Source organism: Sorex fumeus, unplaced genomic scaffold, assembly GCF_029834395.1.
Source record: "Sorex fumeus unplaced genomic scaffold, SorFum_2.1 ptg000058l, whole genome shotgun sequence".
NCBI classification, from domain to species: domain Eukaryota; kingdom Metazoa; phylum Chordata; class Mammalia; order Eulipotyphla; family Soricidae; genus Sorex; species Sorex fumeus.
The window spans coordinates 30142774-30431131 of record NW_026606115.1 but is presented as its reverse complement, the minus strand read 5'-3'; the positions used below and the strand labels follow the sequence as shown (position 1 = coordinate 30431131).

At 39.5% G+C, this 288358-nt stretch overlaps 1 protein-coding gene and 1 non-coding gene across 9 annotated transcripts; both read right to left on the bottom strand.

The window, feature by feature from the left end:
• Positions 1-58942: 58942 nt before the first annotated feature.
• On the bottom strand, positions 58943-59049 carry LOC130034351 (U6 spliceosomal RNA). The gene has a single exon (XR_008794116.1). It is a non-coding gene; the product is annotated as a U6 spliceosomal RNA (small nuclear RNA).
• Positions 59050-84510: 25461 nt separating this feature from the next.
• Positions 84511-240209, bottom strand: STAG2 (STAG2 cohesin complex component). Of its 8 annotated transcripts, none has more exons than XM_056125644.1 (34): positions 239931-240209; positions 171323-171466; positions 165620-165698; positions 161128-161289; positions 157008-157104; positions 153169-153245; positions 147890-148094; positions 144409-144560; positions 141586-141659; positions 140229-140352; positions 138718-138816; positions 138542-138621; positions 134875-134982; positions 133326-133437; positions 132317-132434; positions 127488-127591; positions 126131-126223; positions 125195-125284; positions 124467-124670; positions 122324-122394; positions 121935-122022; positions 121766-121846; positions 118236-118328; positions 115639-115813; positions 106368-106519; positions 104521-104622; positions 101520-101668; positions 99749-99877; positions 97000-97223; positions 95824-96013; positions 95624-95734; positions 92496-92622; positions 91201-91278; positions 84511-86445 (listed from the first exon to the last, which is right to left on the bottom strand). In XM_056125644.1, exons 2-34 carry the CDS (start codon positions 171364-171366, stop codon positions 86422-86424), a joined length of 3816 nt encoding a protein of 1271 aa, XP_055981619.1. In that variant the 5' UTR covers positions 171367-171466; positions 239931-240209; the 3' UTR covers positions 84511-86421. The 8 variants fall into 8 exon arrangements, with proteins under 8 accessions (XP_055981619.1, XP_055981624.1, XP_055981622.1 ...); XM_056125649.1 differs by having other exon boundaries at positions 106368-106507; XM_056125647.1 differs by lacking the exon at positions 239931-240209 and adding an exon at positions 239854-239891.
• Between the last annotated feature and the right edge of the window lie 48149 nt (positions 240210-288358).

Below are 288358 nucleotides of genomic sequence, written 5' to 3'. Positions count from 1 at the left end.
CAAGGAAAAGAAGACAGATTAAGAAGATGAAGTAGAAGAAAAAGAAGAAAGAGGAAGAAGAGGAAAAAGAAGAAGAAGAGGAAGAGGAAGAAGAAGAAGAAGAAGACAGAGAAGAAGAAGAAGAAGAAGAAGAAGAAGAAGAAGAAGAAGAAGAAGAAGAGGAAAAAGAAGAAGACAGAGAAGAAGAAGAAGAAGAAGAAGAAGAAGAAGAAGAAGAAGAAGAAGAAGAAGACAGAGAAGAAGAAGAAGAAGAAGAAGAAGAAGAAGAAGAAGAAGAAGAAGAAGAAGAAGAAGAAGAAAAGTAGAAGACAAGGAAAAGAAGACAGATTAAGAAGATGAAGTAGAAGAAAAAGAAGAAAGAGGAAGAAGAGGAAAAAGAAGAAGAAGAAGAAGAGGAAGAGGAAGAAGAAGAAGAAAAAGAAGAAGAAGAAGAAGAAGAAGAAGAAGAAGAAGAAGAAGAAGAAGAAGAAGAAGAAGAAGAAGAAGAAGAGGTAAAATCAGAAGAAGAAACAGAAGAAGCAGAAGACGAGGAAGGAGACAAAGCAGCAGAATTATCAGCAGGAGCAAAAGTTGAGTAAAACCAGTAGCAGAAGAAAATGAAGCAGAAGTAGCAGAAAAAGAGAAGTTGTAGCAGAAGCAAAGATAAAAGCAAAAGAAGCATAATAAGAGGCAGAACCAGAAGATACAAAAGGAGAAGTATAAAATAAGAAGAACAAGAATAAGGAGGAGGAGGAGGAAGAGGAGAAGGAGAAGGGGAGAAGAAGGAGAAGGAGAAGGTGAAGGTGAGGGAGAGGGAGGGGGAGAAGAAGGAGGAGGAGGAAGAGGAGGAGAAGTAGAGGAAGACAACGAAGACAAGAAGAAGGCAAGACGAAGAAGAAGAAGAAGAAGAAGAAGAAGAAGAAGAAGAAGAAGAAGAAGAAGAAGAAGAAGAAGAAGAAGAAGAAGAAGGACAAGAACAAGAACGGAAAGAAAAAGATGATGAAGACAAAGAAGAAGCAAAATAAAAAGAAGAAAGAGAAGAAGCAGCATAAGAGGAAGAAGATGATGCACCAGAAGAATCAGCAACAGCTGAAGCTGAAGAGAAGCAGTAGCAGAAGAAAAAGAAGCCGAAGTAGCAGGAGAAGCAGAAGTAGAAGCAGAAGCAGAAATAGAAACAAAAGAAGCAGAAGGAGAAGCAGAAGCTTAAATAGAAGCATGAGAAAAAGTAGAAGCTGAAAAATCAGAAGAAGAAGAAAAAGAAGAAAAGAAAAATAAGATGAAGAAATAATAATAATAAGAATAAGATGAGGAGGAAGAGGTAATATATGAAGAGGAAACAGAAGAATCAGCAGAAGACGAAGAATAAGCGGAGAAGATGCAGCAGGAGCAGAATCTCAAGAGAAGCAGTAGCAAAAGAAAAAGAAGCACAAGCAGCAGAAGAAACAGAAGGAGTAGGAGAAGCAAAAATAGAAGCACAGGAAGCAAAACAAAGAAAAGAAGAAGAAGAAGAAGATGAAGAAGAAGAAGAAGAAGAAGAAGAGAAGAAAAAGAAGGAGAAGAAGAAGAAGTAGTAGTAGAAGAAGAAGAAGAAGAAGAAGAAGAAGAAGAAGAAGAAGAAGAAGAAGAAGAAGAAGAAGAAGAAGAAGAAGAAGAAGAAGAAGAAGAGGAGGAGGAGGAGGAGGAGGAGGAGGAGGAGAAGGAATAAGAAGATGATGAATAATAAATAAGAAGGAAATGAAAAGAAGTAGATGAAGAAGAAGTAGTAGTAGAAGAGAAAGAAGTAGATGAAGAAGCAAAATCAGAAGAAAGAAAAGAAGCAGCAGACGAGTAGGAGACAAAGCAGAAGTATCAGCAGGAGCAGAAGCTGAAGAGAAGCAGTAGCAGAACAAAATGAATCAGAAGTAGCAGAAGAAACAGAATTTGTAGCAGAAGGAGAAATAGAAGTGAGAAAAAAAAGAAATAGAAGCGGGAGAAGCAGAAGAATGAGCAGAAATAGCAGAAGAAGCAGAAGCAGAAGAAGAAGAAAATAAGAACAAGAATAAGGAGAAGGCTGTGGGTATGGTGCCGCCAGCAGGTCAATCTGTACCTGCCAGGCAAGTGTATCAACAGACTGATGGTGCCTTCAGACTTCCAGATACCCCAAAATTGCTGCTGTTCCTTTGGCCACACCCCCAAAACTTGGGGCAAAGTTCACCAAGAAAGTAAACGGCCAAAAGTTAGGTATGTAGGAAACACACCCACAAACCACCTCCAGCTCAGCTATGTAATTGGAGGCATGGCCTCTCTGGTTCCTGATTGAATTCCTTAATGGCCATGATCCCAGAGACTCTGAAACAAATCTCGAAACCCAGCGGCTTTTGACAGAAATGCATCCGGTCCGTGCAGTAGGTTACCAGTGCTGGGCCAACCCAGGTGGGAATAGGTTTTGTGCCTTGCCTGTTCCCCCTGGTGGACCGGTGGCTGCCATCATCCAGAGGCCACTGGACAGTCAGGTTTGGGCCTGCAGTGACGAGACACGCAGGGCCTCGCGGGATGGGGGTGGAACGGTCCTATCCTCTCCACCCCAACGATACCCTAAGTCATCACCCACGAACGGTCTCTCAGGGTCCTGATCAAGCTGCTTAATCAGCCATGATCCCAGAGACTCTGAAACAAATCTCAAAACCCAGCGGCTTTTGACAGAAATGCATCCGGTCCATGCAGTAGGTTACCAGTGCTGGGCCAACCCAGGTGGGAATAGGTTTTGTGCCTTGCCTGTTCCCCCTGGTGGACCAGTGGCCGCCATCATCCAGAGGCCACTGGACAGTCAGGTTTGGGCCTGCAGTGACGAGACACGCAGGGCATCGCAGGATGGGGGTGGAATGGTCCTGTCCTCCCCACCCCAACGATACCCTACGTCACCACCCACAAACGGCCTCTCAGGGTCCTGATCAAGCTGCTTAATCAGCCATGATCCCAGAGACTCAGAAACAAATCTCGAAACCCAGCGGCTTTTGGCAGAAATGCGTCTGGACCACACAATAGGTTACTGTCTCCGGGCCACCCAAGGGGGAAAGGGTGTTGTCATTCCACCTGTTTTCCCTTTGGCAGCTCAGTGGCCATCATCCTCCAGAGTCCATTGGACAGTCAGGCTTGGGCCTGCAGTGATGAAACTTGTTGGGCCTCACGGGATGGAAGTGCAGCTGGTCCTGTCCTCCCCAGCCAAATATCCCAAGTCATTGCCAACGAACGGCCTCTCAGGCTCCTGATCAAGCTGCTAACAGCCATGATCACAGACACTCAGAAACAAATCTAGAAACCCAGTGGCTTTTGGCAGAAATGTGTCTGGACCCCGCAGTAGGTTACTGTCACAGGGCCACCCCAGGAGGGAAAGGGTGTTGTCAGTCTGCCTGCTCCCTCTTTGGCGGCTCGGTGGTCATCATCCTCCAGAAGCCATTGGACAGTCAGGCTTGGGCCCGCAGTGATGAAACTTGTTAGGCCTCACGGGATGGATGTGCAGCTGGTCCTGTCCTCCCCAGCCTAACAAGACCCCGAGTCGCCATCCACAAAAGGACTCTCTGGCTCTGATGAAGCTGCTTAACAGCCATGATCCCAGAAACTCAGAAACAAATCTAGAAACCCAGTGGCTTTTGGCAGAAATATGTCCAGACCCCGCAGTTGGTTACTGTCACCGGGCCACCCCAGGGAGGAAAGGGTGCTGTCCATCCGCCTGCTCCCCCTTGGTGGCTCGGTGGCTGCCATCCTCCAGAGGCCACTGGACAGTCAGGTTTGGGCCCACTGTGACGAGACACGCAGGGCCTCATGAGATGGGGGTGGAGCCGGCCCTTTCCACCCCATCTCAATGAGACCCCGAGTTGCCGCCCCTGAATGGCCTTTCTGGCTCCTGATCAAGCTGCTTAATGGCCATGATCCCAGAGATTCAGGAGCAAATCTCGGAACCCAGCAGGTTTTGGCAGAAATCCGTCCAGATTTAAGTGTTAAAATTTCAGAATTTCAAAATCGTGCGACCACACTGTAGCCACGTGACATAATATCTTATTCATAACCAGCAATAGAAAACAAATGGCCTACTGCTGCCTTTTCAGCAGATCTGAGTGTTGGGGTAAAATCTCAAATAATAATGGTGGGTCTGGTGTCAAAATATTGAATGTGATCAAAGTAGAGAGAGAATAATGTGGAAATCAACTGCCCCACAGGTAGGGGGAGGGTCTGGACTGGGGGTGTACTGGGGTTATTCGGGGTGCAGAGTGGGCACTGGTGAAGGTACAGGTGTTTCATTGCATGACTGAGACTTAAACCCAAAAGCTTTGTAACTGCTCTCACAGTGATTCAATAAATAAAATGAAAAAAAAGTAAGGTGGAGTTCATGCCCAATTCAATCAGTTGATCAGTGGCTGAATTAATAGCAGTACTCCTACATAAAAAAGAATAAGGAGAAGGAGCAGGAGGAGGAGGAGGAGGAGGAGGAGAAGAAGAAGAAGAAGAAGAAGAAGAAGAAGAAGAAGAAGAAGAAGAAGAAGAAGAAGAAGATGATGATGAAGAAGAAGAAGAAGAAGAGGAAGAGAAAGAAGAAGAAAATCATGATGAAGAAGAAAAAGAAGAAGCAAATTCAGAAGAAGAAAGAGAAGAAGCAGTAGAAGAGGAAGGAGACAAAGCAGCAGAAGAATGAGCAGGAGCAGAAGCTGAAGAGAAGCAGTAACAGGAGGAGAAGAAATAGAAGTAGCAGGAGAAGCAGAAGCAGAAATAGAAGCAGAAGAAGCAGAAGCAGAACCAGAAGCAGAAGCTTAAACAGAAGCAGGAGAAGAAGCAGAAGCAGAAGATAAAAAAGCAGCAGAAGCAGAAGAAAAAGAAGAAAAGAAAAAGTAGATTAAGAAGAAGTAGAAGAGAGAAGAAAAAGAATATGATGATGATGATGATGATGATGAAGACGAAAAATAAGAAGAAAATGAAGAATCAACAGAAAATGAAGAAGAGGAAGCAGCAGAAGAAGCAGCAGGAGCAGAAGCTGAAGGTTAGTAGTTGTAGAAGAAAATGAAGCAGAAGTAGCAGGAGAAATAGAAGCAGAAGAAGTAGAAGCAGAAATAGAAGCAGAAGAAACAGACGAATAAGCAGAAAAAGGAGAAGAAGCAGAAGCATGAAGCAGAAGCATAAGTTGAAAAGCAGAAGAAGCAGAAGCATAAGTTGAAAAGCAGAAGAAGCAGAAGCGGAAGCGGAAGAAGAAGAAGAAGAAGAAGAAGAAGAAGAAGAAGAAGAAGAAGAAGAAGAAGAAGAAGAAGAAGAAGAAGAAGAAGAAGAAGAAGAAGAAGAAGAAGAAGAAGAAGAGCAGGAGGAGGAGGAGGAATAAGAAGAGGAAGAAGAAGATGATGAAGAAAAAGAAGCAAAATCAGAAGAAAAAAGAAGCAGCAGAGGAGGAAGGAGACGAAGCATCAGAAGAATGAGTGGGAGCAGAAGCTGAAGAGTAGCAGTAGGAGAAGAAGAAGTGGAAGTAGTAGGAGAAGCAGAATCAGAAGCAGAAGCAAAAATAGAAGCAGAAGAAGCAGAGAAGCAGAAGAAGCAGAAGCAGAAGAAGTAGAAGAAGCAGAAGCTTAAACAGAAGCAGGAGAAGAAGCAGAAGCTTAAAAAGCAGAAGAAGCGGAAGAAAAAGAAGAAAAGAAAAATAAGATGAAGAATAAGAAAAACTAAGAGGAAGAATCAGTTAGAAGAAGGAGGAGGAGATGATGAGGATGATGAAAAATAAGAAGAATAATCAGCAGAGGAAGGAAACGAATCAGCAGAAGCAGCAGGAGCAGAAGCAGCAGGAGCAGAAGCTGAGGAGAAGCAATAGCAGAAGAAAAAGAAGCAGAAGTAGCAGGAGAAACAGAAGCCAAAGCAGAAATAGAAGTAGAAGAAGCAGCTTAGCACAGAGAACCAGCCGCTTGGAGCAGAAAAGCAAATGGACTATGTGTTAAACCGTGCCACCAAGCCTGCCCGGAGGGGAAAGGGTGTTGACCGGCCCGCCCGCTCCTCTCTGGAAAGAAAGATGGCGGCCGCACGGGAGCCTTGTGGACAGCAGGTTTGAGCCGGGCTCGGCGGGAGCGGCGGGGACCTCATGGGAAGGGGGGCTTTGTGGGCCGTCCCCCACGCCCCACCGAGGTCGCCAGCTGCCCCCCATGAGCGGCTCTCCGGCACGGCCACGACTTCAGGGCACAGAAACCAATCTCTTAACTATCTAACTTTTAATAGAAATTCTTCCAGGGTCAATAAGTAAAATAGCAGAAATTCAAAACCGGCTATTGCGGCCGCGCGACATCATTTTATTCTTAAACCAAGTTGTAGAAAGCAAATCATTTCACAACGCTGTTTCAGCATATCTGATTGTGGGGGGTGGGTCGTAAACTCTAAACAATAATTGTGCATCTTCTATCGAAACAATCTATCTAGTCAAAGTAGATACAGTATTAACTAGAACTCATCTGCCTCACAAGAATTGGGAGGGGTGGGAGGTGGGGGTCTATTGGGATTCGGGGTTAAAAATAAGTATTGGTAAAGGGAAATGTGTTTGATATTTACATGACTGAGACCTAAACACGAAAGCTCTGTAACTTTTCCCACAGTGATTCAATAAATAAATAAATTATAAAAAAAAAAGTAGAAGAAGCAGAAGAAGCACAAGCACAAGCACAAGCACAAGCACAAGCACAAGCACAAGCAGAAGGAGAAGGAGAAGCAGAAGCAGCAGCAGCAGCAGCAGCAGCAGCAGCAGCAGCAGCAGCAGCAGCCAGCAGCAGCAGCAGCAGCAGCAGCAGAAGCAGAAGAAGAAGAAGAAGAAGAAGAAGAAGAAGAAGAAGAAGAAGAAGAAGAAGAAGAAGAAGAAGAAGAAGAAGAAGAAGAAGAAGAAGAAGAAGAAGAAGTGGAGGAGGAGGAGAAGGAGGAGAAGGAGGAGGAGGAAGGAGAAGTAGAAGTAGGAGGAGGAGGAGAAGGAGAAGAAGAAGAAGAAGAAGAAGAAGAAGAAGAAGAAGAAGAAGAAGAAGAAGAAGAAGAAGAAGAAGAAGAAGAAGAAGAAGAAGAAGAAAAGGAGGAAGAGGAAGAAGATGAAGAAGAAGAAGAAGAAGAAGAAGAAGAAGAAGAAGAAGAGAAGGAGGAGGAGGAGGAAGGAGAAGTAGAAGTAGATGGAGGAGAAGGAGAAGAACTTAAGCTTTAAGCTTAAATTTAAGCTTCATCCACTTTTGGTAGGAATGTTGTTTTATTTATTTTCTATGGAAACCAATATGGAGTTCTCTCCCAAATCCGATAGAAATGTGTCATATGACTTAGTGATTCCACTTCTAGATATTTATCCCCAAAATAGAATACATTAATTATAAAAGACATATATAAGCCTATGTCCATCGCTGCACATATTATAATAGCCAAGGCATTAAAACAACACAAATGCCCAACTAGCGATAAATATATCAAGAATTTTGCTACATATATGCTATGGAATACTTTGTAGTTCTTTGTAAAAAAGCAAAAAGAATATCTTTCAATTTATTTCTACATCAATGGAACTAGAGGATATCATGCTGAGTGAATTAACTACTAAAGAAAGCGATTCCGAGTATTCTCTCTCATATATGGGACTTAAACATGCACAACAAGATTGTCAGTAAGTGCCCAAGACAACATAATGAGAGAACTGCTCCACACAACTGTGTTTGTTTGGGAATTTGAAAAAGAGACCATAGATGTCATAGCGGGAGGGAGTTGGATACACTGGTGATGGATGAGTTGTTGAAAACATGTAAACAGGAAACCATTGTTAAAATGTTATAAATCCAGCGTCTCAATCAATTTTTTAAATATTAAACAAACAAATTGCGTATGTTGCATTGAATTCTGTTAAACTACTTAAATTATCAGTGAAATTTTTATCTCAATATTTCACTTTAAACTTTGTCCTCTTGATGTTCACCTCAGAATTAATTCGGGTTTTTTACTTTGAATTATTTCCATCTAAATATCTTTAGAAAAAAGAGAACTTGATTCCACTCACATGCACAAAAAATGAATTTTAGTAACTACTATTCGTTTAGAGGTGTCTGAATCTGTGAGAAAGGAAAACTATCAAGTGTTACAGCCACAGGTCTACTTTTGTATACCAAAGTAATTAGAGAAATTCTCTTTTGAAATATTGTTGGGTCATGTTTCCTATAAATCTATGAGCTGTCACATTTTGGGAAGCACTGTTAGGTGGAAATTTTTTTTTTGCTTTTTGGGTCACACCCGGCAATGCACAGGGGTTATTCCTGGCTCTGCACTCAGCAATTACTCCTGGCGGTGCTCAGGGGACCATATGGGATGCTGGGAATCGAACTCAGGTAAGCCGCGTGCAAGGCAAACGCCCTACCCGCTGTGCTATTGCTCCAGCCCCTCAGTGGGAAATTTTTTTAAAATTGAAAAAAAGCATCTTTTTTTTTTTAACTTAGAATTTCGGGTTTTTTTTTTTAACTTAGAATTATGTGATGGTCGGGCTGCACTGCACATCGTTCCGCGTTTACAGAGACTGCAGAGCCGGCCTCTGGATGCAGGCTGGTCCCGGGGTAAAGAAGACAAGTGGCCAGGTGGACAACTCCCTGCCCTGATTAGTACATGGGAGACTTTCGAAGACTTTTGACATATCTCTGTATGCAAAAATAAATGATTCCTATGAAAAAAATTGAAAAAAAATTGGCGGGCATTTTCTGAGTACCAGGTGCTAATCCGTGATCAAAATAAGATATGGGCACTGCTCTCAAGTAGTCATATTGGAGATATCAGATGAGTAGCTATGAAAAATTCAAATATTAGGATTAAAATAAACTGTTAGCAAAAACAAACAAAAAACTACCTCTTAACATCCCACGGCTACCATCATGTCAATGGCCCAACTCTACTGCTTCACGATTCACAACTGATCTCCAAGGAGACACCAAACTGACAACAATTCCAAGCAGACCAGTTTACAGGCTGACACTATGGCGTCCTCTCAGAGTTGTAGGGGAGACACCTTCCCCCCACAACTCTCCGCCTTGCATATTCGGGAAGCCAGGCGCGACATTCACATCCTATAGCTGCCACCATGTAAGCTCATCCATCAGCCCAGTTCTACAGATCCTGGAGTTCCTGGGCCATACAACACCTCCAAATTCTACAATTCTGATGTCCCATTAGAAGCATACCAAATTAGATGCTTGCAAAGAACAGTTAGCAAAGAACAGATTTATAACCCTTCAACTAACAAAGAACAGCTTTGTAACCCTTCATACAAGACTTAACTAGCAAAGAATAGCTTTGTAACCCTTCATACAAGACTTAATGACCTAGTGGTAAAATTATTAATAATAATTTTAACAAATTTTATTTATTTTTATTTTTATTTATTTGGCTGGAGTGATAGCACAGCGGGTAGGGTGTTTGCCTTGCATGTGGCCAACCCAGGTTTGATTCCTCCATCCCTCTCGGAGAGTCTGGCACGCTCCCTGCGGCGTATTCGATATGCCAAAAACAGTAACAACAAGTCTCAGAATGGAGATGTTACTGGTGCCCACTCGAGCAAATAGATGAACAACAGGAGGACAGTGCTACAGTGCTGTGGTGCATTTACATTATTATTATTGCTTTTTGGGTCACACCCGGCAATGCTCAGGGTTTACTCCTGGCTCTGCACTCAGGAATTACTCCTGGCGGTGCTTGGGGGACCATATTGGGATGCTGGGGATAGAACCCAGGTTGGCTGCGTGCAAGGCAAACACCCTACCTGCTGTGCTATCACTCCAGTACCCACAAATTTTTATTTTATTGCAGTATTTTTTTATAATTCCATTAAGCATTTAGTTGTAACAAGCAATATGAAATAAATTATTTTGTGCCTGCTAAGTGAGGTGGGTCTGTGGAAAAATGGGGACATGGTCGTGGGAAGAAAATTCTTGTGGTGAGGTTTGTGCTGGAACATTAAATGACTGTATCGCTTGTATCACTTGTATCACTTGTCATCCCATTGCTCATCAATTTGCTCAAGCGGGCGCCAGTAATGTTTCTATTCATCCCTGCCACTTGCTAGTGTAGCCCAATGGCATACTGGGGGCTCTTTCAGGGTCAGGGGAATGAGATTCATTATTGTTACTGTTCTTGGCACATCAAATACGTCACGGGTAGCTTGCCAGGCTCTGCCATGTGGGTGGGATACTCTGGATAGCTTGCCGGGCTCTCCGAGAGGGAGAAACTGCCAAATGACTGTAACAACTGTATTATGAACAACGTTGAAAACCACCATGCATAAATAAATAAACAAGTTTATCCTCTTATTTCTCAGATATATTTGTCCTCTTATTTCCAGCCCCTGCCTGAGACCTCCAGAGCGACCTTGGGAGGCAGGACGGGCCAAGTTCCTGCTCTGCTGAAACTCCAGCAGCGTCACTAACACTCCAGCAGCTGCTGCCTACAGCTGCTCCCATGCCTATGACCAGACTCCACCGCCTGACAACTGAGCTCCACAGAAATGTCAAATTGCTGAAAATTTCAGGAACACTTGGGGGTTTCTTTGACTGAAAACTCCTGAGCCTTCTCAGAGTTGCAGTGGGCCACTTCCTGCCACCCCCAGCCCCATACTTCCAGAAACCCTGGCAGCCACATCCACATTCCACCACTCAGCCATGTATGCTCATTGCCCAGTTAATTGTTCTGAATTTTCTGGAGCGACATCTCCAATTGCTACAATACTAACATCCTAGTAGGAGCACACCAGATTTGAAGGGAATGTAACATAGAAGTCAACTAAGCTGGATTAACAAAAGCTTTAACACAGAAGTCTCAATAGCAACAACATCTTAGTAAACCCTCAGAGTTATTGTCCCCATGATGAGAAACAGCAATTTTCAGAAATTTTCTTTTACTGAAGTATTTTGGATAATTTCATTAGCCATTAGCAATATAAAATAAATTACTTCGGGCCAGATACAGTGGCAGGCTTGAGGGGTAGTGGAGGAAAATGGGGACAATGGAGGAAAGAAAGGTCACAGTGGTGATGCGATTAGGGTTTGAATATTGAATCCCTGTAACAAATGCGTGATAAACAAATTTGTAAACCACAGTGTTTAAATTAAATGGGGAAGATAAGAAATATTTTCTTTAAAAAATTGTTTTCTTAATTTAGCCCTATATGTTCCACTATCTCCAAATGGTACCTGTTTTTGGTTTGTCTGTTTTGGCGCCACACTTGGCAATGCTCAGGGGTTACTTTTGGCTCTGCACTCCAGAAATCCCTCCTGTTTGGGCTCAAGAAACCATATTGGAAGTAGCAGATTGAGCCCAGGTCAGCCACATGCAAGCAAGCTCCTTACCTGCTGGATTATCTCTCTATCCCCCAAATACTATTTGTTTTATAAAACAAATGAAGGTGAACCAATTACTAGACGATGAGAGTGTGGTTCATTTGTGTTAAAATCAGCAGAGAAGACTTCATAATTCATGCCAGAGGAAGAAAGAGAGTTCAATGGGCCAAGTGTAGGATACACATTCAGGAGGCCCAAGATTAATCCCCAGTACATGGTCCTCTGAGTATTACCAGGAGTGATCCCCAACCTCTGAGCATTAAGTAGCCCCTGAGCACCACTGGGCATGACTCCCCCAAACAAAATTCTGTAATTCATTTTGCTACTCTTAAAAATTTCTTATGCTTAGAATATATAAAGATTTCCTTAAAACCAAGATATTTCTTTTGGGGATGAGTTCACCCAGCTATGCTCAGAGATTACTCCTGGCACTGTGTTCAGGGATCACTCCTGGTGTGATTCCACATCTCCTATGTGATAATAGGATCAAACCCAGATTGACTACATACAGCCTTACTATCTCTTCTACCCTATATTTACTTTTGCATAATGTTTCTGATGTTAGTTTTACAGATTTATAAAAGGAAAAACGCTTATCTGGATAAAATAATGTAAACAAAGTCAAACTAGAATGTCATGTCCCTGGGTTATTTCTACCTTCTGATGATTTGTTTGGAGCAGCTGATGAAGAATAAGCACTAACTTTGTATGTTTCACTTTGGCAGAAATGTTCTGTCCCCACCACTAGTCTTATCAGTAGACATCAGTCAACAGGTGGCTAGGATGCCATTGAAGAGAGGGGAAGCAGTGTGCTGTGGTTCTGGCAAGCCTCTCTGTGACATGCTAGTCATAGTCTGCTTTTACTTTCTATCTTAGCCTTTTAAAATGTGCTATTTTATAATGGTCACAGAATAAATAGAATCATTACTTATATTTTACTGGACCTCCTCCACCTAACATCTTTGATGTGATTAATCCAACCCCTTTAATCTGAGGGACACTCATGTTGTTCCCTGATGTCATCACATTTCTTGCAATAAACACTACGGAGCACCATCTACATGCCAGATTTAGTTCATGATGCCCAAAGGACCTATAAGTAAAGAATGTAATAAGACATATCCTGGCAGCAGAGCAGCCAGAGGGCTATTTAGGGATGGAAGAAAGAGGCAACACCAATGACTGATGACTCGTTCTTTTAATGGAATTAAAGTGTCTGAGGCTCCTGTTCTCCTCAGTGCAAACCCTAAATCTTATCTCCAATGAACAAAGATTTACTGACAATGTTCTACAATACTTTTGCATGTTTGAATTCCCTGGTCTGATAAGGAACCAAAAATAAAATAAAATTAGTGTTAAGGTTTCTTTCTTTTTGGGTCACACCCGGCAATGCTCAGGGTTACTCCTGGCTCTGCACTCAGGAATTACTCCTGTTGGTACTCAGAGGACCATATGGGATGCTTGGAATCGAACCCGGGTTGGCCCTGCCTGCTGTGCTATTGCTCCAGCCCCAGTGTAAATCTTTATAGGGAAAGTTTAAAGAGGAAGCAGAGGGTCTAACTTTTGTCATTACACTTTTTAAAGAATCTTTTCAAATTGGAGTGGAAAGGGAAGGCTGTAGAACTTGTGGTAACCCGAAGTAATGTGATTTTTCAGTAGTTCTCACCATCATCCACTTCCACAGTTCCTCAAAAGGGCTATAGCCCATATTCTTTTCTGAAATCTTTCCTGATTTCTCATAAAAGTTTACAAGTATCTAGGATAAAACTAATGATTCTATGCTAAATCATGCTTGATCATATAGTATTTCAAATAACGGCATATAAATAGAGTTCTGTAGAAGGTATATGTGTTTACAAAAGGGATTATTGGGGCAATGTGTATTAAAAGGAAGCAAAGACACCAGAGAGATACTACAGGTATTAAGACACTTGTGACGTGACTGATGCAAGTTCAATCCTTGGCTCCAAATACAGTCTTCCAAGCACTTCCAAGAGTCGTCCCTAATTACAGAGCCAAGATTAAGTCCTGAGCACCAGTGGGTTTGGCCCCCAAAACAAAAGAAAATGACTAGAGGAAATGAGATTGTGTATTTCAGAGCCTGGAGCCACTGACCTCATTATATTACCTTTACACAAAATTCTTAAGCAGCTTCAATATTAACATATAGTTGCTGAACTTTTAGCCATATGCTTATCCAAAGTCCCTACAGTATACACTATATAAGGGGCAACAAAACCAGTATATATTTGCACTCTTAGTAAAATGGACTTTGAGAAAAGAATCATGCAATTTGCAACAACCTAGATGATAATATAGGATATCATGCTGTGTGAAACTAGTCAGAAGGAAAGGAATAGATACAGAGTGATTTCTCTCATATGTGGAACTTAAAGATACACAGAAAGTTAGCAACAAGGGTCCAAAGTACACATAATGGGAGAACTGATCCACAGAATTGCATTGGGAAGGGGTAAAAGGGAGGGGGATTCGAGTCCTTGGGAGAGGGCAGGCATACATTGGTGATAGGTGTGGTTTGTAACTATATGCATGAGAAACAATAATTAATAGAATTGTAGATCACAGAATATAATTTTTAATGAAAAATACAGACTTTGAGGGGCCAGAGCAATAGTCCAGTGGGTGGGGCATTTGCCTTGCACACAGCCGACCCAGATGTGTTCAATCCCTGGTATCCAATTCGGTCTCATGAGCCCACCAAGAGTAATTCCTGAGCACAGACCTAGGAGTAACTCATGAACACTGCCGAGTCAAAAAACAAAATTGACTGAAAAAGTAAGCAAAAATTTTAATGTTAGATATAATTTGGACTCTAGTAGAAGAAAATATTCATTCTACTTGATACTTGAGATTATACTTCCTTGCATTGTTGTTTCATTTTTCTCATAGATTACATCCCTGTCTCAAATGAAAGCTGAAACTATATACAATAATTCTTTTCTGTCCATGGCACTTAGCTAAACCTAAAACAGAAAATCTTCAATCTTCTTTGGGAATTTAATAAACACTAGACGTTAAGAGGATGTGCTGTATCACATAGTTTGTGCACTTGTGTGTGTTTCACACAAATATTTCAGTATTCTCTTCCTTCTCTCCATTATGGATTACCATCATTTACTTTGAAGTACACTGAAGTATCTGTACAACTCCCAGAACTTCTTTCTTCTCTATTATTACAAGTCATATATGAAATATAGTTTATATAATTATTTCACATATTTCCTTGTTCTTATTTCGTTCTTAGGTATAGCTATATTCCTGCCTACATTTACCATGAAACTTCCACCATTCTCTTTTGTTAATTAGTCACTTATGACTTTTAACTTAAGCTGACTTGAGCTGCTTTTTACAACTTTAATACCAGAATTTTAGCCAATTTTCCTCCAATTATCCAAAAGTCCTCCAAAGGTGGGTAAGGCAACTACACTAGTTGGCTGGTACAACTTGCAAGTCCAGTATCAAAAAAGCAGGTTAGATGGTAAAATGTCTATGATTCATTATATATGTAATACTCATTTGGAAACTCAAAAGCTCTGCTATAAGGTCCTGATATTATCAAAACTCAGGAGACATGAATAAGGCCTATCCTTATTACCAAAGCATGTTTCCTGTATTAAATGTTTTTAATATATAGATTTAATTTATCTCCATTTTAAAAAATTGCCTTTTTCCAATTTATTTTTTAAACATGCAGAGGTTTTACATAATTTTTATTTCATTGCCATTTTCTCTCTATGTAATTACTTATTTGTTCTGGCCTACAAAACAAGTTTTTAAATGTGTTTAGGCTAGGGAGATAACTCAAGTTATAGAGTGCATGATAAAAATGTGTAAGACGCTGAGTTTGGTCCGGGGTACCACATCTTCTCCCAAGCAGCACTGGGTATGGCCCCTACAAAACAAAAGGGACTTAAAATATATATTCTACCGCTGAGGAAATGTCCCAAAACTTGGTATGCATTCCATGTATGTGGGGACCCAGGATTCAATCCTTGCCACCACATAGTCCACTGAGGTTAAGGAATCACCAATCCTCAAGTAGCCCTAAAAACATCACTGGTTGTGACCACACACACACACACACACACACACACAAAACAAAACAGGAAACAAAAAATAAGTCAATTGGGTTTCAAAGTGAATATTCTACAATATAAAAATGTAATTCACATTTAATAAAGTCAATATTACCATCAAGCATAAATGGAGTATAATATACTGAGCTTCACCAGGAGTGATCCCCAAGCACAGAGAGAGAGGAATAAGCCCTGATTACATCTGGGTGTATCCGACCCCCCCAAAAAAACAAAACCAAATTCAAAAAATAGTGTCCAAGAATGTAAATGTTTATATGCTGTAAGTGTTTGATGTAGCCACATCTCACACACACACACACACACACACACACACACACACACACACCACAAAAGTGTGATCCTATAGACTACAACATATAGGTCTTTTCAGCCCATCCCCCAACCTCCATCTACTTTTTAAAATTAAATCACTGTGATATACAGTTATAAAGCTTTCATGATTAAGTTTGTCATACCTCCACCAGTGGGCATTTTCCACCACTAATATCCCCAGTATTTCTCTGGCCACCCCTACCCCATCTCACCCCTGCCTCTGTGGCAGGCACCTTCCTTCTTACTCTCTCTCTACTTTGGGCATCATGGTTTGCAATACAAATACTGAGAGGCCATCATGTTTGATCCTTAGCTACTTTCAGCACAAATCTCCCATTCTGAGCGATTCCTCCAACCATCATTGACTTAATGGTCCGTTCTCCATCCAAATTGTCTTGTCCCTCAGCATGTGAGACATGCTTGCAAACTGTGGAGCAATACTCGTGGTCCTTATCTCTACTATCCTTGACTACCTCCAGTTTTGGTAACCTCTATAATCATAGTCTAAGGGTTTGTTTTTCCTGGACTTTGTCTATTCCATTATTTTGTTTCTATATATGCCACATCTGAGTGAAATTATCTGGTATTTGTCTTTCTCCTTCTGAATTATTTTTGCTTAGTATGAAATCCTTTAATTGGACACTGTATTTGGATACAATTGGATGAATATTTGTATGTCCAACTACACATGTTTGAGCAAAAGCAACACCGCACCAATTCTTACAGCTGAGTAGAATTCCATTGTGTATATACATCACAACATACTTATCCACTCATCTGTTGTTGGGTACCGGGGTTGTTTCTAGAACAAAGCTATGTTGTAAATACACCAAGTGGATATACATGTGCTTAAATCTTTTTGAATTAGTGTTTAGTGTGTGTCTTTCTTTGTGTGTATTTGAAGTGCAAGGGACTGAAACCAAGGCCACAACCATGCAATGAAAGTGCTCAACTACTTAGCTATACCAGCTATTCTTGGTTGGATGCATTATAGTGAAACTGATTTAAATTTTTTTATTGAATCACTATGAGATGCACAGTTACAAAATTACTCCTCATTGAGTTTCATACATACAATGTTTCAACACCCATTCCTTCATCAGTGTACATTTCCCACCACCAATATCCCCAGTTTTTCTCACACCACCCTCCCCCTACCTAGCCTGCCTCTATGGCAGGCACCTCCCCCTACTCTCTTTCTCTTTCCTTTTAGGCACTGTGGTTTGTACTACTGTTACTGAAAGGTTATTCTGTTTGTCACTTTACCTCCTTTTAGCACTCAGTTCTTCTCCAGAGTGAACATTTATAATTATAATTGCCATAGCGTGCCTTCTCAGTCCTAACGTCACTCCTCCACAACTGGTGGTAAACTTCATACCATGGGCCTGTCTTCCTGGCCCCCATCTCTACTGTCTCTGGGAATTATTCTCATACTATGTGCTTTTATTATATCCCATAAATGAGTGCAATCATTATATGTCTGTCCCTCTCCCTCGCCATGATATTCTCATGATTTCACTCACCATGATACTCTCAATATTCATCCTTGTATACACGGATTTCATGACTTCATTTTACTGATGGCTGTACAGTATTCCATTGTGTAGCTGTATCACAGGTTCTTTATCCAGACATCTGTTCTTCTGCACTTGTATTGTTTCCAGATTTTACCAATTGTGAATAGTGCTGCAATGAATATAAGAGTGCACATGGCTTTTCTATAGTGTGTTTTTGGCCCCTGTGGTATAATCTCGGGAGCAGTGTTGCTGGATCATATGAAAATTCAATTTCTAGTTTTTTGAGTTATGTCCATATTGTTTTCCAAAAAGGCTGGACCAGTCAACATTCCCACCAGGAATTCATGAGAGCCCCATTCTCCTCACATCTGAGCCAGCAGTGGTTGTTCTTGTGCTTTCTGATGTGCAGTCTCTGTGGTGTGAGATGATATCTGATTGTTGTCTTGATTTTCACCTCCCTGATGATTAGTGATGAAGAGAAATTTTATGTGCCTTTTGGCCATTTGTATTTTTTCTTTAAGAAAGTTTGTTTTTATATATTCTCTCCAGTTTTTGATTAAATTTATTTTTTGCGTTGGGTCATATCTGGGTATGCTCAGGAGTTACTAATGACTGCACTTGGGATGCCTGGGATTGAACCCAGGTCGACTGTGTGCAACGCAAACACCTTACATTGTACTATTGCTCTGGCCCCTAATTTTTAACAGCAAAGGGTTTTAATTGTATGCTATATAAGCACATTTTAAGTCAATAAATTTTACTTAATGTTTATGCATATTGTGGGTCCTTCTCTTATACTTCACTTTCTATTGAATTCAAATTTTCAAAATGCCCATTAAGAAGGCACAAACATCCAACCCCATCAAAAAATGGGGCAATGAAATGAACAGAAACTTTCTCAAAGAAGAAATCCGAATGGCAAAAAAGCACATGAGAAAATGCTCTACATCATTAATTATCAGGGAGATGCAGATCAAAACCACAATGAGATACCATCTCACACCTCAGAGACTGGCCCACATTCAAAAGAACAAAAGCAACCGTTGCTGGCGCGGATGTGGCGAGAAAGGGACACTCCTTCACTGTTGGTGGGAATGCCGACTGGTTCAGCCCTTTTGGAAAACAGTATGGACGTTCCTCAAAAAATTAGAAATTGAGCTCCTATTTGACCCAGCGATACCACTCCTGGGAATATATCCCAGAGAGGCAAAAATGTGTAGCCGAAGTGACATCTGCACTTGTTTGTTCATTGCAGCACTCTTTACAGAAGCCAGAAACTGGAAGAGACCTGAGTGCCCAAGAACAGATGACTGGTTAAAGAAACTTTGGTACATCTACACAATGGAGTACTATGTAGCTCTTAGAAAAGAGGAAGCCATGAACTTTACATACAAGTGGTACAATATGGAAAGTATCATGCTAAGCGAAATGAGTCAGAAAGAGAGGGATAGACATAGAAAGATTGCATTCATCTGGGGGATATAAAATAACAAAATATGAGATTAATACCCAAGAATAGCTGAGATCAACACCAGGAGGATTACTCCATAGCTTAGAGGCCAGCCGGGTATTCTAGGGGAAAGGACAGTTCAGATGGAGAAGGGAACACCAAATGGAGGGTGTTTGGAGGATCCTCCCAGGAGGGGAGATGCAGGTTGAAAGTAGACTGGACTGAACATGTTTGCCACTCAATGCCTCTTTTGCTGATCACAACACCCAAAAGGAGAGAGAGAACAAAAGGGAATGCCCTGCCACAGTGTCAGGGGGGGATGGGGGGATGGAGGGATGGGGGGGAGGGATATTATCCTGGTGGTAGAAAATGGGCACTGGTGGAGGGATGGGTATTTGATCATGGTATGACCGAAATACAAGCACAAAAATTTGTAAATCTACAACTGTACCTCATGGTGTTTCACTAATCACTTAATCACTTAACTTCCCGTTAGTCGTCGATTTGCTTGAGCGGGCGCCAGTAACGTCTGCATTTGTCCCTGTCGCGTGCTAGTGTAGCCCAATGGCATCTGTTTGCTCCGGGAACATGAAGGGCCTCAAACCGATCGTTCATGATCTTCACGAAGAAGTCTGACCATCTGGAAGGTGGGCGGCCATGCGGTCTTTTGACATCCCGTGGAATCCAGTCGGTAACAGCTCTAGTCCAGCGGTCGTCTTTAAATCTCATTACGTGACCAGCCCATCTGATTTTCGACACCTTGGCATATGGGACAGCGTCCCTGATTCTTGATCGTCGACGAATGTCAGAACTCCGGATTCTCTCTCTCATTTGAGTGAAACGTGATATTCCAAGCATAGCTCGTTCTATTCTTTTTTGGGAGACCTGAATAGCGTTCTCATCTTGTTTGCGTAGGGCCCAGGTCTCTGAGGCATATGTTAATGCAGGAAGAACAGTGGAATCAAAGAGATGTGCCCAGAGCCGGAGGTTCTTCGTCATCTTAGCTATTTCTTCAACGTTATTGAAGGCGTTCCAAGCCGCTCTCTTCCTCCTGCGCAGCTCGGGTGCCAGGTCATTTGTCATGTTGACCTCTCGACCTAGGTACACATAGCTGTTGCATTCGGAGATGGTCGTTCCATTGAGAGCAAATGGGGCGTCAGGAACAAGGCTGTTTCTCATAAACATTGTCTTCGTAAGATTCAGCTGTAGTCCTACCTATCCACACTCACGGTCAAAGTCGGCCAGCATTTGTGCCGCTTGGCTGATGTTTGGTGTTATTAAAACAATGTCATCAGCAAAGCGGAGGTGGTGTAGTTGCCGACCATCTATCTTCACTCCCATTCCTTCCCATTCCAGTCGTCACATGATGTTCTCGAGGGTGGCACTGAAGAGTTTTGGTGAAATGGTATCACCCTGCCGCACCCCTCTCTTGACATCAACGATCACTTCTTTGTAGAATGGAATGGTGACACTACTCCCACTACACAGCCGTCGCCACACTCCAGGACGCTTTCCGGACACATCATAAGACACTAAATACCCATCTTCCGGAATTGTCGTACCATATTTGATAGGGTTCAAATATGGTAACACCTACAAGGGTGATTAGAGGTCGCCCCAAAAGCCTCTATCCCTCTCGGAAAGACTGGCAAGCTACCGAGAGTATTCCGCCCGCACGGAAGAGCCTGGCAAGCTATCCGCTGTGTATTCGATATGCCAAAACCAGTAACTACAACTGGTCTCATTCACCTGACCCTGAAGGCTTCACCGACATGGCAGCACTGAGAAGGATGAGAAAGGAGAGGCCGACAAAATCTCAAGGCCGACCTAGGCTGCCACAACGAAGGAAGACAAAAATGATCGTCTGTACTTTCAATGCACGTACGCTAGCATCAGATGCATCCATCGAGGACCTGATGGTACAAGCGCGAATGATCAAGTACGACATCATTGGTCTGACCGAGACAAGAAGGCACGAATCTCACCATGCCATTTTCGACACTGGAGAAGAATTGTTCCTCGGAACATGCGATAAAAGAGGTGTTGGAGGCGTCGGTGTCCTTGTCAACACAAACTTGGCCAAGAGCATTGATTCATTTGAATGCCTAACAACCCGAATCGGACGTTTACATTTGAATAGATGTGACTCACTGCCTGCAGTTTCTATCTTCGTTGTCTACGCACCAACATCACATTATGATGAAAGAGAAATCGAGAAGTTCTACATGGAGCTAGAGAAGTTCTATAAAGAAGACCACACCTTCTACAAGATCATTGTGGGTGATTTTAATGCCAAGATAGGACTGAGAAGATCAGCTGAAGAACTTCACATAGGGACCCATGGCCTAGAATGGAACTAACAGGGTGAGAGACTGTCTGAGTTCATCATGTCAACCAAGACCATTCATGGTAACTCACAGTTCCAGAAGGCAGAATCTAAACAATGGACATGGGAGTCTCCCGGTGGACGATTCCACAACGAAATAGACCACATCATATTCAATCGACGGTTTTGCCTGACTGATGTCGCTGTTGTCCCAAAATTTCGAACGGGATCGGACCACCGTCTCCTTCGTGCAAAATTCTACTTCACAGAGCGGGGAGAAAGGGCTGCAAAGTTCTAAAAGAGAACTCCCAGAATGACCACCAACTGGGAACTCTTTGGTACTATTGCGGCAACATGGGAAGATGCCATTGTTGACAACATTGACGAGGAATAGGTTCGACTGGTTCAGCACCTCCATGAATGTGCGAGGAACGCCAAGAGAGAGATAGCCACAAAAAATCGCCTATCTTCGAAAACTCTTGAGCTAATTCGCCAGCGTGGTTTGGCACATGCCTCAGGCAACCGCAAGCTAACGTCCGAGCTCGCAAAGCAGTGCAGAGATGCGATCAAGGAAGACCTCAAAGAGAGAAGAGCAGAAGTACTGGTAGATGCGGCAGAAGCCGGGAAAAGTATTCGTAACGCCCGCCTGTCCTTCGCCAACTATAAGACCAAGATGACTGCCCTCCGACATCCTGATGGATCCATCACATCCTCCAGAATGGCAATGGAAAAGATTATCCATGACTTCTGCTCAAATATCTTCGATAGCCATGTCCACTTGCCGACATACCAAATTCCACAGGATGGATATGTCGTTCCCAACGTTCTCCCTTCCGAAATCTGACACGCCATTTCGTCGGTAAAGAAACAAACAGCACCCGGCCCAGACAAGGTCAGACCTGAACACCTGAAGAACCTGCCGTCAGTACTCATCAATACACTGGCTCGGCTCTTCACTCGCTACCTGTCTGAATGCAAGGTTCCGTCCCAGTGGAAAACCAGCAGGACCGTACTACTGTTCAAGAAGGGAGACATCCATGACATTGGCAACTATCGCCCGATCTGCCTATTGTCTGTCATCTACAAGTTGTTCACTCGAGTCATCCTAAATAGGATTGGCAGAACACTAGATGAAGGACAACCATGTGAGCAAGCCGGGTTCCACAAAGGATTCAGCACCATCGACCATATCCACACGATAACCAAGCTCATTGAGGTTTCTTGGGAGTTCAAGATGCCGCTCTGATTAACGTTCATTGATTTAAAGAAGGCCTTTGATTCTGTTGAGACGGAAGCGGTCATTGAAGCCCTAGCCAATCAGGGCATTCAAGCCCAATACATCAGGATCCTCCGTGAGCTGTATTGCGGATTCGTTTCACTAATAAAAAAAAATTTTAAAAAAAAGAAGGCACAAATTAAAACATTCCTACATCAACTAGTCAAATATAAATAGTATCCGATTATTGACCCCCTCCTATTATGGAAATGTTGACTCACGTTCGATTATGGATATGTTGGACAATGTTCTTGTTTGTAAGAAAATATATTTCAGCTGCTGTGGACAGCTGAACATGGTCTGAACTTTAGCTGTTAGAAGTCCTGACAAGGAATGGTCTTTAGTTGTCAGCCATCTGGGGGCAATGTCTCACTGACCTAAAAAAGACTTTACCTACCCAAGGCAGTCTACATTTAATAGTTCATTTTCACAATGGTAGAGGCCCAGATCTCTCACCTAACTCAGGAAAATGATTTTTAAAAAAAAAGTAATCCTTGACAGAATTTCCTGACCCCACGCCAGGCTATCTTCATGGGGGCACCTCGGAGGAGGGCGGGTTGAGTTTCCCTCCCAGCCCCAAGCAGAACCCCGGCAGCTAAAAACCTCCAGAACCCAACCACCCCCATGCTCAAGTCCACTTTCCACATGCTTGGACGAGCCTAACCCAAGAGGGACAAGCCTCATTCAAGACAGGATGAACGTTACTCCAGAGCAGACAGGCAGGGAAACCCAGGTACCTGGGAACCCCCGACTGAGAGCTCCAGGCCCGTTTGGATCAGAACTGGGTATCCTCCCCCCACTTCACTAGTTCTTCAGTTGCTTGGCAGTCACACCCACAAACTGCCCCCAGCGTGTCATATAATCTCATCAACCGCTAAGACCCAGAGACTATAAACTAAAGCTCCCAGAAAAAGGCCACAAAATTTCCTGGAGAGCAAGGCCGCATTTGCAGCCACAAAATCTCTTACACGCTACCTCACTTACTTATCAAAAGTACCATACATTTGTTTGGTTTCTAACATACTTGCTTGTATTCTCTTACATTTGGGCTTAAATGGCTCCAGAATGAAATACAACAACCTTCACACACTTTCCTCTTATTATGGTGGAAAGGTGCTCGGTGGTGGGATTGGTGTTTGAATATTATCTGTAATGAACTATTGTGAACTACTTTTATGAAAATAAAATACATACATAAATAAAAAAAACATTCCTACATCACCATTCATGAGAGTCTTCAACTCCTCTGGAGGAAAAATAAGCATCATTGCATCCTGGAGAGACTTCAGTCGAGTCACAGCATTAAGTTTTCAATACTTTGTTTGGTTGTTTTGGGGTCATACCTGGCAATGCCCAGTGGTTACTCCTGGAGGAATCATTCCTGGAGGTGCTCGGTGGACCATATGGAGTGCTAGAGATCAAACCCAGGTATTCCACAAGCAAGACAAGCAAGCACCCTACCCACTGTACTATATCTCTAGCCCAAATGTTCAACCTTTATTTATTTTCATTTTAACTTTTTTGGGGGGTCACACCTGGCAGTACCGAGAACTTACTCATAGCTCTGACTAAGAAATTACTCCCATCAGTGCTTGGGGGACCATATGGGTTGCAATTATTCAGCAAAATAAAGTTAAGTGAGGAATAGAGTGATATTAAAGTAGGTAAGGCATGTGTCTTGCATGTGGATTCCAAGAGTTCCATCCCTGGCATCTTATATGGTTCCCTGAGTGAAGCTAGGAGTAATTCCTGAGTGCAGAGTCAGAAATGACTCCTGAGCACCACCAAATACAGACCACAAACAAAAAAAACCCCGAAATGTTTGTAACTATTTATAGTGATGGATGTTAATTAATCCTATTGCGATAATTATATATTCTGTCGATTGCCTCGAGCAGGCCCCAGTAACGTCTCTTTCATCCTAGCCCTGAGATTATATTCACGGCTCTTTAGGAGAATGAGACCCATCATTGTTACTGGTATTTGGCATATTTGGTATGCCACGGGGAGTTTGCCAGACTCTGCCCTGTGGGCAGGCTACATTCGATAGCCTGCAAGTTTGTCCAAAGTAGGAATGAGATAATACGATGTCATAAAGAAAAGATCAGATAAGATGTCGCACGGCCACGAATGCGGCCGCGCGGTTCCGGGATCTGGATTTTATAGTCTCTGAGTCTTGGCCGCTGATGGGATTACATGGCGCCAGGGGGCCAGGTGGTGGGTGTGACCCCCGCCTACTGGAATTTGGAGGATCTGGGTGGAAGATGCTCGACTCCAATTCGAGTAGGCTTGGAGATCTCGGCCCCGGAACCCGCGTGGATTTGTCCCACTGCCAGTACCTTCAGGTGTGCGGAGAGTGGTCTCAGCATGGTGGTGGCTGGTCCTGGAGGTCTTCGGCTGCTGGAGCCCCGTCGGGGGGGGGGGGGGGAGAAAAGCTCGACCCGCTCCCCTCCAAGGGGTCCCGGCAGTCTTTTGCCCCCGCGCCTGGGTGTCCCTCGCCGGGACCCCTTGGAGGGGAGTGGGTCGAGCTTTCCTCCCCCCCCCCGACGGGGCTCCGGCAGCCGAAGACCTCCAGGACCAGCCACCACCATGCTGAGACCACTCTCCGCACACATGAAGGTACTGGCAGAGGGACAAAGCCACGCGGGTTCCGGGGCCGAGACCTACAAGCCTACTCGAATTGGAGTCGAGCATCTTCCACCCAGATCCTCCAAATTCCAGTAGGCGGGGGTCACACCCACCACCTGGCCCCCTGGCGCCGTGTAATCCCATCAGCGGCCAAGACTCAGAGACTATAAAATCCAGATCCCGGACGAGAACAGTGCAGTCTTTTGTCCCCGTGCCTGGGTGTCCCTCGCCGGGACCCCTTGGAGGGGAGCGGGTCGAGCTTTCCTCTCCCCCCCCCCGATGGGGCTCCGGCAGCCGAAGACCTCCAGGACCAGCCACCATATATTCTGTACATCTGAAAAATAATGTTATATGTCAATTATAATTCACTATGAAGGAAAAAGAAAAATTTTGAGATGCAATGGCAAAAAACGCAGTTTGATGAAACATCAAGAATCATAATCAAACCGATATTTAATGATCCTGAAATTATCAGATTAGAAATTAAAAACAACTATGACTAAAATGCCAAGGGCTGTAATGAATTAATGTATGTAAAAGTATATAGAAAATATAAAAGAAGAGAAGTTCTTTGACAAGATAGCAACAGAAACTTCCAAAATGAGAAAGCAAACAGGACTCCAGGACCCATCTCAGCACATCAACACCTTGAGCCAGAGACACAGCAGTGAATCCCAGAAGACAGCAGCTCATCAGAGATCTCTCCATACCCCATACCGAGCCAATTTCACCAGGGCACCTCAGATGGAGCAGTTTTCCCAGCTCCTTCCGCTCCAGCTGAAACCCCAGTGACCACGAGCTTCCAGAAGAAAAACCCAGGTACAGGGACTAAGACTCCAGAACATATGGCAGCAGCAGAGACAGGCCAGCCCTTCCAGTCTCCACACCACCTTGAGGTCCTGACTGTCATGTCCTCGAACTGTCTCTGGGTGCCATCTCAGCACATCAATGACTTTGATCCAGAGACTCACAAATTAATCTCAAAATGGATTATCACCCTACAGAGATGTTTCTAGTTCCCAGTAATTTACAATTTTAGAATTCCAGAAGCACGCAGCCACGAAACTTGATATTCATAATAAGCAATAGAAAATGAATTATCTAGCATCTGCCCCTGGTAGGCAGGCTTGAGTGTTGGTGGAAAAATTTGAAATAATGGTGGATGGAAGGTGTAATGATAGGATTTGTGTTGAAATATTGAATGTAATCAATTAGTTGAACAACATTATGAAAGTAAAATTTAAAAAAAAGAAAAAGCAAACAGAAAATATACGAAATAAATGTACACAGGCTATTTTCCCCCCAAGTCAGGCAGGAGCCTCTAAAGCACGCCAGATAGTTTGGCTGGGCCCCTAAGGTCCACTAAAGCTGAGAAGGCCTCATACTTGGTCCTGTGAATTTACAGCTAAAAAGCTATACTCAGAACTGAGCCATTTTATGCGCAGGTCATTCAGGGGCCCTCAAAACACACAGATACTTTGTGGTCATTTCTTCAATTCACCATATCTCATGGAAAGGATACACTGACATTCTAACCCTAGATGCCCATACACACCATCAACACAAAAACTCATCTCTAGGGTGCAAAAGGCACAATGAGTAAGCAATGCTGAATCCCACCACAATTAGTTATCAAAAATGGTAGGCCTGAAGACTCAACTAATAATAACCAGTTGTATGACCTCTATCCCTCTGATAAAGAGTTTATAGAGGAAATGTTGAGGATGTTTAAGGAGTTCAAAGAAACAGTGGGATGGAGAGCCAATACAACACAAAAGGATACAAAAACAGAAATTAGAAAACTACAAGCAGAAATGATTGAACTAAAGAATTTGGAAGGCAAAATGAAAAATTCACTGGAAGACCTCAGCAGCAGATAAACAGTAACAGAGGACAAAATCAATGTAGTAAACCTCCAAAGAACAGCAGGTGGAAAAAAGAAAATAAATGAACAGCAGACAAGTGAATTCTTGGTTGAATTCAAGAGGAACAACATAAGAATCATTAGGGTCCCAGAGGAACAGGAAAGTAACCCTCACAAAAAAAAGAAACAATTAAAAATATCATTGCTGAGAAGTTCTCAAAGCTGGAGAGCACGGGCACCCACACCCAAAAGACTTGAAGTACACCAGCTAAAAGACAGTCAAATAAATACTCCAAGACCATTATTAGTCAATGTGAAGAAAGGCATAGATAGAGATAATAAACATAAAGCAGCAAGACCAAAGTATGAAATTGCATACAAAGGAACATTAATACGATTTACAGTAGGTTTAACATATGAGACTGTCTGGGCCTGAAGACATTTGTGCGATATTGTTGTTGCTAAGCCAGGATAATAGGACAAGCCTCTGGATGCTGCCCTGAAAGCAGGATGCAGAACCGAGGCCCCACTTCACAATAAGTGGGCAAGCTAAAAACTTGTGAGTCCGATGACTTGGAGAAGTACAGCATGCTCTCATACACTTGCCTAGTCATACATTATCTTGGCAGTACAAGGCAGCAGTTTCCCCCTCTCTTACACATCCTTAATTTGGATTGACCTTCAAGTATCAATATGAGCCTTCTCTTTGCCCTATGTGTAACCAACCACAAGAATGTGGTAGATGTAATCTGTAAAGCCTATGTGTCCAGTTCCATATCTTCCTCTGACATTTTAATCATAACAACATAGCTTTGACAACATAGCTTTGATGAGACAATGTATACCTAGATGTTCTTTCGACTAATGCTCATCCTATAACTGTTTGTACTCTTGTTAGTGAGTCTTTCACTGGGATTAAGTCATTAGGATGTAACTGATGAAAAATAGAATAAAAGGAGGCCTCTGGCAGTTGGTCTTCACCTCAAGCCAGAATGAGCCTTGGCCCTCTATGCTCTGTACATTCATCTCACATGTTCTATCCCTGTGCCTGTGACCAAAATATTATTCATGCAATAGGATATAGTTTAAAGCTCATTGATATAAACACCTCACCTAGAGTTCTCTACTCACCCTGACTCTCATTCATATTTGAAGGAACCATATACAAAATTTCGAATAAACAATGCAAAAACTACATAGATTTGAAACCATCACTACAAGAAATAAAAGGGCTAAGGCAAAAGAAACCTCAAAAGCACACCAAAGTTCTACAAAAAGATAGCACAAAGCTCCCGGACAATAATCCCACTCAGTGTCAATGGCCTAAATGCACCAATTAAGAGACACAGAGTGTCAGGATGAATTAGAAAATTAAATGCAGCCGTCTGCTGCTTAAAAGAAACACATTTGAACAGTAAGGGCAAACAGATTCAAAAGAAATGGTTGTAAAACAATATTACAAGAAAACAACTCCCCATAAAAAGGCTGATGTGCCCATAATGGTATTAGATAGCATCAACATCAGGATTTAAAAAGTTATGAGACAGAGAAGGACATTTATTAATGATGAAGGAATATGTACATATGGAAGAAATCACATTCCCAAACATATATGCACCTAATGAGGAACTAGCAAAAGATGCATAATAACTACTAATAAACCTGAATGAAGACATTGATAACAACATAATAATAGTTGGAGATTTCAACACAGCTCTTTCTTCATTGATAGATCAACCAGATTAAAAGACGGCAAGGAAATACTGAACTTGAAGGAAGAAATGGAAGATAAGGTCTTAGTAGTTATATATAGGACTTTTAACACCCCCTCCCAAAAATCAGAATGTACATCTTCTCCAATGCACATGGAACATTGTCCATGATAGACCATGAGATAGGCCACAAAACATACCTCCATAAAGTCAAGAGGATAGAAATCATATCAACTATCTTTTCAGGTGATAATGCTCTGAAAATAGTTAACCACAATCAGAAAAGGAGAAGCAACTCAAGCACCTGGAGATTAAGAAGCTCAGTACTGAGGAAATCAAAGAGGATATCAAATGATTGCAACTCAATGCCTCTTTTGCAAACCACAAGACCCAATAGGAGAGAGAACAAAAGGGGATGCCCTGCCACAGAGGCGGGGTGGGATGGGGGGATGGAGGTGTGGGAGGGATACTGGAATCATTGGTGGTGGAGAATGGGCACTGGTGGAGGGGTAGGTACTCAATCATTGTATAATTGAAACCCAAGAACAAAAACTTGTAAGTCTACAACTGTACCTCATGGTGTTTCATTAATAAAAAAAATGTTAAAAACGATTCCTGAAAACAAAAGAGAATGAGAACACAAGCTACCAGGTCAATATTTTGACACCAGACCCACCAATATTATTTGATATTTTACCCCAACACTCAGATCTGCTGAAAAGGCAACAGTAGACCATTTGTTTTCTATTGCTGGTTATGAAAAACATATGATGTCGCATGGCTGCAGTAGTGGCCGCGGGATTTTGAAATTCTAAAATTTTAATAATTAAATCTAGAGGGATTTCTGCCATAACCTGCTGGGTTTCGAGATTTGTTCCTGAGTCTCTTGAATCATGGCTGTTAAGCAGCTTGATCAGGAGCCCTAGAAGCCGTTCGTGGACGGCGACCCAGGGTCTTGTTGGGAAGTGGAGGAAAGGGCCGGCTCCACCCCCATCCCATGAGGCTCTACGTGTCTCGTCACTGCGGGCCTAAACCTGACTGTCCAAAGGCCTCCGGAGGATGGCGTCCATCGAGCCGCCAAGGGGGAGCAGGTGGAGGGACAGCACCCTTTCCCCCCTGGGATGGCCTGTCGACAGTAACCTACTACGGGGTCCAGATGCATTTCAGCCAAAAGTCGCTGGGTTTCAAGGTTTGTTTCTGAGTCTCTGGGATCATGGCAGTTAAGCAGCTTGATCAGGGGCTAGAGTTGCCATTCGTGGGCGACGACTCGGGGTCTTGTTGGGATGGGGAGGAAAGGGCTGGCTCCACCCCCATCCCGTGAGGCCCCATGCATCTCATCACTGCATGCCCAAACCTGACTGTCCAGTGGCCTCTGGAGGATGGTGACCACCGGGCCGCCAGGGGGAACAGGTCAAGGCACGAAACCTATTCCCACCTGGGATGGCCCAGCACCGGTAACCTACTGCAGGGACTGGACACATTTCTGCCAAAAGCCGTTGGGTTTCGAGATTTGTTTCTGAGTCTCTGGGATCATGGCCATTAAGCAGCTCGATCAGGAACCAGAGACGACATGCATCCAATTATATAGCTGAGCCAGAGGTAGTTTGTGGGTGTGTCTCCCACATACCTAACTTTTGGCCGTTTACTTTCTTGGTAAACTTTGCCCCAAGTTCTGAGGTCTGTCCAAGGCACAGCAGCAATTTTGAGGTATCTGGAAGTCTGAAGGCGCCATCAGGCTCCTGATGCACTCGCCTTAAAGCCATCATTTTCTTAGTGATCCCTTATCTATTCCATCTGGGGCAGAATTTTATGATATTAACGCTAATCTCATCTTTAAGAATGAAATGCCACTGACAAAGCAAGTATAAACAAAAATAAACAAATGAGACTACATTAAACTAAGAAGCTTCTATCACTCAAAGGAAATGATGACCAGTATACAAAGACAGCCCATAGACTGGAAGAAATTATTTTCCTACCACTCATCTGACAAAGGGTCAGTACTAATACATATAAAGCACTGGTCGAACTCTGCAAGAAAAAACATACAATCCTGTCCAAAAATGGTAATACGAGATGAAAAAGAATTTCATCAAATATGAAATACCAATGGCCAAAAAATATGAAAAAATGCACTATATCATGGATTATCAAGGAAATTCAACTCAAATTCACCTCATACCACAGAGATTGACACTCATCAAAAGGAACAACAACAACCAGTGTTGGCAAGGATATTGGGGAAAGGGGACTCTCATTCACTGCCTGTGGGAATGTTGACTAATCTAGCCTTTTTGGAAGATAATATGGATATTTCTCAAAAAAGACTTTTAGAAATTGAGCATCTCTGTGTCCCAACAATTCCACTTCTGGGAAAATACCTCAAGGGCCCCAAAGTAAAAATCAGAAAAGACATCTGTACTTCTATATTCATTTCAGTATTATATACAATAGACAAAATATAGAAACAACTCAAATACTCACAGATGACTGGATAAAGAAACTATGGTACATACATACAGTAGGAGGATTGGCACCAGTACAGAGACGAGGGGGGTAATTTAGGGAAGGATGCCAATGAACTTCCTCTGACACCAGAAAAGATTAACCAGCCATGATCCGGAAACATATATAATTTTCGAAAGAGATCGACAAGTTGCAGAGATGCTTCTGGATCCCGTGCCAGGATGAGTTGTCCTGGGCACCCCAGAGTGGGGCGGCTGAGCACATTACCCACCCAAACAGAGCCCCAGCAGTCGAAAATCTCTACACTCCACAATCACAGCCATGCTCACAGCTGGACTCCATAGGCTTGGGATGAGCTTCATCCAGAAATTAATCTGCTGAAAAATTCAAGTATGCAGGTTTGTGACTAAAATCCAGGTTCTCTTGGAGTTGGAGATGGTCTACTTCCCCCTGTCTCCCTATTCTTCTGAAAGCCTGGCAGTCACCTCCATTAACTGCCACTGGTGCCAAATAATCTAATTAACAGGCCATGATCCAGAGATTCATATATAAATCTCAAAAGAGATCAATAAGTTGCAGAGATGCTTCCAGACCCCATACAAGACTGAATAGTCTGGGTCACTCAATGTCACAATCAAGTTAAAATTTTAGTTCTTCTGTATCACCCCATTCAAAATTCTTGAATTTCTGGAGAGTGCAGCCATACTCGCAGCCATGGGACATTTCAAACTCGACATCACTGATAAACCAAGAGTAGCACAACCCACTGAATGGGATGTAAAGTAGAAGGCAACCAATCTTAATTAACAGGATACAAACACACAAGGCTTAACCTGTAACAACATGTTAGTAATTTCTAATACAAGGAATGAAGGGCTGCATGTGAGATATAACAATCTTCACACACTTTCTTCTAAGAAAATGTTTTTGATCATTAGTGAATTATTTATTATAAGCAATATAAAATAAATTACTCAGGGCCTGATATAGGGGCAGGCTTGAGGGGTTGTTGGGAAAATTGGAAATAATGGTAGTGGGAAGGAGCAATGGTGTGGGATTGGTGTTGGAATATTGAATATAACAAATCATCATAAACAATTTTATTTTAAAAAATAAAAAAATTATAAATTAGGGAAGGGAACACTAGAACAATAGGGGAGGTGGAAAGTACCTACCACATAGGTAAACTGGGGGTTAGGAGGGAAACTGGAGACATTTGTGTAGGGTAGGGGGTACTGGTGGTGTGATTGGTGTTGGGCAAATATACGCCTGAAACTCAATTATAAATATCTTTGTAACTTCATAATTTACAATGATTATATTTTTTGAAAAATCTAAAAAAGATAAAGAAAAACAACAGCATTACAAAAAATGTGGAAGAACTACAAAAGATTAAACATACACATACTGGGAATGCCAGAGGGAAAAGAAAAAGAAAGGAGAAGAAATATTTGAAACAATAATGACTCAGGATTTCTCCCCAAATTAATACCACATTTGAAACCATGGGTCCAGGAAGATTTGAGAACATTAAACAAAATTAATATGCCCTGGGGGAAAAGTGCACCTATCCACATAATTTTCTTTTAATTTTTTTTTACTAATAGAGGTTTTGTGATTTACAGTACTGCTAATGATGGTATTGTGTGTACATAATTCCACCACATGCATCATCAGTAGTGTATAATATCAAACTACTAAGAGAGGGGGGAAAACCCAATTTGGAATACTGTACTCTGAAAAAAATGTACTTTAAAGGTGAAGAAGAAATACTTTCCCAAAAAACAGAATTGAGGGCAGTTGTTTTCAATAGACTTGACTTGAGAATATCATAAAAGAGGTTCCTTACAGAGAAAAAAAATTACATAGGTCAGAAACTTGAGTGAAATAAAGAAAGAGCATCTGGTGAATTAGTGAAGGCAAAATAGAAAGTCAATTTTTCAGCACGGCCATGGCTCCAGAGGCAAGAGGACTTAATCCAGAGCCCAGCAGCTCGCGGCAGAAAAGTGAATGGACTACGCATTAAACTACAGCGTCATGCCTCCCTAGGAGGGAAAGGGTGTCTCTCTCTTCCACCTTCCCCCTCCCCCCAGCAGCAAGGTGGCCGCTGCCTCAGAGCTTTTTGGAAAGCCAGGTGTAAGCTGGTAGTGACAGGGCAACTGCAGCCACAAGGGAAGGGGGACGGTACTGGCTCGTCTTTCATGCCCTACCAAGGTCACGAGTTGCCCCCCATGAGTGGCTCTCTAACACGGCCATGGCTCCAGAGGCACAGAAACCAATCTCATAATTATCTGGCTCTTGACAGAAATCCCTCCAGACTTAATTAGTAAAATATCAGAAATTCAAAATCGCCTGGCCACAGTTGCGGCCACGTGACATCATTTGCTTCTCATAACCAGCTATAGAAAACAAATTATTTCACAATGCCTTTTCAGCAATTCTGATTGTTGGGCGGAAACTCTCAACAATAATCGTGCATCTTTTGTCAAAATAATGAATGTAATCAAAGTAGAGAGAGAGAGTTAAATAGAAATCATCTGACTCACAGGCATTGGGAAGGGTGGGAGGGGGTATATTGGGGTTCTTGGTGGTGAAAAATAAGTATGGCGAAGAAAAAGGTGTTTGATCATTCTGTGACTGAGGCTTAAACCTGAAAGCTTTGTAACTATTCCCACAGAGATTCAATTAATAAATATAACAAAAAAGTCAATTTTTTATATTTTTATTTAAGAATAAGAAATAATTTATTAAGTAAAAGGTTAAATAGTTTATTGATTACAGTAAACAGTAAACAATAAACAGTAAATTTTTTATTAAGTAAAATTATTTATTAAATATAACTGCATCCATAGCAACAATGTATGACTGCACACACATTTGTGTGTGTATATATGCCTACTTGCAAATGTATGCTTATGTAACTAAAGTCATAGAGTATATGCCATGGAATATATATCTGTGGTTTTTTTATACAAAAAAAACAGTATTGAAGGTCTGGTGAGATAGTACAGTGGGTAGGGCATTTGCCTTAAATGCAGCTGACCTGAGTTCAATCTTTGGAATCTCATATAGTCCCTGCCAGGAGTTATCCCTGAGTGCAGAACTCAGGATTAAGCACTGATCACAGCCAGGTGTGTCCAAAATCCTTGTTCCCCCTCCAAATACAACATCAATATAAATGATAAGAAAGTAAAATTCAGATTGGGCTGCTATGGTAAAATAACTGCACTACCCATGAAGCAGCATAGTCATATTTCCCTCCATCCTTTTCCTTTGTAATTGTTGTGATGATTTGAAGTCATAAGAAAAAGTACAACACACTTGGTTATTGTACTCAGGGGGTGGGGAGCACACATCTGTCCACACAGTTTATACACTCAGTCTTGAGTCTTAGTGCTCGTTGGAGGTTGCACACTTTAATTTTGGTACTCACACACACCTGGTCATGAACCAGAGTTTGCACACTTGTGGTACCTAGGGTGCCAGAGAACAGAGTAGCAGGGGTTGAACTTGGAGTCTCACAATTACAAGACAGGAACTTTTGCCATTAAGTCATCCCTATGTCCCTATAGTCTTATTTTAAAATGTCCCTCTAGAGATCTGACCCATGGTTGGAAGCTTGCCACAAGTGATGGGGATGTGGTGGTGGTGGTGGAAGGAAGTTAGGACAGAGAAGAGATCACTATTACAATGATAGCTGGAAATTATCTCTCTGGACAAGGACTGAGAACTGAGTGCAGAAAGGAACTAAAGGGACATACATGATAACCTTTCAGTACCTGCATTGCAAACCATAATGGTAAGCAGGGGGTGGGGGTGGAGAGAGGCATAGAAGCAGGTTGGCAGGGGGCAGGGCAGAGGGAAACTAGAACATTGGTGATAAGAAATATACACTGATAAATGGGCAGGTGTTGGAACATTGTATGACTGAAACCCAATCATGAACAGTTTTTCAATTGTTTATCTCATGGTGATTCAATTTTTCAAAAGAAAAGAAAAAGTGTCCTTCTAAGGAATCTGGAGCAATAGTACAAGTAAGAGCTTGCCTTGCATGCACCCAACCAGGATTCGATCTCCAGCAACCATATGACCCTTGGAGCACTACCAGGAGTTACTCCTGAGCTCAGAGCCAGGAGTAACTCCTGAGCACCACCAGCTATGGAAAAAATGTGTCCCTCTAGTTATACAGAGTTGTGCATCACTGAATGAGGTGACTTTAGAAATTTTGTCATATAAATATAATAAAGTATAGATAAATAAAGATTTATAGTCTACTATATGCCTAAATTATAAATTTGGACTACCCATTGTATATGTGGTATGCAATTGACCAAACCATTGTTATGTAGCATATGACTGTATTACAAACTCTGAGACAATCACTGAAAAGGGTATGCTAAAATAAGAGAGAGAGATGGAAGCATATAAAATACTCAATTAAGACTCAAAGAGGCAGGAAAGGGTAGTAGACAAAAAAATTAAAACAAAAAGGGACTAGAGAAATGGTTCAAATGATTGAAGCACATACGTTCAATGCAGGAAGTTTGAGTTTGCAAAGAAATAATAGATACAGAACAATCTCCCTCATATGAGAGACATACAGCAGACCTTTAAAGATATGTAGTGCCTCTCATAGAAGCAGATTATTGGGTGGGAGGCAAATGGGGGTGGGAATTGGTAGAGGGAAGTGGACACTGGTGAAAGGATCGGTATTTAAACATTTTGTGCCTGAAATCCAGTTATGAATAACTGTAACTTCACAGTGATTAAATTTTTAGAAAAGATATACAATGGCAACAAAATACCGAAGTCAGGAGAACTGATCCATACAGTTGAGTTGGTGGGGGGTATGAAACGGGGTGATGGGGTCCTTGTGGGTGGGAGGTGGGTAGAATAGTAATGACTATGGTGTTGGAAGTGTCTGTATGAGATACCATTACTAACATTATTCTAAGTCACAAAAACCTCAATTTTTAAAAATAGGCTCAGTCCTTTATAGAAAACTCACTGATGAAGACATCCAGCTGGCAAATAAGCATACTAAAAGCATACTTTATATACCAACAAAGAATTATAAGTTTAAATAGCAACTATGTTAAACACCTATTAGAATGTCCAAAATCCAAAATATTTAAACCACCACTTTCAATGTTGATAGAACATGTCCAGCAACAGAAACTCTCATTCTTTACTGTATAGAATGCATTACTTTTGGACACAGTTTGATGGTTTCTTACAAACTAGACATACACTTACAAAGCAATTCAGCAATCCCACCCTCATAGCATTTACACAAAGGAGTTGAACACTTATGTTCACACAAAAATCTGCATGGGATATTTATAGAAGCTTTATTCAAAATTGCTAAAACATGCCTTTAGTAGCTGAGTGTCTGTATAAACTGGTACATCCAGGCAAAAGAGTATTATTAAACACCAAAAAGAGATAAGCTATAAAGCCATGAAAAGACATTGAGGAGTCTTAATGCAAATAATAAGTTTTAAAAGTCCATCTGAGGCGCATATGCTTCCTGAGCCCATGTGCTGCTTGTGCCCACGTGGTGCCCAAGCACATGTGTCACCCGCATCTCCCCTCTTGAGATGTGTACTTTCATGCTTTTTTGTCTAATGTTAGGATGTGTGTAGGGGCTCTCTCTCTCCACCCTTGGGGAGGCCTGTGTTCTCTCTTGAGTACATTACTCTCTCACTTTCTCCTCCTCCTCACCTTAAAAATCCTCCAAATAAAATCTATTTGTTTTGTTGCTTGTCTACTCCTGAAATTCCTTTCTGCGAGGCGAGACAAGAACACAGTAACCCTGGGTCCCGGATGGCAGAGGCGGTTCGGGAGAAAGTGACCGTCTTTCTCATCCTCACTTCACATAAATCACCCATGGGGCCCACCGACATCAGATGGCGACCACGAAGGGACTGATGCAGTGAAGAAATCCACGAGGAAAGAGGTAATCTGTGGAAAATCTGCTGTGGAGGTATGCTCCCTTGGAAATCTCTAGGGGGAAGGGGGAGGAATGTGATAACCTCTGTGTAAATATGTGTGTGCATGAGCACCTCGATAGGTCCTCTTAGCGGGTGTGATTTTGTTGCTCCACAACCTGGCATTCTTAAAATCCCTCTAAAGTCACAGAGCTCGAGTGGGCTGCCTGCGATTCCACGGAGAACGTAAGATCAAGGGTGGCACTGGCATAGCTGCCGGTCGCAAGTCACAATGCTGAACCACTAAGGCCAAGTTCTCCACCGGCCAGGCAAGCATCTGAATGGTCTCTGCACAGAGACACCCCTCTTGTCTGTCTCACATCACTGTCCACTATGGGAGGGACAAGAGGAAAGCCCACTAGTGAAAAGATTCTGGGAAACTAAGGTAGATCAATTTCTAGGTAGAAAATCCTTTCCCCACCCAGTCTCAGCAGAAGATCAGCTAGAGGTCAATTCAAATGCTAATGGAGGCAGTCAGCAGGTTTAGCTCTAGGCAAAGTGAGGCAGAAAGAAAAAGTGGTAAAAAGACAGGTAAGAAGTTTGAGGAAGAAAGCAAGTCAACAGGAAGCATTGGAACACGTAACAAGCTAAGAAAGGCAGAACCTTTCTCTTCTCCCCTCAATAGGCTTCTTGGAAACCCAGGGCACTCTAGGTATGGCTCCACATGCAAGCCATACCTGTGGATGCTCAGGTAGGCCCCAGGGACGCCTGGGGTGACTCAGAAATCTCTGAAGGAGATGTTCTTTCTTGTGATTTTTCTGATGGGCCAGCATGCAGTTGTGGTCCTGTCCGCACCAGAACCCTCTAGAACCACAGCATCACAGCAGTTCATTTCTGATAGCCCGACATAAAGTTGTGGTCATGTCCACGCTAGACCATAGCGGTTCAGTCAGAAGGAGATAAAGCCCCTAGGGAGAAACTATAAGGAGGAGAGCTTGCTAAGGAATTATCCTACTTTAGATTTTTCTTTTCCCTTCCTTTCATATGTTACACTTAGGAGGTATGGGAAATTCTACATCAATACCTAAATATTTTCCTTTGGGTTGCTTGTTAAAACACCGGAAGAGCCTGCAACTAGGTAGTTTAGATAAGGAGTATCTTGTTGACCTCTGTAACACCACGTGGCCTGAGTATAAGCAAAAATCTTGGGAAGGATATACAGTGAATGGTAGTTTGCATTACCAGATCATTTTGCAGTCAGATCTTTGCAGGTAACAAAAGAAATATGATTATCAAAGCTGAGGAGGCAGGAAAATGCAAGATCATATGATTAACTGATATCAGAAACAAAACCTATCTCCATGTCTGATAAGATACTAACTCCCTGCCTCAGAACTAGCCTTGACCAAAATATGGTAACATCTGACCACCTTAGGTTTCAACAACTTTGCCATAGCTAATTTTGCCAGCATATATCAACAAAAGTGCTTTCTTGACCCATTTTTTTGACTGAATAAGATCTGAATTTATTGAATCACAAAAGAACTTTTTCAGTTAGTGGTTATGTAATCATTGGCAATTTTGTGATAAAACAATTAAAATATTACACACATATGGATATATATACATGTATATGATTTTTTCCTTTTATGTGCCAAGATAAAACTTTATTCTTGACCCATTTTTTTGTGTGTGTTTTTTTTAAATTTTTTTTTTTAGTGAAACACCATGGGGTACAGTTGTAGATTTACAATTTTTTGTGCTTGGGTTTCTATTATACAATGATCAGATACCCATCCCTCCACCAGTACCCATTTTCCACCACCATGGATAATATCCCCCCCAGCCCCATTCCCCCATCCCCCCCTGCCTCTGTGGCAGGGCAATCCCCTGTGTTCTCTCTCTCCTTTTGGGTGTTGTGGTCTGCAAAAGAGGCATTGAGTGGCAAACATGTTCAGTCCATAGTCTACTTTCGACATGCATCTCCCCTCCTGGGAGGATCCTCCAAACACCCTTTATTTGGTGTTCCCTTCTCTATCTGAGCTGCCCTTTCCTCTAGAATGCCCGACTGGCCACTAAGCTATGCAGTAATCCTCCTGGTGTTGATCTCAGCTATTCTTGGGTATTAATCTCATATTTTGTTACTTTATATCCCCCAGATGAATGCAATCTTTCTATGTCTATCCCTCTCTTTCTGACTCATTTTGCTTAGCATGATACTTTCCATGTTGTACCACTTGTATGTAAATTTCATGACTTCATCTTTTCTAACAGCTACATAGTACTCCATTGTGTAGATGTACCAAAGTTTCTTTAACCAGTCATCTGTTCTTGGGCATTCAGGTTTCTTCCAGTTTCTGGCTATTGTAAAGAGCGCTGCAATGAACAAACAAGTGCAGATGTCACTTCGACTATACATTTTTGCCTCTCTGGGATATATTCCCAGAAGTGGTATTGCTGGGTCAAATGGGAGCTCAATTTCTAATTTTTTGAGAATCGTCCATACTGTTTTCCAGAAGGGCTGAACCAGTCGACATTCTCAACACCAGTGAAGGAGTGTTCCTTTCTCGCCACATCCGCGCCAGCAACGGTTGCTTTTGTTCTTTTGAATGTGGGCCAGTCTCTGAGGTGTGAGATGGTATCTCATTGTGGTTTTGATCTGCATCTCCCTAATGATTAATGATGTAGAGCATTTTCTCATGTGCTTTTTTGCCATTTGGATTTCTTCTTTGAGAAAGTTTCTGTTCATTTCATTGCCCCATTTTTGGATGGGGTTGGATGTTTTCTTCTTGTGGAGTTTAACCAGTATTTTGTATATCCTGGATATCAACCCCTTGTCAGATGTGTATTCGGCGAATATCCTTTGCCATTCTGTAGACTGTCTTTGTATTTTGGTCACTGTTTCTTTGGAGGTGCAGAAGCTTCTTAGTTTAAGATAGTCCCATTTATCTATCTCTGTTTTCACTTGCTCAGTCAGTGGCGTGGCATCTTTGAAGATACAATTAGCTTCAATGTCATGGAGGGTTTTCCCAACTTTGTCTTCAATGTACCTTATGGTTTCTGGTCTGATGTTGAGGTCTTTAATCCATTTTGATCTTACTTTTGTACATGGTGTTAGGCAGAGTTCTGAGCCCATTTTTTTGCATGTAGCCGTCCAGTGATGCCAGCACAATTTGTTAAAGAGGCTTTCCTTACTCCACTTCACATTACTCGCACCTTTATCAAAGATTAGATGATCATATGATTGAGGGGAGATGTCTTGACTCATTTTTTAACAAACAGGAGACTAGCTGGTCATGCTAGGAAACGGAGAGCAGTGTTCCCAATCGGCCGACAGGGCTTCTTTGCCCTAGGGACTGCTCCTTCCTTTCTCAGTCTATCAGTTTTCTACCTCCCATTTTTGAAGGATCAGATTGATTGATCAACTGCAGACATGAGCATATGTACGTGTGGTGTTTTTAGTAAGTTCATTGTCTGTCTGTCTATGTAGAACATTCGAGTGTTGGAACCAGGTTGAAATCAGAAGTAGAAATTCTAGAGAAGTCAGTGATATGCAACTCAGTGATTTAAGAAGTGTAGTTGTCTTTGGAACTTGTTAGACCAGGTTTAAACAAAGATTGCTTGTCATAATGTTGAGCCTACAGAGAAAGCAAAATTCTCAATCTAAATTTCTTATTGGAAGAACATTAATGGTTATTAACAGTTTAATTCTTTTGAACTTAAGAATCTGTACTATCTGGCCTATCCAGGAAGAGCTGTGGAACTAGAGCCTAAAACTAAACTGAAATAAGAGTTCAGAGAATGTAAGACCTTATCTTGCAAGCCTCAGTTAATTTTAATTAAAAAAAAAAACTGGGTCATTTTTAGAAACAACAGAGGTACAGAAGCCATTAAAATAAAGTTTCCTCATTTTCATAAACAGTGTCAATTAAAGTATTTCCTTATGCCAATATCAAAGTTTGGTAAAAAAAAATCCAAAGAGCTGTATCTGTGTTTGAAAGCATGTTTGTATTCTCATGGAATTGTTAAAAGTATCTGGTGTAGAAAGCTCATGGCTTTAAATAACTAAGGTACAAGAACTATTGAAATTAAGCCAAAGAAGGTTTTTATCATGTTTTATAAAAATTTGTGATTCAAAGGTTTTATGCTGATATATCAAAGTACATATTTGTATCTGCATTGGATTATTAGAAAATAATGTGGTACATAAAAAAGGTTCATTTTTATTTTAAAACTTGAGTTTCTTGAGTTATAAAGTTGGTTGCAAAACTTAAAAAAAACATAAAAGTCCATCTGAAATAGCTACAGTATCATAGGATTCAAACTACAGCATTCAGGGTAAAGAAAAACTATGGAGACAGCACAAAGATAATATCGGGGGAGACGTGAATAAGAGGAACTCACTCTTCATAGGGTCATGAGTGGATAGAGTGCTTGCCTTGCAAATGGCTGACTCGAGTTTAATTCCAACACTGCATATGGTCCCCTGAGCCCCACCAGGAGTGATCCCTGATACAGAGCCAGGAGTAAACCCTTAGAAACACTAAAAAATGCAAAAAAAATCAAAATAAAGAAAGAAAACACTCAATATGATACTATATGTTCTATTCATGTCATTTCCCAAACCCACAGAATTCACGACAGCAGTAGAGTTTCTTGTGGACTTTGTGGGAAGATCTTTCAATGCAAGTTTGTTGATTATAAAAAAGGTACCACTGCAGTGCAAGATATTGGTAATGGAGAAGGTTATGTATGTATCGTCTGTGCAGTTTTACTATGAGCTTAAACATGCTCAAAGAAATAAATTTTTTAAAAATATTCAGAAAACATTTTTTTCAAATGTGTAGAACAGATGATGCTAAGAATTTTGTGTTCCTGCATTTGTAATGTTAACATTTTCAAAATTCAATACTACTTTTTGATAACAGCAATGAGACTAAGAAAGTGCTTATTTATTTATTTGTGCTTAATTATTTCTTCTGTTTATTTTAATTTTTGTCTTTATTTAAACACTGGTTTACAAAGTTGTTCATAATACAGTTGTTACAATTGTTAAATATTCCAACACCAATCCCATTACTAATGTTCCCATTTTCTCAACCACTTCCCAAGCCTGGGCTAGAGCGATAGCGCAGCAGGTAGGGCGTTTGCCTTGCATGCAGCCAACATGGCCAACCCGAGTTCGATTCCTCTGTCCCTCTTGGAGAGCCCGGCAAGCTACCAAGAGTATCTTGCCCACAGTGGCAAGCTACCCGTGACGTATTTGATATGCCAAACACAGTAACAACAAAGTCTCCAATGGAAACGTTACTGGGCCTGCTCGAGAAAATCGATGAACCACGGGAGGACAGTGACAGTGACTTCCCAAGCCTGTCCCAATAGCAGGAAAAATAATTGATTTTATATTGCTTAAAGGTAAAGGTAAAGGTAAAGGCCCTCCCGTTGATCGTTGATTTGCTCAAGCAGGCCCAGTAACGTCTCCATTGGAGACTTTGTTGTTACTGTGTTTAGCATATCGAATACTCTCGGTAGCTTGCCGGGCTCTCCGAGAGGGGCGGAGGAATCGAACTCGGGTCAGCCATGTTGGCCGCTTGTAAGGCGAATGCCCTACCACTGTGCTATTGCTTATTACAACTAAATGGTTAATGGAATTATCAAAAATACTTCAGTAAAAGAAAATTTTTGAAAATTGTTGTGTCTTGCCACTGGCCAAGCAAGTGAAAACAGAGATAGACAAATGGGATTATCTTAAACTAAGAAGCTTCTGCACCTCAAAAGAAACAGTGACCAAATTACAAAGACAATCTACAGAATGGGAAAGGATTTTCACCCAATACCCATTGGAAAAGGGGTTGATATCAAGGATCTACAAAGCACTGGTTGAACTCCACAATAAGAAAACATCCAATCCCATCAAAAAATGGAGCGACGAAATGAACAGGAACTTTCTCAAAGAAGAAATCCAAATGGCAAAAAGGCACATGAGAAAATGCTCTACATCACTAATTATCAGGGAGATACAGATCAAAACAATGAGATACCATCTCACACCACAGAGAATGGCCCACATACAAAAGAACAAAAGCAACCGGTTTTGGTGTGGATGTGGCGAGAAAGGGACCCTCCTTCACTGCTGGTGGGAATGCCGACTGGTTCAGCCCTTTTGGAAAACAGTATGGATGATTCTCAAAAAATTAGAAATTGAGCTCCCATTTGAACCAGCGATACCACTCCTGGGAATATATCCCAGAGAGGCAAAAAAGTATAGCCGAAGTGACATCTGCACTTGTTTGTTCATTGCAGCACTCTTTACAATAGCTAGAATCTTTAAGAAACCTGAATGCCCAAGAACAGATGACTGGTTAAAGAAACTTCGGTACATCTACACAATGGAGTACTATGTAACTTTTAGAAAAGATGAAGTCATGAAATTTACATACAAGTGGTAGTACCTGGAAAGTATCATGCTAAGCGAAATGAGTCAGAAAGAGAGGGACCGACATAGAAAGATTGCATTCATCTGGGGAATATAAAGTAACAAAATAGGAGACTAACATCCAAAGTGGTCGAGATAAGTACCAGGAGGTTCACTCCCTGACTTGAAGGACAGCTGCTCGTGCTAGGGGAAAAGGCGGCTCAGATAGAGAAGGGAACATCAAGTAAAGGGTGTTGGGAGGATCTTCCCAGGATGGAAGATGCAAGCTGAAAGTAGACTATAGACCGAACATGATTGCTACTCAATGCCTATTTTGCAAACCTCAACACCCAAAAGGAGAGAGAGAACAAAACAGAATGACCTTCCACAGAGGCGGGATGGGATGGGGGGGGGGGGGTAGTAGGAGGGATACTGGGAACATTGGTGGTGGAGAATGGGCACTGGTGGAAGGATGGGTACTCTATCATTCTATAACTGAAACCCAAGCACAAAAACTTGTAAGTCTACAACTGTACCTCATGGTGTTTCACTAATAAAAATTTTTTAAAAAGAAAATTGTTGTGTCTCACCTTGGCATCATTAAGTCCTTGTCTTAGGGTTTACTAAACTGTTGTTGCTAGTTGCTATTGTTTATTGAGCATAATTAGTTTATATATTACTTTTTCATCTAATTTGGTGTGCTCTTGCTGAGATGTCAGTATTGTAGAATTTGAGAGTATAGACATCATTTTGCTTAAAGTGAAAATTTGTATGAATCTATCAATAGTGTTAAATGAAAACTTCCCACAAAAAACATGATCTAGAAGGAAACGGAGGGGCAAAAAGACATAATCTAAACATATATTCTACTATCATATTTTTAAAATGTGAAACATCATTTGTTTAATAGGGGTCATTCTCGGAGATGCTCAGCCTAGAGGCATGGTCTTCCCCTATTCATTTCTCCCCTGTCAGTAATAGGGGCTCCCAGGAGCACCAGTAGTACTTAAAGAGCCAGGAGTGCCAGAGAACCAGGAACTAAATTCAGAACCTTGCATATGCTCTGCACATGTTTTACTTTTTGAGCTATCTCCCTGGCCTGAAAGTCTCATATGTAACCAAAAAAAGTAATTTTTAAGAGGTTTCTTCTATAAAATGTTACTTTTGGCCTTGACTTCAAATGAATATTACTTCCACTTCATGGAGAATAATAATGTGAGTAATAATGTATTTTATTAATTGTATTTTAGTATCCCGCATTGAGGAGTGTCATAAGAGACATTCTAAACTGAGTTTTTGCTAATTTTTATATTCTTCTTTTATTTTCCAGAAATCCTACTTATGAGAATTTACATGATTTTGGAAGCTTACTCTGAAAAACCGGTCTTATTTTATATGCTTATAGGCATTGACTCCTTGTAAGTAATAGCGTTTTACTTTTTATATTTATTTTTAGAAAACTCAGAAAGAAATTCATGGCCTATTTCTAGCAGGTATACATGATCTCACTCTGCTCTTGTTGTTTTGCCTTTATTTTTATTTTATTTTTGAATAAACACAGCCAGAAGTGTTCAGGGCTTTCTCATGGCTCTGAGCTCAGGAATCTGAGTAGTGCTCAGGGGACCATATGGGATGCCAGGAGTTGAACCTGGGTCATGTGTGATCCTACCCACTATACTATCTCTTCAGCCTTTCAATCTGATATTGTTTTAATTTCCTATCGTTATTATTAATTGCTTGTTTTTTTTTGCATCATCATTTTGGAACAAGATGGTACATTTAAATATTAGTGGTCATTTATCCCACTGAACAGAAACCAGAAATCAAGAGAAAGCAAACTATAAGTCAGTGGGGACAAAAGAAGATTATACAACCATATTCAGTTTCAAAAACTGCCTTCAAAGCAGAGATGTAAACTTGTTAGTTACCAAGAAACAAAATGTCCTTTTACCTTTAAGCACATTTTCTAAAATGAGCTCTCAAAAGCACAATTTTTTAGTTAAACATTTTCTATCAAACTACAGATATTTAAGCTACCTGTAGAGCTCATTTGTTATTTTTATGTGTTTTTCATATGGGGGCTCCATGTACTATTTCATTATACTAAACTGTTTGAAAACCTTTTGGAGTAAGAAAAAATAGTATTTTGAAAACCTGTGTTTGCTTTTTTCCAGCTTTATTATTCCCAATTCTTTTTCCCTCTCTAAAATGGCAAGTTGGATTTGAAATTTCTAGCTCTGCCAATCTAAGATAAGTCACCAAAAAAATAGTTTTCTAATAGAGACACAACACTAATTTTCTAACAAGATAAAGTCTTGTTTATTTAAGCAGATTGTGTTGGTTTAAGTTTGAGGAGTTCTGCCATAGGGAAATGTGAATAAGTTTAGGGTTCTTGTTTTTGTGTTTTAAGCTCTTCAATGATAAGTGCACATATTTTTTAAAACCAGGGTAAATAAGTGGACTTCCAAAAACATATATATTTTGTGTGATCAGTTAGCTACCTCAAACTCTACTTATTTACTGCCACATCTTTTTAGCACCCCCGTGTCTATAGATCAAATCTTCCTGGTATAACTGTTTCTTTTCTTTCCATCTCTACCCTAATTTCTTCCTTTTAAACACTTTGCTGTATAGATTTTCATGCATGGGATTTAAAAGAATTGTAAAATAAAGAGTCATATACTCATCACCAAGAGTTTACTGCTAAGATTTTAACTACATATATTTCCATCTATCCATCACATGCACAAACTAATCTTACTTTTTTTGCAATTCGAAATAAACTAAAGTCATTAGCATTTTCACATCTAATACCATTCAATATAAATATTAACTAGAGTTAGATATTTGTTTAGGAAATTTTTATTAGGTAAAATTTAAATAATATAAAAAGCACAGTCACTACATTTACATTTAAGGGAGTTTAGTTATACAGAACAAGCTTCGTGTGTGTCACTTGGTAGTCAACTCAGACCTTTACACTCCAGATATATCCACTGTTATCACTATTAGGACTGTCACCATTTCTTTATCTTTGTAATCATATTCCATTGTATAAAGTCTTGGTTGGATCAAAGTGGTGGAGATTACATGCTTTGCATGTGGTAGCTTCAAACTAGAATCCTGTCACCACATAGTCCTCTGAGAACTACTGGAAGCAACCCCCAAGAACCAATTCAGGATTAGCCTCTGAGTACCACCATACCAACCAAAAATCTATTCTCTTGTGGTAAAATGGGCTATTTTCAAGTGTGAATGGTGTTATCAATAAAGTTGCTATGAACAGTTTTGTCTTTTTTCAGACAAACTCTTTCACATCTCTTGCTTGAACACCTAAGTGTAGAGTTGCTGGATTCAGTGTATGCATATAATCAGTTTTCTAAGAAACTTCCACAAGGAGATGGAGTGATAGTACAGCAGAGGGCATTTTCCTTGCATGTAACATATCTGGGTTCAATCCCTGGCATCCTATATGCTCTCCCAAGCACTACTAGGAGTAATTTCTGAGTGCAGATCCAGGAGTAATCCCAGAGCATCGCTAGGTGTGACCCAAAAAGCCATTTAAAAAAAAGAAATTTCCCCACTTTTTTAAAAACAAAATATCAGAAGTTTTTTTGCTTCATATCCTTACCAAAAGTTCATTTTGTGTTTTAATTTTAACCATATGATAGGTATGTAGTGATATCTCATTGTCATTATATTTTGCATTATCCTCAGGACTAATATCACAGAAGACTATTTTCATGGGTTAGCTTTGCCTTCATCTAACTTCCATTTTACAGTATACAAATGATTATTATTCTTTTTATTTCATAGATTTGAGTTGCATAATTTATTTTATACACCCCCAACCTATATTTCCTCCCTACCATCTCTCTGTTAAACTTAGACCTACAATCAATGTCCAATGTTTTGTCTTTGTGTTATACACAATCATTAATTCTGTCCTTACATTGTACATATAGGAAAGCCATTCAATTTTTCCTTCTGACTTGTTTCATTTTGCATAACAAACATGTTCTTTATTTAATCTTTTATAAACAACTATCATTTCAGTTGCTTTCATGTTTTACCTATTGTAAATAACACTCTTGTAAACAATAGAGTGAATATAACTTTTGTGTTAATGTACTTGAATTCTTCAAATAGATTTCCAAAATTAGAGTTGCTGAGTTATATGGTAAATCTATCTTTAAGGAAACTTCATAGCACTTTCCAAAATAGTTGCAGCAATTTATAGTCCTGCCAACAGTATATGAATAGTTGCAGCAATTTACATTCCAACCAACAGTACATGAGTGTGCCATTTTCTCGAAACTCCTTACAAAACTTGTTATGCTGCTTTTGGTGTGAGCCATATTTATAAGTGTAATCCCATTGTGATTTTTATTTACATTTCTCTAGAAATCAGTGAGGATTAGCATCTTTTCATATGCTTGTAGGCTTTCTGTGTGTCCTCTTTGAAGTGTCTATTCAAATATCTGCCCATTTAAAATTTGGTTGTTTAGTAAAGTAAGTAAAGGCCCTCCCGTTGATCATCGATTTGCTCGAGCAGGCCCAGTAATGTCTCCATTGGAGACTTTGTTGTTACTGTGTCTGGCATATCGAATACTCTTGGTAGCTTGCCGGGCTCTCCAAGAGGGGCGGAGGAATCGAACTCGGGTCGGCCATGTTGGCTGCGTGCAAGGCAGACGCCCTACCCGCTGTGCTATCGCTCCAGTTGTTTATTGTTGTTTATTGTTGTTGAGTTGTGTGACTTCTTTGTATACATTGGTTATTAGCCCCTATCAATGTATTAATTGAAAGTATGTTCTTCCATTCAGTAAACTTTTTTTTTGTATTTATGTTTCTTTTTGCTGCGTGAAAGTTTTTCAGTTAGATATAGTACCAATTGTTCATCTCTATTTTCCTTTGTTGTGGAGATTGAGTCCCAAAAATGTCTCTAACACTGTCATGGAAATGTTTCACCTATGTACTATATGGTTTCAGATCTTACATAGGGGTCTTTCATTTTTTATTTATTTTTGTAAATGGAGTTTGAGAGTATCCCAGTTTCATTCTTTTTCATATGGGTTGTCAGATTTTCCCATCATCATTTGTTGAAAATACACTCAATATTGCATTGAATTAAATGCTTTTCCATTAATTTTCAATAAATGTTTGTGTTTGTTTCTGGGCTTTAGATTCAATTCCATTAAACATATGTCCATTTTATTCTAGTATGTTCATTTTTTGTGGTACTAGGGATTAAATTCAGAGTCTTACACATGAAAGGTAAGGTTCTACTGCTGGTTCCCACGCAGTTTTAGTTATTGATGTTTTGTGATATGGTTTGAAGTCAGGTAACATTTATGTCTCCATTTTCTTTTTCTTTATCAGGATTGCCATAATTATTCAGGTCTTTTATGTATGATTCAATAAACCTAAAATTTTAACCTATTTTCATTTACAAAGACATTGGCATTTTGACTGACATTGCATTGAATCTCTATATTACTTTTGGTAACATGAATATTTTACTATCTTAATTCGCTTTATACATGTACATGGACAGCCTTTCAAAGTCATTGTCTTTTAACAATGATTTGGGTTTTTTGTTGTAAGTTTTTGTGATGCTGGGAATTACACCACACATGCAAGGTAAGTGCTCTACCAATGAACAACATCCCTGGCCTGTCTTGCAGTTTTTGTTCTACAGGTATTTACCTCCTTGGTTAAATTTATTCTTGTTTTTGTTTTGAAGCCACATAAGTAAGTGCTCAGGGATTACTCCTGATACTGTTGTCAGGAATTCTGTTGTCAGCAGGGCTTGAGGGACCACTTACAGTGCCAGGGATCAGTTCCAGGTCAGATGTGTGCAAGATAAATGCCTTGTCTGCTGTGTTGTCTCTCTGGCCCCTTTCTTAGTTAAGTTTATTCTTAGACATTTTAATCTTTGGATACACTGAAAATGGGAAGTTTTCTGAATTTCTTCCTCTCATTAGTTACTTGAATATACTAATGCAATAGATTTTTGTATGCTGATTTGTTTTTTTGGAGCTACACCTAGCAATGCTCAGGGGTTACTCCTGGCTCTGCACCCAGGAATTACTCCTGGCTGTACAACAAGGGACCATATGGAATGCCATGGGTTGAACCCAGGTCAGCTACATGAAAAGCAAGCACCCAACCTGCTGTATTATCACTTCAAGCCCCTGTATAATGATTTTGTAATCAATCACTTTGCTGTACTCACTGTTTCTGAGAACATTTTTATGAATTCTTTGGGGTTTTCTATATATATTGCCCTATATATATTTCTATATATATTGCCCTATAATCTGCTAATAATTTCTTCACTTCTTTCCTGATCTGGAGATATATTATTTCTTTAGTTAACTAATTCTTCTAGAAAAAATTCTAATATTGAATTAAATTGAGGTGGTGATAGTGGACATCCTAGTTTTGTTCTAAGTTTTAAAGAGAAATTTAATTTTTCAACATTGAGTATATTAGCTGTAAATTATATGACCTTAATTAAGATTAAATACATTTCTTCTATCTCCATTTTATCAAGAGTTTTTAGTAACAAACATGACTTTGTAATGTCAAGTATTTTCTCAGCACATATATATAGGCATATGACTTTTTATTTTCTGTTACTGATAAACCAACAAAAGTATGTTGTTCCATTATTGCATGCATGTATTAAAGTCCACTTGATCATGATGTGTAATCCTTTTTTATGAGTATTCAGTTGTGTAAGATAATGTTGGTTTGCCCTTCCTCTCTGACCACTGGGAGCATGTGTTTGTTGATTGCCCTGCAACCTGTCAATTACCTTTGTCTCCTGATCAGACTCTGACTTGTAAATATTGTCTTTCTCTTCTGCTTAATGTCCTTTGCATGTTAGTTATTAGAGAGCAATTGCTTTTTGTATGAATACATAAAGATAGTTAAAAAGACAAGCCTACTCTTTACAATAGCCAGAAACTGGAAAAAACCTGAGTGCCTGAGAACAGATTACTGGATAAAGAAACTTTGGTACATTTACACAATGGAGTACTATGTAGCTGTTAGAACGCCCTACCGCTGTGCTATCACTCCAGCCCAGAAAAGATGAAGTCATGAAATTTACATACAGGTGGTACTACATGGAAAGTATCATGTTAAGCGAAATGAGTCAGAAAGAGAGGGCTAGACATAGAAAGACTGCATTCATCTAGGGAACATAAAGTAACAAAATAGGAGACTAACACCCAAGAATGGCCGAGATTAGTACCAGGAATTTTGCTCCATGGCTTGAAGGCTAGCCACACATGCTAGGGGGAAAGGCAGCTCAGATAGAGAAGGGAGCACCAAATAAGGGTGTTGGGAGGATCCTCCCAGGATGGGAGAAGCATGCTGAAAGTAGATTATAGACCAAATATGATTGCCACTCAATGCCTCTTTTGCAAACCACAGCACCCAAAAGGAGAGAGAGAACAGAGGGGAATGCCCTGCAACAGAGGCAGGGTGGGATGGAGGGTATGGGGGATGGGAGGGATACTGGGATCATTGGTGATGGGAAATGGGCACTGGTGGAGGGATGGGTATTTGATCATTGTATAATTGAAACCCAAGCACAAAATTTGTAAGTCTACAACTGTACCTCATGGTGTCTCACTAATAAAAATTTTAAAAATAAAATAAAAAAAGACAAGCCTATGGCTTGGAAGTTAATTGACTCCAGATAATATCACCTCCTGGATATCTGCTTTCTTGACTTAAGCCTCAGTTGCCCTTATTTCCTAGATCCCCAAAATCAGGGTCCCGATGAGGGACTGGATGGACCCAGGGCAAGCGGTGAGCTATGAGCTACCCTGGCATCGAAATGGGCTTGGCCAAAGTGCCATAATGTTTAACTATTAAGTTAAGATCTTGGTCATGGACAAATTTTGTCATCATCCAAAAAGTAATAACTAGATTTGGACTCTGCTGGGGTTAGGAATGATTGACTCGGTCTGGGTACTGTAATCTTAGTCTGTGGTGAGATGTCCCCAGGAGAGTCACCCTATAAGCCTAAAAGTGTCTATTACTGTGTCCACAGAATGGTAAATATCAGGAAGGAGAACTAAAGATGTTAATTAAGTTGCTGGTCTAAGGAGAGGAGAAATACACCTCTAGGGCTATTTTGCCCTTGTGGGCTACAGGTGGTCGGGAAGTCTGGAAAAACATTTTTTATCACACTTCCCATGGGGAGACATGGCTGGGGAGGTGTAGAGAGAGGATAACAAAGAGTGGCTGTGGGGAGAAAGGGATTGATTGATTGAAGGAGAGGGGATTGAAGGAGAAGGAGAGAAGAGAGGGAGACAGATACAGCGAGAAGAAAGAATTGCACGGTTAGAGAGAGAGATACAGAGAGAAAGAGAGAAGGTTGGAGAGAGCTGGAAGAAACAAGAGATTGAATAAACAGCAACTAATCAGCAACCAGCTCGGCCCTCACTCTTCCTTCGTCCGTCCAAGGCAACAGCCGTCCCAGGTGAAGAAGCGGCTTGAGAGCACCTAAAGAGGGTGGCAAGAGAGCCGCCCGGAGAGACCGTGAACATCCTTTCACGTGTAATCCCCGCACACTTAAGGGGCTTACAAAGCCAGAGAGCGAGAGCGAGTAAAGATTCACATAAGTTGAAAGGTTTTGCATCTATGTTCATCATAAGTATTGGTATACTGTTTTTTGTGATGTGCTTGTCTGATTCTGTTATCAAAATAATATTGGCTTCATGGTATGGAACTAGAAATATTTCTCCTTTGATGTCTTCTAGAGTCTGAGAATAATAATTATAAATTATCTAAAGATTCAGTAAAATTTACAGGTAAATCTAGTTGGCCTAAGACTTGTTTGGGGGCATTTTTTTTATCACTGCTCCAATTATTGTACCTGTGATAAGTTATTTCAGGTTTGTTTTATTTTTTGTTTTGTTGTGATTTAGCTTTTGGGCCACACCTGGTGGTTCTCAGAGATACTGCCTCGTTTTGTGCTCAGAGATTACTCTTGGTGGTTCTGGGACCATATGGGGTTCTGGGGATAGAACCTGGGTTGGCCGCATCCAAGGTAACACCTTGCCCACTGTACTGGCTCCTATTTGTTTTTGGTTCTGCTTTGGTCTGGATTTCCTAAAACTTGTATCCACTTATTCTGTATAATTGATTTTGATGGTGTCTATCATAGTATCTCTTAGCATCCTTTGTGTTTTATTATATTGAAATTTTGTCTTAAATTCCTGATTCTGTTTTTTTTCTCTTCCTTTAAAGTCTAGCTAAAGGCTTTTTAATTTCATTTATTTTCTCAATAGCAAGATCTTATACTCTACTAAAAGGTGGAAAGTGCGCAATAAAAAAAGAACCTCATCAAAAAATGGGTAGAGGAGATGAATAGACATTTCCCTGAAAAGGGTAAACAAATAGCTAGTAGGAATGCGAAAAACGTTTCATACTCACTTGTCATCTGGAAAATGTGAATCAAGACAACAGTGAGACATCATCTCACATCACCGAGAAGGCAATATATCAAAAGACTAGAGGCAATCATTATTGACAAAGAAGGTGGTGAAAAGGGAACTGTCATTCACATTAGTGGGATGTTCTCTAGTTCAGACTCTATGGAAAACAGTATGGAGACTTCTCAAAAAGAGTAACACTAGAGTTCCATATAACCCAATGAACCTACTTCTTGTATCTAACCCCCAACACATAGCATTCCTTTGAAAATATATATATATATATTAGGAGAGCCCGGCAAGCTACCGAGAGTATTCGATATGCCAGACACAGTAACAACAAAGTCTCCAATGGAGACGTTACTGGGCCTGCTCGAGCAAATCGACGATCAACGGGAGGGCCTTTACCTTTACCTATGCATACCTACATTCATTGCATCACTAAGTACAACAGTCAGGCTATGAAAATAGCCCAAATGACCAATGACAGATGAATGACTAGTTTTTATCACAAATTTGTTACATATATACATGGTGCAATACTTTGAACCTACAAGAAAAGATGAAACCTTGTAGTTCCTGCAGTTTGAATAGAACTGGAGTGTATTATGTTAAGCAAAATAAGTCAGAAGGAGAAGCACAAATATAAAATGACCTCATTCATCTGTGAAAAATAGAAAACAAAACAATGGAATATACAGTATCAAATGAGGACAAACCCTTGCCTTAGATTACAAAACTCAGATTACAAATCAGTGGGGGGAGCCCATGGAGGGAAAGAATAATGTAACATAAGGATAATGGTGGAGGGCCTTGAATACTTTGGTATCAGTGAGATGCAGTAATTTTGTACATCTTAACAATTAACATTATTGCAATCATGTTACCTAAATTACAATTTAAAACTAATAAAACAGTCCCAAACAAAATTAATCCAATCAGATATACCCAATCTATATAGAATTATACACCCACCACCCGGCCCCCTGGCGCCGTGTAATCCCATCAACGGCCAAGACTCAGAGACTATAAAATCCAGCTCCCGGACGAGAACAGTGCAGTCTGCCCCCACGCCTGGCTGTCCCTCGCCGGGGCCCGTTGGAGGGGAGCGGGTTGAGCTTTCCTCCCTGCCCCGACCAGGGCTCCAGCAGCCGAAGACCTCCAGGACCAGCCACCACCATGCTGAGACCACTCTCCGCACACCTGAAGGTACTGGCAGTGGGACAAATCCACGCGGGTTCCGGGGCCGAGATCTCCCAGCCTACTCGGACTGGAGTCGAGCATCCTCCACCCAGATCCTCCAAATTCCAGTAGGCGGGGGTCACACCCACCACCTGGCCCCCTGGCGCGGTGTAATCCCATCAACGACCAAGACTCAGAGACTATAAAATCCAGCTCCCGGAACCGCGCGGCCGCATTCGTGGCCACGCGACATCTTATCAGGACATCTTTTATGACATCTTATCATCTCATTCCTACTTTGGACAAACTTGCAGGCTATCGAATGTAGCCTACCCACTGGGCAGAGTCTGGCAAACTCCCCGTGGCGCACCAAATATGTAAATACCAGTAACAATGATGGGTCTCATTCTCCTAAAGAGCCTTGAATATAGTCTCAGGGTTAGGATGAAAGATACGTTACTGGGGCCTGCTCGAGGCAATCGACGAATAACAGGATGATGAAATGAATGAAAATGAAATATAGAATTAAAGTGTCAAAATTAAGAATCTAAAATCAAAATTAGTGTTAACATCTAGGCAAAAACAAAGTAAATATACATAGAGAGATACCCACAATATTATCTACAGACTTCCATAGAAACTATACAAACAGAGGGACTAGCATGAGATTTTTCAAAGTTAAGAAAATTATTTTCAACTGAAAATACTCCATCCTGACAGATTGCCATTTAGGATAGAATGAAAGATGCAGATTTAAAGATAAATAAAAATTAAAGCAATTCATTCCAAGCAAATGGGTGTTGCAAGAAATAATAAAGGGTCTCATAAAATTGCAAAGCAAGCTCACCTAATAGTAGTAATAATAAGGCCCTCCCGTTGATCGTCGATTTGCTCGAGCGGGCCCAGTAACGTCTCCATTGGAGACTTTGTTGTTACTGTGTTTGGCATATCGAATACTCTCGGTAGCTTGCCGGGCTCTCCGAGAGGGGCGGAGGAATCGAACTCGGGTCAGCCATGTTGGCAGCTTGGAAGGCGAACATCCTACCCGCTGTGCTATAGGGACTTGGGGAGGGAGAAGAGTAAAATTGAGGTTCACTAAAATAAGTGTGAGATCAATCTGTTACAGTGTATGCTGGCTTTTTTCTTGTGCATATATGATTAAAGATGAGGTCAAAGTTACTATTTACGTACTTAACTGGAGGTTTCAGAGAGGTACTTTAGGTCCTCTAGATGGTAGGTCTACTCACTACATTTACAGTCACTGTTGGAAATGGGCTCCTCTCTCTATAATAAAGATCCATGCCAGTCTAAGTTCTAGGAGTCTGGGTGTGGAGAATCAATCCATTTCCCACCTGAGGATGGAAGATCCAGCTTAAGATCCCAGGCATCTTGATTATTATGGAAGTAGAGAAAAGGACTAGAAATAGGCCCTTACAGAGTTTATAATTGTATCAGATATAAGGTTAGGAAGTGACGCTTGGAGCCTCTGCAGGTATACACCAACTTACCCTCACATAGTTTCAGAGTTCAGGCCAGAACCGCAAGCTCTACTTGGTGGACCAAACATCCTATCGGTAGAGCACTGCTTTCTATCTCTGCAGAAAGGGTGACCACCACCTACTCAGAATATCTGTAAGCAAAATTAAACGTGGGAGCTGGAGAGAGACTACAGGGGATGTTAAGACACTTGTCTTGCATGTAACTGATCCCAGTTTGATTCCCTGGTCCCAGAGCACAGAAAGCCGGAAGGAGGCCCTGAGCACCATAAACTGTGGCCAAATCCACCCCCCGCCAAACACACACACACACACACACACACACGCACACACACACACAAATCCAAAATGAAGTCTGAATTTCTCTAAGGGCTATCAGACAGGTCAGATCTGCTGGCATACGTATGTACAAGAGTTTGGAGACAAAAGTGCTACAATTCTGAAGAGGTTCCTTGCATAAGAAGTAAAGTAGCTGGGTTTAATGTAGTACATGGCTTCAGAATCATGTCAAAATTCTCTAAAAGAAGAGCATAATACCTGAGGAGGCAGCTGTCAGTTATTCAAAGGTTTGCTTTGGTTTCTTGGTTCACAAAGGTTCACATCAAAGTAGTAGCACTCCGACACACCATAGCCAGGCTACTGGGCCCTGAACCAGGCTATTTTATTTGGGGCAACCCAGAGGCAGCCAGACAAGGACTCTTCTCACCCGAAGAATCTAGCCCCAGCAGTCGAAAACCTCCACAACTCAACCGCCGCTATGCTCATGGTTGCTCTCCACATGCTCCTGCCGAGCCTCATCCATGAGTGAACCTACTTCTGGACCACTTATCCACATTTGCAGAACATCTCATACCGTGCAACATCTCACACCTCACACCACCAATATTCCAAGAGTAGCTCACAACATTTGATGTGGTTTAAAGTAGAAGACAATCAATCTTAGGGGGAAATATATTTGTACAGATATATGTATATATATGTATGTATGCATATATATATGCACACAAGACTCAATCTTTTTTTAAATTTTATTGAATCACTGTGAGATAGTTATAAGCTTTCATGTTTGGGTTACAATCACACAATGATCAAACACCCACCCCTCCACCAGTGCACATTCCCCACCACCAATATCCCTGGTATAACCCCCCTTTCCCTTCCTCCCTCTGCCTCCATGGCAGACATTATTCCCCATAATCTCTCTCTGTAGGATAACATTGGTTTGTCCTTTCTCCCTCGCCACAGGAGTTTAGGTTTATCAGGTTACACCCATCACAGTGGTCCCGAGTCACTCCCATTCCTTTGTTTATCTGTAACCACTTCTCTATGCTCTCTTCCCCAACCAGTTAATCAGCTTTTCCCCCTAATCAGACTCTGTTAATTTGTAAGGTCAAATCCTTCTAGGACACTGAATTTGTATTGTAAGTTAATACTGCCTTTCTCCTCTCCTTGTGTCTTATGAATAGTTTACTTTAATGCAATGTCCTTTTTGTATAGATACAGGAAGACCGTTAATATTATGCTTTGTAACTTAGGAGTTAATCGGCTTTAAATATTATTCACTCCCGGGCATCTGCTTTCTCAACTTAAGATTCAGTTTCCCTTGGTTCCTAACACCCCAAAAGCAAGGTACTGAGCGGACCCAGGTCAAGCAGTGAGCTAACCTGGCATCGAAATGGGCCAGGCCAAAGTGCCACGATTCTTAACTCTAAGTTAAAAGTTTGATCATAGACAAATGCTGTCATGATCCAAAGGTAACGACGAGACAAGGACCCTGCTAGGGATAGGAAAGACTATTTGGCCTGAGCACTATAGTCTGAGATCAAGATGGCCCTAGGAGAGCAATCCTATAAGTTTAAGGTATTTCTCACTGTATCCATACAAAATGTATGCTTATTTGTTTGTTGGACAAGGAGAGGAGAAACACACCCAGGGGATTCCGCTCTAGGTGGGTCGACCTGCTAATGAGAATCTGTCATAGAAGCAGCTTTCCCAAGGGAAAGAATTTTACCCCTATTGATTGTGACCACACTTATGTGTAAGCCCCAACCCCTCATGCTTTGGGATTTAACTAGACTGTAAGAGTGGGCTGGGGGATCAGAATTGATATTCCAGAGCGAGAAGGAGGATGAAGGGGGATCGAGAAGGAGAATGAAGTAGCATGGGGGAGGAAGAAGCATGAGGGGAGGCAGAGGAGAGAGACAGGAGTGGATAGAGAAAGGATTGGAATAAACTGCAACTAAGACCAACCAGCCTGTCCCTCGTTTCCTTCCTTCACCTGCCCATCGCCATTCACCTCCCTGGGTTGGGGGAACTGGCTTGAGACTACCAAACGCAGGCAGTGGGAGAGATAGAGCCGCTGCTGCTGCTGCTGTCTTTTTTTGAGTTTACACATCTCTCTACTTCGGGGCATTATGGTTTACAATACAGACCCTGAGAGCCATCATGTTTGGTCCTTTATCTACTTTCTGCATACATCTCTCATCCCAAGCGATTCCTCCAGCCATCTTTTTCTTAGTGATCTCCTCTCTATTCCAGCTGCCTTCTCCCCTTTGCTCATGAGGCAGGCAAGGCTCAATCTTTAACGACATGATAGTAATCTCTTATAGACAGGCTTAATAGCCCCTGGGTGAAATACAAAAATCTTCACACAACTTCCTCTAAGGAAATTTTTTGGATCATTTTCAGGAATTTATTCATAACAAATAATACAAAATAAATTATTTTGGTCCTGCTTTGAAGCATAGGTTGGGGTTCAGGATGGAGACATCTGAAATATGGTGGTGAGAATGTGTAATGGTAGTGAAATTAGTGTTCAAATATTAAATGTAATCAATTATTGTGAACTACTTTATAAAAATTTAATTTAATTTAAAATTTTTAAATGTAGTAGCATTCCTTGTGAAGGGGTATACATGATTAGGGCACCTCCTAAACTAAATTTAAAGACCTTCTATACCAACAAAAATGTGACAGCTACTGTTCTCAAGCAATCAGGCCACTGTGCTACAATTGGATCTAATTCCTTGCTCAAGAAGCCCACCAGTTGCTTGTTGAGCCCAGTGATTGGGCCAAGACTTCCAAAGCTATGCCTAATATTTCAGTAATGTACAGCTGGAAGTGCTTATCAGTTTACAAGAAAGCTAAAGCTGAGGTTTCTGCTAAAACTTGCTTTAATGTCAGAAAGACAATCTTATGTTCTTGCTTCCCCCAAAGTACTATGTCATCTGCATCCTTCAGACTTTTATATTGGGGGTATTAGTGGGATATACCTATATCCCAGAATCCACAACTAAGTTTCCCAAAAGGCTTGAAGTTTCCTCTTGGTTATGGGTGTGGGGGAGTGGAGTATAACCTGGATTTTTTCTGGTCTAGGGTCCTGGTTCCTGGGGTTAAAATTACTCCCAGGTACTTTTTAAAAACTTTTTATTAGTGAAACACCATGAGGTACAGTTGTAGACTTACAAATTTTTGTGCTTGGGTTTCAAAAATATGGAACGCTTCGCGATTTTGCATGTCCTCCTTGCACAGGGGCCATGCTAATATTCTCTGTATCGTTCCAATTTTAGTATATGTGCTGCCGAAGCGAGCACACTCCCAGGTACTTGATCTGTTGTTGAAACTTACTCCATGTGACACTGTATGCCCTTAGGATCAGAAAATTATGAGTCTCTCTGTATTTTTTCATGAGCTCTATTCTTTTTATAAGGAAGCAGATTAATGGAGATAATCTACATATTGGATGCTTGTAAAATCTTATCACGCCGAAGGTTGTATGTTCACGGGCTCACTGGACGGCACTGTTTCACCGCCTGCGTTCGGTGCTCTTGAGCCACTGTGTGTGGCCTGGATCGGAACGGCTGTTGGCCAAGGGCAGACGGAAGAGAAAACGGGGGCCAGGCTGGTCTATATCAATAGTAGTTTATTCCAATCCTCTTCACTCCTGTCTTTCTCTGCCTCCTTCTCTCCTGGGCCCCAGTCTTGGAAGCTCTCTCCTTCTGGCTCTGACTCTGGATCTCTGGAGCCCGAGCTCTCTCACTTCTCACCCCTTTATTTTACAGTTTATTTTATTTTACAGTTTATTTTATTTTACAGTTCATACAGTAGCACTGACAGAGTCCCTTATGCCAGGACAGCGGTTTCAGCAACCAGACACCACTTCACACCAGAAGCGCAATTCCCTCCCCTTCAGCAGTAGAAGCAGCAACATCAGGTGACAGTGGTAGCAAGAGCAACAGTGGTTACCACAATAGTAGTGGCAACAGTAGCAGTGGATCTGTTGCAGAGGTAGTGACACCAATAAAAGGAGCAGCAGCATCAGAGGTAGCAGCCCCTGGCACCAAGAGCAAAGACCAGATTATATAGTTATAATTGATTAAATCCTCATTATATAGGTATTCTTGATTATATGGGTATCCATCCTCTATTTCTCCCCAGTTGGTTGCTCCTCATGTAAAGGAGGTTTTGTACCAACAACCAATCAGATAGTATAAAGAACTAACAGGAGGTTTAAATTCCTTGGCTCTTCTCTGCTTGTTTTCTCTGTAACAAACTCACCCAATAACCCATAAGTATAGAACTTTACATATACACCAAAGGACAACTTTCAAACCACATATATGAAAGAAAAACAAGAAATTGGGACAATGCAAACACAAAAAAGAAGAATGATATTAAAGTGCAATGCAATAAAATACACAACAGAACAATAACAAACAAAAATCTTAAAATGGCAATAAATGCTTATACTTTAATAATTTTCTTAAATTTCTTAATTCATCAATTAAAAGGTATAAGGTAGGAGAGTGGACTCCCAAAACTCCAACTTTTTGCTGGCTGCAGGAAACACTACCTTTCAAGTTAAATGCAAGCTTAACATTAACTATTGGAAAATAATCCTAAAAATGATCACTTAAAAAGGCAGGCTGTTTCAATTCAACCAGCCTAATCAGTAGCTGAATAATTAGCAATACTCCTACATTAAAAAGAGGCAGGATGTTGGGCACTTGCTCTTTGCCAGGCACCAAGGTTCATAATTCCATCAACCCAAAGAAGAGAAAAGATGCATTGTGTCAGACATGCATTTATTCTAGTTGCCGCAACCCTATTTCCTCTCCATGTCTGAGTCAGGCTGACATTATATAGAGTGAACAAAGTCAACACAGAACCAGAGGATCTGCTCCCCTGCCCAACTCCATGCATATGTGCACCTGTGATTACATAACAGGCAGTTATATAAGCTTTGCTGATTCATGCCTGGTTTGAAGGCAAGACTGGTAAGAAGCTAGGCATAATGAGTTTTTTGGTCCACATATCAGATAACAAAGGTTTGAAGCTAAAAAGGATAATAAGAGAGGGAGGGAGGTATGGTGCCGCCAGCAGGTCAATCTGTACCTGTAAGCGAGTGCATCAGCAGCCTGATGGCACCGTCAGACTTTCAGATACCTCAAAATTGCTGCTGTGCCTTTGGCCAGACCCCAAAAACTTGGGCCAAAGTTTGCCAAGAAAGTAAACAGCTAAAAGTTAGGTATGTGGGAGACACACCCACAAACCACCTCTAGCTCAGCTATATAATTGGAAGCATGGCCTCTCTGGTTTCTGATCAAACTGCTTAACAGCCATGATCCCAGAGACTCAGAAACGTATCTTGGGACCCAAAGGCTTTTGGCAGAAATGCGTCCTGTTCCTGCTGTAGGTTACTGGCACTGGACCACTCCAGGTGGGAATAGGTTTCATGCCTTGGCCTGTTCCCCCTGGCGGCCTGATGATCGCCATCCTCCAGAGGCCATTAGACAGTCAGGTTTGTGCCTGCAGTGACAAGACACGTGGGGCCTCACCAGATGGGGGTGGAACCGGCCCTTTCCTCCCCATCCCAACAAGATCCCGAGCTGCTGCCTACAGCCTTCTGGCTCCTGATCAAGCTGATTAACGGCCATGAACCCAAAGACTCAGAAACAAATCTTGAAACCCAACAGCTTTTGGAAGAAATGCATCTGGACTGCATACAAGGTGACCACCGCCTCAGAGTTTATAGAAAAGCCGGGTATATGAGCCGGCGGTGATAGGGCAACTGCAGTCTCATGTGAAGGGGGGCAGTACCGGCTCGTTCTTCACTCCCTACCAAGGTCACGAGTTGCGCCGCACAAGCGGCTCTCCAACACAGCCATGGCTCCAGAGGCAAAAGGACTTAAACCAGAGCCCAGCAGCTTGTGGCAGAAAAGTGAATGGACCATGCATTAAACTATGGTGCCATGCCTCCCCGGGAGGGAAAGGGTGTTGCTCCCTTCCGCCTCCCCCACCCCCGGCATCAAGGTGGCCGCCGCCTCAGAGCTTATTGGAAAGCCAGGTATGAGCCGGTGGTGATGGGGCAACTGCAGTCTCATGGGAAGGGGGGTGGTACCGGCTCATTCTTCGCTCCCTACCGAGGTCACGAGTAGCCCCCCATGAGTGGCTCTCCGGCACACCCATAACACAAGACGCACAGAAACCAACCTCATAATTATCTGGCTCTTTGCAGAAATCCAAAATCATTATATGATTCTCATAACCAGCTATAGAAAACAAAGTATTTCACAATGCCTTTTCAGCAATTCTGATTGTTGGGGGGGGGGGATTCTAAACAATCATGGTGCATCTTTTGTCAAAATAATGAATGTAATCAATGTAGAGAAAAGTTAATTAGAAATCATCTGCCTCACAGGCATTGGGAGGGGTGGGAGGGGGTATACTGGGGTCTTGGTGGTGAAAAGTGAATACTGGTGAAGGGAAAGGTGTTTGATGATTGTATGACCGAGACTTAAACCTGAAAGCTTTGTAACTTTTCCCACAGTGATTCAATAAATAAATATAAGAAAGAAAATAAAAGAGATAGAGGTAAATTTTATTTAAAGATTACAGGCTTACTATAAGGTTTTACACTTGTTAATATATGCACTAAATGAAGGGGCACCAAAACATATTAATTAATTATCAACTGAAGTAAATAGTACCACTAACTGTAGCACATTAATATTCTGGAAAGTGCTTAGGGCTTGTATAAGATGATCTTATATATCTGTGGTATATAGAGAAGAAAAACAAGGGAACAGACAGTATTGAATGGTGACAAAAACTTTTTTGGATTACAAAAATCAGATTACAAAGCAGTGAGGACTGTGCTCAGGGCTTATTTCTGTCTCTGTACTCAAGAATCAACTCCTGGTGTGGACTGAGAGTCTATATGGTGTGTCGGGGACCAAACCTGGTTCAGCTGTATGCAAAGTAAGCACCTCACCCACTCTACTACTACTCTGGCTCCTGCACTAATTTTTTTGTTTGATATAGTTCCCTTTGATTTCTCTTTTGTCATTGTGGTCAAAGCACTGAAGACAACTCTGAGGTGCATATCCTGGAAACATTTGCCTCTTTTTTTTTCAGTGTAGTTTATGGATTCTGGTCTAATCTTGATGTAATCAACTTTTACTTATTTTTGTTTATGGTAGCACTGTAGCACTGTCCTCCTTTTGTTCATCGATTTGCTCAAGTGGGCACCAGTAACATCTCCATTGTGAGACTTGTTACTGTTTTTGGCATATCGAATACGTCACGCGTAGCTTGCCAGGCTTTGACGTTGTTTATGGTATGAAATATTAATTTAGTTTTAAGGTTTTTTACATATGACTATCCAGTTTTTCCAACATTTATTGAAAATGCTTTCCTTGCATCAAGCTCCTTTATCCATGTATCTGCAGGCTTATTGTGGGCCTCTCAATTATCTTCAATTGATCTGAGAGTCTTATGGCATGCAAATACCATACTGTTTTGATTACTATAGCTTTATAGTTTAATTGAAACTCAGGAAATGCAGTAGCACCTATTTTCAAGTTCTCAGAATTGCATCACTTTTGATATGTTGTTGAGACATCTACCAATTTGAGTAGATTTATTCTAAGCCCTTGAAAAATATCATTGAGATTTTAATGGGCAGTTTATTAAATCAATATGTTTTGGATAAAGGATGGTGATTTTGAAAATATTAATTCTTCCAATCTATGAGCATGAAAACTTTTCCATTTCCTTGTGTCATCTTCTATTTCATTGAGTAGTGACTTCTAAAGTTTTTACAAGTCTTTCACACCCTTTGTTTATTCCCAGGCTTCATTGTTTTGTAACATGATTTTAAATGAAGGTATCTTTTTATTTTCTAGTTCAATGTTTGCATAAAGAAATGATACAAATTTTGAAGGCTGGAGCGATAGCACAGCAGGTAGGGCGTTTGCCTTGCATGCGGCCGACCCGGGTTCGATTCCCAGCATCCCATATGGTCCCCCGAGCACTGCCAGGAGTAATTCCTGAGTTCAGAGCCAGGAGTAACCCCTGAGCATCGCTGGGTGTGACCCAAAAAGCAAAAACAAAATGATACAAATTTTTACGTATTGATACTGTAGCCTGCCTACCCTCAGCTGTACTGGATAATATTGAGAGTTTTTATTTGAGCCCTCAGGGTCTTCTATCTATATTACCATCTCTTCTGGAAATAGTGATTACTTCTCCACTTGATCATGGTGTATGATTTCTTTGATATGTTGTTGGATTCCATGTGCTATGATTTTATTTAGAAACTTTGCATCAGTGCTTATTTGTGACTGGTAAGTCTATACTTTTATTTCTTAGTAATAAATCTAATTTAGTATTAGGCTAATGTTGGCTTCATAAAAGGAAGATGTTAGGGAGGATTTCTACTTCTTCCGTAATTTTGGATAGATTGAAAAATATAGTTAAAAATCTACTTTCAAGGTTCTATAGAGGTGGCGGAGACATAGTACAGAGGGCAGGGTGTTTGCCTTGCACGCCTGACCCGGTTTCGATTCCCAGCATCCCAAATGGTCCCCCAAGCAATACCAGGTGTAATTCCTGAATGCAGAGTCTGGAGTAATCCCTAAGCACCTCCTGGTGTGATTCCCCCCCAAAAAATGATTTGGTAGAACTCCAAGTGAAACCATCGGCACTTTACCTTTCATTCTTATTTTTTTGCAGGGTAGAGGCACATCCAACAATGCTCAGGGAGGGCTGACTCCTGGATCTGCACGTAGGGATCACTCCTGTCGGGCTCAGGTGACCATACGGGATATTGGTAATGGAACGGATGTCAGCTGCATTGAAGACAAGCACCCTAACTGCTATACTAACTCTGGCCCCTGTTCTCAGGGAAATTTTTAAAATTACCATTTCAATTTCCTTAGTCATGTTTGGTCTGTTCATGTTTTCTGATTTCTCCTGATTCAGTCTAGAGTGTTTCTGATTCTAAGAATTTATCTTTATCTTCTAGGTTCTCCACTTTAGAGCAAAGAAACCGCTTATGATCTTTTGTATTTGAGGTATCTGTTGTAATTCCTCACTTTTCATCTCTGATCCATTTCTCTGGGTTTTCTCTCTTTTATCCTCATGAGTTTAACTAGGGCATGTCAATCCTGTTTATTCTTTTAAAATATCAACTCCTGGTTTTATTAACCATTTATACTGATTTCTTGATTTCTTTATCATGATCGCTTCTCTCATTTTTATTATTTTCTTTCTTCCACTTACTTTGGGATTCACTGGCTGACTTACTACTAGTTACCTCAGATGAGAGGTATTCATTAAGGTATTCATTTGAGCTTTTAAAAATTTCTTTGATATGTCTGTATTTCCCAAAACTTCCCACTTAATACAACTTGTAACCCAAACATGAAAGCTTGTAACTATCTCATGGTGATTCAATAAATTAAAAAAAAACATTAAAAAACCACAACTTTTACTGTATCTCATAGGTTCTGATTGTTTGCATCTTCATTCTCTTTTATCTTGAGGAATCTTTTTATTCTTTGATTTCTTCTTTGATCAATGATTATTTAATAGTGTGTTGTTCAGTATCCAAATGTTAGAGCTCTTCCCAATATTTTAAATGTTAATATTATGTTTTGTCATTGATATCTAAACATATACTTGATGTGGTTTCAATTTTTGTGAATTTATGGATGTTGAATTGTACACATCATGTGGTCTATCATGGAGAGTTTTCTGTGTGCACTGAAGAATGTGTATGCAGCTTTTGAGGGTGGAGGGTCCTGTACATATCAATTAATCCTTGTTCTTCCAATTTTTCACTTAGGCCTCTTGTTTCCTCATATATATTCTGTCTGGTTTATCTCTCCGATGATGAGAGTAAAGTGTTAGTCTCTACTACTGTGTTGTTATTCTATCTCCTCGGGTCTCAGGGATTGCTTTAAAACTGCTCTTTATTCAGTGCACTTATTAATAAGGTCTAAGTCCTCTTTAGCCATTGATCCCTTGACCAGTATGTATTGGCCATTCCTATCTTTTATTACTTTTGCTAGTTTAACACTATTTGGTCTGATATAAGAATGGATTAATTGACATCTACAGGAACCTCCACCCTCAAAAAATGACTCTGCCTTTCTTTTTTTTTTTTGTAAATCCATTATGTTTATTTTTCCTTAATTATTTTCTATTCACTTTCAGTATAAAAATTCTTTAGTATTAAAAATAAAATATGCAATTAATCATAGGCATACACATATATGCACATATATGCTAGATGTCTGTAAATGTGTATATCCATAGATATATATATGAAATAGAGCTCAGTAAAAAATAAATACTATCAACAAAATAGGAGATTAATACCCAAGAATAGCCGAGATCAGTACCAGGAGGATTACTCCATGGCTTAGAAGCCAGCCGGGCATTCTAGGGGAAAGGGCAGCTCAGATAGAGAAGGGAGCACCAAATAAAGCGTGTTTGGAGGATCCTCCCAGGATGAGAGATGCGTGTTGAAAGTAGACTATGGACCGAACATGATTGCCACTCAATGCCTCTTTTGCAGACTACAACACCCAAAAGGAGAGAGAAAACAAAAGGGAATGCCCTGCCACAGAGGCAGGGTGGGATGAGGGGGATGAGGGTGGGAGGGATACTGGGATCCATGGTGGTGGAAAATGAGCACTGGTGGAGGAATGGGTATTTGATCATTGTATAATCGAAACCCAAGCACAAAAATTTGTAAGTCTACAACTGTACCTCATGGTGTTTCACTAATAAAAATTAAAAAATTAAAAATAAATAAATAAATACTATCTCCTAACATTTTCTTTTCTTTTTTATTTGTTATTTTTTTATTAGTGAAACACCATGAGGTACAGTTGTAGACTTACATACTTTTGTGCTTGGGTTTCAGTTATACAACTATTGAGTACCCATCCCTCCACCAGTGCCCATTCCCCACCTCCAATGCTCCCAGAATCCCTCCTCCCCCCCATCCACCCCACCCCTGTGGCAGGGCAGGGAGTCTGCCTTTCTTAAGTCTACCATTAGCCTATGTGATTGTTTTCCAACCCTTCACTGATTCTGTGTTTATCATAAAGAATACAAATGTCACTCTTGTTAACAGTATAAGGTTGCTTTTTCCCATAGTCCATCCAGCTATCCTGTGCCTTTTGTTAGGAGAGTTCATCCCACTAACATTTAAGAAAAATATTGATATGAAGGAATTTGTTTCCACTTTGATGAGGATTTTCGTGATTTTGTTATTTGCCATTTGATTTTTTATAGGAAACCATTTGGCTTTCCTTGCAGGAGTTTAAGTGCAACTAATTCTTTAAGTTGTTTGTCTGTGAATGTTTTTATCATTGCTTCAAACCTGAATGAAAACTTATTGAGTGGAGTATTCTTGGCTGAATGTTAATTTCATCCAGTAGCTGGAATATATCATTTAATTCTCTTCTTGCTTATAGCCTTTGAGAATTAAGGTGCAAAATTAATGTTATTTTCTTTGTATATGAGGCATGACCTCTCTCTTACCAATTTAAGAACTATCTCTGTCTTTGGCTCTGGTCATTTTTATTACAATGTTTTTTTTAAACTGTTCTGTTTGGGTTTAGTTTGGTTGGATCTTGAATTCATGCTAAAGTCTCTTTAGCATGAGGAAGTTCCTGGCTATTCCTCCTTTCATCAGTCTTTCCTTCCCCCTTTTTTTCTTCTGGAATTCCTACTATGTAGAGGTTATTCCTCTTGATATTGTTAAATATATATAGTAAATTTTTATTATTAAAAATCTTTTTTCTAGTATCTGTTATTAATGATGTTGTGTTCCTTGTTTTCAAGGTCACTGTTTCAATTTTCAGGGCAGGAGAGATAGTAGAATGATTAGGGTGCTTGCCTTGCTCACAGCTGACCCAGGTTTGATCACTGACATCACAGCCTCTAGTGATCCCTGAGGTCAGACCCAAGAATAATCCCTGAACACTGCTGGGTGTGCCCCAAACACTGAAAAAAATCAATTTGCAACTTATTCAGTTTTGATGCTGTTTTCTACCTACACTTTATCTCTTAATTTCTGTTTGAATCAGATCATTTTTCCCATAATTTTTTCTTCAAGTTTATTCTCCCTTCCGATGATTGACTCAACTCAGTGATCATCAAGGGGACTGTTGCATGAAGTTATCCCCAGGCAGTCTAGAAAGTTTTAAGATAGTTGACAAATAGCCTGGACTTCTGTCTCTATTTGTTGATGCAGTTGAATTCCTAACTTTTTTTTGATAGTTACAAGCTTTCATGTTTGGGTTACAATCATACAAAGATCAAACACCCATCCCTCCAACCAGTGCACATTCCCCACCACCAATATCCCCGGTATACCCACCCTTTCCCACCCTTCCTCTGTCTCCACGGCAGACAATATTCCCCATACTCTCTACTTCCTAACTTTCTTTTTCATTATTCATGGTGATTCCTGAGTAGCAATTGACCTGAGTAGCAGTCCAGCGTCCATGTTCACAGTTTCAGGCTGGTTTGTGTGACATGTGATTTCTGGCAATCACGAATGCCTTGTGAGGATATTTGGGTGGGGGATGGTATGGGGAAGGGGTTATCCACATCCAGAGATGCTGAGAGGTTACCCCTGGTGGTGCTTGGAAGATTGCATGTGTATGTGGTGCTGGGAAACAAAACAGTGTCAGCAGCATGCAAGTCAAGTGTCTTAATCCCTGAACTACCTCTGCCCACCCTCCCATGTGACAATTTATTAAATGTTTACAAGTTTTGTGTATCTATGATAAGGGGAATCTGAAGCACCCATTCTCTCTAGCTGTTGTAGTACTAAGGTCTATTTGGCCTGGACTCTAGCCTAAGGTTCACATATATTGGTGCCTGGCAGTTGATGTAACATTACGGTTCAACTGATTTGATTACTGATTGGAGATTGTGGTGACATGCACCCAGTAACAGCTGTACATCATATCTTCATAGGTGGGATTTTTACATTTGCCAGTTCCAATTTGGTGATGGCTGCTCTGATGAGCAGGACTCACCCGCAGTGTATCTGCTACTGTTTGTAATATCTGCAATGGCAGATCCCTGTTGCTTTACTGGGAACAGTTGTTCTTAGCTGTGGTCAAGGGTCTGTGCTGGGTACTGCCAGAATCCAGACTCTTGCTGAGACAGCAAGTGCAGCTACATAACCAAACCTCCGTGTAGCGTTTGTGCTCAGTGTCCCGTCTTTGATTGAAGATTAGTTTTGCACACGGACTCTGAAAAAATTTCCTTTAGTTCTGAGTTGGCTGCAGCGACAAACCTGTCAGACATTATGGCAGCTGTGAACCTGGGGTGTGAGACTAAATCTGGGGCCCTGTTTGGGTGGAGCCCAGGTTATGGACTGGTCAGAGAAGAGCTGGAGCTTTGCATCTTCTGGGCAGGGTTTTCTTTGGAAATGATTACTCCCAGACTGTTCCAGGTGTGGTTGCATCCTATGATAGGTTTAAGAAGTCCTGAGACTCTTTACAACTCAAGGAGTTCAAATACAAAATTAAATTCTGTAGAATAAACAAAAACATTCTGCATTCAGTGCTCAGTATGAACCTGTTGGGTTCATGTTGGCTCAGATGGTGAGACTGTTGGAGCCAACACAACAATCCTATTGGGTGGAGCTCAACTCAGACCTCAGAAATGGCTGCTCCCAGTTCATGTAGAAGCAATAGTCCAAAAGACCTGAGAGCCAGTATAAAAGTTGAAGTTATGTAAAACTTTTATTTACAGCGTCCTGTGAATTTCTATTTAATTGAACTATCAGTTTTTAATATATTCTGGATAGCAGCACTTTTTCAAATATATGTCCTGTGAATATTTTTTCCAAGTCTGTGGCTTGCCTATGTATTTTCTTGATTGAGTCATTTTATTGGTAGTTTTAAATTTTTATGTTCTACTTTACCAGTAGTTTTTCTTGGATAGGTATTGTTATTCATGTCTTAAGAAATCTTTGCTTACTATCAAATCATGAAGACATTCTCTCCCATGTTTTCTAGAACTGGTAGATCTGTAATGCATCTCAAGTTTATTTTGTGCATAGTATAAGAGAAGGTTTATGGTCAATTTTTTAAAATGCTTATCCAGTGTTTTTAAATACTATTATTCCCAATGAATAGCAGAATATGAAATTAAGGCATAGAATTCAATAGCTTCTATATACACAAGCAATAATAATTTAGAGAAGATAATGGTAGAGAAAAAAACCTATCAAATGCAATAACGAATACAGAATACTTAGAAATAAATTTAACAACAAATGTGCAAACCTCCGTAAGGAAAACTTTAAAACACATGAGAGATGCAAAGCAGACTTGAATAAGTGAAAAGCTATCTTCTGTTCATAAATTGTATACCTTGGCATAATAAGATGATCAGTTTTCTTGTGGCTGGAGTGATAGTATAGTGGGTACTATCATTTTGATTAGTGGATTGGATTAGTGATTGGAGATTGTGCTGACATGCACCCAGTAACAGCTGTACAGCAAGCTGGTCATCATAGCTTCATGGGGGGGGGGGGGTTGCATTTGCCAGTATCAGTTTGGTGATGGCTGCTCTGATGAGCAGGACTCACCTGCAGTGTATCTGCTACTGTTTGTGACATCTGCATCAGCGCTCTATTGCTTTACTGGGAACACTTGTTCTGAGCTGTGGTCAAGGGTCTGTGCTGGGTACTGCCAGAACCCAGACTCTTGCTGAGACAGCAAGTGCGGATACAAAACAAAACCTATGTGAAGTGTTTGTGGTTCATAAGGGGCATTTTTGCATTTACTTCCCTTACACACAGCTGACCCGGGTTTCATCTCTGGTATACCATCTGGTCCCCTAAGCCCCGCCACGAGTGATTCCAGAGTGCAGACCCAGGAGGAGTAGCCCCTGAACACCACCAAATTTGCAAATGTGACCCAAAAACCGAAACAAAACTAAGATATCAGCTCACATAAGTTAATTTTAAAATTTAACACAATTCTATCAAATGACAAAAGGGCATTTTATGGGCCTATACAAGTTGATACTACCCAAATAGAAAAATAAACATGCAAACATTAGCTACGAAAACACCAAAAAGTAAATCACATAGTGGGTATGAAAGCGTGGCATAAGGTATTTATAAATAAAACACTATGTTACTGCTTGCATAGACAGGCCAGCAAAACCAGAAGTCCAGAACTATAAAGCAGGTGCATAGAGAAAGTTCAGAATATGAAGTAAAAGATATTTAAAATCACTGGGGCAGAAATAAACTTTTAATAAACAGTGTATGATAGCCATTTGGAAACATAAATTTAGAGTCATACATCACATTGCATATAAGAATAATTTTAAAATTAATCAGCAATATGAATAAAAACTGAACTCATATGTCTTTAATTTTGGTGAATTCCCACATATCCTGGGTGAAGGAAAAACTATGACTTCAAATCCAGACACAAGGGCTGAAAAGATAGTAAAGAGGTTAAGGCACACATAAGGTTGAATCCCTGGCCACCAGCAATTTGAGGTGCATTTCTAGAAGCCCATGAACACCACCAGATATAGCCCTGGAGCATCCTGGGCACCACCAGCATCCTCTGGGGAATCTTTGGCACCACTGGGACTGAACAGCATCATTCCCATGGGCCCTCGCATTGTACCACCAGCTAAGAATCCCCAGAGGCTGTCCCTTGGAGACAGGAGCATGCTTGTGAAACTCCCACCAAAATATCCAGGGACTAGAGAGATAGTACAGAGATTAAGTCCCTTATCTTGCATCCTGCTGACTCCAGTTCAAATATCTGGCACCACATATGGTCCTCTGAGCACTTCCAGGTATCATTCCTGAACACAGAGTCAGGAAAAAACACTTAAAACACTATTTTAAGTATCACTGGATGTGTCTTTCCAATAAAAATATAGGTGAAATAAAATACATTTAACCCCATAAAAATTTTTAAATGTTTTCATGGCAATGTATTTATAGATATAAAAGAACTATAGATACTCTAATATCCAAAGAACAAAGTATTGAAAAGTCTATACTGATATTTATGATAATAACTTAATAAGGAGAGTCAACGAATTACAGGATATTTATAGACTACAAGAATCTATGCATAAAATAATTACAAAGCAAAAAAACTAGTAACTTCACAGTGGAGAAACCCAGCATCACCTCAACAAAGTACTCAAAAGTAAAATCACCAAATAATCAACATCATGTGGCTTCTGATATGGTGCACTAAGGAAACATTACATCTGGAGAATTTCTGCCAAAATGACATAGCTTGAATCTACCTTAAGAGGAGGAATCGGTCACGGTCCTCCCGTTGTTCATCAATTTGCTCGAGCAGGCCCAGTAACGTCTCCATTGTGACACTTGTTACTGTGTTTGGCATATCAAATACGTCACTGGGAGCTTGCCAGGCTTTGCCATGCGGGCAAGATACTCTAGGTAGCTTGCCGGGCTCTCCCAGAGGGGCGAATAAATCGAACTCGGGTCGGCCATATTGGCTGGGTGCAAGGCAAATGCCCTACCGCTGTGCTATAGCTCCAGCCTAAGAGGAGGAAATATTCAACCAACTAAACTTGAGGAACATTTATCAAAAAAAAAAAAATCACTAGCCTGTTAGCCTGTGCTCTTTAAAACTGCCCAGTTATAAATATAGGGTCACAACCAGCAATGCTCAGGGGTTCCTCTTGGCTCCACACTCAGGGATCACTCACTCCTGGCGGTGCTCAGGGGACCATATGGGATGCTGGGAATCGAACCTGGGTTGGCTGCGTGTAAGGCAAACGCCCTACTCACTGTGCTATCACTCCAGCCCCTAAAATAAATTTTTAAAAAGTTATATAAAATTAAAATCAACATGAAGAATTACCTTCCAGACAGAAAGTTTTCTTCTCTTGATGTATAAAGAATATTAGTAGGAAAAGGAGCCATAGAGATAGTGTACACAGTGAAGCCTTATGTGCGGCCAACCATAATACAAATCCCTGGCATCACATATAATCCGAATACTGCCTGGACACCTAACCAAAAAAAAGGCCCCTGAACACTACTGGTTCCAATTTCACCTCGAAAAAGAGGAATATTAGTTGGCTAGTAAGTAACTTATAAATGATATCAGTAATTAAATAATAGAACTACATAAATTTCAATTCCCTGACTTTATTTATTGCATTGTGGTTAAGTGAATATCCTTATTGTTTTAGGATACAAAAATTATTATGCATGCAACATAAGCATTTTAGAAAAATATTGAAGGTATCAAAGGGCTAAGTATGATAAAATGGTAACACTTAAAAAATTTGGGCTCCAGTTAGCCACCCTTAAATACCTCCTCCGGCTTCTGACCAACCATGAACCCAGAGGCACACATACTAATCTTGGAACCCAGGGGCTTCTGGCAGTAATCCCTCTAGGTTTTTTACTAAAATATTAAAATTCCAAATTCACGTGGCCGCTATTGTGGCCACACAACATCATGTGCTCTTCATAATCAACATTAGAAAACAAATTTTCTAATGAGGTCATTGTGGCAGGTCTAAATATTGGGGAAAATTCCAAATAACAGTGGTGGGTCTTTTGTCATAATATTGGATGTGATCAACAGAGAGAGAGAGAGAGAGAGAGAGAGAGTAAAGTGGAAATCTGCCACACAGGTGGGAGGTGGGTGGGAGGGGGGTATACTGGGGTTCTTGGTGGTGGAAAATGTGCACTGGTGAAGGGACGAGTGTTTGATCATTGTATGACCGACCGAGACTTGAACCGAAAGGTTTTGTTACTGTTCTCATGGTGATTCAACAAATAAAAATATATTTAAAAAATTTTAAAAAAATAAAAGAACAAGTCAGGAGGGGCTGGAGTACTTGTAGGGTGCTAGCCTTGCATGCAGCTTACCCGGGTTGAGCCCTGACATCTCACATAGTCTCCCAGTCCACATCAGGAGTAATTCTTGAGCACAGACCCAGAAGTAATCCTTGAGCACTGCAATATGTGCCTCCCCAACCCCACCCTCAAAGAACCAAAAAGTAAATAAAGAGTAAGTCAGAGGAAGAAACTGCTGGAATATCATGAGCCTATTCCTGAAGCAGAAGGAATCTTGATGAACAAAGAAGAGATTGGAATTCAGATTGACAAAAGTAGGAGAGATCCAGATCAAGCAGTTTGGAGGGCAGTGGTTAAGTACTTGGTACTGTATTCTGACCGCAGTGCATAGCTATGAGAAGGTGTGACACAGAACGATGATTCTACAAGCTATGATTTTTGCCTCTCCTCCCCCCCTTTTTCTTCTCCTCAGAATGGCTTCTTATTTGGGGCTTTGGTTGCTTTTCCAGGTGAATTTATTTTTATTTGTGTCCATATCTTAGATGAGGAAGGGATAATTTGCCCCAATCCCCACACTCTTTAGGGCCCACACTAACCCTGTAAGGAAGTGAAGATGGCAGACAGACTCTGTTTTGCATCTGTTGTACTGATGGAGTTTGATGGAGGCAACTCAAGGTAAGGTGAAGAAATGATGAATTTGGGGCTGGAGCCTCTCAAGATTTGCCTTTTGATCATCAACATGAAAATCTCCCTTTGGTACAACCTCCTGTGAGTGTTTTAGTCACTGTAAACTGTTCATATGTCAATTAGAAGGGATTATTAAGTAAAAACTCTGTGGTGTATGTAGTGCTCACTTTGGCAGCCTGGGTGTTAGGTGGGTCCGGGCATATCACTCTGTGGTTACAGTAGACAGTAACAGGCCACAAGCCCATGCTGAGTGTCAGACACAAGCAAATTTAGCAGTGACATTGAAAAAAATCTATTTGGAGAGCTGGAGAGATAGTACTGCAGACAGGACACTTGCCTTGTATACACAAACTCAAATTAATTCCCTGCATCCCCTATGGCTTGTGGAATACCACCAGGAATAATTCCTGACTGCAGGGCCAGGAGTTACCCCTGAGCATCACTCGGTGTGGCCCCAAACAAAATAAATAAGTAAATAAAAAAAATTTGGGCAATCCTTCTTACCCGCGCCCCGCCCCTATGGGACTCTGAGATGACGCCCACAAACTGCCCTCAGCTATTTATTAAGCTCATACACAGCCATGATCCAGAGAGACACACACACAAATCTCGGAACCGAGCAGCTTGCTGCAGAGATGCCTCTGGACCTTACAATACGCCACTTTATCCAGGACACTCCAGACGGAAGCAGGTGCTGTCCCTCCACCTGCCCCCTAGGAATCCCAGTGGCTGCCATCTTCTAGAACTCAACAAAAAGTCCAGGTATGTGGGAGCAGAAGCGGCAAACGCCAGGCCTCAAGGGACAGGGGAGGAGCTGGCCCTTCTCCTTCCCCTTGCCCCTATTGGACTCTGAGATGACAACCACAAACTACCCCCGACTACTAACTAAACTCCTACACAGCCATGATTCAGACACACACACATACACACACACATACACACACACGAATCTGAGAACCGAGCAGCTCATTACGGAGATCTCTCCAGACCCTAATTATTAAAATTTTCGAATTCCTAGAGTGTGTGGCCGAGAGAGCAGCCACGCAACATTACATGCTATCCATAACAAGCAATACAAAACAAAGACAGCCTACAGAATGGGAAAGGATATTCACCAAGTACACATCCGACAAGGGGTTGATATCAAGGATATACAAGGTACTGGTTAAACTCCACAAGAAGAAATCACCCAACCCCATCAAAAAATGGGGTGAGGAAATGAACAGAAACTTTCGCAAAGAAGAAATTCAAATGGCAAAAAGGCACATGAGAAAATGCTCTACATCACTAATCATCAGAGAGATGCAGATCAAAACCACAATGAGATATCATTTCACACCACAGAGACTGGCCCACATCCACAAGAACAAAAGCAACCGGTGCTGGCGCGGATGTGGCGAGAAAGGGACCCTCCTTCACTGCTGGTGGGAATGCCGGCTGGTCCAACCCTTTTGGAAAACAGTATGGACGACTCTCAAAAAATTAGAATTTGATCTGCCATTTGACCCAGGTATAGCACTCCTGGGAATATATCCCAGAGAGGCAAAAAGGTATAGTCGAAGTGACATCTGCAATTGTTTGTTCATTGCAGCACTCTTTACAATAGCCAGAATCTGGAAAAAACCTGAGTGCCCAAGAACAGATGACTGGTTAAAGAAACTTTGGTACATTTACACAATGGAGTACTATGTAGCTGTTAGAAAAGATGAAGTTATGAAATTTACATACAAGTGGTACTACATGGAAAGTATCATGTTAAGCGAAATGAGTCAGAAAGAGCGGGATAGACACAGAAAGATTGCATTCATCTGGGGAACATAAAGCAACAAAAAGGGAGATTAACACCCAGGAATGGCTGAGATTAGTACCAGGAATTTTGCTCCATGAATGGAAGGCCAGCCACAGGCTCTACGTGAAAAGGAAGCTCAGATAGAGAAGAGAGTACCAAATGAAGGGTGTTGTGAGGGCCCTCCCAGGGTGGGAGAAGCATGCTAAAAGTAGTCGATAGACCAAACATGATTGCCACTCAAAGCCTCTCTTGCAAAACACAGTACCTAAAAGAAGAGAGAGAGAACAAAGGGGAATACCCTGCCACAGAGGCAGGATGGGACGGGGGGTGGGGGATGAGGGTTGGGGGGGGATGCTGGGACCCATGGGGATGGATGACGGGCACTGGTGGAGGTATGGGGACTTGATCATAAAAAAAAAAACAACAACAACACTTTAGTAATCTCTTATAGAAGGACTTAATGACCTCTGGGTGAAATACAACAATCTTCACGCATTCTCCTCTAAGGAAACTTTCTGGATCAATTTCAGAAGTTTTTCATAACAAACAATACAAAAAATCATTTTGGGTCTACTTTGGGGCAGGGTTTGGGGTTCGGGAAGGAAACTCCTGAAATATGGTGGTGGGAAGGTGTAATGGCAGTGGGATTGGTGTTCGAATATTGAATGAAATCAAGTATTGTGAACAACTTCAATAATTTTTTTTTAAATGTTAAAAAGAGAAATCTGGGTAAAGTTAGGGCCAGAGGAATAGTAGACCCGGTAGGGCATTTGCCTTGCATGTGGCCAACCCGGGCTTGATACCCGGCATCCTATATGGTCCCCCAAGCACCACCAGGAGTAATTCCTGAGAGCAGAACCAGGAGTAACCCCTGAGCATCGTGTGGTGTGACCCCAAAAGAAAAAAAAGCTGAGTAGAGTGTATACAGGACTTCTTTATATAAATTCTTACAACACTTTTGTAAGACTGGCATTATTTCAAAGTAAAACTCTTCATATATCAATTTTACACCAAAGAAAAACTTGACAAATATTAAATTGTAAATAAATGTCTACTGAAAGAAGATGCAAAAGCAGACATCACTTAGTCATACAAGATAACCAGAAAAAAGACACTCCAGAAAACTATCCTAGATTGTATTTTGCTGTTGTTGTTGTTGTTTGGGGGCAACACCCAGCAATGCTAAGGGATTGAACTCGGGTAGGCTGTATGCAGAGAAAATGCCCTACTCACTGTACTTGTTGCTTTGTCCCCGCTATCCTAGATTGTAGAAGACAAAGACTGCATGTAAGCCACCATAAATCATGGTTGGGTCTTAAAACAAATGGATCCTACACCAACTAATACAGATTAAGTACCTTAAAATGGGATACTGCCCAATAAGGCTATTAGTCAATGCCCAATTCAAAGGTGGTTGTGAAGGATAAACTCCCAGAGGAGGAATAAAGACAAAACATAAGGAAATTCCATCTATAGAGCAGAATCAGAATCTGACCAAGGGACTTCTTCCAACTCCTAAAGCAGTAAAGTCTCAATTTCTATCAGGTTTCCTACAAACCAGCATTGATGTTTCACATCATTATCTTTTCTAAATATGAGTCATTTTAGTTACTCTGTCACGCTTCAACACTCTATTATGTTAGAGGCTATTCACACTAGATCTGATGGAGAAAACCAAGAATTACTCAGCAAAACTGGACTCTGAACTGCATTAAGTAAAAGGATAGTACTTCAAATTGTTTCCCTTGGGTGAGGAGGCAAGTGTGTTAAGTATGCTATAGCAGATATCAAACTGGGTTCTTGTGAAGAGAATCATGTAAGATTCCCATACCAACTACCACAGGTCTTCTGTTTTATGACTTAGTTAACAGCACAAGTTGATACAGGTAAGGTCGGAAGAAAGGCAGGCAGGTAATAAGGTCAGAGGTAGGTGGGGTAAAGGGGACCCCTACCACAGAGACCTGGGTTTATACACATTACATATTCCTGCAACTTGTTTCTGCTGATTGTTTGCAGCATGAGGTCATCTAGAACCTATCTGAATGCAAATATGGGTTAATAACGGAATGACCAACCATATTTCATTTGCCCAAATAAGGGCATGTATGGTGATGTCATCATCACTTATGCAAATAAGATCAGGACGATGACTGATGTGATCACATTGCAAATTAGGATGTTTCCTCCCCTCTTTCTGTTCCCTTCTTGCTTACTTCCTCTCTAAGAATGGTAATTTGGATAAACACAGATGGCCAGAGAGGAGAGACTGAGGGACTTCCAATGGTTTGCCTAAATCCTTTCTGCCCTTCTTCCTGGGCACATGGCTACATTACATTTCTCAGACTCCTTGTGAGTTAGGTCATATAATTAAGTCCTTTTAACAAAATGTGCTCTACTAAAATGTGAAGATAAGTGATGGGTTCTGCTTTCATATCAGACCCACAAAATCCTCCCAAGTGCACTCTATACCATGAGTCTTCTGGGACAGAATGGTGATGATCAAATAATTTAAGAAGTGCTAAAATGGCAAAGCTGACTTGCCATCAGCCTGTATCTTTCACCAACCATATGGAGAAAAGGCACCTGCAATTTGGAAAAGTTGTCCTGAATTACAAGAGAAATGAAATTTATGTATTGTTAATGAATCGCTATTGAATCTTACAGCTTAACATTCTGAATCAATAGAAAGCCCCCCTGGGCTACCAAAGCAGCAAACTCAAGTAAAGACATTCACAGGTGCTAAAATCCAAAGAATATGCCAGAAAAAAACTTTAAATAATACAAAATGACCAGATCAATGTGTTTACAGTTTTGTGCTGAGTCTTCATAGAAAGGACCCTGCCCCCATGAAATATACAATCAGAAAATTTGAATCCAACTCAAACAGATTTTGGCAGATGTGAAAATGGGTGCCATGCTCTGCTCCAAATTTAATCTTTACACCTTCCTCAGTATCTTCTCAACTCACTACAAGTTGAGACTCATTTGTGAAAGGGGATGATGATGGGAGGAAAGAGCCAGGAAAACCCAGAAATATTACATATGGCATTGGTAAGACTGAACCTAATATGGAGGTTGGGGACTTAACATTCTAGTACCGCACAGCTTTAGGAAAGTCACACAGGACACCACTTTGTCAGTTTCCTAGGATGGTGGTTAAAACTCTGGCATCTTCTGCACTCAAAAAATGTCTCACTATTAAAATTTTTTTAAAAAAATGGCACAACTCTCTTTAACATGCCATTGATGGATTAGCCTGGTATACATAGTAGGCTGTGACATGGAAGAAGGGAAAGCTAGACTTTGTAAATAGGCTGGGGCAATAAGAAAATTTGGCAAAATGGTCATTGGAACACTGAAGTTTCAGTGGAATGGTAAACAAAGGCCACACTATAAAACATTCAAGAAAGAAAGGGAGAAGAGGAAATACAGAAGTCCATGCAGGAAAAGGAGAAAAATGGAGCAGTGGTCAGAGGGAGTTTTTAATCAAGGCAATGTTCTAGGGTTTGATCCTTAGTTTTGGAGATGGGAGATATTCATATGTTGTTAGGAATGATCTAATTAAGGGGAACACTAATAATGTAGGAGAATGGAGAAGGGAATCATGTCTTAAAGGTCATCCATGGTAACATCAAGTAATAATATATATATATATAATATATACATATGAATGTAGAGGCAATAATATGGAGATTTAAAGCACAGGCTTTGGCTTCAGACCTGTGTTCAAATCTCATACCCATCACTTATTTTATATGCACTTAAAGCAAGTAGATATAACCTTTGCCTGTTTTCCTATGTATAAAATATTTATGTATGGGGATGAAGAGATAGTACACAGGGTAAGGTGCTTGTCTTGTACGTATTTAACTTCCATTTCCTCATATGGTTCCATAAGCTCATCAGGAGGGATCCTTGAGTGCAGAGCCAGGAATAAAACCTGAGCACTTCAGGGTATGCCCCCAAAACAAGAAAATAAAATGTACATGTACCATAAATGTGTTGTTAAGAATTAACTTACCAGTAAGGCATTTTCAATAGTTTCAATTTTCATGGCACAGAATAATGACCCAACAAATATTGACTTGTATTTCTTCAAAATTAGTTATATTTTTGCTCGAAACACTATAAAATTTAGAAGCTATTTTACCAATGATTCGACAAACTCCTTACTCCTACTCTTCAGATGGCAGAGGATATAAGAAGGTCTAATGTGACTATAACATTTCTATCATTCAACAATTCATCCCATCCTAAAGACTCCCCCACAAATTCTGAGAACATCACTCATTATAAAGTTACCAAAAGTAGCAGTTGTGAAGGCCTGTTTTCATTTTAAAAGCTGATGTGAAGTAGATTAGCAGCAATATTAAGTATTGACCCCCTAAGCAATTATCAAATATTCTTACATTTATGATGGCCATTTAAGCTGTCCCTTTTGACGGAATTCTTAACCTCAATCACTCCAAACCCCTCTTTCACTTAACCCATCTCTCAGCTCTTAAAATTCAAGTAGCTGCTTTATTCATAATAGCTTTAAAAAAAGTAGAAACAACCCAGATGTCCATCAACTACTGAATGGATAAACAAACCATTGCTACACAAAACAAGGATGAATCTCAAAAACATTATGCTGAAACAAACCTTGTACAAAAAGAATACATACATACATATTGTGTGATTTCGCTCAAAATTCTTTTTTTATTTTTTAAATTTAGGAACCATGATCTACAAAACTATTCATAGTTGAGTTTCAGGCATATAACCTATCCCGTCACCAGTGTCAACTTCTTTGACAGCCTCTGAAGGAATGACAGGAATTGACTGGTAAGCAACATCAACAGTCTTACTATGCTGATATCAATGTTCTGTAACTTTGATAAGAGTTTAGGCCAAACAGTTGTAAAATGTTAAAAGCCAGCATATACACAACTCTCTCTCTCATAAATATTTTACACCAAAAGAAATGTTGGGGCAACTAGTATGCAAGAGTCTGATAAATAAGCTTAAGTACTTAGGTGAAGTATACTCACATATGTAATTTACTTTGAAATGCACTGAAGAAATGAGACTGGTGGGTGGATGTGTGACAGATCATGTGTGATAGATCCAGGGCAGTACAACTGAATTCATCATAGATTTTAATGTTGTGTGAAAATTTTCATAATAAAATGTTGAAGGAAGTTGGAGATATGGGTCAGGAATAGAGCATTTCCCTTGTGACTCTGATGACTGATCCCAACATACAAATAAATTTTAAAGCATAATGTTGGAATAAATAGCAGTACTCCTACATTATTAAAAAAATGAATGTGTGGTTACAAGCTGTAATGAAAGCTATGAAGAAAACAAACATGTTATTAAAAGTAAATAAATAACATGGACATGAAGAGAAACTGAAGGCAGAATATATGGGACTCTCTTGCAACATTTCTGTGAATGTTCCAAATACTTGTTACAAAATCTCCAAAAGTTAAAAATGAAAATAATGTTTCATGCATTAAAACAGTTTAAAAAAAACCCTCAAGCATCAGCATTGTAAGAATCCTCCTAGAGCATAGCTATTGTGTCCCTTTTCTGTACTCACATATCAATAAAAACACTGAATACACTGCATTAGGTTTGTATCTACATCAGATCCTACATCAACATGAACACAAAGTCTGGTTGAGGGGCCTGCTCAGAAGTTACCACAAAGCTGGGAACACAGCAGATGTCAAAATTTAGTGTTTCATCACCTAGCTTCTTCAGAACCAAAGATTTGTTGGCTCCTCTTTCGCTAAATAATTAGGTATCAGAAAAAAATCTAATCTAGGACTACTTCATACTACTTCATGTTAAGTCTTTGTAAATCCCCTTTAAGTTACACTGAAGACACCTCCCTCTTCTGGATTATCCTATTTTCCAGTTGTAAAAATCATTAGGGCCAAAAAGAAAGCTCCAAAAGGTTAGAGTGCATGCCTTGCATGCCCAAAGTCCTGAGTTCATCCCCAGCACCATACTCTCCCCACACTGCTAGGTGTAGCCCTGGAAGCCTCCAGCACTAAAGCTGTTTATCTAGCCAGGGTGGCTGAGTATTGCCAAAAGTGGCCCCTGGAATCCTCAGCATTGCTTGGAAGGAACCCCCCCCCCCAAATTAACTAATAACTATTGATGGACTCAGGGATCAACTAAATTTACACCTTCTTTATAGAAGTCATTGGCATAGCATGTTAATAACGTTTCACAACACTTAATTCTATTCTGTAGTTGGTTTATTTTTTGCTTTTTTTGGTAACAACCGGCGATGCACAGGGATTACTTCTGTCTCTGCGCTCAGGAATTACCCCTGGCAGTGGTCAGGAGACCATATGGGATGCTGGTAATCCAACCTGGGTGGGCTGCATGCAAGGCAAACGCCCTAACTGCTGTGCTATTGCTCCAGGCCCTCTGGAGCTGTAATGTTGTTTTTACATTATTTCCAGAGTCAGGGAGATGAAGGCCAAGCAAGCATGCATAAAGCCCCAGTTCACTCTCTCAAAGCTGTGTGCCCCGTCCCCTCAGCACTGCCAGATGTGGCAATGGTGTTTCCCAAGCACTAACACAGAATTGCCACCTTTAGTTAGAATCAGGAATTGCCCACTGGCAGGTCAAGCAACACCAGGAGTGGTCCCAGTGAGCATTACTTGGAAAGACCCTCCAAATCAGATGCTCTGGACTGGAGATAGTGAAGCAAGCATGGCACTGGACTGGCAAGTCGTTGAACTGGGCTCAATACCTAAGCAGAGCCAGGGGTAAGCCCTGAGTACCGTTGAATGTGGAGCATCTCCAAACAAAAGAAAACCCAAAAATACTGTTTCTCCTTTTCATGGAAAAAAATGTGCCAGTTTATCTTTATGCAACTATGGCCCTCCTGTTGATCGTCGATTTGCTCAAGTGGGCCCAGTAACGTCTCCATTGGAGACTTTGTTGTTATTGTGTTTGGCATATCGAATACTCTCGGTAGCTTGCCGGGCTCTCCGAGAGGGGCAGAGGAATCGAACTCGGATCGGCCATGTTGGCCGCCTATAAGGCGAACGCCCTACCTGCTGTGCTATCGCTCCAGCCGTATATTATCCTTATGCATTAAATAGTTTCAGTGTGCCTAGGACTTAGTACAGTCAGAATGCATGGGCTTAAATGTCAATTCTATGTTTTGTTCAATGTAACTTTGTCCAGGTAATTTTAACTTGTGTGTGTATGAAAGTCCCCTTGATTTAACTTTAAAAATGGGGGTGGGGGTTAGTAGGGTAAGAGATGGTAACAGTAATATGTGTTACCTGTTATTCTGATGCTTAGTTACTGTATGTAGACTGCTTAAAACTGTTAAGCTATTAGTAATCACTTATTATGTTTATCCCCGAAAGACCTATGACTTAATACTGCTCTTAAAATGATTTTAACACTGTAGACACAGCATTCTGTAGCATTATACTGGTAATCTTTTTATAGTATAATGCACATCTCATGAACACAGTTAAAACCACAAAAGTTTTCATAAGAATTCAATTAGCAAATTATTTTGTATGACAGCTTTCAGTTACTTCTAATCATTGAACCTTAACTAAGGGAGGTTATACACGCACATGTGCATGCACTTATACACACATAGACCTCCACATACAACTAGTTTTCTTCCTAGCACTTATCACAAGTTTACCTTCTTTCCCACTTTGTTTATATTATTAGATGTACAGAGAAAGACACTAAAAGTTTTGCTTAATTTTAGATCCCTAAGACACACCTGGAATACAGTAGACACTCAAATGTATCCTGAAAATAAGAATAAAGTATATAGACATTTCAGGGTATGCTTAACACATAACGATAAAAATTAAGTTTGCACAGGCTATAGGGACTATACCAATGGTGCTAAGGTGCTGTCCAGTGGTGGTGGAAGGCGGGCACACACCCACAGAGGCATTAACTCTACCAAGGGGTGCCATAAAGCTGCCTGGGGATCATTAAGGTTAACCCCAATTGTGCTTGAGGAGTCACGCATATCAGGGATTGAACTCAAAGTAAAATACATACCAAGCATGTGCTACACCCCTTTGGGCCAAGTCCCTTTGCCCCAATAGTTCTGATTTTTAGTAATAATCTAATTAGGTTCCAAATAATAACCTAACTTTGAATTTATTATTAAGATACATATGATTTATTAAAAGTACAAGATATTTGGCCTGCAGCGATGGTACAGGATGTAAGTCGCCAAGTGTTTTGCATGAAACCAGTTTGGATGATCCTAGTTTGATCGCCAGCATCACATATGGTTCCCTGAGTATCACAGCATGTGGTAGAAGATCCAGTATATACGTTTATAAATTATTCCCACCGAAATGTGTTAAAAGATATAATATGTTCTAAACATATATGACCCTCCTTCTTCAATTACAAAAGATAAAACATACAACATACTGTAGGTTTATTTTTATTCAAAAAGTTACTGTCTCAAGACATAAATACAAATCAGAAAACAGTACAATTAGGACAATAGAATGTGGAGGACAACAGGTTAGAGTAATATATAAAACATTTTTAGCTGGTTGAAAACAAAGCTGTAAGAACTGCTTTCACAAAGAAGTATTCCTTTCAAGAGTGAGAAAAAAAAATCAACTTAGGTTCAAAATCATATATACAGTCCTCTCAGCAGTTCTAGTAAATGCAATGGTGTGAAAAACAACATAGGCAATACTTTTGCACATAACAAATATATGTTGATGGAAAATCTGTTAGACAAGTCCGGTTTCACTTGTTATTAACCATGATTTAATAAAATAATTGTATTTATCATGATCTTTTAGCTAACCTATGGTTTTTGGCTACCACAGCCCAATGCTTGATGATTTCTGACTCTAAGAACTGGAAGCCTTTTGGTATTCACCCATCGGAAGATATTCTTGTATTGCAAGCATATTAAGGCATGGAATGATTAAAATAATATACCTCAAGAACTGAGAGACGACTGACAAAAGATAGATATACATGTAATATAAGTTAATATTTTGTTTTAAACGATGTCTAGCTGCCTAAGCCTCGCAAAATGAGTTGATGTCAAAATGGCAAGTAGCCACTTTCTGTTTTAAAACTAATTTATTTGTGAAAGGACATAAAATGAAGTTTAAAGCTTAGCTTTCAAAGAATATTATGGGTTATGAATTCTATTATCCCATCTAATTTACATACAGAGGAAATGTACTGTAACCTGTTAGAAGTATCTTTAACCTGAAGACTGCTTGCAAAGACAGATAGATAAAACAATATAAAATACAAATTTAAAAATCATTTTAAAGCATGAACACTCATGCTTTTCTATTTTAAACATTGTTAAACTTTCAATATATTTCTGAAACCTCATAATTTTAAGTTGGAATTTAAAAGTAAGAAAAAACTAAACAAACTGCGCAATTATAAAATCAGCACCAATTCATATATATATATAATTTTATTTAAAATTTAGATCCCTATTCCCACACTCTAATAAGCTGTATAATTTTTGTTTAGAATTTTTCTGCAAACATACTACAATAAGCTTCTTTTATTTGGAGACAAAATACAGTGGCACTACTGGAAGGAATATCACAACATTACATTTTTATCTTAAAGGACAAGCAAACTTTCAGGGTTGATAATGGGATAAGCATGTTTGAGACTGGTTACCTTCTGGCAGTTCACTGCATCTGGATATTTCTGAAAAGTATAGAGAAGCTCTTGAATTTTAAAAATATCTTAAAATACATTTTAGATGAAAAAATTGTAAAAGTTCTGCTTATAAGTTTACTTTTCTCCACAATTACAATATTTAAAAGAAAGCTCTGTTGATTGATGTTTTTTAAGCATTTAAATTTAGAATGCTAAAAACAATTCATTCTATTCTATGATTTGGGGGTAAGGGAATAAATTCATTCTTAACTTTTTTTCTTGGATGTAAACAGAAATCCAGCAGAGGTCATCATTACTTAGTACACCCAGTAGATAAACGTGAGAGAATTCATGTCTGTACCAAACGCCTCTTCAGATTGTTATATTTTCTTTAAAAAAAGCATGAAGTATTTGATTCAAAAGCCAACTAACAGCGCATAAATAAAATATTTACTTTCTAAGAAAAACTGTAGCTTATCATCAAATTGTTTACTTGTCCTTTACTTTTATTCAGGCAAACAAAACTGCCCCTCAATGCACTTGATCTTGGTAAGCATAAACATGTTATATTCTCCTTAGAGAAAAATCTGTACAGAATTTCACTGTATCTACCACACTTTATTTTTAAAATTTCCTCTTCCACTTAGAAAATGACTTCACCAGAGATTTAACTGTGTACTGGTATTAAAACATTGACACCCCAAGAACCTAATGAGAGAAGGAAAAAAAATGTTGTTAAAATTATCATTTTAATGAAAAATTCATCTATTATATATTAACAATTTTAAGCTTAATACCATACCAACAAAGCAGTTTGAAAAACTTCAGATACATAATTTTAAAATTTAAAAGACCACTGATATATATTAAAATAATTACATCGGCCTAATCAAGGTGCTACTTACCTCACATTAATATTAATAACTCAGAATAGATCATGTCATTTGTTTATAAACATCCTTAATGCCCACATAATGCCTGAAATACAGGCACTCAGCACTTGTTAAATGAACAGATTAATATGCTTCTTGACACTTTTGGCAGAAGTTCATTAAAAAAAGAGCATAAATATGTCTTGCAAACATGGTCATCTGCATGGTGAAGTGTGAACATGGAGAACAAAATGCCCAAGAAGAAATCATGCAGAAAATAAATTTCTTTAGGAAATCTGGGTGAGTAAAAAGAATGGAACTACAAATTTAAGAAGTCAAGTAGTAAGTAAGTAAGGTGAAATCAGGTCAAACTAATTTATATTGACTGCTCTGTACAATCCAGGTGGAGAAATTGTAGGCAAAATCTAGTAATTACATGTCACTGACTGAAAAGTAAAAAAGCATATGATGAATTGAACAACTCTCCCTTGTAGATTAAACAAGACAAAAACTTTTAGCTATACATATACTAAAAGTCATACTATTCAATTAAAATTTTAGCGTTTAGTAGACCAGAGAGATGGCTCAAAGGTCTGGAGCACATACACTGCATGTGGCTGGCCCAGGTTTGATCTGTATTACTACATGGTTCCCTCTGTGGGAGAAGCCCAAGAGTGCTGATCAATCAAACTAAGAAACAATTATCTAATTTCAGCGTCTGTGTAGTATATACTCAAGGAAGATGTTAGGTATCGACAAGAACAAAGAGAATTAATGTACCCCACTTCTTACCTGCCATTTATCTAAACCACTACCATGACTCACACCCCTTGTCTACCTACCACCTTCCAAAAAAATTCTGGGATCACCTTTGTTTATTCAGAATTTGGGTGACTAGAACTTTTCCACCAAAGCCACTCAATGTCTCTTTTGCAAACCACAGCACTCAAAAGGAGAGAGATAACAAAAGGGTATGCCCTGCCACAGAGGTAGCGTGGGATGGGGGGATTGGAGGTGGGAGGGATACTGGGACTGGTGGTGGTAGAGGGATGGGTATTCGATCATTGTATAACTGAAACCCAAGCACAAAAATTTGTAAGTCTACAACTGTACCTCATGGTGTTTCACTAATAAAAATTTAAGGAAAAAAAAAATAAAGCAAAAATAATAAAAAAAAGAGAAAACTACGTGGTATGTAAAATTTACTTGTAGCCATAACACTATGACCCAAGGTAAGGGAAAGTATAATGATGAATAAAGGACAAAATTTCAATAAACAATTCTTAGTATTATTAAGTATGGTATGAAGTACTCAAGTTCTTTCCAGAGAGCCTAATTAGAATCCACCTGAACTGACTTTTTTTGTATTTGTAAGACTTTGTTACAGGCATATATATATTCCTGAAACATTAAATTTAGCCCTATATTCTGAACCCTTCTTTTATAAATTCTGTACCACAGTAAGAGAATCTCCCCACAGGAAAATATTAAGTGACATGTACTCGCATTTAAGCATACGTTTTAAAGTACAAACAGAAAGTTTTGGTATTTTTGGCAATCAGTAGTCCATTAGGAGGAGAAAGCAACCATTATCACAGTAGGAGAAACCAATGTGGTTTCTAGATATAAACCACAAATATAGAACCGTATGTACTATAAAACCCACACTGAGCTCAGATTTTTTATATTACCACTATGAATAATGTGGATGTTACCAAGATATACTTAGAATTTAAAGTATCTACCCAAGAATGCTTTGGATTACTTTGAATTTTCTGAATAGTTCTGAGAACTCACCATAGGCTTAAATAAAAAACAGATGTAGGCTATTGTATAAAGGCAAACTCAATTTTTTAACATTTAAACAAACTTAAAATATATATGTACAAATGTTCTGAAGTTACTAAAACACTTAAAATTTGAGCATTCGGTTATGTAACTGCTGCCATCATGTGGTAATACTATAAAACTACAGATAAAGAAGTATGTGCCCATTCTTCTAACTTAAGAAGAGGCAAAACTACTATTCCCTGAGTTAGAATCAATAAATGTGGTGCAAAAATATTTTATAAATAAAAAGCAATGATTAAGTCCACATCTTTCACTTCATTCAGATCAGTTTTCTATAAATGTTAAATATTATAAATAAATTTACATTATTGCTTTATTTTTCAGCAATCTCAAATGAGGAAACACCATTTTAAAATGTCCAGCGATAAGCAAATGCCTAATTTTTCCTGACTTACATCAACACAAGAAAAAATTAGATTTCCGGGGGGCTGGAGTGATAGTACAGTGGGTAGGGTGCTTGCACGTGGTCGACCCGGGTTGATTCCCAGCATCCCATATGGTCCCCCGAGCACTGCCAGGAGTAATTCCTGAGTGCATGAGCCAGGAGCAACCCCTGTGCATCGCCGGGTGTGACCCCCAAAAAATCAGATTTCCAACTGCCACATTGGCTCTAACTACAGTTAAACAATTTCAAAATTTGGGTTGTTTTTGGTTTATCTTTCAAAATCAAGTCTAAATATGTTAGTTCTGGGAAGTAAAACATAGAGACAGTATAATATTTTTTAAATAAAAGGAACTAATTACTAATAAATTATTAGTATTCTGATACAAAAGCTGCATAAATCAGAGCAAGCCACTGAACTATCTCTTCAGTCTAAGTGTGCTAGGTGTTGAAGTGGGAGCCGTACCACCTTTCTCACAGGGCCGCTGAGAGAAAATATTGCCTAGCATGTGAAAAGCACTAAAACTTAAAATTAGCTTCCATTCTTTTTATTTCAAAATGAGTCAAGATACTTCAGCAGAGCATTTCTCAATTGGGAGCTACGTGTGTCCTGTGGGCCCTCAGGATAGTCCAACGGACTACAGGTAAACATTGCGTAAATGGAGGGGGTGGAGAATGAGACTAGAATGCCAACCGGTAGGAAAAGGGACGCACAGGAGGGAAACAAGGTCAGAAAGAAGCAATGACCAGAAAACTCTTGTGGAACATTGCTCTAGAATACAACCTTCTTGGTGGCAAAAGGGGTTATTTTATTAATTTTAGCACCAAACTTTAGTCCAAAAAAATGAATTAGTGTATTTCATCATATCTACATGAAAACTCTCATACACTTTAATATGCTTTTAAAATACAGACTTATGGACAGGTTTGGATGACCTACTCCTGTCACTCAAAAGTATGATCTTCAGGAGCCAGAGAGAGAGAATACAGCTGGCAATTGCATGTGGCTAATCTGGGTTTGATCCCTGGCACCTGACATGGGCTCCCAGCCCACAAGGGCTGATGCCTAAGCACAGCTAGGTGTGGCCCAAAAATCTAAATTTAAAAGAAAACAACAACAAAAATATGGTCTTCAGTCCTGATGTATCGGTGATACTTGTTAGAGATGCAGAATGCCAGGACATACTGTTCCAGACCTACTGGAGCATACTCTATATTTCAATGTTCTCTCCAGATGATTCATATGCACCTTAAAGACTGAGAAGCTCTGGTTTCAACTCTAGTTTAAATGCTCCTAAGGGGATTTGTCCAAGTATTTCTTTATTTATTATTGCTCTCTGACACTATGTCCTCTGTCTCAGATAACTGGCTTTAATATGTTAGAGTTAGGACATCCAAAGTCTTCTAGAATATATTAAAACATAATATAAAAAAGAAACAAGAAACATATTATGAGGTGCCTGGAGGGCAAGAACAGAATGGCAGAACAGTCACCTGATATTGTAGGGATTGAAAGGAAAGTACATAATTGAGTAGACAGTAAAAAGTGCAATGGAAGGACACTAAATTTATTATTTAACATATAAAACTAAGTACCTACACTAAGCAAAGCAGAATTCACAAAATGGGTAAAATCAACACTGACCAGAGTCAGTCTATTAGGTACAATGCAGTATCAGTCTGATAATTATAAAAAAAATTAAAATATCTGGAGATGTCAGCTGCTACTGCACAGATGATATCAGAACTTACTACCAAAAAGAATTCACTTAAAGTAAAAGTAAAAGAGCAAAACTGTTGGAAAGGAAAGCTTATACAAAATCTTGGGAGTCATGAAATAGAATAGTATTTGAAAAGAACTAGAACATTTGGTAAGGATGGAATAGAGGATATATATTTAAGCAAAGGCCAAAAGTTAAGCTGACAAAATAATTTGATCACAGAAAGCTTTGTCAGGAAGAGAAAAGTATTTTTTTCTTAATACCAATGGGAAAAAATTAAATGAAATCATCTTGTACTTTAAAAGATGAACCCAAACAAGCTAAGGGTGTAACTTAAAGATCAAGTTAAAGGTTAATGCAACAGTATAAGTAAAAACTGAATAGAACCTGAACTAAGGTATTGCTGGCATATATATATCCCCTATACTCCATATTAACAGTTTCAATGGAACAGGGATTCAAAAGCACTTTGTAATCTGTCACCATCACTTGCCTCCCTTGAAATATCTTCTGCTTGCCTTTTTCTCTAGTTCACTTGTTTTAGCCATTCTTAATATACCTTCTTAAAATTCATATTCAAGAGACTGTTGATACTTTTTGATTTTTCTATTCTGAGATACATTTAAACTAAACCTACCGATTCATCCATAATTGAAGCTGGATCAAAGAAATCAGGCTTCAGTTCTGTTCTCTCTCGTCTGTTCTTTGAAGGTGGCTAAGGGGTAAAAAAGAAAGGAAGAAAGTTGACAGCTTATGTATCTAATAAAGCAGACAGTAACTGAAAAATACTGGTTACTAATTAAGTGCTCACATGCCCTATGAAATTGCAAGTGTACCTTACAATACTTTAAATTCTGCATATTTGAAAAAGAGAATGTTTAAAATACAAAAAAGCAATTCAACGGCAGAAAATTATTCTGACAAAACTAGAAAATTCATTTTGTGTTTTATTTTAAAAAATGCCTCCCTTAAATCATTTTTCTTTAAAGGCATCAATTTACAATGATTGCTCTGAAGAGAAACCATGTTTAAATGATTCCTCCCTTAAGGAGAATATACCATAATATCAATGTCACTGTCCTCCCGTTGTTCATCAATTTGCTCGAGTGGGCCCAGTAACATTGTGAGACTTGATGTTACTGTGTTTGGCACATCGAATACATCACAGGTAGCTTGCCAGGCTCTGCCGTATCTTGGGCGAGATACTCTCGGCAGTCTGCTGGGCTATCCGAGAGGGGAGGAGGAATCGAACTCAAGCTGACCAGGTCGGATGCATGCAAGGCAAATAACCTACCCACTGTGCTATTGCTACAGCCACCATAATATACTGAAAAAATATAATTAGACCACCTGGATTAAATGAAGTCTGTATTCCTTCTCTTTACTCTTGTCTACTTATTATGTTAACTAAGCTTCAAAATCGACAACTTCACAAAGTTGAGTGAGAAATATGACAAATATATATAGAAACATTCAGTATATAATCAAGTCCTATGATTATCATTAATAAAGAATATGTTCTTCCATATATCTAAGCTGAATGCTAAATTAATTTAAATTCATTATCTGATATGAAAATTTTCTCAATAAAATCATCAAGTAAAGTGTGCACTGCTTTGATAACAATGAATGGAAAACTCTATCAGGTAATGTGATAGTATAATATTAAACAAAATGTATATTTTACACCAATACATTTGTAAGTTACTCTGAAAGGGAACTATGGCATTGTTATCATCCTATACTAGGATCTAACAAACTTTTACCAACTCCCCTCAACCTCAATCTCTTATCATTTATCTATAAAACTGACAACTACTTAACAATTTTGAAAAAAAAATTCATGGCAAGTATCTGTTGCCTCTAATAAATATACAACTTAATTGCCAAAGAGTTTGAATGGAAAATATTATAAAAGTCTTTGTTTCTTACTAAGTCTATATCCATGGTGTCAAAATCCATCCCCTCGTTAAGATCTTCAATCCTCCCTTCTGAGGACATCATAACATCTTCAACAATTGGCTCTTCATCATCTTCCATTAGGCTTGTACCACGCCGACTAGAGAAACATAAACCAATGTTAGATCTGAACCAATGCTGTGAGTATTAGTATACTGGCAGCAACTATGTAGTTCTCTATATCAAGTGTAATGGAAAATGATGAAATTCAAGGTCAGGGAGAATGATTAGGCATTGAAAATGTCATCGATGATGTCAAAACAGCAATGTTCACTGCCTTAAAATGCTAAGGAGTTATGCTTATTCTATACACTTCATTTAGTTTGATAAGTTCTGATATCACATACAAAAGTTCAATGAGAATTCCGCACGTGGGACAGACAAGATACCTCAAATCCTTTTTGAAAGTAGGCAGGGTACAAACTGATAAACATAAAACAGAGACCAAAGAAATGACATTTTGGGAATACATGATTCTGTTAATATATAATATTGATCTTACCCATCATTTACTCATTCACTCTACCTAAAACATGCATCGGCACTTGCTCATTCACACAGTATCGGCTATGTGCCAAACTTTCGCCATGTTCCATGGATGCAAAAAAAAAAAGACATGTTCCTGCCCTCAAGGGGCTTACAGTCTAATATGGAAAACAGATAATCATGACAAAATATGATATAACTATTGCAAGAAAACTGTATTTGCATAAAATGTCATAAAAATACTGAAAGAAATCTTTCTGCTTCAGGAATAACTGAGCAACATTTGTGCTGAAAACTGGACTCAGTGTCTTATTAAACTAATAACTAATTATAGAAAACTTAGATGAAAATAAGACTGAAAAGTTCTGTATCTTAACATATTAAATCTAAAGAATAAACCAAAATGTTAAATTCACAAATTAAGCCCAAATTTGCAGAAGTTGAGACAATGAAATTATGAAACTAAAAGTGATTTTTCTGTCACACTTTGTTCAAAATTACCTCTTTTCCCAACCCATCCTCCAAATCAATGACTTATTACTTATTAAATGCTTGTTTACAAATACAATATCAGGTTGAATCTTGAAATATACAGATAATCAGAAATAATTTTGAATCTATGATACCTGAACAGATAGGTTGACAATGGCCCCTATTTCCTACAAGTACTGAATAATGTATGACAACTTTACTGTATTTGATGGAGGCAGCTATGAAGGGAACATGTATGTTTAGTGAGTCATGTGATGGAAAACCAGAAATCCATTCTGCATTTCATCTGGCATATAAGAAAGAGATAATATTTTAACTACAAAAACCACAGATAAAATGAAAGTATTTTCATTTATAGGGCAGATATCATTGGGCAGAAAAATCACAGTAAAATAGAAATATATTACAGTTTCTGGCAGTAAACTACTTATGGTCCAGCAACCAAAAGAACTTTCTGGTAATAGTAATTTAACTACAGTTTTCTATGTAATGGTGAATTAAATTACAAATGAAAAATAATGATAAATGGTACTGAATAATGAGATGCTGTGAAGCTGATGAAAAGTTTTTCAGAGGAGAATTATGGATCAAATGAATGCACAGCAAAATTTGGAATGTTAGAACTGCCAACTGGTTGGAAGTTTAAGTTAGTTTGGACTCCAACAAGCAAAAACTATATAAAGGGCAATATGGCCATAGAAACAGGGGCTAGGGCTGTGATTTAGTGGTATATTGAATGCCTAGCATATGTGAAGTTCAGGGTTCAATCCCTGGCACTGCAAAAAAAAAAATACATATATATATATACAAACACAGAATAGGGGCCAGAACCAAGTGATAGTGCAGAGGATGACAATATTGGACAAGTTAGGATCAGAATCCCATGTATGTAATGGAGTATGCTCTGTCTATAGAGGTTCTCAAGACCACTATAGTGATAATGTTAATTTCAATAGTCTACCACTCACGTAGCAAATGATCATTTCTTAAAAATTAAGCTTACATCATTCAAAAACCAACAAAACAAAAATAGAAATTTTAAAAAGGTAACAATTACGATCTTCAAGCATTAAAACATATGCCACATTATTTACAATTACAAAGCTTTTAAACTCCAAGATTTAAATAGCCAGAATCATAGTAACTTTTCCTTTATACCAAAATCATCTAATGACTGCTTATCTGCCATTTTATTTGGAGTCAAAGCTAATAAAGATTTATAAAATTTTATACAGATTCCATTAATAACAAAGTACTTAAAATTAAACTACATTTTTTTAGCAATGACATTCACTCATTCAATGAACATTTACTTAGCACTTTTTATGTGCCAAGCACTGACAGGTAATAAAAACGGTCCCTGCCCTTTAGGAGCTCACAGTCTAGAGAAAGGGACAAACTCATAAACAAATAATTACAATACAATCTGATTAAGCGCTATAAGAAATATACATAAGTGTTATGGAGCCCAGATGACTGCAGCTTCATATAAAATGACACCTGAACTTATTCTTCACAGTGATTTCACCAGTTGCCAGGAATGAGAAATAGTGCTAAAATATAGGTAGGAGCCATATTCTGAAGGATTCTGCATGCCATGAGCTAAGAGGGGTTTGAACTTTATCTTAATAGGCAATAGGGAGCTATGGAAAGATTTTAAACAAAAGTTACATGATCCAATTTTTATTCTAAAAAATGTAATTTCTGATGGTAGTGTGAATGATGAAGTGGCGGTGAGAGAGTGAGGGGGTGGGATTTGGTGAGAAGATAAATGGGACATTTGAGGGAAGAAAACAAGTTAGAAAGTCAATACAATAGTTCAGGTGAGAGATGAGCACCTGAACTATGGTGGGGAATCAAGATAGCCATTAAGTTTGTGTACCAAATAAACAAGGACTCGAATTTTTCCAACAGATCAACCTAAGATTGGCCCTTGAGCTAACTAGTTAATAGTTTTAAAAATATTTTTTCTGTTGGAAAGACCAAGTTTTATTAGTTCCTTGATTATTTCAGCTTAGTTAACTCTAAAATTTGCTGAAATTTTTAGATAAGGCACACGATAAAATATGTTAAAATGAATTAGTGAACTTCCTAGACTCAGACAATAAGGCACTCTCACTTACATGGCATGCTGAAGATTAGTTCGCAGTTTAACATAGCTCATTGCTGCTCTCTCCTGTTGTTGCCTTGCTTCCTCTTGTTGTCTCTGAGCTAACATCCATGTTACCTGCGTGCTTCAAGGAGAATTTTATTCTTCTTTTAACTTAACTTTTTTCTATGTAATTAACAAAGTTGTAGTACAGAAAATTAGCAAATCACTTACTTATAATCAAGAGGAGTTTGATGATGTTCAGTCTGCATTGGATAGACACTCATGAAGCTATCCTCAGGTCGTAATCTTTTAGGCTCACGCATAATAGTTGAGGTGAGTTGTGGTGTCTGCATCATAACTGGGGTATGCAGTGTTTGTTCTCTGCTTAACCACATACTGTCACTACTACTGCTTTCTTCAGCTGCAAAAGAAAATTAATAGAATTAAAGTTTATTAATTTAGGATAGGCGTTGAGGAAGGCTATTTGTGTGTTGGAGAAACAAACCAAGGGTCTTACACATACAAAGCAGGAGCTCTAATACTGAAACCCAGTCCCTCAGTCAGGAATTCTGACTCATCATGTATCATATGTCTAATAAAACCCGTTCAGATTAACAAACACCTGGTTAGTTTCCAACCACTTGGGCTTGGAACAGAGGAAAACAGAAGTATGTAAGGTCTGGTGATTACTTGATCACCAGCACTCCATATGGTCTCCCTAGCCCCACCAAGAGTGATCCCTGAGTGCATAGACAGGAGTAAGGCCTAAGCACTGATGGGTGTGACCCAAAAACCAAAAGAAAACCAAACATGTTAAAAGTTTATACCTTTGCATAATCAGACCAAAAAGAACTAATACCATTAATCTAATGAACAACCAAGTTGTAAACACTGATACGTGGTGAAAACTGAAGAATTATGGAGCAATTTTGAAATAAGGTCTCCAAATCTAAGATATTCCTCACATTAAGAGCCCGAGCCCCTTGAATGTGGGCTCTGTAACTGCTTAGTCAAAATAAGGGTAGAAATAATGCTGTATCAGTTCCTGAATTAAGATTTGTGACAGTTTCCACTTCCTGTCCCTCGAGACATTTGCTTTTAGATCCCAGACACTCAACAAGGAAGTCAAATAGTAATATGGAGAGGTCAAGTGTAGGTAGCTTTTGACACACAAGCCATCTGAAGATAAGAGCCAGCAAGTTATGCATCTATAAGTGAGGTGCATCCATACAATTCTAGTCAACAGTCTTTGAGTTTATGTGATCAAAATGCTTAAAAGATAACATTTACAAATAACTGGAGACATTGTACAAGTTGTAAGTGAAAAATACTTATTTAATCTCAGAAAAAGTAAGATTAATCTAGTGACACCTCAGTTAGGAGATAAGGGATATACTATATTCTTACTGAGTGAGAGCTGCATGCCTTCAACAACTTTCCGTTTCCCTGTAGATGGTTTTGATTTTTTACTCCGAACAGTTGACCCCCTACTGCTGATTCCACTAATGACTGACATAGTGTCATCATCACCACCAGCCAGCAGAGAATTTCGGTATGACATCAGCGGAAGCCATACATCTTCTCTTCGGAGTGACATCTGAAAGGTCATAAACTTTTCCAAGTAAACATACCTTAAAAAGAAGTAGAAACCATGAACATACATAAAATTGCCACTACTATCTTTTAAAAAAAAAGCGCCTGCCATAGAGAGAGACTGGGGGAAGGTGTTGGGATGGAAACTGGAGACACTGGTGGGAGGAAATGTTCAATAGTGGAGGGAAGAGTGCTGTGACACTGTATCACTGAAACCTGACCGTGACCAGCTTTGTAACTCATTTTATCTCAAGGTGATTCATTTTAAAAAATAATAATTGATCATAAGGCCCACATATCAAATAGAACACTCAGTGCTGTATTTAAAATTAAATAAAAGGCAAAATACATCAGTATAAAACATGATAGTGGTTGATAGTTCACATTTCTTCAAAGTATACATTAACAAGTGTTTTCTGTAGATAGTGCTGTTCTATTCTAACTTTTCAGTTCCTCTACTTTAAGAACAAACTTAATATTTTCTGGAAAGAGGACAAGATTGAAAATCAAATAAGCTGGTTCTGGTTCAGTTCAACCAATACGTAGCTTTGTGAGCATAAACATATTACTTCACTATTCAAGCTCAGCCCCATTATATAAGCAATTTTGTCTATCAAGATTCTTACATCGAAAAAAGTAATTCAGAGCATTTCAACTTAGTAATTGTTGGAACACTTACTATGTCCCAGGCACTGGGGACAAAAACAAAGATGAATCAGAGATGACCACTACCAAAACTTTTATCCAAACAGAGGTCACACTCCTAATATACAAGTAACTATTACAAGGTTTCTATGGCTTACAAGCAATATTGCAGTCAATACACAGACATAAAAGTGAGAAAGTAGCATAATTTGATTCAAATCCCAGACTTCTAGATTATCTAGGATGAACAGGTCAGTGTCTGTCTAAATTATACTTAATTACATAATTTCTCATCTTATTATAAAGTATAACTCAGTAACTGCTATCATAGTAATAAATGTTTCAAGTCAACTAAGATGTGTGCATTTTGAACGTTATTAAACAGGAGTGGTATCAGTTACAAACATAGTGCTTGATGTTATTCAGTATTTCTTAATTACAACACACTTTAATTATTCACCATAGAATAGCACTCAAAGTATAATCTGTGAACTGGTTACAGTCTGAAAACTACTACCAGTCTGTGACAAAATATGGCATCTGAGACAAAATAAACTTTCTTGGATATCTATTTACAACAATGTAACCCATTGTATAAATTAACAGAATATGACATATATGTAACCTTCACTAAACTTATTCTCCTATGTCTTCTTCCCTATCCCAAAGATAACATGATCAGTAACTTAAACTTTCCATTTATCATTCAGAACGTTTTTACTTAATACATTGTCTATAAACATCATAGCATAGTTTTGTACTCTGCTACTTATACTCAACATTGTTTTAATAAAACCACCTTGGGAAAATGCCTCCAGGTAATTTGGCTATGGTGACAAACATTATTCAATCTATCAGCTTATCAAATCACATGCATACAACTTACATATGGTTATAGTCACTCATAGTTCAGTAAAGTTGAAAAACAACTTTAAAAGATGAATACAGGGGGCTGGAGCAATAGCACAGCGGGTAGGGCATTTGCCTTGCACGCAGCCAACCTAGGTTCAATTTCCCAGCATCCCATATGGTCCCCCGAGCACCACCAGGAGTAATTCCTGAGTGCATGAACCAGGAGTAACTCCTGTACATCGCCGGGGTGTGTGACCCAAAAAGCAAAAAAAAAAAAAAAAAAAAAAAAAAAGAGATGAATACAGGCTGGAGCAATAATACAGAAGACACAAACTTTACCCCTTTGAATTTTATTCCTGGTCTGAAACCCACACATATTAAAATGCTAATAAACAATGGTCAACTTTTAGACGAGGTTATTAATTAGTTACTCATATTATTCAAAACCATGCTGGATGGATGTAGGGGGAGTGCGGTGTGTGGCAGTGGAAGATTTTAAGAATTCCAATTGTAGGACTCTTATGTCACCTTTGGAAAAAGAAACCAGAAAAGTATCCTATATAAAGGAACTGTAGACAAGAGAACTCAGAGTGTGAAAATTAAAAAGAGAAAGGGAGGGACATTGGGGGAGAGAAGTGGGTACATTGTTAAGGGGTGTGGTACAATTTTATGCATGGGAAACCATCATTTACAGTAACGTAAATCACATAACCTCAATAAAAAATGTTTAAAATGGAGAACGAATTTCCTGTGTAGTTACAGATCAGGACACATCTATGCTAAGATAATCCTGATGAACTGCCAATATTTTTCTGTTAAATATTCCCTCCTTAGGCTAAGCCAAGAATGCAAATAGAAATATAAAACGCATTCAAGTTATACCTTTTAAAGTCACGACAATAATGTGAGGGAAATTTACAGAAAATATTATTTAGCATAAAATACAATTATACTAGAAAATCTCTGCACTAAATGCTGTAATATAATCTGAGCATACAACGAAGAGACTGCAAGTATAAAAACTGATCTTTCGAATTCACAAAAATATTAAAAGTAAAATACTTACACTGTTCTTTTGTCTTGACGGAGTAGTTTAGAGGAAAATTCACTCAGAATATCAAGAAATGCCAAGTTCAAAGGTGGATGGCTCTCTCCTTGTGGATTGGGCTCTTTAAAAGCAAATTCTATGCCATCTCTGAAACAACAAAAAAGTCATATATTTTAGAGATTACAATGCAAAATGTACCTTTGTTAAAAAAAAAACTAAGATGTTTCCTTTCCTATGCATTTAATCTGAGAAACAAAGATTATGAAGGCAACGGTATGAGAACAAGTAAATATATTTAGAAAATGAGTTCTCTTACATAATTATCAAAATAATTTCTGTATTTTTCAAGACCTACTAAACATATAACTAACATAAAAATAAAAACTAAGCACGACTTATAATGACCTATTAAAAAGTAAACAAACACTGTCCTCCCATTGTTCAATTTGCTCGAGCGGGCCCAGTAACGTCTCCATTGTGAGACTTGTTACTGTGTTTGGCATACTGAATACTCTCAGTAGCTTGCCAGGATCTCCGAGAGGGGGCAGAGGAATCGAACCCAGCTCGGCCAGGCTGGCTGCGCGCGAGGCAAACGCCATACCGCTGTGCTATCACTCCAGACCATTAAAAAGTAAAACTTCAAAATCAAACTATGCAGGGATTACTTTCACTTAACAATAAATCTTATGAATCATGTACTTTCATAAAGTAAATTCTCATCACTACTATATCAAAATGATAACAGTAAAAACCAATACAATGAAACTGGTAAAGTTATTGACTGAAGAAAAGGATATAATTCAGAAAAAGACTGTGATATTCGAGTATCAACCAAATTATTATTTGATATATTAATTAAATGTCATGAATAGGGTTGTACAGCAGATAAGGAGCTTGCCTTGCACATAGCCAATCTATGTTCAATCCCCAACATCCTATATGGTACCCTGATTACCTCCAAGAATAATTTCTAAGTGCAGAACCAGGGGCAAACCCCAAGGTGTGGCCCAAAAACCAAAGAAAAATAAAGTTAAGAAGGGTCAAAGAAATGGAGCAAAGGGCTGGAGCACATGCTTTGCATGCCGGGAGCCTTTGGTTTGATTCCCATGCACCAATCAGTCCCACATAGTCTTAGGGCAGCCACCAGAAGTGAAAGCCATGAAGAAGAATTTGAGAGTTTAGAGTAGGATAAAAGCAGAGAATGAAATTAAGTTGCAGGAGATTTGAAACTAAGTATAAAGATTTGTGCAGGGAGATAAACTCTTTGATGAGACACAAAGTCCCTTGACTTTTCAAAGAGCAAGATTTTTTAATGTAATGAAGAGATAAAATGTCTTAACGTACATATGTTGACAATGTAAATACTCTAAAATAGTCAATAGTTAAAAGTATAGTTGATCAATATATTATCCACAGCCATAGGAAAAAATCAAGTAATATCCAATTAAGGTAAGGAAAGAAAATATACGGACAGAAAGGATACAGTACTAAGCAAGGGGGAAAAGTCACTGTAAAGTTTAAAAAATGGAATCAAACCTGAAATATGCCTCTACCTAGCTATGAGAGTAGAATAAAATATTAAGAAATCTTGATATATACCAATTGAAGAATATATGCTATTCTATACATAATCTATCAAGGATTGGTATGGTTTTAATTAAAACTTATGAAACTTTTAATCCTAAATCATGTGTTAGTGTATGTGTCTACTGTGTCACAGGTTTGAGAATAATAAAGAATGTAATGAAAGTTAAATATGAAAGAGTTGAATAAAATATTTGGAGATTACTTGTGTAACATAGCAATGGCCTCTCTTGTTTTCAGTTGATCAAGTCCAAAAGTTAAAGCAAAACGTCGAGCAAGTTCTTTGATGCCACTGAATGTTGAGGACGATCTATCAAAATTATAGCCATTTTCCTGTATCATTTCATTAAAAAGCTGTTTCAGGAAGAGAAAACATGTTAAATTATTCTGGTACATATGTATTAGCATTTAAAATAATGACATAATTTTTAAAAAAGCACTATTTTGTTCTAAAACAGTTCTCTTGTTATTGTATTAATTTTTCATTGGTCACAATACTACAAAACTTTTGGAGTACAGTTCCTCTCTCTTTCTCTCTCACTTGATATATAAATGTGTGTGTATAAATTACGACCAGACTGTTTCTGGTACCATAACACTATCTGCCCTATAATTCTACCAATCCTCTAACCTCTTCCTCTAGTAATTACCATATTTTTCAGTCTAAGGGTTATTTTTGTTGTAAAACATGTATTTTTAAAAAAACTACCAAAATTTTAATATTTCATATATTCAGGTCAGATTTACTTATTAACATTAGAAACTCTCTAGGCTAGTTAAACCAGAAATCTATTGGACTGGTATTAACAGGATATTAAAATGGCACATAGGGGCCAGAGAGTGCAGAAAGCTTAGAGCATGCTTTGCATGCAAAAGGCCTATGAGTGATCCCTGGCAATTCACTGGTCCCCTCAACCACCACCAGGAGTGGTCCTGAGCACCAAGGCAGAGAAATAATTAATTTAATAAAATGGTATCAAAACATAATGACAAAGGAAGCCTGATAAATTATTATGCAACTGTGTTATTATTTACAGTAAAATGATGAATCTTCACAGGATGAACTTTTATCATAAAGTAATGAAAAGTTGAAAACAAAAATAAAAAATGTTAATCCATAAATTTTCAAAGATTTTAACAGATAATGGATCTTACTAATAAAAACAAAATGCTATGACTTCTCTGATCTACAGAAAATTATAAATGAGGTAACATTTCTAAAAAGCAATTTTGATGAAAGTGTTAAAATTTTAATAATTTAAAATTATTAGAATTAGAATAATTCCAATAACTCTGAATTAGAATAATTCCAAATACCAGGATTTCTCCAAAAGGAGCAATAATATTTATGTGGAGCGATAGCACAGCGGGTAGGGCGTTCGCCTTACAAGCGGCCAACATGGCCGACCCGAGTTCGATTCCTCCGCCCCTCTTGGACAGCCCGGCAAGCTACGATATGCCAGACACAGTAACAACAAAGTCTCCAATGGAGACGTTACTGGGCCCGCTCGAGCAAATCGACGATCAACGGGAGGACCTTTACCTATATACACAAAAATGTTAGTGCTATTTATAATGGAAAACATTATAAAAAGCCCAAACGTGAATCAAAAATCTTAGTTAAATTATGCTCTGCTTATAAAGTGGAACTGTATATATCATTACTAAAATTCCAAAAAAGTATTTGATAGCATAAAAATGTTTAAGAACTTACTAATATAGCAAATAGAGATTTGCAAAAACATAATGCATGAAGGTTTAATTTTATTTAAAAATTCATATAAACATGCAGAAGGCTTCTAACAAAAAAGTTACCATTAAACTACAATTATAATGTTTCTAGTTCCTACTATTTCTGAAACTTTCTACATACGTAACTATCACTTTATAGCAAGTTATTTAAGTACTACTTTTTAACTTCCTAAATTGAAAATGGGTTTTCTGTTCTGATTACAAATGATAAATAAAATAAAGTGGAAACAAATGCCCCCATAAAGTAAAATTTTTGTAAACTGAGCAAACAAGTTAACCCTGAACATTCTGATGATTCTTTTTCTGTTTTCCACCTATGCGAGCGTTTAATGCACACTGCTATTATGCTTCCATTATCCCATTTTTTCTTTTCTTTTTTTAACTGAATCTTTTTTAGTGTATGTGTATATGTGTATGTGTGTGTGTGTGTATATATGTATGTATCAATTACTACCAGTGTGTTTCTAGTGTCATGACTATCACTATCCCCCTCCCATTCTAACAACCCTCTATCCTCTTCCTAATCAGTTACAAAGTTGCTCGCAATTGGGCTTCAGTCATACAATACTCCAAAACTCTTCCCTTCACCATTGTACATTTCCCCCCACCAGTGTCCCCATTTTCCCTTATACCCTACTGCCTGCCTCTGATGATTCTTTTCCAAACAGATATAAAGATATGAACAATTTTAGAGGGATGCTATAATCTCTTTTATTTTATTCTCCAACTATATATGATGGATTTTTTTTTGCTTTTTGGGTCACACCTGGCAATGCACAGGGGTTACTCCTGGCTCTGCGCTCAGGAATTACCCCTGGCGGTGCTCAGGGGACCATATGGGATGTTGAGAATCAAACCCGGGTAGGACGCGTGCAAGGCAAACACCCTACCTGCTGTGCTATTGCTCCAGCCCCAATCATGGATATTTTTAATATTAATGAATACATATTAAGAACCTTATGTGCTACAATATGACCATTGTAGGAATGTACTACACAATATATTAAAAAATATCCAATCTGGTTCATTTCTAGTGTCTTGTTATTATAAAAATTGTTGTCATGTACAATCTTATGAACTAGTTTTTCTATTATCAATTTGATAAAAATTGTGTAACGGTTGCCTTAAATGGTATACTGATTAAAAATTGACATAAATTTTTAACAGCTCTCCTTGGGAAGGCTGGTGTGTGTGTTTGTGTGCGCGCACATGCGCATGCACACAAATGCAAGTATGTATTAGTTATGATATCTATTTTCCCCATACCTTAAGAGGTTTTAAGTTTGCCAGCATGAGAGCAAAAAAATGATCTCAATATTATAATGGAATTAGTGAGATTATAACTACTTTCATAAATTACCTACTATATTCTTTGACGATCCTTTACTATTATGTTGAAAACTATTAGGTGTTAAGTATGTTAGCCAAAGCTGGTACTCTTTTCAACATCTTACCTGTTGCAAACTGAGAATAAGGGTCTTTGCACACTGAATTTTATCTATCTGCCTTGTTTTACTCATTGTTTCTTTGATGATATCTCCATAGTCATTATAATACTAGAAAAGAAAAGCACACGAATTAAAATTTCTGGACAGTACGGTTAATTTTAGATTACTCAATTAAACATGACACAAAAACTGTATAACTAAAATTATGCCTTCAATAGCATATAAAGTGCTAAACTTGATTATTACTAATCATTATTACTAATTATTACTAATCCCTGCTTCAGCGAATTAAGAAATATCTGTTGAATTGAATGAAAGCTCAATTGCCTAGAGTACATCTTTACCCTGGGTTCAAGTCCTTGCATGACATAGTCCCTTGAGCATCAAACCACAAGTAGCCCTGAGAACTAATGGTCCCAAACTATAAATAGAGAACAGTTAAAATATGTCACATTAAGCTCCAAAATTGGTTGGTTGTATGAAGTGTTGAGAGAAATGGCTCAGCACTCAAGGTGCATAATTTGACTTGAGTTCAAACCCTATCTCCACATGGACCGCCTGCAAAGCAACAATCAGGTGTGGCTGTGGTGGTCCCCAGCATGGCACCAATGGGCCCAGATGTCTGGGTATCTGCAGGAGTGGTTTCAAGAGCATTGAATGGAAGCCACTCCTCCCCAGGAATGTCTGGAGTAAAACAGTAATTTGGTTATAAAGATTTTCAGAAATAACAAAGGATAAAAATAAGGTTTTTGTGCTCTTTGTATATTCAGACAAATAATGGTGATTTTCATAACTATTACTGCTATTGGAATGCAGTTTATGTGCAGCTAGTAATGTTACTAAATTTTTGCTTAATGAAACAGTTTTTTAATGTAGAAAAACTTGTGTATGACATTTACTTTAACACTCCACACCTGAAAGGTTTTTCTAACTTAAGATCTTGTTTCAAAATACAAACATAACTATCAGAAGTTACAGAATAACCATGCCCTGTAACTCATAAATTTTGTCTATGATATATAAATATGAAAAGTTTAAATTCTGAAAATTATTTATTTTAACTAAGACTGATTGTTAAAGTAGCAATTATGGTGCCAAATAACTTAAAATTCTCTTAAACAGTGCTAGAGAATTACATGTAGTAAAATACTCCAGAGAGATTAAACTACGTTTTCACAAACTTACTGCATACTTTGAAAAAGCAAAGTTTTTTAAAAATATTTTTATTTCATTAGGTTTTACCTAAGAATTTTTTGAAACTCAAGCACAAAATTTGTAAGTCTACAACTGTACCTCATAGTGTCTCACTAATAAAAAATAAATAAAAGAATTTTTTTAAAAAACTGTTACATATTTTATTCAAACAATTAATATAATATCCCTCCCAGTAATACTAACAAAAGTTAGAGAACCTAACATTTACTAAAATTATGAATAAACTTACTGTCAATGAAAGCAACCTTAAGTTATAACAGTGGTAATATATAAAGGTGTTGAGTTACTCGAGGTAAAATACTATACCAAGCCAAATTTACCATTAATATCTTCTGTCTTCTAAATCAGCACTATATCAAGCAGAAAAAGAATACTGTATTGTTAAACTAAATCACAAAATGCAATTTCTAATAGTGACAATTAACCTTAAAACACGCTGCTTCTAAGATTCCAAATTTAGATCAACTATAAAAATTGTATATTAATGCAGGAGGGGTGGAAGTGTGAAGAAATATTACTAAAAGTGTTAAAAAAATTTAATTAGACTAGAAAAGTTACTACATTAAAAAATCAATGGCAACCAATCAGTTACTTGTCTTTTAATAAAAATTTCTTGGTTTCCACTTTTTCAACTTTACCTTCATATACTGCTTGAAGATATCTGCAGCTGTATTCATCTCCACCACAGTATATACAATTAGCTTACAAAATGCTGCAAGTAAATTTCTCCTCTTGTGTAGCGCTTCAATTTTACTGGCTTCATCCTCCTGTTGACCATCTAGGGTGAAAGCTACAAATATTAAGCTATCGTGATTTTAGTTCAGTCATATAGCATTTAAAATTTGCAGTGAGACAGTACAGCGGGTATGGTGCTTCCCTCACATGCAGCTGACCCAGTTTTCATACTTGGCACCCACTATGGTCCCCCGAGCCTGTCAAGAGTGATGCTGAGAATAACCAGGTATGGCCAAAACTTTTTGAAAAAATCAGTATTGAATGCCCTTGTTTTAGAAAATGTGAATAGTAAGTGGTGAAATATTTGTATTAACACAAAAATTGTAATCATTATTAAGAACCTTAGTGAATGAGCAGTATATAAATTCCAAAGAATTTTTGTGAAGTTAATTAGTAATCAGAATGCTACCTGATAAACATGGAACAAGAGCAAGAGGATTGAATAAAATAAACTATGCGTAATGAAGTCAGGAAAAAGTTGTCTTTTTACACACATAGCTGTCTTTTTGGGTTAGCAAAATTAATTTCATTAAGAACATTTTTATAGCAAATAAACTTACATATTTATCTACTTCTCTAATAGGACAGTTGACCAATAATAGCTGTAGATTCAGTCTGTTATGTATGACTCTTCAAACGTGGACACAGTAAGCAGAGAAAAACCTCTTATCCTTTGCTTTATAAGGATTCCATCCCGGGGCTGGAGCAATAGTACAGTGACTAGGGCATTTGCCTTGCACGCTGCCAACCCGGGTTCAATTCCCAGCATCCCATATGGTCCCCTGAGCACCGCTAGGGGTAATTCCTGAGTGGAGAGTCAGGAGTAACCCCGTGCATCGCCAGGTGTGACCCAAAAAAATTAAAAAAAAGAAAGGATTCCATCCCATTCCCAACTATTACTGAAGCATACTTCTTTTACACATACTGCAAATGTATACTCATTGAAACTAACACAGGAAACAATGCTTTTAGAAAGAACGTTTCTATTTTTATACATTAGGTGAGATCTTGACATTCTGACATCAAGGGGACAGACCAATTTATATAGTTGTAATTTAAGACGCTGCACAACATCTAAATACTGCCAAATGTTTGTCTCTATAAAAAAGATGTAATGAAATCTTTACGATAAAAAGCAACATATTTTGTTCTGGATGCTTTTTACAGGGGTTGGGGCCACACCCGGTGATGTTCAGAGGTTATTCCTGGCTCTCTGCTCAAGAATCACTTCTTGTGGTGCTTGGGAAACCATATGGGATTGTGGGGACTGAGCCAGGGTCAGCTGCATGCAAGGCAAATGCCCTACCCACTGCACTATTGCTCCAGGCCCTGGATGCTTTTTATAAATTATTTTTTAATATCTTAAAGCACTCATTACAAAGTTATTCGTAGTTGAGTGGTGTTAAGGAATGGTATAGCAAAATGTCTATACCACAGATATAAAAGTACTTTTAAGATGCACTACCTTAATAGAGAATAATACTCAGTGATGCACAGGAGTTACTCCTGGCTCTGCACTCAGGAATTACTCCTGGCAGTGCATGGGGGACCATATGGGATGCTGGAAATGGAACTCAGGATGGCCAAGTGCAAGGCAAACACCCTACCCACTGTGCTATCGCTCCAGCCCCGAAAACATTTTTATTAATTTTTTAATTTTAATTTTATTATTAGTGAAACACCATGAGGTAAAGTTACAGACTTACAAATTTTTGTGCTTGGGTTTCAGTTATACAATGATCAAGTACCCATCCCACCAGCGCCCATCCTCCACCACCACGGGTCCCAGCATCCCAACCTGCCTCTGTGGCAGGCATTCCCCCTTGTTCTCTCTCTCTTCTTTTGGGTCCTGTGTTTTGCAAGAGAGGCATTGAGTGGCAATCATGTTTGGTCTATAGTGTACTTTCAGCATGCTTCTCCCACCCTGGGAGGATCCTCACAACACCCTTTATTTGGTGCTCTCTTCTCTATCTGAGCTTCCTTTTCCCCTAGCACATGTGGCTGGCCTCCAAGTCATGGAGCAAAATTCCTGGTACTAATCTCAGCCACTCCTGGGTGTTAGTCTCCCATTTTATTGCTTTATGTTCCCCAAATGAATATTTTTAAAGTTTGAAAAAAATACTATTAGTGAATTACACTTTAGTTTCCAGTGAAGTTATTTATTAGCAATTTATATTTCCTATCTCGTGAATGGCATATAGTTGTTAGATATTCAATATAACATTTCTACTATCAAAAGTATTTTATAAAAAAAATGTCCTTTTAAACTAGTATTTATTTGGGCCAGAGAAATTAAACTAGTATTTTTATTTGGGCCAGAATAATAATACAATATGGAAAGTCCTTTCCTTGTGGTTCAGCTAATCTTAATTTGATCCCTGGCACACACAATGAACCTCTGAGCGAAGCCAGCAATGATACCTGAGCAATAGCCAGGAGTTAAGACCTGAGAACCACTGAGTTTGGCCTCCAAAACAAAAAGATGTATTTTACCCTATCTCTGATAGTCCTTGATAACTACTATCTAATTTAATAAGTTAATGAAAAATTTTTGTTTTCTTTTGCAGTGCTTAGTATTAACTCCTCGCTCTTCACTCAGAAATCACTCCTGACAGGATCAGGTTACCATATGGGATGCCAGAGATTTAACTGGGTTGGCAAGTTAAGTGCCTTATCCTCTGTACTATCTCTCCAGTCTCTTAAAGCCCAATTTTGAGTTTTGAATTTAAGACAAACAAGCACGTTTGAAAATCACAAATGCATATTTCAAAAAAGACAAACATTGGTGTAGAAACACATGAAATATATTGTTTACTCTTTTAAAAATATTTAAGCTAATGTTTTATACATGATTCTGTGAAAATAACATTACTTCTTTCTAAATAATTATGCTTCTAGTCATTTGGTCTCAGAACTAGAAATAGGGCTGGAGTGATACCACAGCAGGTAGGGCGTTTGCCTTGCACGCGGCTGACCCGGGTTCAATTCCCAGCATCCCATTGGGTCCCCCAACATCGCCAGGAGTGATTCCTGCATGCATGAGCCAGGAGTAAGCCCTCTGCATTGCCAGGTGGGACCCAAAAAGCAAAAGCCAAAAAAAAAAAAAAACCTAGAAGTACTTTTTTCCACTTACAGATGAAATCGCCTATATTTACTAAGAGATTTTGAGGGCTACAAAATGCTTTGCAACCATTGCAAATAATGTTTTGGAAGTGGAATAAAAACACAAACTGGGTGGTAAATAGACTCCTCCTCCCCAAAATAATAAAAGGTCAAAGTTTTAAAATGGAAGAATTCTCAGCCAAGTAAAACTTCTCTGGGCAGACTGAGCACAGATACTTCCTAAAACACAAATTGAGCACTCGGTGCTTTGGAAAACACTAAATTTCATAAAACAAAAGAACAAATTATTTTATCACCCAAACAAAGAAACAGTAAAGAGATTGTCAGAAAGCAAGTATCATCAGATTGGCTCTAGAAACTATAAAAATCAAAGCTGAATAGTCCAAAGAGATAAACAGCAAAAAAACAAACAAAAAAGCAGAAGGACACAGTTGTAGTTGGTGGAACAGGATTACGGCCTATGCCAACATAGAACTTTATAGCAAGGCTGTAGGTAACAAAGTGAAGGGAATAAAGCTAGGAAGGTAACAATCACCAAAATAATTACCATAATAAAGGAGGAGGCAGAGAAAATGAGAATGAGACTCTTAAAAGTAAACCATCTTGCAAGGTAACATTGGTCATATGTTGATCTAAGATGATTATTTTGTAAAAAAGACTACAGTGTATTCAAGACACAACTGTGTCCAACTATTTATAGACACCAAATAGCTTTTTACTTTATCTCTTGCTAGTATGCCTGGATGCAGAATTATATATAAACAAGTTTTAGTTCAAAAATAAATCTCAAATAAATGCTTCTTCATTTGAAGAGGAAAAGAGAGCATTGGTTTTCTCTTCTTTGTACTCAAAAAATAAGCTACCTTTGCTCTCATGGGTATTTAGGGAACTTATAGATAGGGTTATTTCCTTATTATTAACCTGGGACCCTTTATAGATATCAATTACCATTACTAGTATGAGCTGACAGTGCTTATAGGTGTGGGTTTTTCTAACCAGTCACTAAAGATGAAAAACAACTGAGCACTATAATATGCTGCTCATGAGAATGAGAATAAAATATACAACTGCTTTAAAAATAATTTGGCAACATATGACCAAGGATTATATGTGCATAGGCTGACAATCCCATACTTAGATAAAGTCTAAAAAAGCATGTGGAGACAAAAGCAATTGTTAGAAAAACTGATAAAGAAAAACTGAAAACAACTAAATACGGTATCCAATATGAAAATAGATATATTGCGATTAACTAAAGAAGTTGAATGCCTGCTTCTAGGAAAGAGGTCTCAATGGTTGAAGAGGCCTCAATGGTTGGTCCAAGGCCCTACATTATCTAGTACAATGTCTTGCATGGCTTTTGAGATTGCTGTCAGCAAAACTATAACTTCCAGGTAGTACTGTAATAATGTGTGCAAGAACTACACTATATATCTGACTACCATAGCCAAAGTGTGTTACCACCACGGTAGTATAACAACCAAGAGTGCAAATACCACGATCAAATATGTGATACAAAAACGTTATAGCAGCAGCAACAATAAAGGAAAAGAAAGTAGGGAAATACTAAGCAAAAACGCAATGTACAGGGACAATAAGGCTAGAGCGATAGCACAGCAGTAGGGCGTCTGCCTTGCACACAGCCAACATGGCCGACCCGAGTTCGATTCCTCCGCCCCTCTTGGAGAGCCCGGCAAGCTACCGAGAGTATCTCGCCTGCATGGCAGAGCCTGGCAAGCTACCCGTGATGTATTCGATATGCCAAACACAGTAACAACAAAGTCTCCAATGGAGACGTTACTGGGTCCACTCGAGCAATCGATGAACTACGGGAGGACAGTGACAGTGACAGTGACAGGGACAATAATGTGTGATATACACAACACATACTCTGAATACTACTGAGTTATTAAGTAAACAAAATATTGACGTTTGTGACAACATAGATGTAACTTAAGATATGCTAAGTGAAATAAAGACAGGAAAGAAAAAAGCCATGATTTTATTTTTACAGGAAATATAAACATACGAAGCAAAACAAAACAAAATTAAGAACTCTTAGATATAGAGGACAGACTGGTAGTTACGAAAGGAAAGGAGGGTTGGGATATTGGTAAAACCAAAAAAAAAAAAAAAACAGATCAAATGTACAATGATAGACAGAAACCCAAATTTTAGTACTGATTATGATGTAGTATATACAGCATCAAATTATAATCCATTAGTTATAAAACCTATTCTCCAATAAAATTTATTTTAATATGCGAAACACTGTGTTCAGCATACCGTTTAAGTGAAAGCAACAGAAAATGAACTATACATCACTAAGTGTTATGTATAAATGTTAGTAAAACAAAATTAAAATGCAAAGACATGACAAGGGTGACAAGGGTGGGGGTGTAGCTTAAAGGTATAATACGCATGCTTTGTATGTAGGAGGACCAGGTTTGATACCCGCACCATATGGTCCCCTGAGCACTGCCAGGAGCATCACTGAGCAACATGCCAGGGAACATAGCCATAAACAAAACAATAAAAGCAACATGGTAAACATTAATTTTGGGATAGTACCTATTTTCACGAAAAGAGAGAACACCAGGGTTAGGGAATGATAAAAAAGAGAATTACTTTTCTAACTCTTCTTTATTACTTAAAACAAAAAAAATGAGGGGGGCTGGAAAGGTAGTACAGATGTTAAGGTGTTGCCTTACTTGTAACCAAACCTGGTTTGATCCCAGCACTGCAAGGTGCCCTAAACACAGGTGACAGTGACACCCAATCCACTGAACTGAGAATAGCCCTGAGTAATGAATGCTGAGTGTGGCCCAAAATGCAACCCCAAAAGAAAAAGAAAAATACAAAAAAAAAGAATCAAAGACAGCAAAATGTGACAACTGCTGAAGACAAATATGAAAAACTGTCACATATTTTATGCTTCTGAATAAAACTAGAACATATTTTTATTTATTTATTCACTTATTTAGGTTGACGGGCCACACCACAAGGAACAAGTCCTGCCATGGTGTTGGAATCTAGGTCTCCTGGCAAACAAAGTGTGTGCTCCAGTCCCTGAAGCAAACTCCCTGTACTAAGTCGCTTTATACTTCTTTGTATGTTTGGTTTTCATTATTATTTTTGCTTGGAGGCCAAACCCAGTGGTGCTCAGGGCTTACTCCTGGCTCTGTACTTGAGAATCATTCCTGGCGGTGCTCAGTGGACCTTATGGAGTTCTTGGAATTGAACCTGAGTTGATCGCATAAAGGATAAAATTGCTCCAACCTTAATATAGTATTTATTTTCTTTGGGTTTTTTGGCCATATCCAGCTATACGCAGGGCTTACTTCTGCCTCTGTGCTCAGGAACCACTCCTGGCAGGCTTGAAGAACATGTGGGATGCTGGAGATAGAACCTGGATGGCCGTATGCAAGGCAATCACCTTAACCATTGTACAATAGTTCTGGCCCCAATACATTTTAAAGTGTATACTGCAAAATGAAAAAGGATAAGAAAGGATGCATAATTTCAGGAATCTCCAAGAAAACTCAGAAGTACTTACCAACATATTCTCATTCAATTTACCATGGTCTACATAAGTGCTTCTTTCTCAAAAAGTCATAGTCATAGTGCACTACAACCCAACCCTTCCACAATGAGTAGCTAGAGCAATTCAGGGAGGATGGCAGTAGCCTTTGGTATCGCTGGGGAACACTTTGTTCTTGTAAAAAAATGGCAGATTTGCAAAGGGGCACCTGAATGATGGTTTTTTTTCTGAAAAGGGAGTGGCAAACAAAATTAACTTTGGGGACAAAGATGTGCTTTATGTATGTAATGGAATACTAAGCAGTTGCAAAGATGAAATCATGCAATTTGCTGCAAGCTGGTTGGAACTGGAAGGTAACATGTTGAGTGAAGTAAGCCAGAAGGACAAAGAGGATAATCTCAATTACCAGAGGTATACAGGATAACTGAACGAGGAAGTTTACAAGCAGTAAAGGAGAGGTGCTGTAAAGGATGGTGGGTGCCTAGATCAGTCTTGACCCCAGAGCATAGGGAAGAGAAAGAGAAGGAAAAAAAGTCAAAGGGGAAAAGAGAAATCAAAGAAGAAATCAAGGAAGAGAAAGGGAACTAATAGGAAAACAGGGGTCAGGGTTATAAACATGATGTGGTAGAGAGATATAGCTATATATCCAACACACAGACTCAACAACACTGAAAATGTGAGATCTTAGTTGCAACCAGTGAACTTTGAAATGTTCTTGCCAGGTGGCAGATGGGGTGGAGGAGGGGGTAACAGGGAGCATGGTAACACTGGTGGGAAGGAAGTTGACACTGGCGGTGGGACTGGTAGCTAAATATTGTTTGTCTAAAATCCAACTATAAATAACTTTGTAAAACACAGTTCTTAAATAATTTTTTAAAAAATAAATTGGAATAAAAGAAAAGGGAGTGAGTCATGGGACAAATTAAGTTTGGGAACCTCCGGTATAAATGAAGTAGCAGCAGTCCCCAATAAAAAGGCTATATGCCCAAACCAAATTTTGTTCTAGTTCTCAAAATAGAAATGCAAAGTTCGTAGAATTCTCACTTTTGGTGTCCACTTCAGATGTTTGTTTAGTTCACTGATGCTTCAAATCCTAAACTTTCTCTACATGATCATATATGTTCTATATGTATCTACTATTTATCAAATTATATTGTAGTTGTTTGTGTTTAGATATATTTATCGAATTAAATTCGTAAAAGCTATCTCCACATTTTGAAATATCTACAACACCTACAATACAGCCTGCTGACCAATGAATGTTAAGTGAATGCTAAAAATAAAAGTGTTCCACAAAAAAATGTAAAAATAAACAGAAATTAAGTTGGCTAGTTAGCTTAAGAAGGTTCCCCAAATACCTCTGAAATCACCGCTAAAGCAAAAATTTATGAGTAGTCCTTGAGCACCACCAGGTGCTGGTCAAAAATTTAAAGTGTGATTAAACTCAAAGTTAAAGATGAAAAACCTTAAGACTATAAACTTACTCATAATTTTGTTTTTAATACTTGAGAACAAAGCTCTTTAAGTCATACTATAAGGTATGTCTAGAATTTTATGTATTTGTACTTAGTTACAATATATGTGTATATTTACACATATATTTACATATATATATTTACACATATATTTACACAGTATATCTACTGTGTATATTTATGTAACCTCATGTGTCAATTTACAAAATGATGCTGCGCTGTCTTCAAATTTAATTCAAAATAAAAGCAAAATCAGAAATAAGTGAACAAATATTACTTCTTTTTCAATGACTGGTTCAAGTTAGGCATCCCTAAATATAAATAAGATGTCAAAATTAATGTAACGCCATGTGAGATAGTTTGAATTATTTCCCAGGAGACAGGGAAATACTACTCCAAGCTTATATATAGTGGTTTCTAATATTTTTAGACTTGAGAAACCATAGTTTAATGCCCAGACCGAAATGAATGTGTTATGAAAGTATTTAAGAACATCATATAAACATTACATTCTTCTGAAATTACCTGAATACTATTAACAATGATTAAGACAAAGAGGGAACAAATATTATCAGACATGTACTAGTTACTTTGCTCAGTCTAATTAATTTGCAGTTGTCTTATACAAAACAGAAAATCAGGCTCAGTAAAATGATAAGCAAGTAACTGAGAAACCTAGAGCAGCTTAAATAGGTAAGCAAGTTTATGTATTCCAAAGCTAATTACATGATATATATATTATTATATATACACTATCTTTATAATGATAAACAAATAAACATAATGTGCTGCAACATGTATCTGTGTTTCTAAAATAAAAAGGGTGGCAGGAAGGTGCAATGGTGGTATTGGAATATTGAACGACACAAATTATAATGAACAACTTTGTAAACCAGTGTTTATATAAAGTGTAATGGGAAAAATTAATTGAATTAAAAAGTTAAATGGCACATAGTGTTAAAGAATTTTTATATGTTTTGACTTAAATTTAATTTACAGAAGACACTCAGATTTAACAAAAAGCAATAAAATTACCTGCACTGTTACTATCATCATCCTGTTCAATGAAGACATGATCCAGAATGAAGCTGAGTAACTCAGATTGTAATGAAGAATCAGGAGTGTAAACTAACGGCTCTAACATGTCACGTCCTCCTGACATAATCTGATGGCTGAAGATCATTAAGATATCACATAGAATAGTGAAAGCCTATTAAAAAAGGAAAACATGCAATGAAACCAAGGTTTCTTTCACCAGCTGCTAAGAGTAACTTTATATATTTAAAACTTAAAAAAGTTCCATAGGACAATAAACATTAATGTTTGCATATTGTTTTTATAAAGGTAACATTAACAAATATTCATTTTTAACAACATAACACTGCCAAAACATGCAATCAGAATTCAACCTTAGTTCGTCCGATTCTATACACCAATGTCTTGTAAAATTTACATCTTGTTATTATTATTTTGGGGCCACAACCAGCTATGTTCAGAGCTTACTCCTAGCTCTGAATTCAGTAATCACTCCTGCAGGGGGCTGGGAGGGATCATAAGCACTGCCAGGGACCAAACCTGAGTCAGGTACATGCAAGGTAAAGGCCTAAACTCATTGTATTATATCTCCAAACTCAAATAGGAAATATTTTAAACTTGAAAGAAAAAAATAACAAGATATATCCCAAGACCTTTTAATGGTACTTTTAGAGCATTCTCAATGTTAGTATATATAGTAATTATTAAGCAGAAATAAATGAAGCCAAGTATAGGCCTGCTGGCTAATCACCAGGCAAGACTGACAGAATCAATAAACATGACTGAAATGGCATCACATGGAGATTACTAAAATTTGTCTTAAGAGTTTTTAAATAAGTCAAACACAGATAAATTAGTCAGAAGGTAACTGGAATAAGCTAATTATCTGTTGTAAAAGTGTAGTAAAAATAGAATTTTAGGGTCACAAAGTTAACAGGAAATTACATTTAAAGGAAGATTACTGGTAAAAAGATTATAAAGCAAATCTTATAATCTTTAATAAAATCTCATAATAAAATAATAGTTTTACTCTTTTAGAACCACACATTTCCTTTCTTTTTATCTTATGTTTTTAACCCTCCTCTCATTTCTCCTTATTTTACCATCAAAATAGCAATTTCTCTCTGTCAGGATATTTGAAATTACAGTTTTATAAAATAAGCAACAAAAATATAAAGCGATAATGGTGACTTTATCTTACTAGGTAAATTGCAAAAAAGATTTACAAAATAAGCAATAAAGATATAAAGTGAAAGGGGCCGGAGAGATAGTAGAGCAGGTTCAACTTGCATGTGGCTGACCCTGCTTCAATCCCCACATCCCATATGGTTCCCAGAGCACTATCAGGAGTGATTCCTGAGGGCTAAGCCAGGAGAAAAGCCATGACAACTGCCAGGTGTGGCCCCAAAACAGAAAAAGATATAAAGTGATAATGGTGATATTGACTTATCAAGTAAATTCACAGACCAAATAAAGTATTAAGACATAGTCCTAGGAGCTACTAGGTAAACCGATACACAAACTAAAGACCAAAAAAATCAACAAGACCCAATTATAAAAAAAAAATGTTAATTCTAATACAGAGGGCTGGAGCAATAGCACAGCGGGTAGGGCGTTTGCGTTGCACACAGTCAACATGGCTGACTCGAGTTTGATTCCTCTGCCCCTCGCAGAAAGCCCAGCAAGCTATCCAGAGTAACTCGCCCGCACAGCAAAGCCTGGCAACTTACCCATGACGTATTCAATATGCCAAACACAGTAACAAGAAGTCTCACAACGGAGACGTTACTGGGCCTACTCGAGCAAATCGATGAACAACAGGAGGACAGTGCTACAGTGCTACTAATACAGAAAAGCTGTATACCTTGTGAGATATGAAAATATACAAAGTATAACTCGATGTTCTATGTGCATCAAGTTCTTTGAAAATCCCGATCCCAAGACTTTAAACTAAATTTAATATCCAAAAAATGTATTCCTTTCATCTGAACTTTCTTGATAAAAACTTGAAAGGTTCTAGAACTGAGTTTTTAGTTCATAATTATATACATCAAATTGGTAAGAATTCAGCAATATGATAATTAAAACAATGTGTCACATATATTTGAAAAAGAAATAAAATTTGGTATTCAGGTCATAGTCACTTATTTCTCTTCTAAGTTATATGTGCTCAATTCTATGGGTACTCCATAGAATAAAACTAAATTCATTTCTTATGTACAGACCTAGTCTTTTAGTCGATTTTTAGAATAAACTCATACTGATTATTTAAATCAACATACAAATTGAATGTCTTTATTCCATTCAACTATCTCAGTCTAGTTTTTCTTTTTTTCTCTTTAAAAAATTTTTAAAGCGCCATGGTTTATTTCATAATTCATATTGTTTTAGACATACATTATTGTAGCACTGACCTTCTGAGAATGATACATATACATAAACACATTTATAAGGACATATGTAAGATATATGGACATGGTATATATACGGACTACTTTGTTCAAATTCCATATTAAGTTTTCTGTAATAGTTTATATACATTGACAAATTTTTGAAAAACTACTGCTTAGAAAAGTTTGCTACCTATAATTACTAACCTGTTCTTTAACAGTAGTATTCACATTGGTCAGGTAATGCTGACATATCTGACAGAACACCCTCATCTGTTTCTTTAGACGCAGTAAGTCCTCCTTGAAAAAAATATTGAACATGAACATTTTAAACACTCTATAAAATTAAGACATTTTCAATTATGCAAAATGTTATTTCATTCTAAATATACTTACACACCAATTTTAAGTGTACTTTACACAAAAAAAATATTAAGCCAATTTTTTTAAAAATCACAACAAAAGGGGCTGGATCAATAATACAGTGGGTAGGGCATTTTCCTCACACGCAGCCGACCCGGGTTCAATTCCCAGCATCCCATATGGTCCCCCAAGCACCGCCAGGGGGAGGGGGATGAGTACATGAGCCAGGAATAACCCCTGTGCATTGCGGGGTGTGGCCCAAAAAGCAAATTTAAAAAACCACAACAAAAGATGGAAAGATAGCTCAGGCAGGTGAGTAGATACTTTGCCTGGGGGATTTCAATCCTGGGCACCACATGCTCCCCTGTGCACTGTCAAGAGTGATGCCAAATACAGAGCCAAGAACATATCCGCTGAACACACAAGGTGTGACCAAGAAACAAAAACACGATGAAGTACAGCTTTATAAACATCAGATATAATAATGGCCCTAAGTGGTCCTAAGTACATTAAAATAAGAAAATTTTATAAATCTACTATTGCAGAATGCTTAAAGAGCAAAGATTGATATTTAATGCTCACTTTGTAATTTGAAAGGTAGATAACTGAAGAATGTAAGAAATCAACTGTGAAAAGGAAAAGTGACTTTTATGTCTCTTTTCAGTTCTTCATTTTAAAAATTGTGGGGAGAAGGCTCCCAAGCAATGGCTATGAGGCTAAGGCTTCACTTCTGAAAATACTCTCTAAGATCACTGAGTGCCAAGCCTGGCTCAGCCATTTGGCGATTCCAGAAGGACACAAAGGACACAACCTGGTGTACAAGGGTCTCCAGTGATATATTTAGCAGTGATTCAAAGACCCAGTGGAGCCAGGGACAGAACTAGTAGAGTCCCTGAACACGCAAGGTATGTGCATACGAACTATGACTCCAGCTCACGTTTTTTCCATTTAAAGCATATTGCTTATATTATTTTATAAATTCAAAATGGGAGCAAGAAACCAAAAAAAAAAAAAAACCCTTTATGGTATTACTTCCATTTGCTCGAGCGGGCACCAGTAACGTCTCCGCTGCGAGACTTGTTGTTACTGTGTTTGGCACCTCGAATACGCCATGGGGAGCTTGCCAGGCTCTGCCATGCAGGCGGGATACTCTCGGTAGCGTGCCGGGCTCTAATCGAACTCTAAAATGGTTAGTAGAATTTAGCCAAGTTTCAGCATAATTCTATATTCACTAACAATGATTTTAACCATCTTTCGTCTATTAAGTTTATTATAATTTTTTATTTTAAATTTTAACTCAATGCTTTAGACATAAATAAGCAAGATTTGTTAACAGTCACTATTCCTACTATAATTCTGATACTTAAATGAACTTCTTAAGAGTTTTTATCAAAAAAAGGTATGCTTTGGGGGCCAGAGATAGTTCAGTGTGAAGGGCACTTGCCTCACAGGCAATTAATCCTGATTTGATGCCCAGCATCTCATATGGTCAACCAAACACTGGCAGAATTGGTCTAAGCACAGAGCCCTGAGCAACAGTGAGTGTGACCCAGAGCACCAATAAGTGAGGCCCAAAAATAAAACACAGTATGCTTTTTATTTTTAAACGATTTCTCATTGGAGTGAGCGATAGCACAGCGGGTAGGGCGTTCGCCTTACAAGCGGCCAACATGGCCGACCCGAGTTCGATTCCTCCGCCCCTCTCGGAGAGCCCGGCAAGCTACCGAGAGTATTCGATATGCCAGACACAGTAACAACAAAGTCTCCAATGGAGACGTTACTGGGCCCGCTCGAGCAAATCGACGATAAACGGGAGGGCCTTTACCTTTACCTTTACTATATTAGTAGTTTCAGGTAATATTTGTTTATGCTGCACAACTATCACAATAGGTAAATTTAACATCCCTCCTCAGAAATAATTCCAATTTATTTTCTCTTGGTAAGAGCTTTTAAGTTATATTATCAAAAAGGACAATGGGAGAGGTGGGCAGGCCTTGAGTCACACCCAACAGTGATTATGGGAATCATGCAAAACTTAGGGTCACAAAACTTTATTGACCCCTGTATTTTCTCTACAGTCTCACAAAAGGACAATGTTTAACAACAAAGCAATATTGGTATTTAAAGAGGGGAGGCTCTTTTGCTGATCACAACACCCAAAAGGAGAGAGAGAACAAAAGGGAATGCCCTGCCACAGTGGCAGGGGGGAAGGGGGGGATAGGGGGATGGGGGGGGAGGGATATTATCCTGGTGGTGGAAAATGGGCACTGGTGGAGGGATGGGTATTTGATCATGGTATGACCGAAACCAAGCACAAAAATTTGTAAATCTACAACTGTACCTCATGGTGTTTCACTAATAATAAAAATAATAATAATAATAAAAAAAATAAAGAGGGAAGGCTAATGCATTTGGAGCTACAGTAGTATCCTCCTTTAAGCTCAAAGAAATCCTAAGGCTTTAAAATAAATCTTTAGTTTTTGCAAAACAAACAACATGAAAAATAATAGGATTCTGAGGAAATTTCTTTTTGAGGAAAACTACCCATGAACAATTTAGAAAACCTCAGAAGTTGTTTATTTTATATATATATATATATATATTTTGCTTTTTCGGTCACACCCGGCAATGCACAGGGGTTACTCCTGGCTCTGCATGCAGAAATTACTCCTGGAGGTGCTCAGGGGACGATATGGGATGCTGGTAATCGAACCCGGGTTGGCCGCGTGCAAGGCAAACGGCCTACCCACTGAGCTATCGTTCTAGCCCCGTTTATTATTTATAAAAACGTACCCAAATAACTATGTACATATCATATAATATTTAAGCTTCAAATTTACAAAAGGAAATTTACATGGATTTTAATGAGTAACTTTTTAAATCTCTGTTAAATAATGGCTAGCACATAATCCTCAGAGAAAGTTACCATGATTTTCGAATTTCAAGAGAGAAATGCTTGATTGAACAATGTGATTTTAGAATAACATCAAGAACTATGAAGATCTAGGGATAGTTTATTTGCAATCATTAATTTATATAATTGAATAGATATATCTAGCTGCTTCAAAGGATCTTAGTGCTTATTTGCAACGTTAATATTTATATATTACTTATGCATATATAGTCAAAGTAAGAGTGATGAAACCAATAAACTATGCCAACTAAAAATGTGAACAATTTTTAATTTAAAATAAAATTGGAACAAAACATACTACAATTTTTTGACTGAATATCTACAAAACTACAAAAATTGTTTTATACATACCAATATTCTAGATTAAAAAATAAGCCAGACTTTATTGAAATAATTCATCTTATCAAATGCATTCACTTGCTAAAAACTATGAATTATATTCAATTAAACAACCACAAACCTTTGTAGAGCTACTTTCAGTTATCTTAGCAAGTTGCCAAAGAATTACATAGTGAGTACACTGCAGTGCATGAATAACAATCTGTTAAAAAATCAAGAAAAGACAGTTAAAATTAAGTCACAAGACTTAATTCACAAAGTTAAATATGAAACTTGTAAATAATTAAGACCTGCTCAGGCATGTCTCCATTTTCAATTCCGGTTTTCAAAAGTTTGTAATTACAAGCAAACAAATCCCACTTTGAAAGATCATGGGCACTGTAAAACAAAGAACAAATTAAATTACATTAACACTTAAGTCTAATCACATTTGTTTTGGATTTGAGCATTAACAGAATGATGTCAGAGTAAATATAGCCAACTTTTTAGCATGTAGTCACAATAAAGTGTATTTTTAAAAGTGTGTCAGTTGGAAACTTATCCATCATTTCCCCATTTCAAAATATGACTATCAAACTCATTTCCCCCTGAAAAAATCTGATTGTATTATAATCTAAAAATAGGTGACTTGATTTTCTTGTCTATAATTTTAAGAAATCAGAAACTTCATTGAACTTACTTATGAAAAGCAGTAATTCTCTTCAACGTTGACAATACCTGATATGCATCATCTTCATCAGGCTCTTCACCCTATATTAATTATACAGTATTATCATTAATAAATACCAAAGTGGACGTTACTACACAGGTTTTATTTTCTTGAAAAGAATAATCTAACAAAAAATACATACTAACTTTGACTATTGATGTCCAGATCTGGCTAAACTAAAAACAATACGGCTGGAGTAGAGTTAACAGATTTAATTGTCACATGTACAGTACACTCAAGACAGAAAAAAATAAATGACAACCCTTTTCCTTAGTAGTATTTTCAATTGTAATAAATATGTTAGTAGAACAAAGAACCAATAAGACAATGACTAAAGAACAGAACACTCCTGAACTTATAGTATTCAAGTCAGGATAATTCAAAACTGACGTGTTTAAAACTCAAACTTTTCTACAAATTAAGCTAAATTAATATTGCTTAACATAAATTTGTGCTAACGACAATCATACCCAGCCAAATGTATTGCTATTAAAATTTGTAACAATGTGCTTGTTGTACATCAACATATCTGCACAAATCTCAAATTAACAGAACACAGTAAACATGGCATGTGACACACAGACACATATTTGTTTGACACACAAACACATAGATTAACATTGTTAAACTAGAAGACTGGAAATAACAAAGTCCATACTTTGCAACAACAGTAACAAAAAACTGATAGGGAATAAAATAAATGTAGTAATTCAAGATTTATGATTTTTACTTCATGCAACGCCGTTAAGTATACAGCTCCAGAAGAGGGGAAAAAATCAAAATCAAAATAATTGTATTTGGTTGCCATGCTAAGCCTCGTTGGAAAACCAACAGAACTTATAAAACTCCTAAAGCAAAAGTGACTAGAACTTATTACAATTTTACAGGGATGGTAGAACTTCCAGCCCATGGGCCATATAAAGTTCCCAAAACCATAAGGTCTGGCTGTCGTATATGAAGTGAAAAATAACTATGTATCTTGTTGTCTGCCTGTGCCCCATCTTCCTATATATTGTATGGCCCACAGGTAGTGTTAACAAGTAATTCAAGAGGCTGGCATAATAGCAGTAGGGTGTTTGCCTTGCATGCGGCCGACCCGGGTTCGATTCCCATATGGACCCTGAGCACCACCAGGGGTAATTACTGAGTGTAGAGCCAGGAGTAACCCCTGTGCATTCCCAGGTATGACCCAAAAAGGGAAATAAAAGATAAGTAATTCAAAGGGTTCTTGACAGAATAAAGGTTCCTCAAACTTTATAATTATCATAAAGCACAGTAACTTTCTTTACCACTGCACCCAAAATACAAGAAATAAGATAATGTATTTAATAAATCTACATGAACAGAGCCTGGCTCTCTTTTCCTATTCCACTAATACCCTTTCTCACTGAAAGTCTCTTAAATCAACTAAACCCCGTTATCTTTAAAGACAGATCTTTCGGGGGCTGGAGCAATAGCACAGCAGGTAGGGTGTTTGCCTTGCACGTGGCCGACCCGGGTTCGATTCCCAGCATCCTATATGGTCCCCTGAGCACCACCAGGGATAATACCTGATTGCAGAGACAGGAGTAACCCTTGTACATCGCTAGATGTGACCCAAAAAGAAAAAAAATAAAAAAATAAAGACAGATCTTTAAAATAATAAAAGTGAAGGGTGGAAGGATAGTAAAGTGGGACATGTGTTTGCGTTGCACACAGTCAAATGTGTTCAATCCCTGACATCCCATATAATCCCCTAGCACTGCCAGGAGTAATTCCTGAGGACAAAGCCAGGGATAATCCTGAGCACCACTGGGTAGCCCCACCCCCCACCAAAAAAAAAAAACAAATAAAATAAAGCAAACTAGTCTAAAAGATTCTTATCACCTTCTTATTTTGGAGGAGTAATAGTAACCTGATGAAGTATAAAACACAAATGCTGAACATTGTGTTTTATATATTTTATATATTTCAACATACTACTAAGGGGTATCACCAGGATTGGTGACTAATTTCGTTTATTGCAGAGATGAGGCCCAACTGACAATACCGCTAATAAATAAACAATGAATGTACATATACACACATACATATATGCACATGTATGCATATATGTACACACATATAAATATACCTCTTGCAGAAAATCTTCAAGAAGCCGGTTAAATTTATCTGCCAACTCATCTATGAGTTGACTTCTTGAAATGTCTACTCTGTTGAAGATTGTGAACTCTTCATTACAGAGTGCATGATAAGTTTTAGAACATGCTTCCAAAACATCTGTATCTGTGTGCTTCTCTACAATGTTCCGGATCTGACGTAATAATGCATCCAGATGCTGTAAAATGAAAGTAATTTGCATTAAAACTAACAAAATATTATTTACATAAAGCAGCAACACAACTATAGGTTGACTCTTCACATATAGTAACTCTACAACCAACAGTGAATACATTTTAAGATATTTATCTAGTTTGAGTAAATAATTACACCAATACAATGTGTCCTTAACTTCAATAGGAATAACTTTACCTAATATAACTTTGGTGAGGCTATAAAAATATGACTTAAATATCAACTAGAATATACCAAAATATTAAGTGGATACTGCTTTTGTTTTTTAATTGTTACTATCTTTTACCATACCAATCTTCATAAATCATTGATTAAATCACAAGAAAGCGGTATGGCTATAGCCATAAATTAAATGGAAACATCATTAGCAACATTCTCTATACTCTTGAACATAGAAGATATAAGATACAGGTCATCTTTTGTAATATACATTATACAATTATTAATATAAACAAACTATAACAGAATAAACATTTCTTCAAGGTTTACATACAACAAACACTGTACCTTTTCTAGTCGACCAGTGGTATATATTTCCAGATCAAAGTATTGAGGCAACTGCAGTAAGTTAGTCACTTTTTCTGCATCTATAGAATACTTTTAACAAAAAAAAATCATGTCAAAAACATCACAATAATGGTAGTAAATGATGTAATGATTATAAATGGAGGGACACGGAGAGTATCATGCTGAGTGAAATGAATCAGAAGGAGAGATACAGAATGACTGCATTCATTTCTGCTATTATGTGTATATATACACACACACACATACACATACATATATAATGACAGAGAAAGAGAGAGTAATATCCAAAACTAGGATAAATAGGGGGCAAGAGGACTGGTCAATGAATGGAAGCTTGCCACATGAGTGTGTGGGGCATAGTACAGTTAGGATAGAGAATGGATGAGTATGACAATTATCATTTTGGACAAAAAATGAGTGTTGTAAGTAGGTAAAGGGATATACCTGATAACCTTATCATTATCTGTATTGCAAACCATAAGGCCCCAAAGGGGGAGGAGGAGAGGGAGGGGAACAGGGAAAAGTGATTGCCATGGAAGCAACCGGAGGTGGGGTGGGTAGGGAAACTGGGACCAATGGTGGTGGGAAATGTACACTGGAGAAGGGATGGGTGTTGGAACATTATATGACTGAAACCCAATAATGAGCAAATTTGTGTATATATCACTGATTCAATAAAAAGTTTTAAATGATGCAGTGAATTTTTGAGAGGCATTTTAAAACTTAAGACTACCTATCTTCTCTTCAGAGACAGTACAGTGGGTAGGGAACTTGTGTTGCATGTGACTAATCCAGGTGGGCACCCAATATAGTCTCCCAATTTCGGCCAGTTGTGAACCCTGATCACAGAGCCCAGATTAAACTCTGAGAACCAGCAGGCGTGGTATAAATAAAAACAAAAAAGTACAAACTTACTTTAGCTAATAACTGAGGAAGGGCCACAGCAAAAAGTTCAGTGATTTTCGTCCTGTCATCTAACTGGGTCTTCTTCTCCTTTGCTGTCAGCACCTAAAGAAATACAAAATTTATATATAGTATTTAGCAGTTAAACACCATTAGGATGTTGAAGGTTTAAGAGATATAAATTAAAAGCAATAATATTAGAAAATACCTAAGTAGATAAATTAACCCTACCCCTGGATAAAAGGAGGCATAACAGGAAAAAGAAGGTCATTTAGGAGATAATGTAAAATTGAACTGAGTATTACACTTCAGTCTACTCTGTGCTGTGGCCATCAATTCAACATGCTACTATAAAAAATTAAACAAAAAACCTAGAAAAACAAAATAGAATGTAAGGTTCAGTGTTATCTGATTAGGTATCAATTATAAACAAACACACATGTATAGGTGTGTACTAGGCCACAATAAAAATTATTTTTATGCTTCATGGTCAAAAATTATTTTTATGCTTCATAGTCAAAAAACCTTTGGAACCATTAGCTTACAAGACAAACACATGTGAACTTTGTAATTAACGCATTAAAACCTAACTCAGGAATCAGGAATTTCTCTATTTTCATGAATATCTGGCCAAGATGAACTCAGCGGTAGAGGACATGTTTCACTGTGTGTGAAGCCCTGGTTTTAATCCCAGACAATGTACACCAAAACAAAACTGGATGGAAAGACAACTCAAAGGGTTGATAGTATGCATTGTGTACAAGAGGTCCAATGCATACAGGCTTGATGCCCTGAGTTGTACAGTTCCCTCAATACTGTCGGGAATAATTCCAAACACAGCACCAAACTGGTAAGCATAATACTTTAATACAGTTTTTTTCTAATTATTATTTAAAGAAAGGAAATCTATACATAAAATAAACAAAAATTCACAAATCTAAAATGATGTGCTTGGGCCAAAGAGCTAGTACATCAAGTAGGGCACTTGCCTTGCATGTGGCTGATCTAGGTTTGATCCCTAGCATCCCATATAGTTCTCCACACAGCCAGGAGCAATTCCTGAGTGCAGAGCCACAAGTAAGCCTTAAGCATCATAATGTGTGGCTCAAAAACAGAATAAATAAATAAACAATGATGTACTACATACAGTCTTAAAAGTAGGATCAATTGCATCTCCTGCATTAACAAACCATCTTAAGGATTAAATTCAAATACTGCTAATTGCCAATGCCCTAAACTTACTTCTAACACATTTTTAAGCAAAGGTCATCTGAAAAAATATAAATAGAAAACAATTTGCTTTATGGTTAAAAGACTTTTAATATATTAAGAAAAAGGAATAGTTTAGAATGAGAATATTTTGTCATACCCTTTTTCCTGTCCCTCTTCCCACAGGAGGATGACATTCAGCAGCTTGTCTAATGGTACAGAGCATTATTTCAATAAGTGCACTCTCTTGTCTATCTGTTAGTGCTGGAAAAATTTTTAAAAAATGTTAACCTATTTCTTTTCCCTATATGCCACTTGTAATTATTATATAACAGCACCTAATGTCTATGTCAAAATCTAACCAAACATATTAAAGAAAATATCATTACCATATTACATAAATTATAAGATCAAGTTAAACATTCCAAGTATGTACAACAATTAGAAATAAACTAAAGAAAACATAAATAGACAAAATAATTTTAATGTAGACAACAATGACATATTTTTACATGGAATAATACTCATGTGTATGAAAACAAAGTACTTTTTAAATTGAGATAACATTGGCTTAAATCCTTGTTTGTTTCAAGAATGTTTTTTCACACCTCTTCAAAAGTAAATTGCCACACTGTGCCTACTATCCAAGTGCAGAAATCCCTCCACCATCATCTATTGGATCCCATCCAACTTTCATGTCTTGTTAGCATCCTCCCCATCTGGCAACCTCAATTTTGTGACTCAAATCCAAAATTTGGTGTTGGACTGATTTTTTTCTGCTTCCTAGTTTTATTTCTTTATAACCTACATATGTGCAAAATCATTCAGTATGTATTTTGGACTTATGTTTACTTAGTATCACACCCTCAAACTCCATCCAAGTTGTCACAAGTGGCAAAATTTCATATTACATTCCAATTGTGAATATGTACATATCTTTTCTCCATTCATTCATCATTGAGAATCTTGTTTCCATATACTAATTATAGTAAACAGTGCTGCAATGAACATGACATTACAGAGGATACGCATTACAACATATCACATCAAATTAGTCTTTGTATTCTTCAGATACCAAGGTGTCAGATACCAAGAAATGTAACTGATGGATTATGTGGTTAAGTTGGTTTTTAGCATATTGAGAAACCACCCAAGTAATTTCCAAAGAGGATGAACCAGTTGATAATCAGACTGACAAAGTACAAAAGATCCTTTTTCTCCACAATCTCACCAACAATTCTTGTTTATACACATTATGATAAAGGCCATTCTCACAAATATAAGGAGCTATCTCATTGTAGGTTTTTGGTTTCATTTGTTTTGCTTTTCGTTTTTATGTTTAAACCAATGGTGTTTTTCAGAGATCATACAGAATTAAGCACAGTGCCCTATACATGAAAAAGAATTGTTAGGCCACTAAATCAGATCCCTGACACCTTCATTATAGTTTTGACTTGTAGTTCCCTGAGAAGGAATGATGATGAGCATTTTAATGTACCTTTATGACATCTCTATGTCTTCTTCAAAGAAGTGCATTAATCTACCCATTTTGGGGGATAAGGTTTTTCCGTTGTTGAATCTTATGAGTAATTTACATACCTAGGATATTAGCCATCTCACAAGATACACAATGATCAAGTACTTTTTTCTCCCATTAAAAATGTCTTTCATTTCTTTTGCCTTATAATTTGCTGAACCAGTGACTTATTCTTGCTTTCTTTCCTTTGTTTGTGACAGTCAAGTACCTCCATGGATACTACCAAAGACAACACTGTGGTATGTTTTGCCTATGTTTTTAATCCATTAAAAAGTCTTTAATCCATTTTGAATTAATGTTCATGGATGGTCTGTAATAATGATCTAGTTTTAGAGTTTTGTAAGTGGATAATTCAATTTTCCCATGACCATCTTGGGCAATTTCCCAATTTTTCCATTCCCAAAAGAGACTTTTCTTACTTCATTGTACATTTTGGATTCCCGTCATAAATTAAGTACTCATATGTATGTGAATTTATTAATTATATTCCATTGATACTCTATTGATATTCTATTTCCATTGTTTCAATAACATTTCGCGTTGATTACTACCACTTCATAAAATCGTTAGTCAATAACAAGCCCATTAGTTGGACCACAGAATTTTGATTAAGATTGCACTGAAGCTGTAAATTGCTTTGGATAGGACAGTTCATTTTAACCTTGTTAGTTTTTCTAAGCCATGAGAATAGAATAACATTTTGCCATATCATACTGTTTTTTAAAATGTCTTATAGTTTTCAGGATACATCTTTCACCTCTTTTTGTTATTCCTAGATACTCTCATTTGAAATGATCAGGATCAAACACAAGTCTTCATACAAGGGCTACCTGGCACATTTTTTGGAAAAAAAAGTAAATATATCCCCCTTCCATATTTCTTCCTAACCCAGAAGTGCTCAAGACTTACTCCAGTTCTGTATTCTGGTATCACTCTCTCTGGACCCGGGCTCTAGAGACCATATGGGATGGTGTGGATCAACCTGGGTTGACTGTGTGTAAGGAAAGAACCCTAGACATTGTGCTACCGGTCTTATTCCTGAAATACACTCTGTATCTCTCTTCCATTTCACTGCTTGCATATAGAAAGTAACACACTTTTGTGTTGATTACTTAGCCTGCCACTTAACTGGACTAATGTTTTAGTGGTTTCAATGGTATTCTACAATGGTCTTGTCACCTGCATATAGTGAATTTTACTTCTTTTGATTTTACTTCATTTTATCTTTCTTACCTAGTTAACTGGCTAAAGAATCAATAGTGGTAAAACCATATAACCACGCTACGTGTAACTAAACTCAGAGGAAAAGTTTTCAATCCTTTATAACTGAGCTATGACACTAAGACTTTATCATAAATGGCCTATAATGCTTAGAAATGTTCCTTCTACATAAATTTTATTATGTTGTAAACAGATATTAGATATGGTCTATTATTTTCTCCCCATCTATTGAATCATGAACTTTTTATCTTGCTTTTAAGCTAATGCAGTGGATTTTATCTAGTGATTTATGTGGACGAACCATCCTTGCATTCTTGGAATAAAACCAACCAGGGCATTATGCTGTTGGTGTTTTATTAATTCAGCTTCCAAACACTTCTCTGAGAATTTTTCCACCCGTGTTCATCAGAAATACAGGTCTTTATTCTTTAACATTCCTGTATGTTACATGCTTTTTATCAGGAAAATACTGGACTTAAAAATGAGTGGAAATGTACCCTCTTCTTCAATCTTTTAAAGAGTTGGAGGAGGTTAAGGACTAGGTTATCTTTTAAAGTTCTGTATAACTTACTAGTGAAACTATCTGGTCCTAGGCTTTTATATTGTGTGAGATTATTTACTTCCACCTTCCTATCACAGAGGTGCTCAAGTATCATTCCTGGTGTGGCTCAGGGGACATATGTGATGCTGGAGATGGAACAGGGATTGGTATCATGCAAAGCAAATACCCTACACCCACTTTACTAATACTCTGGTCTTAAACTGACCTTACAGTTTTTGCTATAACCTATGCATTCTGATAGTTTCATGACTCTATTTTTGCATCCATGAATTTTTCATCCATATTTTGATTTCCTTGTTGGTCCACTATCTTTTCAGGATAAGGTTATTCAGTTTCTATGTTTGATGTTTTTCCAGTTTTCTTTTGATGGCTAATTTCTAGTTTTATCTATATATTCGGAAAGGGTATTGGATATGATTGCAACAATCACTAACCTGTTGAGAATAATTTTTATGTTGTATGCGGTATATACTCAAGAATATTTTGTGTGCACTTGAGAAGAATGTTTACTCAGCAATTATTGAAATGGACTGCCTTAAAGATATGTTACACCCATCTGGTAAAATTTATCATTTAAGGTTTTTGTTTCCTTACTGATTGTACTATATTTTATTTGTCCACAGATAATAGATGTTGAAGTTAGCTAGTACTAACATGTTGCAGTGAATGTCATTTCTTAGGTCTATGAATTATTGCATTATTTTGATGCTCCTTAATTTGATGTATATATGCTAATGAGTGTTAAGTCTTAAAGAATTGATTCTTACTTAGCATTATAAAATGATTAACCCCGTGCTTTGTGGTTCTTATTTCTTCTGCTCAAAATCTGTTTTTTTTTTTTTTAAACTTCTGGGCCATATCATGCTGTTCTCAGGTCTTACACCCAGCTCTGCGCTATGGATCATTCCTGGTGGTGCGCGGGGCACCAGATGCAGTGAGGAAATTTGAAACAGGGTTGACCCCATGCATGGCAAGAACCTTAACCCCTGCACTATCTCTTCAGTCGAAGTTTACTTTGTAAGTCTATTTAACTTTATTTTTAGAGTGCACCACCTGGTTTTTCTCCAGAGTCACTCTTGGCAATAGTGGGTGAATGGGTGAACAATATGGTACCTGGAATTGAACTTGGGAATCTAACACATAAAGCATGCACTGAAAAAGCCCTTTGAGCCAGCCACCCACATCCAATCAACCACTTTCAAACTAAATAGGTAAAATCTATTTTCAAAACTGCCTAGACCAGAGGGTCCCAAATTAATTAGGCCGACTGTCCCATTTTCAGAAAAAATATGGTACTCAGTGCCCCTCCATTAAAATCAACCCTATTTTAGGGGAAAAAGCAGCAGCCCTTTCATCCAAAACTACTACCACCTCCTAAAATATTACATCAGCTACCCTGGAGGAGCAGTGTTGCCCATTTAGGAAACACTAGACAAATATTTCCTTCTCTGCCACGTGAGATATCAGGATATTACAAGCGTGCCAGAGATGAAAATCTTATAAAAGATGACGGGAGCATAGCACGAGACCAGGGGCCATGCAGTAGAATGTGATGGGGGTAGCACAGGAAGGAAACAACATTGGAAAAGAAACACAATCACATTCACAAAAAAGTTGAGAAACATTGTCCTAGAAAATAAAAACGACATAATTAAACATAGTTACTTACCTTCCTCTCCACTAAGTGGCTCCTCTAGCAACAAGCTATTCATACATTCCCAGTCTTTCAGCAACTCAGTAGCACAGTCCCACATGCTATCCACAAGGTAAGCTGCATGCTCGTGTAACTAAAATTTTGAAAGGACAATGTGAACTTAGACAAATAGCATACTAGTCTTATCTCAAAAGAATGAAAGTTCTGTTCACACTATGTACAAACTCAAACAGGAATGTGGTATTTGAGGTCAAAAGGAAAGAAGGACAAAGAAGAAATTGCCTTAGCTTGTTGTGTATGAATGTACTTGGCAAACCAGGTGTGGTCCAAAAACAAAACAAAGACCCAAAAAGATAATGTTTTAACTTAACAGAATTTATCAGACACCATTAAACAGTATACATTATGAGCACCAAAAGTACTTTGGAACTTCTCAAAGTCTGGATAACAAGAGAACCCTCAACCCGAGGGAGATCTGAAATAGCTCATGTATATGTAAATTAACATATGCAAAAAATAAAAGGTAACTAATTCTGTATTAAGAGATACATGGATTATTTCACTATTAACTGAGAAATTTTTATTAGGAAAAATGGCTCTTAGAAAGATTAAGTAATAAAACCTAGGTACTAGGGGCTGGAGGGAAATCACAGTGGGTAGGGCATTTGCCTTGCACGCAGCTGACCTGGGTTCAATTTCCCCCATCCCATACGATTCCCTGAACACCATCAGAAGTAATTCCTGAGTGTAGAGCCAGGAGTAACACCTGTGCATCGCCGGGTGTGACTCAAAAAGCTAAATAAAAAATAACAACTAGTAATGTAAGTAATAAGTGATGAGTCTGGTCTTTGTGATATCAAATTTCCTATTATTAGTACTACATTTAAATTCTTCTGTGCATCCTCTAAAAAGTAGAAAGCATTTTCTAAAAATATGAAATTTAAATATTTCAAAATACATTTCATTTTAACCTTATCTCCAAATTGCTTTTAACTTATGCATAACATGAATAAAATAAACTAACCTCACTTTCCAGAAAGAAAAAAACCAACGTCTTAACAAGATTGGCATTTGGACCTTGTCTTCCCCTTCTTTTCATTATTCCATCCTCCTCTGGATCTCTACGACTGAAGAGCCTATGATCAATAAAAAATATTTAATTTTAAAGCAAAAAAATTCCAATTTTAAGAAACTATAGATTCTAAGTGTAAGCATCGAACAAATGAGAAAATTAAATACAGAAAAGAATAACATCATCCATCATGATACTCAAGCAAATAATATCTATAAACATATTCATTCCACACTTAATGTCAACTCCACTTAAAGTGTCTAATACTAAATTATTTCCGAAACACTTAACAAGTTTGGTAACATTTACTTTATAAAAGTACTATAAAGACTAATCTATTATATAATCTATGATAAAGATTCAACTTAAAACTTAACATATTTTTTCACTTATTTCCACAACAATCCATGTCTGAACACAGAGGCTCTTTCTATGGCTATGATGGCATTTTAACACACTGCACTGTAGCACTGTCTACAGTGCCTCACGTTGTTCATCGATTTGCTCAAGCGGACCCAGTAACGTCTCCATTTTGAGACTTGATGTTACTGTGTTTGGCATATCAAATACGTCACAGGTAGCTTGCCAGGCTCTGCCGCGCAGGCGAGATACTCTCCATAGCATGCCGGGCCCTCCGAGAGGAGGCAGAGGAATCGAACCCGGCTCGGCCAGGCTCGCTACACATAAGGCAAATGCCCTACAGCTGTGCTAACACACAAACTATAAAAAGAATTATAGAGTAAAAATAAAGAGAACTTTAGTGTAAATGTTTCTTTGATGAGTGCCAATGGACATTTTCTAATAATATTCTACAACAATATAAAATTCAGTAGGATATGGTTCTCATTATTCTCTTCAAAGCCTTTACAGTAACACTTGCTTAATGTTTCTTGTGATCTGCTATTCACACTGCTATCCATACTAGTTACATATATTAAGGTATTAAACAGCACCATAAAGGATAAAAGAACTCGTAAAGTTCTTGCATCAAGCTATATAATATTTTAGCAAAATATATCTTCTAAACTCAAAAATAGGTTTAAAATGAAATATTTCAGTGAAGAAAATAATTGACATCAAAGGCAAAAGGAGTAAAAATTTAGAGATCAATCTTAAACTCGTCGCTGTCATTAGATATAGCCATTAAAAGACATGGTTTTCAGGGCTGGAGCAATAGCACAGTGGGTAGGGCATCTGCCGTGCATGCAGCCGACCCAGGTTTGATTCCTAGCATCCCATATGGTCCCCTGAGCATCGCCAGGTGTGACCCAAAAAGCAAAAAAAAAGAACATGGTTCTAGTTCCCATTAAATATAACTTATACACATCAAACAACTATAGAAAGGAAATTAAAACTTTTGAAGGAAACAATAAAAAGTGAGTTCCATTTTAACATATTTTTAAACAGTTACATATTTGTTGTATTTCATTAATATAATTTATAACTCAATAAATTATGCCCAAATAAGTTTAGAAAATGATTATGAGAAATATAGGTTTACTTTTTATAGAGAAATTCTCCAGCTGCTACTGCTACTGGCCGGTGAGCTGAATAAACCAGATGATAGACATTTTCACAATCTTCTGCAGTAAGAACTTCTTCACTACTCCTAAAAATAAATATGAAAATTTTCTAAAATTATGTCATAATTTTAAGCTTAACAATTATAAAACCCATGCTCATATATTAAAAAATAGTACTTTTACAAAATCATGCCTTAATTAACACAACTTAATCTTTTGATTATCATCTGTCAGTAAAAGATTGTTTTGACAAGAGCAGAATATTTTATTAAAATCTAAAATCAATGGGAAGTAAAATTAAATACTGGATGCAAAGAAATACAGAATGAAAAGTAACGACATGACAAGAATGTTAAAGACAAAGTATGAATTCAGAAAGTAAAACGGCAACATGCTATAAGAGTTTAGAATAATCATAGAGAATACTCTGCATATATTTCATAGTAATGTTAGAAAATATAAGAATCTATTAAAACCCCAGCCTCCTCACAATGATAAAGAATACTTCATCCACAAATATCAAGTATCATACATTAGGGAATATAAATATTGTTCTAATAAAAATATAAATGCCAAAGATATTTAATTACAGTCTATCATTGGTAAAATCTTACTGAAATATGCTTATCATCCTGATTTTATTTTATTTAATTTTTAGTTTTGATCACTCCCAGTGGTGCTCAGGACTTACTCCAGGATTTGCATTTGAGAATTACTCCTGGGAGGTTCAGGGGGACTTTATGGGATGCCAGGGACTTAATTTGGTCAACCGTACGCAAGACAAGTAGCATACCCGCTATACAGTCACACCAGACCTATGCTCATGTTATTTTTTAAATAACAAAATAAACCTAACACGTTTTATAAATCAAAGTCATTATAGGCCCTATCAGTCATAGAAATCATAGGTTAAACACTGCTGGGTTCTTCCACTGAGAAGTGTGCAATAAGGGCCCTGACTTTTGTCACCTCCTCCCTCTTAATATGCTTTTAATGTTTGAGATTAAAAAAAAAAACTCTTAGACTTTGAGCCTCAAACAAGCGCCAGGAGAAGAGAAAAAGTACATAGGACGCTTTCTATTTATTTTATTTTCTGGGACACACCTAGCAGTTCTCGGGAAGGGGGAAAGGGATCACTTAGTGGAGGGGTCCTAACCTAGGAACTTATTTCTGACTCACATTCCCAGGCCACAGACTGTTAGTTTTTAAAAACACATATCATCCTTCATTTTCTGCAATGCTCAAGATTTCTAGAAGTATGATGTGTGATGTCTAACGTGTAATACTATTTTTAGAGAAACAAACCAAAATGTTAAAATTCATGATCCAGAGTAGAGACTCTGACACAAATTATTCTATTGGACTGTTTTTTGGATAATCACCAGTTTTATCACTTTATAATGACAAAAACGCATAATGAAACAAAATATAATAAATCATCGTCTTTTCGTTTGTTTTGACTTAGTGCGTACACCCAGTGGTGCTCAGAAGCTATTCAGTATAGTATGTTGCTGGGGGACTATGCAGTGCTGGTGATTTGAAATGGATCTCTCATCTGCAGAGCGTGTGCACTAGTCCTTTGTGCCTTCTCCCAGGCCTAATTCACTCATAGTAATTAACAAGCTCTAAAATTTCAGTTATCAGGTATGCACATGAATGAATCATGTATAAATTGTTATACAAATTTACAGTCCAACCAACAATGTATAAGGGTCCATTTTTCCCCAATAACCTCAACATACTGCACAGCACTGAATAATTCTGTTCCTTTGTGAAGTAACAGGTAAAACGATCTAATAACATTCTTCATGTTTAAACTTTCTTTTCAATAATCTTTTTTGAAACTTTACTATTATTGGGATTCTGCTTTTTTAATTTATTGAAATAGATTCCTATGATGGAAATGTTTCGCTCAATCTGTCATTGATTTTGTTTCCTTCATAAAATTTTATTTCATATAACTTTTTTAATTTTTCAGTTTAAATTTTTCAAAAAAATATTAAGGATATTTTCTTCCAGTTTTATCAAGAATATGACTTCAAGTCTAGGCTTAAAAACTACAAAATCACTTGCCCTTCAAGCACATGTTCTCCCTTGATCACGTATCATGCTTGTCTCTGTTTCTTTGCTTGCCAATTTCCATGCAGAAGCAGCCTGTGTTCCCTCTTGAACACACTCTTCTCCCATTCTCTCCCCTCACATCTTTCTAAATAAGTTTCAATAAAAACTATTTGGCTTCACAAAAAGAAAATCACAAAGGCTGTACAATTTTCTGACAAAATTATATAGGCCAGTCATCTCTCTAATGGTTTCTAGAATTTCACTGAGATTAGTCAATGACTATTAGAATTCTGGCATTCAACAATAACTTTTTTTAAATAAACATCCTTTTTCAGGGCCTGAGAGATAGTACAACGGGTAGGCAGCTTGCCTTGTACAAGGCAGGGTTTGATCCTGGAATTCCATACGCTACCCTAAGCATACCAGGAGCAATTCCTTAGTGCAAAGCCAGGAGCAATCCCTGAGCATCACAGGATGACGATCATACCCTCCCCCAAAAAAATAGAAGAGAAAAAGAAATATACAGATAAGCTAATGGGTAAATGTAATAAACAAATGATGAAATACTGTTGGGCCTTACAACAAATAAAATTCTGATATATTCTAAAATAAAAAATATGCTAAGTGGAAAAAGGCAAATACAGAGGAACAAATATATGATTCAACTTAGATGAGACCTCTTATGCTCTTAATCTCTTATGCTCTCCCGTTGATCGTCGATTTGCTCGAGCGGGCCCAGTAACGTCTCCATTGGAGACTTTGTTGTTACTGTGTCTGGCATATCGAATACTCTCGGTAGCTTGCCGGTCTCTCCGAGAGGGGCGGAGGAATCGAACTCGGGTCGGCCATGTTGGCCGCTTGTAAGGCGAACGCCCTACCGCTGTGCTATCACTCCAGCCCGATAGCACAGAGGGTAGGGGGGTAGGGCGGCTGCCTTGCACGCAGCCAACATGGCCTACCCGAGTTCGATTCCTCCGCCCCTCTCGGAGAGCCCGGCAAGCTACCGAGAGTATTCGATATGCCAGACACAGTAACAACAAAGTCTCCAATGGAGACGTTACTGGGCCCGCTCGAGATGTTTAGATGAGATAATGTAATCAAATTCATAATGGTAGTAAGCAGAACATTGTTTAGCATGAGCTAGGAGGGGGGAGAGATGGGGTATTAATGCTTAACAGGTATAGAATTTCAGCAAGGGTTAATAAAAAGCTGGAAACAGATGGGTTAGAGAGCAGTTAAGAATGTATTTGATACCATTGATCCATATAACTTTATGTTTATAGCTAATTTTAAAGTAAATAAATTGCACAGTAATGTAATATATTTTAAATTCAAGTTTTTTGTACAGAGAAGTTCCATGAGTTTGCTTTTATGAAAGGGACAATTAACTTTATTTCAACAGCATGTAACACTGGGCTGGAGAGACTGTCTGGACTTAAGTGATAGAGTACATGATCCCTAGCACCACCCATAAGATGTAGCCTTGGTGGCGCCCAAATAAAATTTAGATCTAGATAAAGTTAAATCAAGGATTCTAGGTATTTTTAGATGCTGGGACATGAGTAATGTGTAATACATACTTACTGTAAAACAAGAGTAAGTAATTTTATTGCTTGAACTGCAACATCATATTCCTTGTCAAGGGTCATAGATACAATTCTATCCTAAAGACAAAAAAGATTTAAATATTTAAAAAGAGAAAGCAAATGAAAAATATATTCAGAAAAATGCAATTTTTGACTATTTACAATAATACTAACCTTGAACCGACTAGTAAAAAGTTCCAGTTTGGAATTCAGCTCTTTGTTATAATAAAGCCCTTGTAGAGCAGTGAGACATTTGAGTCTTACCTCACCTTGCTAAAAAAAAGTACAGAAAACGTATTAAAAACTTTGCATATTTTCCTGATACAGAATGATCTCTCTCATATATGGGATATAAAGAAACATAATGGTGGAATAACAAATACCTAAAGAAAGATGAAACAAGACAAAAACTAGTATTCAGTAGGAAACATGTCACTTGAGGGGACTGGGGAATAGGACAGGGAGGGATAATATCTATAGTGGAGGGAAGCATACCAGGAGGAGGTGGTGCTGAAAGGTGGTAGTGTTATATATGAAACCCTATCACTAACAGTACTATAAACCATAGTGTAAAAACTTATTTTTTAAAAAATCACTTTTCAAGGGTGGGAGGCAAAGATGAGGGAACACTGGTGGAGGGAAATGAACACTGGTGAAGGAACTGATGCTGAAACACAGCATGCACAAAACCAAATCATGAATAACTTTGCAATTTCACAGCTACTAAATAAAACTTTTTTAAAACTTCGCATATTTTCAACCTGAATATTCAGGATAATACATTAACTATTTTAAAATTTTAAGCATGTCTTTGCAATGATCTCTGAAATTTAGCTTTAGATATCAATAATAAGAATCAATGCATATAGTAAGACTAAATATCTTTGGGGCTACTGCAGGGAAAATATATAAATTTCTGCAGGACAAAATAGAATGTTTTGAAATTTTTTTTTCAGAGCAATATCATTGTGAAAGATAACAGTAGCATATATTAAGTTTTCCATTATAGAAAATAATACTGGAAGGGATATACATGTATATGTATACACACACACACACACATATGGAACTTGAGCTTGTGAAGAGGTAGCTGAAGAGAAAAGTAGATTACTAAAATTTAAAATAAAAGGTAAGAAGACCAAAGAGATAGGACAGCTGGTAAGGCACTTGCCTTGCACGCAGCTTCTCCCATTCAATCCCTAGTATCCCATATGGTCCACCGAACAACACCAGGAGTGCTCCCTAAGTGCAGAGCCAGGAGTATCTCCTTAGCATTGTTGGGTGTGGCCCCCAAATAAATAAATCAATAAATATTAAAAAATTAAAAGATCAGATGCCAAGTTGTAAATGGAAAATAAAAGTTAAGGAATTTTAAATAAACAGAACCCATAATAACAGAGTAGAAGTAAGTATACTTCTTATGCGCTCTAAGAAATGTCTCACTGCAATCACATCATAATCTACATGATCCTAACAGTTTAGTACAAAAATTCAAGGTTGAAAACTAAGTTAGTGGCTTAAGATTGAAAAATGAAGAAGACCTGATGTGATAAGAACTGTGAACAAAGAGAAAAGATGAAAGTAGGAATGTAGTCTCAGGTATGTTTTCTTGCAGACAATTCACTATAAATAAGAGCTGCAGGTAATTATGACCATCTCTAGACAGTCTGTATGGTACAACTTACCTTATCATGCATAGTCCAACCAACATATTTTAAATAACTGTCATTAAGAAAGGCATCACTATACATTTTCATCCAAATGCCAATTTCTTCAATGCAAATAGCTCTGATTTCAGCTATTGCATCACTAAATGGAGAAAGAAAATATTATATACATTAGTACAACTATACCACTATACCACTGGCTGTTGATTAAAAAGATGCCAAACACTTCCTATGAATATAAAATCATGTTAAAAATCACCAAGGACCAAAAAATAGAACTGGAGTTGAAGACGTAGCTCAGCAGTAAAGCACTTGTGTTGTATGAATGAAGCCCTGGGTTTGATGCCCAGCACACCAGACAGACAAAGATAGTAACACACGCAAACACGTGTTCCCTCGCCCCCCCAACACACACACACACACACAAAGAAAAGTGAAATATAAATCCTGAATGCCAAAAACTTGTCTATTTGGCAAAGCATTATCATGACATACATGTTTCTTTAATTAAACTGATAACAAGGTCTGATCCCCACCTTTTACACCATGCCTTTGCTTACACCTGCTAGTCTGGGTATGTTCAGAAGACAGCAGGCATACTAGTCTGGTTAAAACATAATTTTCCAGGCAAGAATTAGATACACATAACGTTGGGGCCACGCTCAATTTGGATTTGAATGTCAGACTAAATTATTTTTAATTCATCCTGTAGGCACTGGTGAGTCACTAAAGGCTTTTAAGCAGAGGAATAATGCAACAAGGAACATTTTAAGAAAAATGCAATAATTTCTAGGTATGAGAAGATGAGAGAATGGACTAAAGTTAATGATGACACTAGAAATAGATAAAAATGGACACAGAAACATTACATAGGAAAAATTAACATGATTCAATAATTGCTCAGATGGGGGGATAAAAGAGAAGTTGAATAAAAATGACTCCAACATGTAAGGAATAGGTTACAGCAGAAATGATGGTAAAATAACCTATTTTTTTGCTCTGCTCATTCAAAATAGCAATAGAAAATGTCTATCTAAATCTTCCCTTTGATATTCAAATGGAGGAGAGACAGAAATCAGCCTTTAGAGTTCTCTACTAATATAATATGTTCAAAAGCAATTAAGTATTCTAGAGCCTGACTTCTAACAATAGGTGCAGCTTTCATCTGCTAAGTAGCTAAAATATTATTCCAATTTTTGAGCAAGAAACAATTTCAAATCAAAGAAGTTGCCAAGGATATCTAAATCAGTGGAAGAGTATAGCTTCAATGATCTCAAGTCCAAAACACTTCACTAATTTACTCTGCCTAATGTACTAAATAAGTCAGACTAGATTCAGGGTAAAAAGTATCACTGAAAAAAACTTTCTGACTTACCGGTATCTATGTACAAACACACCCTTAAATATTGCATTCATCATATTTTCTATTTCATCTTGATTTTCTTGAAGCTGAAAAGAATACATAGCACTGTTATAATTGTTATTCAATTATAATGGAAGATAACCAAAAACCACACCCAAAAATTGTCCCAGATAAAATGGAGGGTTCTCCAGGGGTTGGAGCAATAGCACAGCGGGTAGGGTGTTTTCCTTGCACACGGCTGATTCGGCCGACCCGGGTTCAATTCTTCCACCCCTCTCGGAGAGCCCAGCAAGAGAATCTCGCCTGCATGGCAAAGCCTGGCAAGCTACCTGTGATGTATTCGATATGCAAAACACAGTAACAAGTCTCACAGTGGAGACGTTACTGGTGCGCCCTCAAGTAAATCCATGAACAACAGGAGGACAGTGCTACAGTGCTACAGATGACAATAACCACACAGAAAATTAGTAACTAACACATGAGGTAGCTACCATCCCATGATAGCGTCTATGTTTGAGTTCCCTTCTAATGTTTATCTACTAGTAGGTTAATTTCTTGAGACACTCACAATCATCCATCATATAAAGGTACTCTAAAGAAATCTAGTTGCGTAGTGTATAATAATTCATATCAAAAAGAATAATCATGGGACTGGAAGAGAAAATACAATGGGTAAGGTGCTTGCCTTGCATTGCCAAGAGTGATTCCTGAGCACAGAACCAGGAGTAAGATCTAAGCAACGTTGGCTGTACCTCAATGCCCCCGCCCCCCCCCCACCATTGACCTGCCATCAAACAAACAAAAGATAGTTATTATCTTATTGTTTATTGTTTGAATAAAGAAGATTCACACTATCTGGTGCCTGCTCAAAATCATTTAGTAAATTCATAGTTTCTCTGCTAAACATTTTTAGGGAAATAAGTCTAATATGAATAATCAAGTGAACATTTTAAATAATTTTATTTTCTGGTTGGCTGGGGGTCACACCTGCCAGTGCTCAGGGAATACTCCCAGCTCAGTACTGAGGGTACCATATAATGCTGGGGATTGAACCTGGGTATCCACAAGTAGAGCATGAGCTCCAGCCCATTGAGCTATCTCTCCAGACTAAATTTTCAAATCCTGGGTGACTTTGCCACATAGATATTTTCATTTAAAAGCCTGAGAATTAAGTAGAAATTACTTCAGAGCTTGAAGTATGAGGTAAATCTTTATAATCTAAATATCAATTAGATTTTACGATATTGTTTATTTCTGATGCTTTCTTGTTTCTTTTACTAGCTTACATTTTTATTACTGTAGTTTTCAGGCCACATGCATCAATGCTCAGAGGTTACTACTGGTGGTACTCAAGGAACCATATGGAATGCTAAAAATTAAACCCGGGCTGGTTACGTGTATGGCACGTACCTTACCCGCTGTACTATCCAAGTTTAGCAAGAGCTTATACATATAATATTCACTACCATAAATAGTCTACAGTTAACCCTAATATGCATGCATTTATCACTCCTATTTACATGGAAATTTAAATCTCAGACACCTTTTACCTACATCCAATCATTCTATGTTCACAATCTTGTCCAAGAACCAAGCTATAATTTCAACAACTAAGACATATGCAATGCTCACCAATAAACTACCTGATAAAATTTGTTAAGTAAGTTAAGAAGGCAAAAAATTTCCAATTCTTCCTTTTAAAGTATATGAAAAACACGAGGAATTTAGACATGAAAAAATATGGTCAATATTTTTCTGGCTATTTAAGGCAGGGTATTATAAAATAGTATTGACTATCTCAAAATAATCAACCCCCAAACTTCAAATTCAAATAATAATTATGGATTATGATAGCAAATATTTAAGTGAACTTTATTACAATAATTCTGAACCATCAAGCTTTGTCTAATAGAAATAAAAAATAAACATCCCCAATAGCAAAATAACATATCACCAATGGAGGAATTTAAATCATAAACACCCTCGGACAGTAGACATAAAGGCCAGGAATACTGCTCCGTAGTACATGCCTGTCTCATGAGCTGGGGGAGAAATCAGCTGGAATAGAGAGGTGATCACTAAGCCAATAATGGTTGAAAGAATCATTTGGGATGGGAGATGTGTGCTGAAAGTAGATAAAGGATCAAACGTGATAGCCTCTCAATATCTGTATTGCAAACCATCATGCCCAAAAATAGAGAGATTGGGGGAAATTGTCTGCCACAGACGTAGGGGAAGGATTGGAAAGGAGGATGAGGATAATACCGGGGACATTGGTCGTGGAAAATGTGCACTGGTGGAGGGATGGGTGGAGGATCATTGTATGACTGAAACTCAAACATGAACGTTTTCTAACTGTATCTTATGATGATTCAATTAAAAAACCCACATATTTACTATTATTTAGCATATGGATTTTCATGATACGAAGCAGTATTGAGTGATCAGTCCAAGTGCCTCCAAAAGCACAAAAAGAAAACAATTCAGACACCATAAATAGCCTAGAAATTGTATTCCATAGCAATTTCATGTAAGTGAAATCTTATTTGATCCTTACGATAACCTGAGGAAATCAAGAGGAACATTTCCACAGAGATAAATAACATTAAGGCTCAAAACAACTTATCAGACTGGCTGATGACTCCATACATCAAACCATTAACTATTTCATAGTCCAAAATTCCACACATAGCAAAAATACAGAAATGTTATATTGTTGTCCTCCACTATCAATGAAATAGGATTCAAAAGCTTAAAATGCTTATTTTAAACTTTTAAAACTTGAATCTCATGAGACAACAATAAAATAACAAAATATTCAAGGCATAAATTTACCTCTTTCCGCTTTTGTAGCAGGAGCTCTAGCCTTTCATTGGCTCGTTTCCCAATCATTTTATTCCGTTCTGCCTCATATTGTCTTTGTGTATTATCCATATTAATGCTGAGATTCAGTGCCACATTCACCAAAGCTGTCATTAACTTCATAGCTTTAAACAGAAATCACTGAAATTAGCTTTATCAACAAAAAAATTTGAAATAAGATTAAATTTAAAACAAAACAAACTGCTTAGCTTGTATTAGAAAAACATGAGTAACAACAATAATAAAACAACAACTAATGTGTACTGAATACTTACTATATATCAATTACCTACACCAAGTAATTTTCTTGGTTTAATCTTCTAATATGCACAAGGGTCTCAAATTTGAAGAAATTAAGAAATTTGCTTTAGATTACAAAATTCATTAGAAGTTGTATAAACCAAAATCCTAAACCAGGTAATCTGATTCCACACCATATTCAAATTCCACTGTTCTATAAATATCTTTCCGACAACAATCTTCTCCCAGAAATCATGATTCACTGCCTAAGTATAATTTATTTCATATAGCAGTAATTTAGCTATCTCCGTAACTAAGGCAGGAGGAGCTTTATAACCATCCAAAAGAGGTTTAAGCGTTTTATCAATATTTGGTTTTCTATAATCTTACTACTACACATTATGATAGAGATAATGGTACAACTGTGAAAATCAGATCTAGACAAAAATTCAAAAGTACAAAGAACACATTACATTCAATAAAATGCTTTTAATTAGACCTCTTCCAGATCCCTAACTTTGGTTACTTGCTTCTAGACAAGTTTCAGTGCCCGTAATTTAATATATAAACATTGAAATATTAAGCTAGTTCAAGCTTTTTAAAGCTTACTCCAGACAACCTGGTTCAGTGTATGATGGAATAGCACAAAACTGCATGTTAATTTGTCGAGAGCTATTAGCTCTTTTTCAAAAGGTTATTTCTAGGTCAGAGAGCTAGCTCAAGAGACTGAGTGCATGCGTGCATGCATGAGGAGGCCCAGGTTAGAACCTCAGTTATGAGTCTTAGCTCCATAACCAAAATAAATGAGACTTCCCAATTTTCTACTGAGTTATTTCACTCCCTTAGCAAATCAAGTTTGCTATTTGCTATTCTAGTCTAAAGTCATTCGCTTTACAATCATAATTGTTTGAGTTTACATTAGCCAGCAAGTTCTTGGTATATCTTAAGTTCATAGAGCAAGATCACACATGTTTTGTGACTTAGAATATAAAAACAAAAATGAAACCTACATGTTATGTATGAAATCCTATCAAACAGTACTGTAAATTTGTGCTTGAAATAAAATCTAAGATTAATTTTTTAAATAAAAATAAAGTCTACTATTAAGAATAGAGCAGGTACCAAACATGATTGCCACTCAATTCCTCTTTTGCAAACCACAGCACCCAAAAGGAGAGAGAGAACAAAAGGAAATACCCTGCCACAGAGGCAGGTTGGGATGGGGGATGGGGGATGGGGGATGGGAGGTATACTGGGATTAGTGGTGGTGGAGAATGGGCACTGGTGGAGGGATGGGTACTCGATCATTGTATAACTGAAACCCAAGCACAAAAATTTGTAAGTCTACAACTGTACCTCATGGTGTTTCACTAATTAAAAAAAAAAGCAATAAAGACTTTCCTATCAAAAAAGAAGAATAGAGCAGGTAGTAAAAGTACACTTTCCATTCTTGTTAACTCATGTAGAAGTACAGACTTTCTGGGAAATGTAGAAGTACTCTTTTGGAAAAAAACTGCAAAAACATCAAGAGAATTTTTTTCAGAAATGCATTATACTGTTAATGACTACAATACTAACAACAATGCCTATTTGATTTACTCAAACCAAAATGCACATACTTATTAACTGAATCAAAAATTATTTTTAGTTTCTAGGAGAAAAGAAAGATTTAACTGGTATCAAAAGAGCAGCAGGGGCTGGAGCGATAGCACAGCAGGTAGGGTGTTTGCCTTGCACGCAGTCAACATGACCCACACAGGTTCGATTCCTAGCATCCCATATGGTCCCCTGAGCATCGGCAGGAGCAATTCCTGAGTGCATGAGCCAGGAGTAACCCCTGAGCATCGCCGGGTGTGACCCCCCCAAAAAAAGAGCAAAATTGTTGTAGAACTAAGGATTTAAAATGTAGTTTTTATCATTAAAATTAAAGATGACAAACCCTTGTCCTTGGATTACAAAACTGAGGTTACCAGTGAGGATCGGGGAGGGGGGGTGTGAAGAGACAGGGACCAAGGACATGGATGACAAAAAGGACTCAAAGGAGAAGAAGTGGACTAGAGGGACATAAGGACAATGACAGAGGGTCTTGAGCACTCTGGTGGTGATGAAGTAACTAAAATTAGGGATTAAGGCAATAGTACAGCAGGTAGGGTGCTTGCCTTGCAAAGCCAAACCGGGTTCAATCCCCAGCACCTCATCTGGTCCCCCTAGCACCGCCAAGAATGATCTCTGAGTGCAGGGTCAGGAGAAAGCCTTGGGCAGCGCTGCCATGGTTCAAAAACCAAAACCAAAACCAAAACATAAAATTTAAGATCAAATAATGGGACACAGATTAAAACAACTCAGAAATATCAGAAAAGGCGGCGAGGGAATGGCTCAGTGCAAAATGGCCCACCTTGCAACCATGAATCCATAAATCTAATCCTTGGTACCACCCAACTGTTTCAAGCATGACGTAGAAGCTCTGCAGACCAGGCCCCTCAGTATATTTGCAGAGTCTGTGATCTCTGTTGAACAGTCAGATACACTGAAGCACCGTAACGATGCATGACACCTGACAAACATTGCTGCCAAGAGATGATAGCCAGCAAGCAGCACACCCACAATGTCTGCATGGACCACAACTGAGAGTGAGACAGTCACAGGGCCCAGGCGAGCATTTTATATCCCACCAGAGTATAATGATCATATCTCACCACAGTTCATATGTGTGAACCCTGGTCACTGCAACAGGAAAAACTGATAGAGAAAACAAAATCAACTTTTTGAGCAATGATTCGGGAGTAAGTATCATTCTGATATGATCATTATACCAGGAGGAGCTATGCAAACCAGAGATAAAAGTAAGGGTTAATCAGACTATATTTTCCTTATAATTGCTTTCCTCATTTCTTCTGTCAATATCTTCCATGATACAACATCTTTCAAGAACCCAATTTATTCCTAAGTACCTTTTCCCTCCTTTCTGTGGCATAGTAAATATCAAGCAGGTTTCCCAGAAGAAAACCATGATATATTAAAAATAGAATGCATTCACGACTCAAAACTAAAAATACTACTTCATTCTCAATTAAATTTAGAGTTTGGAAAAGAGGGAAGTATCCTTTACTTTATAAACAAAAATTAATGTGTCACTGTTTCGATTCCTAAATGAGAATAATTTTCATCTCAACCAAATGAAATAAACACAGCAAAAACCTCTCTAAATACTGACCTGCCAGGGTGCTTGTATGTCGAAATGCTCTGACCTGTGAGTCAGACAATCCCGTAAGAAGTGAAATGACGGTATCCATCATATACTCATCATATATGATACTATATTGACACTGCCGTACTAATACACCAATGAATTCACAAAAACTGGATTTGAACTTCTTCCACTGAGGACCTGCCATTGTAAGTGGATAATCACCACTATCCTAAAACAGAAATTTTAAAGAGCAATTTTATTTAAAATGTATGACAATGAATTTTACTCATTTTTAATTCACCCAAGCCAATGCAATAAAACTCCTTTAATTCAACTTTTCTTCTCCAACTCTCAACGCTGGAAAAATAAGATATAAAAGAAGAACACCTCTATTCCTTCCAGATAAAAATGGCTATTTTGAGTTTACGTTAACCAACAAAAATATATACAAATTATTTACATCTTTCTGATCAATTCGAAATATTATCCCACAATAAAGATATTTAAATTTCTTCAAAAGGAAACCAAAATCAAACTAATTATATGCTTCACATCAATAAATTGTTAAATATTCTAGATATTTAATAGAAATTATGTGAATTGCAAATAATCAAAATATTACAATAGTAGCTTTAGGACAAAAGTGAACAGGTATAAACAAAAATTTTAAATAGAAATGAGAATCAAATAGTACAGCCTGGAATGACTGGTAATCAGGTCTTCCTCTGTTAAAAAAGGGGAAAATTTTTATAATAAAGTTACATTAAGATCTTCCATAAAAAATTAAAAACAAGTACGTTCTTTTTAAAAATCAGAAAGGGCCAGGAATATACCCCAGAAGTAGGGCACTTTCACATTTGTAAGGCCCTCGGTTTGAAAACCAATCTCACACACATCCCTTCCACACACAAACCACTCAAAAACATTGTAAAATGTTTCCTGGTTTTGATCCCTGAAACACACACAAACGCATACAGTCCTTTCCTCACCACTCTTGTAAGTAAGGTGAATGTTACTAAAACATGCCCAACGTTTTGTAAAAAAAATGTGCAAGTATAAGTTCCACAAAGTAACATGGTACATGAAGGGCAATGATTCTCTCTATGCCCAGGGAAAGCTCCATTACGACAAGCAGCAGAGTGGCTAAGGAGGTGAGACTAAGCCAACTTAGCTAAGATAACACTACAAAGAGAACTGTGTTGAGGCTTGAATGTATTGAGCCCAATAGAAGATATAAGAGAATGCTGGCAATTAAGATGCAGTCATTGTGAACTGGGAGACGGGAGAAAAAGAGCAAATGATTGAATTCTATGATTCATCTTTCATTATAAAGATTATAAAATCCTAAGATTATGTTCACTTCATTTGATTACACCTGGTCTGTGGGAAGGGAAATAAAATGAGTGTCATCAAAAAGTATCCATGTGGAGAAAACTGCTTGATGGAAAACAAATACAAGGAATATCCCAAAACAGAAGTAATCTAAATATATTCATGTGAACATATTTAGTTGGTCTCAATATTTAAAACTATAAATAATTTTCAAAGATCATCTTTTAGACACATACTAATTTAAAATTTGTTTGCATAAAGCTCTACAGAAACAATTTGATACTAAAATTATAAAATTATGAAACACATGTTTCAATAGAGAAATTTTAAGTGCATTTTAATTTATATGTGCAAAAATAGTAACAGAAAAACAGGTAGGCAAAGATTTTGAATACTGCATTAGGTTTATAGGAATAGGTTACAAGCAAAAGTTGTGGCAAAGTCTTTATATTGTCTTGAAATTTAAAAAAAATATTTAAAAAGAGATCAAGAATACATAGACCTTGTCAGAGTTTAGAGTCACCGATTACAGTATCCTAGAGACTTAAGATGGTCATTTTATCTACCATTAGCAATATTTTTAACAGTCTCTTTTTCCTGGGGGCCAGGATAGCTCAAATCAGCCTTTTGATACTTTGCATGCTGGAGTCTCTCATGTTATATCCCTGGGACTTCATCATGCACCAAGCACCACTGAACTAAACCTCAAGGAGAAATCTAAAAGTATCCCCCAATTACCTCCAGATATGGCCCAAAAGCATATAAAGGAAAAAGAAACATTTTTTTCTCACTGTAACAGTAACTTCTAAAAATTTTAAGTCATGTAATATAAAAAAGTTCAATAGTCTCTTATCTAAGTACACGGCCCTAATTCGCCATCTGTTTTTTCTTCCGTATTTTGAAGATTCTCATATAGTGATTACTCTACCTTAATTATTACAAAAAATGGGTTGCTGATGTTTTCAAACCGTATTTCAGGATTCTGATATCGAATAGCTGTTTCTTTTAGTAATAAAGATCTCACTACAATATTTAATATTAAAAAGAATACTGGGGGTATGGTGCCACCAGCAGGTCAGTCTATACCTGTGAGGTGAGTGCATCAGCAGCCTGATGCCACCTTCAGACTTCCAGATACCTCAAAATTGCTGCTGTGCCTTTGGCCAGACCTCAAAAACTTGGGGCAAAGTTTACCAAGAAAGTAAACGGCCAAAAGTTAGGCATGTGGGAGACACACCCACAAACCACCTCCAGCTCAGCTTATAAAATTGGAGGCAAGACCCCTCTGGTTACTGATCGAATTGCTTAACAGCCATGATCCCAAAGACTCAGAGACAAATCTCGGAACCCAGCAGCTTTTGGCAGAGATGCATCCGGTCTCCACAATGGGTTACCGGTGCCGGACCACACCGGGAGGGGAAAGGGTGTTGTCCCTCCGCCTGCTTCCCCTTGTCAGCTCAGTGGCCACCATCTTCCAGAGGCCATTGGACAGTCAGGTTGGGGCCCGCAGTGACGAGACACATGGGGCCTCACGGGATGAGGATGGAGCCAGCCCTTTCCTCCTCGCCTCAACAGACCCCTGAGTTGCCACCCACGAACCGCCTCTCTGGCTCCTGATCAAGCTGCTTAATGGCCATGATCCCAGAAACTCAGAAACAAATCTCAGAACCCAGCGGCTTTTGGCATAAATGCAATAGGTTGCTGGCCCCGGGCCACCCCAGGTGGCAATAGGTTTCATGCCTTGGCCTGTTCCCCCTGGCGGCTCGGTGGCCGCCATCCTCCAGAGTCCATTGGACAGTCAGGTTTGGGCCCGCAGTGACAAGATACTCGGGGACTCACAGTATGGGGGTGGAGCCTGCTCTTTCTTCCCCACCCCAAGGAGACCCCCAAGTCGCTGCCCCCAAACAGCCTGTCTGGCTCCTGACCAAGCTGCTTAATGGCCATGATCCCAGAGACTAAGGAACAAATCTCGAAACCCAGCAGCTTTTGACAGAAATATGTTGGGACCCCGCAATAGATTACTGTCACCGGTCCACCCCAGGGGGGAAAGGGTGGTGGCCCTCCGCCTGCTCCTTCTTGGTGGCTAGGTGGCCGCCATACTCCAGAAGTCATTAGACAGTCAAGATTGCGCCCGCAGTGATGAGACATGTGTGGCCTTGCTGGATGGGGGTGGAGCTCGCCCTTTCCTCCTGCCCCAACAAGATCCCAAGTCGCCGCCCACGAAAGGCCTCTCTGCCTCCTGATCAAGCTGCTTAATGGCCATGATCCCAGAGACTCAGGAACAAATCTCGGAACCCAGCAGGTTTTGGCAGAAATCCCTCTAGATTTAACTGTTAAAATTGCAGAATTCCAAAATCGCGTGGCCACTACTGCGGCTGTGCGACATCATATTTTATTCATAATCAGCAATAGAAAACAAATTGTCTACTGTTGCCTTTTTGGCAAATCTGAGTATAGGGGTAAAATCTCAAATAATAATGGTGGGTCTGGTGTCAAAATATTGAATGTAATCAAAGTAGAGAGAGAGTAATGTGGAAATCATCTGACCCACAGGTAGGGGGAGGATGTGGGATGAGGGGATACTGGGGTTTTTGGTGGTGGGAAATGGGCACTGGAGAAGGGACGGGTGTTTCATTGTATGACTGAGACTTAAACCCGAAAGCTTTGTTACTGCTCTCACGGTGATTCAATAAATAAAATTATAAAAAAGGAAAAAAATAAGTAAGGTGGAGTTCATGCCCAATTCAATCAGCCTAATCAATGGCTGAATAAATAGCAATACTCCTAAATAAAAAAGTAGAATATTATTTTAATCATGATTACCTCTAAATTACTTGGATACTGATTAATAGCACTAGTGACCATCAAAGGCGCATCCTTTTTATAGGTTTTTCTGTTCTGACCCATATCCAACAGTGTTCAAGGTTGACTCCTGGCTCTATACTCAGGGGTTACTCCTGGTGGTGTACAGGAAACCATATATACAGCCACAGATAGAACTAGAGTCAGCTATGTGCAAGGCAAGTGACTCAATCCCTGTACTATCTCTCGGGCACTATCATTTATAATGATAGTTCAGAGTTACGTCATCAGAATAAACTAGGAAACATAACCATGTGAAATGCAAATGAGATGAGGCTTTCTACTTGGAATCTCTTAGTGAAAACTTCAGTAAGACTGCTACGATCAAAACAAACAGTGTCTATACTAAAGGAGCCTACACTATCTATGCTTCATTGGAAATACTTCAAAGACAGGAAAAAATGAAACCAAGTTTAGGAAGAATGTCTTTATCATTTATATTTCTGTCATTCATTTGTATCACTCATTTTGTATGCAGTTGAACCACATTTACTTTCTGATATTAAACTTTTTTTCTTGCCTACAAAACCAGCTGTACCATAGTGTCTATTTTTAATCTTCTATTTTTATTATTTTTACTTGAAACATAAGAATTTTAAACAATATAATAATTATTTCTTTGCCTAAAAGACCTTGTTTCCAAGAACTGATCAAATTCTTCCTCTTGCAAGACTTCCATGACCTTAGGTTCTAAATTTTATTTTTCATGAAATTTTATTATTTGTGGTGTTAAGGATCAGACCCAGGGCCTCACACATATAAGGCAAGTAGGCCAAGAGTTCTGAACTTATTCGGCCCCATTTTACAAATGACACAACCGATTCTAAGAGTGACACAACCTTGCCCAATGTTACATAGTCATCTTCTGATGACTTTAATACCAAAGCTCTTACACACTATGCTCATCATAAGGATTAAAAGATACTTTCAAGGACTGAGCAAGTGGCTCAACAGTAGAGCACAAGCCTCATGTTGCTTGACACCCTGGATTGAATTCCCAGCACTACAAAAAATAAAACATTTTCCTTAAAAATTTAAGAGAAAAAAGTTTAAGTGTAAGCCAAGGTCAATTTGTACAAAGTTAACAAACAGTAAGTGTAATAAATTACCTCATCAAACTCTTCAGTCATCTTTCGAATTATTTCAGAGTTCTGCATATGCCTAAACATTTCTGCTGTGACAACTCCTGAAATTTTGCAAGTGCAAGAAGTTAATATAAGGAAAAATGAAAAAAAAATAATATATTAGACAGTCTGTACTACTGAAATGTCTACAGTTACATAAAAGGCAGGCATATTTATAATGTGATCTTTATCGAGACAATAAACCCTATAAACAAAGCACAAGGAAAAGACATTCTCAACACTGCACAAGAAAACAGTGCCACACTTTCAACAGAAAATTCTTGTTAGCCTTATCCATTCCTGACTGACACTGCTTATAATACAAAATACATACTAGCTAGCCTATTAAATATAAATAATGTGTTATCAACATGAGGTAGCATACACAGTAGTGTTTAAAACCTCACAATTCGCCTGAAGATGATAAAGGAAAGGTAATAGGTGGAGTTCATTTTACCCAGGCTAATTAAGTAACTAGAACTGTGTGTGAGGCCTCAAATAAACATAAGTAGTATTTCCCATACATCCAGAAGCCTGTAATCTACTTGGAAGTTGAAAAGAAGGGAGGGAAGGAGGTAGAAATAAACTACTTAAAGTAGTACATAATAAATGCTCTAAGGATTGGCAGCCCCAATAAAAGCAATAGCTTGGATTCCTCCTCCGCCCCTCCACCCCAACAAAAGGATTAGGTGGTGCATTTCACAGAAGAAATCTGATAAGGATATTTTGAATACAATAGGGTAGGAAAGGAGAAATGATACATACACACTACAACTAGCAGTAAAAGTTATGGAGAGATGGAATGTCAGAAAAAGAATTTCAGGGAAAAGGAGACAATGCAGGAAGACAATGCACTTGAATTGCCACTGTTAGGATACCACATTGAACAAAGAATAAACAATGGATTTTCAAAGTCACGTTTCTATTACTTGTTATTTATTATTTGCCAGGCATACGAGTGGATATAGTAACATCTAAGAAAAGAAATGTTGCAGTATAGGATGAGTTTATAAAAACTTAGTATGGTACTTTGACTGACTAGAACTTTATTATGTGTATGAAATTACGAAACACAATATCATCTGTCTCAATCCCAAACTTGAAAAAATAGCAAGTAATACTTTGAGCTCCTTATCTATAGCCATAGACCTGGTTACAAGCTTAGGAGGCAGGTACTGGATTTAGAAATGAGGAAACTAAAGCTAAACTAAAGAGAAGTTAAATGATTTGTCTGAGATTATGTACATCATCCTACTTGCCGGAGGTGACACCAATTTTAGTGGCATTTTGGAAGAGTCTTTACTTACCAAATATTTAAGAACCCATTTTGTTTAAATTTTGCTTATTTTTTCACATATTACTATATTTAGGAAGAGTACAATATCTTGACTAAAGAAAGAAGCATAGTATAAAAACCCTTGCACCTTACACTCAGATACTTTAACCTTGGCCTTTCTTAGGAACAAGTAAACATAATCCCTGACATTTAGATGAAATAAGCACTTTCATATAACAAATTTTACAAATAACTCATTTTAAACCTCCTCTTCTCATAACTGCCAGAATATTTTTTCAAACAGAAAAATAGGTATAACAAACTACTGAGGCAGGTGTGAAAGTTTCACTGGAAATCAGGTCAGACTGTCTTAAAAGTGTGGAGGATATGAAGTAAGATTAATAACTTAAATTCTGAAAACTGGCAGCTGAGCAGGAAAAAAGAAAAAGTAATCACCACAAGACATGGGGAGATGACTTAAAGGGATGGAGTGCATGCTTTGCATGCAGAAGGCCCAGGTTCAATCCCTGGCATCACACAGACCCTCTTATCAACACCAGCAGTGACCCCTGAGCACTGAGCCAAGAGTAGCGCCAAACACTGCAAAATGTGGAGACATATTTAAAAAGTCAATTCAGAGGCTTGGGATGTAGCTTAGCAGTACAGCAAATGTATAATGTATGAGGCCTTAGATTTTAATCTAAGACCCAAAAATTAATTTATGATTCAGAATACAATTAAGAAATTACTGAAAATTAAACTAAGTAACTAATACTAACCAAACTATAGTATAACTAAAATAAAAATCAGAATTAAGGGTCAGCAAAATAGCTATAGCACACAGTTCAATCCCTCACACCTTATGAAATACCAAAGTGGTAACCATTGAGCATCAGAATGTGGCAAAAAAACTATCCCCAAGAATCTCCACTCATTAAATTATTTCTCACACTGTTCAGTTGTTCTGCAATCAAACTTCCATCAGCAAAAAAGGAGAATCTAAGGAAACGGGATATGGCCCTTGCTTATAAAACATAACAAACAGGCACTTAAAAAGACTCCAATTCCAAAAAGATAGACTGGATACAAGTAAAATAAAAACAAATATAATATCTTTTTCTGAAAGAGTAGATCTGAAGCCAAGGATGTTACTCTTTTATAGAGGGCATGCCATCCATGTCTGAGGGTCTGGGTTCAATCTCCAGCACTGCAAAAAGGAAAAAAAAGTGGGGGGTGCGGGATAGAACAGGGAGACAGCTCAGAGGCCAATACTCAGACTGAGTATTACCAGAAGTGGTCACCAGAGTACTACTTGGGAACTACTTCTACTTAAAAAAAGATTTTTGTCATCACTACAACACTTCCTCTGAGCAGAGTCAGCTGAAGTTTCTAATACTGATTGGCAATCAGCTTCAGCTAAAGAAGTAAACTAGGCAACTACATACTTTAAAATTAAGTCAATTTCTCAAAACTGACAACAATAATGGCATTATGAAGATCACAGACTCAGCAAGTTAATGTATCTGTCTAGTAAATCACACATATACAAAATAATACACATACTGCACTGAATATTACAATCAATCTCAAAATGTATTAGTTCTTATTCTGTATCACTTAACAATTCTAACTGACAGAATTTTTAAGGGTGCACTGTAGAATTAAAGAAGTAGACATAAATAAGTTGCTTCTCAGGATTCTATTCAGACCAATAATTCCCTAGGATCTCAACTAATTTATATCTTTAAACAAACTTCCTTCCTGACTTTTATCATCAAAATAGATTATTAAATGATAACATAACATACAGCATTATAACACTGTAATTTATTTGGCATCTTCTACAATAGTATTTGGAATTTTAAGAATGAATCAAGAATTAGGGAGACACATGATAGATCAGAACCTAGATTCATCTATTAATACAGATTTGGATCCATGATTTTCCCACCTTACATAATTCTGTTCCATTTTCAAATGTCTGAACTAAATATTTTTGTTACAGGAAAAAAATTTCTATAGTCTGTATTTTCCCCCTAATGCTTTAATATATTTTTAAAGAAAGTAAAAACATTTTCACCAAAATCCTATTCTCAGCCTGTTTCTTTACTTTTTAGAAGAACTGGAAATTTCACCAATTCCTTCCTTACTTACTTATCCACTTAATTACTTACTGTTATTCATACCACTTTATAATTCCCTAAACTTTACAATTCCCTGTCTTTTGAACCTGTACCTCTTCATTATCTTCCTTCTCCCTTCTTGATCCATTTCTTTGTTCCTAAAACCAGCTGATGAAAGTGGGAAATATATCTAATAAAATTAACATAACAATTATCAATTGCCAGTTTTAAAATAACTTTCACATGTAAACGTAAGTGCCACAACTTCCTTATTTCTTGCTTTGTTTTTTGCTCTTTTTATTCCTTACCCATACTATTAGTTATATAAACAACAGCTTGGGACAAGTTTTTATGTAACGTATGTCTTGTGGTGGGACAAAAAGAAGATACAGTTTGAGAACATTCTGGTTCCAAAATTATCTTACCTTTACAGCCTGAACACTGAATAAAAAAGTTGATGAGGTCAAGAAGTGCTATATCTCGGTCATGCTTGTATGATTCTATCCAATCATCTACCACCGACTACAGTAGAAGGGGAAAAAATTAGATTTATCTCATGCTCTAAAATTAAATCTGCTTAAAATCACTGAGACAAGTAATATCACATTACTTCAAGTTAACATACATATGTATATATACTTTTACATTATAAAATTCAACTTTATAAGCAAATTAAGTAAAATAACTACCTCAAGGTACAAAATGATGGCTAATCCATTTTTGAATAAAAAGGAATCTGAAAATCAACTACAGAATCCAATTCTATAAAGTATAATTACTATTATAGTAACATTTTGAATTTATCCTAGAAAAAATAGGTTTACATTACTGTATTTCCTGTATTTTTTACCAAAATATGCATTAAATATATAATATTCATGCTGTAATGAAATAAAAATTTTTAAATAAGTAAATTCCAGGGGCCAGATAAATAGTACAGCAGATAGGGAGCTTGCCTTGCACATGGCTGAACCAGATTTGATCCACAGCATCCCATATAGTCTCCCAAGCATAGCCAGAAGTGATCCCTGAGCCAGGAGTAATCACTAAGTTTTGCCATGTGCGCCCCACCCACCCCAAAGGAAGTAAATTCCAGGCTAGAGAGTTAGTGCAACAGGACAAGGACAAGTGCAGCTTTTGTATGCAGGAGGAGCAGGTTCAATCCACAGAAAATCAGAGTAACCCCTAAGCAGATACTGGGAGCAGGCCCAGAACACCTCTTGTGTAGTCCTAGGTAACCCCTGAACACCGCCACATATGGTCCCCAAACAACACCAAATTAGTAAATTTCAGGGGGCTAGGGAAAAAAGAAGCAATCAACCAGGATTTGATTCCCTTCTACTCTCCACTGCCACATGTTCTCCAAAGCATCACAGAAGTCCCTGTGTACCGTCATGGTAGCTCCTTGTGTTCTATAATACCACAGACTTTGAAAAGTGGTACCATATCCATGGGTCCTCACACTGAACCAGTGACAATAGTTGGCCAAGCAATGCCAGGAGTGGCCCTGGGATCCTTAAGCACCATTTGACAGAGTGGGAAAAAAGTCAAGGGCACAGTTCAAAGAACAGGTGACACACATGCCTTTGCTCATTCCCAGCAATAACATGGCTCCAGAACGCTACTGGTTGTAGACTCGGTGGACCCTAGCAATGGAATAGTATAGAATCACAACTGTATCACATTAGAATAGCATCACGCTGCTAGGTCCTAACAGAGAGCCATGGGCTGGTTGGATCTGTCATCAGAACGATCCCTGAGCATCCTGAGAATTACTTGAAAGCACGCATCTCTACCCCCATGAAAAAAGTCTAAAACTAAAAATTAATGACATCTATCAATTTAGATAATCCTAGGCAACATGGAAGAAAGCAAAGGAACAAAAGCCTGAGAATGGAGTGTATACTGTGGCTGGTTAATATCAAATATTTCATACAGAAATATGAAAGTTCTAGAAAAGGAAGAACTTTTGGAAGATGGTAAACAGGTTAGCTTCCTGCTCAAATTCAGTCTTGGAAAATTACATAAAGTTGGAATACAGAGAAACTACATTTTTTTTCAACGAGAAATTAATGTAGAGAAGTTTCCAAGTGCTACTATGGACATGGAAAAACATTTAGGGGAAAAAGCAGCATACAGGCATTGTAATCTAAGACATAACCATCACAAAAACAAGGAAAATTTTCATTCTTTAAATACTAAAATAGCACTGGCAAAAATAATTAAATGTGCAACTAACATTTTCTATTTGTTTGTTTGGGGGCACAACCCGTAGTGCTCAGAGCTTACTTCTGCCTCCACACTCAGAAATCACTCCTGGTGGTGCTAATTTAAAGGGCTAGAGCACATATTTTGCATGTAAACATCTTGGGTTGAATCCTTGGCACTGCATAGCCCCCACGCACTGCTGGGAGTACTGCACAAAGAGTGGCAGTACACACCACGGGCCGTGGCCTTCAAATTAATTTTGATGAGCCAAGCATTAAAAGAAATATCCTATAGACTAACAAAAATAACTGCCTGATTATCAACAGATGTAAGCTGAGATTTCTGATATTAACAAACTGAAAGTTCCAATAAAAAAAAATACAGACAAAAAGTATAACATAAAAAGAAAAGGAATGAAATAACAATGTAATGTAAATGAGGTCATTTATCCCCTTGATAAAATTACGCAAAGAGGGAACCACAGATAGGAGACTTTTTTAATAAGAACAAATAAGCCATGGCATAGCAATATTTTAAGACGTTATTTTTGAAATGTCATATACAGGCACAAACATTTCAAAGATCAAATAACTAGATCTATAATAATAACTATATGAACACAAACTTTTCTACATAGGTGAATTAAGATGGGATTAAATTAAGAAAATACATTGAAAGGGTTTGGGAGATAGCGCAAAGGACAAGGAAGTTTTATATGCTTCAGATATGGGTTTGATCCCCAACAACTCATGGTCTTCCAAACAGCACTGGGTGTGGCCCAAAACAAATACAGAAAATAAACTGCTTTGTATGACTGATGATAACTCAAAAAGCCAACATTTACTGGCACATTTTATGTATAAAAATTCATTAATGCTAATCAATACATTAATTCATTTATAAAAACATTTATTGTTCCACAGCAATAAAGGTATGTTTGGTTATTTATTAATAACAAAAATCTTAAACAGCACATTTTCCCTAAACCACCCATGTGTACCTTGCACTTATTAAAAATTAGTTCTATGGGGTCAGAGTGATAGCATAAAAGGTCAAAGTGCATGCTTTGCATATGGAGGCCTCAGTTTAAACTCCATCTCCATGTAGTTCTCCTAAGCACTGCCAAGAGAAACCCCTTAGCACAGCCCATGAACCCTTCTCCAACCCCCCCAAAAACAGCATAAAACAAAACCACATTAGTTCTGTGGGCAGGAGCGATAGCACAGCGGGGAAGGCATTTGCCTTGCACACAGCCGCCCTGGGTTCGATTTCTCCGCCCCTCTCGGACAGCCCAGCAAGCTACTGAGAGTATCTCGCCCACATGGCAAAGCCTGGAAAACTACCCATGACATATTCGATATGCCAAAAACAGTAACAAGTTTCACTATTTGTTGTGAGATGTTACTGGTGCCCGCTCGAGCAAATCGATAAACAACGGGAGGACAGTGCTACATTGCTACATTAATTCTGTGAAGAAAAGAGGAAGTGTTTCCTATATCTTTAGAAAATTAAATACATTTACTGGGCAAGAATATTCTTTGAGCATCATGTTTTCTCAATTTTTAAAAACCATATGTCTTCAGCATACACTGTAAACATGAAATGCTACTACAATCATAAAACTATGTAGAAGTAACAAGTTTAGGATGATTTAACATGGATATGACTCCATATTTTTATTGTTCTGCTAGAAACAGGGCAAATAACAAAAGTTATATATAGAAAACAGTGACCAAAATAACTCAATTCAGTGAAGTGGATAAATGATTACATTAGGTCACTCAACAAGGAATTCTATGTAGGCAAAGTGCTTCATGTTTTAATGGAAAATGTATAAATTCGGGAGGAAATTAAAATCTTAAAATCAGGGTTTACATCAATGTATTTTTAATCAAATGATTTTTTATATTCCATTAAAAGAAAATAATGCAACAGAAAATGGCTCAGAACACAGTTAAAAGTTCTTATGTCTGAACAGACAAATCCTTAGTTTTCTGACAAGTCTATTGCTTTCAACTAAAATGCAGCATTATAAACGTCTTAAGATACAATTAGAAAAATTGGGGAATGTTTCTATAATATTTAAAATGAACAAGTCCGGGGCTGGAGCAATAACACAGCGGGTAGGGTGTTTGCCTTGCACGTGGCCAACCTGGGTTCAATTCCCAGCATCCCATATGGTCCCCTGAGCACCGCCAGGAGTGATTCCTGGGTGCATGAGCCAGGAGTAACCCCTGTGCATCGCCAGGTGTGACCCAAAAAGCAAAAAAATAAATTAATTAATTAAAATGAACAAGTCCTCTGGAAATCACCTAGAAAGAATAAGATAAACATTACCTGCATAGCACTCTTGCCCATTTTAACAACTTCAAACAACATCATGTTTTCCACTCCATTCTGTTGGTGATGGCCGTTCATTCGGTTTGGACCAGGAGGTTTTCCTCCTCCATTTCCACCTTTGCCCTTTTCTCCTGGGCCCTTTTTGCCTTTTTTACAAGTCTGGATAAAAATACAACATAATTTATATGCCTATCATTTGGAGTTGAAAAGAGAGTTACAACAAAAGCAGTTGATAGAGTACAAAATTATAATATGCTTAAACTTGACTTAAAAAGAGACTGGCGTATGGGCCAGTGATGGGGATTCCATTCATGAAACAAAGGCTTGAGCCCCAGCACAGTCAAGAAAGAAAAAATGACTCTCATACACATCATAAAATAATATGGTTTTAACAGCCTCTTTTTGTGTATCATGTTTCTTTTCATTATTACTACCATATACCTCACACAGCACTGTACTTAGGATACAGCCTTTACACACTGACCAAATTAATGGTTCCAAATTTCTTTATAAGTGTAGCTGAGCTTTTCTGGGCAAATTACTGAACCACAATGTGCTTCAGAGTTGTTTTCTAATTTGTAAAGGGAAAAGTAAAATTGTATCAGCTTCACCGGATTTCTGCTTTAGGCTATAAACTATAGTGGGCAGTAAGAATAACAGTTTATCAAGTAAGTAACTCATAGTTCAAAATTTAATTTGCTTTCTACTGTTTTACTTGTCCTACTTGTTGGCTCAATAATCTTATTCTGTAGCCCCCATTTATGAACTTTTCACCTATGGCATGCTTGGAATATCCTGGGGGCCCAGAGGGAGCCTTTTGTTGAGAAATACTAATCTAGGGACCAAAGAACTACAAAGGATAAGAGACTGTCTTCCACACAACTGACCCTGGTTCAATGCCCAGAAGGGAGGCGGAGGTGGGAAGAGATACAGAGGGGAGAGAGAACAGAAAAAGAGAGAAGAGACAGAGACAACAAGAGAGCACAAACCAGAACACAGGCAGTAAATTTATAGTGAAGTACCACAAAACTTCAGGTTTTGTGGGACACATAGTATCTCAACTCTTTCTACCACTTTAAAATGTAAAAACCATTCATAGGTTATTAACGGTACAAAAACAGGTAATACATTAGAGACTAATCTATAGAAAGGTCGAAAAATTTATTCCCATTTATAGCCTGAATACTTCTGTACTTGGTTCTATGAAGGGTCCTTCATTCTTCAAGAGTCCAAAACCATTACTCTTAACAAACCTCTCCCAAATAAATGAACAAAAATACTTGTTAAATTATATTTTTTGTTAATGAGAGTCAATATTTTGGAAACTAAGTACATAATTCCTGGTTCTTAGTAAAAGACTTTGGTCTCAAAAAAAGTAATTTCAGAGATAAGGGTGACAGAAAAGATGAACCTGTATACAAAGAATACATTGAAAATTGTATATTTGCAGTTTATATCATAAACCTCAATAGTCCCCACTAGGGCGCTTGCCTTGTGCGCAGCCAGCCTGGCCGAGCTAGGTTCGATTCCTCGTCCCTCTCGGAGAGCCCGGCAAGCTATGAGGGTATCTCGCCCGCACAGCAAATCCTGGCAAGCTACTCGTGACAAATTCAATATGCCAAACACAGAAACAACAAGTCTCAAAATGAAGACGTTACTGGGCCCACTTGAGCAAATCAATGAACAATGGGAGGACAGGGACAGGACAGTATTAAAATCTAGTTCAGTTAAAACGGCTCAATTATGATATGCCGTTCTAAAAACAATGTGCAAAAGTGATAATAAAGAGAAATATAAAAAGTCAACATGGTAACCTAAATATAATCTTGTAGAGGAAAAAAAACATCCGTCAGACTTTATGAGATAGTATCCTACAGAGAATTAAGATAACCATTTTTCATCTTTCAACATAGAGTTCAATGTTTTTGAGAACTTAGCTTTATACCTATTTCCTATTTTATAAAATAAAGTTTTCTAATCCACTGGGATGTTCTAATATTAGAAAATATTTAATATTATTAGAACACAGGCTGGGCAGGTAACGCAAGTAGTAGAGCATATAAATGGCATGTGCAAGTCCCTGAGATGGATTCCTCAAATTTCATGTCCCCAACAGCCCTACCCCGTCTGCCAAGCACAGGGAGTGGTCCCAATAAAAATATTAACACAGTGGCTGGAGCAATAGTACAGAAGCAATAGTACAGAAGGTAATGCACTTGTCTTGCATGTGTCTGTCTTGGGTTTATTCCCTAGCACCACATACCAAACACCACCAGGAGTGACATCTGAGCTAGGATTAAAGCCTGAGTACAGCCAGATATGGCCCAAAAACCAAGAGAAAAATATACTATCACTGTGCACAGAATGTATAAAAATGTCTAAATGCAGTTGCCCTTAAGATTATATTGTCTGACCCTCGCAACTTATAACAGTGTCTAAATACAGTTAATAAAACTGTTTAAAAAATTGGTGAATCTTCTGTTCAAATGCTACTGAAGGTCTTGTCCCAACTTGTAAATTACATCAAAGTCAAAAGTAGTTTCAGTTTTGTAAGGCGGTAGTAGAATAAAAAAAAAAACTCTTGAGTAATTATATAGTACACTCTAAAAGTGTGGTTGTTTTTGGTGGTTTTTGTTTTTCACCTTTTTTCCTCTGTTCTTATTTGTGTAAGCAAACACTAGTGAAATCCCAATGGTAAAGTGATATTTAGTTGTAATTAATAAGCAAAGAGACTTCAAACAATGTAACAAAGTATATAACATTCACAGTTAACATTTCTTGAGAGAGGTCACACACTGTGTTCAGGGGCTACTCCTGGGTATGTGCTCAGCAGTACTGGGGGACCATATGTAGTGCTAGGATTTGAAGAAGTGTCATGGCTGCAGTCACATGCTAGGCAAGTGCCTTTATACTTCACAGATTAATATTTTCAGTTTTTTCTTCCTTTCTCAACTTCTACATTTTAAGGAAACAAGAACCTATATAAATTACATAAATTGTGTGCGCCCTAAAAACTATACAATGACTAATTAACTATCCTATTTATTACATACAGAAAATATGATGATATATGACATCACTGAAAATTACAGACAGGAAAAATACACTGATAGGAAAGCTGCTACTAATAACATACCACTGAGTTTTAAAAGCAAATGAAACCAGATGCATAGCATTTAAATGAAATTCTAGGTGTGTGTTTATACAGAGGTATATGTATAAAAGTTATATTCATCAAATTGCTCAAATAATGTATTGCATCCAGGTGAAGAATTATGTGGAAGCATTCTTTGTTCACTGTACTTTTCTGTATTTGGGGGGAGGGTTTGAGACTGCACGCTCAATAGTACTGGGGGACCATACAGTGCTAGGGAATGAACCCAGGGTGTCTGAAAGCAATACATGCATTCTAGCCCTTCTAGCCATGTTCCTGTCATATGCTTTTTAAAGTAAATGCGTCATGAGGAAATAAGGGTAAGAGTAAGGTCCTCCCATTGTTCATTGATTTTCTCGAGCAGGCCCAGTAACGTCTCCATTGGAGACTTTGTTGTTACTGTGTTTGCAAAATTTTATTTCAGGAAAAATAATTATTCCTTTTGGTTTTGGGTCACACCCAACAGTGCTCACAGAGGTCACTCCTGTTAATACTAACGGGACCATGTAGTACTGGAGATCAATACTGATTCTCCTACATGCAAATCACTTGCTCCAGTCTATTGAGCTATCTATCCACTTGATCCAAGAAACAAATGTATGAACAAAACCACTGTTGCACGAGGTATTTACACATATGCAGAGTTGAATCTCCATCCTGAAACAGAAATAACTTGAACAATCACCATGCTATCTATAGTGATTGAGTATATACTCTATAAATTTGTAGTCTACTGACTCAGAATTTCATCATTAGTTTTTATCCTTAACATTACATAAAGAATAACAATGTTTTCAATTATAACACATTAAGCTTACATTGGTATCCTACAATTTTAAATTGAATTAGAAAAGAAATTTTATCCATTTCTTCGATATATATTTGACCACTTGTGCAAATAATAAAACCAGCAGATTATCACAGTCTGTTTGCTTAACATGCATGGTCTAAGTAAATAATAAACTGCTAAAACTGAATGATATATTATTAATCTCAACTTTATACTAGTGAAAATAGGTAATCATAAGACATTTTATCTAGAACTTAACCACAGAAGCTGCAGAATGCTTATCAGTGGGAAAAGGCATTTTTAAAAGACAATGACACAATATCTAACCAAAAACACAGATATCACTCAACCACAGAAACTGCAGAATGTTAATAGTGGGAAAAGGCATTTTAAAAGACAATGATGATATATAACTAAAACACACACATCTCTCTTTCCGTCTCTCTCTATATATATGCATGTACATATATGCATACATAACTTGATACCTACAAATGCACAAATTATCTTAAGAACCAAAATCAAATTATATATTCAGTACATACTTTGCCTTTGCCTTGCTTTTGGTTTTTCCCTTCAATGTCTTCAAAATCTGTGTCAGAAGAAAAATGTGTTTCCGACTCCCTATGACAGAAAAGTAAGCAATTATTTAAAAACCTGCTTTGAAATATAGATGAAGTTTCTAATATTTTGCCCTATTTCCTAAAATAAAGTCTTGGTTAATTAATTATAAAACTTGATATATTAGGATTAAATACAATTAAGACACTTTCCCAAAACATCATTATAGCGCATTTCTATACATATAAGATCTTAAATTACAAAAACAATTGAAAGTTAATATTTAGATTTTTTATTATCAAAAGCATTAAATAATATCAGTGGCTCTCAAATTTTATTTTAAGAATTCTATGGTTACAATAGATGTTTTTATTTTCCAATTAAAATAATATGGTTGTACAGTGCCAAGGAAAACTGTTTTAACATTAGATACTGGGTGGCCTTTATTAGGAAACTTTAGTAAGTATCCTCTGGACTATCCTACTTCAAAAAATGCACATAAATCTAGGTGTGTTTAAGTATGAAACATGTATTTCTAGGGGCTAGTCACATAGTTCAGTGGTAGAGAGTACATGCCTGACAAGTTCCTGGGTTTGATGCCTGGCATCACCACTACCCAAAAACAACGAAAAAACGGATGTTGTTCTGAAAAGATATGCATATAACATTTTTAAGCAAAATATTTCTGTGTAAGGCCCCAGAGAAAAGGATGAAGCACTTGCACTGCACATGGGAGGGCTGAGTTCAGATCTCTTGTTATAACTACATGGTCTCTCTGAGAACCACTGGGAGTGACCCGTGAGCACAGAGCCAGGTACAGGCCAAACCCTCCTCAATTTTTTATGAAATAAATTGTCAGCTAGACAGAGAGCTAACTCTAGTACTATGATATGTATCAACTTGAATGAGTAACAACTTCTCAACCTTGTCTAGAGTCTCTTCAAATATTTGAAAAGTAAAGCTATATATTTGGGGTGGGAGGGAGTGCACTGTTTAAGCCTATTACTCTCCAGTTCTGCCACATGAATCAAGGAAATACTGAAGAAACTATAGGTCTAGGATCTCCAAAGAGAAGGGGAAATGATGGTATTTGGGTTACACTGGATTGAGCCATACCCATAAAAGATAAAAATGCAAGGTGTTTTGTTCAATCCCTGGGCCCTCATCTGCCAACCCTTTACCTGCCCCAAATACTGTGGAGACTGTCTCACTCCCACTCAAACACCGCTGGGGCATGGCCCCTATAAAATTATCTTTTAAACATAAACACTTTTCACATGTAAACCACCAGTTTTACTTAAAACAAACCACCAGTTTTGCTTAAAACATATTGAGACCAGCAGTGGCTCAGAGTTAAATGTAACTTAACACAAATTGCAGCGTATTAACATAAACAGAATCAAAGTGATAGGCTATTTAAAAAAATAGTCTATTCATTTCTTTGCTTTTCCTTTAGATTTTTTGTTTCTCTATTTTTTTAATACTAAATAGTTGTCCAAAAGCTGATATGTAGGGATAGTTAATACATTTTGTTTTGTTGGTTTTCTTTTTAATCCATACCCAGTAATGCTCAGGGGTTACTCATGACTCAGACCTCAGGATCATGTCACTCCTGGTGGGGCTCAGGGAACAATATGAGATGCTGGGTATCTAATCCGGGTGACCCGCATACCAGGTAAGTGCCCTACCCACTATACTATCTTCCAGCCCCTGAATATTTTATAAATTTAACACAATGATTAAGATGCTGGGCTGGAGCGATAGCACAGCGGGTAGGGTATTTGCCTTGCACGCAGCCAATATAGCCAACCCGAGTTCGATTCCTCCGCCCCTCTAGGAGAGCCTGGCAAGCTACCGAGAGTATCTCATCTGCACGGCAAAGCCTGGCAAGCTACCTGCTACGTATTCAGTATGCCAAACGCAGTAACAACAAAGTCTCACGATGGAGACATTACTGGGCCGAAAATCGATGGATGAACAATGGGAGGACAGTGACAGTGATTAAGATGCTAATGAGAAACCAGAGAGAAAGTTCAACATGCTGAGCATGTTCTTTTTATGCAGGAGGTCCAGGTTTGATCTCCAAGTACCAATGGTAGGTGGCCTTCAAGCCACAGTCAGGAGTAGCTACTCAGCACTGCCAGGTGTAGCCCCAAAACAAACAAGCACACACATATATGTACATATATACATACTAATAGGGAGGGATTCATGTTTCATTACTATGATCAATATTTTTCCACTGTCAATAGATTTTTACCATCAATAATCTTCACAAAAGTCTACATGGCCTTCATAAATAAATTGGAAACACTTTTAAATATCTTAGTATTTCAGTAACACATTTTTCTTCCCAAGACATATGTGGAATATAAGCTTTCTTAGTTTATAGCTACTGTAAGTCTGAAAAAATAAAACACTAGAATTCCCAATATTCCAAATGTCACAGAATTATCAAAGGTTCAATAACACTCTTGATCTATACTTCCAGATTATATCTGCTAAAAGAACAAGCCACTAGAAGCTTGATTTACTAGCAAAACAAGCTTCTGAATGAAGCGGGGTGAGTAACCAGAATGAATATACAAAACATCCTGAACCACAGAAGACATAGAACCACATAGAACCACAGAAGACATAAGGCCTGCCTTATTCTAATACTTTCCCTCCACTTTTAACACCAAAAGAATGACATTAAAACCTGTCTAGGGGGGCTGGAGCTATAGCACAGCGGGTAGGGCGTTTGCCTTGCACACAGCCAACATGGCCAACACAGGTCCGATTCCCAGCATCCCATATGGTCCCCCGAGCACCGCCAGGAGCAAGTCCTGAGTGCATGAGCCAGGAGTAACCCCTGAGCATTGCCGAGTGTGACCCAAAAACCAAAAAAAAATAAAAATAAAAATAAAAAAAATAAAAACCTGTCTAGGGTAAAACATATGCAAGTATGTTTTGGGGCATACTAGGTTGATACTGTAAAGGCTTGAAACCTTACCAATTATCTATCATATGAATGATCTTTTACTCCTCCTCTTAAATCATGCCCACACCTAACACATTCCATAGCTATCTACTCTGTTACCACCCTAACATCAATTCCCTCTTACTCATGATAGTATTTCAAGTCATTATTTCTAGAAACGCTCTAATACTCTATTTAAAATTAAAACCTTTCAGGGCATTCGCCTTGCACACGGCCGACCCGGGTTCAATTTCCAGCATCCCTTATGGTCCCCCAAGCACCGCCAGGAGTAATGCCTGAGTATAGAGCCAGGAGTAATCCCTGAGCATCCCCGGGTGTGACCCAAAACGCAAAGAAAATTAAACGATAAAATGAAAACCTTTCTTAAAATTATCTTTAGGGTGAGAGGAATAGTATTGTGTGCCTTACACACAGCTGAGCCCAGTTTAAATCTCCGGCACCACATTTGGTCCTCCAAACACTAACAGGGGTCATTCCTAAGCACAAAGCACTTGGGAACAATTCAAATAGCAAAAAAATAGTCTATAATCTTAATAATAGCATATTTAAGAAATTTCATATTTTTACAAAGAAAAACTTTTTTTTAAACGATCTCATAGCCTCGCTCAAACAAAACAGGACATTTTTCAAGAATCTTTAAAGAATATACACTAATTAAAATTCTTCTTTAACCAGAGCACTACCCAGTAAGGCCCTGCTTTGCTTAGCAGAGCATCAAATAAGGCCCTTATTTCTGGGACAAGTACTACCAAAAGTGGCCCATGGGTATTGAGTGCTACAGAAGAGCGACACTCACCCACAAAATCATACTTTTGAAATGCTGGAGATAACCTATAGAACACAACATGACCAGGGGCTGGAGTGATAGTACAACACATAAGGTGCTTGCTTTGTGGGCAGTTCTATCCTGGACATCCCATATGGTTACCTGAGCACATCCTGAGTGCAGAGGAAGGAGTAACCCCTGAGCACAGCCAGGTATGGCCGCAAAATAAAAATTTTAAAAAGTTATCCAGTGAAACTCCACTGAAAACAAGTTTTCTTGTTTTTTTAATGATAATCCATGTATTATCAAAATCAGGTTTGGTTATCACTGTGACTTATTTTAATAGGAGTCCCAGCCAGTGGAACCTAGAGAGCAAGCCAAAGCCAATCCCAGCAAAGCTGTGGAGCTCAAGGTATCAATGTATCTCTCAAGCTATCTCTAGTCCTATCAAACTTTTTAAGCAAGTATATTTTATTTTCAAATCAGGTGTTATAAAGATTTTAATAGAACTTTGTGTCTTCTTATGTATATTAGCTCAAATTATTGTGGCTATGTCAAACACCAAAAATAATTAGAAAAAAAGCTGAATAAGGTACGGTTAAACCAATATGCTGCAGTAACATTATGAACCTATACAAAAATAATTGGTTTCTATTAAAAACTATGGGGAGGGGGAGGAGAGGGGCAGTTTTCCACCCATCCAAACAGACCCTGGCAGCCAAAAACCTTCAGAACCCAATTGCCACCATGCTTACGACCGGACTCCACAAGATCAAATGAGCCTCATATAGTAATGTATCTGTTGAAAACTCAGGTATGCAGGTTTTTTCTCCAAAATCTCCAGGCTCTCATGGAGTCATAGATAGGCGACCTTCCCCTAGCACCTGTTCTTCAGGAGCCTGGCAGTCATGCCCATGAACTGCCTCTGGTCATGATCCAGACATTCATAAATAAATATCAAAAGAGATCAGCAAGCTACAGAGATGCTTCTGGACTCCACAGTCAGCATCCAGTTAAACATTTAAGTCCAACTGTATCACACCATCAAAATTTTAGAATTCCTGGAGCACACAGCCACATTGGTGGCTGCATGATATCACATACAGTACACCACTGGTATACCAGGAATAGCTCACCACATTGGATTGGAATGTAAAGTAGAAGGCAACCAAACTCACTTAAATATTAACACACAAAGTTAAACCTGCAAAATGTTAGTAATCTCTTTTACAAGGGCTCAATGGCTCCAGGGTGAGATACAACAATCTTCACACACTTTCTTCTTACAAAAATTTTTTGATCATTTTTAGCAAAATAATCATAACAAACAATACAAAATAAATCATTTAGGACCTGCTAATGAGGCAGGCTTGGGTGGTGGTTGGAAAAACTAGAAATAATGGTGGTGGGAAGGTATAATGGTGGTGGGATTGGTGAAATGCTGAATGTAATATATCATCATGAACAATTTTATAAAAATAAAATTTAAAAATAAGATAGAATAAAATAAAAACTATGTAGAGCATGGCCTTCAAGATTTATATTTGTTTATCATCACTCAATATTAAGACAAATCTGAATTTACACCCTAAATACTACTGCAGAATATGCATTCCTTACTAATGTAAACACTTAACTTTCTAAGAATTTTATGTTATCCCCTCAAAACAATTGCTATTGTAAAGCCACTTTTGGTCTCATAGAACTGAACAGAAAAAATAATTGTGCATCATCTAAATTTAGAAATGCACTCAACACATAGTACAAAAAAACATGAAATAACTGTTGTTACAGAGCCTAATGAGCACTGATATAAAATGTTTCAAAATATACATACTTCTATATTAGACCATCTAAAGCAAAAAAAAGTGAAATTAACTGGCTTGATCCATTACCCATTTTGTAAATATAAGTATAAAATTATTAAAATATACTTACGGTAGTAGATTAAAATCAGCTGGTATTTCTGGAGCTGCTATCATTTCTTTATCATCTTCTGGAACACCCCAATGTCAGAAATAAATTCATATATTTACGTATATAAAACAATGGCTTGCTTCTTTCTTCTAAGACAGAAAATTCCTTTAAAAGATGAGAGGAGAGGTCATATTTATTATAGATTCACAAATATCAAGAAGGATATTTACACTGAAAATTCCCCCAGTGCCTGCGGATGTGTTTTAGTAAATAAGAATTTCCTTCCCTTGCATTTGATTTATGCTGCTTTGGCAGGGAATGGGGGAAGCACGGGTAGAAAAGGCTCACAAGCATTGTTCAGATAGCTGAGGTTAGGACTGAAGAGGGAGGGGGAGACGGGACTCCGGGTTAATACTTAGCAGAGCCATACTCAGCCTGGCCACCAGTCAGTCCAGTCAACTAGAGTCACACCAGGTTGTGCTCATTTGTTTCAGGGACTGAACTCAGGTCTCATGCATTAAAAACATGGCATCAGCCCTTTGAGCGATCCCCCTTGGATCCTTGACTGATTTTTCTTGGTACAATTTTGTCAGAACTGTTATAGACACTCAATAGTAGGAACAAGTTTTAAAAATAAAAGAAAGAAGTTGGAATCACAGGTTTAAAATTTACAATTTTCTAACTAGATTTAAATATACACATGCCCTTAACAAGGAATAGAATGTGATTTACTGGTTTTAAAACCCTTATAAAAAGTTTGAACCATAATAAAAGGAAGGTTCAAATCTTTCTGCTGATTAAAAAATACAGTTAAAATTGCTAAAAGAGGAGCTAGAGTGATAATAGAGCAGGTAGGGCTTTTACCTTGGATGTGGCCAACCTCAGTTCAATCCCCAGCACTCCATATGGTCCTAAAATCCCACCAGGGGGCCAGAGTGATAGTCTAGCAGGGAGGGCATTTGCCTCGCATGCAGCAGACCTGGATTCAATCCCAGCATCCCATATGGACCCCTAAACACTGTCAGGAGTAATTCCTGAGTGCAGAGGCAGGAATAAACACTGAGAATCAGTGGATGTGACCCAAAAAGAACCAAAAAAAATCCCACCAGGAGTGATCCCTGAGCTCAGAGTCAAGAGTAAGCCTGGCTTACTCAAAAACAACAAATATAAAACCAGATAACAGAGTCCAAGAAAGACTGTGACAGAAAACCTGCTTTGAAGGCATAATATGGTTGATCCCCATCAATGCCACAAGTGCAAACCTGGCAGCACTGCTGTTTGTGATCCCCAGCAGCACAACAAAGTAGTTTCACAGCTAGTCAGTGACTATGAGCACAACTGAAAATGTGTGACCCTCAGTGAGAACAACAACCAAGTGTGCAAGCACTGTAGTCAATTATGTACAATTATCCATGATATAACAAAAAGAATGGAATAGGACAAGAAAAGTAAATAGGAAATAAATTCAAGCATAAAAAGCATTGAAATATAATTTTGGAATTTTTTTGTTTTGACCACAACCAGTGTTTCTCAGGGCTTAGCCCTGGCTCTGCACTCAGGGATCTCTCCTGGTGATCTCGGGGTACCAGGGTTTGAACCAGGGTTGGCCACATTCAAGGCAAGTGCTCAACCTGCTCTACTTTTGCTCTGGTCCCTTGAAACATTTTAAAGTAGGTTTTTTTGGCTTGAGGGGTGGTCGGGAAAATGGAGATAATGGTGGAGTGAATGTCACAATGGTGGTAGTATTGGTGTCAGAATATTGAATGCTTGTAACAATCATGAACAACTTTGTAATAAACCTTGGTATTAAAGTGGGGAAAAAATAAAGTGGGTTCTTCTACCATGAAGAAACACAGACCAAATTCTGACTTACTAAATAACCAATTTATGACAATAGAACTGTCTGTTGAATATGGAAGGAGAAAAATGTAGCCTGTGATTCAGTTCCTTAAAGAACTTACAATAGGTTTAAATACCAGTAATGTCAGTTGGGCAACAAATGAATGCCATTTTGTAAAGAAAGTGCAAGTCTGGTCACAGAAGAGTGATGCTAGTTTTAAAAGTCAAAAACTGAGGCCAAAGAAACAGTACCGGGTTGAAGGCTCTTGCCTTGATGTGGCTAACACCAATTCAACCCATGACACTTCATGGTTTTCTAAACACTGTCAGGAGTGACCATTGGCCACAAGAGCCTGGAGTATCCCCTAAGTACCCCCATCGTGGCCAATCTATAGCATCTCCCACATCCCAATGTAGTTTCTAAACAAGAATTTGATCTAAAAGCAAATGACAGGCCCATAAACAAAACAGGCTAAGTCTGAAGTTCTCAATCTCAATTGTGTGTAACTTCATGGTTTCCCAAGCTTCTCTCTGACTTGCAAAAAAGTATTAAGTGCCCACCTAAATATACATGTTTAATAATAAATGTTCAGTTATTATATGCTGATTAATTTCTAAACATCTCTTCATTAGAAATTAACAAGAAACATCATTTAACTTTCCCATTAATTTAAAAATCTCTTTAAAATAGGGTCAGAGAAATAGTATGGCACGTAGTAAGGCATTTGCCCTGAACACATGGGTTCACTGCCTGGCATTGCATATGGCCCGGAGCATCGCCAGGTGTCAGCCCCCCAAAAAAATCTCTTAAAGATAACCCTATGTGGCTACTAATATTTAATAAACACAAGTTCCAGCATTGCATTTTCCCCTAAGTAAAGCTGCTATGTATAGAAAGACAGTGAGATAATAGGAGAAACAAGAATAAATAATCTACAAAGTAAACCCTGAATAATTAAGGATTGTCTACACCACCAGTCTTTCAAGCCTTTTAAGTGAACACATAAACTACAGTATGGTCTCCTGTCGTATTAAATCGCTGCCTTAGTATTGTTCCCCTTTAAGGCCAAAAACTGTAACTCCATTTTCTTCTAACTACAACATAAGGCATTATTATCTGCAAGTCTGAGTTTCCCAAACTTACCTGGCCTACCACTCCCTTTTCAAGAAAAACAATTACTCAGCACCCCCTTGAAAATCTACCTTCTTTAGGAAGAACAAGCAGAAACTGCAGCCTAATTGCACCTGAGGCTCTACTGCTCCCCTAGCTTCCCTAGATCTTTCAAGCACCATTCCGCAAGGAGGTTTAGAGAATGGGGAGGATATCACCCACTTTGATAACTACTAATCTGTGTAGTCTACCAGAGTTCAAAGACTTGCCATCACATGCAGAACATACCCTAGACTACAAAAATTCCCAACTTATTTTTTATGCTTTATGCACTTTATTAAATCACTATGAGAGTTAAAGTTGTCCATGGTTAGGTTTCAGTCATATAATGTTCCCACCACCAATGTTTCAAACTTTCCTCCTTCCATCCTTCACCCATCTACACCTACAGTGGTCTCTATCTCTGTCTCTCTCTCATCATTATGACTTGTGGTACAGGTACTGTAAGATTATCATATATATCCCGACTTATTTTTAAAGGAATACTTTTCAAAAAACCTGTATGTGCTAGAAATATTGTACTGGCCCCATTCAAATCCTCAGCACCAGAAATGATCCTATATTGCACTGCCAGCAATCATGTCTGAGCAGTGTCAGGAACAATCCCTGAGCACCATAGGGTGTTCCCCCAACTAAAAACTGAAGAAAACCAAAATACAACGAAAACCCAACTTTATATGGACCACACCCTGTTCTGCTCATATATTACTCCTGGTTCTATGTTTGGGAGTCACTTACAGGACCAGGTGGATCTGGGAATGGAACCCAAGACTCCAGTATGTAAAACATTTGCTCCAATCCATTGAGCTAGGAAGCTAAACGAGGTACAGAGTTTTTAACTTCTATCTAACATATATCAGGTCATTTAGAAGCCTAGCTTCTTAAACTGTGAATGGAGATCTTATATGGAAGTCTCAATAAAAACTGGCTATAGTAAAAGGGTTCTGAACACACAACAATGAAAAACTAATTCAAAGTCAACCACATAACGAATTCCAGATGGTTCTAGAAAGTCATCTGTGTTCCATTTCTCATAAGAAAGGGTGGGGAGGGTCATGAGTACAAAGTTGAAGAAGCTCTTATCCAGATGACAAGATGAAAATAAAGTGGACATACGATGTTTGCTCTGTCAATCTGCCTGTACCCTAGCCCCAACCCAAGCATTTTGTCAAACCAAGTTTGCTACTGCATATAAATATTTGGGGAAAGGGCTCTCAATGCTCGGGGTTGGGGCTGGACAAGTTAATGCTTAGACTGGTGATGTGGTACTTCTCAGGCACAGTGGTATTAGAGCCCACTAGGGCCATACCTCAGGGCCCCATTCACTTAAGGGGATCAAATTAGGTCTGTGCACATGCAGAAATGTGATGTGCGCCTGAAGCCTGAGTTATCACCCTGACCCCATAAATACAGTTTGGGGCAAACTTTTCTCCCACAGTGCTAGGGATTGTATACTGAGACCCACATATATAAGGCAAGTGTTCTACCACTGAGCCACCTACCCACACCCTTAAGCTGACTTTAAATGTAATTCATTAGCGACATGAATATATATCAGTTCTGAAAAGCAGAGAGCACTCAGTAAATTATATACTACATTCCTCTAAAGAGCATAAAATTCATAGTACAAGGCTGGACAGTTCTCTATACCAGGAAAATACTTAATTTTAAAACATTTCTAAATATTACAAAACCCATGCAACTAACTGAAAGTATCTACCATTTGTCAAACAAAATGCACTGCACTAGGCATAGCGTGGTGAATTGGAAAACAAAGATCCTTGACCTTATTAAACTATCTCTACCCAAAAAAAGGTTTCTTTCCATAAGAAGCCACCTACCCTCTATTGCCACCTAATATTAAACATAAGAACACTAGGGTATGGGAGACGACTAGGTGCTAAAGCACCTGCCTTGCAAAAATAAGGCAGCAAGTTTGCTCCGGGGCATGCATCAGACAGATCCTGACAGCTCTGCTAAATAAGATTCCTATTGCTCCAGTTAATTTCCAGGCATACTATGGCCAGTTGTGTAAGTCCTGAAAATATAGGGTCAGACCCCCAGCAAGTATAACTAAAAATATGTTTGAGTACTATAACCAGAAGTACTCACCCAGAGAGCACTTTGTGAACACCACAACTAAAAGGAGTGAGAGAACAAAAGGAAATGCCCTGCCACAGAGGAAGGGTGGGATGGGGGGATGGGGGGTGGGAGGGATACTGGCATCAGTGGTGGTGGAAAATGGGCACTGGTAGAGAGATGGGTACTCGATCATTATATAATTGAAACCCAAGCACAAAAATTTGTAAGTTTACAACTGTACTTCTTGGTGTTTCACTAATAAAAATTTTTAAAAAATAAATAGAGTGCTAGCCCTAATGAGTACAGTGGACAAGTATAGATGTACTAACCACAAATATAAGTGAATCCCAATCAACACCACAACCAAGTTTGTGTGCAAACTCTTATCATTACAACAAAATCAATAGAGAAAAGGGGGAGGAAGAGTAAATTCCTAATAAAGCCCTATGTTGGAATTTGCTCATCTCAACTTGTACAAATGATTAACTTCCCTGCTAAACGGAATGTTTCATTTAAAAATTAAAATGATCTTTAAATGTACTTAATACCATTTAACCAAGTTGGGAAAACCAAAACTATATTAATATGTGATATACAAATAAAATTATGAGTTATTCAAACTCACGAACCAATTCTGGCCTGTTTAAGTTATTAATTTTTTTAATATTCTCAAAGATCACAAGGTGGAGCTCTCACCTAGTATCAAAGAAAAACTGAAATTATTTTCAAATGTACAAATTTTTATCATCAAAGAGTTAACATTCCAACAACTTTAGAGGATAAAGCATACAGATGAACTTTGCTTTCTCTCCCAATTACTTTTTCTTTCGGGGCAAATATATCCAGTTACAAATGGATTTTGCTTCTAACACAGACACATTTGTAGACAGGCTGCCTACAAATTTTTAAAGTAAAGCCACTTCCTTACTCTCAAATGCATATTATAAAACCATTAACATTTTCTAAACTACATTCATGTATAATTATCAAATTAAGAAATAACAGGTGATTATGAGGACCAGGGTGGTAGTATAGTAGGTAGGGCATTTTGTCTTGCACATGGCCTTTACAGAGTTCAATGCCTGGTATCCCATATGGTCCCCCAAGTACCGCCAGGAGTTACTCCTGAGCATTGCCAGGTGTAGTCCAAAAAACGAAAGACAATGATAGTTATTAAAATTAAATTTCATATTTTAATTAAATTTATGCAAATATTCTACTTTTGACAAAGATTTCAGAGCAAAAGAGATAGTTCTTGCCTTGCATCAAGCGAACTGGAGTTCAATACCCAGCACTGAATATGATCTCCTCTACTCACCCACCCCTGGGCTGGAGCAATAGCACAGTGGTGCCTTGCACACAGCCAGCCCGGCTGAGCCAGGTTCTATTCTTCCGCCCCTCTACGAGAGCCAGGCAAGCTGCGGAGATCTCGCCCGCACAGCAAAGCCTGGTAAACGCTACCCGTGATGTATTCAATATGTCAAATACAGTAACAACAAGTCTCCCGATGGAGATGTTACTGGCCCCACTCGAGCAAACCAATGAACAAAGGGAGGACCATGACTGTGACACACCCACCCCTAATGGAACACCAGGAGTTATCCCTTAGTGCAGAGTCAGGAGTATGTTCTGAGCATAGCCAAGTTTGGTCCAAAAAAAAAAAAAAGAACAAAAACAACCAAATTCATAACTAACAAGTTCTTTTAGAATCCACACATTATACAGGAGTTACAGGAGTAGGGGGAACAATTACGGTAACAGCTATTTTATTTAAAAATTCCAAAAAAATTCTACTGTCAAATGCCAGTAAATTCAGCACATTCACCACACACCTACCTACCAGTTTCTTTCTCTAAAGAAGCACATCTAGGAAATAAATATATATATATGAAAAATGGTGACAGTTCAGATGTACATATGCATGTATGCATCACCATCATTGTGATACAAACTCAAAAATAGGAAAGACCTAAATGTCAGGCCATAGTCTCATTTATAAGACAGAATGCAATAAAACCTTAATACACTGAAATATGACTGCATAATCATATTTCATAAAGTTTGAGAAATTGAAAGATATATATTAGGATCAATGTTAACAAAAATAAGCTAATAAAATAGTTAACATGTGAGTGAAAATGTGTGACGTTAAAATTTTAAATGATGCATTTAAAATCAATAAAAGCAACACCAAAACTTCTTCCTTAATTCCCTATTTTAAATAAGAGCCTCCCAAAAACTTTACACAATGATCTGTTACCAAATTCTGACATTCACATTACAGGTACATAAATTCAACATTAAATTGAATCATCTCCAAAAAAATCTGAGCTCTACCATAAATCTGTCTTTATTATGGTCACCTATTCAAGATTAGTAGCACTGTTCTCCCGTTGTTCATCGATTTGCTCAAGTGAGCCCAGTAATGGCTCCATTGTGAGACTTGCTGTTACTGTGTTTGGCGTATCGAATACGTCACAGGTAGCTAGCTTGCCAAGCTCTGCCTTGGAGGCTTGAGATACTCTCGGTAGCTTGCCGGGCTCTCCAAGAGGGGCAGAGGAATCAAACCCGGTTCGGCCGGGTGCAAGGCAAACACCCTACCGCTGTGCTATCACTCTAGCCCCTATTCAAGATTAGTAGGAAATAAAAAATTAAAACTGCTAAGACACAAAGGAAAGCACCTTTCCTTTTGGTTTTAGGGGACACACACAGCATGAAACGAAGTAGTGTTAGGGATGGATGGAATCCAGCACTCCTGCATGCAAAGCATGTGCTCAGACTCTTTGAGTTATCTCTCCAAGCCCAGGAACATGCCTTTTTTGTCCTATCTACTTTCTTAGGAAACAGCAGACTGAGTCTTTCATAAAATTTGAAGTTATGTGTGTTAAAAGATAGACTAATTTCCTACCGTAGTACAATGGATCAAAACAGGAAAGTTACTTCATTATTTATGCCAAATGTGCATAGAGAGCGAAAAATGAAAAGTTAAAAAGAACACATACTGTCCTTTAAAATATAGTCTTGAAAAAATAAATCTTGGCATAGTCCCTGTTGAAATTACCACCTTTCTTTTACTTTATGGGTTGCCTGCTCGATTTCTCAAAAAATTTTCTCAATATTCATGGGGGGCCAGACAGACAATAGAGTGGGTAAGGCACTTGCTTTGCATGCGTCTGACCCAGGTTCAATCTCCAGAACCCGGTATAGTCCCCTGAGCACCACCAAGAGTGATTCCTGAGTGTACAGCCAAGAGTAGCCTCTAAGCATCACTAGGTGTGGCCTCAACACCCCCACAATTTATCATTACTCAAAAAGATATTTTCCCTCTATTTCCCCCAATTAACACTACAGACTTCTGAGTAAATGACAAGATAAAAAAATGCTATCAGGGAGCTGGAGCAACAGCACAGCAGGTAGGGCATTTGCCTTACACACAGTTGACCTGGGTTCGATTCCCAGCATCCCATATGGTCCCCTGAGCACTGCCAGGAGTAATTTCTAAGTGCAGAGCCAGGAGTAACCCCTGTACATTGCCAGGTGTGACCCAAAAAGCAAAAAAAAAAAATGCTATCAAGTAATTTTCATGTATACTCAGACCAATAACAAAAATTTTACCAAAATTTCTTCAAAGTATCATATTAATCCTAATTTTACAAATATCATTTACATATATTACTTTCTTTATAGCTACTACAGTTTGAGTCATTACAACGGTATTACAGTTTATGATATTGATGTACAAAATTAATGTAAGTCACCATCTATGTATTTTTGCACAGGTCTTAAAGAATTTCTCTTTTTTGTAGGCAGAACTCTCCACAACATTGAAGCTAAAAACATATTTAAGGATGAAACAGCACTGACCATGCAAGTGGAAGCAAATATAAACAAATGGGACTACATCAAACTAAGAAACTTCTGCACTTCAAAAGAAACAGTGACCAAAATACAGAAAGAGTCCACAGAATGGGAAACAATATTTACCCAATACCCATCTGATAAGGGATTAATATCCAGAATATACAAGACACTAGTAGAACTGCACAAGAAAAAACCTCCAACCCATCAAAAAGTGGGGAGAAGAAATGAACAGAAGTTTCCTCAAAAAAGAAATACAAATGGCCAAAAGGCACATAAAAAAATGCTCCACATCGCTTAGCCATCAGAAAGATACAAATCAAAACAACAATGAGATATCATCTCACACCACAGAAACTGGCACACATTCAAAAGAACAAAAGCAACCATTGCTGGCGTGGATGTGGGGGAAAAGGGACACTCTTCCACTGTTGGTGGGAATGCCCACTAGTCCAGCCTTTCTGGAAAACAATATGGACAGTCCTTCAAAAACTAGAAACTGAGTTTCCATATAACCCCGCAATACCACTTCTGGGAATATATCCCGAGGATGCAAAAAAGCACAGCAAAAATGACATCTGTACCTATATGTTCACTGCAGCACTGTTCACTATAGCCAAAAACTGGAAACAATCCAAGTGCCCTAGAACAGATGACTGGGTAAAGAAACTTTGGTACATCTACACAATGGAATACTATGCAGCTGTCAGGAGAGATGAAGTCATGAACTTTGCTTATAAATGGATATACATGGACAGAATCATGCTAAGTGAAATGAGTCAGAAAGAGAGGGACAGACATAGAAGGACTGCACTCATTTGTGGAGTATAAAACAACATAACATGAGGCTAACACCTAAGGATAGTAGATACACGGGGCAGATAGCTCCATAGATGGAAGCCTGCCTCATGAGCAAAGGGGAGAAGGCATCTGGAATAGAGAAGCGATCACTAAGAAAATGATGGCTGGAGAAACCGGTCAGGATGGGAGATGTGTGCAGAACGTAGATAAAGGACCAAACATGATAACCTCTCAGTGTCTGTATTGCAAACCATAATGCCCCAAAGTAGAGAGTATGGGGAATATTGTCTGCCATGAAGACAGGGAGAAGGTGGGAAAGAGGGGGGGATATACCAGGGATATTGGTGGTGGGGAATGTGCACTGGTAGGTGGATGGATGTTTGACTAGTGTGTGATTGTAATCTAAACATGAACACTTGTAACTATCTCACGGTGATTCAATAAAATTTTAAAAAATGAACCAAAAAAAGGTAATTTCTTTTTGATTACAATAAAAAAGAGGGGTTGGAGTGATAGCACAGCAGGCAGGATGTTTGCCATGCACACTGCCGACCCCGGTTCGATTCCCAGCCTCCCATATGGTCCCCTGAGCAAAGCCAGGAGTGATTCCTGAGTGCAGAGCCAGGAGTAACTTCTGTGCATTGTTGGGTGTGACCCAAAAAGCAAATAAATAAATTAAATTAAATGTAAAAAAGAAATAACCCCTAAGAAATTTCTAATGTTAGCATCTGTTCCAGTAGAGGAATAGATAACCTGGAAAAAGGTAAAAATGAATTCTACATAGATAAGAAAACTAATAATTCCATTAACATTTCCTAATTGTAATGCAGAAAGTCAAATAAAAGGCAGTTACAAACTTAAATTAAAAGGAGGGCTAGACATATGTGGTGTTTGTGATTAAACCCAGGTCATCAAGACAAGTGCCATGTTCGTAGTCTAGCTCTCAGGCCTCCAGAATAGGATAGTTTTAATTGGGAAAAATAAAAATTAAATCTTTAGTCTTCGTCCCCCCCGGGAGGGAAAGGGTATCTGTCCCTTTCACCTTTCTCCCCCCTCCCCACCCCTGTGGCACAGTGGCCACCACCTCAGAGCCTACTGGACAGCCAGGTATGAGTCCACGGAAATGGGGCAAGTGTGGCCTCATGGGATGGGGGCAGAACTGGCACATCCTTCCCGCCCTGCCAAGACCACAAGTTGACTCCCATGAGCGGCTCTCCAGCACAACCATGGCCCTAGAGGCACACAAACCAATCTCAGAACTATGCGGCTTTTGGCAGAAATTTTTCCAGACTTAATAAGTAAGATATCAGAAATCCATCATATGCTCTTCATAACCAGCAATAGGAAAAAATTATTTCACGATGCTTTTTCAGCAGGTCTGATTTTGGGGAGGAAATTCCAAATAATAATGGTGCATCTTTTGTCGAAATAATGAATGTAATCAAAGTAGAGAGAGAGTTAAGTGGAAATCATCTGCCTCACAGGCAGGGGAAGGGGTGGGATGGGGAGTATATTGGGGTTCTTGGTGGTGGAAAATATGCACTGGTTAAGGGATGGGTGTTTGATGATTATATGACCGAGACTTAAACTTGAAAGCTTTGTAACTGTTCTCATGGTGACTCAATAAATTTTTTAAAAATAAAAAAAAAATAAAATAAAAAAAAAAGGAGGGCTAGAGAAATAGCCAAAGAGACAGGAACACATGCTTTGCATGTGGGAGACCCAGGTTCAAATCCCAGCACTGCATAGTCCTTGGAGCAGTCCCAGGTTTGCACCTGCCCTCCTTCCCCCCCAAAACACCATCATTATAAATACCAATAACAATAATAATAAAGGGGAGTCTAAAAATTAAAATAACTTTAAAGTAATAAGCAAATTTAACATGACTAACACAATAGTACAAAAGTAATAATTCAAGAAGCAAATAAGAAAGCTAGGGGACACTATACACTGCCAGAAATTAAAAGCCAGGCAGAACTGAAAACATCCACCTGTTCCCCTCCTATTTTTAAGTGTTTAATAGTAAGTACTCAGCAATCTAGCTAGTATCCCGTATAGCACACTCCCCAATATTTTCCAAATGTGACTCAAATCCGTAACACACTAAGGATTATTAGATTAACCTACCAGCCCAACTTACTCCAGTTCTCAACCATCAACTCTGAATTCCACAATAATCTAGTCAAGGATGAACTTATCCACAAATGAGTTTAACACTGTGAGATAAAATAAAACAGTCCAGGACCAGAGCAATAGTATACACAGGTAAGGCATTTGCCTTGCACGTGGCCAACCTAGGTTCAATTCCCGACACCCTCTACTGACTCCCAAATCGACATAAGTGATTCCTGGGTTCAGAGCCAAGAGTAACACTCAACACATGGTGTTTGTGTGCCCCACCCCCCCAAAAAAAGGGAAGAAAGAAATCAAAGAACAAAGGGAGGAGGGGGGAGAGGAAGAGGGAAAGAGAGAGTGAAGAGGAAGGAAGAGGGGGGAGAAGGAGAAAGGCAAAGGGAGAGGGAAGGAGGAAGAAATAGAGAAAGAGAGAGAGAATCCTGACTGACTTTAAAGGAAAGGACTGGCAGATACTGTCAACAAAGGATAAAAAGACATTTTTAGAAGATCTGCTTCCCATTACTCATCATTTCACTTAAAATTGCAGTTTCCTAGAACTATCTTTAACTGAGGACTTACTTTAAACTGTCAATTTGGAATGTTTGGGGATGAATATAAGAGAGGTTCCTGTGGCCGAGAGCAAGAGTACAGTGGGTAAGGTGCTTGCTTTGCATGTGGCTGACCTGGATTTAATTCTGGCACCCTATATAGTCCCCGATCCCTGCTTAGTAAGTACTAAGCACTGCTGAGTGGAAAGGAAGGCCAGCAGGCAAGCTTCTGAATTATTTTTGAGGACTTATTCAAACAGTCTATACTCAAGTTCTGCCTGAGTTATCCAAGGATCAACACACTACCTTGTTCTTAGTGCAGTGTACATACACCAAAGCTGTCATCTCAGGAACTGGAAACTTGCTCTTAAACCCATGATAAAAATATTCTCTAGAAGTCCTATCTAAATGCCCAAATACTGTATTCTCTCATCTATTTACTATAGTTACTAGTGACTGCTAGACACCATATACCATTATCATATTTACTGAACACAGATCAGTTACCTACTCCCAGTTTTCCCTAACAGGTTTAAGTTGACCAGACATTATCTGGGTCTAACTGAAGATAATTATCAGAAAAAAAAAACACTTTACCATATATTATCACCTTAAAACCGTATTTTAGAAAGATATATATTTTACAAAGATATAGAGTACAGAAGATAAGGTGCTTTTGTTTTCCATACACCCAAGCCAGGTTCAATCACCAGGACCACCACATATGGCCCCAGGGTTCAGAGCCAAGAATAAGACTCAGCACATCGTGTTTGCACACCACCCCCCAAAAAGGGAAGAAAGAAATCAAAGAACAGAGGGAAGAGGGGGGAGAGGAAGAGGGGAAGAGAGTTCAGAGTCAAAAGTCAGAACATATTCAGGTGCGACCCAAAAACATTTTAAAAACCACTCTATTCTGCCCAGGTCAATATCCCCATCATGAAAAGAAATAAATGAGTATGTTGTCAATGCATATTACTCTTCATCTACACTATGTGAATGAACCCAAAGGACCTTATGCTAAGTGAAATGAGTGTATTATAAAAAGGTAAAAAGCAGACTGGGTCCACTCAAATGAGCTATCTAAATTAGACAACTTCACAGAAACAAGGGCCAAGAATATAGTTCAGTTGTTTAGCACATGCCTTAACCCTGATTTCAACAGCTGACACTAGCCCAAATGAGTGTGAGGGAGAATCATAAAAAACAAAAATATACATTGATGGTTATGGAGACGAGAGGGGGAAAGAAAAAAGTTATTTAATAGGGATAGTTTAAGATAGTCTCACAAAGGAGTCTCACAATGGAGACGTTACTGGTGCCTGCTCGAGCAAATCGATGAACAATGGAAGGACAGTGCTGAAACTGACAGTGGACAGTTTAAGATACGCAAGATGAAATAATTCCTAAATATGACTGAACTATCCACTTAAAATGACTAAAGATATTTTTGGGGGTCACACCTGGGGATGCACAGGGGTTATTTCTGGCTCTGCACTCAGGAGTCACTCCCGGCAGTAGCTCAGGGGACCATATGGGATGCTGGGAATTGAACCCGGGCTGGCCGCGTGCAAGGCAAACGCCCTACCCACTGTGCTATCACTCCAGCCCCTAAAGATATTTTTATGATTTTCAAGTTTTTTAAAATTGAATCAGCATGAAATAGTTACAAAACTGATACTTCAGCCATTGCGCTATCTTCAGACAACAAGAAAATGCTTTGATACAGTTGTTTCCTATTTATTATAATGAAGAAAAGCTTAATAACAAATGATCCATAGAACTATCTACTTTTTAAAAAAGTGGATGGGGGAAAGAGATAGATGGGATAGGTCATGGAAGGGACCTCTACGACAATGAGAAGGATGTGATCAGTTTGGAGGAGGACTGGATGCTGATTGGTAGTAAAATGATATGCATAAAAACTCTATCAGTAGCAGTACTATAAACCACTGTGCCTAACAGGGAGAAGAAAAAGAAAAAAGTGACCACCATGAAGGCAGTATGGGGGTATGGGAGGCCATGTAGGGAGGGAAACTCGGAACATTGGTGGATGGAAGTACACTGGTGTTAGACTATTAGAACAATGTATACCTGAAACTAAATCAGGAATAACTTTGCAATTTTGTAATTCACCCGATTCAATTTTTTCAAGTGTCAACACTTGGTTGAACATTGTGAGCTAGTATCCATTTTTTAATTATCCTTTTGAATGGCCATGAGAAAAAGTTACAAAGTTAGTTGTTCATTACAAGTTTCAGTCATACAATGTACCAACATCCATCTCTTCATCTTTGTACATTTCCCAACATCAGCAACCCCAGTTTCCATCTGCCCCCCTCAAAAAACAAAGTTCTCTCCATACCCGCCAAAAATAGCAAACTCTTTAAAATTTTTCTTTAGTGAAATAAAGAAATTTTATGAAAAGGAAGGGCTGGAGCGATAGCACAGAGGTAGGGCGTTCGCCTTACAAGCGGCCAACATGGCCAACCCGAGTTCGATTCCTCCGCCCCTCTCGGAGAGCCCAGCAAGCTACCGAGAGTATCTTGCCCGCACGGCAGAGCCTGGCAAGCTCCCCATGTCATATTCGATATGCCAGACACAGTAACAACAAAATCTCCAATGGAGACGTTACTGGGCCCGCTCGAGCAAATCGACGATCAACGGGAGGGCCTTTACCTTTTTTTATGAAAAGGAAAAGAACTTGCTAAAGCGAGAAAGCAAGCTTCTTTAAGAGTAGAGCTTCTCTAGATAGAGGAGAGCGCTTTGAAATGAAAGAAAGGAAATTAACACTCCCAGTTGGGATGCGGGCAATTCCAGATTGGAATGCTCTGAAAATGTTAAAATAACCACAAAATATGAAAACTCCCCATTGAGTTGATCTCTCCCCCTCTTCTGGCTCTCAAGAAAAAAAAGTATTAAAATACTCTTAACACACCTTCAACATTTCCATCCCATGTTAAAAAAAAATTTAGTGGTACAAGTCTCATACCCACAAAATAGCACAAAACAGAAAGCTGAAAAAAGGAGCAGAGCGCTTCAGAGAGACAGTGCAGTTGTTAGTAAAACCAAGGTCTATTCCCCAGCACTGCAAATGATGCTCTGAGCACTACCAGGAATGATCCCTCAGCAGAGCCAAGAGTAAGCCCAGAAAATAGGTAGGCAAGACCCAGAAAACAAATCAAAACAATGTCTGGGTATGTGGCTTATCAGCAGATCAATGCATCACATGTTTGAGGGTCCCAGGCTCAATACCAGGAATAACCCCCAAAAAAGGCAAAAAGAAACTGAGAAAACCTGCATGTCAAATTGAATTTGTGGAATGGCATTAGAGATTAGGAGTTCACTGATTTCTAAATATGTAGCATGCATCCCCCCAAAAATTTATGGGAGTTTACTATTAGTGTATGCCATTTACTACAAGAAGGCATAAGAGCCAGGAATGTTGCTCAGTGGGAGAATGAAGGCTTCACATGTATTAGGCCCTAGGTTTGATCTCTGGTACTCTCAAGACTCACTCCCAACCCCTGAAAAACAAGAGATAAAAATATTTCATATGAGAGGCTGGAGCAATAGTACACCTGGTAGGGTATTTGCCTTGCACGCGGCCAATGCAGGTTTGATTCCCAGCATCCCATATGGTCTCCCGACCACCACCAGGAGTAATTCTTGAGTACAAAACCAGGAGTAACCCCTGTGCATCACCATGTAACCCAAAAAGCAAAAAAAAAAATTTAATATGAATAACTAGATTACTGGTGCTAGATATTATCAAGTGCTTTCAGTTCATGCTGCAACTTATTCCATATTCAGAGCTTTTATAGACCATAAGTGTATTACATGTACTTCAGTATGATAGTCAATAGTGAAAGAAAAAAGGGGACAACAGACCAAATTTCAATCTGAGCTATAAGATGAGAGGAATTTTTTAAATTTCCTAAAACAACTCTGACCAAGATAAAGTTATTTTCAAACCATTACAAATATTTAAATGCACCCTAATGAGCCAGACAGCTAATACAAGCGTTAAGGATCTTGCATTGCAAGTGGCTAACTCTGTTTTGATCAGCATATAGTCCCATAAGCACCACCAGCAGTAACTCTGAGCACAAAGCCAGAAGTACGCACAGAGCAATACCAAGGATAGCCCAAAAGCCAAAGGATATGAAAAATAAAACCATGAGAGGTATCTAAAAATTAGGAAAGGATGTAAAATGAATATAGACAAAAATTAATATTAAAGAGCAATATATTATTTGGAAAGGGACCACCCTACCACCAAGCAGTGCTCAAGATCCTGTGAGCCAGTCATGGTGATGCTAAGACAAGTAGGAAAGATGGTTCACTGGTCCAGTGTTGCTCTTACTTGGTATTGTTCAGGTCAAGCAGTATTAAGGATCCACCAAAACCACACCCAATGATGCTCAAGGGAACCATATGGTGGTTGGAATTGAACTTGGGGCACCTACTTGACAGGCAGAAATTCCAGACCTTTTAGAAGTCTCTCCAGTCCATTTATAATATATTATCAAAGACAATTATAAACTTGAACAAAGGATTTTCATTATTAAATTAACCTAATCAAAACTACTGTGGAAAACTTTAAACTCATCTCACCTAAGATGGAGAAGTTTGGGGGTTTTTAAGAGGTTGCTTATTAGGGATGGAAAGAGGGAGGTCACATTTGGAGATGCTTAGGGACTACTGGCTCTGTGCTCAGGAATCAGAAATGGCAATAGTGCTCGGAGGAGTAAATGCTATACCAGGAATTGAACTGGAAGATGGCTGCATACAATAAAAGTATCCTGTACTTTGGCCCAAGAGAGGTATATAGTTATTGAGAACTTTTACAGACTATCTTTTAGTCAGAAAGTTTCAAGAAAATTCTTCCTATAGAAAAGCACATTACAATGATCCACTTCACAAAAACATTTCTGCCAAATAATATAGCACAACATAAGAACAACATGTACAAGGAGACAAGTACTCAACTATCACACAAGGGAAAACATTAACAGACCTCTGAGATCTTCTGTTCAGTCTGGAACTTATATTCTGTTTACAACAAACTGTCTTCTTGGAGGCCAGAGAGATAGTACAGCTGATAGAACACTTCCCTTGCATTCGGCCTCAGCCAACCGAGGTTTGAGCCCTGGCATACCATATGGTCGCCAGAGCCTGCCAGGAGTAATACCTGAATGTAGACCCAAAAGTAAGCCCTGAGCCATATCAGGTGTGGTGGCCCAAAATCCACAAGCAAAAACTGTCTTAATGGGTATGCCATTTTCATTAATGGGTATGCTAATTTCGGAAGAATTTTTTAATGGGTATATTAATTCCATAAAGATTGTAATGTAAGAATGTAGATCCTGGGAGAACTAGTAAGAATTTTTTGTTTGTTTGGAGGCCATACCCAGAAGTGTTTTTGTCTTACTCCTGGCTCTGTCTGTACTCAAGGATCACATCTGGCAGGGCTCTGGAGGGATCATATGCAGTGCCTGGAATCAAACCTGATTCAGCTGCACGCAAAGACTGTCTCCAATACATATGGACCTTTCTCTTTTCTTGTAATTTTTTATTAGTGAATCACGGTGGGGTACAGTTACATACTTCCAAACTTTTGTGCTCGAGTTTCAGTCATACAATGATAAGTACTCATCCCTCTACCAGTGCCCATTCCCCATCACAAATTATCCCAGTATCCCTCTCACCCCCCTCAGGCAGGGCATTCCCTTTTGTGCTCTCTTTCCTTTTAGGTGTTGTCGTTTGCACTAGAGGCATTGAGTGGCCATTGTGTTGGATCTATAGTATACATTTGGCTCGCATCTCCCAACCAGAGCTGATCCTCCAAATACCCTTTACTTGGTGTTCCCTTCTCTATCTGAGCTGCCTTTTCCCCCAGCATTTGAGGCCGGCTTCCAAGCTGTGGAGTAAACCTCCTGGTCCTTATCTCTACTATTCTTGGGTGTTAGTCTCCCATTCTGTTACTTTATATTGACAAGAGATAGTACACTGGTTAAGGTGAATGAAATGCATGCAGCATTCAATCCCTGCCACTACATGCAGCTTACCCCTGTTACATCCCTGGCACTCATATTACTCCTGAACTCATAACAAGGAGTAAGCCCAGACCACTACTAAGTGTAGCATAACCCTTTCACCCCAAAAGAAACAAGAGTTCAGGGCTAGAGAAAAAGTACTGGCAGGAAGATATATTCAATCCCTGGCACCACATATGATCCACAATGCACAGGCAAGCATCACTCCTGAATAGAGATGCAGGAATAGCCCGAGTACTGCGAAGTGTGGTCTCCCCTACACAAACACAAAAGAATCAAGAGTATAAGTTTATGAAAAAAGAGATTACTAAAAATTAACATGACAGGGTGCAACATACAGATCCAGAGAGATCACAGAGGTAAAGGCAAATGCCGTGCATGCCAGAGACCCTGGTTGGATTCCCACCACCACACAGGGTTTTCTGAGTACTGCCACAAGTGATCCCTGAAAACAGACAGGAGTAGCTCTGAATACAACTGGGGGTGCCCAGGAGAGAAAGAGAGAAAAGAAAAAAATAATATACTAAAATTAAAGTGTTAACAGAAAGAACCATAGCTAGCATATCAGTAACATGGCCAAAATAAAGTTTCTTTGCATCCTTGCTAACATTTGGCTTGTCTCTGAATCTCATATTTTGCTGATAAAAATGCAAAATGATAGACACTATGACAAATATTTTACAAGTTTTTCCATTTTGTATATCTTTTACACCACACCAAGAGGTACTCAGGGGAACATATGGGGTACTGGGGATCAAAGACAGATCAGCTGCCTTGCCCACTGTACTATCTCTCTGGCCCCTATAAGTTTCTTTAAAAATCCACAACATACCATATATGTAATTATGTGACAAGTGTGACAAGATAGTTAACTAGATAGTCATATTGCAATAAATATTTATGTATATACACAAAATCAGCATGCTATACACCCTAATCTTGCCAATGTTTGACATATATTCTCAATAAACAAAATACTTTTTAAAACCCATACAGGTATTCACAACAAGAACTAATAACCTTGGGCCAAAGAGCTAGTACAGGGAGAGATAGTACAGAAGTAGGACCCTTGCCTTGCATACAGACGACCCAGCTTTGATCACCATCATTCCATACGGTCCTGCGATGGTGCTTCCTTTGCATGCAGCCGACAAGAATTAGATGTCAGCACCACACATGGTCTTCTAGGCAAAACAGAGAGTGCTCCCAAACCTTTTAGGAGGCCATACCTGGCAGTTTTCAAGGCTTACTCCTAGCTTTGTGCTCTGGGATCACTAGTGGCAGGACTCAGGGGACAATATAGGAAGCCAGATATCAAGCCTGGGTCTGACCATGTGCCAAGGGAAGCACCCTACTCTCAACATCCACTCAAACTGCATAAATAACAATCAATTATTCAGCATCTACTCCAGAGAAATGAAATATATGTAAATTTTGTTAAATGGTTTTTCTAATAGCCAAAAATTGGTAAACTGTTATTTGTAACTTTAATTATGCCCCAACACAAATGTGTATTTAAGTCCAAGTCCCCAGTACTATGAAGTTACCAAATTAAAATGAGGTCATTACAGTGGGTCCTCATCCAATAGGACTGGGATCCTTTTAACATGGAAAATTTAAGAGACATGCACACAATGAGAGCACTGTAAAAGATCAGGTGATATAAGGGTATATCAAAGACTGCTAGAAAACAATAGGAAACTAGCAATGAGACACAGAACATTTAACTCTCTCAGAACCTCGATTTTGAATTTTCAATTTCCATAACTTTGTTGTTGAAGTCACCAGTTTATGGTACACTATGTCAGTCCCTAGCAAACTACTATAAATCCGAAATTCCTTCAGTGAGTGAATGGGTTAGTATGTCAGCCACAAATACGAATGAATCAGTGGAATGCAATAAACTGGATTAACCTCAAGGGAATTATGTTGGGTTTTAAAAGCCAATCTTAAGACTGAAGTAATTTAGTACAGAATTAAGGTACATAACTAGCATGCATATAGTCATCCTCCATTTGTTCCCTGGCACTACACAGACCCCCCCACCCAAATATTGCCAGGTGTAGACCTGAAAGCCACCAGCACTGCAGGGGTGGCTCAGGTAATACTTGGCAACGAAGGACTCAATAAACACATTCATAATGGCGAAGACTGAGATGCCTGCTCAGTTGATAAAGAATAATTGCACATCACCAGAAGAGGTCCCCATGTCCCCACCTCCTGGTGCATCCCTTGGGAGGCCTAAAATGTAAAAATAAAAATAAATTTAAAAATCAATACATGCTATAATTTTCGTTTATTTAATAGCCTTCAAATTAACACGAACAGACTAGTGATCACCAGGAATTAGAGACAGAATGGAGGTAAAGGGAGGGGTGAAAATATTATAAATGAGTAGTGGGTGGGATCGCTGTGATGATGGAACCATTCTATATTTTGGTTATGGTGACACAAATTTATACATGTGACAAAACTGCAAACAAAAAGGATCATGAAAATGAATGCAAGTTAAATTATGAATTAACACAGGGTCACATCAAAGTCAATTTCCTGGTTTTGATACAGAATTAGTTATGCAAAATATTACCATTAGTGAAAATTGAGTGAAAGATGCCTAAGACATTTTTCAATTTCTGCATCTTCCTATGAATCTCCCAAATTAAATGCTTTTAATCATTTAAAAGGAACTTCTTGGGCACCAAAGAGATAAGACAGTGATCAGGGTGTTTCCTTTGCATGCAGCCAACCATGGTTCAATATCAGACACTGCATATGAGCATTGTCTGAGCATTGCCAAGAGTGGTCCTGATCACAGTGGGTGCACGGCTAAAACAAGACAGGTGAAAGAGTGGGAGTAAGTCAGAGAGAAAGACAGAGAGAGCTTTCTTTTATTTTTTTTTTCTTAAGGTTTGAGCCTATATCCAGAGGTTATCGAGGCTTACTTACTCCTGACTCTGTGCTCAGGAATCTCTTCTGCTGGACTTAGGGGACAGAAGGGGTGCTGGGATTTTAACCTGGCTTGGCTATGTGTAACACAGGTGCCCTGCTCATTGTACTATTATTCCGATGAGAGAACTTTCTTAAATATCAAAAAACAGATAATAATAATAATAATGTGTTCTTTTAAATTGTCAAAGTAAGGGGCTGGAGCAATAGTACAACAGGCAGGGCACTTGTCTTTCAGTTGGCAGACGCAGGTTAGATCCCTAATACATGTGGATATGGTTCCCAAAGACTGCCAGGAGTGATCCCTGAATGTAGAGGCAGGAGTAAGACCTGAGCACAACCATTGTGGCCAAAAAGCTAAAATTTAAAATGTAAAAATCAGTCCCAATGATGTGGTAAGGCCTTGGTTTTGTTTCTTTTCAGAGCCCCCAACACCTGTGTAAAGCACCTGTCCCTAAAGTATTTCCTCACCCCACAAAAATATTCAAAATTAAAATCATAGAAAAGTGTTGCTTTGTCTCAAAATTAATAAACTGAGGCTAGGGATATAGCTCAAAGAACTAAGTACATGTTCTTTACATGCAGGATGCCTGGTTTTGATCCCCAGGACCACATGGTGGTCCAAGAGCAGCGGAGAGTGACCTCCAAGAAATATACTGAGAATAGTCTCAAAACACTGCTGAGTGGAACCCAAAACCCAAAATAAATACAGAATGATTATTAGGTGCAAGGGAAAAATAGCCAAAACAATGTCCAAACAAACAAACTGTCCTCCCATTGTTCATCGATTTGCTTGAGCAGGCCCAGGAACGTCTCCATTTTGAGACTTGTTACTGTGTTTGGCATATTGAATACGTCACGGGTAGCTTGCCGGGCTCTCCAAGAGGGGCGGAGGAATCGAACCCGGCTCAGCTGAGCTGGCTGCGCACAAGGCAAATGCCCTACCGCTATGCTATCGCTTCAGCCCAGCCAAAACAATATATTTTTTTTTAATTTTTGTAGTCACTGTGAAATTACAAAGTTATTCATGATTGGGCTTCAGGAATTCAATGTTTCCACACCAAACCCTTCATCAGGATCCATTTCCTTCCACCAATTTGCCTCCCATCCGACTTTTACAAAAGGCATTTTTTAAAAATACACCTTTGCTGTGTGATTTATAGTGCAGTAGCAGATAGGATTTAATACATAACATTTTACCATCTTTCAGCACCATCTCCCCCTCTCTGATGAATGCTTCCCTCCACCATAGACTTTACCCTCTCACTGTCCTATCCCACAGCCCATTTAAGTGGTATTCCCCCTGATTACCAATTCTCATGTCTTTTGTTTCCACTGCCTTTGGTTAGTCTTCATTCCACCATTGTTTATGCCCCACATGTGTCATTCTGTGTCACCCTCTCTCCCTATAACTTCACTCAGCATGATACTCTCTCCAGGTCCCTCCACGCAGCAGTAAATTTCATGACTTTATCATTTCTTATGGCTGAATAATGTTCTGTTGTATGTATGTACCATGGTTTCTTCAGTCATCTACTCTTTGGACACTTGGGTTTCCAGATTTTGCTACTGTGGATAGTGTTGCAAGGAACACACAGTGCAAAATGTCTTTTTGTTTGTTTCTGGACCCTTAGCATACATTCTAAGAGGTGGGGTTGCTAGGTCAAATAGAAACTCAATTTCTAGATTTTGGGGGAATAATCATATTGTTTTCCAGAAAGAATACACCAGTCAACATTCCCACTAGCACTGAATGGGAGTCTCTTTCTCCCACATCCATGCCAGAACTGGTTATTCTTTCTTAATGCATAGATCCCTTAATAATTAAAGAATGACCTTTGCTGTCTTGTATAACCTTTTTCAGGCTGAAGTCTTTGCTGTCTGATACTAGTATAGCCACCCCAGATATTTTGAAGTTGTTTGCTTGAAGAATTGCCTCCCAACCTTTGAGTCTCTCTGTGCTCTGCACTATTCAAATGTGCTTCTTACAGGTAGCAGAATGTTGGGTTCAACTTTCTAATCTATCCTGCCACTCTATGTCTCTTAATTGATGCATTTAGCACACTGACACAGATTATTCCCACTGAGTTTTGTGCCATCTTTCTGCAGAAGTTTGGCATATCTGTGGGGTTCATGCTGACTTAAAGTATCCCTTTTAGTTCTTCTTTTAAAAATGGATTTTGAGTCTAAGAAGTTTCTAATTTGTTTATCTATGAAGTTATCATTCCTTGAAATCTGAATGAGAGTCAGGCTGAGTAAATAAAGTACTCTTGGTGAGGCATTCATTTCCTTGTATTTCTTTTACTATATCCCACAGTGGGCTGGAGCGATAGCACAGCGGGTAGAGTGTTTGCCTTGCAAGCGGCCAACATGGCCGACCCGAGTTGGATTCCTCCACCCCTCTCGGAGAGCCCAGCAAGCTACCGAGAGTCAGCAAAGCAAAACCTGGCAAGCTACCCATGATGTATTTGATCTGCCAAACACAGTAACAATTGTCACAATGGAAATGTTACTGGGTCCGCTCGAGCAAAATCAATGAACAACGGGAGGACAGTGACAGTGATGTCCCACCATTGTCTTCAGACCTCAAGAGTTTTATCTGGTAAATATGTGGTTAACCTTAAAGATGCTCCTTTTTTAGATAATTTCCTTCTTTGATCTTGCTTCTTTTAGTAGTCTATGTAAGGTTTTCATTATTCCGATTAGGATGTGTCTTGGAGTATCTTTATTTGGAACTCTCTTAGCTGGTATCCTTCAGGGTCTCCTAGATGTGAGTGCATGAGGTCTCCAGATTTTGGAACATCTAACCAATGATGTCTTTGACTGTTGCTTCTTCATCAGGGTTGCCTCTGGGACCCCAGAGATTCTTATTTTGTTCCCCTTGAATTCATCCCAAGGCTTGATTATCAGCTGTATGTTTATTTTGAGGCTTTTTACCACCTTCTGCAATTCTTTGGAGGTGATCTGCACCTCATCTTGGAGCTCACTGATTCTATCCTCAGCAGCTGTTCCTGAGGGCTGAGGGGTGAGTTTTTCATTTCACCACCAAGTTCTTCAGTTCCATCATTTCTATTTGTAGTTTCCTCATTTCTGCTCTAATCCTCCTGTGTTTTATTGGTGATTCATTGCATTGTTTCTTTGAGCTTCTTAAACATCCTCAACAATTCCTCTTGAAAGTCCTTATCAGTGATGTTATATAGTTTATAGCACAGCGGTAGGGCGTTCGCCTTACACGCGGCCAATATGGCCGACCCGAGTTCGATTCCTCCGCCCCTCTCGGAGAGCCCGGCAAGCTACCCAGAGTATTCGATATGCCAGACACAGTAACAACAAAGTCTCCAATGGAGACGTTACTGGGCCCGCTCGAGCAAATCGACGATCAACGGGAGGGCCTTTTAACACTAGTTGAGTCTCTGGCAACCATCTTCACTAAGTCTGGGGGAGTCTGCATCGCTTTCCCATTTGACTTTTGCAATCTAGACGGTTTCTTGTGTGACTTGGTGTCTAGGGTTAGGATGTCACTGCATGCTCACAGTGAAATATAAAGAGGTGAAGAAATAAATAGCTATATGCTTCACGGGCCAGGTAGGGGGAGTCAAACGTGGGGAACAAGATGCTGATCCTCAGTATTAATCAGTGCCCCAGCATCACAGCTGTGATGAATTACTCAATTTCCTGGGACCAGGATAGGAGGAGCCTAGTTGGGATGGCTAGCAGCCTTCACCTCCCCTTCCACTTTACTGTCAGAAGGAATCCTAACCTGGGCACAAAATGGCTGCAAGGAATCACCAAAAAATTTTGAGAAAGAAGAAATTTGAAAGGACGAAAAATATTTTATACCAAGACTTCCTATAAAGCTACAGTTATCAAATAATTTCGAATGGTGATCAACAAAGTCAAAGAAACAGAGATATGAAATAGATCCACACCTGTATGTTTACTTGACTTTTTACAAAGCTGTCAGGACAATTCAATTAAGAAATGGTGCTGGAACAACTGGATATCCATATGTAGAAAGGGTCCTTTAATCCATCTCATGGCATATGCATAAAATAACTCAAAATGAACACTAGGTTCAAATGAAAAAAAACTTGAAACTATTAAATTTCTCATCAGCTTTTTCTGTAATCACCATCATCTGTCTCTCAAACTTGAGATTTGAGATTAGCCATTACTGGACTAGTTCACTACACTCTGTGCTCATCTGCTGCACTACCTAACTTTATTCTGACATATTTTTTATGGTCTACACGTTTAAAATCATGTCTGCATGGTATGCTAAAGCCACCATACAATGTTTGCAGAGAGCTTTATTCTGTTCGCCTTATTATTTCTGCATTCTATTTGAAAAGAAAAATGCTTGCATGTCATAGAAGACTTACCAAAATACTAAAAGTAACATCATAAAATGGGTTCTACAACACATCATGAGCTTTTCCTAAGCACTCAACAATAAACCTTTTTTTAAAATTTTCTTGAATCACCGTGAGATAGTTACAAGCTTTCATGTTTATTTTACAATCACACAATGATCAAACACCCATCTCTCCACCAGTACACATTCCCCACCACCAATATCCCTGGTATACCCCCCCCTTCCCCACCTTCTCCCTGTCTCCATGGCAGACAATATTCCCCATACTCTCTCTCTACTTTGGGGCATTATGGTTTGCAATACAGACACTGAGAGGTTATCATGTTTGGTCCTTTATCTACGTTCTGCACACATCTCCCATCCTGACCGGTTTCTCCAGCCATCATTTTCTTAGTGATCGCTTCTCTATTCCAGATGCCTTCTCCCCTTTGCTCATGAGGCAGGCTTCCATCTATGGAGCAATCTATCTGCCCCGTGTATCTACTATCCTTAGGTGTTAGCCTCATGTTATGTTGTTTTATACTCCACAAATGAGTGCAGTCCTTCTATGTCTGTCCCTCTCTTACTAACTCATTTCACTTAGCATGATACTCTCCATGTCTATCCATTTATAAGCAAAGTTCATGACTTCATCTCTCCTGACAGCTGCATAGTATTCCATTGTGTAGATGTACCAAAGTTTCTTTACCCAGTCATCTGTTCTAGGGCACTTGGATTGTTTCCAGATTTTGGCTATTGTGAACAGTGCTGCAATGAGCATATAGGTACACAGAATGGGAAAGAATATTTACCCAATACCCATCTGATAAGGTAGTGAATTTTTTTTTGTTTCTGGGACAATGTTCCTGAACACTCAACACTGAACTTTTTGATTTTGGGACACAGTAATACTCGTGGATCATATGCAGTGCCAGGAATCATATGCAGTGCCAGGAATCAAACTGGGGTTGTCTGATGCAAAACAAGTGATTTTACCCACATACTATCACTCTGATCCTGTAATTTTTTAAAGGGTCTTGTCCAGAAGCTAACGAAATAGGTCAATGGACTACAGCACTTGTGCTGTATGCAGGAGCCCTGGGTTTCATCTTGAGTGATCCTCTGAGCACCACAAAGCTAACCCCAAAACAGAGAAACAAAGAGCCTTGTCCAGGGTCTAGGGGATAGCTCAGTGGCTTAGAATGCTTGCTTTGCACACATAAAATTGCAAATTTAATCCCTGGTGCTGTCACATGCACCTCAGCATGGTCCCCAAAAATCCCTCTGGCAGTTCAGCAATCCCTGGAACTCAAAGGGATTTCTGGGCATAGTACAGCCAAGTATGAACGAGCATGATACTAAAGGAGCATGCGTCCCATTAAGCAATGTGGAACTGTGCAAGCACAGAAAACTAACGAGGAATCCCTTGGAGCACGACAGTCATGGGTTTGTGAAACCCTAATCATTATAACCACAATAAAAAGAGAAAGGGGAGGGGCAAGTCTTACCCAGAATCACACAGATAGCAAGAAGCAAAAATCTGGGTTTGAAATTGTCCTCTCTAGTAGAGATAAGGGTCAGGAGGATTGCCCGATGGCTTGGAAGCTGATCTCATGTGCTGTGGGAGAAGGCAGGTGGGAGGGAGAAGAAACCACTAAGAAAATGATGGTTGGACAGATCGCTCATGATGGTAGATGCATGCAGAAAGTACACTATGGACCAAACATGATGGCTGCTTAGTGCCTATATTGTAAACCTTTTGGGTTTTAACCCAAAAGGAGAAAGAGGAAATGTGTTTGTCACAGAGACATGGGGAGGGCAGGGGTGAGGGTGGCAGGATGGACACTAGGAACATTGGTGGTAGAGAAAGGGCACTGGTGGAGGGATGGGTACTCAAACACTGACTGAAATGTAATCACAAAATAAGTCTGTAACTGTATCTCATGGTGATTCACTAAAATAAAGTAAGTAAAAGTAAAGGCCCTCCCTTGTTCATCGATTTGCTCGAGCGGGCCCAGTAACGTCTCCATTGGAGACTTTGTTGTTACTGTGTTTGGCATATCGAATACGTCACGGGGAGCTTGCCAGGCTCTGCCGTGTGGGCGAGATACTCTCGGTAGCTTGCCGGGCTCTCCGAGAGGGGCGGAGGAATCGAACTCGGGTCGGCCATGTTGGCTGCGTGCAAGGCAAACGCCCTACCGCTGTGCTATAAGAAAATAAAATAAATAAGAAATTGTCCTCTCCATATCTGCTTTACAGGCAGACTGGTATCTTAAAATAATCCACATATCAGCTCTCAAAATGTAAATAAAATTATGCTCTTAAGAGTATTCTGAATTAATTTCAAATGAGTGTTAGTTTTTTTCATTTTAATTGAATGTCGAAAGCTATCAGAATGAAACCCCTGAAATATTTCATACAGTTATTCAGTGCATGGAATAAGAATACTGTTTCCAGGTCTCAGGAAATAGCTCAAAATGCTAAGTGCATACTTTTCATGATTGAGTCCTGGGTTCAATCTCATAGCAACACATGGCTCCGTGATCATCACCAGGAGCAAACCCTAGCATGAAGGTGATACTGGCACCAATCATCAACATGTGTGGTCCAAAAATGCAAAAGAATTATGTTTCCAGGCCCAGAGGAATAAGGCAATGACTTACAGCATCAGTCTTGCAAGCATATAGCTGCAAGTTGAATTTAAATCCCCAGCATACCACATATACCAGGCACATGATCCTGGGAGTTATAGTCTTTGAGCCTGGCAATTCAAAGATATGCTACCTCCAAGCACTGCAAGTGATTTCTCCCTACTTCGAAACTAGGTGTGTTTAGTTTAAGCCCAACAAGAGACATGACCCTCAGAGAGCACAACTAAAACAATGTATGAGTGACAGGGCCAGGAAGTTCAACATCTGGTGAACACATGGGTGAGTACTGGTGACCCCTGGCAAACACATGCACAAACACTGTTGTCTAAAAGTGAAACAAGTATAAACTTCAGTAAGCATTGGGTTCTGTGCTAGCATGAAACCTGATGTGTGACATCTAGTGAGCACCACAGCTAAAAAAAGAAAAAAGTACAAGCACCACAGTGGGTGTTTTTGCAACTCCAGTCATCACAAAAACCACATCAACAAAAACAACAGCAGCAGCAAAGGAGATAAAAAGGGAATGAAAAGGGAAAGAAAACTGTAAAAATGTTTCCTTACCATTATGTACACAAAATAATCTCAAGCATCCCAGTGAGCATCAGAAAATTGTCAACAATTATACTCCTTCCTATAAATCTTATTACAAAGCAAATGAGCATTTGTTGCCAATAACTAAAGTTAACAGAAGGGTAACAGTAGGTCCACTATACTACCTTTAGATAATTGCAAATGCATAGTAATCATATAAAATGTTTGTTAAAGAGATGGTGATGTAGTTCAGACATAGAGATTACCTTGCAAGTGTGAAAATCTTGGTTCAATCCCCAGCACCACCAAGAATAAATGTTTGTTAAAATTGGAGACAGGATCGGAGAAATCAGAGAGATAATGTAAGTATTAAAGAACTTGTCTTTTGGGGGGAGGTTGGAAGGGCACATACCCTGCCAAGCTAAGGAGTCACTCCTGGCTCTGCATTCTGAAATTATTCATGATGGGCTTGGGGACCACATGCAATGCCAGGTATTGAACTCCCTAAGGAGTAAGCCAGGTGTGACTGAGAAACAAACAAAACAAAAACAAAAGACAGTATACCCAAATTAAAGCAAAGCACAATATAAATTTCCAAGAAAGTTAATTCCATATTAATTTTGATGCTCACCACTGGGCTCTTCTTCCTTCCCATTTTTATCTCCTACAGAAAACACCAAGAGATGCCACCTCTGTAGAGTCAATAACCCAAGACAAAAGTGTACTCAATTAGAAAACAAATGGCCCACAAACACATGAAAAATGCTTAACATTGCTTAAAACTTAAGAAAATGCAAATCAGCATCATAAGGAATATAAATCAATACCATAGGGTAAATAAAAACCATTGAGATACCACTTCTGGTATCTCACACTGGTGAGAATGACCTGCATCAAAGATAGGAAATGCTGAAGAGGATATAGAGAAAAAAAACTCTGGTACATTATGAATTGGTTCAGCTGCTATGTAAAGCAGTATGGAGATTTCTTTAAAAAATAGAAATGCCTGTCTGTATAAGACCCTGTGTTCAATCCCTGGCACAGCAAAACAGAAAAAAATGGAATTTTATAGCACTGTCCTCCTGTTGTTCATAGACTTGCTCGAGCAGGCCCAGTAACGTCTCCATTGTGAGACTGTTTTTGGCATATCAAATACATCACGGATAGCTTGTCAGGCTCTGCCGTGCGGGCAAGATACTCCTGCTAGCTTGCCGGGCTCTACGAGGGGCGGAGGAGTCGAACCCAGGGTGGCAGGGTCAGCCACACGCAAGGCAAACACCCTGCCCGCTGTGCTATCGTTCCAGCCCATGGAATTTCATATGATCCAGAAATACCAAGAGACATTTACCCAAAAGACATGAAAACACTAATCTGAAAGCACTGCAGTGTGCACAAGCACCACAACCAAAATACACATAACCCCCAAATGTGCAATGCCCCCAGTTATGGCAACATCCTGGCTATAGCAATGCCTCTAGTTACAGCAGCACCAAAAGGGGAAGTAGAATGGGGAAAACAAAGGCAAAGAAACATGGAATCATCCAAAATCATCATCAGAACTCAAGATGATGTTACTTAATGGATGCTTTCATACATGTGGAATATAAATTACTAAACCAAATGAAGTGGGAAGAAACAACAAAACATTTGGACTCAGTGAAAACTACTGTTTACCAATGAAAAGGATGTAAAGGAATGAGGAATGTGGTCTTTGTTGGGAGTAGCGACAACTACACATACAGTAGTATAAAGCTAAACACCTAAAATACAATAGTAATCAAGAACATTCCATGAAAACTTAAATTTAAGGGCCAGAGAGATAGTACAGTGGTTAGGGTTCTTGAATTGCATACAGCCAACCTGTACTGCACTCAATGTGGTCCCCCAACACTGCCAGGAATGATCTCTGAATGCTGAGCCAAGAATAAGTCCTGATCAATCATTGTATGACTGAAACGCAAGCACGCAAGGTTGTAAGTCTGTAACTGTACCCCACAGTGATTCACTAATAAAAATTTTAAAAAATAAATAAAATGTAAGCCAGATTAAAAAAACTAAGTCCTGAGCACTGCAGGATGTGGCCACAAGAAACAAAAAAAAAAGTGCATATTTAAAGTCTTTAAAAATACAAAATAACCTCCTTGGGCACTTGTTACATTGTACTATCATCAAGCCTCTTCAAAATTATGATATTCTGAAAAGACCAAAACCAATGTTTTATTACTGAAACTGAGCCTATGATTCAAGTTACAGCACTTGTCTTCATTATCTCATGAAAGGTGTAAAAGATACTCATTCCCATTTCTGCTTTTGCAGCCTGTACCCATAACCACCCCCTCTTCTCATCCAAGAATCATTCTTATAAGTCCCATTAAAGTACTAATTGGGAAGGACACTAGTTCCTGGAATCCTCCCAATCTTCCCACACTCCCTAAATCCATTGGTGGCTGTCATTTTCTGTATAAACCTAGCATTTATTTCCTCCTTTAAACAATGTTATTCATTTCATTTTTTTTTCATTTCATCATCCTGTTATTCGTCGATTGCCTCGAGCAGGCCCCAGTAACGTCTCTTTCATCCTAGCCCTGAGATTATATTCAAGGCTATTTAGGAGAGTGAGACCCATCATTGTTACTGGTATTTGGCATATTTGGTACGCCACGGGGAGTTTGCCAGACTCTGCCCTGTGGGCAGGCTACATTCGATAGCCTGCAAGTTTGTCCAAAGTAGAAATAAGACAATAAGATGTCATAAAAAAAAGTTCTGTTAAGATGTCGCGCGGCCGCATTCGTGGCCGCGCGGTTCCGGGATCTGGATTTTATAGTCTCTGAGTCTTGGCCGCTGATGGGATTACACGGCGCCAGGGGGCCAGGTGGTGGGTGTGACCCCCGCCCACTGGAATTGGAGGATCTGGGTGGAAGATGCTCGACTCCAATTCGAGTAGGCTTGGAGGTCTCGGCCCCGGAACCCGCGTGGCTTTGTCCCTCTGCCAGTACCTTCATGTGTGCGGAGAGTGGTCTCAGCATGGTGGTGGCTGGTCCTGGAGGTCTTCGGCTGCCGTAGCCCTGGTCGGGGCGGGGAGGAAAGCTCAACCCGCTCCCCTCCAAGGGACTCCGGGAAGGAACACCCAGGCGCGGGGGCAGAGACTGCACTGTTCTCGTCCGGAGACTATAAAATCCAGATCCCGGACGAGAACAGTGCATGTTATTCAAATAATCATAATATCCTGATATTTTAATGAAATTCTACTCCAGCACTTAACGAATTGCTCCTTTCAAGTGCAACATATAGTCAGATGCACAAAACTATGGATTTCAATTTAAATACTCTATAGTAGCACTTTGATGGCCATGATGATAAAGATAGGCACTGTTTTACTGTTTAAGATTTTTTTAATTGAATCAATGTGGTATAGACTCTTACAAATCTGTTCAAGATTAGATTTCAGTGATAGAGTGTTCCAACACCCATCCCCTCAGATCACCCATACCCCTAGCCTGCCTCTAAAGCTATTTTTCTTCTCTCTCTCTCTCCTCTCTTTTCTTCCCCTCTCCCTCCCTCCCTCCCCCCTCTCTCTCTCCTTCTGGGCATTGTGGTTTGAATACAGATATTGAAAGCTTATTATGTATAGCCCTTTACCTAATTTTAACACAGTTCTTGCTCAGCATGACCATTTCCAGCTGTTATTGTCATACTGGTCCCTTCTCTATCTTCTTACCTACCCTCTGCCCCACACATACCTGTGGTTAATTCCAACCACTGACATCCAAACCCTTTTTTCCCTGGCTACTGGTATTACTTTCTACTATTTTTTATATACCACTCCCTCTCCTGACACATTTCAGTCAGAATGATACTATCCATGCCCGTCCATTTATAGGCAAATTTAATTACTTCTTTGTTCATAACAACTGCGTAGTATTCCATTGTGTAGATCTGCCAAAGTTTATCCACTCGTCTGTTCTCGGGCACTCAGGTTGTTTCTAGTTTCTGGTAATTGTGAATAGTGCTGCAATGAACTTAATAGTGCAGATGGTGTTTCTGCTGTATGTTTTGGGCCCCCAGGGTATATTCCCAGACATGGTATTGCTGGATCAAGTGGGAGCTCAATATCAACTTTTCTGAGAAACGTCCATATTATTTTCCAAACAGGCCGGACCAGACGGCATTCCCACCAACGGTGAAGGAGACCCCCTTTCTCCGCACATCCACATCAGCAGTGGTTGTGCTTATTCTTTTGGATGTGACAGGTGCAATTTTCAAAACGTCACTGTCACTGTCCTCCTGTTGTTCATCAATTTCCTCGAGCGGGCACCAGTAACATCTCACAACAAATTGTGAGACTTGTTGTTACTGTTTGTGGTATATTGAATACGTCACGAAGAGCTTGCCAGGCTCTGCTGTGCGAGCAATATACTCTCAGTAGCTTGCCCGGCTCTCTGAGAGGGGCGGAGGAATCGAAGGCAGGGTCGGCCATGTCAGCCGCGTGCAAGGCAAGCACCTTACCTGCTGTGCTATCACTCCAGCCCAAAATGTAATGAAGTAAATAAAAATGAAATAAAATGAACTCCATGTAATAAACTTATTGCTAAAGTTTTTAGGGGTGAAAGGTATAAATACCCAAAACTCTAACACATTCTAGTCAAAATAAATATTCAGTGGATAAAAGGGAGTGATAGCTACAAGAATATTAGACGGAGCATATAAAGCAAAAACATCAAAGGCAGAATTCAGGCAACGGGCAACCACTATACAACTGAGTATACTGGAAGTTTTTCCATAATAAAATATTAAGGGAATTTAAAATTTTAGAATTCCAGAGCGCACGGCCACAAAAGCAGCTGGCTAAGCAACAACTCATACTTTAAGCCACTGATATACCAATAGTAGCACTAGCACACCACACTGGATGGGATGTAAAGTAGAAGGCAACTGATCTTGATAAAAAAAACTATATATAAGGACCGGAGTGATAGTACAGCAGGCAGGACATTTGCCTTGCACACTGTACACCCAGGTTCAATCCCCGGCATCCCATATAGTCCCCCAAGCATCGCCAGGAGTTATTCCTGAGTGCAGAGCCAGGAGTAACCCCTGAGCATTGCTGGGTGTGACCCCCCAAAAAAACTATATAATAACACATATATTAACACACAAGGCTCAATCTGTAACATGTTAATGATACAAGGGCTTAATGGCTTCAAGGTGAGAGCAACAACTCTCATACACTTTCCTCTAGGGAAACCATTTTGAATCATTTTTAGTGGATTATTTATAACAAGGAATACAAAATAAATTATTTAGTATCTATCTTTAGGGTAGGCTTGAGTGGGGGTAGGAATATTCAAAATAATGTAGGTGGGGAGGTGTAATGGTGGTAGGATTGGTGTTGAAATATTGAAAGTAATAAATTATTATTATTATTATTTGCTTTTTGGGTCACACCCAGCGATGCACAGGGGTTACTCCTGGCTCTGCATTCAGGAATTACTCCTAGCAGTGCTCAGAGGACCATATGGGATGCTGGGAATAGAACCCGGGTCGGCTGCGTGCAAGGCAAATGTCCTACCCGTTGTGCCATTGCTCCAGCCCCCTGAATGTAATAAATTACTGTGAACAACTTTATAAAAAATAAAGTTTAAAAAATAATAAAAATCTTTAAAAATATTAAGGCAGGCTATGATATAGTTCAACAGTATAGCACTTTTGTTGCATGTGAGTTACTGACACTGCAAAAACAAATAAATAAAATGTTGGGGAGAAGTAATTAAAAAATTAACTTACAGAATACTAAAGAGGTCACAATTGCAATGCAGTATAATAAAACTACACTGGGCATAAATATTCACAGAAGGCTCAAAGCACAGTACGGTGGCTCTTAATTAGGAAAGGAGCCCTCAGATACATAACTTCCAGTCAAGTGACCCTTCTAAATTTGAAAGAAATTTGAAAGAAATTTCCACTGCTGAGTATTACCAGAGTATTCTGGACATAGAAAACAGCTCAAAGAAACTTGTATGCAAAGAAAATCGTCTTGGGGGTTAAAAAAAATAAGAGTCTTCTATATTTAGGAAACTAAGAGCAGTTAGACACCTCTTCAATACATGGAAAGACTACTGCAATATATGAGGAAAATGGGTTGGCTGGTTTCAAATTCCCTGAGATAAACTACTACCTCAATTGGCAAGTCTTGCCGATAATCACTACCTCTTTCTGTGTTCCATAAACAAATTTTCACCATTACAAAAATGATTCTAAATTTAAATATATTTCTTTCCCACCCTTAATTTCTGGCCACAGCCATCAGTGCTCAGGGCTACTCCTGGCTCTGTGCTTAGAGAGCACACTTGTGGTTCTGGTGGTTGAATCAGGGTTGGTCATATGCAAGGCAAGTTCTTCCTTAACTCCTGTACTATTTTCCATCCCCAAACTTTAAGACTGCAGACTCTACTGGGAATGTGACTCAAGTAAATTGATGCCTTACATGTGGCAAGGCTCTGAGTTTGATCTTCCAGGCACCATAAAACATACCTCTTAGTGACCCATAGCACAGCCAGGAAGTGGGTCCAGGCCACAAATCACCTTAGGTATGGTCCCTACAACAATTTTTTTAAAAGACTGTAGACTCTGGACAAAAACTACATCTTAAGCAAAATTCACTCAAAAAAGACAATACACGTAAGGTTCTTTCTGTTAGGGAGAACGAGGGAAAGGGTAACACCCAGTGGCACTCAGAGGTTGCTCTCAGTGGCACTTGGAGCACCATGTGGTGCCCCCAAGGACAGAAACTTGGACTAGCCACATGCAAGGTAACTCAGTCCATAAAGTTTATTCTTTTGGCAATAAAATATGCCTAAATCATACTCCTATAACTTTCCCACACAACAACAACAAAAAAGTCAAGCTAAGCTAATAAAGAAAATGATTACACAGTAGTATTCTTCTGGAAGAAAAACATTTTTAATGACACGTATAAACTCAGAAAAATTCAGCATCTCTTAAAGTCATAGGACTAATTAAAAACAAAGTGTATGCTTCTTTAAAACATACCAATATTGGGGTCAAGAATGACTCAGTGAAAAGTACCCGCCTTGTGGATAAGGCCACAAAGTCAATCCCTAGCCCACATGTAAAGTAAGATCAAAGACACTGTAGCTTGTGATCCCAGGTGCCATAACACAGAGTGTACTGTCTTGCACCACAGCCAGCAGTGTGGAAGCACCCAGCCAGGTACGAGCATTAAAACTAAAGTATAACAACTAGTGAGCACTGTACCTAAGTGGGAAGTACCACAGCCAAGGGAATAAGCATCATGATCAAGTGTGCAAACACCACAAACAAGTGTTTCCGGGAGGCCAGTCAATGCAACAGGAGCAATGGAAATATGGAAAGCAACATAAGCAATCAATAAATAAGTTAGAGTAATACACATAAATATGAGAAATTAGATGGATAGTTCAGGGTAAAGGCCTTTGATTGCATGTGATGAATCCTATCACAATGAATAAATCCTAGTTCAATCTGCAATATATGATCAATCAAGCACTGCAGTCGGGAGCAACTCCATGGCACAAAGCTGGGAGAAGCTCCTGAGCACCACTGGGTGGAGCCCAAAATAAATAAGATACAATTATTTTTACTTAGAAATTTTCTAAAGTTGGGAGTTGAAACACTGTGTGACTAAAACTTAAAATCATTTAACATCTTTTAACTGTGTATCTCATGGTGATTTCATAAAAAAATAGAAATACTGTAAAGAAATTTTCTAGAAGAATACAAATTAGCAGCAGCAGTTATACTTTGTGAATAGAGACTGGAGGGACTGGAATTTTTCACTTTATAACCCTTTTAAACTGAATTTTTACCACAGGAAATGACAACTGTTTTCATTTTTTTATAATTTTATTTATTGAATCACCGTGAGAGCAGTTACAAAGCTTTCAGGTCTAAGTCTAGGAAACGACAATTTTTTCTTTTACCTTTTTTTCCTGCCCCCCTCCAACCGAAGGGCATTTCTGTAATAAAGTTCTTCCTTCTTCTGAAGTAGTTTCCTCTAAATATTTTTAATAGTTAAAGACTTGCAGACCATGCCTCAAAATCTGTAAGTATTCTGAATACTGCATCTGTATACTAGACAGACACCCAATATAGGGACATACTGTAGTGAATTACAGTACCATGACACCCGAGTGGTTTCACTTGAGACACATTCCCTGAATTTAATTTAAATCAAACGAGATCAGGGAATAGTTCCATGGCAAAAACTACCTGCTTTGCAAGCATCAGGCCACAAGTTTGATCTCTGATGCTGCCCACATGCAATGAGCACAGTCCAAGCAACTCTGATGTTTAGGACCCCCAGCACCACAATAGTGAGTAATCTCCTGGACATCATAGCCAACTATAATCAAGATCTCAAATGAAGCTATACAGGCTTACTGGAGTGAAATGCCCAGTAAGGATATTTGAATACAACAATGCTTGAAGACAGTAACAACCAGAAGGTGTGTGAATAGCACTACTAAATGAATGTGACAACCAGCAAGTATCGCAGCCCAACATGCACACACCATAACCTAGTCATGTGTGAACACTACAACTAAGCATGTTTGATTACAACAATGAAAATGGGCAAAGGAAAAGAAACTAAACAAATGAAAAATACAGGGAGCTGGAGCAATAGTACAGCAGGTAGGGTGCTTGCCTTGTATGTGGCAGACCCCAATTCGATCTCCAGCGTCCCATACTCTCTCCCGAGCCTGCAAGGATTGATTCCTGAGTGCAGAGCAAGGAGTAAGCTTCCTTATAAGTCCGATTATAAATGAGAAATACAAGAATAAATGGTGCACTGTATCTTGTAGTACTCCCAGATGAATGGAAAACGAGATGGACTCATACTAATACTTCAAACAGTTCTTTTTATGAATACAATGAAACTGAAAAGAACACATACCATAAAATATACCAACCATAAAATATATGAAATATCAGAAAGCAGCAAGCAGTAAAATATTTGCTTAGCTGATTGACAAGACAAGCTATAGAAAAGATGAGCACAGAAGATTACAATGGCTCATGATACACGAAAGGGATTTACACCTACCTGGGGCTTAAAGAATGCTTCTTTCCTGTCACCCAACAAGTAAAAGATTCATATAAACCCATAGTTACTGTCACTGTCCCTGTCCTCCTGTTGGTTCATCAATTTTCTCAAGCGGGCCCAGTAACATTGTGAGACTTTTTGCTACTGTGTTTGGCTTATCGAATACGTCACAGGTACTTTGCCAGGCTTTGCCGTACCGGAGAGATACTCTCGGTAGCTTGCTGAGCTCTCCTAGAGGGGTGGAGGAATTGAACTCAGGCCAACCGGGTTGGCCGTGTGCAAGGCAAATGCCCTACTTGCTGTGTTATTACTCCCGTCCCATAAACCCATTAAGGCACAAATATATAATATACATGTCTACTTTTGTGGCTGTGATTCTCAATATCAACAGTAGAAGTAACACTAAAATTCCATGGTAAAATGCAATGGGTTAAATAATATATACTTTATTTTAGTAAATGAACAAAGCAAAAAGCCAGATGCTGAAATTATCAAAGTCTCCCCTCAGTATAGGACACAATAAAATAACCTGCCCAGAGGTCAAATTCCCTAACCTAAATGTTTTAAGGACAATGTTTTTCCATGCATACTGCCTAGGAAGGATATTACAACAGTTCCCTATTTCTTACTCTATTACACAAAATAACCTTTCAAAAATTGTGACCAGATAAAAGACAACTCAAAGGGCTAAGTACATTTTTGCTTTGCCACAAAGGAGACCCAGAATTACCTCTTCAACAGTGCATGGACCCCCAACACCTCCAGGAACAATCCACAGGCATGGCGTCAGGTGTAACCCTTAAGCACTGCTACATGTGGCCCATTCCCATGAGAAACACACTCAGAACATACAGCATTCATAACCCTGATAAATCACTTCTTCTGAGGCTTTGCTCATGCAGGTATGCATAAATACCCAAGTGTCACTTTTTTCCCAAAAACTATAGCCTCTTTTCTGTAACTGTTTATAATGAAAGCTACTAACAGTTCACAAAACTCTACCAGATGTGATGTACCACTCTATTTTTAATAGACTGACCCAATATTCATTAAAGCACTACTTCCTATGAATTCTATGTTGAAGTATTCCACATATTTATTATACCTGCATCTGGGGGATCTTGAATTAGAGACAATGTGCATATTTATAATTTACTAATTGTAAAGTGGGGAAATTTGTATGTTCCTGCCTAAGGATTTAAAATGACAGATGTTTGGGGAAGATAATGGGTGGATAAATTAGCTAAAGGGAGTCAACTGTATGGTCTGGATGAAAGCTATAGTTTTGGTGGTGGTCATAAGATACTAAAGATAACAAATGAAACTGTACACCTGAAATTTATTCACTGTTATCTAAAAAAATCACAAAGGTCATATACCTAGGTGCCTAACACCTGAGTAAGACTTATAAAATGATAGTAATAGCACCAAAAGCTAACGTGCAAGGGAAATAGCTGAAAGGAAATATAGTACATGCCTTGCATACGTGAAATCTCAAGTTCAATCCCCAGAATGGCCTGGTCACTCAAGCACCACCAGGGTGAACTGGTTTTTCCCAGTTTTGCTGGGCCCAAGCACCAAACTACTAGGCAGACTATCACCAGGAGTACCTCCTGGTTTGGGGAGATCCTATTTAAAAAAGAAATACCTAAACCTTAAAATCTTACAAGTGGACTAGAGAGTACAGCAAGTAAGACACTTGCCTTGCATGTGGCCCAACAGGGTTCTATACCCAGCACGCCTACAGTCCCTCAAGCATTGTCAGGAGTGATCCCTGAGCACAGAGGCAGGAATAGGTCCTAAGCAATGCTGGGTATGACCCAAGAACCAAAACATAAATAAATAAAATTTTATTAGTTATTCAAATCAATTTTATAAATGCTAGGATAAAACTACTGATATTTTTATAAATGCTTTCCACAATTTGTTTTTACTTCAGTGGTCCTTTTCTGTAACTAGAAAGAGGTGAGCTTCGTCTCTGACATTCTGACAAATATCATTAATATTATCAGAGTACATTTAAAGTGTCAGAAACTTAACATAATAGCTTAATTACTTCAAAGCAGGTGCTATCCACCCGTTTTACAAAGGAGAAAAATAGAGCTGGAAAAATGTTGCAGCAGGTGGAGTGTTTGCCTTGCTAACATAGATTTAATCCCCAGCACCCTACATGGTCCCCAGTTTCCTGACAGGAGTGACCCCTGAGCACAGAGTCAAAAGTAAGCCCTGAGCATCAGTGGGTGTGGCAAAGGGGTGGTTGAGTAAAAGCTATTATGTCAAGGTCAAACAGTCAATGAGGGAAGGAGTCACAGGATTCCAAGTTAAATCTGCTTGGCTCTAAGGCTTTCTTCCATTCTTTCCACTACCCAAGTTGCCTCAAAATATATTAAAATATTTTTGGAAGCTATTCACATTACAAGTATAGACATGAACCAGAAAACTATTAAGAAATCCAAATACCTTTGTTATCTGCCAGTCAATTTCACCCAGTAGCATGCACAACTCCAAGATTATAGAAAATTAGAGAAAAAAAAACAGTCAATCTGAGGAAACCTGGGTATTTGAAATCCTTGAACAATAACTTTGTAACATTAAGTTTTTTCATTCAGGTGTGTATATATACATACATATATAAGGATACAGTCATCAAGTCTCAAGTTTTACGGTTGTAAAGAAAAGAGAAACAGAAACGACATACAAAACATGACCTCGTGTTTACCAATTCTAGTATAACCTTGGGTCACGTTGTTTCGCTCCTATGAAAGGCTAATTCCTCATTTGTAAAATAGCATGAATACCACAAGACCTCCCTTAAGTATTATGGGGAAAATAATTATTAGGACAGTGAAAATACTGTGTAAACTCTACATCTTTACTACAATGCACTAAAGCCATTTAATCACTATTACATTTTATTAATACAAAATGAGCAGCACACTTAGAACAATATTAAGTGCTACCTTCAACACTATGGGGAAAATACAGTACAAAGCAAGCATACCTCTCCTCCTCCAATCTTCAAATAAGATGGTGGCAAAAGGGGTAGTTTCGAGCCACTCTTAACGTGTTTCAGATTTCACTTCTCCAGCTTGTAAAAACCTATCTACCTTTGGAAATACACCAAATCAGATGCTTAAGTATAAATGCTTCTTTTACCTTGTGAAAATAAAAATAATCAGAAGTGGACCAGGGAGAATACAGGGATTAGGACACAAAAGTTCAATTCCTAGCACCATATGGCCTCCAGAGAATCTTCAGGTATAGCCACTAAGGCCCCAGAACACTGCTGGATGTGGCCCCAGAGGCTGGAGCAACAGTGAGTTGGCCCTGGTGGTTCCCAGAACTGCAGGGGCTGAGCAGCACTGAATCTTCAAGCCCTAGCACTGACCCATCAAACCAAACTTGGCCAACCCTTACTGGACAAGTATCACCAGGAGTGCTTCCAGGACCCCCTAAGGAGCACTTGAGGTCCCTCCAAAAAAACTAATAAAGAAAACATGCCAATGATCATACATCCTGTAATGAGCTCAGCTACACAGAGCAAAGGACTTATTCAAAGAACTTTGGAGGACTTCCCTTCATTTAGCCTTACTATAGTAACACTGACAAAGCCCTCAAATCTCAATTTTTTCCGGCTTCTCAAACTGATTTAAAAAAATCTGAGTGCTTCTTGAAAGGTCAAAAGTTTAGTTACATGAAAAACTAAGACTGGATCTGTTTCTAAACATTTTAATTAGTATCAAATAAATTACTAAATTGATTTGTTCATTTGGACCTGGAATACACAGCTCAGTGGTAGAGCACCCCAAGGCCATGAACCTTAGCACCATCCCACAGAGTCAGGTATAATAAATACATGACAATGTCACTATGAACCACACATACCACACCTGCATAGAAATTAAAAATACAGCCCTTTGACACTGCTACAACAGTAAGAAAAAGAAGAGGGAGAAAATAATTCACTCATTCAACAAATATCTCCTGCATTTACCATGTACCCAGCACGCTGTTAAAGGCACCACGATTATAATACTTAACAGTAAATTTCCTGCTCCCATGGTGCTTAAATTCTAGTAAGGTTTAGAAGAGAGCACAAAGAAACAAAATAACAATCAGCAAGTAGTGGTAAATTGTTATATTAAAATAAAACAAGGTGGCTGGAAAGACAATACAGGGGTGTAAGCAACTGATTCTCAGCACCACATAGTCCCCCCCCAAAATCACAGGGTACAGCCCTAGAGGCCCCCCAAGCACCGCTGCAGTGGCTAGGTGTGTGGAACACACACCTCAGCACATGTGCACCACATGGGACAAAATCTGAAACAAAATAGGCATTTTTCTCTTCTGGAAAAGCTTGGTTCCTTCTTTACTGCCCTACCTCCTCCTCCCCCCTTCCTTTCCTTCCTTTCTTCTCTAGCATGCTCATATTTATTCAGGTAAATTTCTTTAAATAAACCTATTTTACTTAGAATAAACCACTTGGGACTAAAGTGATGGTAGAGTAGGTAGGACCCTTGCCCTGCATGAGACTGACTTGGGTTTAATTCCTGGCATATGGTACCCCAAGCCCTGCCAGAAGAGGTTCCTGAGCTTAGAGGCAGGACTTTCCTGAGCTCAGAGGCAGGACTAAGTCCTAAGCACTGTTGAATCTGACCCCTCCACAAAAGAAACACAAAACAACTGAGTTGAGAGGGCAGCGTTTTTGTAAAGGGGGCTTGGGGTATTGGTTGGGTCACAAACAATGCATCATTTTCCTTTTGCTGTATTCTTATTCCTAGCTAAATCTTAATCTATAATAGGTGTCTGAAAATTAACGATTCTTCCATTTGTCTCTAAGATGTGAAAACTTTTTCACTATACAAAGTTGTTAGTTTGTCTCTGTTAATCAATCTAAAGTCAGCTAGTCTAAACCCTAGCTTCTTCAACTGGATTGCAATCCCATAAGGGAATATGGATTGCATAACTGAATGTGGGGATGTGAAAAAAATTGGCAACAGTGAAAGGTTTCTGAACTCGCAGAGAAACTAAAAGCAATTGAAAATCAACCATGTAATCAATCTGAGGTAACACTGGCTGCACTTAACCAAGATGCATTTCTCAGACAAAAAGGGAAGAAAGTTTAAGGTCTGGTCTAAAGTAGTCTCAGTACCCTAACAAACTGTTTACTTGGGGCTGTAAAGACAGCTCAGCATGCTTTGTAGGTGGGAGAACCAGGTGCAAAACCTGGAACCACAAAGTTCCCTGAGCACAGATGGGACAGACTCAAGAGTAAAGAGCAAAAAAAGTCACCACCACCACCACCAGGTATGACTCAAAAATCAGTAATAATTTTTCTTTCTCCATAGATTTCAAATGCAATTATGCCATTCCTAAAAAATTATCAGCCAATTTGACGTTAGCCCCACAAAAATAAGATTACTATCAAAAACAGAAAGGGGGCCAGTGTGACAGTGCAGAGGACAGGGCATTTGCCTTGCATTGTATGCGGTCACATACAATGCTGACCCTGGTACCTATATGTTCCCCCAAGCACTGCCAGGAATAATTCTGAGTACAGAGCCAGGCCCTCTCAGAAAGCCCCGCAAGCTACCGAGAGTATCCACCTGCATGGCAGAGCGTGGCAAGCTCACCGTGGCGTATTGCTCATTCAATATGCTAAAAACAGTAACAAGTCTCATTTTGTGTTCCTAGAGCGAACAGAGAGGGACGAATGGAGACGTTACTGGTGCCCGCTCAAGCAAATCAATGAACAACGGGATGACAATGCGACAGTGCTACAGTGCTACAGAGTAAGGAGTAGTCCCTGAGCACTGCCAGGTGTGGCCCCAAAATAAGACTGTAGCACTGATAAAATTTCCATTTCACTATAGGCTTTAACTCTAGAAAAACTACACTGCAGTAAGAAAAAAGTATGGGCTTTTCCACTGATCCTCTCTATTTATAAAACACTTGTGCATAGTTCATTCACAAACTGACAAGTGAATTCATCATAGCACTATTATACTAGAGGGCAGACAGATTACTATATGCTTCCTAAGTAACTTCTGTTTACACACTGAAATTAACTATAACTACATCTGGAACTACAAAAAAGGTGAACAGAAATTATAAAATAACAAACAATCCAGGGCCAAAGCGATAGTAGTGAAGGGTGTTTGCCCTGCACATGGCCAATCCAGGTTCAGTCACCAGCACCCCATATCACCCCCCAGAACACTATCTGCCATGGAGTAATCACTGTGCTCTGAGCCAGGAACAAGCTCTGAGAATCAAGTGTGTCTCAAAGAAACCCAAAAAGTTGCATTTCAAAATAATTAAATTCATCTACATAAATAAAAACCATCACTACCAGTAATTAAAAAGGAAAAGGTTGTATACTCATATTCAAATGCCCTCAGGTTAAATATAAAAATTGTCACTCGCAGTCAAAATACCTTGCTGAGAATGTGGGCTGGAGCAATAGCACAGCGGGTAGGGCATTTGCCTTGCACGCTGCCAGCCCTGGTTCAATTTCTCCATCCCTCTCGGAGAGCACGGCAAGCTACCGAGAGTATCCCGCACGCACAGCAGAGCCTGGCAACCTCCCTGTGGCATATTTTGGCGTATGCCAAAAACAGTAACAAGTCTCACAATGGAGATGTTACTGGTGCCCACTCGAGCAAATGGATGAACAATGGGAGAGCAGTGCTACAATACTACAGCTAGCAGTCAAAGAAGCCCAAATTAATGAAATGCCACAGGCAAACTGTTTAAACGAACATCTCCAGAAAATGGAGAGATAGTACAGAGGTAGGTAAGCCTTGCATGTATCCAAGCCCGGGTTTACAATGCCTGGCACTATTATGGTTCCCCAGGCACCACCAGGAGTGATCCTTTAACACGGAGTCAGGAGTAAACCCTGAGCACCTTTGAGTGTGACTGTCCCAGAAAAGAACATCTCCAAAGCAGGTGTTAATGTAATTACCATATACCACAGCAATGGTGACACTGTTAAATGGATACAATCCAACTGAAGAAACAATACATCTTCTGTTACTAAGAGTTCTTTAAAAGGTCATACTGGGGGCTGGAGCGATAGTACAGTGGTAGGGCATTTGTCTTGCATGTGGCCAACCTGGGGTTCAATCCACAGTATCCCACATGGTTCCCCAAGCACTGCCAGGCGTAATTCCTGAGTGTGGAGCCAGGAGTAACCCCTGACCATCACCAGGAGAAACTCCTGAGCATCGCCGAGTGTGACCCAAAAAGAAAAAAAAATCATACTCATGGAGAGCATGATAATTAGGGAAAAAATCAAAATTACTGATAAAAGCAGAATGTCAAAAATAGAAGGGAAAGACAACACAAATGTACAGAAGAAGTAATTGGATAAGTTCACGGCAAGGAACACACACAAAATTAAGTGGATATTCCCTACTTCACATCATAGTCAAAATTTAATATTATTAACTTTAAAATAATTTTGAGGGGCTGGAGCAATAGCACAGTAGGTAGGGCATTTGTCTTGCACATGGCCGACCCGAGTTCGATTCCCAGCATCCCATATGGTCCCCTGAGCACCCCCAGGGGTAATTCCTGAGTGCAGAACCAGGAGTAAACCCTGTGCATTGCCAGGTGTGACCCAAAAAGCAAAAATAAATAAATAAAATAATTTTGATTATGTTTGGCATTGAGGCAACACCTGATAGTGCTCAGAGCTCTGTGCTTGGGGGAATGGGGAGTTCAGTCCTAGAAGTATTCAGGATAACAGGCAGGGTCATTTATTGGACCCAGATCTCCTGCATGTAAATATGTGTTCGGACAAGCAGAGGAATCATAGAATTTGCTGGAGCAATAGCACAGCGGTAGGGCGTTTGCCTTGTGCACAGCCAGCCCGGTCGAGCTGGGTTCGATTCCTCCACCCCTCTCAGAGAGCCCGGCAAGCTACCAAGAGTATCTCGCCCGCACGGCAAAGCCTGGCAAGCTACCTGTGATGTATTCAATATGCCAAACACAGTAACAAGAAGTCTCAAAATGGAGATGTTACTGGGCCCACTTGCGCAAATCGATGAACGGGAGGACAGTGTTTGTTTGTTTGACAGCCCTATCCACTGTACTATTGGGGGATCAAAAACAGCTGTACCCCAATCACCACCAGGAATAATTCTTGAGTGCAGAGCCAAGTATAGACCCTTGAGCATCACTGGGTTTGATCCCAAAACAAAACAAAAAGAATGTGCTCAGTCCATCTAGTTATTTCTCCCATTCTATGTTAAAATTTTTAATATGAAATAAAGTAGATGAGGTCACCATGTGGTACTGGGTAGGGATTATGATGGAATGCTGAAAATCATTTGTATTCTGTTAATATATACACTATCACAACTATATAAAATACATACAATTCATTCTATACTTAACATTTGGAATACTTAAAATACTTAAATTTTAACTGCCTTCTTGGTATCTTTTTCCCTACTAAACTTTTAGTTCTATGAGGGCAAGCAGGAAACAGGCCTTTGTTCACTACCATATCCCCAGTGTTTACCAGAAAGATAACATAAAGAGCTCAAGTCTGGTACTGCACGTTCTTATAAGCACCACACAGAGCAAGTCAAGAGAAGAGCACCAAATCAAGAGAAGCCACCCATGGGACCAGAAAAATAATACCTTGCCTTACACAGAGCCAACCCAGATTCAATCCCCATATAGTCCCCTCAAGCGCCCACAGGACTGATTCCTGAGAGCAGAGTCAGGACATACCCCTAGGCACAGTCAGGTGTGACCCCCCCAAAAATTACTAGAGTAGCCTCCGCAGGGTCAGAGCAATAATGCAATGGATTGGGCTTATGCCCTGCACATGGCCGACCTGGGTTTGATCCCTGGCATCAAACCCATTTGATCCCATATGGTCTCCCGGGCACCACCAGGAATAATTCATGAGTGCAGAGCCAGGAGTAAACACTGAGCCCAGTTGGGTGTGTGTCCCCAAACACACACCCAAAAAATGAGTAGCCACCTAGCACCACTGGGTGTGACGCCAATAAATAAACAAAACATTCTGGGGGTTGTAGAGATATTTACCTCACAAATAGTAGTATGAGTGCCAGTTTCAGCCCTGGGAACACACATATGTGTTGTAGAGCAAGCCCTCAATATTAGATAATGAAATTGAGTGCTCTTTCAGACTGGTAACAATAGTTTCTCCTTGAAATATTATTCTAAGCAAGAAGTGAGACAATTGTAAGATACTTGTGTCTGGCATTTTTTTTCTACCCACAGTAGCAATTTTATAAATCTTGAAAACTGAAGTTGAGTACAGAAGGAAACAGATAAGGCTTTCCTTTCTTTCCTTTTTGGGGGGAGAAAGAGGGTATAGACCACACCCAGCAATGCTCAGGCATTACTCCTGGTTCTGCACTCAGAAGTCACTCCTGGAAGTGCTTGTGAGATCATATGGAGTTCTGAGGATCAAACCTGGGTAGGCTGTGTGGAAGGCAAGTGCCTTATCTCTCTGAGCCCAAGTGAATTTTAAAATTCACTCCAACAAGGGGCCAAAGAGATACTACAGGGGTCAAGGAGCTTGTCCTACATGCTGCCTGATTTGAATCTCAGTACCACCTATGGTCCCCTGAGCACTTCAGGAGTCACTTCTGAGCACAGAGGCAGATATAGCCCCTGAACACTGTCAGGGATAGCACAACCCCTCCCACAAAATGAATTCTGACAAATCTTATTTATCATAGCTACTTTAAAGAGAATATCAATTTATAAATATCTGAATATCACAGATATATTTAAGTACAGTTAATTATTTTATTTACCTATATTGTTTCATACAAAATGATCCCAAAAAATTTTAGCTGACATTTTGAACTATAATAAACTAATACGTCATTCCTTCTTGCCCAGACCACTTTACAGCTTAGTCTTATAGTTAGTAACCTGGGAGAATAACTCAGTGTAAAGACCCCAATTCCCAAGAGATGCCACAAAGAAAACAATCTACATAAGGATAATCACTGATTATATCAGCTTTAAAGATAATTTTAACTTGACATAATTGGAACAACAGTTTTTATATTGTATACAATTTAAAAGCATCTCCCAGATGGAAAAACATGCCATCTGGATTCTTTTCAAATTTGAGATCCTTAATGGAATTTGTGCTACATTTTCCTAGATTTTTCTCCTATCTCTCTGAGCACTCATCAATGATCCTTCTTCCCAACTATGAAATTTTTTACCCCACCTTTATAGGTTCTCTCCTCTAAAAGCCAGTTTGTGTATAGGATTCTAACATACATCTCCTATCCTTGTATCTATAAAACCATGGTTGCTTTTTATCAGTTTAAAGCTAAAGTATCTATAATACAATTCATTTGCTCGAGCTCGAGCGGGCCCAGTAACGTCTCCATTGGAGACTTTGTTGTTACTGTGTCTGGCATATCGAATACTCTCGGTAGCTTGCCGGGCTCTCCGAGAGGGGCGGAGGAGTCGAACTCGGGTCGGCCATGTTGGCCGCGTGTAAGGTGAACGCCCTACCTGCTGTGCTATCGCTCCAGGGCTGGAATTTGCTGGAGCGATAGCACAGCGGGTAGGGCGTTCGCCTTACACGCGGCCAACATGGCCGACCCGAGTTCGACTCCTCCGCCCCTCTCGGAGAGCCCGGCAAGCTACCGAGAGTATTCGATATGCCAGACACAGTAACAACAAAGTCTCCAATGGAGACGTTACTGGGCCCGCTCGAGCAAATCGATGATCAACGGGAGGGCCTTTATTTATTTAATACAATTCATTACTGTCTTTACAGAATTAGCTAGAGCATAGCACTACAGGATCACTCTTTCAACTTAAATGCATTATCCGCAAGAAACTTTTTGAAAAGAGAAATAAGATATTTTCCAAGTTATCATAAAATAATTACTTAAATGCTATTAAAATAGTGATTAAAACATTAACTATTGAAAAATTCCATTCATGGCCTGCTTTAACTTACATACATAAGTACATACTCATATGAAGTATGTACATATGCTCTACATTACTTCCCCCAAAATTATAAATAGCAAAACTAGGAATCTTTCTGCTAAAAACAATTCGACTACACATCTAACTCCCCATCAAAATCACACACTAAGAATAGTCAATGTCAGGGCCATAGCTATAGTACAGTGGGTAGTGGGTAGTGAATTGCCTTGCATGTGACTAACCTGAGTTCAATCTCTGGCATCCCATATGGTACCACCAAGCACCACCAGGAGTAATTCCTGAGTGCAGAGCCAGAACTAACCCCTGAGCACCATCTTGGGGTATGACCCAAAAAGCCAAAAAAAGAAAAAAAAAGAAGAACAGTCAATGAAGAATTTGGGAGAGGTCAAGACCAAAAGCAGAATTCAGAGGCCACTCCCTGAAAAGTTGTGTGGGCCTGATGTTCAGTGCTCAGGCTGGCAATGTGGTACTGCGTAGTCTAGTGGTGCACTGGGGCCAACCTGGACCACATCTGACAGTGCTCTTGGCCTAATATAGTTCCTGAGATCAAATCCAAGGCCCTCCAGGATGCCAATAAATATCTAGGCAAAAATGACTGAAAGTTACAACTGAAATTGAACCTCTACTAAGAGTCTTCACAGAACCTAGAAGAAACCCCTGAGCACCATTTAGGCATGGCTCCAAAACAAAATAAACAAAAACCTATTGCTAAGCTGAGGGAACATACTTCTCCTACAACCAGAATACTTCAGCAACCAGCATCCTAAAATATGCAATATTAAATTCAAATAGCTCCTCACTCCCCTACCGGAATAGGTAGCACTGTAGCACTGTCTTCCCATTGTTCATCGATTTGCTTGAGCGGGCACCAGTAACATCTCCATTGTGAGACTTGTTACTGTTTTTGGCATATCGAATACATCACCAGTAGCCTGCCAGGCTTTGCTGTGTGGGCAGGATACTCTCGGTAGCTTGTTGGGCTCTCGAAGAGGGGCGGAGGAATCGAACCCGGGTCAGCCACATGCAAGGCAAACACCATACCCGCTGTGCACTATTCCAGGTTTTGCAGTTAGCACAGGGGAAAAAAACTGACCAATATTACAAGCCAGAGATTGAAGGGAGCAAAGGGAGCTTGGTTTGATCCCTGGCACCACATGGTCCATCAGCATGACACTGTAAGTATGCCCTAAGCATTGCCAGGTGTGCCCCCTCCCCATCCCCAAAGAAAAATACATTATAGTATAGGGAAAGTAGCAACTTGGGTAAACTATGTTTTGATGGGTGGTAAGACCATGAAGAGAAATTAGCAGAGTAAGGAGAGTCGTGGAGGCAAAGGACATGGCCAAGACATGCTACAAGACATGGCCAAGAAATGCTTCACTAAAAGGCAAATTATGTGTGCAAAATGTCTGAGGAAATAAGCAACCAAGTCAGGAACAGAAAACAACTAACTATAAAGGCTCTAAGATAGAAACCTATCTGGGAAAATAACTTATTTAGGCCTCAGGCTTCTCATCTATTAAATGGGGATATTATCCCTGATATCAGTGGTTTTCAACCACTGTTTCAACAGCATGTGAAATCGAAAACCACTGGTCTACCACAATGATTAACTATTGGTCTGTGGACTGGTGCTCAGTCAGGTGAGGTGTTAAAAGGATGAAAACCACTGTCCTACACTATATAAGAAGTAACAGCATTATATTACATTAATATAGAAAGCAATCAAGATAAATATATGGAACATACTCAGTGAGAATTTTATTATAGTCACCTGGAAGTATATTATGTCTATAAAACCCCAAGCATATTCTCCAGAATACAGAAAACACCCAGAAAAGGGACTGTTACCTAATCCTCATAATAGCATAAGACATATGAGATTGTGTCTATTTCATGGCTAGGAAGCTTGAGGATTAGAGATCTTTCCTATTCTCTGCTGGCCCGTAAAAGTACAGTAAGGATAAAGAAACTACACAACTAAACGGAGTTACACACTGTCAGAATGAAAAAAACACTCACATTGGTGTCAATGATCAGCAGTACAATGATAAAACTCTAAGAACATGATCTGTAGCCAGATAGTCTGAGTTCTTATTAAGGTTCTATGACTTCCTAAGTATTTGCTCACTTACTTGGGCAATTTTCAATTTTCTGTTTGCACCTGTTTCCTCACCTAAAAACAGGAAATAGTAATTGTACTTACCTTGCAGGGCTGTTGGAAAGATTAAATGGGTTGCTTTTTAAAAAAAAAATCACTGTTTCAGTGACTCTCATATAATTATAAAGTCACTCAGCACAAAAGTGAAAAATGAAAATCAACAAAATGTTTTTACTTTCCATGCAGAATTTTATAAAATGTACAGATAATGAAAGTGGAAAGCAGCAGAAATGAGGAGCAACACAAACTGGCATAAAAATACTGCTCAGATTTAGAGCAATTTACCTGATTACACTGTCCCTAATTAGTAATATTTAATAATATTAAGAACTTTACTACTGAAGCATATGCCAACAATCCTTTTAATGACAAGTGCTTCAAAATTTATTTTCTAACAAGTTTAATTCTTTAAAATAAATCCAGATGTGGGGTCAAAGAGATAGCTCAACAGGCTGAGCACATGCTTTGCATGCCCGTTTCTACCCCAGCACCACATGATCTCCAGAACCAGCAGGTGTATGTAGCGCAATTATCCCTCATTGAACCCTATTATAGGAATTACCTGATTCTTACAAAATGAAATATATCATATATAAGCCCAGCATAAGCATGACTTATCTTGGGTCTGGAGAGATGGTACAATGGGTAGGGTGCTTGCCTTGCACACAGCAATCCAGACTCAATCCCCATCACCCCATATGATCTCCCAAGCCCACAAGGTGGTATCCTTGAGCACACAGCTAGGAATAAGCCCTGAGCACCACAGGGTATGACCCAGAAACAAAAAGAAAAAAAAAGTTTTTAGGTGTGTCAATTCAGTCAATTAAGGAAAACTGACACATTCCCTTCCAAAATCCAGTCTAATATTAAACATATTAATAGTATTAAAATTGAAATTATATGCAAATATTAAACATAAAAGGTATTACATATCTATTATGTATCTAGAAAGCCTATGGCTTTTTTTTTAATTTTTATTAGTGAAACACCATGAGGTACAATTGTAGATTTACAATTTTTTGTGCTTGGGTTTCGATTATACAATGATCAAATACCCATCCCTCCACCAGTGCCCATTTTCCACCACCATGGATAATATCCCACCCTGCCTCTGTGGCAGGGCATTCCCTTTTGTTCTCTCTCTCCTTTTGGGTGTTGTGGTCTGCAAAAGAGGCACCGAGTGGCAAACATGTTCAGTCCCCTATGGCTCTTTTTTAACCACTCTTCCCTTCAAAGGAATTGTGATGACTGGGAGTTGCACAACCAGCTGAGGGTGCTAGCACAAATTCTGTTGTAGTATAAAGGATCATAAATATTGGTGTCACCAGTACTATGCTAGTCAGGTAGGGTAGGAGCTGGAATCAAGTTCTTGGTCTTATGCATGCAAGACAAGATGCTCTATCAATGAGCCACATCCCTGGATCCCAAAAACCTAGGAGTTTTTAATTCAATTACCATTCAATAACTGTATGATATAGAACTACACAATAAAGCAAAGATTTAATATCTAATAGAAAAAAACTCCTAGGGCCAAAGAAATGGTTCAAATGGGCTAGAGCCCATGCACTGGATACAGGAGGCCATGTGATTCCCCAGCATTACATGGTCCCCCGAGCACTGCCAGCAGCAAACCCAGAGCAGAGCTGATAGTAGACAAAAATCACCACCAGGTATAAACCGCCCCAAAAATAACCCCACAATTTCTAGCCTAAAAAAGTTAAACATAGTTGTAAAAGAAAGATCTGGATATCCACCTCTATTAAATATCTAAACGCTATGCATTTATAGATAACACATATAATTGCCTCTCACATTAGATTTGATTTTTTTCCTCTAGCAACCTGGATAACTATTTCAGTTTAACTTCAAACCAATTTCTTAACAAAGCAACTTTTCTAATACAACCACACATAGTCCAAATAGTCCCGAAGAAATTTTTCAAGTATATTTAGAACACTCAAATATGAATGCAACTACTAAATACTTCTCAATGAATAGCAGCACTTTATGCATTGATATTTAATCAGAACTCAAAAGTACATACACTCAGAACTGGAAAAATCCACTTGTCATTGACAAATTTGCTTTTCAAAAACATACCTTCATGCTTCTGCTTCCTTACCAGCTATGGCTACCACCACTTCCTCAATTTTCCTGCCAGGAATAAAGTCTGAGGAATGTCTTTTGGCCTGAGTGAGTGGTGGAAACAGGGAGGGACATATCCCACAGGAAAAATATTATGGTTTTGCTAATATTTCCTACATTTTCTCGCTACTTCTTTAGTAGAGGGGAGAATTCTCAAAGGTTCATGTTCCTATCACTTATTTAAACCACAAAAAGACCTCTTGTAGAAAGAGGATATAAAATATTTTCTTTGAAACAACCTTGTTGCCATAAAGTTTGCAAATTAGATACATGGACACCTTGCTTCTGAAATGAATGGCAGGGGGAAGCTCAGAAATCCAAGAGAGAGGATATCATACAGATATCTCAATGCTGTCATGAATATACCTCAAACATACCAAGCCCAAATACATGTCATATGTATTTGGATGTGATCCAAACCCTCTCCCCAGCAAAAAGACTAAATCCTTGAGTATCATACATTGCTACAAATACACTTCAAAGCTAAGATTGTTACAAAAACCAAAGTCAAAAGCTGAAACATAATTAATATAAATTTAAATCACCATTTCCATCTTTCCTTTTTTGTAGACACTGGGATAACTGGAGTGTGAACCTCAGGTTGGTTGGGTGATCACACTCAAGACGTGGGACAGTACTTGCAAAGCAGAACTTGTAAAGCATACATTCTTATCATCGAGTCATATCTTGGGACTTGTAAATTTTTATTTTAAAAGCAAGCTGGGGGGGCAGAGATAGTACAGCAGGTAGGACATTTGACTTGCACACAGTAAACTCAGTTTCAATCCCTGACATCCCATATGGTCCACCAAGCAAGCACCCAGGAGTAATTCCTGATAATATAGTCAGGAGCAACCAGTGAACATCAACGGGTGTGACCCAAAAACACAAAAAATAACTAAAAGCAAACAGATAGAACCTGAAATAAAGACAAAGGGGTGAGAAAAACAGTACCAAACGGCCAAAGGCACTTGCCCTGAATAAAGCTGTCCTGCTTGATCTCTCACACTGCATATAGTCCCCTACACATCATCAGAAATGATCCCAGAGCCCAGAGCCAGTAGTAGTCAGAATTCTGCCAGGTACGGCCTCCAATCCCCCAAACTAAAATATATTTAAAAGAAATAAAGACACAAGAATCCCATATAACAGAAAGGTTATTGATGACCTCTTGTGCTTTTAGACAGAACCATAGTACCATCCAGTCTCAAACTGGATTAACGATAACCAGTTACAGGATGATCATGGGCTCTCGGTTTATTAACAACCACGTAAAAAGACCTACTGAAGCATTCTAAAGCAGTCTTCGAATGTTATTCTCCCCCCCACCCCCGCCCCAGAAGCTTTTCAGAACAGTCCTTATTCTTAAATGTTATTTAATCTCAAATTAAAGCACACATCAAATCTGTGTTGATGGTGACTGGGTTTACTCTAATATTCTGGAACATAGCATTAACAACAGAACATTAAATATTTAAAGGGTTCTGTTCTTCATTTTTGCCAATTGGGGGACCCAACCCAGGGCCTCACACATTCGAAGAATATGCTCTACTGCTGAGTGTTTAACTCTTTGGTTGCGTGAGGGCAGACACTATATAACTTAGTCTCTGTAGGCATTCTATACCACCTGATATATCAACGAAGAAACGTTAAAAGACATTTAATACATAATTTCACAGGAATCTCATATCTCTATTTTAAGCCTATGACCCACACTCAACTCCTGGGAGAGAACAAGACAGAGTCTCCTACCCTATGCCTGACTGTCTCCACCAGGGCCCAACAGCTGAAGACCACCGAGGCCCAGCCAAGGCCTTGCTGGGAGCACTCTCCACACACTTGGATGAGCCTCACGCATAAAAGAACTGACAGAGGAACCCAGGTGTGTGGGACCCGGGGCTGAGATCTCCAAGCCTGTACAGTTTGGGACTGGACCTGCCAGTAACTAGACAGTTACACCCACCAACTGCCGTGTAACTCCAACAACGGCCAGGATCCAGAGATCATCACACTCAGCTCCTGGGAGAGAACAAGACAGAGTCTCCTACCCTATGCCTGACTGTCTCCACCAGGGCCCAACAGCTGAAGACCACCGAGGCCCAGCCAAGGCCTTGCTGGGAGCACTCTCCACACACTTGGATGAGCCTCACGCATAAAAGAACTGACAGAGGAACCCAGGTGTGTGGGACCCGGGGCTGAGATCTCCAAGCCTGTACAGTTTGGGACTGGACCTGCCAGTAACTAGACAGTTACACCCACCAACTGCCGTGTAACTCCAACAACGGCCAGGATCCAGAGATCATCACACTCAGCTCCTGGGAGAGAACAAGACAGAGTCTCCTACCCTATGCCTGACTGTCTCCACCAGGGCCCAACAGCTGAAGACCACCGAGGCCCAGCCAAGGCCTTGCTGGGAGCACTCTCCACACACTTGGATGAGCCTCACGCATAAAAGAACTAACAGAGGAACCCAGGTGTGTGGGACCCGGGGCTAAGATCTCCAAGCCTGTACAGTTTGGGACTGGACCTGCCAGTAACTAGACAGTTACACCCACCAACTGCCGTGTAACTCCAACAACGGCCAGGATCCAGAGATCATCACACTCAGCTCCCGCATTCGCGGCCCCGCGACATCTTATCATCTCATTCCTAATTCGGTCAAACTGGCAGGCTACCAAATGTAACATGCCCACATGGCAGAGTCTGGCAAACTCCCCGTGGTATACCCAATATGCCAAATACCAGTAACAATGATGGGTCTCATTCTCCTAACCCTGAAAAAGCCTTGAATATGGCACTTTAAAAAAAAAAAAATCTCAGGGCTAGGACGAAGAAGACGTTACTGGCACCTGCTCGAGGCAATCGACGAACAACAGGGTGGTCGTGATCGTGATCGTGACCCAGATTAAAAACTGGCAGCAGTGGGGCTGGAGAGATAGCACAGCGGGTAGGGCGTTTGCCTTGCACGCGGCCGACCCGGGTTCGATTCCCAGCATCCCATATGGTCCCTTGAGCACTGCCAGGAGTAACTCCTGAGTGCAGAGCCAGGAGTAACCCCTGTGCATCGTCAGGTGTGACCCAAAAAGCAAAAAAAAAAAGTATAAAAAAAGCTGGCAGCAGTACTTTTTAAAACTAATTTCATATAATAAATCAAATCCACAAAATAAACTATTTTGCCTACCAGTCACTATATAACTTATAAATTCCTTCATCTGATCACGTGCAGAGCGATAGCACAGCAGTAGGGCGTTTGCCTTGCACGCAGCCAACATGGCCGACCCGAGTTCGATTCCTCCGCCCCTCTCGGAGAGCCCAGCAAGCTACCAAGAGTATCTCGCCCACATGGCAGAGCCTGGCAAGCCACCCGTGATGTATTCGATATGCCAAACACAGTAACAACAAAATCTCCAATGGAGACGTTACTGGGCCCGCTCGAGCAAATAGATGAACAATGGGAGGGTCTTTACCTTTACCTCATCTGATCAGAAATGAAGATACCCTTCTAGCTTCAAAATTATGTTAATGGAGGCTGGGATGGAGTTTAGTGATAAGGCATATGCCTTGTTTGCATGAGACTTGAGTTTGAGTTCATACGCTAGCAAGAAAAATAAACTGGGGTGGAGGCAGAAAAACAGTATGGGGTTAAAGTGTTTGCTTTGCACAAAATCCACACTGGTTCTACCCTGAGTGCCGGTTGAGTGCATCACATTATGGTCCCTTGAGTACTTTACTGCCAGGAGTGATCCCTGAGTGCAGAGCCAAGAGTAAGCCCTGACCACCTCAGGTGTAGCTCTAAAAAAAAAAAATCAACCCCAGTTCAATCCCTAGCATGACCTTTCACCCTAGCCTAAGCATTGCCAGGTGTGTACCCAAATATCTCTGGCATCACTGGGCATGTAGCACCACATTCTCTTAGGCCCTACTAATCAACCATCTGACAAATTGGCAAAAAATTAAAGGGACTATCCCCTGGTTAGTGCTCCCCTCCTTTCACTTTCAAAAGCATTTTTTTTATTTTTTTTATTTTTTTTTCTTTTAAAGTGACCATCCGTTCTCATAGGATAATGAGTTAATAGTGCCTACCATATAGTAAGAATTCCGTTAGTGTTGGCTATTGTTATTATTAAAGACTTTACAACAGATTTTGAATTGTATATTCAATAGAGATCCTACAATATTCCTTTTTACAAACAAAATTATGTGTTCAGCATCCCTCATCCAACTCTTAAAAACAATTCATGTGGCACTAAGTGCTTGGAGTCAACACTAATTTATTCCACAGAGATGATAATATCAACTGCATTCACATTTTTATCATACATAAGCTTTAGTAAAGGCTATAATAGGCTTACTTACTAAAAACTGAATTGTAAAAAGTAAAAATTTGCATCTGCCAAATCAATTCCTTTAATATTCTAGCAACCTTTCTCAACCAGGGTTCCCTCCTGTTAACCACACAACTCAGATAATTATTTGACAGTTTCTTGAATTCACCCAATAATGGTACATACTCTCTTTGGCACACAGGAGAGAAACTAATTCATTATATACAATGGGTTCCCTGGGGCATAATTCTGTTGTAGAACACTAGGGTCTTGGTATTCATGGAGTACAAAAAGAAAAATATGGATGAAAATTTTCAATATTCAAAAATGACTCTGTGTAGAAAACTGCTGTTCATCACCTGGAAAAAATATTTTCTGAAGAATGAAACTTAAGGGAATGATTAACATAAAACATAAATTTGATTCATAGCTATGAAAAGCATATTATATTCAATTTTACTTTATCTCCACTAATCTTATGACAGATGTCCAACATCCAGTATTATTTCAGATCAGAAAAATCCAGTGGGGCCAGAGAAACAGTACAGCAAATAAGGTGTGTACCTTGCAAATAGCCAACCAAAGTTCGATTCCCAGCATTCCACCTGGTCCCCCAGATCCCACCAGGAGTGATCTCTCAGAGCAGAGACAAAAGTAAACCCTGAGCACCACCGGCTATGGCCCAAAAACCAAAGAAAAGAAAAAAAAATCTAGTTACAGTTTATGAAAAGCAGAAAGGAAAAAGAAGCAAAGCAAAGACAGCTCATGCCCCCCAAACAATTACTCAATCGAGAACCAACAGCTTAGATCAAGAGTCTAATCACTGATCAATCTAACAATATAGGGCATCAAAATAAAATAACAAGAAAAATTAATAAGTGAAAAGATAAATTAGAAAAGTACAAAGGAGATATTAGAGAAATAGAATATTATAAAGGTAGTATTAAGGGTCAAAAAATTCCCCTATATAACCAGTTGTGAACTGAGCTTGATCATTATTTTAAATCTAACCACTCAATAAATAACTGAATGGTGAGAAACTCCTCTCAACACAGATGAATCCTCTGGTTTGGACAGAACATAACTACATAAAAGAAAAAAACTTGAGGTTGGAGAGATAGTATATTGGGTAGGGGACTTGCCTTGCATGTAGCCGATTCAGATTATATCCCTGCATCCCATGTGGTCCACCAAGCACTGCCAGGAGTAACCCTGAGCATTCACCAGAAGTGCTTCCCCATCCCCACCATCCCCCCTCTGCCAAATAAAAAAAAAGTATACCACAAAAAATCAGGACCATAACTTGGGATTTTTGGTTATTGTAAAGCACCTGCCTTGCATGTGAGACCCTGGGTTCAATTCATGGAATCGCCAAAAATAATATTTAAATACAATTCAGGACCCATAGCACCAACATTGCAAGCTCACCATCACAAGTTCAATTCCCTGGTGTCCCACATATGCTATGTATCGCACATATCCAAGCATCTCTGCTGTTTTAGCCTGGTAGCTGCTTTGTTGTCTGTGCTCCCTGGAGCCACAAGTGAAATTTCTGGTGAGACTGCAACTTAATGGGCTGTAAACATATCCTTTGCATACAGAAGGCCCAGGTTAGATCCTCAGCACTCCAAGTTCTCCTGAGAAGCTACAGAAGCAACTGTTAAGCACCAAGTCAGGAACAGCCCAACCACTCCCAGAGTGGCACCAAAAGTGGGCAAGTTTCTTGATCAATAAATGTAACCTCCCACCCACCCACCCTGAGCTCCCACCATTGCCAGAGAAACGGCCCAGCTTCATTGTTGATCTCAAAGAGTTGCCAGCAGCTGAGTTATTCCTGGTAGGCCTGGCTGCCTCTGGGCCCAGATCTCTGAAGCCTTAGCAAGATGAAAGCAGACCAAACCTACACTCTATAAAAGGCCCAGGGCACCACCCACCCACAGGTGGCTCCCACAGCCAGAGAAGTGGCCCTGCTTCAGAAATGGCCCTGATCTCAGAGAGATACCAGCAGCTGATCATCCTAGCTTCAAAGCTCCTGAAGCTCCAAACTTCAGAGCTGACAGCCAAGCAGAAACACAGAAAATTAAATGGGAAAATTGAGTAGAAACCCACTAAGCTCAATGTGTGAAAACAATAACACAGAAGGCTCAGCTCACACCTAACAGCTCAGCAAATCCTCAGGCCACAACTTTAGCAACACCATTACAAGATATATGTTCTAACAAGCAATATAAAGTAAATTATTTTGTGCCTGCTAAGGCAGCAGCCTTGAGGGGTAGGTAGGAAACTGGGGACTCTGGTGGAGGGAAGGTCACACTAGTGGTGGTACTAGTGTTGGAATACTGAATATCTAAAACAACTACATTGTGAACAACTTGTAAATCACGGTGTTTAAATAGTGAATTTCCATTCACAGCTGAAAAAAAAAGAAATAAACGTAACCTCTGGCAAGCAAATATAAGTACCACAACAATAACCTGTGTTCCTCCTAAGTATGAGGCTAAGTGCTCACACAACTAAGTGTAAGTCTCCGAGAAAAAGAGTACAAGCAACACAACTAGAAATGAGGACCGGGGGTGAGAGACAGTACAGGCAGAGGTTAAGGGATTTGCCTTGCACGTGGCTGACCCAAGGTTTAATCCCTGACACCACATACAGATCCCAAGCACCTCTAGAAGTGAACCCTGAGAGCAGCCAGGATGAACCACCCCCCACCAAAAAAAGGAGTCAAAACCTCAATGAGTACCAGGATGAATATACAATGTAAAACTAGCGTAGTAAGACCCTCAGCAAGCACCAAGTGATGTGAATGGGATGATGTAAAACAAATAATTCAATACATTTTCCCACAAATTTCTTTATAAAGAATATACTCAAAATGAAAGCCCAAATGGCCTGGGAGACGACTGCAGTTAACAGCACCTGCCTTGTAGGGGGCCAAAGCTATAGTGAAGCAGGAAGGGCACTTGCCTTACACAGGGCCAACCTGGGTTCCATCTCAGACATGCCATGATTCCCTAGCCAATCAGGATTAATTCCTGAGTGCAGACCAGGAGTAAGCCCTGAGCAAAACCAGGTGTGGTCCAAAAAACAAATAATAAAGCACCCACCTTGCAAGTGTAAGGCAATGAATATGATCCCCAGATCAGCGGCCATCAGCTCGATGTCTAGGATCCCTGGCACTGTAACTGTGTGCAATCTTCTGCCTACAACCAGGTATATGCAAGAACCTCAGCTAAAGATAAGAGAGTACAGCAGCCAGGGCTGCTGCTCCAGATGGGCATAGGTATGACCCCTGGTTAGCAGTGAAACCACAGATGTGCACAAGCACAATACAATGACACCCAGGCAAGAATATATGCAAGCATCACAACCAGCTGTGTACGATGACCCTTGGTCAACAACAGCAACAATGGGGAGGGGAAGAAAATCTAAGTTCAAATTTTTTCAACATTAGTAAATGCAATTTAATTCTCTCTTCAGGAAGCAGACTCATCTAATCCTGTATCAAAATCTCATTTGCCTTGTACTAAATATTTAAAAAAAATCTTCATCTTGTAAAATTAAATACAAGATTTTCTGGTAATAGATAACTCAAAACCTAAACCAGCTATGGAAAACAACTAAATTTCACAAAAATGCAAAACTGTTTTGAAGCCAAAATAATCTAAGTGTGAATTCAGGCTGACAGTTCTTGCCATTTGACCTTAGACACATCCTTTGTTCTCTGAGAGCCTCATTATCTCCATCTGTAAAAGGCTGATGACAACCAATGTTGAAGGGTAGCTGAGTTTAAACAACACATGTTAAATCAGAATACAATGGGGCTGGAGCGATAGTACAGGTAAGACCAGGGTTTGATCCTAGGCACCCCATATGGCCCCCAACACCACCAGGAATGATCCTGTAGTACAGAGTCAGATGTAAGCCTTGATAGCTGGGTATGACAAAAAAATAATAGTTACTGGCACCCACCCAGAAGGAACTAAAATGACATGTAAACTAAGAGTTTCTGGGCCAGGGACGTAGCTAAGGGTTTTGAGCTCATGTATCGGATATGCAAGATCCTGAGTCTGATCCCCAGGGTGTGATGAGAGTTAGAAAGGGAGAAGAGGGGTTAGGTAAAGGGGTTGTTTTTAACATCATCTCAGAATTCACAAATTACAGCACTGAAATCCCAGCATAACAAATGTTATTCACACAAAACGGTAACCAGAACCTACTACCCACACCACCCCAGGAACATTCAACAAAACTTAAACAATTGGTTGTATAATTTTCCTTTTGAGTTTATACATTAGATTATCCAGAGTTTGCAGAAATCTTCCTAGTTTGTCTTACCAAGCCTAATTGTGTATTTTTAAACTGAAATAACTAAAGGCTGTTGACATTATTCACCTTCCCCTTCCTTTGGGACAGAGAGAAGTTTAAAACAATTTCAGTAGTCTGACTAACCACGTATGTATAAAGACTTGTTTCCTTCTCTTCAGTGTCACAAACAGAATTATATCAAGCATTCATTGATTTCAGAAAGTATATTACCACAGCTTCTAAGTAAATAGTAAAGAAATAGTAAAGAAGGTAGGGTGCTTGCCTTGTATGCTGCTCCTGATGCCTGGCACCACATATGGTTCACCAAGCACTGCAGTAATATCCTCTAAGTGCAGTCAGTCAGGAAGAGCACTAGAGAACTACATACAGGGTGTGGCCCCAAAGACAAAGAAATGCCTATATTGTAAAGTGGCACATATGCAAAACTTAAGACTCCACTTACACTAAATAGAAAATTTTAGGTAAATTAAATGTAAAGCAGGCACGGGGCTGGTGCAATAGTACAGCAGCTAGAACATTTGCCTTGCACATGGATGACCCAGGTTCAATCCCCAGTACCCTGTATAAGGTCTCTGGAGCCCATCCATGAGTGATCCCTGAGCACAGAGCCTGGAGTAAATTCTGAGCACTGCTGGGTGTGGCCCTCAAATAAAAACTGTAAAGTAGGAAGCTCAGGAATTGGGGGGGAGTATCAAACCATTAATTTTGTTTTCTTACGTATCTTTGCCAAACAGAAAATGCAATAACCACTGCTCGTGACTGACAAGTACAGATTATTACACAAAAATTATATTAAAACACAAATCTGGGCTGGAGCAATAGCACAGCGGGCAGGGCATTTGCCTTTCACGCGGCCAACCCAGGTTCGATTCCCAGCATCCCATATGGTCCCCCAAGCACCACCAGGAGTAATTCTTGAGTGCAGAGCCAGGGGTAATCCCTGAGCATTGCTAGGTGTCACCCAAAAAAGCAAAAAAAAAGAATAAAATTTAAAAAAAACACAAATCAAGGTACTACACATGTATCAAATATAAAAATGACAAGAAGGAATTCTTTAGAGGTGCAATACTACAGTGGGTTGGATGCTTGCCTTGCACATGCCCAACCAGGTTTCTATCCCTGGCACTCCATATGGTCCCAGGAGCCCAGTCAGGAGTGATCCCTGAGAGGACTAAGCCCTGAGCAGCGCCTGGTGTGGCCCCAAAACAAAAACAAAAAGTGTTTTCTTTACTCTCTAAGGATTAATCAATTTTAGTTTATACTGATTGGAACCATCCTAAAGCTGACAAGAACCATCCCTTTCCTTTGCTATGCTCCCAAATTCTACAATAAATATATGCAATAGGGTTCCACTATCCAATAAATGGTCATGTTCAAGTCTTTGAATAATCTGATTTCAAAATAGTACTAACACAAATTCAGGTATATAACAAATATTACAACACTAAAATTATGAATGCTATCTGCTCTAAATAATTTGTTGGTTTAGATATAATGATCCTTGGGCCTATTTAATAAAATATTTAAATATTTAACTTGTGGAACCAAACAGATAATACAGTGCAAAAGGCATTTGTCTTGCAAGCAGCTGACCTGGGTTTTATTCCCATTCCCACACATGGTTCCCCAGCTTGGTCAGGAATAAGCCTGAGTATCTCTGGGAGTGGGCAAAAAACAAATAAAAGTTAGCTTGCAGCATCAAAAACTGATGTCTTCCATCTATTATAAAGAACCCAAAGTAAAATATGCTGTTCACTGTTTACTCCCTTCTCACAGGACTGTGGGTGGCATCAGTTAAACATGCAGAATATTAAGCATTACTAAACTGTGGAAGGCATATTTTCACATCTAACCCTATATTCTCAAAGGACAGATCTGACTATGAGCCACACCACACCCATTTTAATTCATAGTTTCTCAGGCAAGAAGGTAAAAAAAACAATGAAAAATGACTATGAAATTTAATTTCACTAAAACCATTTGAGTGTTTGGGCTTTAAATTGTCCTACTAAATGGACTTCCGAAGTTTCCAAACTCATAATTTGTTGGTTTAGTAGTTTAGCTTTTGCCTCACCACAATAAAATAAATCTGAAACCACAATCCTCATCATCTACTTAAGAGTATTTGCATACGAATAAGAATTCAAAATATGTAATCTGTCTTCTCTTAACATCCTTCTAAAGCTAAAATGCTGAACATGAAATATACAAACAAATATTAACAGTTATGAAATGGCTGTTCCCAGCTCGAGCGGAATTTTGCTTTAATAACCCGGGAAGACAATTCAAGAAACATAAAGATTAAATATCCATTATTTTGGATTCCATTTAGAACTCTGACATATATTCAGAAACACGGGGGATAATTTTCTGACTCTGAACAACACAAAATTGTGGAAAATAAGGCACTTACCTTCAAAGAACTTAGGAATAATTCACAAATACACTTAGACCAAGAGTTTTCATTGCAATGCACTTTTATTTTACTGGTGATAGGCAGCAGTCATAATGTTCGTAATAAAAATTTTGAAATATTTTTACATACCAAGTTTTAGCTAGTTGTAGCACCCGGTGAAAAGGTGGGGGGGGGGGGGAGATTTAACTCATTTTCAATATAAACATCCATTTCCATATCAACTCAAAAAAATAATAAAGAACTCACCCCAACCCTACTGTCAGTCCCTGATACCTTAAAATACTATAGTTATTTCACAGTGGGAAAGAACGGTTAATAAGTACATTTCGCTCCCAATCCTCTTTTCTACCCATTCATTAAACACAAAATACTGAAACTGAATACAACTCCTACCTCCATCTTCCTAGCAGGAATGCTCCCTGGGGCACCCAAACCCTTCCACTGTCACTTATTCCAACTGCCAAAGCCCCTCCAATTAATGGTAAATCTTTTTCATACTGACTCACTGTAACTCTAAATTAATGAAACAGGAACCAAGCAGAAATAACAAAATTTGCGATTGGAATTTTCAAGGAATATTTTAAAAACCAAAAGTAGAGCAGTATATTTGCAATGAAGTTACAAACATTTAAAGTCAAACCAATTTTTTCAGATTTCGTGTTGCTTATTCTATATTGATTCCGTTTATTTTTTTTGTATATCAGATATTGTGTAAATACTTATTTATACTCAAGGCCAAGATTCCTATGCCAGTAGTTGATATGTAGCTACAAACTGGTCATTATACCAAAATGACAAAAACGATTTTTTTTCTTCAAAATTTTTATCTTTCATCATGGAAATCCTCAATTATGCCCCAAAGTAGACAAAGTGATAATATAATGAGCACTCCTGTACTCACCGTCCAGTTATAATCAACAATTAAAGGCCACTTTTGCTTCATCTCTATTCCCACCAATCCCCCCCATCATTATTGTCAGAAAATAATTAAGTGGAAGTAAACACTTCTCCAAAGAGAAATCTAAAGATAACAAAGTGTCAAAGACTACCAAGAAAGTCAAGAACTCAACAATGTAATTGTATAGTCACCTACATAACTCCTTTTTTGGTGGTGAGCTTAAGTTTCCAGTTAAAAAGAAATAGTCATCTTTAAGAATTTTAGTTAACTACATAACCCAAAGGACCAAGTTAAAATTATATTTATCAGGATATATAAGAACGCGCTGAAAATGAACTTAAAATACCTGCAATTCGCTACCATTTGCGTAGCACCTCGATTCGAAATGGAAAAAACCCTAGTCTATTTAACATAATGTGTTATAAAATTACAATTCAACCACTTGAAAAACCGCTGAACATTTATGCCTTAGCTGGTCCTCCTGATCCCTAATTATAGATAGATATCAACGTAGGATGAGAACCCGACATTTTAACGTAAGTGGTTTAAAATGTTCAAAATTAACCCCACCGTTTACCGGAAAATACATGAAAGCAAGTCTAAAGCTGCTGAATTGCATGTCATTAAACAAAAATGTATCCACTTTCCGGGGCCTTTATTTTTTTAACAAATAAGTTCACATATACCATTAAATGCAACGAGCTGGGCTACAGATAGAATTAGGAGACCGCCTCCTGCTTTTGCTCCTAACCAATACGCGGAGAGAGAAGGTTGGCAGGAAAGTGCTGTGAGGACAGTAACAAACACCAGCAGCTCCCGAGCAGGCCCAGCTAGAGCCAGGAATGACGCACTTCGGTAACCCGACTCTTTTCTCCCCTCCACCCCCGCCCCCAGCAGCGGTGCTGACACCGCCAACAGCCCGGAGTAGGAAAAAAGACAACAGAAAAAAGGCAGAGGTTGGACCGCACCAGGTTTCATCAAGAAACCTCGATTATTCCTCTTTCGACACTAACCACTAGGACTAAACAGGAAAAGAAGCTTCGTGCTTAAGCAAGTCCCATCATGGTGGTTTAAGAGTCACTAAATTAAGCTGATAATGAGTCCAATCCACAGAGACAAATACAGGGTGTGGCTGCTGTGAAATAAGGCGGTCCGTGGGAGAAAAGGGGTATGGAATTTACACTTCAGTGTGAGGGGACCAGGGGTGGGGGGGGCGCATTTTAAGGAACCAAAGCAAAGCAATACAAGCTTTTGGTTTACTTAATCCTAATCCTACAGAACCAAAGTTTCTAATAGATATATCGCGTAAACTGTAAATAACCATCCTCAGCCCCTCAATTTAAAAACTACATAGCAGGGAAAGGAGGAGGATGAGGGAAGGGAAATGGTAGGCAACAACATAGAAAACATTTCTAGGCCACGGAGGAGAAAGTCTCCCAAACCGGATGAAACTACTAATGCGATATTAAAAATTAAAGCTGAATGCAGCACGCGCACACACACACACACACACACATCGCACGATCAACCCCATTCCGCTTCAGGATTAAAAATAAAATGACATATACACCAAGGGGCGCGGAAAGTAAATGTCGAAAGTACGGCGGCTTATGAAAAACTAAAGGCAAAAACAAGGCATTCTCGGCGACGAGGCGGAAAAAAAAAACACAACCCACGAACGTAAAGAAAAGGCAGAAATCAACAATACGTTGACGAATGTAGGCCAGAAGAAAATGGAAACAGGGCTCAAAGTTTTGCAGAACTACTTGATGCTGTTTCCCACACCTTCTTCTCGCCCTAGGCCCATAGGGCCCCTTTCGCCAAAAAAAAAAAAAAAAAATCGCCGGCCCCGCACAACGCCGGGGCGGGTGCGGGAACCAAAAGAGAAAGTCAGCCCCCAAGCCAAGAAGCAAAGTGTGGAGAGAGCAAAAATTTAAAAAATAAAAGCAGGAAAAGGAAAGCAGAAGCTGCCTACCTGGGGCAAAGGCTCAGCTCAGTCCGTGCCTTGAGCAAGAGACAGCGCGGGTGGGGGTGGGAACGCCAAGCAGCACTAAAACTAAAACAAAAGTGGCGCCAAAACCCCCCAACAAACAGCCTTCCACTCCCGCCCTTCCCCCCTCCTTCCACGCCAGGCCGGCGGGGCCCCCCGCCACCCCCAACCCTCCGGGGCCCGGGCACTACGCCGTGGTAGTGGGGGGAGAGAAGAGAAGGCCCCCCCCGGACGCTGCCGGCCCCCAAGCCCGACCCCCATGGCCCCAAACGGGTGCCCGAAGCAAACTGACCGAAGTGGGGCCTCGGAAGAGATGGAGAGATCGATGCCAATCGCTTTCCCAAGCAGTTTCCCCCACCACGCGCTGGCGAGGATGGGGCGGGGGAGCAGCCGAGGGGCCCGTCACATGAATGTTGTTCCCTCTCGAGGAAGGGAGGAAGAGAGGGAGGGCGAGCCGGGAGGGAGGGAAGGAAGGAGGGGAAGGGAAGGGAGGGGGCCCGAGGGAGGGGTGTGAGCCGCGGAGCTTTTTCCCTCGCCGCCCGCGGTCCGAGGCCCAAATAGACAGCGCGAGCCGCCCGCTCCCCTCCCCCCGAGGTGCCCGGCACCACCATTTTGCTCGCCTGCCCGGGCGCCCCCCCTCCCGCCCCGCGCCACACTCCCGCGCGCCCCTGCTCCCCGACCCCCGACCCCCAGCCGCCCCGGCCGGCCTCCCCCGACGACGGCTCGCACCCCACCCCACCTCCGGTTCGGGCTCTCGTCGGCTTTAAGAGCCTACCGGAGAGAGGGCCCCGAAATCGAAGGCTACACACGGCCGCGGAGCCTCCATCTTGCGCCACTCCGCGTTCTCCATTTTGGGCCACCCATTTGGGGAGGGGGGGTCCTCCGTGGCGGCCCCGGGGGAGAGTCGGGCGCAGGCAGGGAGGGAAAACCTTGAGGAGGGGAGTGGGAGAGGAGAGTCCGGCGGCCGGGAGCCACTCTAGGAGTGGGAGGCACGGAGGCAGGGGGGGCTGGAAGTTCCTCGGTAGTGTGGAGGTGGCCACTTGAAAGGGGGCGACGGGAGAAAGGAGGGTAGGGGGGCACGCGGGGACGAGCCGGCTTCTCCCCGCCCGGACTCGGGGCGCCCCCCGCGCCCCCCGCCCGGCTCCGGCGCTGCCCGGCTTGGGGGCAAAGGAAGGGGAGCGGAAATGAAACGGCAAGAGCGCGCCCGGTCTCCTCTCCCTCCCAACTCCTCTCGCTCGCCCGCTCGCAACCGCACACACCTTCGCCGTGGGCCCCTCGCCGGCCGGGTGCCCCTTCAAACTTCTAGAAGCTTCGCCTCCGCCATTTTATAACTTACCTCCCCCCTCAGCGTACACAGAGGCAGCGGCGCGACTGTTCGCCACCCCCACTCCTTCCTTCTTTCTCAGGCCGGGGGCTTCCTCACCCCTGGGCTGGCACCAGATCTATTTGCCCTCTCCTCTTCTTGACACCCTCGGATCCTACTCGGGGACGGAAGCTCCCGCGGTTCTACAGCGGTGGGGGGGTTTTGAAAGTGGCGGTCGGATCCGGCGGGTTTTTTTTTTTTTTTTTTCGGTTTTTTTTTTTTTTTTTTTTTTTTTTTTTGGTGGCGCTTCGGGATTGTTTGGGGTGTTCGCTCTTCGGCGACTTGGAGGCGAATGGAACGCGCAGGCGCCATCTGTCGGCCGCGAATCCGCGGCCGGTTCCCGTTGGGAGAGGGCGGCATCTAGCGGCCGCCGGCGGGTACTGCGGGGCGCCGGGCTCCCGGCCCTCCCACCCCGCGTCCCCCTCCCCGTCGCCGACCAATGGTGGCCGGCTGCCTCCCGGGTTAGCGTCTCCGACGCCGCCTCCGAGCGAGGCGCCCGCAGGGGCGCGCCTCCGAGTGGGGTAAACAAGGTGCCGTGCCCGCGCCTGACTTACTCATTCCTTTGGCAGCGCTTCCGCCGAGACGCTCGGGCGGCGTTGCCCCTTTCTCTACTGAGGGGGTCGCGGGAAGGGCGGTGAGGAGGTCCGGCCGGGCCCCGGGACGTGGGAAATCGGAAATCGGGCTCGCACGAGGACTCGCGCCCTAGGTCCCCAGCGCAGCCCCGAGGTGGCACCACTGTCGGACATCACCCCCTACGTCTCTTCCTCTGACACGCCCCGCCAGTGGCCTTCGACCCTCGCTCCCGGACCTTAGTTTGCCCGCGTCTCCTACTTCCCACCCAATGAACTCAACTCGTGTTAACTCTCCGCACTGATCCTAAATGACTCGCGGGGTGGGGGCCTTGTTGTAGGTTTATTATTATTATTAGATTTACATGAGGGAGGGGGTTGTTTTGATTTTAGTTTTTTTTATGGTTTTGGGGTTTTGTTTTTTTTTTAAGGGGGGGGGGGTTTGGTTTGGTTTGTTTTTTTTGCTAAGGGTGTGGAAAGTAAGCGAACTGATTCTCGACCGGGAAGAGCTGGCACTGGAAAACAATCCCCCCCCATTACAATCCACTCTGCCCGTCTCCCAGCGAACGTGGTTCCTATCTCCAGGGTCTAGGGAACTGGGCTACTAGGCTAGGCCGGGCGGGCGCCCGACCAATTTATTCTTGACTCGTGGTTGGCGGGGGGAGGGGGCCGGGTGTGCGACGAAACGAAGTGGAGGGAAAGCGAAAATTGGGCAAAAGCCATCCGGGGGACCTACCCGGTGTTCCCCGCCTCCCCCGCTTATCTGCTGCCTTTCTGGCAACGTGGGCGGGGGCGGCCTGCAGACTTTGTTCGCAATTGAGGTTCCTCCGGATCATGCGGCCGCCCTCCCGCTCCCGGATAGAGGTTGGAAGCCTGGCAGGACCCCTTCGGCGCCTCCACCCCGGATAACGCAGTTCTTTACCACCTTGTTTGTTTGTTTTCGAATCCAAAGTCCGGGACCTTAGACTGCCGGGAGCTCTCGCTGCAGGGCGGGAGTGGGGAGAGAGATTCGGGGAGGGCCTGTCTCCTCTTAAGCGCCACTTTTCCTAGGACGGGAAGGAGTGACCTATTACAGTGTCTCCATTACTGTTCGAGAAGTTCCCGGAGTCAGAGGAGAGTGTTTTCGTTACGGGTTCTTTGTTTCTCTTTTATTTAGGAGCTTGGGGAAACTAGATCTTTCTTGTTAAATTGCTTTTCGGTTGTTAGACGCAAAAGGGCATAAATGTATTTCATAACAAGTTTTCCAAATAAGAAATAACGCAAGCCCCATGTAAATCGTGGAGACTTCACGCGATATCACTTCCAAAACGTTGCTAATCCGATGTAATGAATATTTTCAGCTTTAAACTATTTGCCTACCATGGCCGAGTCTTAGTTTCTCTCTCATCCTCTGTACGTACTGTGTCTTTCTGCAGCTCAAGAAAAGAGTTATGGTATATTTAATCTACAGAGCCATAAAAGTTAAACAGAAGCATCTAAATATCAATAACAAGAAATAAAATCGGAGGCATTTTTACTTACCTCTAAAGCTTTAGGGAATGGAATACAATTCAAAATAAATTTCCATTTCTTTTATAGATCAGCTTTGGTAAAATGTTACACAGATTTTAATAGATTCAACTTGGGGGATGATGCAGCTAGAACACTAAATAGGGAGTAGTGGAAATTTTACAGTTACATAAGTTAATGCAAAATTCCACTTAAAGTAATAGAAAAATTGGGCTCTGTACCAAATCTTTTTACATTAATTTTACTCAATTGTGCCAATTCAATATCAATTGATATTAAATGATTTCCTGTTTTAGTATTAGCTGAAAACTACTAATTTATACTCCAAATATCACATTTATAGTTCAGAGTGCTTTTTTTCTTCTGTTTTATAAATTTGCATTCTTGGTTGATTACATAGCAACTGAGATTTTAAACAATTTTATGCCTTGAAAATTTTTTGAGAATTACCTGCTTGATAAATTTACTTTGTGAAAAATAACACTGAAGAAAATTTATAGCCGTAACTGCTATAACATCAGAAACACAGTTTTGAGCAAATTTTTCGTGATATTTAAGACTGTTCCATAGTAGTTCCTTTTTTTTTCCAGAGCGCATTCAAAAAAAAACTAAACCTAGTCCTATTCTAAGAATTTATGTCACATACTGAAAGCCTTAAGTGTACATTGAAATTTGAGAACAACATGACAAAATGCCATGAAGTGAAATACATAAATGTTATAAGCGTTGATCTTAGTTATTTGTAGCATGTCCTTCATGAGATAATAATTATAGCAGACTTTTGGTTCCTGATAAGAAATACTGGAAAAGGAGAATTTAATAACTAGAACCTGTGAGCGTTTGATACTGTGTAAGGGCCAAGACTTGTAAAAAATTCTGGTGTTGGGCTGGGAAAATAGCTTATTGGGCAGGAAGGCATTCTTTGTATGCAGAAGCTCAGGTTTAACTCCCAGCACCTTATGGTTCCCTGAATACCTCTGGAAGTAACCATGCAGCACTGCAGGGTGTTGTTTACCTGCCCCCCCCCCAAAAAAATAAATTTTGCTGAGTAGAAATTCAGTTCCCCCAAAGGACCTAACCATAGTTTGTATAAAGCATCCTGTGATTGTCTTTGCTCTGACTTTATGAGAATAGAGCAAGCTTCTGATTATAAATCAAATTTACCTAATAGTCTCCCAGTCTTACATAGCTTATATATGTAATTTGTATTTTCTAACATCATTATAAATATTACCTAAAATCTAGAAGCTTAAAGATGGATTTGAGTATACAGAAATTTCAAATGATGTATATTAACTTTCATAAAGTCAAAAGGTGAATTATATTCTATGGAAAAACACTTCCTACATGAATGGAAAAGTCAAATTTCCCTAAAATATAAAGAACTGCTATGAATCAAAAATAAGTACAATAGAAAACTTGAAATAGTATATTAAGAAATATAGAAGGTTAACAAGTACATCAGAACTAGGGATGTACTTCAGTGGTCACTGTCACTGTCCTCCCGTTGTTCATCCGCTTCCGGTGTGAGACTTTGTTGTTACTGTGTTTGGCATATCAAATACATCACGGGTAGCTTGCCAGGCTTAGCCGTGCAGGCGCGATACTCTCGGTAGCTTGCCGGGCTCTCCGGGTTCTCTGAAAGGGGTGGAGGAATCGAACTCGGGTCGGCCATGTTGGCTGCGTGCAAGGCAAACACCCCGCCGGCTGTGCTATCGCTCCAGCCCACCTCAGTGATAGAACACTTATTTGCTTTGCATGTGGAGACCCAGGGGTCTGGCTCTAGCACTGAAAAAAAGAAAAGTGCTAAACTTGAAAAGCCAAAGAGATAGTGTAGTGGTTTAGGCCCTTGCCTTGTATGTGACCAACCCCGGGTTTGATCCCTGGCTCCGTATATAGCCTCCTTAGCACCACCTCCTTAGCACTGAGCTAGAAGTAAGCCTAGAGAACAGCCTAGTATGACTCAAAAAAGCAAAAACGTGCTCAACTTTAGTCTCCTTAAGAAATGTTGGGAAAGCACGAAAGTTTGTAAGTCTACAACTGTACCTCATGGTGTTTCACTAATAAAAAATTAATAATAATAAATTTTTAAATAATAAAAAAATTTTAAATTTCATTTTAAAAAAGCACTTTATTCTTTTAAAAAAATAAATGTGGGGGAAAAAAAGAAATATTGGGTCTGGATGGGAGACTGGAATGATAACACAGCAGGTAGGGCATTTGACTTGAATGTGGCCAACCCGGGTTCGATTCCCAGCATCCCATATGGTCCCCTGAGCACTGCCAGGGGTAATTCCTGAGTGCAAAGCCAGGAGTAACCCCTGTGCATCTCCAGGTGTGAGCCCCCCCCCAAAAAAAAAAGGAAAAAAAGAAATGTTGGGGCTAGAGCAATAGTACAGCTTGTAAGGAACTTGCTTTGCACACAGCTGACCTAGGCTCTATCCCCGGCTTCCCATATGGTTCTTCCAGCACCACCAGGAATAATTTCTAAGCACAATGGCCAGGAGTAACCCCTGACCATTGCTGGTTGTGGTCAAAAATGAAAGCAAATTAAATACCATTCCTATTTCATTGGCAAAAGTTTAAGATTTTTATACAATAGTGTTGGTAAAGACCAAATTCTCATATACATTTGGTAAAGGTCTAAATTTTTTTCTTTTATTTTTTTTTATTTTTTATGTAGGAGTACTGCTATTTATTCAGCCACTGATTAGCTGATTGAATTGGGCATGAACTCCAACTTACTTTTTTTTCATAATTTTATTTATTTTTTTCTTATATTTATTTATTGAATCACTGGGAAAACTTACTAAGCTTTCTGGTTTAAGTCTCGGTCATACAATGATCAAACACCTATCCCTTCACCAGTACTCATTTTTCACCACCAAGAATCCCAATATACCCCCCCTCACACCCCTCCCAATGCCTATGAGGCAGATGAATTCCACTTAACTCTTCTCTACATTGATTACATTCATTATTTCAACAAGAGATGAACCATTATTGTTTAGAATTCCCCCCCCCCCCACAATCAGAATTGCTGAAAAGGCATTGTGAAATACTTCTTTTTCTGTAGCTGGTTATAAGAATCATATAATGTCATGCAGCCACAATAGCGGCTGCGCGATTTCGAAATTCTGCAAAGAAGACCACACTTTCTACAAGATCATTGTCGGTGATTTTAATGCCAAGATAGGAACAAGAAGATCAGTAGAACTCCACATCAGGACCTATGGCCTAGAATGGAACGAACAGGATGAGAGACTGTCTGAGTTCATCATGTCGACCAAGACCATCCATGGTAACTCACAGTCCAGAAGGCTGAATCTAAGTGTTGGGCATGGGAGTCGGCCAGTGGATGGTTCCACAACGAAATTGACCACATCACATTCAATTGACGGTTTTGCCTGACCGATGTCTCTGTTGTCCCAAAATTCCAAACAAGATCGGACCACCATCTCCTTTGTGCAAAATTCTACTTCACGGAGCGGGAAGAAAGAGCTACAAAGTTTAAGAAGAGAATGACCACCAACTGGGAACACTTTGTCACTACTGCGGCAACATGGGAAGATGCCGTCATTGACAACATTGATGAGGAATACGATCAACTGGTTCAGCACCTCCATGATTGTGCTAGGAACACAGAGAGAGATAGCCACAAAATGACGCCTGTCTTCGAAAACTCTTGAGCTCATTTGCCAACGTGGCTTGGTGCAAGCCTCAGGCAACTGCAAGCAAACGTACGAGCTCGCAAAGCAGTGCAGAGAAGTGATAAAGGAAGACCTCAGATAGAGAAGAATAGCAGTGCTTGCTGATGCGGCAGAAGCTGGGAATCACTTAATCACTTAACTTCCCGTTAATCGCCGATTTGCTTGAGCGGGCGCCAGTAACGTCTCCATTTGTCCCTGTCGTGTGCTAGTGTGGCCCAATGGCGTCTGTTCGCTCTAGGAACATGAAGAGCCTCAAACCGATCGTTCATGATCTTGATGAAGAAGTCTGACCATCTGGTAGGTGGGCGGCCACGCAGTTTTTTGACATCCCGTGAAATCCAGTCAGTAACAGCTCTAGTCCAGCGGTCGTCTTTAAATCTCATTACGTGACCAGTGCATCTGATTTTTGACACCTTGGCAAACGAGACAGCGTCCCTGATTCTTGATCATCGACGGATGTCGGAACTCCGGATTGTTTCTCTCATTTGAGTGAAACGTGATATTCCAAGCATAGCTCTTTCAATTCCTCTTTGGAAAAGAAGCTGGGAAAAGCATTTGCAACTCCCACCTGTCCTTCATCAACTAGAAGACCAAGATGACTGCCCTCCGACGTCCTGATGGATCTATCACATCTTCCAGAAGGGCAATGGAAAAAATTATCCATGACTTCTACTCGGATCTCTTCGATAGCTACATCCACCTGCCCACATACCAAATTCTGCAGGATGGATATGTCATTCCCAATGCTCTCCCTTCTGAAATCCAAAACTCCATTTCGTCAGTAAAGAAGAAAACAGTACCCGGCCCAGGCAAGGTCAGACCCGAACACCTGAAGAACCTGCTGTCAGAACTCATCAATACACTGGCTCAGCTCTTCACACACTACCTGTCTGAATGCAAGGTTCTGTCCCAGTGGAAAACCAGCAGGACTGTACTACTGTACAAGAAAGGAAACATCCACGACATTGGCAACTATCACCCAATCTGCCTGTTTTCTGTCATCTACAAGCTGTTCACTCGAGTCATCCTTAATAGGATTGGCAAAACACTAGATGAAGGACAACCGTGCGAGCAAGCCGGGTTCTGAAAATGATTCATCACGATCGACCACATCCACACAGTAAGCAAGCTCATTGAAGTCTCTCGGGAGTTCAAGATGCTGCTCTGTCTAACATTCTTTGATTTAAAGAAGGCCTTTGATTCTATTGAGACTGAAGCGGTCATCGAAGCCCTAGCCAAACAGGGTATTCAAACTCAATACATCAGGATCTTCCGTGAGCTGTATTATGGATTCACTACCAGGATCTCACCATTCTACAAGGAAGTGATTATCCATGTCAAGAGAGGGGTGCCGCAGGGTGGTACCATTTCACTGAAACTCTTCAGTGTCACCCTCCCTCAAGAACATCATGCGACGACTGAAATGAGAAGGAATGGGAGTGAAGATAGACAGTCGGCAACTACACCACCTCCGCTTTGCTGATGACATCGTTCTAATAACACCAAACATTAGCCAAGTGGCACAAATGCTGGCCGACTTTGACCGTGAGTGTGGTAAGGTCGGACTACAGCTGAATCTCACGAAGACAATGTTTATGAGAAACGGTCTCGTTCTGTTCGCTCTCAATGGCATGAAAATCTCCGAATGCAACAGTTATGTGTACCTAGGTCGAGAAGTCAACAGGACGAATGACCTGTCACCTGAGTTGCACAGGAGGAAGAGAGCGGCTTGGAACGCCTCCAAGAGCGTTGAAGAAATAGCTAAGAAGACGAAGAACCTCCAGCTCTGGGAAATCTCTTCGATTCCACTGTTCTTCCTGCATTAACATACGCCTCAGAGACCTGGGCCCTACGAAAACAGGATGAGAATGCTATTCGGGTCTCCCAAAGAGGAATCAAAAGAGCTATGCTTGGAGTTTCACATTTCACTCAAATGAGAGAAAGAATCCGGAGTTCTCACCTCCGTCGATGATCAAGAATCAGGGATGCTATCTCATTTGCCAAGGAATCGAACATCAGATGGGCTGGACACGTAATGAGATTTGGAGACAACCGCTGGACTAGAGCCATTACCAACTGGATTCCATGGGATGTCAAAAGACCTCGTGGCTGCCCACCTACGAGATGGTCAGATTTCTTTTTCAAGACCCTGAACGATCGGTTTGAGGCTCTTCGTGTTCCTAGAACGAGCAGACGCCATTGGGCTACACTAGCACATGACAGGGATGAATGGAGACGTTACTTGCGCCCGCTAGAGCAAATCGATGACTAACGGGATGTCAAGTGATCAAGTGATTCAGGAAACTTCATAAAAGAAAATAAAAGGGGCCGGAGCGATGGTACAGTGGGTAAGCACTTTCCTTGCATGCACTGGACCTCTATTTTATCATTGGCACCACAGACGGACCCCTGAGCACTCCAGAAGTCACAAAGTCTGGAATAAGCCCTCAGTATAACTGGATGCAGCACAAAACACAGAACAGAAAAACAAATTCTAATTAGTGGAAAGATAACTACCGCATTGTAAATTAATAAATTGAAACCTATAAATCAGCTTTTCTCCTTTTTTTTAGTGAAGTAAAGTCATTTTTACTGAACTTATTCAGAGGAATGGGAGAAAGTGTATGTTCAAGAGAGAACACAGGCTTTTCCGGAATGGAACTAGGCAAGCAAAGATGCATACAGACAAGTGAGATACACACTCAAGGGAGAAAGAACACAGGCATGAAGAGCAAGCCAAGATTTTACATCTAACAAATCCCAAGATCATTCTTAGTTTATGCGCAGATTTAACATCCACACTCTGAAGGGCCAGAGAGACGGTACGGAGGGTAAAGCACTTACCTTTCACACAGCTGACCTGGTTGGGTCCCCAGCACCCCATAGGAGCCCTGCCAAGAGTGATTCCTGAGCTCAGAGTAGGAGTAAGCCTTGAGCATTGCCAGGTGTGGCCCAAATAATAAAAAAGAAATGTCTAAGGAGGCAAGCTTGGGGATGGAGTTGGGGAACTTGGGGACACTGGAGGAGGGAAGTTGACACTGGTGGTGGATTAGTCTTGGAACACTGTTTGCCTGAAAATATGGTAGGACATATGTAAATTACAGTGCCTATATGTAAAATAAAAAGAAAACAATTTAGGTGCTGGAGAGATTGTACAGGGATTAAGGTGCTTACATAGTTAACTCCTGGTTCAGTCTCTGGTACCCCATACAATCCCCGGAGCACAGAGCCAGGAATAAGCCCTAAACACCACATAGTATGTCCCCAAAGCAAAAAAAAATAATTACAATTTAAATATAGTGCCTGAGAGATAATACAGGAGAAAAGGAACTTGCATGCAGCTGTCATCCCTCCCCTCACCCATTCCATAGAGCTACCTCCAATCTGATGATAAAAAGATGAGTAATTCATGGTCCTTCACCTCAAAGAGTTTGCAACCTATTAAGTTAATCAGGATCAAGTCAATCAAATATATGTGCTATTGTAGAAGAATGACAAAGTAGCACGTGTGTACAAAGGAGAATGTAGGAAGTAGTCAGAAAGGGGTTTATAACAGAGGTAAGAGTTGAAAAGACATAGTAAAACAGAAGTTTCACCCAGGGACAAGTCTGCACAAAGGTTTGGAGACCCAAAATAGTTTCTCTCTTCCTGGACTACAAGTAGTTCTCTTGACCAACACCTAAGAATTGCTGGAGATGTTCATGCTAGAGAACTGATGGAACTCAATCATAGAGGATCCTAGGAATGCCATGCTAAGGAATAAGCTTGATATCCTGGAGACAGTGGGAGTCATGGAAGGACGTAGAGTTTGACATTTTAGAAAGATGTTTTCTGGATAATGAATTGGAAAGAGCTAGATGGACTGAGGTGATGGGGATTACACTTTTAGTGGTGGCAATGAAAATATTGTCGGGGTTAGATTGGCATATATGCTTTAGTCAGAAACAAGATGGTATTACAGTGAACAACTTTGTCTTGTCCTAATAATCCATTTCATTTCCCTTTACTTTTGTTTGTTTGTTTTGGGGTCAAACCAGACGCTGCTCAGGAATCACTCCTGGAAGGGCTTATGGGACCATATGAGGTGCAGGGGGATCGAATCTAGGTGATCTGTGCGCAGTACAAGTACCTTAAATGCTACACTATCTCCTTTCAATTTTTTTATACTATACCAGTGGTGCTCAGGGCTATTTTCAGCTCAGAGCATATTCCTGGCAGTGTTTAGGGGACCATGTGGTGCTGGAGCTCTAACCCAGAGCTTCATGCATGTAAAGCATGCGCTCCATCCCTTTGCACTATCTTTCCGGATTTTTTTTTGCATATAGAGCCACCAAATGGCTAGATCTCCATGGAAGCTGGAACTTGGTATGAATATCTGGAAAGTTCAAGGGAAAAACACCCTGTCTTCTGCTTAAATTGCTTGAGAAATACTAGCCAAAATAATTAATTCCTATCAACAGCTAATTATTTCGCTGCTTAATGCTGGCAACTGGTCCTGGTTATTTGTATGAAGTAGTTAAACATGTCATAGAATTTGTGTCGACAGATGAAATTTGCATTATATTTTTAATGCCAACATTTAATAAGCAGCAATAAAAACATATCCAGGCACAGACAGACCTATCAATTCAAAGTTATGGATTACTTTAAAGGTCCTATTGTGACAGGATTTTTCAGTATGATCAGGATGTATTTGTTATCTTAAACCCATACACATTTAATGATTGTGTTACTCTTCATTTTGTCTGTTGCTGTTATGGAACTGTTGCTAAGTATTGGATTTTATAGAATAGCAATCATTTTGGGAAGCAAAAAGAAGCATTGCTCTTAACAAGATAAAGGACATACACACACTCAAGTAAACAGTTTGAAGGCTTTTTCTCCATGTTACTAAAATTGATTTGGTTAAAAGCAGTATTACACAGGACCTCCAATAAGACTAATTGGTTCCTACACATGCTTATAAACTCATGGCTATATGAACAATGAAGAAAGATGCGTTTAACATTAATAATAACAAAGACTGCTCCTTAAATTTAACTGAAATATTTATTGCCAGTAACTACAAAAATTAAGTATAAGTCAAACAATGGAATCAGTGTCAACCTTTGATATCTATCACTGACAGCAAGCATACTGTTATATGCTGGTAGCACTTCTAATGCTAGAAGGGAAACTAATGCTAGAACTGCTTGTAGAAAGATTGAGAGGTGTGAAGAAAGGATGAATGGAGATTTGCAAATTGGAAGGAGGCTAGAGAAGGAAACTTCTAAGAAAATACATTTTATTCTCAAAATATAGACAGTATTGGATCAGATTCTCGATAGAACCTTTTGTTTTTTTGTTTTTGTTTTAGTTTTTATGCTATAAAGGGACTATTGGATGAGCTGGAGAGATCGTACAGCAAGTAGGGCGCTTGCTTTGCATGCAACCGACTAGGGTTCTATCCCCAGCATTCCATATGGTCCCTTGAGCACCACCATGAGTAATTTCTGAGTGCAGAGCCAAGAGTAAATCCTCAGCATCTTGTGTTTGGCCTGAAAATCAAAAAAGGGGGAATATTGGAAATTTAGTAAAATTTGAAGAAGCCCTATCAATTATATAATAATATTGTATCAATGACACCCTATTTCTCCACATAATGTTGCCGATGTTTTTATGAAATTTGAGAGTGGTGCTCAGGTATTACTTCTGGCTCTGTACTCAGGGATTACTTAGGTGATTACTCAGGGGATCACACCCGGGTCAGCTGTGTGCAAGGCAAGTACCTTACCCCCGTACTATGTCTCTGGCCTAATTTTTTTTTTGCCAAAAAGAAGAGAACTAATGGGATGGGCAGCTTCCTCCTACCCCCACTGTATTTCCAGAAGCCCTGGCAGCCACACCCATATCGCACAACCACCACCATGTTAGGTCACAACCAGTTTAAAATATTCTGAAATTTCTGGAGTGTAAGACTGCAACATCTCAAAACTCTAAATTACTGAGGTCCCAGTAGGAGCACACCAAGTTATATGGGAAAGTAACATAGAAGCTAACTAAGCTCAATAAACAAAAACAATAACACACAAGGCTCAACTAGCAACAACAATTTAGTAAACCCTCAGAGGAGGATTTAATGTCCCCATGGTGAAGTATAACAACTTTTTATGAATTCTCTTCTACTGAAGTATTTTTTGATCATTACATTAGCCACTTACTTGTAATAAACAATATAAAATCAATTACTTTAGGGGCTGGAGCAGCTGGTAGGGCATTTGCCTTGCACATGGCCAACCCGGGTTTGATTCCTCTGCCCCTCTCAGAGAGCCCGGCAAGCTACCAGGAGTATCATGCCCGCACAGCAAAGCCTGTCCAGCTACCTGTGACATATTTGATATGCCAAAAACAGTAACAAGTCCCACAATTTGTTGTGAGACGTTACTGGTGCCCTCTCGAGCAAATCGATGAACAACAGGACAGTGCTACAGTGCAGTGCTACTTTGGGGCCTCCTAAGCGGGCAGGCTTGGGGGTGGTTGGGAAAATGGAGACAATGATGGAGGAAAGGTAGCTCTGGTGGTGGGAGTGGTGTTAGAATATTGAGTGCCTGTAACAAATGCATCATGAACATAAACCATTGTTTTTTTTTGCTTTTCTTTTTGTTTTTTTGGGGTTTTTTTTGTTTTTTTTTTTGCTTTTTGGGTCACACCCAGCTATGCTCAGGGATTATTCCTGGCTCTGCACTCAGGAATTACTCCTGGCGGTGCTTGGGGGACCATATGGGATCCTGGGAATCGAACCCAGGTTGGACATGTGCAAGGCAAACGCCCTACCCACTGTGCTATCGCTCCGGTCCCCATAAACCATTGTTTTTAAATAAAGTGGGGGAAAGTTTCTAAAGTAAAAAGCAACCATTATGCAAAGGTTTGTTGCTTTGTTGTTGTGAGTACACCTGTGATGGTATTACTGTGGGAAAAAGTGTGACAAGGTGATGGTTATACAATAAAATACGGTAATTTCCTGATTTTTTTTTAAATAATGATATTGTGGTTATATAGGAGGCTGTTTTTATTCTTTTTTTCCTGGTAATACTATTTTTATTTTTTAAATTTAGTCACCATGAAACTGCAAAGTTATTCATGATTAGGTTTCAGGCATACAATGTTTCAACACTGATCCTTTCACCAGTGTCTACTTCCCTTCACCAATGCCCCACCCCCACCCCTACTGGCCTCCCACCAATCAGTCTGCTTCTACAAGGGGTTCTTTTTTAAAAAAATATGTTTCTGCACTGTGGTTTACCATACTGTTGCTCGTAGGATTTCATACATAACACTACCACCTTTCAGCACCACTTCCTCCTCCCTGTTGAACACTTCCCTCTGCCATAGATGTTGCCCGCTCCCTGTCCTATTCCCCAGCCCCTTCAATGGCATGTTTCCTACTGAATACCAGTTCTCATGTTCTTTGTTTCCACTGCATTTGGGTACTTCTTATTCCACTATTATGTTTCTTTATATCATGCATATGAGAGAGATCACTCTGTGTCGGTCTCCCTCTGACTAACATGTTTTTATTCTTAAGAGATATACTCTGAAGTATTTAAAGATAAAAGGGGACTTACATCAGCAATTTATGCTCAGATTGTTCAGAGAGAAAGGTGATGTAAATACATTCCTTACATATCCCTTTTAATAGCAAAAGACCTTACACCACACTGAGTTCAAGGGCCCTGCAGTGTACAGACCACCTGACCCCAGTATTGCTTGAGGGCCTCCAGGGTTACACTCAGTGATGCTATAGAACTGTGAGGTGTTGGGTTTTGAACACATCCTTTAACAATGAGCTATTTCCATGGTCCCAGATCCATGATCTTTTTTCTATGTTATAATTACTAGGTGATTTTATTTAGCATTTTGGGTGCTCTGGGGCTACTGGCTCTGCATATGGAAGTAGAGTCCAGCTGTGTTCAAGGGACCAAGTGGTAGAGACGGAATCTGGGCCTCCCACTTGCAAAGTGTGCGCTCAGTCATTTGAGCTCTCTCTGGCCTTCTATGAGCGCTCTGTGTGTGTCTCTCTCTGTCTCTCTGTCTCTCTGTCTCTCTGTCTCTTTCTGTGTGTCTCTCCTCTCTTTCTTTGTCTCTCTCTCTTGGCCTTCTATTTTTGCTTTAAAATGTATCATCCTGAATTGTTACCTTCCCAAATAACTTTTGGTGTTACATTTATAATAATAATACTAATAATATAGTATTTCATCTGGAATAAGAATACAGCAAGTAGGGTGCTTGCCTTGCATGCGAATGAAACAGATTTGAGCCCCGGCACACCATATGGTTCCTTAAGCGCCACCAGGAATGATTCCTGAGCACATAACCAGGAGTAAGTCCTGAGCACCACCAGATATGGGCCAAAATATATAATATATATAATATATAATATATATAATAATATATATAATAATATATAAAGGTAAAGGTAAAGGCCCTCCCGTTGATCGTCGATTTGCTCGAGCGGGCCCAGTAACGTCTCCATTGGAGACTTTGTTGTTACTGTGTCTGGCATATCGAATACTCTCGGTAGCTTGCCGGGCTCTCCGAGAGGGGCGGAGGAATCGAACTCGGGTCGGCCATGTTGGCCGCTTGTAAGGCGAACACCCTACCCGCTGTGCTATCGCTCCAATAATATATAATATATATATATATAACCGTGTGCTGGAGCGATAGCACAGAGGTAGGGCGTTTGCCTTGCTTGCAGCCGGCCCGGCCGAGCTGGGTTTGATTTCCCCGCCCCTCTCAGAGAGCTCAGCAAGCTACTGTGAGTATCGTGCCCGCACGGCAAAGCCTGCCAAGCTACCTGTGACGTATTCAATATTCCAAACACAGTAACAACAAGTCTCACAATGGAGATGCTACTGGGCCCGCTCAAGCAAATGGATGAGTGACAGTGACAGTGATATATCACCGTATCACTGTCATCCTGTTGATTGGTAAATTACTCGAGCAGGTGCCAGTAATGTCTCTATTCCTCTCAGCCCTGAGATTTTAGCAGGCTCTTCTTGTCTTTTCACAACAATTAGAGGCTCTTTCAGGGTCAGGGGAATGAGACCTGATGTCATTACTGTATTTGGCATATCGAAAATGCCATGGGGAGCTTGCCAGGCACTGTCCATGCGGGCAGGATACTCTGGGTAGCTTGCGGACTCTCTGATAGGCATATGTTTATAATATGCCACGGTCACCGTCCTCCCGTTGTTCATCAATTTGCTCGAGCGGGCCCAGTAACGTCTCCATCATGAGGCTTGTTACTGTGTTTGGCATATCGAATACGTCACGGGTAGCTTGCCAGGCTCTGCCCTGTGGGTAAGATACTCTCGGTAGCTTGCCGGGCTCTCCGAGAGGGGTGGAGGAATCGAACTCGGATCGGCCATGTTGGCCCTTGTAAGGCAAACTGCTGTGCTATCGCTCCAGCCCATGTATATACAGTATTTTGATATATCATTATCTAGGCACTTAAAACTAACTTTTTAAACATCTTTCCAAGGAAATTAGCAACTATATGCATATTCTAGTTTTTATTTTTATTATTATTATTATTATTTTGCTTTTTTGGGTCACACCCTGCGATGCACAGGGGTTACTCCTTGCTCTGCGCTCAGGAATTACCCCTGGTGGTGCTCAGGGGACCACATACATGGGATACCGGGAATCGAACCCGGGTCGGCCGCGTGCAAGGCCAATGCCCTACCCACTGTGCTATTGCTCCAGCCCCTAAGATTTTGGCAGCCTCTTCTTACTTGTCTTTTCACAACAATTAGAGGCTCTTTCAGGGTCCGGGGAATGAGACCTGATGTCATTACTGTATTTGGCATATCGAAAATGCCATGGGGAGCTTGCCAGGCACTGTCCATGCGGGCAGGATACTCTGGGTAGCTTGCCGGACTCTCTGATAGGCATATATTTATAATATGTATACAGAGTATTTTGATATATCATTATCTAGTCACTTAAAACTAACTTTTTAAACATCTTTCCAAGGAAATTAGCAACTATATGCATATTCTAGTTTTTATAATTTGATTAAATTTCATACAATAAAATTTATAAAATATAGTTTTATATCTATTGTATTTATTATTTGGTATAAACTAAAAGCAATCACTTATCTAACAGTCACTGTCCTCCTGTTGTTCATCGATTTGCTCATGCGGGCCCAGTAACGTCTCCATTTTGAGACTTGTTGTTACTGTGTTTGGCATATTATCTGGCTTTGCCATGTGGATACTCTTGGTAGCTTGCCGGGCTCTTCGAGAGGGGCGGAGGAATCGAACCCGGCTCAGCAGGCTGGCTCCACGCAAGGCAAACGCCCTACCACTGTACTATCACTCCAGCTCCTTCACTTATCTAACAGTAAGGACAAATTTAGCTATACTCAAATACTGTTTCCTTCCAAGCATCTGACTCCTTCATGGGACTTTGTGAATTTTCACATTCTCCAATGTGGTCTCATGAATACCACATTCTACATTCCCTTCCTTTCAGTTCATAAAATTGGGAGGTGTGGTGAAAGCAGAGTGATACCTCAAAAGGCTGAAGCACACCGGTTTGATCCCAGGCAGCACATGTTTCCCCTCGTACCATGAGGATCAAATGCCAGGCACCAATCACCAAGCACCACCCAAAAGCAAAAAAAAAAAAAAGAGGGCTTGAGAGATAGTTCAGCGGGTAAGGCATTTTCCTACACACAACTAAACCCTGTTTCAATTCCCAGCACTACGTATGGTCTCCTGAGTACTGCCAGGAGTGATGCCTGAGTACAGAGCCAGGTAGGAGTAAGCCCTGAGATTTCTCCCCAGAAAAGGACTCAGTTTAGGGCTGGAATGATAGTGCAGGAGAGAGATAAGGCACTTGCCATGCATGTGAATGACCCCAGTTCAAATCCCTGACATACATATGGTCCTTCATGAACTGTGAGGGACCACTCCTAAGCACAGATGCAGGAATAAAGGCTGAGCACCACTGGGTGCACCCCCCCCCCAAAAAAAAGAATCAACTTAAGGGGGCCAGAAAGATAGCTCAAAAGTTATGGTGCTTGCCTTGCATGTGACTGACCTCAGCTCAATCCCTGGCACCACGTGGTCACCCAGCACAGAGCCAAGAGTAGCCCCCAAGCATCACCAGGTGTGGTCTACATAAAAGAATACCCCCCCAAATAACTGACACTCTCCTACAGTCTTTAGAATGAGAAAATAATAAACTTTGAATAAGTATTTTTTCAAAAGAACTTCTAGATGAAACTTAATTTAAGTAGTAAATTATGATAGTATAGTGAGTAAGGCAATTTCCTACATCTCAGGAAGATGCCAGTCATCAGAGACTTTTTAAAAATCAGAGACTTTTTAACTAGGGTCTTTACTCCTTTATGAGCTATTGAAACATTCTTAAAGTTTATAGCCTACCATTCAGCATGTTAAGACCAATAAAACACCCACTTGACCAGTTCAGTCTTTCCCAAGAAGAAATTTAAAAACAGAGTTTGAAAAGACATTCATTAGTTACAAGTGTTGTGACACAGACCTTAAAACCTTTGAAGTATAATGATCAATCTAATTTTTAGACATAGTATAAAAATAGTATGCTGTTTGATTGGAGATCCAGTTCTTTTCTTCAATTTTCAAGCAGCAGTGTGTGAGAAATAAAAGGCAATCAAAAATTAAGACCAGTATTTGCATCATAACATCATTATTTCAACAGAATTTTTATTTTATTCTGTTTTGTTTGGGTCACTCCAACCAAGCTCAGGTCACCACATAGTGCTGTGTATTGATTCTGGAAAGGATAACTACAAATGTTTAGGAAGTCAGGAACACTTTAAATTATCATTAGGTAACATAGTTGCAATAGTGTTAATATACATGATATTGCTGTACAATGTTACACAAACACTTGATTTTGAAGCTGTTGTAATACTTGACACCCAGGGTTCCTGCACCTATGAAAAAGAAAGAAAAGCCATAGTTGCAAAATGTATCTTTCTAGAATGAGTTGAAGATGAAGAAATTGTGGCTGGAGAGATAGCACAACCGGTAGGGCGTTTGCCTAAGAAATTGTGGCTGGAGAGATAGCACAGCGGTAGGGCGTTTGCCTACCCCGGTTGGATTCCCAGCATCCCATATGGTCCCCTGAGCACCGCCAGGAGTAACTCCGGAGTGCAAAGCCAGGAGTAATCGCTGTGTATCGCCGGGTATGACCCCCAAAAAAGCAACAACAAAAAAAGATGAAGAAATTTATGGGCCAGAGCGATGGAACAGTGATGTTGTTTGCCTTGCACACAGCCAACCTGGGTTCGATCTCCAGCATCCCAATGTGGTCCCCTGAGCACCGTCAGGAGTCATTCCTGAGTACAGAGCCAGGAGTAACCCTTGTGCATCGCCAGGTGTGACCCAAAAATCAAAAAGGAAAAAAGATGAAGAAAATTAGACAAATTAATTGTATGTGCACAGGAAGTCAAATACAAGGATGGTCATTCCTGAAACATTTTTAATATAACCGACCTTATTGTCCATCACAGAAAAGTAGATATGTTACATTCTACCCCTGTGATGGTATTCAATAGTTAAAATGAATGAATGCCACACGTATCAACATGGATAAGTCGCTAAAAGGTTATGCTTGAAAGAAAGGAAGGTGGAGATGGAGAGACGGCTTAGAATACTTTGCCTTCTGGAATCTTGGGTTTGATCTTGACAACACATGGTCACCTGAATACTACCAGGAGGGACTCTTGAACACTGATCTAGTAGTGGTCCTTGAGCAACACCAGGTGTGACTTTAAAAAAACTTTTAAGGTAATATTATGAATTTCCATTTTATAAGTGACAAAAATAAGGCACAGAGAGATTAAGCAATTGTCCAAGGTCACACAGCAAATACAGCAGATATTCTAGACAACTCTGGGTATAATACATGTGTTCTTATTTATGGTATAATAGAGCATTGGTGTAAGATAACATTTATATAAAGCTTAATATAAGCAAAACAATATTCTATGCAGTTTATGACTTAATATGTCACGGTCAGGGTCCTCCCATTATTCATCGATTTGCTCGAGCGGGCCCAGTAACATCTCCATCGTGAGACTTGTTGTTACTTGTTGTTTGACATATTGAATATGTCATGGGTAGCTTGCCAGGCTTTGCTGTGCAGGCAAGATACTCTTGGTAGCTTGCCAGGCTCTCCAAGAGGGGCGGAGGAATTGAACCCAGCTCGGCCGTGCCGGCTGCACGCAAGGTGAACGCTCTACCACTGTGCTATTGCTCCAGCCCGACTTAATATGTAAAATTTAAAAATACACATGGAAATGGGAAGCATTATGGCCACCGTTGTGACTAATTCTGAGATTGGGAGATGGGAAATTAAAGGAGACATGGCCCTTCAGCTGCATCCATAAAGACCTATTTCTGAGTTGCAAAACCAGTAAAGGGGTTAAGGTGCTTGCTTTGCATAAGGTCCATCCTGGTTTGATCCTTCACACTCCGGCACCACATTTGATCCACCCCAAGTACTGCCAGGAGTGATCACATAGCACAGAGCCAGGAGTAATCCCTGAGCACAAATGAAAGATATTTCTTTTGGGAGGTACACTAGCAGTGTTCAAGAACTATTCCTAAATCAGTGATCAGGAGACCATATGCAGTGCTGGGGATTCCAACCAAGTTGGCTGTATGCACGGCAAGCACCTTATCTCCTGTGCTCTCTTTTGCCAAGAGATTTCCCCTTTTAAAAAAAGAGCTTCACACTGTTTACAATAGCTAGAATATGGAAAAAACCTGAGTGCCCGAGAACAGATGACTGGTTAAATAAACTTTGGTATATCTACACAATGGAGTACTATGTAGCAGTTAGAAAAAAGTCATGAAATTTACATACAAGTGGTACTACATGGAAAATATTATGCTAAGCGAAATGAGTCAGAAAGAGAGGGACAGACATAGAAAGATTGCATTCATCTGGGTAACATAAAGTAACAAAACAAGAGACTAATACCCAAGAACAGCTGTGATAAATACCAGGTTGTTCACTCCATGGCTTAGAGGCCAGCTGCACACTCTAGGGGTAAAGGCAGCTCAGATAGAGAAGGGAGCACCAAATAAAGGGTGCTGGGAAGATCTGCCCAGGATGGGAGATGCCTGCTGAAAGTAGTCTATGGACCGAACATGATTGCCACCCAATGTCTCTTCTGCAGACCACAGCACCCAAAAGGAGTGATAGAACAAAAGGGAGTGCCCTGCCACAGAGGCAGAATGGGAAGGGGGATGGGGGGTGGGAGGGATACTAGGATTGGTGGGGGTGGAGAATGGGCACTGGTGGTGGGATGAGTACTCGATCATTGTATGACTGAAACCCAAGCACAACAACTTGTAAGTCTACAACTGTAGCTCATGGTGTTTCACTAATGAAACAAACAAACAAACAACAACAAAAAAAAACGCTGTAGAAACTCCAAAAAAAGAGCTTCAATAAATATGGGATGCAATATATTTTTAAATGTAGGTGCCATGCTTTATAATCGTGTTAAATTTTCAGGATTACACTATTGCCACACAATACCAGTCATTAAAGTGAAAGTGTCCCTCAATCACTATCTCTAGGTCCCCTCTCATCCCCCTAACCCAAATCCAGTGAACTCAGTATAATAAACAAATTTTCAAGGTCTGTGATCATTGGCCATTGTTTATACCAATGCTACATTTTTAAAAAGTTGTTCGCAATAATTTATTACATTCAATATTCCAGCACCAATCCTACCACCATTACACCTTCCAATAACTATTATTTTGAATTTGCCCAACTACCACTCAAGCCTTCCCCAATAGCAGGCTTTAATTAATTTATTTCATATTGTTTGTTATGAATAATTTGCTAACAATGATCAAAAAAGTTTCCTTACAAGAAAGGGTGTGGAGATTTTTGTATCTCACCCTGGAGCCATTAAATCCTTTTATAAGAGATTGCTAAAATGTTATTACAGGCTGAGCCTTGTGTGCTAATATTTTTTCATCGAGATGGGTTGCCTTCTATTTTACATCCCACCCAACTGTGGTGTGCTACATCTGGTACATCAATGGTGTAGAATATGAGATTCACAGGAATTCTAAAATTTTAAAGAGGGTGATACAGCTGTAGTTAAATTTTTAACTGGATGGTGACTTTGGTGACCAAGGCATCTCTGCAGCTTGTTGCTTTCTTCTGAGATGTATTTGTGACTATCTGGTTAATGGCCAGTTAATGAGCTTATATGGCTCAGAGGAAGTTTGCGGGTGTTGATTCCCAGATTCCCGGAAGAACAGGGAAATTGGGGGACCTTGCCCATCCCGACTCCGTGAGATCCTGGAGATTTTGTTCAAAAAACCTGCATAACTGAGGTTTTCAACAGATTTATTCATAAATGAGATTCACCCTGAGCTAGTGAAGATTGGCCATGAGCACGGCAGCGATTGGGTTCTGGAGGTTTGCGGCTGCCAGGGCTCTGTTTGGGCAGGTAGTGGGCTCACCAGCCCCCCACCTGGGTACTCCAGATATATTTTTATACTCCTCATATTAATGGGAGCTTTTGGTGTCTGTTCTCCCATTCATTCATTTTACTTAGCATACTAACTTCCAGTTCCAGCCAAGTTGATAACTGCAAGATTTCGACCTTTCTTATAGGCAAGTAGTGTTGTAGATATATTACATTTCTTATATTATATTAGCTTAGAGAATTGGAGCACATGACTTAGTGTGGGAGATCCAGGTTGATCTCTAGTACCACATGGTGCTCCCCTCTTCCAAGCACCACAAGGACGAACTCTTGAGCACCAAACAGAAATAACCTCTGGTATTCAGCAGGAATAAACACTGCCTGATATGGCCCCTCCTCACAAAAAATAAACAATAATTTATTGTTTCTTTTGAGAGTGGAGAAGGTTGTTTGGTGCCACACCCAGTGGCGTGGCCTATTACTGGCTACGTACTCAAGAATATCCTCTGGCAGTGCTTGGGGAGTCAATGCAGAGATGTAGATCCAAGTAGGATTATTTGTACACAGAATAGACACTTTACCTCATTTACTGTCTCTTTTCTCCCTCCCATCCCCCACTTGAAAATAAAAAAATATATATTTTGAGGGGCACCACAATTGGCAATGCTCAGGGATTCTCCTAGCTCAGCATTTAGGGACCACTCCTGGCTCAGGTACAGGCATGGCTTGGACACTGGGGATAGCTCAGGTACAGGCAGGGCTTCATTGACCAGGCAATGACAAATTATTGAGCACAGGACTCTCACCCACATGCACATGAATGTGACTGGAAACTGAAGAAAGCATACGTGGGAAAGAGCAGCACAGTGACAGGACCTGGCATAGTTCATGGGAGGTGAGTGTACTGCATAAGACAAGATAGGGAAATCATTCATGGTACCAGACAGTGTCTGAGAAAGGACCTGGTCATAATCTACAAGTAAAAGAGAGGCCTGGGCATCTGAAGAGGGATCTGGACCCATCAACGTTAGACTGTTCTCCCGTTGTTCATCGATTTGCTCGAGCAGGCCCAGTAACGTCTCCATTTTTGAGACTTGTTGTTACTGTGTTTGGCATATTGCGTGCGGGCGAGATACCCTCAGTAGCTTGCCGGGATCAACTTTATCTGTACAATAAACTTTCAACCTTTCGAGTCTTGTATGCAAATCTTTCATATAATTCTCAAGAACCCAGCAGCACAGGAAAATCCACTTATCTTAAAAACAAATTTTATACAAATAATACAAAATATATTATTTTGGTTCTGCTTTGGGGCAGGGATTGGGGTTCAGGATGGAAATCCCTGAAATACGGCTGTGGGAAGGTGTAATGGCGGTGGGATTGGTGTTTGAATATTAAATGTAATGAAATTTTGTGAACTACTTTATATTATATTATATTATATTATTGGCCCCTCCCGTTGATCATCGATTTGCTCGAGCGGGCCCAGTAACGTCTCCATTGGAGACTTTGTTGTTACTGTGTCTGGCATATCGAATACTCTTGGTAGCTTGCCGGGCTCTCCGAACTACTTTATAAAATTTAAAAATTATAAATAAATAAATAAATAAAATTAGAGAATAAAAAAAGTTTTACAAAGAGGAAGTAAAGAGTTATAACATGAAGCCAGCATATCTGTCTTGGATATCAAGTAGCACTGTAGCACTGTCCACCCGTTGTTCACCAATTTGCTAGAGCGGGTACCAGTAACGTCTCAAAACAAATTGTGAGACTTGTTGTTACTATTTTTGCATATCGAATACATCACGGGGAGCCTGCCAGGCTTTGCCACATGGGCGAGATACTCTTGGTAGCTTGCCGAGCTCTTCAAGAGGGGCGGAGGAATCGAACCAGGATCGGCCCGGGTTGGCTGTGTGCAAGGCAAGTGCCCTACCCACTGTGCTATCTCTCCAGCCCTGGATATCAAGTATAATAAACAATTCTGCTTGTAATTTTAAATATTTGTATAATTTGTACAAAGTAAATATTTTGTGAAAACAGAAACTCTGTCTAATTTCAGCTCAAAATGTACTAGGATATTTAATTAAATCTCAGAGATAAGATCTGAAAACGATTCTACTGATATGTAGAACTTCACAATAAAGTATTAACATACATTCATTTCAGCACCCCATACAGAAATGGTCTCTTCAAGAGGTTATGTCCGGATTCAAATGAGAAGTGCATATAACCATATTTGGGGGTGTGGGGGTCACTTCTGGCGATGCTCAGGGCTTAATTAGGTCTCTTTACTCAGGAATCACTTGGTAGTGTGTAGAGAACTATATAGGATGTTGGGAATTGAACCTGGGTTGACCAAATGCAAGGAAAGCTCAGTACCAACTGTACTATCACTCCAGTCCCCCACATAACCATTTAAAAATGTTATATTTTATAATCTGAAAGATATCTCCAAGAACTGGAGCACATGCTTTATACATGGAAGCCCAGATTTAATCCTCAGCACCTCAGGGTACCCCAAGCATAACTAGTGATGACCCTCAAACGCCATAATTGTGGCCCTGAAAACAAAATAAAAAATTATATTTAATCAGGAATAATAGAAGAATTGTGAAAAACAGCTTCCAGAGAAGCCTGATAAATGAACAAATTTGAAAAGATGTATAATTCTATTTGAACAAAAAAAGTGTAAAAAGTAATACAACATTCAAAATTAAAGGTCAAACTAAGTTGAAGAGAGGGAAGAGAAGGGATTGTTTTATCTCCTTGTTTACAGATACTTAAGTAGTTAGACAAGCTTTCCCCAAATCTAAGATTCAGCAGATTTTTCTTTTTTGGGAGGGCAGGGGGTTGGGCCACACTCCAATGTACTCAGGGCTTTCTTTTGGCTTTGTATTCAAAGATCACTCCTGGCAGCCTTGGTGAACCATATGGTGTGACTAGACTTGAACCTGGGTTAGCAGCATGGAAGGCTCCCACTCCACAGCAGCTTTTTTTTTCTTTTTCCAGCAGATTTTTCTTAATTTGATAGAAAGGTGTCTCTATTGACAACAGAGACACTTTTATTTCTATTTCCCCCCTTTAAGTAAAATAGAACCACCCACCCCTTGGATTTAATAAGACTGTAGTTTCCCTCAGCAATACAGTTCAAGAGGGCTTGGAATTTTATAAATATTCATGTCATTTCCCCCCCACACACACACTTTAATTTTTTTCTGCCTTCCTCTTACATATTTCAAAGCACATTTTTTCCTGTCCAAAAGCATTACCCTCATCCTTTAACCTGGACTGAGAGGAATTTTCCACTGCAAATGTTGCTGTCTAGTTACTGTGCCCATAAATTATGTTTCTGAGCATTGATTCTCAATGATTTCCAAAGCAGTATTCGCTTCACACTCTGGGGGTCAGGCAACTTTTGGCACATCCATCCTCCAATCTTGAAAGTAACATGGAGTTAATTACCATGTTTATGAGACATTTGTGCCTCCTTTCTCTTATTTTATGTGTGTGAGCTCACCCTTTGGTGTGGAGATCTGAACAAAGAGGGGGAGAAGAAAAAAGAGGGAGCTCCAAGTACTTATTATTATTATATTTTTAGTACTGCAATTGTATTTGCACCTTCTCTCAGAACTGTGTATGTGGGAGCTAAGGGGAAGGACGTTGAAAATCATTTAACCTTTCCTTGTGTCATTATCTGTTAACCTGGAATGACAATACAGGATTCGCATACTTCGGTTCCTTGAAAGTAAGTTACTAATCAATGTAAATATACATCCATTCTCCTGTTTTTGTTTTCTTTGGGTTTTGTTCTTATTCGGCAAAGCCTGGCAAGCTACCTGTGACGTATTCAATATGCCAAACACAGAAACAACAAGTCTCACGATGGAGACGTTACTGGGCCCGCTCGAGCAAATCGATGAACAACGGGAGGACAGTTTGTGTTTTGTTCTTATTGTTTGTGTTTTTTTTGGAGGTAGTGGGAATCACACCTGGTAGTGCTCTTGGCATAGGTCTGTGCTTTTGTGGATCCCCTACTGTGATGTTTCAGAGACCATGCAATGCCAGACATTGAACCTGGGCCTTCTGCAGACAAAGCATGTGCACCAGCCGTTTCAGTCATTTCCAAACTCTATTCTCCTTTTCAAAAGTTGGTAACAGAGCGGTCAGAGAGATAGTACAGTGTATATAGTGCTTGCCTTGCGTACAGCAGACTCAGGTTAGATCCCTAGTATCGCATATGGTTCCCTGAGCATGCTGGGAGTGATCTCTGAGCTCAGAGCCAGAAGTAGACCCTGAATACTGCCAGGGGTGACCCAAAACACCAACTTTTTTTAAATTAAAAAATGAGAACAGAGATGTGATGGGAAGAGGAGGACAAAATCAGAAAATAAAAAGATTAAGATAAACTTGTGTTAAAGGTTTTGGTTTGGGCTAAGCGATAGCACAGCGGGTAGAACATTTGCCTTGCACGTGGCCAACCCAGGTTCGATTCCCAGCATCCCATATGGTCCCCCAAGCACCACCAGGAGTAATTCCTGAGTGCAGAGCCAGGAGTAACCCTGGGTGTGACCCAAAAAGCAAAAAATAAATAGATAAAGGTTTTGGCTTGAGGGCCAGAGAGATAGTACAGCAGGTTGGGTATTTGCCTTGCATGAAGTCGACCCAGGTTCAATCCCCACCATCCCATATGGTCCCCCTGAGCACTACCAGGAGTAATTCCTGTGTACAGCGTCAGGAGTAACCCCTGAGCACTGCCAGATGTGGCCCTGTTGTTTAAATAAAAACTGTGGTTTTCAAAGTTGTTCATAATACAGTAGTTACGGGATTCAATGTTTCAACACCAATCCCACCAACAGAGTGACCTTGCCTTCACCATTGTCCCCATTTTTTCAACCACCCCCAAGTCTGCCCCCTTATGAGGCCTAAAATAATTTCTTTTCTATAACTTGTTACAATGAAATGACTTATGAAATTATAGAAGAATACCTCAGTAAAAGAAAATTTGTGAAAATTGTTATATTATAAAATGGGGTCATTAAGTTCTTGTCTGAGGATTTGCTAAACTATTGCCAGTTGAGCCTTCTGAGTTATTGTTTTGTTTATTAAACTTAGTTGGCTTCTGTGTTACTTAATTTCCAATCTAAGTCGGTGGTGTGCTCCTACTGGCACGTCAGTATTGTGGAATTTGGAGGTGTTGTATGGCTACATATGCAGCCACATGCTCCAGAATCTTCAAGATCTATAGAACTGGGTTTATAAGTTTACTGAGCTGTGGGATGTGGGTGTGGCTTCTGGGGCTTCTGGAAGTATGGGGGAGGGATGGAGTAAGAATACCTTCTCTCGGGGCTGGAGCGATAGCACAGCTGGAAGGGCATTTGCCTTGCACGCGGCCTACCCGGGTTCGATTCCCAGCATCCCATATGGTCCCCTGAGCACCGCCAGGAGTAATTCCTGAGTGCAAAGCCAGGAGTAACCCCTGTGCATCGCCAGGTGTGACCCCAAAAATAGAAAAAATAAATACATAAATACAATAAATAAAAATTTTTTTAAAAAAAGAATACCTTCTCTCACTTGGAGAAGACCCCGGGAACTAAACTCAGGTCAGCTACATGCAAGGCAAGTACTCTACCCACTGTACTATCGTTCCAGCCCATTAAATATAAGTTTTCAATTTATAAGGCAGTATCTATTATATAAAATATTAAAAAGTAATTTATATAAAGATTATAAATAGGTAGAGAATTGGCTTAACACATTTATGGGTTTTGAGAAGCCCAAGATCTGCAGTTCATAAGCTGAAGACACAGAAGAGTAAATGGTCTAGTTCCAGTTTGAGAATTGGCAAGTCTGAGACCCAAGGAGAGGTGATATTTCCATTTGAACTTCTTTATCACTTAAGAAGGAAGTTGAGTCAGTTTTTGTTTTGTTCAGTCCCTCAGCTGATTGTTTGAGGGCCCCCTAAATTAGGGAGGGAAGTTTTCTTGATTCAGTCTACGAAATTAAATTTTAATCTCAGGAACTGGAAAGATAGTACAACAGACTGAGCATATTCATTGCATTCAGAAGGCCTGGGTTATATTCCCATCACCCATGGTCCCCTGAATACTGTTGGGAGTGGTCCTTGGTGCCAGGTGTGACACCCCCAAACAAAAACAAAGAAACAAAAACAGTATAATGTTTCACTAAATATTTTTTCTTTGGCTTTTGGGCCACACCTGGCTGTTCTCAGGGATCACTCCTGGAAGAATCACAGGACAGTATAGGGTCCCAGGGATCAAACCTGGTTTGTCCAGGTACAAGGCAAGCACCTTACCTGCTATACTATCACTCTGGCCCCATGTTTGACCAAATATTTGAGCAATCTAGTTAAATTGACATGTAAATAAACATGTGGCCACCCTCTCAACTTGTTCCCATCTCTCTTTCCCATAGATAACCAATTTGGGGGCCAGAGAGAAAACAGAGCAGGGCCCTTTCCTTGCACACAGCCTACCCAGGTTCAATCCTAGCACCCCAAATGGTCCTCAAGCCCTGCCAATATTGATCCCTGGTGCTACTCCCAGCCCTGTGCTTGGGAGTTGCTCTCTTGTGGTTGGCTGCATGCAAGGCACATGCTTAACCCCTATACTATCTCTCCAGCCACTGATGGAGCCTTTTGATGCCTCTGACTTCCAAATTTGCTTGTCAATCATAATTACATACTTTGGGGACTGGAGAATACTACAGTTTTGGTGCTTAAGGTCAGCTGGCTGTGGTACATGAAGATTACACTGTAGGATAACGTTGGCTTGCCCTTCCTCCCTGGCCACTGGGAGCTTGTGTTTGTTGATTTCCCCTCAACCTGTCAATTACCTTTGTCTTTGACTTGTAAACACTGTCTTTCTCTTCTCCTTAATGTTCTTTGCATGGTTAGCTATTTCAGAGCAATTGCTTTTTGTATGGATACAGGAAGACAGTTAAAAAGACAAGCCTGTGGCTTGGGAGTGGATTGACTCCAGATAATATTACCTTCTAGACATTTGCTCTCTCAACTTAAGACTCAGTTGCCCTTACTTCCTAGATTCCCCAATAGTAAGATCCCGAGGAGGGATTGGATGGACCCAGGGCAAGTGGTGAGCTATGAGCTACTCTGGCATCAAAATGGGCCTGGCCAGAGTGCTCTAATGCTTAACTATAAGTTAAGAGCTTGGTCATGGACAAATTCTGTCATGATCCAAAAAGTAATAACTAGATTTGGACCCTGCTGGGGTTAGGAATGATTGATCCGACCTGAGCACTGTAGTCTGAGTCTGTGGTGAGAGGTCCCCAATAGAGTCACCCTACAAGCCTAAAAGTGTCTATTACTGTGTCCATACAGGATGGTAAATATTAGGAAGCAGAATTAAAGATGTTAATTAAGTTGCTGGTCTAAGGAGAAGAGAAACACATTTTAAGTGCTGTTTTGCCCTTGTGGGCTGCAGGTGGTTGGGAAGTCTGGAAAAACATGTTTGATTGTGCTTCCCATGGGGAGGCGTGGTTGTGGGGGGTTGGAGAGAGAATGAAAAAGAGTATCTGCGGGGAGAAAGGAGAGGATTGAAGGAGAGGGGAGATTGAAAGATAAGGAGAGAAGAGAGGGAGAGACAGCAGAGAGAGATAGAGGAAACAGATACGGCAGGAAGATAAAATTGCGTGGTTAGAGAGACACACAGAAAGAGAGAGAGAGGGAGAGAGAGAGAAAGAGAGAGAGGGTTGGAGAGAGCTGCAAGAGACAAGAGATTGAATAAATGGCAACTAATCAGCAACCAGTTTGCCCTCGTTCTTCCTTGGTCCCTTCAAGGCAATAGCCATCCCAGGTGGAGAAGCGGCTCTAGAGCACCAAATGTGGTGGCGAGAGACAGCCGCCTGGAGAGCCTGTGAACATCCATTCACTTGTAATCCCCATGCGAGTGAAAGGCTTACAAAGCCTGAGAGTGGGTATTTACACATACATTGCACCTTATATTATAGAACTGAGGATCACAATCAGCAGAGCTTCAGGGACAACACTCACTGCCTGCGAGTGGCACCAGAAATCAATCTTGGAGCCTTACACAAAGCAGGAACTTTTGCCATTGAGCCATCCCCAGAACCCTAAAATCTACAGGGAACAAACTCAGGGACACAAACACACAAACAGACACACACACACACACAGCAAGTGCTCTACCATTGAGCCACATTTCTGATCTATAATATCTAAATTATTTTTATGGGGTTGGGGTAGGCACACATGGACGTGCATGCCAGATACTTCTGGCACAATGCTCAGGAAGCCATGTAGTACCCAGGATCAAACCTAAGCCTCCTGAGTACAAAGAAATATGCTAGAGTATAGCAGGAGAAACAGAGACAAATAATGAGATGAAGTCAACAAAATGTGATAGTCTGATACCCCTTCCATGTGTATATGAGTGTTTAGTTGCACAACAGTTAAAAATGACTCTTGATAAGTCTACTTCTCCCTGTGCTTTCACCCCTTTGCAAAGTGATTTTGCTATTTCTCCTAGCAGGAGGTGGAGTCTCTATTCCCTCCCTTTGAAGCTGTGCCAATCATGTAACTTGCTTTGAATAAGGTGTAGTAGAAATGACGTTCTGGGTTTCGCAGCTAGGTAGGTCTGAAGAGAACTAGCAGTCTCTACTTTTCATCTGGGCACCCAGGTGTAATGTAAGAAAATAAATCAGGGGCTGAAGACATGAGCAGGGAGATCTTTTGCCTTGCATAAAGCTGACCCTGATCCTATTCCCAGAATCCATTATGGTCCTGAGCACCGCCAGGAGCATTCTATGAGCATAGAACTAGGACTTATTCCTGAGAACCCCCAGATGTGTCCCCAAAACAAAAAAAAAAGGAAAAAGAAAGAAGTGCAGCCTATTTTGTTGGGAATTAGTGGTATGGAGAGGCCCTGGAGGCAGAGACCACAAAGAGTGAGAGAATCAGGGGTAATAGTATCTTTGCTGAGCCCAGCCCCTGGGTTAACATACCAACTTACTCATACCGCATGGGTGAGCCCAGGAGAAACCCAGCCAACACACAACATTTTGAGAAATAATAAGTCATGTTGTGTTAAGCTACTACTCACTTTGCAGAAGAGTTTGCTGGGTAACCAAAGGTAAGTGAGACATCCTGACAATGGAAAGGTAAATAGGAATTCCCCAGGAAGAAAGTTTGAGGAAAGATCTTTCCAGGAAGAGTGAATATTCTAAGCAAAGACACAGGAGTGTTCGTACACAGCCTACACTGAAAGGGCAATTGGTATTAGATGGTTAATGGAAAAACAGAAGGTACACTGCAGGAGGTGACTGACAAAAGGGTAAGCCGCATCAAAGTCTACGAAGGAAAAGTGTTATTACCAGCTGAAGTAACTATTGAAGTGTTATTACCAACTGAGCACCTCTTAGAACATCATCCAGGAATTGTGCTTCTTTTGTTAGTGTTTTTCCTCTGTAAACTGTTCTCTCCCAAACCTCAAAGAAGCTGTCATCAAGTTTTGTTCAAAGCCATCGTATATATAATGATTACTAAAAAGCACTTTTCAGAATTTACCTACCCAGTGGTTACGTTAATGTTCTCTTTCATTTTTTGCTAAATTAATTTTCTGTTCATTTATTAAAGAAGCAAACCTTTAGTGAGTCCCTAACATATATGTCAGGCACTTAAATGAGATTCAGATAAAGTAAGCAAGTCACAGATCTTACTTTCTAAAAGATCATAGTATGATGAGATTAATAGGCAGTTTCAAATTAACACACAGCATGCTTAGCCTCAAAGAGGAAGTAGTAATTGTATATAAATTATTATTACCTAAAAGAACACAGTATTTACAGAAAGAATTACCATTAAGATATTTTTATTATAGTTTAGGTTACATGGTTAAAATAAGATCATTTATTGTTCTGAAAGAATAGATTCTAGTTTCTATTTTTCTTAGTACTAAGCGATAGCACAGCGGGTAGGGCGTCTGCCTTGCACGCAGCCAACATGGCCGACCCGAGTTCGATTCCTCCACCCCTCTCGGAGAGCCCGGCAAGCTACCGAGAGTATTCAATATGCCAGACACAGTAACAACAAAGTCTCCAATGGAGACGTTACTGGGCCCGCTCGAGCAAATCGACGATCAACGGGAGGGCCTTTACCTTTACCTTTTACCTTAGTCCTTTGAATTCATTCCTATACTGTAGTAACAGATTTTGGTAATGATAAAATTTTCAGTAAATATTAATATCCACATAATTTAAAAATAACTCTTAGGCACCTTGATTTACAAATTATTTTTGAATCACCATGAGACACACAGTCACAGAGTTTCAGGTTTTTACTGTTCCAGTTTCAAACCCACCACTAGTGTCAGCATCCCTCCACCAATGACCCAAGGATCCCTCCCTCTCCCCACCCCACCTCTTTAGCAAACTCTTAGCAAACTATACCATGTAGTGTACAAGGACAACCAGTACATAAAAATCAATGTAACAAAATATGTGAGATAACATATACCTTGAAAAAAACTTTAAGTCACTAATGAAATAAATAGAAGACATCAAGATATGAAAAAATATTTCATGTTAATGGACTGGAAGAATTAACACAATCTGGGGATAGAGAGATAATAGAGAGGGTAAGACATTTTCCTTGAATATGGTGAACCCAGGTTCCATCCCAGGCACCCAATATGCTTTCCCAAGCACCTCCATTAGTGATTCCTCAGTGCAGAGACAAGAGCAACCCCTGAGTACTGCTGAGTCTGCCCCCCAAATTAAATACGTAATTTTAAACAAGTTAACATAGTCAAAGTGATCATTCTACCCAAAGTATTAAGCAGCTTCAATACAATTCCTATAAAAATTTCTGGTATTCTTCATGGACTTAAAATGAATGCTAATAAAACTTATATTGAACTATAAAACTCTCAAAATAGCAAAGCTATTCTTAGGAAAATGTTGAATGGCATCAAGTTCTTGGCTTTAAACTATACTATAAATCTATAGTAATCAAAACAACATGGTACGGGGATAAAGACAGCCTGTTTGATCAATGGATTATAATTCAGAGCTTAGAGATAAGCTCAGTTCTAAGGACAGTAAATCCAAAGTAGAAAGATGCGTGAATTTGAGCAAGGAAAGCCTCAGCAACAAATGGTGCTTGAAAAATATGAGAAAAGGAGATTTGATCCATATCTCATACCATACACAGAAGTAAAAATTTTTTTCTTTTTTTCTTAATTAGTGAATCACCATGAGGTACAGTTATAGACTTACAAACTTCACAGAAGTAAATTTAAGGTGGATTGAAGACATCAAGATTAAAACAGAAGGGCTGGATCAATAGTATAGCAGGTAAGGTGATCCTTGAGCACAGAGCCAGGAGCATGCCCTAAGAACTGCCAGATGAAGCCCCCAAACAAACAAATGACTAGGATTAGAACAGACTCTCGGATTTTTTTTTTCAGTTTTTGGGTCACACCCAGCAATGCCCAGGTCTTAATTCTTGACTCTGGATTCAGGAATCATTCTGGAGGAATTCAGAAGACTATATGTGGTGCTGGGGATCAAACCAGGGTCCTGTGTATGCAAGACAAATTCCTTCACCCCATTACAGTCCTTCCCCTAAACTTCGTATGAATTGTTTTCATTTTACTTTGTAGGCAAATAAACCTAAATCCATATGGGAGAGATAGTTCAAGGAGCTGAGCATATAATTTGCATGTAGAGATCTCCTTTGATCCCTGACAAAGCATGTTCCTTGGAGCATCGCCAGGGGACCTGTAAGCACTGAGCTGAAAGTAACCCCTCAGCACCTTTCAGTTCGGACTCCCAAAGAAAGAGAGCCTGGAGAGATAATACAGTGGGTAGGGCATTTGTCTTGCATGAGGACAATCAGGATTCGATCTCCAGCATCTCATATGGTCCCCCAAGCCCTACCAGGAATAACTCCTGAGTGCAGAGCCAGGACTAATCCCTAAGTATTGCCAAATGTGGTCCACATTCCCCTCCCCCACAAAAAAAAGAACCCAAAGCAATATTAGGACCAGTATTATATTAGGACAAGTATCTATATCTTCGAGGGGGGGGGGTGGGTTGAGTTTCCCTCTCTGCCCCGAGCAGAGCCCTGGTAGCCGCAGACCTCTGGTACCCAGTCACAGTCATGCTCAAGGCCACTCTCCACAAGCTTGGACGAGCCTCACCATGAAGGAACCGGCAGAGGAACCCAGGTGCATGGGTTCTGGGGCTGAGATCTCCAAACCTGCTTGGATAGGGACTGGGCCTCCTCCACTCAGAAATCCCATTTTCCAATAGCTAGGCAGTTACACCCACAAACTGCTCCTGGCGCCATGAAATCCCATTAACGGAGCGAAGATCCAGAGACCATAAAATAAAGCTCCCGGAAGCGCAGGACCTCTTATAGTCTAGTTCTCCTTCTTGGAGAACCCAGCAAGCTACGAAGAGTATCCTGCCTGCACGGCAGAGTCTGGCAAGGTCCCGTGGCATATTCTATAGGCCAAAAAACAGTAACAATGATGTGTCTCATTCTCCTTACCCTGAAAGAGCTTCCAATGAGGCGCCGTTGGGAAGGACCAGTAAGGAGAGGCTGCTAAAATCTCAGTGCTAGGACAAATGCAGATGTTACTGCTATGAATAATGGGATGACAGTGGTACAGTGATACAGTGATCTATATCTTATACAGTTTAAATCAGACGGTTTAAATACTGTGCTAATACTTGTAGTATCAGGATCTGGATCTCTTCTTACGACCTTTTTTCTACAATGCGGGGTGTTGGTTCAAACCCATGTTAAGCATGAGCTTTACTGCTTCTATTGCAGAGCAATTTCCCTAATGGCTTCTGACATGGCCCCATGCCCTTCTATACTCGGGATTTACTCTGGGCTCTGGATTGAGAGATCATTCTTGGTAGTGCTCACGGGGCCACAGGCAGTGCTGGTGATCAGGGTTGGCCCATGAAAAGCAAGCACTTAACCCCTTTACTATCTCTCTATCCCCTCTTTTCACGTTTTGCTTTCAATAAAATTACTTTTTTCACGGACCAGAATGATAGTACAGGATTAAGACGCTTGCTTTGCATGGACCGTATGCTGCTGAAATCCTTTGCACCACGAAATGTCCCCCAGCACCGCCAGGGGTCACTTCTGAGTACAGAATGTGAAACAGTCCTTGAGCACTACTGGTGTGGCCTAAACAGGGCAACCCAAAATGTTTTCTTTAATTCCCTCTACCCAATCTTTCCCGTACTACTACTTGCAGTCTCAGGACCTAGATCCTGAGAGTGTTTACAAAAATACATAAATGAATAAAATAAAGAAGGTAGATTTTGGTGGAGGGGAAACGCTGATTTATGTTGTTGTTTTGGGGCCACACCCAGCAGTACTCAGGAGTTATGCCTGACTCTACATGCAGGAATTATTCCTGGTAGTACTTGGGGGACAAGTACTTGGGGAACAAGTACCCAGATAGACAACATTAAAGGTATTCTCCCAACCCACTGTATTCTGGACCCGACTAGATTTTTCTTTTCTTTATTTTTCAGTAAAGGGGGATGTAGGCCAGATAAGTTTGGGATCCTTTGATAGTTCCACTTTTTCCACATGTCTGTGAAAATCTTTAGGAAAAAGTCCTCCCTTTTCTCACGTGTTTTGCCCAATGTGGCTCTCTTGATCTCCTGTTAAATTATGGCTCTCTGCTAGTTCATGCTGGTGCTAAGATGTCTAACAATGCCTCCAGAAAATTATTTTCCTTCTTGCCTGGATCATACCTTTCAAGTATTTATGGAGGTGGAAATAATCCATTGAGCCTGCAGTATGGTTTTTTTTTTTTTTGGTTTGTCTTGGGGCCACGCCCAGCGATGCTCAGGCGATTCCTGGCTCTGAGCTCAGGGATCACTTTTACTGGGGCTCGAGAGGACCATATAGGGTTATGGGGAGTGAACTCTGGTAATCTACATGCAAGACAAGTTGCCCTACCCACTGACTATCTCTCTAGCCCCCAGGATGTTGTTTGAAATAGTTCTGTTATTTGCCCGGAAGATATGTATAGTAGTTGGACTTTAGGCATCTGCATTAATCACTATGTTTAACCACGCCCATTCTTGTATATTATCCTAATCAGACACTAGAGATTTGACTTTGACCCGGAACTCATTTCAGTTCTAAATCAAGGTGGTTGTTGGTTTGATTCTATCTGAATTACCTCATTATTGACTCACACAGAATACTTTAATTGGAGAAGGTTTTAATGCTTAATCAGAGGTGCCAGAACTGGTTCTTCCACTTCTCTTCTCTGAGAGTAGTAGTTATCTAACAGGGATTATCAATAACTGTAACTAAATTCTGTTTCATCTCACTTTGGTTCTATATTTCTACTTTTTTGTACAAATCTATAGTCAGTGCCTAAACTACTAATTCATTCCCACAAAAATTCTTATCTACAGCATTTGCTATCTGTGTAAAGATTTAATACTTTTGATGTTTCTTTTATTGGGGGGTAACTCTAACAAGGTTCAGGGGGCCATATGTGGTGCTGGAGAGTGAACTGGATTCGGCCACATGGAAGACATGCATGTTAACCTCTCTACTATTTCTCTAACCCAAAATTTATCTTTTGTTAATAAATATGAATGGGGCTGTAATGATAGGACAGCAAACAGGTTGCGTGGCTTGCATGCAGCCGATTTAGGGTTGATCATTGGCATCCCATAAAGTCCTCTGAGCGATGCCAGGACTGATTCAGGAATAAGTCCAGAACATCGCTAGGTGTGGCCCAAAACAAAACAAAAATAAATAAATATAAGCAAATATGATTGAGACATTTTGCAGTGATGGTACGTTGGATTAGGCAAATTTCTGTCCAAATAGCATGATTTCCCCGCACTCATCTTCATTAAAATGTAGCTCTATAATAAACAGTTACATAGGCATTAGGGAGAATTATTTTCATTTTCATTTTTTATTTTGGCCTGGTGGAGTGGTTAGCCATGCCTGTTGTGCTCAAGGCTTACTCCTGGCTCTCAGCTCAGGGATCACACCTTGTGGTGCTCAGAGAATCATATGCGGTGCCAGGGGTTGTGTCCTGTAAAGCATGTAAAGCATGCAAGACAAGTGCTTTACTTACTGTACTGTCTCTCTGGCCTGATATTAGGAAGTTTGTTTACTGATTTATTTACTTATTTATCTCTTTAGGGGACCTCCAAAGCAGTGCTCAGGGAACACTCTTGATGATAGTTGTTGTGGCTATACAGGAGTGAAAGTTTAGTGCTTGGGCTAAGTGGGGCTCAGTATGTCATGTGGCACTGGGGTTAAGTCTACAACCTTAAGGCATAAACTTTGTCATGGAAACACATCCTTGGTACACAGTTATTATATGTTTCTTTAAATATTTTAAAAAATTTAATCAAAAACTGTGATTTGCAAAGTTACTGATAGTTCAGCCTTAGGTGTACAATATTCCAAACACCAGTGTCAACTTCCCTTTACCAATATTCCCATGCTCCCCACCCCTCAACTTCACCCCCTCTGCAAGGAAGAATATGAGAAAGGAAACTAATGGGAGAACAGGAGTCATTTGCCTCAGGTATGCCAGTGATATGAGAGAGTGGTATGGCATTATTTGTTTCTTTTAGGACCAACCCCTGTGTTACACAGGGGTTAGTCCTGACAGTTCTAAGGAATTGCTTCTTAAGGGTGCTCAAGGAGGACTATGCACTGGCAGGGATCAAACTCAGGCCTCCCGTATGCAAAGCATGGCTCCAATCTGTTAAGCTTCTAGCCCTTATTGATTGATTGATTGGTTTGGGGGCCACACTGAGCAGTGCTTAGGGTTTACTCCTGACTTTTCACTCAGGAATCATAGGGCTCAGGGGTTCATATGTGATGACCACGTGCTTAGATTGAACCATGTTAGCCATGTGCTAGGATTGAACTTGGACAAGTAGCATGTAATACAAATGCCTTACACACTGTACTGTCACTTCAGTCCCTTGGTTATTTATTTTTGAAGTTACTATCTTAGGACAATTTTTAAAATAAAGTTTTCACTGTCTGTCAAACAAACACTGTCCTCCCGTTGTGCATCGATTTGCTCGAGCGGGCGCAGTAACGTCTCCATTGTGAGACTTCTTGTTATTGTGTTTGGCATATTGAATACTCTCGGTAGCTTGCCAGGCTCTCCGAGAGGGGCGGAGGAATTGAACCTGGCTATGTCAGGCTGGCTGTGCGCAAGGCAAATGCACAGCAGTAGGGTGTTTGTCTTGCGTGCAGCCAGCCCGGCCGAGCGGGTTTGATTCCTCCGCTCCTCTTGGAGAGCCTGGCAAGCTACCGAGAGTATCTCACCTGCACGGCAAAGCCTGGCAAGCTACCTGTGATGTATTCAATGTGCCAAACACAGTAACAACAAGTCTCAAAATGGAGACGTTACTGGGCCCGCTTGAGCAAATCGATGAACAATGGGAGGACAGTGACAGTGACAGATTTTTGGACCACATCCGGTGGTGCTCAGGAATCTCTCCTGGCAGTGCTCAGGAGACCATATCAGTGATTGAACAAGGTTGGCCACTGGAAAGTAAATGCCTTAAACCCTATATTATTTCTCATGCTCCAGAGTCCCGCAGTTATAATTATACTAATTTTTGAGTATCTGTGCATGTGTTAATTTATATATGGTTTAATCACCTGGGTGGAATTATATATATCCATCACCACAGTAAAGGTACAGAGGAGTTGTCACACCCCCAAAGAGTCTGGAATTGCCCCTTTGTGGGTCTCCCTCTGCCCTTCTAATGCTTGTTAACCACTAATCTGTTCTCCATTTCTTATAGTGTCATTTCAAAAGTGCTATATAAATAGACACTATTCAAAAGTTTTCTGCACTTGGAGTGAGAAATATATGCAGTGCTACCGTATTTCAAGAAGGATAAAGACCTCTTTTTTACTCAATTTGATGGTAAATATTTCACAGTATAAAAGAACAAAATGAACCTATTCTCTAGATATTCTCCTGAAGTTCAGCTTTGAGATGGTAACTGAATCCCTTCCTCAATGGGCACTATTTCTTTCTTTTTAAAAAATTAATTAATTAATTAATTTAAAATTTTTTATTAGTGAAACACCATGAGGTGCAGTTGTAGACTTACAAATTTTTGTGCTTGGGTTTCAATTATACAATGATAGAATACCCACCCTCCACCAGTGCCCATTTTCCACCACCACTGATCCCAGTATCCCTCCCACCCCCCATCCCCCCCATCCCAACCTGCCTCTGTGGCAGGGCATTCCCTTTTGTTCTCTCTCTCCTTTTGGGTGCTGTGGATTCCATTGAGTGGTAATCATGTTTGGTCTATAGTCTACTTTCAGCATGCATCTCCCATCCTGGGAGGAACCTCCCAACACCTTTATTTGGTGCTCCCGTCTCTATCTGAGCTGCCTTTTCCCCTAGCATATGCAGCTGGCCTCCAAACCGTGGAGTGAACCTCCTGGTATTTATCTCGGCTACTCTTGGGTGTTAGTCTCCTACTTTGTTACTTTATGTTCCCCAGATGAATGCAATCTTTCTATGTCTGTCCCTCTCTTTCTGACTCATTTCACTTAGCATGATACTTTTCATGTAGTACCACTTGTATGTAAATTTCATGACTTCAGCTTTTCTAACAGCTACGTAGTACTCCACTGTGTATATGTACCAAAGTTTCTTTAACCAGTCATCTGTTTTCAGGCACTCAGTTTTTTTCCAGATTCTGGCTATTGTAAAGAGTGCTGCAATGAACAAACAAGTGCAGATGTCACTTCGACTGTACTTTTTTGCCTCTCTGGGATATATTCCAGGAGTGGTATTGCTGGGTCAAATGGGAGCTCAATTTCTAATTTTTAGAGAATTGTTCATACTGTTTTCCAAAAGGGCTGAACCAGTCGGCATTCCCACCAGCAGTGAAGGAGGGTCCCTTTCTCGCCACATCCACACCAACACTGGTTGCTCTTGTTCTTTTGGATGTGGGCCAGTCTCTGTGGTGTGAGATGATATCTCATTGTTGTTTTGATCTGCATCTCCCTGATGACTAATGATGTAGAGCATTTTCTCATGTGCCTTTTTGCCATTCGAATTTCTTCTTCGAGAAAGTTTCTGTTCATTTCATCGCCCCATTTTTTGATGAGGTTGGATGTTTTCTTCTTGTGGAGTTCTACCACTACTTTGTATATCCTTGATATCAACCCCTTGTTGGGTGTGTATTGAGAGAATATCCTTTCCCATTCTGTAGACTGTCTTTGTATTTTGGTCACTGCTTCTTTTGAGGTGCAGAAGTTTCTTAGTTTAAGATAGTCCCATTTGTCTATCTCTGTTTTCACTTGCTCGGCCAGTGGTGTGACATCTCTGAAGATACCATTAGCGTCAGTGTCATGGAGGGCTTTGCCAACTTTGTCTTCAATGTACCTTGTGGATTCCAGTCTGATGTTGAGGTCTTTAATCCATTTTTATCTTACTTTTGTGCATGGTGTTAGGCGGAGATCTGAGCCCATTTTTTTGCATGTAGCCGTCCAGGTTTTTTTTTTCTTTTTGGGTCACACCCGTCCAGTTTTGCCAGCACAATTTGTTAAAGAGGCTTTCCTTGCTCCACTTCACATTTCTTGCTCCCTTGTCAAAGATTAGATGATCATATGTTTGGGGGGGGAGATGTCAGTATATTCAACCCTGTTCCATTGGTCTGCAGCTCTGCCTTTGTTCCAGTACCATGCTGTTTTAATTATTACTGCTTTGTAGTAGAGTTTGAAGTTAGGGAAGTTGATTCCTCCCATTTTCTTTTTCAATGGGCACTATTTCAAAGTATAATTTCTATGAGGGAAAATCATAGATGCTGGGGGAGATGACTAGTGACTCAATTGGCTTGACTTACATAAGATTGTGAGTTTGACCCACAGTACTGCTCTATGCACAATGTGAGATCTTGGCAGCCCTGATGTTTGTGCCTGGTTTGAGAACCCCAGCAGCAATCAAGCTCCAGAGAACATTGTGTGTGAGTATTTCAATGAGCTCTGTGGATTACTAGGACCCAGGATGTGGCCAAACTTTATAACCAAAAGGGCAACTCCCTTGTAAGCACCAGTGCAAGCACTGTAACTTGCTATGCAACCACCAGCAAGCACCACAACCAAGAGTGGTGGTGCTCCAGTCACCATAACAATGCCAACCGAAGGAAGCTAAGGGAGAGCGATAAAAAAGACCCCCTCCTGCATCACCTAGGTAGTACTCTGGAGTTGTGTTAGAGAGTGTAAAAAAGTTTTTGCTCAAGATTAATATATTTCGGGGCTGGAGCAATAGTACAGCAGGTAGGGCATTTGCCTTGCATGCGACTAATCCAGGTTCGGTTCCCCGCATCCCATATGGTCCCCCGAGCACTATTCCTGAGTGTAGAGCCAGGAGTAACCCCTGAGCATCGTCAGGGTTAAAGCCAAAAAACAAACAAACAAGATTCATATATTTCATTTGTCGCACACACAGAAAAATGACGGATTTTTTGTTTGTTTGGGGGCCGCATCTGGCAGTGCTCAGGGCTAATTCTTGGCTCTGCACACAGGGATCCTTCCTGGTGAGGTTGGGAGATGGTCTGGGATACCAAGAATTAAATCCAGGTGAGCTGGTGAAAGGCAAGCACCCTACCTGTTGTACTATATCACTCCAGCCCCAATAAATAACAGGTTTAAAACATAGCTCTAAACAAGTTTTATTGAGCTGGAGAGATTGTATAGAAGGTAAAGTACTTGCCTTTCATGTGATCAACCCTGGTCGGGTCCATTGAGAAGTGCTAGGACTGATCCCTGAGCACAGAGCCAAGAGTAAGCACACAGCCAAGAGTAATCCCTGCACACTCCTACGTGTGACCCACTGGCCCAGAAAAAATAAAGTGTTTTTTTTTAGTACTCATATTTCATTTCATAGTTCATCTTTGACCCATATGTTCAGAAAAGGTACACTTTTCTTTGAACATAAAGATATCACTATGAAGTCAAGGTCATTATATTGTGTAATCTTGACAATTGTGTAATCTTGATTTTTGTTTGTTTGTTTGTTTGTCAAGGTCATTAAATTGTGTAATCTTGACAATTGTGTAATCTTGTTTTTTGTTTGTTTGTTTGCTTGCTGTGATGAGAAAGGAAATGGTATTCTCTTGCTTTTCTCAAATGGCCAAATGGCAAAAGAAGTTTGTGGTAAGACTTGTGGCTTAGGGGGTCATTCTATTCTCATTTTCTCTGTTGGTTTTGTTGCCCTAAATTTCCTCTTTGTACTTAGATTTGGATGTTATTATAACATCTTGCTGGCCTCTCCCCTCTTGTTTTTTGCTTGGCTAATCTCAGCCCCCTTTACAAGTGTTGATGGTGGTGGGGTGGGGGTTTCAGCAACTCAACATTTGTTCTTGCCTCTCTTTTCCTGCCGTGTAATCATCTAAAAATTTTACATACTCTGTGTTTTCAACTGACCAATCAAAATGAGGGGTGTTTTCCCCTTGGATCTCTCACTCCCTCAAGCTGTGGGATTGTCTTTTCTACCTTCTTCTACCTCGTGTTAAAAACTGACTTTATCTCAGCTAGGTGATAGCTTCATTTATTCACCTCTTCCATCTCTTAAATAAATGATTGCTTTAAATATAAAAATTAAATAAAATAGAAAAAATTTTAAAAATTATTTTTAAAATAAACAAATATAAAAATTACTAAATATGGACTGGAACAATAGTACAGCCAATGGGTAGGGTGTTCACCTTGTACATGACTGACCTGGGTTCAATTCAGGCACCCCGTATTATCTCCTGAACTGTGCCAGAATGATCCCTAAGTGAAAAGTCATGAATAAGCCCTGAACACCACCGGGTATGGCCCTCCAAAGAAAAACATATAAATACATAAATAACCAAATAAATGAAAATAAAATGGTTGAAGAAAGAAGCAGGTAAGAAGTGTAAATACAGCAAAGAAGAAATTACCAAGTATTGGGCAAAGCAGGACCTCCTGTTAGGTTTCAGTGAAGTCATTTATATGAATTTTTTACAATATTTTGAGATTCTTATATAAAAAAGACTCAGCTGAAGTAGAAATATTGAGAAATAGAAGTAAATTGCTCTGGAAAACTAAGCTCTCCCAAAGGAAAAACTTGAAGAATCCTAAAGCCAAAAGATTAGTGGAATTTACTACAACTGTGGGCTGCATATTATTTCAAAGGCAACTGGTATTCGTGGCTAAATAATGTAGTAGTAACTCGAGAACAAGGAAAAACTATTTGAGCTGTCATTTTGAATACCTATTAAAGAGGGAGTAAGGGAAGCCAGTCTGAGAGACTCGCTGCAGTATGTAATTACACACTTTGAAAGCATGGTTCATCCATGAATCTCAAAGCATATTACAAACTTTAATTATTTTTCATGACACTTTTGCGAGACCATTATTCCCTGCAGATAGATGAAGAAACTGAGACAGAAAGATTATCATGAGTCACCAGAAGAGTTGCTGCTTTTGCAGATTTGTCATTTGAATTCAATGGCCATTTTCAATGAAGAGTGAACACTTGAGTAGTACTTTGAAATTTGGTTTCTATTTTTTTCACTTGTTTGGAAACATGAATATCTGGATTCCTTTTTTTTTTTTTTGCTTTTTGAGTCACACCCGGCGATGCACAGGGGTTACTCCTAGCTCTGCACTCAGGAGTTACTCCTGGCGGTGCTCAGGGGACCATATGGGGTGCTGGGAATTGAACCTGGGTCTGCTGCGTGCAAGGCAAACGCCCTACCCGCTGTGCTATCGCTCCAGCCACCCTGGATTCCTTTTAAGATGGAATGCTGTCCTGACAGTTGTTACTCAGTGGAATGTGTATGGATATATATTAAAATATTATTCAAGACACATGCCAGAATATACAGCACAAAGTACAGCACAATAGCCCAAATAGATCTATTTGTCTTCCATCTTTAACTTTGGATAGAAAATAAAACAAAACAATAACAAATGTATACGATCATAAAGACTAAATCTTTGGTCTCTGGAATGGCCTTCAACAATCTCAGATCCTTTACCTCTGGTCACAGAACTTCCAGGAAACCTACTGCAGTTATTGTTTACACCCTCATTTGTCCTTCTCTGTTCCTATAATAATGACAGTTGATACCATACAATCTAGTACCGTATCACACTATATTTATACTCTTTAGTTCCTTTGAATTTTGAGTTAACACAGTGACCCTTATATTATGTTTGGGATGGCGAGTACTTTGTGAATGATGAATGTAAATCTTTTTCTGCTAAAAAGGCACTCCAGGAGGGCCCAGCCTGAGTCTTATTATATCACTACTTCCCTGAATTTCTGAGTACACTGCAAGCACTAAATACACACTGTTGGTTTGAATTAATAGGATTAAGAGACATTGATGGAGGCCAACAATGAAATGAAACAACGATTTATTAAATTCACTAAACGAGGTGGCATAATGTGAATATATATTTCAAATAAAAAGGAACCTTTGTGAGATTTGTATATTCCATTCAGTCATGGCAGAAACTTAGAACAGGTGATGGTTGCCTCGTGAATTAACATCCTTTCCTTACTCCCAATATATTTCACAAAACCTGCTTTAAAAATCACTCACTAGTTCCTGCTCAGAAATTCAGACCTAGCGTATAAACTTAACTTTTCTAATCTGTAGGAGTAATGACCAAATCTATCCTGTGTACCAAAAGGAGAACTAGTACACATAAAGAGTGCTTGAGGAGTCTCAAAAACACATTTTCACCTTTTTTTTTGCTTTTTGAGTCACACCCGGCAATGCACAGGGGTTACTCCTGGCTCTGCACTCAGGAATTACTCCTGGCCATGCTTAGGGGACCATATGGGATGCTGGGAATCAATCCCGGGTTGACCGCATGCAAGGCAAAGGCCCTACCCGCTGTGCTATTGTTCCAGCCCCTTCCACAGAACTTTCTCTAGGGGCTGGAGAGATAGTACAGCATGTAGGGCACCTGCCTTGCTTGTAGCCAATCAGATTTGACTCCCCAATTCCATATGGTCCCCCAAGTCCCAGAGACAAAATTCCCTGAGCATTGCCGGGTGTGGTCCCAAAACCAAAGGAAACCAAACCAAAACAAAACAAAACCAAACGAAAAACCCTCCCCTAAACAGATCAAATATATCTAGCTCCTGAGGCTCTTCGGCATTGTGTGATGAGAGTATTCCATGGCATCTAGCACAGAGCAAGGCACATAGTAGGTATTTAATGTTCATCTATAAAAACATTAATGAGATTTGGTCCTTTAAGCCTGTGTTCTACCTTGAGCACATTTTCTGTGTCTTTATGCTTGCTTACTTGCTTGTTTGTTCTTCATACTTGTGTTCTCTCTTGACCACGCATTTCTTCTTTCTCTCCCCTTACATCTTTCTAAGTTTAAAGTTTTGTTTAATAAAAGCTATCTTGATTGACTTAAAAAAAAAGAATGAAATTTGTAGTTTCCATACTACCACTGTGTGTAGCATTGGTTACCCTTAGCACTGCCTGGGGAGGCGCCTACTAAAATAAAAATAAGAGTCTGAGAGATAACTTGATAGTCTGAACACAAGCTTTGTTTGCATTCAAGAGCCCTGGGTTCTGTTCCCAGTCCTGCATGGTTTCCTGAGCACTTCCAGGAGCTATCCCAGAGCACAGAGCACGGCTCAGTAGGGCCTAAAAATCAAACCAAAGTAAAACCAAAGCAAACCAAAACAAAATGATGAAACTTGTAGCAAATCAGTATTCTTTTCCAGATCATATTTGTCAATTAACAACTTTTTAGGGTGGAGAGTAATAACACCAGGTGGTGCTCAGCAAGCCATTCTCTGTCATGCTCAGGGGGCCATGGATCTCCCTAGCCCTCAATACACAACTTTTTGGATAATATTTTTCTATCTTGTTAATTAATTAGTGCCTGCCTGCCTTTCTTCCTTCATTCACTTACACATCCAAAATGTAACTCAGTGCTTATTAATTGTACAAGATAGCTGGCTAGTCCCTGGGAATACAATGATTAGGGTTCTTATTCTTCCAAGGTGTGGGCTGGTAATACAGGATTTGCATTCCTAGCTTGGTTTTTATTTTGCTTTGGAACCACAGCTGGCAGTGCTTGGGGATGACTTCCAGCACTGGGATCCAGAACTGTGTTGATTCCAGCTGTGTTCTGGGGCTCAATGCAGTGCTGCACCTTCCGCATGCCAAGCATACACTCAGCTCATTGAGTTCACTCCTGTTTCAAAATTCTTGAGATTAGAAACATGGTTTAAAGCTTCAGTTTGTCAGAATTACTGTTTCAATTCTAGTTTAGTAGACATGCTAAGGACCATATATGCCTATTACTTCTGTATGGTTTTGTAGTTTGGTATCATTTGGCCAGCCAGGTCTTGTCATCTGAGGAGCGAACCTGGATTTTGACATACATACACTTAAGTTCAGACAGTGAGGCAGCCAATTTAGCTAATTCATGACAAAAATTAGCTAGAAACATTTTCATTGCCTATAAGAACAGCTTGAGTGGTGATTCACCATATGATATAGGTGAGTCACATAACCTCTACGTCTGGGGTTCCTCAGCTGTAAATTACAAAAATGTTAGGAATATAATGAATGAGAGACACAAAGACATACTAAAAGCGTTTCATACCAATTATTTTATTGTGCTTAAATTGATCTGTTTAATATATTCTTATTTTCACTTGTCAGAAAATAGAGCTGACCTAACTGCCCAAGAAAATCTATTTGATAGCCACTTGAATGACGGGGTTTATGAACACAATTTTCACAACTGTGTATAGCAACGATTTTGTCAATTATCTCGCACCATTATTCTTTTTTAATCCCTTTTTATACTTCCAATTTAAACACAATGAGTAATCTTGCAGAGAGTGGAAGGCAGATAGATAATATGTGTAAACCTTTTTGTTTGTTTTGGGACCAAAATCTTTGGTGTTCAGGGGCTATTCCTGTCTCTGTGGTATGAGATATTCAAACAGGTGTGAGAGGGGATGCAAGGCAAGCACCTAAACACCCCTGTACTATCTCTCTGGCTGCCTAGGTAAAGAATTTTAGTAACCCTGAAAATGCAGAGAAACTGTATAAACGAGTTTCATCCTTTACTGCACTTGTTAATCAGATACCTATCCACAATTATTTTGTTTTGAATGAAAATAACCCTTAATTTGTCTAGTAAACTCAAATTAAGGGAATGATTTTTTTTTGGTTCTATAGTGGGTTTATCCTTTTTGAAGCTCTATTACATGCACTCACTCATATGATTCTTATGACAATCCTCTGTGGTAGATGTAAGGGTTTTATCTTTATGAATTAATATTTTTCTAACATTGCATTTAACTATTACTTTATACCTCCTGGCGTGAATAGGTCTTTAAAATTTTATTATAGATCACCTAAAAATAGAACATAATTGAAGTTTGCAGTAGAAAATCAAGACGGCCAGAGCGATAGTACAGCAGATAGGGCATTTGCCTAGCACACGGTCAACCCTGCAATCAATTCCCGGCATCACATGCTGAAAGTAGACGATAGACCGAACATGATTGCCACCCAATGCCTCTTTTGCAAACCACAGCACCCAAAAGGAGAGAGAGAACAAAAGTAAGTGCCCTGCCACAAAGGCAGGGTGTGATGGGGGGATAGGGGGGTGGGAGGGATACTGGGATTGGTGGGGGTGGAGAATGGGCACTGGTGGTGGGATGGGTACTTGATCATTGTATAACTGAAACCCAAGCACAAAAATTTATGTCTATAGCTGTACCTCATGGTGTTTCACTAATAAAAAAAAATTCCCGGCACCCCATATAATCTCCTGAGCACCACCAGTGATAATTCCTTAATCCAGAGCCAGGAATAATCCAGGGTGTGACACCCCCCCCCCTCCGCGCAAAAAAATAGAAAATCAAGAAAGGTTTAAGTACAGCAGAGTACATTCTTTATAATCAAATAACAAACAAAAAATGTAGTTGAAAGAAAAACAGGTTTTTCCAGATGAGTTAGGTCATTCTCTTAATTATTAACACGAGTTTTTGTTAAATTTTTACTGAGAAATTCTCACACAATGTTTGTTTAATGAAAAACATATTTTTGGGCCAAGGACTGAAACCAGGCCTTTATTGGTGGGGGAGGCTTAGAGGGGTTGGGTCGAATGTAGCAGTTATCAGGGTTTAATCCTTGCTCTGCTTAGAGAGCACTCTTGGTGGTGCTTGGGCAACCATATGCTTTATTGGGGATCCAATTGGTGTCATCTGTGGGCAAGGAAAGTGACCTAACCCCTGTGCTAACTCTCTGACATATGAACCTAGCTCTTCTATGCTTTACTACTGAGCTACATCCGAAGACCCTTGAAAAAATAAGGGTTTTTAGTTTGTTTGTTTTGGGGCCACACTCGGCAATGCTTAGGGGTAACTAGTAGCTCTGCACTCCAAAACTACTTCTAGCAGTGCTCAGGGGACCATACAAATGCCAGAGATCGAGCCTGGGTTGGGAATGTGCAAGGCAAGTCCTCTACCCACTGTACTATCTCTCCAGCCCCTCCAAAAATAGATTTTTAATAATTTTTTCATGATTTCAGATAAATTTTATTTTATTTTTTTGCTTTTTGGGTCACACCTGGCAATGCACAGGGGTTACTCCTGGCTCTGCACTCAGGAGTTACTCCTGCGGTGCTCAGGGGACCATATGGGATGCTGGGAATCGAACCCGGGTTGGCCGCGTGCAAGGCAAACGCCCTACCCGCTGTGCTATCTCTCCAGCCCCAGATTAATTTTTTGGGGGAGAGAACTGAGGTTCCTCTGAAACATCAGTAAGGACTTATGAATATACTCGCGTGCTCTCCCTTTCCCCTCAACACTACTGTCAGCAGTCTGGCAGAAGCAGAGCTTAATCACTGCCAAACAAAATTCCAGTATTTAATGAAAAAATACATTTTTATGCCACAGCCAAAAACTAAAGCCCCTTATAAGTTAATGGAATTAAAAAGACCTCCCTAATACCTAGTAACAGAATAAAGGTAAAGAAACAACACATATTTAAAGAAAAAGAGCCTTTAAAACTAGTTTATGT

What these genes read in the sequence shown, in the direction of transcription:
- STAG2 (XM_056125644.1), bottom strand. Translation starts at nt 171,366, where the DNA reads ATGATAGCAGCTCCAGAAATACCAGCTGATTTTAATCTACTACC. An exon ending in TGGGCAAGAGTGCTATGCAG is followed by an intron (nt 157,105 to 161,127) that starts GTAATGTTTATC and finishes CTTCTACTGTAG; the next exon opens with TCGGTGGTAGATGATTGGAT. An exon ending in GGAGAATTTCTCTATAAAAA is followed by an intron (nt 133,438 to 134,874) that starts GTAAACCTATAT and finishes TATTGATCATAG; the next exon opens with GCTCTTCAGTCGTAGAGATC.